Source organism: Orcinus orca, chromosome 7, assembly GCF_937001465.1.
Source record: "Orcinus orca chromosome 7, mOrcOrc1.1, whole genome shotgun sequence".
Lineage (NCBI taxonomy): Eukaryota > Metazoa > Chordata > Mammalia > Artiodactyla > Delphinidae > Orcinus > Orcinus orca.
This window is the reverse complement of record NC_064565.1, coordinates 99,565,473-99,853,830: the sequence shown is the minus strand read 5'-3', so window position 1 is coordinate 99,853,830 and position 288,358 is coordinate 99,565,473. Positions and strand designations below refer to the sequence as shown.

The window sequence follows — 288,358 nt, the reverse complement described above, 5'->3', positions numbered from 1 at the left end:
TCTGCATCTCTCACTAGACTCTAAGCTCCCGAGAGTACAGGGATCTCGTCTGAATCACTATAGTGTCCCTAGCACATTGAGTGCAGAGTCATCACTCCATAAAAATGTGTCAAAAGAATAAGGTCTCCCTGGGCCAGCTGTGGCCTCTTGTCACAAGTGAGATAAAAGCTCCTGAGTGGGTGACGGGGTGAGTCAAGTGGTACCCAGCCCATCTCCTCATTTGCCTGAGGCCAGCCTTGGCTAATTCATACACATTGCTTGAAAGGCTGTGTGGGATTCTTTATGGGGGTTTCCAAATGCTTAGCAACTTTCCATTTGTTAACAGCAAGCCAAGAAGCTAAAGGCCAGAGGGAATTACTAACCTGTATGTGAAGTCAAGACTTTCAGGGACATCCCCTTGTTTGGCCCAATCCAGAGTTTTTCCAAGCAGGGCACACCTAATCTGACACAGCAATAGAGAGGGAAAGAAAGGAGGGTAATTTATGTCATTTCCATCAGAAAATGTCAACACTGCACACAGAATGGTTAATCCAGAATGAAATAGCAAACATTTGCTCAAAATTGATTTAACGCTTTTCTCAAAGCACCTCAGACTGTTGCAAAACCTCTCTGGGCTATTAAAAAAAAAGAAAAGAAAGAAAGAAAAAACAAAACAAAAAACCCCAGCAGTTTGGAGTTGGGAACAAAGAGTCCCAGAATAGTTGTGTTTCCACACCACAGTCACAGCAAAACAACCCTTTTGAAAATGCTTTTTAATTAACAAGTCTATTTACTTGTCTCATTGGGTCCTTGCAACAAGGCAAGAGTTCCTTGCAGCGTTTGATACCAAGTCCAAATCCTCTGCCTGCTTTTGAGGTCATCCTTGATCTCAGTCTCTGACTCTACCCACTCTCTGTCTCACGTTCGCAGGGCCCTGCGTTATGCAGGCTCCACTCCTAGGATACATGTTCTAGGAACACCCATGCTCACGTGGTCTTCATGGCTTCTCACGGGCACTCTCTACTACAATGGATCTCACCTGGTCTTTTCTCTCTGGTTTCTCTTATAAAATTTGCCATTGGTGTTTTGCAGTTTTGCTGTGGTGTTTTTGTTTTTATAGAAATTTTATTTATTCATTCATTCATTTATTTATTTGGGGCTGCATTGGGTCTTCGTTGCTGTGCATGGGCTTTCTCTGTGGTGCTCGGGTTTCTCATTGTGGTGGCTTCTCTTGTTGCGGAGCACAGGCTCTAGGCACGTGGGCTTCAGTGGTTGTGGCACACGGGCTCAGTAGTTGTGGCTCGCGGGCTCTAGAGCTCAGGCTCAGCAGTTGTGGCGCATGGGCTTTGTTGCTCCGTGGCATGTGGGATCTTCCCGGACTAAGGATCTAACCCGTGTCCCCTGCATTGGCAGGCAGATTCTTAACCACTGCGCCACCAGGGAAGTCCCCAGAATATTTGGTTTTATTTCTCTACTTTGGGGTTTGGTGTGATTCCTGAATCTAAACATTCTTATCTTTCATCAATTTTCAGGCATCTTCCCTTCAAACATGGCCTCACCCCATTCTCTCAGTTTTCTGGAACTTACTTCTATTAGTTATATGGGAGACTTTCTCATTTTCTCCTCCATGTCGCCTGATATCTATTTCATAGTTTCCATCTCTGGGCTCCCTCTGGATAATTTCCTAGATTTACCTCCAAGTTCAATCCTTCTTTCTTCAGCTCTGTCTAATCTACTACTTAGTTTCTTCACTGAGTTTTAAATTTTAATGAGTATTTTTTTATATCAAAGTACTATTTGTTTTATTTTTTAAGTCTGCCTTATTTTGTTCACTTTCTAGATATGTATTATATTTTTGAAGGCTTACGTTATGCTATTAGTCATTTTAACAGGCCTAGTTTGTGGTCTCCTAGGATGGTTCTGTAATCTAAGGTTCTGGGAAGTCGAGTCCTGCTGTTTGTTGGATCTGTGCACTCCAGCTCATGGTTTTCCCTCGTGTGTTGTGTGATTTTGGATTGTGAGCTCATCTTCAGCAGGGCTTTAATCTGGAGAAACCAGTATCATCAAAGTGTTTGCTTGTAACAGAGTATCTTTGGCCCAGACCAAATTTTATGTCATTTCTTAGCCCAGGGGTTTCTAGGTTGTACAGGAACTATTTATTCAAACCCCAAACCCACTAAAGGCTCATGCCAGTGGTTTTGAATTCTTAAGGGAGACATTTTCTCCTCCTGACCTAGAGCTCAGTTCAATATAAACAGGCTTTCTTCCCATTTTTTTTAATGCTAGAGATTGACTATTTCTGGTCTACAATTGTTTAAAGGATGTTGTCCTTCCACGGTCTTGGCTTTATGTGGAAGTCTCAGTGCCAACACTCCACCTCCCAGAGGCTCAAGATCTTGTTTCTTGTCCCTGAACAGTATGAAAACCCAAACCTCTGTGTAAATAAAACCAGCTCTCACACCAGCACCACTCCTCCACCCCATGGTAACTGCAAAGGACAGCCCACGGGCTTACTTTTCTAACTTTCAGTTCCCTCTTGGTTTCTGGCTTCTGGAGGCTTTCTGTACACTCAGCCTTGTTCATAACAGGTAGTATTTCTTGTATGTAAGCACCACACACCATGCTAAGTGCTTACACATATTAGCTTATTTAACTCCAGTAATACCTCTTGAGGTAGGTACTGTTATTATCAGTCTCATTTTCGTATAAGAAAATCGAGGCACAGAGAAGCAGAGTAACTTGCCCAAGGTCTCATGGCTAGTAAGTGAAGAAGCTCAGATCGAAACTTAGGCAACATGGCTTCAGAGCCTGTGTCCTTCATCACTACTCTACCCTGCTTTCTTATTTAGGATATGTAGGTGTTTTTGTATTGGGAAACTATTTTGACTTCATATTGCATTTTCACACTGTTTTTCCCCAAACTAAGTGAAGAGTAACTGCGTGAATTGACGTGATTTCTGTCAAACAGACAGGCAGCCTGGCGATTTCTACCAGCTAGTCTCATAAAGTTGAAGCCTATATCTTGGGGGAGAAGCTAAAATCCAAGCTCTGTCATGGGTACTTCTGCTCACTCAAAGTAAGTGACTTGGATTTGGGGAAATTTTAGTCCATCAGCGTCGTCAGGGACTTTGGAGACAGGCTTTTCCAAGGCTTGAGCCATGGACCATCTGCATCAGAATAAATCCAAGGTACTTCTTAAAAATGCAGATTTTGAGGCCCTACCATAAACCTATTGAGTCAGAATTCCTAGGGTTGGGCCCAGGAATATGCCTTCTAAAAGTAATCTCTCCGGGCTTCCCTGGTGGCGCAGTGGTTGAGAGTCCGCCTGCCGATGCAGGGGACGCGGGTTCGTGCCCCGGTCTGGGAGGATCCCACATGCCGCAGAGCGGCTGGGCCCGTGAGCCATGGCCGCTGAGCCTGCGCGTCCGGAGCCTGTGCTCCGCAGCGGGAGAGGCCACAACGGTGAGAGGCCCGCGCACCGCAAAAAAAATAAATAAATACATAAAAATAAAAGCAATCTCTCCATCAGGTTCTCATTCGCTTTGGAGGCCGACCTGGGTCTACGTTCCTTCTCAAGACGTGACCATGACAGGCACATCAAAGCCCCTTTACCTTCCTTTTATGATCTGGGACCACACGTTTAGTGCACAGGTGAAAAAGCAAGCCCACAGAAGATGGCCCTCTGTTAGGCTCCATTGCACCTGGGTTCCTCCCGGCACTCCAAGCACCACCCGGCGGTATAATTAATTGTTGTGATGGCTGGTCTTTCTTCCCATATAATCTGTGCAAATAGAAAATATTCCTCAGTCAGCTTTATGTTCCCAGTGCAAACCATGGTACTGACATGTGGCCATCACTCAGTGTTTGTGGAACGGATGGGTAAGTTGATTTGAATTGCCAAAGAGCCACCTGTTAATCAATGATAACTTGACGGCTAGAGCCCAGGTGTTACTTTTCCCAGGAAGGCTTTAAATCTTCCAACCCTGTCATCCCAGCAGCAATTTCTCTCCCATTCTTTTAGAGGAAGATGGGATTTCCCTTTTTTTTTTGGCCAAAAGCCGGTGAGAGGTATGGGACAGCCACTCATTCCTTCTGCTGAATCTCACTGTGACACAAGGATTGCTGTCCAGGTGCCTCATTGGCAGGGGAGTGAGGGCAGACCTTTTAAAGGCTGTGATGTGGGAATCATTCAGAAGTGTTGTAGCCCAGGCAATAATGTAAAGGGCTCAGCAGCCTCCAGACAAAACCTTCATGCTTGCTGGTGCTGGAAGGCAGGGAAGCTGGGCTGAGGTGCTGGTAAGCTCCCACCATTTTCCTCCTCCAAACGTGACCCTTTGACTTGCAGGATTGCTCCCTTATGTCTGCAATTCTAGTGAAGGCTGGCAAGGAGGCCCTGTGTCAGGGGAACTAACGCTTTTCCCCGTCAACACTCCCAGCCCACTGATGTCTCTCTGAGGGACCTCAATCCACACACCTTTCCTTACACTAGGGTTTGCCCCAAAAACTCAGTCCTGAGTTTAGCCAGCGTGCTTAGGCTTGCTCTTCTGGGAAGAGGAGAAGGAGTCCGCTGAAGTCTCCCAGTTTGTTTTTGTGTGAAACGTTCTGTTCTAGCTCTTTCTATGTGCCAGGCACTGTCACTGTCTGGGTTCCTCTGACGTTACTGAGATAAACAGAACTTGGACCCCACCCTGACTGTTCAGATGGAAGACAGACATTCACACACACACTTAACACACCCTTTGCCAGCTCATCATTTTCAGGGGACATTTCAGGCCTCACCTTCTCCTGCCTGAACAACTTTCACCATTTGATGTCTCTCTGAGGGAGTCACATCCTGGGTGGTGCTGTTTTAGTGTTCACAGGGCCTACGTGACAAGAGGCACTGAAGCTCTGGAGGTGACCTGCATGCTTCAGGGCCACAGAATCCCAGGCCTCCCCACAGAGCATCCCTGCGCAGGAATCTAGAAACAGCAAGCACACTCCCAATTCCCTCGCAAGTCTCACTCCTGCTCTGTCTGTCTGCAGTCTCTTCACCTCCCTTCTGTCACCTCTGACTCACACTTGACTGTATGTCTCAGTTTTCACTAATCAGGAAGCCTCTTGCGATGCTGTTACTGGGCTGTTGGCAGGAATGGAGAATTCTCAGCGGTTATCAATTTCCCTCCCCCCATCCCCACAAAATCTCCAGGGGATTAAGGAGGGTGGTGGGTCCCAAAACACTGGGACACCAAACATCAAGGGGTCTCCCTAGCAGTTTCCTGTCCTCTGTCCACGGACGCTGTTTATTTGTCTGTTCAGATGTATTCATTTAAGACAAAAGGGAAGGTACTGGCTCAGGTGTGAGCTGAAAACTCCGGCATGGAGCTGAGGCATGATGTAGAGACATTAATTATTTCCCCAGGCCCCAATTTCTCTCTCCTCATCTCTCAGGTCTGCTAACTCTGGTTGGCTCCGTCTTAGACCTGTTCTCCCCTGGGCTGGCAAGGCGGCCAAGCCGTCCGAGAACCACACCCCCCTCACCTCTAGTCCAATTCCAATGGAAGTGCCCGGACTGGTTCTCACTGGCTCTAACTGGTCTGGATTTGGTCATATGACCACCCTGAACCTATTACCACTGTCAGGAAAATGCAGTTCACCCACTGGCCAGACCTGAGCTTCCTGTTACACCCTCTTGGGGGTGGAGTCAGCTCCACCAGGACCACACCGACTGGCATAGAAGTGGAAGTAGAGAAAATGAAGGCAAATGTTTGTTACGACTAATACTTTGAGCACCATAAACACTTCACATGCAGTTATGTTGCTTGGCACCTACCTCTAAGGTACCTATACTGAATGATGAGAAAACCCAAATTTTACCCCAAATGGTGGAGAAGGGGTGTGAACCCAGCTCTTCCTGGTTTCAGAGCCATTCTCATTCCATTTTGCCTATAAATCACTCCATCTTACAAACCACTCAAGCTTGAAAATCCTGTCTTCTGGCACCTCTCTTTCTCTCTTATCCCCCACATCCAAGTGTCATCAGATCCTGTTGTTTCTCCTTCCCCCTGCCCCCCTGCACATAGGCTCTACTCCATCTGTCTTGGCCCTGCCAGCCCGCTGCCCCTGCCCCAGGTGGCCTTCACCACCTCTCTCCGAATAAAGACAGTAGCTTCCTAAGGGATCCTGGAGTCCCTACCACAGGACCCCACAATGATGAGCTCAGACTGGACACAGTTCATAGACCTGCCTCATTTAGCCTGTTTTTTTTTCTGAACCAACATTTTTTAATTGGTGGAAGATTCCTCAAAGTTAATTATTATTTTCAGCGTCTCTTAAAAATTGGAAGATCTAGAAAGCTTTTAGGCAAGTTTTTAAAATTTCTCTGAGCTCAGTTTTCCCATCTAAAGTGGAGATAGTAATACCTACCTGATAGGGTTGCTGCGGTGCTCACGTGTGCACCCGTACAGAGAACGTAGGCTCATATGGGCTCCCGTGGCATTCCTAATTATGAAAATAATCGCCTGGATTCCTGTAGCAACTTTCTCTATACCCAAATGGCTCTCATCTGTGTGGTCTCCATGAGCCTTGCGACAGTCCTGTGAGAGGGTTAAGAGCAGCTCTGGACACCACTATGTGAAAAGAAAAAGTACGATACTGGGACACTATGACTTTTCTAACACCATGCCATCAGGTAGAACCAGGACTAACCATTTTGTCCAATCCATTATCCAGGAAAGTTTGCCAAATCATATTTTATAAACATTCTTACAATGTTTACAAGATGTAAACATCTTACAATGCCTACAGAAGAGGTTCAGATGAGACAGAAGCAAGACGAGCCGTTTGTTCTACCTGCGACTAGCCACCAAGGGGAAGTTACAAAATCTTCTCTGAGGCTGAAGGATTTAGGGGTACTAACCATGCAAATAGCGCTCCTGCTGGGAAAACAACGTGTCTACCAGCACACCATTAATCTAACCAAATGACGTAATCAGTTTTACCGTTAGAGTCATCAGGTATGATTATTGGTGAGAACAGCATTATAAAATACTTTGAAGCCATTAAAAAACAATGAGGCGGGCTTCCCTGGTGGCGCAGTGGTTGAGAGTCCGCCTGCCAATGCAGGGGACACGGGTTCGTGCCCCGGTCCGGGAAGGTCCCACATGCCGCAGAGCGGCTGGGCCCGTGAGCCATGGCCGCTGAGCCTGCGCATCCGGAGCCTGTGCTCTGCAACGGGAGAGGCCACAGCAGTGAGAGGCCCTCGTACCACACACACACAAAAAAAAAACATGAGGCAGATCTATCTCTATGTACTGAGATATGGTTTACTAAAAAAGTGCAGAGCAATTAAAAAAAGGGAAGATCTGTCAATATTAAACCTGCATCTCTCCATACTAATAATGCGTAAAGCTGCACGGCAGCTGCCTGCCTTAAAAAGGGCATCCACGCTTCTGTTTGCCCACCTCCTCTTACTGTTCTTTTTTTTTTTTTTTCTTATTTTTTTTAAGTAAAATTTAAATATTAGGAGAAGTACTATATCCACAGATTAATTTAAAGTCTGAAAGTACAAACAGGGATACAGTGAACCGTCTCCTTTCAACTCCTATCCCACAGCCAAATAGCTCCTCTCTTGTAGCCTTGCAGAGATGTTCTGTACATACACAACCAAATACACACACATATATGTATTCATACTCTTTTTCCCTTTTCTTTACAAAAATGATAACTCACTAAACTCTTTGTCCTTTACCTTGCATTTTCTCTTAACAGTGTCTCTTGGAGATTATTTTGTATCTGTACAAAAAAGAGCTTTCTCGTTGTTGCTTTTTTTGGTTGTAGTATTTGTTTGTTTGGTTTGGTTGGGGGGGATTGTTTGTTTTTGTTTTCGTTTTACTGCTGGATAGAATTCCATTCTATGGATGTACCATGGTGTATTTAACCAACACCCTACTGGTGGACTTTGGGGATAATTCTAATCATTTGCTATTATAAACATTTCTATAACAAATAATCATCTACAAATGGTACCTCACACGTTAATAAGAATAAATTCTAGAAGCAGAATTGCAGGGTCAAAGGGTAGATGCTAAAATGAAGCTTTTAATCACAAGGGACAAAACATGGTATCAGAAAGATTAAAGATGGTCTTGCTATACTTGCTACACTACACTGACTGACCCACTTGATATCTTGCATTATCTCTTCCACCATACAATAAGTTCAAGCAAGGCAAAAATCTGTCTGTCTTATTTATCATTGCATCTTAGAAAATAGTGTCAATAAATAGTCGCTAAAGGAAGGGAGCGAGGAAGGAAGAGTATATTTTATTTTTTTGGCTGCGCTGCATGGCATGTGGGATTTTAGTTCCCTGACCAGGGATCGAACCCATGCCCCCTGCATTGGAAGCAGAGAGTCTTAACCACTGGATGGCCAAGGAAGCCCAGAAGAGTTATTTTAAATAGAGGCTAGTCCTTGGGTACGGTGACCCCAGAGAGGTCCTGCTTACCCAAAGACCCTGATTTTTATGACCTAATGAAATAAGAAACCATCAGGCTCCCTAAAAAGTCTCCAAAGTACACCAGAGGGAAAAATAAGAGAAACTCAACACCAAGGTCAGGCCACAGGAGAGTGAACATATTTCCTTCTGAGACAAGGAGCTGTGTTAGATGCTGCTCTCCTAGTTGGCCCGAGTGAGAACAATATTGTGGATGCCAGACTCACTATTCCAGGAAGGGAAGAGCTGAGCTGGAGATAGAAAGATGGTCCATCAGGGGAAAAGATAATCAACCCTCTGGCCTCATTTTAGTTTTAACTAGATCCACATTTGCTCTCCAGTTTGACAGAATGATGTTGACAAATGCCTTTTGTTTTCATCCAGATACTCCCCAGATGGTTTCAGGAGTCCCTGAGCAGTATGTTTTGGCACAAATCTACCCATAGGATCTTCAAGAAAGCTCATCCCTAAGCAAATTCAATAAAACAAAATGAACAAGCTGCTAGCTAGAATTTTCTCCAAACCCAGTGTTAAGGCCTGATGCATTTTTCAAACATGGAAGCCACCAGTAGGCCCACAGTAAAACTTGTTGAATCTTATGAATGCGTGAAGGCAGAGCGTTGAAGGTGTCGCAAGATGACACTAAGGGTTTGAGAACTTCCTCCCTCCCAATCCAATAAAGCCAAGTTTGGGAGGAGGAAGGAGAATAAGAAGGAGTAGGGGGGAGAGCGGGCAGGAGAGACGTGGTCCTGACTGCAGAGATGGGGATGAGCCTGGGAGGGAAGCAGGAGGGCAGTGAGGCAGAAGTCTTCCACACTCTGGTTCAGAGAGAGAGAGAAAGAGAAAAAGGAAGGGCAAGGAAGGGAGGAGATGGGAGGAGAGGAGGGCAGAAGACAGAGGAGAAGAGAAGAGAAAGGGAGAGAGGAGAGGAGAGGAGATCTGGGGGCACATGAAGACCTGCTGGGCTCCCCAGGTACCATCTCCCCAAGCTGGGAAGAGCGAACACCTAAATACCCGCAAACCTCCTTCATGGAAAAGGCAGGTCTTCCTGGAGGAAGACCACAGAGTCCATGAGAGGCTGCCTCCTGGGAGGTTATGGAAACAGGGGCTGTGGGCAGGCCAACTGGAGAGGCGTTTCGGCGACGGTTTGCCCTGGTATGTGAAAAATTTTTCCTGCTTAGATAGTTGGCAAACATTTTAGAGGCAAAATGGAATTTATTAACAGAAAATATTTGTCAAGGATTATTCCTTCCCCCTCCCTCTGTTCTTTTCTTTCTTTCCTTTCTTTCTCTCTCTCTTTTCTTCCTCTTCTCAGGGTGGAGGACTTCATCAGCCAGATTCTTTCGTCTTCCTTTGTGGTTCGGATCTATAAGCCTGGCTTGAAGGAAGAGAGAGATGGCTTTAGGGGAAATGCTCACCCCCCACTCCCAATAGGATAGCTTCCTCCTCTACACACAGGTGTCAGCTTTCTGCCCGGAAGAGCTTGGACTGACATGGAATCGTCTTTCCAGAGGAATTCCTTCTGTTTCCCCCTGGCATGGGCTTGAAGCACCCCCAGAATTGGATCTGAATCTATAATTGCTATCAGTGCTGTGGCTTTTATCTTTTTGAACCTCCATTTCTTCAGGAGGAAAATGAGGGGAGAATAATACTTAGCTCTTGCCATTGTTGTGAAGAGGAAATGATAAAGTATATGTTAAGTGTCTGGTACAGGGTCTGGCCCAGAGTAAAAACCTCAGTGGATGGTAGCTCTGCTCCTTCTGATAAAGGACAGAGACCCTGGTGGCATCCTGCTCACAGGGTTAATCAATTTAGACCTAGAATATGGTGCTTTGGGTATCAGTTAATAAAGGAGAGGTGACACTCAGCCTTGATGAAACCTACACTTAACCAGAGGTAGCAAAAATGGACAATGTTTATTGAAAGTTTACTAAGAACCAAGTGTTCTAAAACTTTACAGTATTATTTAACCCACCCAAGTACCCTCCTATTTTCCCAAGGCTAATAGTATTAAAGTGGCTGAACCAGCATTGAACACAGACCATCTTCTTCCCCAAACTACTTTCTTAACCGTAATGGATGTTGCATCGAGGTAGCAATGAAAGGGAAACACGGAATCATATTTTTGTGGATTGAACAGGCTTGCAGATCAGCTTTTCCAGATCTGTTTTGAGGAGGAGGGAAATGAAGCCCAGAGACAGGAAATTCTCACTCAGGGCCATGTAGCTGGTGATGGTGGAGCCAGGAGCAGAAGCCCGGCTTCTGGAATTTCGGGTCAGTGTACTGCCACCTAGAAAGAGAGGACCAGCAGAATCTGCTGCAAGGGAGAGACTGCTGGCTAGCCACATTGCTCTTGAGAACTGCGGGTCTTGACTTAGATCCCCAAATGGGAATTTAATCTAAATTGAACCCACCCCAAACCACATGTTTTATCAAGCACCTTGACTGAGTGCTTGCTGTGAGGGGGCCACCCAGGCGGGCAGATACCATGGGGGAGACTGAGGCGGAGGACCCCTCATTTGTGGGACTGGGAACAGGCTCTGGTCCATGTTATGCTCATCTCTGATGAGCTGGAATGTGGCAGCTGCAGGGACATGACTCCAGAAACCGTTGTTAGGCTCTGGGTGGAGACGCAGAGGAAGAGGGACCTGTGGGGAACAGCGGTCAGGAAAGACCCATTCGCAATGACCCTAGGAAACGACAGGCAGGGCGTCATTGTTTCCCGTCTACGCAGAGCCCAGCCACACCTGTACACACGGGTACAGCCATACCAGTTCTTAAAATATTGAAAACATCCTGTACCACTTGGTAAACAGCCAGTACCCTGAGCCCCACTAGGGATTGGGCCACCCCATTCTCTCTCCTGGCCCCTTCATACCTCCCTCCAGTCCAGCAACTAAAGAGTTAACACTTGCCCGAGCAGAGGTCCTTGGAGCGCAGACTCCTGCCTTCGAGCTGGCTCTCTGTGAAGACTGGTCTAGGACTAAACTCATTCTCACTGTTTTTAAATAGTTTGAATGTCACCTCCAGATGAAACTACCCAAATGGAATGAGGCTCTAAACAGAGCCACATGGGGTCCATCTGGGATGGCTCCTCGGAGGACAAATCTTGCAAAGGAAATCTGAAGGGGTAAGAGATGCAATTTAGTGGCTGGGAGAGTGAGGGATTGGACAAAATCTCTGATTGAGGGGCACTCCTCCTGCGCATGCTGGGGCTTAAACACAGGGTTCAGGCGCCCTGCACATCCCTCTACCCTTAACCACCCTCTGGGCCCCTCCCCTGTGATGGACCCTGAGGGCGGGCCTAGCAGCCAGTGGCCGCATTATTAATACTCCTTGATCTGCCCGACTCCCGGTTGTTTCCCTGCCAGCTGCGCCCTCCCTCTCCTCTTTGCTCCTAGACAACATGTGCTGGAAGAATGCGGGTCAGAACAGCCACAGAGGGCTCCCAGCAACTCCTGAAATCCTCTGCCCGGCAGGGGCCTCCAGAGGTTATCTAGGCAGGGTCGAGGATAGAAGACTTTCACTGGGATGCAGATGCTTTTCAGGGAAAGAGGTTCGATAACTTCTGGGGGATGGTGTCCTATATCTTGTAACAGTTGGGAAAGGGCTCCTTAAGGCTTCATCTCAGTCCCCTCTATTCAAAGGGAGAAAGAGTGAATTGGAACAGGGAGGAAGGGAGAGGAGGGGAGGGCCAAAGCCCATCCCCTCCCCCTATCTTGCTATGGAAATGGAGAAACCAGATGGCAGCTCATTTCACTGGCTCTGGAGCTGGACAGCCCTGGGTTCACCTCCGGGCTCTCTCCTTACCAGCTGTCTGACTCCGACAGGTTATCTAACCTCCCAGGACCCAGTTTTCTCATCTATAAAATTGGAATAATAATAACTCAGGGTCCTTGTAAGGATGAAATGAGGCAATGGATGGAAAGCATCTACCCATGTGACTACTGTTAGTTCCCTTCTCTTCCTTCCTCATATTAAGTTGGGCAAGAAGACAAAAACTGTCTCCCTAGCCATTGAAATATTCATAAAATAAGCTTAGGAGTTCTTTCTGCCAGCTACATATTTTCTCGCATATCTTCACCTGGTCTTTTCTTTCCTCGGGTTCCCCATCCCTCCCTGGTCATCTCCTGGGAATAAAAGAGTAAGAGATGCCCAGACAGTCAGAAGATGGTTCCTGAAGCCAAGCAGAGATTTCAGAAGGGACAGTTTCTACCGTTTTGTACTGCATACCAGGAGCCTCTCCAATGTTCATAGTGTTTAACCTGGAACTTCACTTCCAGGAATCAAAGTGAAAACATTTGAAGATTTAAAGCTTCAAAGATTTATGTATAAGGGTATGAGATATGTGTGTGTATACATACACACACGTAAGTCTGACACATATATTTACTTGACGTTTAGGTTGTGATATACATATGATGTGATTGATATATATATATATATATATATATATATATAAACATAACCTAAATGTCAGGTAAATGCTAAACAAATTAAATAAGTAAATAAATAAAAAAATAAATAATTTTTTTTATGCTAGAACATTATCAAGCCATTAAAAATTAGGTTTGGTGCACCCCAATGTTTATAGCAGCATTATTTACAATTGTTAAGATATGGAAGCAACCTAAGTGTCCATCAACAGATGAATGGATAAAGAAGATGTGGCATGTGTATACACACACACACACACACACACACACACACACACACACACACACCCCAATGGAATACTACTCAGCCATAAAAAAGAATGAAATTTGCAACGACACAAATGGACTTGGAAGGTATTATGTTTAGTGAAGTAAGTCAGACAAAGAAAGACAAATACTGTCTGACATCATGTATATGTGGAATCTAAAAACCACAACAAACCAGTGCATATAACAGAAAAGAAGCAAACTGACGGATATAGAGAACAAACTAGCTGTTACCAGTGGGGAGAAGGAAGGAGGGAGGGACAAGACAGGGGTAGGGGACTGAGGTACAAGCTACTATGTATAAAATAAATAAGCTACAGAGATATATTGTACAGCACAGAGAACATAGCCAATATTTTATAGTAACTATAAATGGAGTACAAACTAAAAATTGTGAATCGCTATGTTGTACACCTGAAACATATGATATTGCAAATCAACTATACCTCAATTTTAAAAAAAGGAAAAGTACACTGGAGCAAAAACAAATAGGTTTGGGAAAATATTTAGTGAGAGAGAGAGACTCTTAAAATATAAAGCACAGTGAAAAGTCAAGACACATACTGTATTCATGGCACGATCTCAAATATTCAAGAGATGTTTGAGTGCAGACAAAAGGCTGCAAGGAAATTCACCAGAATATAAATTCTGGTCAACTCTGAGTATTGGAAGGAAAAGTGAGGTTTATTTCCTTCATTACAAAAGTAATCCATGTCACTGTAGAAAATTTGAAAAATGCAGAATGGGATAACCAGAAAAGGTTGATTTGAATTTTTAAGTATCTTTAAAAAGAATGGGTGGTTTCCAATGAACCCACCAAAAACAGCGGTCAAAATCATCAGCTCCTCTACTACCTGCTACCCACCTCCAGTGTTTGTAACACTATCCTCCATACACACCTACACACACGCACACACACATGCACCGACCCCTGCCTACACATATGCACACACATGCATGCACAGAACACACCTGAGATTCCCACCTAGGCATGTGGTCAAGTCCCTTGGGGTTGTTGCAGGAGCCCGAGGCTAAGGAGAAAGTGTCTGCTGGAAGGACGGAAGAGAAAAAATAAGAGGAAGTGGGCGTGGGGCTTGTGAGGGAGGAGTGAAATGAGAAGGGAGGGGGAGTGGACTTCTAGGAATAAAATTCCTGCAAATCACCATCTTCGTTCAGAAAGATGAGCTGAGTTTTTCCAGGGAAAGGAGAGTCCACAGGATGGTTGGGGTGGCAGTTGTTTTAAGAAAAATAGAAGCAACTGGTCCGGAAGGACTTGAGGGGCTTTTGCTCCCCAGCACCAGGGGCGCCAGTGTTCTGTTGTCCCTTAACAAACCACCCCCCACGACTTAGCGACTCTACGAGCAACAAGCATTTATCGTGCTCAGGTACCTGCAATTTGGGTGGGGCCGGATGGGAGCAGTTCACCTCTGCTCCACGTTCTGTCTGCTGGGCTGGCTGGACTGGGGGCTTCCAGGACGGCTCACTCACGGGGCTGGCACCTTGGCACTGGGTGTTCAGCCAGGGCCATGGGCCCGGAGCCTCGCTTCCTCCCCACGTGGGTCTCTCCTCCTCACAGGCCGCTTTGGCTCCCACTCGGCACAGTGGCTGGCTTCCAAGAGCGAGCATCCCAGGAGACAGGAAGTGGCAGCTGCCCGTTTCTGAAGACCTGGACCCAGACATGGGCACAGCGCCTCGTCTACTGTATTCTTTCGTCAAATGGTCACAAGGGCAGATTCAAGGGGAAGGGAGACAGATCCCGCCTCTCAAGAAGCGGAGGGTCAAAGGATTTGGGAACTGTGTTTTTAAATTTCTACAGAGGGCGACAGATAAGATCAGTTCTCAAGGGGTTCATCCAGACCAAGCTGTTTACAGCATCACGGCACTCACGAAGGGTGGATGGGATAAGAATCTGTGGGGTGAGCAACGTTGCATCATATCCATAAAGAAGCAGCCTGCTCTGGCCTGGGAAAGGAAAGTCCAGTTTTTCTTTGTGGTCTGCTTCCCAGCTCCCACAGCATGGACCTCTGCAGTCTCTGGTCCCCACCACTCCTCCACCCATCCCTAATGACTTTGAACAGCCTCAAGATGGTCCTCAGGGCTGTGACTCCTCAGAGCCAGCTCTAGAAGCCACAGAGTGGCAGGGACCACTCAGGTGTCCCTGACAGGAGAATCAGGCCACTTTCTCTCCATGGGAAGAAGGAGGGGACCTGGCAAGGGGGAGGAGGGAGCTAGTTGTGCTTCATCGAATCAGTGTGCGGCCCTGGGGAGCTGCTCTTGTCGTGGGACTTTAACTCCTGTAAGTCTCTGAGAAGGGACCTCACAGACAGAGTCCAGCCCTCATACTCAGACGACAGTGAGGCTTAGGACAGGGCAGGGGCTGCCTGGAAAAGCAGGACTAGAAGCCAGTTCTCCTGACCCCAAGCCCAGCGACCTCCTCACCAGCCCGTCTCTTAGGGCACATTCATTCCCTACTATGGAGTTTCTACTGTAAGCAAGGCACACACCCGCCAAGGAGCTCATTTTTGTTGAGAAGATGTTTCCAATCCAGCACCTCCACCCAGAAACCCCTAAGAGGGCATCTAAACATTTCCTCTAAAGAGGCCAGGAGCCGAGGAGAGATCTGCAAAGCCAAGGCAATCTGCTTTCCACTCCTGAGCTCACCACCACCACCCGACCCACCATGAGTGAGACTTCTCCAAAGTCACCAGTGCCGTCTTAATGGCGGGAACTGTGCTTTCTATGACATGACGTAGCCAAGGTTGATACGCCATAAAAACCATGCTTCTGGTGAATTAGACAAAAAGGATGATGCAGTTACAGCAGGCTCCTTATGCCCCCTCCGCATACACCACACACACACACACACACACACACACACACACACACACACACACACACACACACACACACCGCCCCCTAGGCCCCATGCCCAGGGTAAGAAGTGCAGCCCTGGTGGGGATTTTGTTAGCTCACTTGAGTATTGTGGCTGGCAAACTGGTGGCAAGACTGGCACTTGAGTCTGGGCGTCTGGGCACGAAAGCCAGGAGTGTTAGAATTCTCCTACAGTCATATAGCACACCCTACCAGGTCACTGCACATGGCTGTGCAAGTCGCAACCTGCCTCCGGACGCCCAGAGGAAGGGGCAAGTGAAGGCTTAAATTCTGCTGGGGACTGACTTGCCCAGACATGCCACAGGCAGCAGGGCCCCTGTGCCCCTCACCCTTCCCCAGGCAGAATCCACCCTCCCAATATTTTTGGTTGAATAAACCACTTAACAAATATTTATTGAATATCGATTGTGTGCTGGGAACTGTTACAGACACTGGGAATAAAATGAAAAAACCAGGCAAACAAGGTCCCTACTCCTGGGAAGCCGTCACCTCCGGGAAGAGACAGGAGAAAGTCAGGGCTTGTGAATGCTATCAGAACAGCAAAGTGCAGAGGCTGTGGCAGGCGCTGGGGGCGCTGCTGTAGACACCCTAGTCTGGGAAGATCCTGCAGAGCTGATGCTTGAGCCAGGACCTGAGTCAGGGAGCCACGAGGAGATAAGGGAGCAAGGAGACCACCCCCCACCCCCCCCACCCCCACCCCCCGAGCTGAGGCGGAGGCAGGCATCAACGCCCCGACGCGGGGGCTCTTGGTATTCGAGGCTGGAAGGAGGTGAGTGATGGGAAGAGAAGTAGAAAATGAACCTGCAGAAGTAACTAATGAGGGCTCCTGCTCTCTCTATGCTGGTGAAGAAGATGTAACCGGCGCTTGTTTAGGGCTGACTCTGTGTCAGGCACCAATCTCACTCAATTCTCAAAACCGCCCTAGGTGGGCACACTTAGAAACCCCTAAGAGGGCATCTAAACATTTCCTCTAACGAGGCCAGGAGCCGAGGAGAGATCTGCAAAGCCAAGGCAATCTGCTTCCCATTCCTGAGCTCACCACCACCACCCGACCCACCAAGAGTGAGACTTCTCCAAAGTCACCTGTGCCATCTTTCCTAAAGGTGGGAACTGCACTTTCTATGACATGATGTAGCCAAGGGTGATACACCATAACAACTCAGCCTAAATCCCCAGCCACCGGATCCTGTACTCACCCTGTCAGGACATGAGAAAGGATTTGGGGAACGTTGCCACTTAAGACAAAATTTGCTTTCCCTTCCAATTCTGAAGATTCAAGACGTATTTTCCATCCACTTAATAGAGAAAACCTTCTCAAAAGAGAAAAGCTTCCTTTCAGCCTTCCTCCATTCCTCTTTTTCTTCCTTTGTTTCCTTTTCCCTTTATATGTCTTCCTCATTTGTGCTCAAGTTCCCTCTCCCTCTCTCTCTCCCTCTCTCTCTTTATCTATCTCTCCTTTTTCTTCACAATCTAAAGCAATGGAATATTCTTCTTACGGGGTCATGGGGGAATTTCTGACATCTGGGAGCCTGGATGACGTATATGTATTTACACTATATATTGAGTTCTAGCTCAAGAATTTGCTGCTCCTTTGATTACAGTCTAAAAAGACGCAAGGTCAGGAATACCAGCCTTGAGAGACACACTTCCAGCTATCACAGCCTCCTCCCTGGTTGTTCAGTTCAGAAGCGACATCAGACATCCCTGGACGATTTCTTACCAGGCAAAAATTTTAGAAGAACCATGCTTCCGAAAAAATAATTAGGACATTTTAAAAAAGACATCAATCATAAAACTTGCTCCTAACTTCTTTGAACAAAAATTAGCATTGGAAGAGGTCAATCTGGGATTTCAATTTTCGAGGGGGGATTAAAAGAAACGCATATATGGGTTTAATGCTAACAGTGATTCTGAATGCACATCAGCTTCACGTGTCAACTTGTTTTTCTGATCCAATGCATTATGAGTGCCCTATGCCCCACCTGAGAATAGAGACATGGAGTCGTGAAAGATGCTTTGTTATCAGGCAACACTGGTTTCTAATCCTGACTCGGCCACTTACCAGCTGTGGATGTAAAAATACTTCTCTGAGCTTCAGTTTCCTCATCTATAAAACAAGAGACAAAAAGCATCCAACTCTTAGGGTTGAAAAGATTCAATGAGATGATGTCTGAAAGCCCTGGATAAATGTTAATTTGCCTCATTCCCACATCCTTGCCTTGGGTGCAGAGAGAGGTGATTCAAACAGGTATTGCACTCTTACCATCAAGAAGATTACAGCCTTGTTGAAAAGACAGTGCTTAGTAATATAACACAAACTGCCAAATTGGTGCGAAGTTGGAAAGAATTAACACACAAACAGTAAGGGCATGAAGGGGATGACCCGACTGGGAATGCTTCACAGAAGAAATGGGCCTTGAAGAATTGGTGGTTTGGAGCAGAACTGAAGCTGGCATTTCAGGCCCAGGTGTGGAGGGAAGAATCAAACTAACATGCTTGTGGGAGAGACAAGACGAGACTGACCAGAGAAGAGAAGCCATGGAAGGGAGCCACACAAAATGACTCATCAGGAGAAGGGCAAGGGCATGATGTGGAGACGCCGGGAAGCCAGGCAGAGGCAGGTGGGCATGACTTCATCGGAAATGGGGTTAATTGTAGGTTCTGATATCATGAGAGCAGAGTCTGATGGAAGGGAGAGCTGAGGGCCTCCTGTCTCCCCCGACAAGAGGCCTGCAGTAGGAGCCAGTAGGAGAATCACCCACACAAGGGGGAATGGCGAGGTTCACCATGGCATGGATGTTGGGGGTAAAGGGGAGGAGGAGATGACTCCTGCCATAAGTCAGGAAAGCAGGGGGAGTACACTGACAACACGGAGACTAAGAAGTTACGAAGGGGGTTGCCTGAAGGAGAAAGCCCCGTGGTTGATGTTGTTTATGTAGGAGCCCTCCAGGCGGATGTCTCCAGGGTCTGGTTCCGTTTCTACTGAATGCTACCCCTCCTCTCACTTTCTTCCAGCATCATGTTTTCTAAAACCTCAGCTGAATTCATCTCTAGGTCTGCCTGGAGGCAGGAAGTTATGCAAGCTGTCCAGAGGTAACCAGAGGTATGCTCAACACCTGCGTTGCCTAAGTCTTTGTTGGGTCCCTGATGCAGTCAGCTAGCGGGTCCCCCTGATGTTGTATTCAGACCCCCTCACCTTTTTTTTTTTTAATTTATTTATTTTTGTCTGCGTTGGGTTCTCGTTGCTGCGCACGGGCTTTCTCTAGTTGCGGCGAGCGGGGGCTACTCTTTGTTGTGGTGCGTGGGCTGCTCATTGCGTTGGCTTCTCTTGTTGCAGAGCACGGCCTCTAGGTGCATGGGCTTCAGTTGTTGTGGCACATGGGCTCAGCAGTTGTGGCTCGCAGGCTCAGCAGCTGTGGCGCAGGGGCTTAGTTGCTCCGCGGTGTGTGGGATCTTCCTGGACCAGGGCTCGAACCTGTGTCCCCTGCATTGGCAGGCGGATTCTTAACCACTGCGCCACCAGGGAGCCCTCCCTCACCTTTTTGCAGAAGAAAAAAAAGTTTCTGGAAAGGATGTGACTCCATATCAGGCAGAATCTCATGACTTAAGGGGAGTCGACGCCATAGAGAATCTCAGAATCCTGAGGTAGCCTGGAGATGTTCTTTAAGGGTTCTTGGTAATAGTCTTCTTCGATTATGTGCATTCCAACTACCTCCTCCTAGCTGGTAACGTGTCTTTTTCTCTTTCTGTAAGGTACCCTTTGATGAATGGTCACGGGTACCTCGCGTGGATCCTCCGGTCCGTGCATCCTGCCTCCAGGCAAGCCCACCCTTACCTGCTGCCGCAGTTCCCCATGGCTTCAGCTGGCAGGGCTGTGTGGGATTCTGGGCACCGGCAGAGCAAGCAGGCCCGGAGGCAGCCAGCATGAGGAATTGAGGAAGGGAGTTCCAGATGGAAGCAGCAGAGTGTGAAGATGCTTGACTGAAGGCCAGCCCCGGGGCGGGGGGAGAGGTGCGGGGGCTTGGAATGCCCTAAAAGGTTCCAGACCAGTGGAGAAAGGCTGCTAGGAAAGGCTGAGAGCATCGGCACGCGGACCCAAAGGAACGTCTGGTATTCAGTCCCTATGTTAATAAGATCTGGGGAATTACAGACTCCCCAGGATTGAAATCACCCTCACCCTGAAATTCTCATGCCCACCCTCAAGCCTCCTGCCAAGATGACCAAAGCGGTGTTTCCCAAAAAGAGGTGGAAATCTGCCACAACTCTTATGGGTCATTCCTTCAACTCCCCCGAATACTTCTATTGCCTTCTATGAAATGTCGAGAAGGATAGGAAATCCAACTTCAGATTTTTCTGGACAATTAGAAGGAAACAGGTAAAAGCAGAGGAAATGATTTACATCAATTACAACGAAATGAATAAACGTTAGAGAACAGAAAGAACTTCTCAGGAGTCTGAGAGGGTGTGAGGTACAGACCATAGTCTCAAAAGTGAGTTTCCGCATTCTTTTATGGAAGAGACAACCACACTGGGCCTCGGATCCCTCATCTATCAAATGGGGAGACCATTCCCTGCCTTGTCTTACTTGATACTGCAAAGAGTAAAGTCCACTTGAGATGCTATAGACCTTAACATCTTCAAAGGAAGTTTCTTATGACTTCTGCAAAGTAGAGGCTTATGAACCGTGAGGTTATCCAACCAAGGAGATGGGAAAATGAGGGCCCTTCTCCCCTAGATCATCTTCCAGAAGCACTAGATGGGTAAATGGGGCCAGAAGCATCTGTAACATGCTACCAGACTGTGCTTATCCTTTCAGTTGCCAGATGATAACCTATCCTGCTTTCAGATGATAACCTATTTTCTTCCCACCAAAGCAATCATGACTTGACCACTCCCGGGACTTGGTGATCCCGAGTACTCCAAGACCACTTCCCACCTGCCTCCATCAGAGCTCCCAAGTAGCAGGTGCAGACTCCTTCTGGAACCAGGGACCGGCCACATGCCCAAATGGAGGCAAAGAGGAAAGCCTGAAATACCGTCTCAACCTATGGCTTTCAACTGCAGCTGAGGGAACCCCAGAGTCCCGGTGAGGTGTTTCAGTAGGCCAGGACTAGTTTTGGGTCTCCCACCCCTAGCTCAATCACAGTAGCTCTGATGTTATTGGTCTTATATACTGGGGTTCCATATATGCTTTTGTTCACTAAAGGGGTTCTGTGACTCTAGAAGTGTTTATAAAACTTTGTCTGCACTAATATATTTTATAGGTAAAGAAACCAAAGCCTAGAGGTGTGAATTAATTGTACTCAAGACTTCTTTAGAATCAGATACCAAATCCAACAGAAGAATTTTATTGGGGAAAGTGTCTATGCTGCCGACCCCAAACTAAGGTAACATGCACATGAGTCCCATCTATCCTTATATTCTTGCTGTTTCTTCAGCTCTCCCCATTCCCTCAACTCCTAAGCACTTCTCGGACAGGTAGAGATGCTATTTAGGAAAATGTCCCCTATGTATCCTCCCTCTGGGGCACTGCAGACCTTCCCCTCAGCTCTGTTTTGTGCATCCTCCATCACTAACACTCCGTACTGTTGGTAGATTTAGGCTATGAACACCTTGAGGGCAGGGACCAGGTCTAATTCCACAAATCTGTATAGTCTCCACGTTAGGGACAGTGCCAGTAACTCAGGAGAAGCTCAATAGATGGTGGAAGGAAGGAAGGAAGGAAGGAAGGAAGGAAGGAAGGAGGGAAGGAACTTCTGCACAGACATAATCTCTTGGTTTCTCTTCCCTAAGCAAGCTAACCTCCTCCACAGTTTTGGTTTTTTTTTCTTCTGGGTTACAGAGGGCAAATGCTGTAAATTCTCTCTAAGGGAAAAGCTGGGCAGATGTACTTGGGAACATTTAAAAAACTAGGTTGGCATTGGAAAGGAAACAGCCAATATATTTAGCTACCCATGGCACGCCAAGGCCTTATTGAGACAGAAATAAGCACTGTAGGAGGAATCTCAATTAAATATTTTTCTAAGCAGTCAGTTCTGGGCTTTGCCTGAACATGGGTATAGAGCTGGGGCAAAGCATAGGACAGGAAACCCAGAGGACTCTGAGTGGGGCTTCTGAATCATCTTGGGGCTCAGCTGCTTGCAATGTCAAGCTAGTGACCCCAGGGATAGGGGCCTGTCCTACTTCCATGGTCCAAAGAGCGGGGTACCTTCCTTTTACGCACTTTCCAGAATCCCTGCAATGGAGGGACCCAGCATCTCCTCCACACCTATTCTTAAGTGGCACCATGTCTCTGAAATATTCTTCCTACAAGTGCTACCCAATTTTCCCAAAGCTCTTTCCATTCGTTAACACTCTCTAAGAGTCTTGCCTTATCGAGAAATAAGGTTCCTGGAATGACCTGACTGGAAGCAATGACAATTTGCGCATGGAACTCCACACACATCCTGCTTATCTTTGTTCAAATAGGCAGTACATCAATCCAGAGGCACAAGGATGACCGTCCCAGACTGACTGGGATGTGAGGATGGGCTCTCAGGCTAGGCAGGGTGAGGATGAAAGAGGGTACCTGGTGGTGGCATGGGCCATAGGCAATCCAGTACGGAAGCCAGATCTGTCTGCCAAAGTACACACATGTGAATAATAACAAGTATCTTTCCTTTTTCATATTTGGGATCATACTGTTTCGAAAACAGCTTTTTTCACTTAAAAACGTATCCTCAACATTTTCCCATGTCATTGAGTATTCTTCTACGACATGATTTTTAACATCTATATCACATGCTCTCATTTGGAAGTCAGACTTTATTTAGCCAACCTCCAGCTGTTAAGCATTTAGATCGTTTCCTGTTATTATAACGCTAAAATGAGCACCCCCAGGGCGCAGCCTTGTGTTCATTTCTAATCATTTCAAGAGGCAGAATGGCCTAGTGGTTAAGAAGGGCCTTGCAACTGTTCTCTCCGAATCTCGATCCCTCAGTCGTTGGACCTTGCTCAAATGTCAGGACCTCTCTGGCCTCATTTTCTTTATTTGTAAAACGAAAATTTACTCGTAAAAAGAATGAATAGTACTGACCTTATAAGATTGTCCTGAGGATTAAGTAAATTAATAAATGTAAAGTGCTTAAAAAAATGCTATCCTTAGCAAAGGGTACTCTGCTCAGTATTCTGAAATAACCTAAATGGGAAAAGAATTTGGAAAAGAATAGATACGCGTATTTGTATAGGTGAATCACTTTGCTGTACACCTGAAGCTAACACAACATTGTTAATCAACTCTACTCCAATATAAAATAAAAATTAAAAGAAAAAGAATGCTATCCTCGACGCTGTGTTGTTGGTTGAGAAAGTACTCAATAAACTTTAATTATTATCTCTTTTGGGTTATATTCTTTGACAAAGAATTTCTGCATCAGCAATTTTATAATTTTAGGGCCTTAAACCCCAATCCCCTGGTTCTCTCTCTTTTTTTCTGGGCTCTCCTCTTACACCTCTGGTCTTTCTTCCATGTCTTTTGTTACACCCCTGTCCCTGGGACCAGGTAATGCTGAACATTTCCTCAGGTCCAGACCTCAGCAGCATCCTCCCTTTCACCACATCCTTGTCTTGGAGGTGTCAGCCAGTCCACGCCCTCAGCTTTCTCATACCTGTAGGTCTCACTCATCACTAATGTCCCAATCCTATGCTTCTTGCCTGCTTTGGGGTAACCATGGGATCCAGTGCTGGCCCAAAAGTCATGGGGGCGTTTGCTGGGGATCTTCTGGAGACACTATCCTAACTCTTAAGAAGGAGACACAAGGTTTTCTGACCTTTTTTCCCCTGGACTATGCCATGTCTGAAGTCTGATGTCTAGGATGTGCAGCCTGAGGAGGGGAGGCCTCAGTGTTGGTTGAATGATGTCATCAAGGATCCAGACTCTCTTGTCTCTCTGCTCATCCTCTTCCACGTGCTGGTTTCTTCCAAGCAGCAAGTTGGCTGTAGCAGTCCCAGTCATCACGTTCCAGGCACAGCGACAACCAGAGGAACAGAGAGACTGCCCTTTCCCGTGGCCATTAGGAGTGCAAGAAGCTTTCCCAGAGGCTGCCCAGTAGCCCCCTGTTCCCGCCTCATTAGCTGGAATTGTGTCACACGGCCTTTCTTGAACCAACTAATGGCAAAGGAAATAAGGAGCCCAATCCGGGCAAGCCTAGACCTGAGAGAGAGGTCATCGTCCTGAGACAGCGATGGTGCTCCTGGCAGCATCTCTACTGTCTCCTCTGTCCACTGGAAGTGGTGTCAAGATGAAGGACTTCCATGTAAGGCTCAAGAGACCTGCGTTCGGGTCCTGGCAAAATGGGCAGCTAGCTGGGTGACTTAGAACAAGTCACTTAACTTCTCTGGGTCAGTGTGCTCATCGGTAAAGTAGGAAGAGTAACGCTGTCTTCCTGTTGTAAGAATCCAAGGAGAATACGTAAGACAGCACTTTGTGAGCTTCAAGTTGTTCTATAAATGTAAATAAAGTGTATGAATTTTAAGGGGCTGTCTTCCTTCTTTATGAATCTACTCTCTTAGGCAACAGAGCTCTACAGCCAGCAGCCAACTCAGGGAGTCAGGAATCTGTCTCCTTCCTCTTGGCCACTCGCTTGGGCTGCCTCACCTTGTGACCCACTGTTGTATCAGCAACCCCACCACGGGTCGTCTGTCCATCTCCACTCCCATAACCACAGGCCTTTTTTGGACTGGAGAGTCTTTTTTTTTTTTTGGCTGTGCCGCGCAGCATGCAGGATCTTAGCTCCCCGACCAGGGATTGAACACCGCCCCCTGAAGTGGAAGCACGGAGTCTTAACCACTGGACCACCAGGGAAGTCCCTGGACTGGAGAGTCTTTAGGGAAGAAAAATGTCCTGCTTACTTCAGATGCCCAGGTCTGTGTGCCTCAAATCTCACTGTCAGAGGGCTGGAATGTTGCATTTCCATCTAGAAGCTCTAGGCTGTCTTGCTTTTGAACCAGTATCCTGAGATCTGTAAAGGCCAGACAGGAAGGTTTTAGAAAGTAGCTGTTCAAAGCATAGGCTCCAGAATCAGGCGGTCTCTGAGTTAGAATATGGACCTCAATGCTCAGTAACCGGTTGATCTAAGCAAATCACTTAGCCTCTGAACTTCAGTTTCCCCATTTTTAAAATGAGGCTGTGAATGTCTGCTTCATAAGGCTGCTCTTAGATAAGATGAAACATGTAAACCGCTTAGCACTGGTTTGTACCTGGCATATAGCTAGAACTCAACAAGCAGCAGCTAGGCTTTCTAGTCTATTTATAACAACTGTTGGGGAAAACTCATTCTAGCTCCTGTCCAGCCCTTGAGGAGGTAGAAGCCTTGGAAAGCGGAGAAGGAGATGTAGGTTCCAGTCCTGGCGCTACCGCCATGAACTGTGTGGCCTTGGTCACCCCATTTCTCTCTCAGCTTCCGTTTCCTGATCCGCGAAGTGGTGGGAGCTACATGGAGCGACTCGCAGGCTCCTCCTTAGGCCAGATGCTCATGAGCTTATTTTTGTGGCTTCCATGTTCTTCCATGGCAAGACTTCCAGAGTCTCCTTCTGTCCATCTGATTTTCAGCATTGGCTCCCGGGACCGTCTGTGTCCCGGAATTTGGTCCAGGGTGCTCACCATTTTCGGGTGTAGACACTGCATCTCCAGATCGGTGTCGCTGCTGCCCTTTGGCTTCTATCTAGGGCTCCTCCTGGGTTTCCTGGAGGAGAAGCCATCCTCACCCGCTGCCCACCCCCCGCCCCAAGCTTCTGTGTCCTTTCACTTTCTTGACTCCTGCCAAAATTCCTGGCTCCCTAAGCCAGGTAAGAAAGCGGTTTAGTTCGACCCAACCTGGCAATTTCTCAGAACCTCCCCTGCCTCTGGCACATTCCTTGTGTTTGGGCAGAACCCAGAAAGCTAGAGAATTCTTCTCCCTCCTTAGCGTGGGTCCCCGTGTTGGCATGCCAACAGTCCCAAATATTTAAAGCAATCATGAAAATGAGCTCAGAGTCCCATGCCAGAGCCTTGAAAGGAATTAGGCTAAAAACAGGACAAAGGAAGAGGTGAGGCCAAACGGAAGACGCCATGAAAGGCACTGCCCAGCCTGCCCGGGGCCCAGCGCCCTACTCACTGGCTTCATTCATCTGCAGCCAGGCCCTGTACTGAGCACCAGCGATGCAAAGTTAAACGCATCAGCATCCCTACCCTCGAGGAGCAACAAGTTCAGCCAGGGAAGCTATACAAACAGACAATCAGCTACGGAGTGGTAAGTAGGGGCAAGAGATCACCAAAGGCACAATGGAGCCACCAAGGAAGGGGGCATCATCTCTGCCAGGGAGGTCAGCAAGGCATCTCCCAGAGCATTGGCCCAGGCCTGCCTTAGGACAGGCGTTCTCCAGGGGACAAGGCAGAAGATGTGCTTCCAGGCAGAGGGGAAACGGCAGATGCCAACGCGCTGGAGCCTGAGACAGGGTGGAGGAGAGGGAGAAAGGGCTCATGCATAACTGCTTTGTAAACTGTAAAAACGTCTCCACTGGGCATGTTTATGCACATGTAATGCACAGGACAGAGAACAAAATTAGCCTTACGATTTAATATTTTTTAAAATGTTGACAGGGATTGATATATATACACTAATATGTATAAAATGGGTAACTAATAAGAACCTGCTGTATAAAAAAGTAAATAAAATTAAATTAAAAATAAATAAATAAAATGTTGACAGAGATGTACACTTGGCTGCATGTAGACAGAAGGAAAGTCTTGAGCAGAAAGCCTTTATCAGAAGGGCCTTGGAGTGCAAGCCAAGCACTGTGCATGTGTAGGGAGAGTGGCAGGGCTGCGTGTCCACAGAGCAGCACCTTTCCTGTGATGAATCCAGGGAGACTGATCCCCTGCTGGAGGGGAGATGGGATTTCCCAGGTCACTTGTGTGATGGAAGAGAGTCAGCTTGGCAAACTGGGAGAGCTGGCAGGCCTCCAGGCCCCTGGCACTGTGCAGGGAAGGTGCCAAGGTCAAAAGCAGATGCCTGAGTGAGCTGTGATTAAGGGAGCTCCAGAGGAGATGGGAGAGGTGGGGCAGGCCCAGTGCCTCCCTCCTGCCAGACTGCTTCCAAGTCCTCACAGCAGGTGTGGGGAGTAGCTTTGATCTGAATCTTGGTGTGCTGGGCAGCCATGGGGAAGCCTCTTTTGGAAAGAAATGAGCAAAATGAAAATGACACAAGTGATATGATCGTCAGGTGCTGTAAAAAAGGACAGTTATGACCAAGACATCTGCTAATAACACTGGTGCTGTTAGCATCATCATCATCTTTATTTATTTAAATGGTTCTAACGGTTACTAAGCACCTACTATAATGCACGCTATGTTAAGCCTTATAGCCGTCTTCACAACAACTTCAAGAGATCAGTATCCTTACTAATCCCATTTTACAAAGGAGGACATATCTCCTCGGAAGCCTAAATGAAGGTCCAGGATGCCCTGAAACCGGGCAGCGTGCATTTAAAAAGTGTTAAGTGTTGGAGGTTGACTTGTGTCCTACCTCCCAAATTCATATGTTGAAGTCCTAACCCCTAGTACCTCAGAATGTGGCTATATTTGGAGATGCGGTCTTTAAAGAAGTAATTGAGTTAAAATGAGATCATTAAGGTGGGCCCTAATCCAATATGACTGGTGCCTGATAAGAAGAGGAGATTAGGCCACAGACAGGTACAAAGGGAAAACCATCTGAAGACACAGGGAGCAGATGGCCGTCTACAAGCCCAAGAGAAAGGCCTCAGAAAAAACCAAACCTGTCAACACTTCGTTCCTGGACTACCAGCCTCCAGAATTGTAAGATACTAAATTTCTGTTCTTTAAGCCACCCAGGCAGTCCAAGCAGACTAAAACAGGGAGCAGGGGCCCAGGAATACCTTAAAGGAATGAGGCAGATCAAGAATACAGGGAGCATGTGGTGCCCATGAAGGGGAACCGACCACCACAAGCCTTTGCCTTGCCCTTGGCTGTAGGGAACCTAAGGACATCTCAGCATCCTCAGCTGAGCGCTGAGGCTTTGCAGTTGTGCAGCAACAGTGCCACTGATGGGTGTCTTCCTTGACAAGATCAGGGCTTGAAATCAATGGGATGAAAACTGAAGTTTAAAGAGATTAAAACACTAGCTCTAAAACAAAGCAAAGACATCATAATCTTTCCTTTATATACCTTTATACACCAGACCTCCAGGAGAGGTGAGGTCAAGGGGGCTGAACAATATTTCTACTTGCTTGAGAAGCAAAACTGGTGCCACAGCGGAATTCACATTCTCACCTGAAACAGACCAGAGCCCAGAGGATGGACCCTCATGAGAAACACCACTAGGATTGGTCAGTAACTAGGTCAGCAGTCACTGTGTCTGGGTTCTTGAATTCTTCGAAGCAAATTAATCATTAAAAGGAAGAGACTTCCCTGGTGGCACAATGGTTGAGAGTCCGCCTGCCAATGCAGGGGACATGGGTTCGTGCCCCGGTCTGGGAAGATCCCACATGACGCGGAGCGGCTGGGCCCGTGAGCCATGGCGGCTGAGCCTGCGCGTCCGGAGCCTGTGCTCCGCAACGGAAGACGCCACAACCGTGAGAGGCCCGCGTACCGCAAAAAAAAAAAAAAGGAAGAGACGAAAATGTAGTGTTGAAGTTTGGTTAAACTAAATTTGGTCTAGTCAGAGTGGAGTGGGGAAGAGGGTTTCAGGAATTCAATCAGCCCCCGATGCAGCTGTTGTAGAGACCCAAATTGCCCTGGAATCTGCAGTCAATATGGAAATTACCAGAAGGAATGGGGGATCCAGGTTACAGGGTGGGGAAGATGGAGATGGAGGAGTCAGGGAGAGGCATCTGAAACTTTTAAGAAAGCTGGATTTCTAGGCTTCCCTGGTGGCGCAGTGGTTGAGAGTCCGCCTGCCAATGCAGGGGACACGGGTTCGTGCCCCAGTCCGGGAAGATCCCACATGCCACAGAGCGGCTGGGCCCATGAGCCATGGACGCTGAGCCTGCGCGTCCGGAGCCTGTGCTCCGTAACGGGAGAGGCCACAACAGTGAGAGGTCTGCGTACCGCAAAAAAGAAAAAGAAAAGAAAGCTGGATTTCTGTGTTGAGAATAGACTTTATTTATTTATTTATTTTTTGGCCAAGCCACGAGGCATGCAGTATCTTAGTTCCCCGACCAGGGATTAAACCCGTGCCCCCTGCAGTGGAAGCATGGAGTCCTAACCCCTGGACCGCCAGGGAAGTCCCGAGAGTAGACTTTAAAGTAGGTACAGGCTACTTGCACAAGGAGAAGGCTAGCCACAGAAACTAGGAGGAGGTACTTTGCAAACTGGGCTCTGAAGGAAGAAGGATCTGGAGCTTAAAGGACAGAGGAAGGTGCTTTTTCCCTTGAGAACGTGAGAGAGAAACTCAAGAAGGTTCAGCGGCAGGAAGTCCTCAATGAAGCGATTAAAACTGGAAGGGGAGCCTTGGGCAGCAGCTGGGAGGGGTGTGTGTGTCTCAGTTTGCCGACCAGGGATCAAACCCGAGCACCCTGCAGTGGAAGCATGGAGTCCTAACCACTGGACCGCCAGGGATTTCCCTGTGTCCTGGGACTTTAACGGGGAGGATCACTTGGTCAGACATCTTTGGTGAGAAGTGGCGCTAACTAACAGAGCCAGAGCTGACAGTAGTGGGGTGTGGAGTGAGACAGGAGAATTCAGCAGGCGCCTTCCTGGGCAAAGGGGGAGCGGGGATAAAGGGTCGTAAAAGAGGCCTGCTGGATTTTCAATCAGACCTGGAGTGTCAAGTTGCAGCTCAAGTGATATCCAAATGTCTCGTATTTCTATTTGATCATTTCCACACTTAACTTCCAGCAAGCAGAGCTCACCATCTGCACAATGTCAGGCCAAAGAAAGAAAACCCGAGAGGAAATTGCACTCCAGCGCAGCATAATCGGCCCGATACGCCTGGGATATTAGCTGAGACATGTGTGTCTTCACTTATCTAAGTATTAACATCTTGACTGCTTCAAAGCAGGACGTTTCCCATTTGGTCTGGCCGAGAGGCAGCTCCAAAATCAGCCGTGAAGTGGCAGCTTTCCGGTCGCGCTGAACTCCTCTCCCCGGCTCCTAAATCATATTTCTCCCCAGTCACTGCAGATGATTCTCATGTGTTGACAGGTTATACGTTTCAAGACAAGACACCAGCGGGAGTCCGGGGCTGAGCAAGAACCAAACAGTGCAGCAGGGAGGCAACGTGAGATGGATGCTAAGTGACAGGGGCAGGAGGGGACCTGCCCGCTCTTCCCAGCCGGCTCTCTTCTTGGCCCTGCTGACATGTCCTCTGCAGCCCATGGGCACAGTGGCCCATCTCAAACAAGTCATGTAAACTCGTCAAACCTCAGTTTCTTCCTACGAAAAGCAGGCTCAGCAATGCCTACCTTGTAGGGCAGTAGGAGAAGCTCCAAACACAGCACCTGGCACACAATATCCACAACATCAAGAAATGCTTCGCAAATAATACTAATAGTGAACGCTCGGGACTTCCCTGGCAGTCCAGTAGTTAGGGCTCCTCGCTTCCACGGCAGGGGGCGAGGGTTCGATCCCTGGTCGGGGAACTAAGATCCCGCAAGCCAAATGGCGCGGCCAAAATAAAAACTAACCGTGAATGCTTATATCATGCTTACTACATGCCAGGAATGGTCTTCATTTATATGTCTGATTTAATCCTCCACAACCCTGGAAGGCAAATTCCATTATTATCTCCACTTTACAGAGGAGAACGATAAGGCACAGAGGGGTTCTGTAACTTGTGCATGGTCACAGGGCTGGTAGATCTGGGGTTCAAAGTCAGGCAGTCTGGCTCCAGAGGCTAGGTGTGAATAGATAAACAAGTGAATTAACCAGCTGGTGTACTGGTGTACAGATGGACAAAGAACGTGGATCCCCAAGGACTTCAGGAAGCGGCAGGTTATCTAAGCAGCACATTGATGACTTGCAGTCTGGAAGGTCCCATCCCAGCCCCATGGCGCTTAGGAATGCCGGTTAATCATCTAATGTTGCTGTGTAGTGGTCTCACCGACTCCAAGCTAGAGGTGAAGGCTATCTCCCTTACTGAGGCAGGGATAGTACATGCTATAATCTGGAAAGTTAGAACTGGAAAGGACCCAGAGATCCTTTCCAGTTCTAATTGGACATTTGAGGGAACTCAAGAGACAGGAAGTGACGGGCCCAGGGTCACGCAGTACCTGCTGAGACAGGACCCGCATCCATGCCCAGTGCTGTTTTCACTACACCATATGGCCTCTTCTTCATGCCAGGAAAGTCCTATCTGACTACCTGGTCTTTTGTTGCAAAAACTCCTATACATCCTGGCTCCTCCCTCACCTCTTCAGAGCAGTCTCTCAGCATTATCTGAGATGCTGTGTTCCGGGCTTGAAGTCCTCAGAATGTCTGCCGAATGAAACATAACTCTCAAATTTTAGGTTGTGCGTTTTTTTTTCAGTCGACATGAGCGATCCCCCACTCTCCATTTCTACCCAGAACTTCTGAAGCTTATTTAGAATGGCAGTCAGCACAGGCTCTTTACAAAAGCTGTAACCCCTGCTTCTGGTTCCAATGAACTCATCCTGCTTGTGTCCAGTTCACTCCGACTGAATGCGTGCTCACTGAGCACCGATTTTGTGCGGGGCTCAGGGTGCAGCAGGAGTGGAAAGATGAGCTTGGCCCAGTTCCTGCCATTAAGATGGGTATCTCTTTAGGAGGGAGATAAGATGTAAACCCAAACAACCATAAATCAAAACAGCCTGTGGAATAAACCTTCCAGGGAGGCAATCCTCTTTCCCATTTACTGAGTGCCAGGACCTCTGCTACATGCTTTCTGTACATATGTTAATCTCATTTCTATAACCCCACAGGAGGGGATTACTTCCCCATTTGATAAATGGAAAATGGAGTCAGAGAGACTGTTAAGGTACTTGCCAAACGTCGCACCCTGATGAGCTGAGGATGGAGAATCACACCCAGGTCTGGCTGATGTGGGAGCGAGAACCTGACCCACTGCCCTCAAGTGGCTCAAGCCCAGAAAGTCCACTCTGGCTGTGCCAGTTGGGGAACAGCAAGTGGCCCATTTGGCCGAGGAGGGTGCATACCAGTGTCCGGTTCGCTCTGTGCGTCCGTGCAGCTTCCTGAGCCTTCAGGCAACAGGAGAGGCAAAGCCTGATGATGTCACCCGACTTACATAAATAGAAACTTCTTGCAACAAAAGAAGACCTTTCCACTGTGAAACAATCTGCCATGTATTCATGTGTTCAACTCTTCTTCAAAAAAGCTTGCTTTTTTTGTCTGTCATTGCTCTTCCGTCTTTCAGATAGGACTTTCCTGGCATGAAGAAGAGGCCATATGGTGTAGTGAAAACAGCACTGGGCATGGATGCGGGTCCTGTCTCAGCAGGTACTGCGTGACCCTGGGCCCGTCACTTCCTGTCTCTTGAGTTCCCTCAAATGTCCCATGAGAACGGGAAAGGATCTCTGGGTCCTTTCCAGTTCTAACTTTCCAGATTATAGCATGTACTATCCCTGCCTCAGTAAGGGAGATAGCCTTCACCTCTAGCTTGGAGTCGGTGAGGCCACTACACAGCAACATTAGATGATTAACCGGCATTCCTAAGCGCCATGGGGCTGGGATGGAACCTTCCAGACTGCAAGTCATCTCAATGCTTTCTGCTATGATGAGGAATCCATTTCTTTCGCTGAGACCCGCCCCCTGGAAGATGCAGCACCAAAATAAAACATAGGTATGGGGGCTTCCCTGGTGGCGCAGTGGTTGAGAGTCCGCCTGCCGATGCAGGGGACGCGGGTTCATGCCCCGGTATGGGAAGATCCCACATGCCGTGGAGCGGCTGGGCCCGTGAGCCATGGCCGCTGAGCCTGTGCGTCCGGAGCCTGTGCTCCGCAACGGGAGAGGCCACAACGTACCACAAAAAAAAAAAAAAAAGATCACTGTTAATCAAAGAAAACCAGACATCTCAAGTTAATGAATTTAGCGCTTTTCTATGTATGGGAAGATACAAAGTCTGGGCTCATTGAAATCACTCCTTTGATATGCACCTCAGGTATCTGGGGCCAGTATTCTGCACTCTCTCATCCTGAGTCTCCTCAGGGTGAACTGGCAGGGGAGGCTGCAGCATCCTCTTTCCCTCCTGAGGTCCCTCATGGCTCACCGTCAGGGCAGCTGTAATGTGGTGGTTTGATGGCTGCAACATCCTTTGTTTACCGATACGGCAGGCGATATTTTAGTTCACACTCACAACTCTCATGACTAGTTTTCTTATGAGTGATAAACACAATAATGGTAACCTCCACCTACAGAGGACTTCAAATAGTCCACATCAAGTTCTTCACGCCCTCTACCTCATGTCATGCTCACTGAGCTAGGCATCATTATCCCTATTTGAGGGAAAGGAAACTGAGGCTCCAAGAGACGACATCATCTGCCAAAGGTCCGATGGCAAGCGTACATCTGAGCCGGGGTTTGACCCCAAGACTGTCTGACTCCCAAGTCCATGGTCTAAGCTCAGGGGCTGAAAAAGCCCCTCCCACTGTCTGGCCCTGTGCCTGTTTCTACATGGCCATCGAGCAAAGAAGCGTTTTTACACTTTTAAATAGTTGGGGAAAAAATCAAAAGGAGACGTGTTTTTGACACATGAAAATTATATGATTCCAATTTCTGTGTCCACAAATAAAACTTTATTAGAACGCAGCTACATCATTTCATGTATGTACTGTCTGGCTGCTTTTGTGCTATAACGGCAGTGTTGGAGTATTTTCAGGCGAGACTATTTGTCCTTTAAAGGTTAACTATCTACTACCTGGCTCTTTACGGAAAGAGTTTGCTGAGCCCTGCTCAATGCCATGCTACCTCTCAAAGATAAACTTCCTGCAAAGAAAACATCCCTTCCCACAAAAGTACCGTTATAGAAAGGGCACCCGCTCCTGCAGCTATCAACACTGCAGCTATCAACATTGGTCCTAGATTCTGCCTTTCCCTATGCCAAGCCAGCTCTGGGTTCTCACAGCTATCACCAGCTCCCGGTGCAATTCGAAAGGCAGAGCTGGGAGCAGCGTCTGGACTCTGCCAGGCAGGGACAGGCCGGAGCAAGCCTGGAAGGAGTGGGAAAGGGATTCAGACACAGAAGTCAGCCCGACTTCTTTAATACCTTCGCCCCCTTGATTCGCGGTTTCCTGCCACATCTTGTTCAGCTGTGAACGTGCCCAGGCGCCAAGCAGCGACAGGCGGGCCAGAACCGATGAAAGCACAGGGGCCCCGTGCCTCACAACATTTCAGCTGGCTCCCACCCTGGAGGAGGATAGAGGCCCAGCTCGGAGGCGCCTCTCTGGGGAGCCTCAGCCTATTCCGTGAGATGAGAGCTTGGCCTGACTGCTCTATCCCCAACCTGGCCCACGCACCTGCGAAAGGCAGGCCTCTCCTTCGTGCTGCACGCCGCTCTGGGGGAGTCTGTAACACCCTCTGCCCTTCCGCTGCCCCCCTGGGGGGTCAGGTCCAAAGAGCAGATTTTGCTCTCTGGGGCACTCCTTCGTTCAATAGGACATTGAGCACCAGCTACGTCCACCTCTGTAGAGATACGAAGGGAGTAAACGCAACGGAGGAGATTTCTGTTTGCTTCAGGACACGGATGCACCAGATGGAGAAGCTACAGAACAATCCGGGCAAATTCAGATCCCTGTACCAATGCTGAGTGCCAGCTGTATATCTGGCACGCTCCGAGTGCTTTCACATCCATGCTTTCACTTAAGCCGCAAAACATTCCTGTGGCCCAGGCATCCTCACACCCATTTTACAGATAAGGAAAATGAGAATCTCAGAGTTTGCCTGATCAAATGGCTGTTAAGAGGTGAAGCTAGGCTTTCCATGCAGGTCTCACTGGTTCTAAAACATGTGCATCTTTGAAAAACGGGGCTACCTCCACGGCATGCAGCTGGGTGCCTGAGTGGGTGCAGCCTGGCGAAGGAAAAAAGTCTTTTTTTTTTCTTTTTGGTCACGTGGTTTGTGGGATCTTAGTTCCCTGACCAGGGATTGAACCCGGGCCTCCTGCAGTGAGAACACCGAGTCCTAACCACTGGACCACCAGGGAATTTTGAGAAAAAAAAAGTCTTAATTGAACCCTTATATAGCAGCTGAAAGAGCACTGGACCAGCAATCAAAAATTCTTCTAGACCCAGCTCTGCCTTTTAATGAGCGATATGCCCCTGGGTGAGATTTTTTTTTTTTTTCATCCTTGGGTCTCAGGGGATGAGTGAAACTACAGTGGAGAAGCTGGACCAAGTGATCTCAAAGCACTACCCACCTTCATTGCTTCTCTCTGTACCTGCTTCACAGGTGCTGCACTTTGGCACAGGATTCATCATTTAGCTCTGGCCGTCAATCACAAGGCTCAACCCTAGTGCCTGTATCAAAACCTTAAAAAGACAGAGAAGCCCTCATAAAACTCAGATAGTTGAGCTATATGGGCTCATTTGGCAATGAGAAGGGAGTGGAAACGGTGTGATGGGGACAGGGCAGGGGGCAGAATTGTAACCGTATGTCTTTTTCTATTGCCTTTGAATTTTCCCTCCCTCCCCCCAACCTTTTAACTTTTTTTTGTTTGTTTTTAATTTTTGGCTGTGTTGGGTCTTCGTTTCTGTGCGAGGGCTTTCTCTAGTTGCAGCGAGCGGGGGCCACTCTTCATCGCAGTGCGCGGGCCTCTCACTTGTCGCGGCCTCTCTTGTTGCGGAGCACAGGCTCCAGACGCGCAGGCTCAGTAGCGTGGCTCACGGGCCTAGTTGCTCCGCGGCATGTGGGATCTTCCCAGACCAGGGCTCGAACCCGTGTCCCCTGCATTGGCAGGCAGATTCTCAACCACTGCACCACCAGGGAAGCCCCCTTTAACTTTTTGAATCATGTAAAGGTGGTACTCATTCAAAAAATAAATTGAAAAATGAACAAAAGGAGTTGATTTACAGAAAATTATTAACTCAAATACTATCGAGGTGAAATGTGGATATGACAGCAGTCATGAAGGTCCTGTGCAAACGACTGGCACAGAGAAGCTCTGCCCCACTCTGTCAGCAGCCTGCCAATTGTGCCTTGGTCTGCTTCCTAGTAACTGACTGATTGATTATTGATCACCCTTTAAATCTTACGGGCTGAACATAAAGTGGTAAGAGAAGAAAAAACACAGCAAGACAATTCACAGATTTTTAGACGGAGAAGCAGCTGAGAGAGCTTCTAACTCAGCGCCCTCACCAAACAAAAACTGTTGGGGATGGAAGGCTCAAGGCTTGTCAGGGCTCGTTGGCAGGACTAAGACGTCCCTAAGCCCTGGGCCCTTGTTCTTCTGGAGGCTCTATCTCCCAGCAAGCATGTCTAAATGCACCTGCATTGAATAAATGTTGTTCGTATAATCTCTAAAGCATAATTCTAATTTTGCTTTTGAAGTGGTTTGACTCTTTTATTTTTTTTATTCTTTTTTAAAATTTTTATTATTTATTTTTGGCTGCATTGGGTCTTCGTTGCTGCACGCGGGCTTTCTCTAGTTGCAGCAAGCGGGGGCTACTCTTCGTTGCAGTGCGTGGGCTTCTCATTGCGGTGGCTTCTCTTGTTGCAGAGCACAGGCTCTAGGCGCACGGGCTTCAGTAGTTGTGGCACGCGGGCTCAGTAGCTGTGGCTCGTGGGCTTCATTGCTCCGCGGCATGTGGGATCTTCCAGGACCAGGGCTCGAAGCTGTGTCCCCCGCATGGGCAGGCGGATTCTTAACCACTGCGCCACCAGGGAAGCCATGGTTTGACTCTTAGTAATGTAAAATTTATGGTAGCTTATGATTCCTGAGTATTTGAATAATTGTGTTCCCTGTGATTCCGGCAAAAAACGAAAACCTCAATAAAAGTTGTTTTCCTAGGAACATTCTAAATCTAAATTTCATACTTAATGAAGGTGACATAAGGAGAAGTTTTAATTAAACGTATATTAACTTTGATCTTGCAATTTCCTTTGGTAACATCTTTGTTCATGACTTAAAAGTTTCCCAATGCCTGCAAAGCTCCTAAGTAACAGGCACTGTGAACTGGTGGCAGCAGAGGTAGGAACCCACTCCCACTACCTCCCAAACCACTGGTAGTACCCTCTGAGAACACCAGTCCTTCAAAGGGAGAACTCCCACCACCGGCACTGACAAACAGAGCCCGTCTCCTACCCACTCCCACCTACACGGATGCTGCTAATAGTGGAGGTGATGGGAGCCCAGGGGGTCTATCTCCCCGCCCCCATTCCTGAAATAACCTGCTGTGGAAGGGGCTGTCCCTCCGTCTTTCAGCACCTCCCTCCCATCAGCCCTTCTGGCAACTCCATAAATCATCAAGGCTCTGCACAAAATTCTCTTACAAGGTTTCCCAGAAAGAATCACTATTAAGTAAAAAAAAAAAAAGGGAAGGGTGGTGCTTCTTAGAGGTTGACCCAGGCATGAGGAGAAAGAAACCAAGAATGTAAGTTGGGGACTGCAAGCTGATGCCTACCAGGTTTTGTTTTCAATAACAGAGTTCTCAGGCTGCCTCTTTTTCATTTCCATTTGAAGTTGGGGGGGGTGGGGAAGGGGGAGAGCTTTGGAGTGGGGTTTGGTGCTGAGAATATACATACAAATGAAGACGAGTCAAGGCTGGAAGCATCCAGATGACCAGGATGAAAAGCTCCCTGGGCACAGAGTCACAACTTCTATTCTCTTTAGGGACCCAAGAGATGACTGCAGGGCAACACAAAGAGTCTGAATGTGTCTGTTTTTTTTGTTTGTTTGTTTTTGTTTTTGCGGTACGGTCCTCTCACTGTTGTGGCCTCTCCCGTTGCGAAGCACAGGCTCCGGACGCGTAGGCTCAGCGGCCATGGCTCACGGGCCCAGTCGCTCTGCGGCATGTGGGATCCTCCCGGACCGGGGCACGAACCCGTGTCCCCTGCATCGGCAGGCGGACTCTCAACCACTGCGCCACCAGGGAAGCCCTGAATCTGTCTGTTTTAACAGGATGTGGCAGCCCAGGGACTGCTATGTAACTGCCCCTACTCCTATACCTCAAAAAGCACACAGGAGACAGAGGCACCCAATTAGATATGCATTTATTGTCGTTGGTATGTACAAGTGTCAATGCATTATTCATCACCCGCATCTTTTATCCACTTAATTAAATCCTGTACTTGCTCAGTGCTTAGCCTGCGTCCCTCCAACACAGGCCCCGTGAGGTCCCAGAAAGCACTGGTCTTAGCTTAGTCCATGCAAATATAATAACATTAACAGCTAAAACTCATGGGCTTTTTTCTTGTGCCAGGTATTTTGCTAAGCACTCCATTCATATCTCATTTAAATCTCAGAGTACCACACTGAGATAGGGATCGTCATTATCTCTATTTTATAGGTGGGAAAACTGAAGTTTGGAGAAATTAAATATCTTCCAAGAGCCAATTAGCTAGGGTCAGAAAAACCCAGGTAGTCTGGCTCAAGCCACTCTTTGAACCAGTCCCCTTCACGGCCTTATTAACTGACTTCTGACTGTTATTTCAGGTTTGCTGGTGACCTGTGCTCATGCTCACTACAGGCTAAGATTAAAAACCCTCTACTGGGGCTTCCCTCGTGGCGCAGTGGTTGAGAGTCTGCCTGCCAATGCAGGAGACACGGGTTCGAGCCCTGGTCTGGGAAGATCCCACATGCCACGGAGCAACTAAGCCCGTGCGCCACGACTACTGAGCCTGTGCCCTAGAGCCTTCGAGCCAGCCACAGCTACTGAAGCCCACGCGCCTAGAGCCCGTGCTCCGCAACAACAGAAGCCACCGCGATGAGAACCCGCGCACAGCAACGAAGACCCAACGCAGCCATAAATAAATAAACAAATAAATAATAAAATTGTAAAGAAAACCTCTACTGGCCTTGGAGTGGTCACTCCTAAAGCACCTGTTCTCAGGGGCTCCATGTCTCCGCTCTAACTCCACCTCACTCCCCCACGGCACTCTCCCACCATGCAGCCGGCACTAGCTTAGCTTTGCACACCCTCTCTCCTTTGAGCCTCACAGCCCCCCTATGAGGTGGGCAGGGCAGGCCTTTTATCCCCACACAACACAGGGAACTGGGCATAACAGGGATGGAGAGACTTGTCAAAGGGCACTGCAAGCATTTGGTACCGTTGGAATTCTAGCCCAGTTTTCTAGAGCCAAAGCCACCTCCTATTGCTGGTACTACATCTCAAGGTCATGATGAAGGGAAGGAGACTCTCTAGGGTCCTTGGGTCTATGGCTTGTCCTCCTCTCACCGGAGGTCAGAAAATAGCTCTCTGGGATTCTCCAGAATGACTGACAACGGTGATTCCTTCCCAGTTAAGACTCTCCCCTTAATTATCTGTTCCTTCAGGTTATGCAGTTCCCCAAACTGGTCTTATGCTCAAAGCACAAATGTGCCCCAGGGGAGAGTAACACAGTAGCTTCCTAATTCTTTCATGTTGAGAGAGTTCACAATCCCTTTGCGACAGAAAGGAGCCCACCGAGCTAAAAGTGAGGCAAGGTGACGGGGAAAGGAGACAGCAGAAGGGAGGTGGGGCCCATAAGTCATAGAAAACTCCTTTAGAGTTTTGCCAAAGTTGGTCCAGCACACTGCAGACAGACTGCTGAGTTCAGGGACTGGGAGAAGGAGGCCTCTGTCTTCTCTTTGATCTTCTCTTCTGCTCTCTCTCCCTCACACTCATACTTGTTGATCTGGTGGTGTTAAAGCATGCCAGGATTCAAGAGGGGGTTCAGGTGATCGGGGTGGGGTTCATGGGGCTTTCTTGAAGGAAAGTCAGAGGCAGTCTGGTTGTTCATGAGGCAAACTATTCACCAGGGTCTTTAGAGTCAAAGGAATAATCCCAAAGACTAAATTCTCAAAGAAGTTCATCATTTTTCAGCACAGCTAACTTACCAGTTACCTTATGTGACCTTGGACAGATGGCCTATCCTCTCCAAACTCAGTTTCCTCAACTGCAAAATGAGGCTAGAAGAGACCTACCTCCTCAGGATTGGGTGAAGATCAAATGAGATAATCTAAGTTCTTTGTCAACTCTAAGCCAACAGAGAGATGTCATTATTCCTCATTCACTAATCACCTTTACCCCTAATTGGCTGTTGTACACAAAGTGAGTACCAGAATCTGCCATTAAATTGTTTTATTGGAAGAGATAAAAAGGCAACACAAACTGAAAAAAAGGTTAGCAGAAGAGAGCAGACAGTCCTGGACTGAAGTCAGCGGCAGCCTTGACGAGGAAATGCCAAGTTCTCTAACCTTTGCACCACACCTCCAAGGGCATTGGCCCCTGACTCACAGGTAACACAAATATTTTTTACTCCAATGTATTTCTTCGTTCAATACACTCATCCCGCTTTCCCTGGGTCCTCTCCACATTTATCAATATTATGACTGCCTTGTAAATAGTAACCTGAGTGTGATAAAAATATCACAGTCACTTATTTAAAATGCCAGCTTCTGGGTTCCATACCTAGAGACCCTGGGGTGAGCCTCACAATGGGTGACCCCAGACCCATTCTTTCAGACCCTCTGCATCGGTTTAGTTAAGTCCCAAAGGGCACAGACTGTGTCATTTAACTACCCAGAATATCGTCAGTGCCCAACACTCAGAAATGATGCTTGCTAATAAACAAGAAACACCAGGAAGTCTGAACACTTGCTTCTTAAAAGACGTAACACTTTGTCCCCAGTATCATTTCACAACTTCAACCAGTTGCATAATTCCCACCCCTCCTTAAGAATGAAATTCCAGCCACGTCAGTTTTCCTGTAGTGAACTTTTCTGACACCCCCAGGCTGGATTAAGTGGCCTTCCGTTGTGGTTCCACAGCTCCCAGACCAGACCGGCACTTACCTTATATTCTAGTTGTCAACTTAACTGTTAATCTTCCCCCCACTAGCAAAAAGTCTGCCCCCTTCCCTGAGGACAAGTGCTGTGTCCCCTTCTCTCTTGTGTTTCCACAATCTAGACTGGTGATCGGCACTAAATCAGCAGTCGTTAATGAAATGAACCACAAAGGGTATGGAATGGGATGGGACAGGTGATATAAACACTTTGGAATGGAAGAGGGATGAGAACCCTCTGTGATGTCCTAGTAGCTGTGCTTTGAACATCCTGGAGGAAGCCACAAGAGAAATGGAGGGGATGCCCCAGGCCACAGAGGAGGATGTGCCTCCCCTGGGTGCAGGGTCTGCTCCAGTTACTTTCCTCTCTAAAGTTGCTGCCTTGCTGTGTGAGAAATGTGCCACCAAAGCAGAAAGCCTGCCTGCTCTTGCCGGCAGACTTTTACATAGAGATGGAGATCACGTACTGGAGAAGTGGTAGGCAGGGCGGGGGCTTCCTCTGGGGGAGGCCAGGATGAGGAGGTGTGGCCTCATTGTGTGGCTCTGGACTCGGGTTTGCAGCCCCAGGTCACAGGGAATTTTGTTCATTTTATCCTACTAATCCTCACAACAGGCACACCTCAGCCCCCTAAGAAAGGAGCAAGGCATAAGAATTTTCCCTAGTGGAAGCCCAACTCCTTTCATAGAATGACATTGGAGGAACACACACAGATTTCCCATATCTTGAGCCCAGTGAGACCCTGCAAGGGACCTGCGTCCATCTCCCTTCTTCTGTTAGGCAGAAAGGCTGTTTTGAGAAGACACTTTCATTCTCTCTTGATGACCTGGCTCTAGAGATTGAAAAGAGCTCGAGTCCAACTGACGTGAAAAGAAACTGGTTCCTTCAGAAGAACAGAAATGCCAAACTAAGGGCCTCCAGAGTCTCTCAGCCAGAGGGCAGTAATGAAGCTCTCACACATCAATCTGTCCCCAGAACAATCCTGACCTCCTTCCAAGGCTCTTGCAGATTCAATCCTGGGGTCTTGTCATGGAAAGAGCCCAGAAGTAGACTCCTGGCTCTGTCATTATCTAGTTGTATGACTGGGCAAGCCACTTCACTTCTCTGGATCTGCACCTCCTTCTCTGTGAACGATGGATTTGGATGAGACAACCTCTAAGTATGCTCCCAGCAGTATGATTCCAGGATGCCATGGGGTCTGTGGTTCTGGGACCATATTGGCATAACTGTCTTGCCTGACCATTAGCAAGAATGGCATCATTGGTTTACCTCCTCCCATCCACTCCACCCTCCCTAAGTGTTACTGGAAGACTGGTGTCTCTTAACTTCTGTCCCTCTACCTACCTTCCAGCCACATCTAACTCTCCTCCTGTCCCCACTACCAGTGTGTACAACCTGTGGAGGGGAAGTACAGATGGATGCCGCCAAAGGTCATCAGCCACTTCGTTTTGACCCTCAGCAGCTCTGGCAAAGGACACGGCAGAATTGCTGTTGGGGTGTTTATGAGGATTTCACTCACCTGACTTCTCATCTTCCGTTAGCTGACTGAGTTCACAGAGATTTGGTTCCATTTTGGCATCCCTAAGAGGAGAGTTGAAGCATGAGAGGGACAAGATAGATTTTTTTTAGGGCCCTAAGCAATATGATGTGAGTAACCCCTCATGTTTTTCTACGAGAAAGAGTTCTACCAACGGCTGATGGTCAATGACATCAGCAAATCGACCCCCTGCTCAGGCTCCTCTGATCACAACTCCAGTGCCCCCCATTCAGATGCTCTTCACCATGCCTTCCTTTGGGCAACTAAATTCTTACTCCCTCCCCTGCAGGGGAGTGTCCTGCAGTACTCCCCCCTACCCCCAGCTGATCTGGGCCCTAATTCATTGGTGCTGACTCAAAGAAAAGCAGACCCCTCAGGCGGCCGGAGGGTGGACCTGGGCCAGAGCCTGCAGGAGTGGGCAGGAGGGCAAGCAGAGGCAGGAAACCCATCAATCAGCCTGTCACCAAGTCTTTGCCGATCCCCTCCCCCACTCCCTACCGGGACTTGGTCCCATGCCGAGCTGCACAGTGGGGTCCCAGAGGAGGAAGGGGAGAAGACAGGAGCCTTTATTTTGTAGCAGCTAAAGATGTAAAGATGGAGCTCATTCTTTTTGGGGGTCCATCCCCAAGTGTGCTAACCCACCGTCACTCACAGGAGGAAGGTCTGAGTACTGCCAGTAAAGGCTGCCACGGTGGAGTTTAGGGAAAGGGGCAGCCAGGGTAGAGTTTTGAATCAGTATTTGCAAAGTTTTAGACATAAGAGTGAGATAATGTCAGTTGTTTGTAAGAAAGAGAGGAGGCAAATGGAAATTATGAGCAGAGTTTAACGCCCTCAAATCGACACCCTTGGTGCTACCATTGCCACCGCCCCCCCCCCTTTTCTCTCCTACAGGCTTGCTGGGTATGGGGTAACTCCTTTGAGTTAAAGCACTGTGTTTTTAAAATGTCCCTGCTAAAATGAATCAACTATGCTACTCTGAGAATGCCTTTTTAACCCTGTTAGTACCCAGGATTGCATTTGCAGAGAGGGAATACAGGCCCATAAAAGATTCAGGGGCACAGAAAAGTGACTTTGGGATGAGGAGGACAGACTTTAGAACCGCAGAGCCCTAAGCAGTGAAGTCGTGACTCAATGACTTAACCTTGTGTAACTGAACTAGGGGCAGTGAGTCAACTCCTTTGAGGCTTAGTTTCCCCATCTAGTGAAGAGGAGTAAAGCAGAAACCTCCACGGGGCCTCGGTCGGAGAGGCACAATACTAGCGCTGCATAGGCACTCTGATACACAGGCACTGAGTAAAGACGAGAATGGGGAGAAATGAGCTCGTGGGCAGGGAGCGCCAGACAAAACGGCACTTTCTCGTCCTTCTGAGGCCAGGCTTGACGAGCAAAACGTATCCAGGGCTCCCTCTGCTGTCCATTCTTTACACCCATCTTCCTGTATCAGATACAAAGTGCCCAGGGTCCTGAGCCTGGGGCGCAGAATGGGCTCGTGCCCTAATTTAATCAGTGGAGTCCTGTTTGCACTTTGTTAACGTTATTTCTTGAAAAATTTCTTTCCTTTCCATTCTGCTGTTCCTTCCCTAATTTTATGCCTTTGTCTCATGCCTAGGTTGGCCCTCCCATCACCAATATCCTTCACAATGTATCACTCTTAAAAAACCTCAGTCTCTTTATCTGTAAAAAGAAAATGTTCTCTGAAGTTGAAGTCAATAAAATAACAGAGTTAAAGTTCGATAACGGAACTTCTAGGTTCAAAGTTCATCCTTTTTCCACATTATCACCTCTCTCCGAAGTGTGTGACCTTAGACATAACATTTAACTTCCCTAAGCTTTTTCCTCGTCTGTAAAATGGAGGAAACAATTGTATTCATCCCATGAGCCTGGTGTGAGGAGAAAGGGTGACAATGAAGGAGCAAAGGAGAATCAACAACAGAAAGAGCACAGTCAATACTTGCTATGGTCCTAAAGCACAGTGCGTTCAAGTAACTGGAGCAAGTTAGGTGCTTACAGTGGAAACAGAACATGAAAACAGATAAGACTGGAAAGGTAAACAGGAGTCAAGTCATGAAGAGCGTTGGAAAATATGGTCCCACAGTCAGCCAGTGCAGGCTGTCGTGAGGATTACATGAGTTTATACGGGTCAAGCCCTTAGAACAGTCAGGCTCCCCACAAGGCGCATGTGTTAGGTATTCCTGATAAAACCCTCCCGCTGCTAATCACGACTTAAAACGAAAGCAGGGAAATTTGTGAGCAGAACAGCCTTGAGTCGATGAGTTAAGGAACAGCTGCTTGAAGGAGAAAAGACTTAGAAAAAAGAACATCAGGAAAGAGAAGTGAAGACCCACATCAACCCTGTAATACTGGCCTTTGAATTTTAACAAATTACATCATTTCATGTGCATGTGTGCACACTCATGCACACACACACACACACACAGCTCCCTCTCAACAGAGAGAAGCCCCTCTCCTACTGGCTCCCTTTCAAGCTACACCTCCACTCAGCAACCTGTTGGCTCTGCCCAGTGGTAGCGCCATTAGGGCATCTCCCTGCGTCAGTGTAATCTTTTGACCTACTTCTGGGGGGCCATGCTCTCACTTAGGTTCACCCACTGGCTTGTGTCTTCATTGCTCTAGTTACTCAATTGGAAAGCCCAGTGTTTTGGACAGTGCATTTATTTAATACTTTCCTCCTGTACTGACCTTCTGAAAGGGAAAAAAAAAATTCTTGAAGACTCTGAAAATGTGCTTAGAGACCTGAACACCCTAAGTTTGACAAATGCTTGATAAATAAAATCTTATTCAATTAAATGCATTATCACTACAGAAGAGTTTTGTTTTTACAACTGGTAAAAAGAGTTTTTAGTATTATTAACAAAATGAAAATACTAAATTAAAATGTTCTCTTCAAACTAGCAAACCCTAGAAAATATACCCAAGTTCATCTTAAATATATATTAGTGGGTTGTTTGTCCCAAAAGACGTGTAATTATTCAATCCTTTGGTCTCTTTCTTTACTTAGTCTGCTTGGTCACATGATGACATTATGGAAATTTAAAAATAACTTAATACTTACTAAACTTTAATTTTACACAAGCGCTTAACCATTTTATATATGCCCTCAAGATGAATCTTCCAAACCTTACACTTCATTGCCAGGCTATGTTCCTTTCTTGTGGTTATATTGTATCACCCCCTAGCGTTATATATGATGCTTGCAGCCAATACATGATCTCGATGCTTGCAGCCAATACATGATCTCTGATTTACTGAAGGAATGAATAATATCTGTAGATAAGTACTTTCTTGATTTATAGATTAGGTTTCCAAAGAATATATGTAAATCCGTTGGGTTCCAAGGCCAAAGTGCACTATATAAATCTTCAAAAACATCTAGAGAACTAGTGACCATACCATGATACCTTACGAAAGTTGTTTTCCAAAGTCACTGCACAAAACATATATGCACAAAACATATAGTGAATATAGTGTTATAAAATCAACAATGATTATTCTGTTATCCCCTGCTGACATTTCTAGAGATACATCAATGTTTAATGTCAATCCAGGAAAATGCAGCAGCAGGCTTCAGTAATAGAGAACAAACCCATAGACAAAGAGATGGCTCTAGTTCCACTTAAAAGGTCAATTTCTGGGCTTCCCTGGTGGCGCAGTGGTTGAGAGTCCGCCTGCCAATGCAGGAGACACGGGTTTGTGCCTCGGTCCGGGAAGATCCCACATGCCGCGGAAAGACTAGGCCCGTGAGCCATGGCCGCTGAGCCTGCGTGTCCCGCAACGGGAGAGGCCCGCGTACCACAAAAAAAAAAGGTTAATTTCTTTTAATGATTAGCATCTATTACTATTACATCTTGAGCTGCTGAAATAGTTCTCGATATTTTTTAGTTTTTTTTGCTTCATAGAATTTAATTAACATGTTTTCTAGCTTATAATGACTCCAGCTTGCTGGGTCTTCTTGTTCATTGGCATTGACTTTGTAGAATTTATCAGTTCTCCTTATTTCCTCTAAATTCTTCTATTAATTCTTCAGTGTGCTCCTCAAGAACATCTTCAGAGTCATTCCCACCTATTTATCTAGTGTTTCCTATCTTCATCATGGCCCAGAAATGCTAAAAAATCATGCACACATTTTTTCTGTTTAACAATATAAATGTCCCTATTTGTTTCTAGCAATGCTTTTCTGCCTTGAAGTCCACTTTGTTAAATATTAATACTGCTTTTGTTTCATGGATTAGTGTTTTCAGGTTATATCCTTTTTTATCCCTTTACTTTAAACCTTTCTGTATCTTTATGTTTTTAGTGTGTCTGTATCTGATTCTTTAGGTTTTTCTTTAATCTTTATATTTTGTGTATGTAATCCAATTTGACGATCTTTATCTTTTAACTGAAGCCTTTAGTCTGTTTATATGTAACGTTATTACTGATACATACATACATACACATGTGTGTATTTATGTATATGCTTAAATCTACCATCTTACTACGTACTGTCCTACTAGTTCTTTTCCTATCCCTTCTGATTGTTTAATTCTATTTCCACTGTGTTAATTTGTTATACATTATTTTCTATTCTTTTAATGATTACCAGAGATTACAACATATACTTGATTTGTAGTTTGACCTCTTCCAGAACAATCCAAGAACCTTAGAACATTTTAGCACTATTTACCCTTTCTCAACCTATATGCTGTTGCTATAATACATTTTAGTATTACCCCCAAATTTATTATTGCTACTATTTATACAGTCTATATTCACTTGTACTTACCTATTTCTCCTTTTTTGTTGACTTTCATTACTTCCTGCATTTTCAAGTCTTAGATTAGTTACTTTCTGTCCAATAGGTGGACCTGCGATAATAAATTGTTTTGTTTGAAACTGTCTTTATTTCACCTTCATGTTTTAAGAATATGGTCACTGAGTATAGAATTTGAAGAGCTTTGAAGATATAAATCTATTGTCTTAGAGAGTCTATTGTTAAGAAGTTGACTGCCTTAGTGCTGCTTTTTTCTACTAGCTGCTTTCAAGATACTCCTTTTGTCTCTGGTATTCATAATACTATGATATTCTTAGGTGTGATTTTCTTTGTACTTATTTTGCCTAAGGCTTACAGGGAGATTCTTGAATATGTGGCTTGATATTTCTTTATTGATTTGGGAAAATTCTTACCCATTATCATCCCTCCTATTTCTCCTTCTGGAACTCATTACACACTTGTTATTAGAACTCTTCACTTTATTTCCTATGTTTCTTACACTTGTTCATACCTTTCCATTGTTTTTTGTGCTTCTGGATATTTTCTTCTGATTTCCCTTTCTAGCCACAGATTCTCTCTTAATCTGCATCTAATTTGCTGTTAAATTCATCCATGGAATTCTAATTTTAGCTACTAAATTTTTTACTACAATTGTTTTGTGTGTTTTTTGGTAATAAAATTCTTAGTCTTGTCTTTTATTACCTTGTTCATATTATGTAGTTATTTTAAAGTCAATGTCTGATATTATTTGGATACTCTCTGGATCTGTTTCCATTGTTTATTGTTTCTCTTGGTTTTTTTTTAAATTTTTTTTATTTTTTGCCGTACGTGGGCCTCTCACCGTTGTGGCCTCTCCCGTTGCAGAGCACAGGCTCCGGACGCGCAGGCTCAGCAGCCATGGCTCACGGGCCCAGCCGCTCCGCGGCATGTGGGATCTTCCCAGACCGGGGCACGAACCCGTGTCCCCTGCATCGGCAGGGAGACTCTCAAGCACTGCGCCACCAGGGAAGCCCCTCTCTTGGTTTTTAAAATCAAACTATCTTGTCTCCTTGTACACTTGGTTATTTTTACTTGGGTGCCAGATATCATATATTAAAAAGTATAGAGATAATTGAAGTTTAGAATACCTTTTCTTTTTCCAGAGAGTATTTACATTTGCTTCTTGTAGGCAGCTAGGGCACTAGGAATTCTAAATTAACTAAATCCAATCGTGGGTTAAGATGATTCAGAACTCATCTTCAGTCCCAGTGAGGACTTATTTCTTGCTCACTTCTACTCCCGGTGTGTAGCCTGCTGGAGGAGTTTTACTCCATACTGGGATCTCACCAAATCAAAGGAAGAGCTAATATCCAGGCAAGAACCTGGGCAACCTCAGGGAATCTTAGAGGCAAAAATTCATGATCTGTCTCTTAGGGTATTTCCATTAAAAGACTCAGTTCCAGCTAACCACCTCTCTCTGTGTGTGACTCTGCCCAATTTATAAATTCCCAAAAGAATAATTTGTTTGATCAATTATATCAGTTTGTATTATGTGACCAAGGGAAAGCATCCTGCTATTGGTAGCCCCACCATAACCAAATGGAATGAAAAAGGTAAGTTGCTCAAAGGAAGAGATTTGGGGAGACAAAAATGTCTTATTATGGAACATAAGAAAGAGTAAGGAATCAGAGACCACAAAAGATGGGGAACCAATTTGGAGGAGAATATGATTTCAGCTCTAGAAATGTCAAAACAGGTTTCTGTGAAACATCTGATTTGGTCAGGGTGCCAGCAGAAAACAGATGGGACACTAAAATGGGGTGACTGAGGAGAGCTGAATAAAGGGACTAAGGTCAACAATGGATGAAGCCTTCAAGGACTAGTAACAATGGGGAGTCATTACCACCCTAGGCCTTCAGGAATAAGGGGAGAGTGGTTACTAAATCTCAGAAAAAGCAGCTGTAAATACAGGAAAAGAGCCACCTGAGAGCTGAAGCCTTCAGTAGAAGGTCTACCTGAACCAACTCTGCCAAGGAGGAACAGAGGAAATAAACATCATGATTCTGCTTTCTTCTCATCTGCCAAGTCTTCTGCTGGTGTCTCCCATTCACTGAACCTAACCAGAAGCCAGAGAACAAGAAAACACATTGCTACAGCCCATACAAGGCAGAGAATCTCCTGGAGCAGAGCTGGGTGGTAAAGATGATGTATCTGGAGAGACTCCCTTTTCTGCGTGTTGCTTTAGTGGCATAAAGAACCCAAAATGATCAAAGAATTGCCTCAAGATTTCCATTTAAATAGAACCAAGATTGTGTTCCCTGGAAGAAGCATTTCTTCCTTAGGCACTGAGACCTCTAAACTCATCAGATTCAAGGTCACAAAGCAAGGGAAACAAAAAACGCCTTCAGTGGGTCAACTGGCATAATTCTCAGCGGTGTAAGTCCCACTTCGATCCCTTGATTTCTTGACCTGTGCATCCTATGGGGGAGAAAGCACCATATACTGTTAGGTTTAAGGCACATACTGTATCTCCTAAAACGGTACCTAACCTCACAGAAAGTTACCGCCCAGCTGATCCTATAACCGAGCCTTTGGCAAACCATTAAGTCTATCGAGCAAACTGTCTCTGGATAATGGGGCACATGGTAAAACAACAGATTTCCGTGAGTGTGAGCCAACTGCTGCAATTCCTTTACTTCCTTCACTGTCAGAGACTACATACATCACTGTACGGGATATCACAGTGATGAATTAGGCGTTCTGCAAGTCCATGAACATTGATGCTGGCAGACATGTTGTAGGCAAGAAAGACAAATCCACACCTGTAATACACAACTATCCCTAATTAGACAAACTGCTATCCTTTGCGTGATGGAAGGCATCTAACATAATCACTTGGCCAAGTGGCACCCCTAGGGAATGGTGTCACTTTGGCTCAGCACTGGCCTCTTGCAGTTCACCACTCAGCAGAGGCAACAGTGTCATCCTTGGTAAGGGGAGATCCACCTTTCTGAGCTCATACACAGGCTCAATCGCCACTATCATGATTGTTTTGTTCATGGGCCTACTGAGCAAGCACCGAGGTGGTGACGGGAAAACTGCTGACATCCACAGAATGGGTTATCTCATTTATCTGCTTAGTGAAAACAATACCCATAATGGATGCTTTCTTGTAGGCACTTACATGGGATACACATATCATCAATTCTGTACTCATTCTAAGAACTGTCTACAAATTTGTCCTTGCAACATTCCTGTCACCAATCTTTGATTCTTATTCTTTCCAACTCCAGCTGGTTAAGTCTAAGACTCTGGAGCAGGTTTAAGTCGTAGTCCAAGTCACTCTGCCACTCAGTCTCTACAATCTAGCAAAGGGAACATTCCACTTTAGAAGGCTGCTGTACACTTATAATTTTACAATTTATACAATTTATAATTTTATGGACCAGGTAACAGATGGGCAGTTTCACATGCACAGAAACTCTATGTTCTGTGTTCAGGCATTCTACCAGTAGCAAACAAGAGCTACTTTTCAAATGGATAAGAGATGTTAGAAGCCTCTAACTCCAAACCCATAGTGCATGTGACTCTTCTTTTAGAGCATGACAGAGCACCTCTACCACTAACACTTCCAATCTATTGGGATTTGCTAGGTCATAGATGAGATGGCAGTAACTTGGATTATGACTTGGACCTGTTCCAAAGTCCTTTCTCCAGTCGCCACTCAAAACTGATTGCCTTACAGGTTACTCAGTAAATGGGACAGAGAAGCACACCCAAATGTGATGTTTTGTCCCCCAAATCCAAACAGATCCAATAAATATCAAGCTCCCTTAAGTAGGGGTGGTCTAAAGTGAAGAAACTTGTCTGTCACTTTAGATAGGCAGGGTGACCTAAATCACTGTATGCATGTCGAAGGCATGTCAGGTTCACAATACTTCCTGATCTCACTTGGTCCAGTTATTTCATCAGTGTAATGGATCACTCTGATATTCTGTGAGACGTGATCAAGATCCATCAGAATTATGACAGAGAATATGTGAGTTGCTGGCCCTGAAGTAAAACAATGAAAGTATACTGCTGTCCCTGTAACCTGAAGGCAAACTAATTTTGATTACTTTGCATATAGGGATGAAGGGAAACATTTGTTAGGTTAATAGCATGCCAGGGCCAGAGGTGTTGCTTTCCTCCAATACAGAACTACATTTGGAATCACATTGAGATTGGTTATAACCAAGAGCATTGCTCGTGACAATTTCAGTTGTTCAGTCTTACCATTAATCTGATTCCCCAGGGATTCCTTTTGGTTTACTATCTTGGTATATGTTTTAGGTGCAGGGGGAGGGGAGGAGGCAGAGGAGTACAATTCTAGGTTTGTGCTTGACTTTTCCAAAACTAAGCCTTCCCTCCGTTGGCCAAGGGATGAATGAAAGTTAATTCACCAGCTACTAAGTATTATCTAGTCCCATTCTACATTCTGGGAGTGGGGTAAAAACCCCAGGATGGGAGGCAGCATTCCACACTACCCACTGATGACTCAATCCAAGACAGCATCTGACTTCCGTAAGCTCCTGTTCTGATCATAGTCAACGGCCTCAGGTTTCCATGCGGAAGAACTGAGGCACAATATACAGTGTATTCTTGTAGCCTAGTTGTAATGTTCTTCAGTGAGTTTCAACTTGCAAGGTGGTTTGAAGGACAAAATGCAATAAGTGTTACTTTTAAACTAGACGGTTTGTAAGTTTAGAATACAATTCCAGTAATAAGTTTTATGTTATGGATACTTGCCCTTCTAAAATTATAGCCAATCTGATTTCCTCTTGGAGATTTTTCTTGTCATGTGTAGTTTTGATGAGACGGTTGACTAAGGTGCCAAGGGACAGAAATGTAACCTCAACTAAGCCAATTGGACCCTCTCCTCAGGTTTTTGATTCCAGAATAATGCCCAAAAGAAATAAAGGGGGCTTCCCTGGTGGCGCAGTGGTTGAGAATCCGCCTGCCAATGCAGAGGACATGGGTTCGAGCCCTGGTCTGGGAAGATCCCACATGCCCCTGAGCAACAAAGCCCGTGCGCCACAACTACTGAGCCTGCGCTCTAGAGCCCGCGAGCCACAACCACTGAAGCCTGTGCGCCTAGAGCCCGTGCTCTGCAACAAGAAACCACCGCAATGAGAAGCCTGCGCACCGCAACAAAGAGTCGCCACCGCTCAATGCAACTAAAGAAAGCCAGCGCAACGAAGACCCAATGCAGCCATAAATAAATAAATGTATTAAAAAAAGAAATAAAGGGGACTGTCTCTCAGCTCCTCCATTGATAACTGTGAAGATGCCCTGGTTTCTTCATCTTACAAACCTAGTCTTTCTCTTCTAGCCTGTGAAGCACTCAATTATGCTCCAGTAAATATCTCTTCTGCTTTAGTTAGCTTGAGTCAGTCTCCTACATGCAACCAAAAAACTAACTGAAACAGGCAGGAATTGGGGCAGCGCTGTGATCTTGGCAGGAGTCCATGAACGTTTTCCAAAGCTTAGTGCTTTCCCTTAGTGTAACTGTGCCATTTGATTCAAATTCTCTAAAAAGAAATGATTGGAGGAATTCCCTGGCAGTCCAGTGGTTAGGACGCTTTGCTCTCACTGCCAAGTGCCCAGGTTCCATCCCTGGTTGGGGAGCTAAGATCCTGCATGCCACAAGGCACGGCCAAGAGATATATATATATATATATATGATTGGTTCCATTTACTCTACCATTTGTCCATCCCTTTTCAATAGTGCTTGGGGAGATTCTTTCATGATTCATGTGCAAAAAGCAGCCAAACCATAACTTCCTTTCTCCACAGCCTGGAGTAAGCTAAAGAAAGACTAATCTACAATTAGAATAAAAACCAGGTGAAACACCTGGAAAAGTTATTATTTCTTGATCCTTAGCAAAAATATCCTAGAATGTAACCCCTGACAGATCCACATGACAACTTCACAGATAAAACCACAAGCAGATGGGATGCAGCGGAGTAAAACCAACCTCCTCCTTACAAGGAACAGCACAAAAGCCCAAAGAATTTTAGCTGTAGAGTACTCCGGATTATGGGTATGTCACACTGTCTCTCTCTCTCTCTCTCTCTCTCACACACACACACACACACACACACACACACACACACACACACACACACACACACACACACACACACACACACACGGCATATTAGCTTCCTGTATCAAAAAATCTTGCTTTAGCTCTTCTTTTCCCTGGGATCAAAAATGTACTTTATAAAAGCTTCTCAGCCCAAACCTCACATCTCTTCTTCCTTCCCCAACATCGTAACTCATCCTCTTGTCACAGGCAGTTTCCCTCCTGATTCCACCTCTTTTCTACGGAAATAGAGCACCACTATCTCCAAACTTAGCACTCTTTCCCTCTCCAAGATCCAGTTAGTGAGTGTTCTAAAGCCAATTTTACCTAATTTGTTGTTTGAGGGGGAAACTAGTATATCCTTTCTACAAATGAGGAAATTGAAGAAACAGAGTAAACTTGTCCAAGGTCACTAGCTAGTAAGAAATTTAAACTCCTACTTCTGACTCTAGAATCCATGTTTTTAACCACTATTCTACATTTTCTTGTTCTTGTCCTTGTCCTAATTTTGTTCCCAAATTAAATTTTGGGAACATTTTGCAGATTTCAGGTAAAGAAAAATTAGCATTTTGATTGAAACTGCCTTATATAATTACTTTACACTTTTATCACATAAACCAGGAGTTTGTAAATGTTTAATGAGCCAAGCTGTTTCACCCCTGCTAGCAAACTTAAAAGAGTAGTGATCATATCTTGCCCTTATTTCAGGGAGTGGTCAATGCACACTGGTTTAATGTACGGTCTCCATCTTCAATTAACCCCGTTCTTCACTGGCTGAACCCACAAATACACCTGAAGTTCTTTGCTGTCAGCCATACCTCCCACACTCCTTGATACGCCTTCTCAAGGGTCCTGGCTTACAGAGCTGACGGTGGCATGGTATTAACTTGACCCCTGACTCATTTTGACTCACGTATCCCAAAACATATACTCAAAGTTTCCCTTCCCTGTTGTTGAATTCTGGCCCAAAGTGCTATCAACAAAAAATGGCTTTTGGTTTTCCAGAGGGAGACCGTTAACAGTGAAATTTTTAAAACTCTGTACAGATTGCTTGGCTCTGGTTCTACTCCCAAACTGATGTTATTTCCAATCTTAACTGAGTCCTCCCACAATTCCTTCTTAGCTCATTTTTGGTCCCAAAATTCAGTCTCTAGTCCTCGTCTCTCGCTAATAATCCTTTGAAACAAAGCTCAAGTATCCTCAGCCCTCACCTACACACCCAAAACAAAACTTGCAATTAGATGTGTTCCTGTTTGGGCTTTCTGGTGACCTGTATACACACAAATAGCATTGGGTTGGCCCAAAAAGTTCATTTGGGTTTTTCCATAACATCCTTAGGAAATATTTAGAATACAATGAGTTGGGCTGTAAGCTTAGAGTCTAGTGAGGAACACAGGCATTACTCTTTATACCCTGATGCAAAGTCAATTAAACAGCTTAGAAAAACAAAGGCTCAGAAAACCACTGTAAAACCAAGCCAAAGGGTGGGGAAGCAGATTACAAAGGGACACACTCTTGAGCCCAAAAAACAAGGCAGCCTAGTACAGTGAGAAAGCATGGATTAGGGGTCAGAAACCTAATTTCCAGCCCTACCCCTACCAGTTGCCTCCTGTAGTCTTGGAAACGTCACTATTTTTTTTCTTATGAATTTATTTATTTTTGGCTGTGTTGAGTCTTCGTGGCTGTGTGTGGGCTCTCTCTAGTTGCGACTAGCAGGGGCTACTCTTCATTGCGGTGCATGGGCTTGTCAATGCAGTGGCTTCTCTTGTTGCAGAGCATGGGCTCTAGGCACACGGTCTCAGTAGTTGTGGCTAGTGGGCTCTAGAGCGCAGGCTCAGTAGTTGTGGCACAGGGGCTTACTTGCTCCATGGCATGTAGGATCTTCCCGGACCAGGGCTCGAACCCATGTCCTCTGCATTGGCAGGCAGATTCTTAACCACTGTGCCACCAGGCAAGCCTGAAAAGTCACTGTTTTTTTAGCCACAAAAATATTTACTGGGCTTCCCTGGTGGCGCAGTGGTTTAGAGTCCACCTGCCGATGCAGGGGAAAACGGGTTCGTGCCCCAGTCCAGGAAGATCCCACATGCTGCGGAGCGGCTAGGCCCGTGAGCCATGGCCGCTGAGCCTGCGTGTCCGGAGCCTGTGCTCCGTAACGGGAGAGGCCACGACAGCGAGAGGCCCACGTACCAAGAGAAAAAAAAAAAAACTTACTATTTCAACAGCCTTCTAATTGGTCTCTATGCCCCCCACCCACTCCTCTTAAACGATCATAAAAAAAACAACTATGTCTAGGCGTATCAGCTCTGGAGCTAAGAATGCATGGGTTGAAATCCCAGCTTCATCATTTACAAGTTATATAACTTTGTCACATGTAAATGAGATTATCTACACTTCATTAAGTTGTTGTGGTATTAAATAATACTCTATGCTTAGAATACCCAGGCTCAACAAATGTTAAACGTCACCTTACCATTTTAAAATTCTAGTAATTCTCTACTGCCTACAGAATCACACCCAAATTCCCAAGCAAAGTAACACAAAAGCCTTCAAATAAGACTCCAAATTAGTAATCCCAGCTCCCATCACATACTCCATTCTACTACCAGGCATTACGCAGGAAACTAAGCAGAGAAGTTAAGGAACTTAACATACACCACACAACTACCTAGGCAGTTTGGCTGAGTTGGTGCTTCTTAACCGCAGCCACCTAATGCTTATTCAACTCCCTATGGGGATCCAAAATCCCATTCCTGCAGGCCTGTGTCAAACATTTCTACAAGGTCAGTGTGTGGTCAGACAAAACACCAAGTTAATAGGCAGTGTATGTCATCCTACCTTCAAAATATTAAAATCTATATATTAACTGTGATTTTAAAACAGTTTGCGTTTTTTGAACCAATGTATCTCAAAGAAATCTAACTGGCAAGAACAGACTTAGGCTCTATTTTTATGTCATGTACCATTTGACTATTGAAAAAAACTGGATTATGACAACCCATCTGAGCATGTTCTTCCAACAAAAATTGAAAGAATTTTAATATCCAAGTCCTTTTTTAGAAAGCAAGTTAATGCAATGCAAATAAGAACGTCTAACTAATAGAATTAACAAACCAAAGTAATTTTGTTACATAAATTAACCCATTTATTATAGGCTAGCAACGTATCAAATGGTGGCGCTTCTACTGGTCCTTCAATTCCTTCAGTCTTCTGATGGCAGACTTTACTGTGACGGCAGAAGTGGTGCTGGAAAGAAAAACAAATTTGGTTCCAAAACTAGTTAAACATGTAGAATGGCAAATGAGAAATGTGCCTCATTTTTACATTACAATCTTAATGATGATGATGGCATCTATTAACAGCCACGTCTTCAGAACCTGAAGAATTAGGCAATCTCATGCGTCTGATTTCTTTCTCAGACAGCAGAGCATGAAATTAACATGAAGGAATGACTACAAGAGGCTGACTAAACTCATTAAAAGAGAACGGACAGAATGTCCGAAGAAACTAATAAATTATAAGATGGTACGGTGAGATATCAAGAAAACAATGACTAAGGTAGTAAAGCAGACTACAGTATATTGTGGAAATAACAGAAGAATGTTTTGCCACAACACTCAGGAACTGCACCTGAAGAACATACACCCACCCCACCCCCACATGGCAGATGAATGCTAATTTAACCATCACGGCCAAGAGAGCAACCAACTCCCCACTTCCCCTTCCATCCTCACAGACACTCCCACAGGTGCTTTTATGTATATCCACATTATCATTTCAACATTTTCCAACGTTTTACATTGTTTCCATTTTAAATTTAACAAAAATCAACAACTTCAACTACACTAGCCAAGTCCCTTAACTATATGTAAGTGACTAGTGTATTGGACAGCACAAGTCCACACACTAGCTAGAGGAAAAACATGTCAACCTTCAGGGTCAGCAATGAATTCCAAGGTTAGCGGCCTTCAAGAGTGGCCTGAGTTTCCAGAAACGGATAAACTCAGGAGTCCACACAATCAATAACCAGCACAGAGGTTTATCACAGCAATAAATATCACCTGGCCCTTGTCAGTCACAAAGCTGAAAAAGTCCAACCAATACTGTTTAGAGTGGCAAAGGCGTGGCGGCCCAGATGGCCTCAATACACATACAGTAATAAGCTAACCGACCTTAGTTTTTATAAAAACAGCCTGCCACACAAGTGTTCAGCAGTCAGCCCAACTAACAGACCTGTTAAACAAACCAGCCCATCCAGCAACAAACCTGGAATTTCGACATGCTCCAAACACTTCCAAATACCATAAAGAAATGGACTCACTTGTAGGTCCACGCACCACCAGCTACCGTTTTCATGCAGGAACCACAGTGCCAAATGCCCACAGCTCGTCTCTTCATCTTGGTCTGTAAAAGACAATCAATGTTTCCTATGACCAAAAAAGAGCCTTTTATATAATAAACATCCAGGGGTCTAAATTACACTAGAAAACTAAAGCTGGTGTATTTTATGTGGCTATTCGTGTTTTTTCTACTTTCAAGTTCGCTGGTGCAAAATTTGCATTCACCATGGTGACACTGCCAGGGATGTGGAAGACCCTTCCCTCTCCCCAAAACAAGCATTGCCGTAACAGTACTTCTGCACACAATAAACAAATATTTAACAAAAATCTCTAGCAACATCAGTAGACAAAACACAGAGCGTGTCCCACAAAGCAGGTTTGGTTTCGGCTGGGGCTGCCAAATAATTTTTCCCCCTTTAGCTCCCAAATAGTTTTCTTTAAATGAAAAGCGTCTGACAAAACCTGAAATTATAAACAATACTCTTATCTCATAACGGGTCACCCATGGTATGTGCAACTCTAACCGCTCAACAACTTAGAACCAGCAAACCATTTATAAACTTCCTTCAAGAGAGGGCTCACTTCAGAAGGAAACCTTCCCTCCCTCTCCCCCACTGCCCCAGCGCCCATCTTACCTTGCCACAGAAGGAGCAAGTGTACTTGGCGTGCTGGCTGATTTCAATTTTCTTCACCATTTTCCTGAGGGAGGCACCATAACGGGTCCCGTATTTGCCCACGATTCCGACCTTCTTGGTGCGTTTCGCCTGTTAAGAATGAGATAAGAGAGAAACCAGCGATATTAGGACCAAGAAACGGAGACTTTGCCCCTCCACCAAGTCCCGGGGCCTCCATACGCCATTCTTCCACCCACCCAGCCCCCGCCTGTCACGTAGCTCCCCCCATTCCACCCTATCCCGGTAAAACCAGGACCGACGGTGGGCCCGGTGCTCCGAGGGCACCCGGTTAACCCGGCCGGACGCGCCAGCCCCCCGCCAAGCTCCCCCGCCCATCCGCTCCAGGCCGCGTCCGAAAGGAGCGGCGAGGGTACAGAGGCCGGGGACACGGCACAGAGCGGGCGAGCAAGAGAGGTAGGTTACGACGAAGAAACAAACAAAAAAAAGGATAGATGCAAGCGGATACACATCTAGGCCTCACCCGGGAGCAACACTCACCATGACGCAGCAACATAGGTCCAAGCCCAGAGAGGAAGTAGCCAACTGCGCAGGCGCGGTTTTAGGCGGTCAAGCGGAAGTGGAGGGCTGGGAGGCCCAGCTAGGAACTGAACTCTATGGTTCGGAGGTTTTTCTCATTCCGGGTGCCTCCCGGAGGGTGTGGCTGGATGCTTCTGAGACAGGTTTACTCTTTCACACGTTGTAGCAACAAACTGTGTAGCAGAAGCACTTTCCCACATCGACATTATCTGACACATATCTCACGAAATCCTGCAAAGCAGGTACGATTTCCGTCATTTTTATGGACAAGATTCAGAATTTAAGTGACTTGCTCACTGGCGCTTGGCTTAGATAAGGGCTTAGATCTTATGATTCCAAATCTCATTGCTTTCTACACTATGCCTTCTAAAAGCGGCAGGCCCTGTGCAGGGGTCCGGCACAGAGGTGACGAAAGACCAAGGCTCCACTCATAAGTTACAGTTCAGCCAGAGAAAGCCATATGACCACATTAACAAGTTATAAAACCGATCAGAGCTCTGAAGGAAGGAAGATGGTTCCACCGACTCCTAAAACGGAAGAGCCTTGGGTTCCCTGAGGAAAGTCAGATCCGAAGGCTGGGGAGGAGTGAACCATGTAAGTCTTTCAGCTTCTCCCTCCATCTCAGTTCTGATGGCCTACCTCCCGCTTCATTTCAGAATCCACTCCCACGGCCCCATCCTCAGCTGTCAGGTCCCTGCCTGAAACCTTAAGCCCCAGCATCTCACTCTTGAACCACATCTATTATCTCTCCTTCCAGCTCCTTCATAAGGGTCAGCAGAGAAGAACTACGTTTCTGGTTAAGGCCAGGAACTGAAGGATATGTTCAAATAAAGAGGCTGGGAACATGTAGAACACGCTCTTGAAAGTTTTGCTGCCTTTTCTCAGAAGAGAAAGCTCAGAGAATTTTGAAATTTTGAAATAAAAGTGTAAGGGAGGATCCATGATTTAGGAGCTAAGAAAGACCATGAGGGCCGAAAGGCATTGTGGGATTACTTGACCTTGTTTCCAGTCAGTATTCAGGTTAAAAACTGGCTTCACGGGCTTCCCTGGTGGTGCAGTGGTTAAGAGTCTGCCTGCCGATGCAGGGGACATGGGTTCATGCCCCGGTTCGGGAGGATCCCACATGCCGCGGAGCGTCTGGGCCCGTGAGCCGTGGCCGCTGGGCCTGCACGTCCGGAGCCTCTGCTCCGCAACGGGAGAGGCCACAACAGTGAGAGGCCCGCGTAACGCAAAAAAAAAAAAAAGGCTTCAGTTCACAAATGATTGTGCATGTGTTCATGGCTCATGGTATATTAAAATTCTACAAGCCACCTGGCTTCAGCAGACAATTAACCACCAATCCTCGCTATTGAATATGGGCAGGGAAATTAAAAACTGGTTCTCTAGTTTGTTCTCTTGGTTCCCACAAGGTATAAAAAACTTTCTGGTAGGAGGTTTTCGTTTTCTTATAACCCTTTTCTTTTCAGTCATACTGATTTATGCTATATTTCGTCTAGTACTCCATTGTTTTCCCTACTGTTGTAAACCTGTGACTAAGACTTTTTTGTCCAAGGAGACCTGGGACCAACAGGTCCGACCTTCCACTCTAATAATAGAGAAACATGTTAAACTTTAACCCTGAGATGAACAAAAATATACACCCAGAAAGAATGGCTTCTTGGTAGGGGTGACATCGCCTCCCCGTCTGGTCAACAGTTAAAGAAGCCCTCCCAAAGTTAACCTGGTTCCTTCCCTTTCTAGACTCTTTAAGGCTGTTGTTCTTCTCATTTGGCCCGTGTTTGTTTAAACTTTTGGTTAAGTTTGTGTCTTCTAGGCTCCAACAGTTTAAAGTAAGGCTCACTATGGCTCAAGGAATTCAACCCATTCCAGCAGAGAGTGGCCCAGGTGCCTACAGGTCCTTGGAACAGTCAGCGAGGGACTTCTACACCTCTAGGGTAGGCTACGGTCGGCGGCCCCCGTCCAGCAGGAAGAAGTTTCAGAAGAAGAGACCTTCGGCCCCTTCCCCCTTAAGAATAAGGGTGTAGGGGCTTCCCTGGTGGCACAGTGGTTGAGAGTCTGCCTGCCGACGCAGAGGACACGGGTTCGTGCCCCGGTCCGGGAAGATCCCACATGCGGTGGAGCGGCTGGGCCCGTGAGCCATGGCCGCTGAGCCTGCACGTCCGGAGCCTGTGCTCCTCAATGGGAGAGGCCACAACAGTGAGAGGCCCGCGTACCGCAAAAAAAAAAAGAATAGGGGTGTAGAATCTCTCCGGGGGAATGAGACAGGCTGCGGCCAGGGACCCTTTGCTGCCGCGCTTGCACCTGGACACACCTCTCCTCCAGCAACAAAATACAAAGAAACTGTATGGGACTAAAAATAACTGCGTGCATGACCAGGTGGGGCAAATTCTGGACAAAAGATACAAAAGACCAATAAAGCCCAACTGCCATTTCTGAAGAGCCAGGAGCAAAAACTGGGTGAAGGGAGCAAAGGCAGGGTACTGAGCATGCCCCCTGCACTCAACACCACCAGAGGGGTGGGCAAAACACCTAAGCCGCCCCTCCAGTCCGACCCCTGGACACACCCCCACCCTCCCCCCATATAAGGAACCTGCTCTCCCCACCCTCGCAGTTCCCGAGCAAGCAAGGAAACCTGTTGTCAGTTCTCACTCCTCCTTGCTGCAGCAGGGGCCACAGTAAAACCTTACCTGACAAAAAAAACCCACACACACACCTTGCAGACAGTTACATACTTCGAATTTCATATGGTTATGATCATTCAAGTATGATCGTATTGTATTCAAGTATGGTTACTTACTTGATCGTAAGTATTCAAGTATGGTTACTTCAAGATTTGAGTACAGGATGGGTAGAGTTGTTACCGACCAGGGTTCTTGGCCTCCTTCATCAATAGAAATTGATCAGAGGCCAGACAAGAAATTCAGGCAAGGCTTTATTGGGGCCCCTGCTGCAGCAGCGGGGATCGAGAAGAAACAACAGGTCCCCTTGCTTGCTTGCTCCCTGAGTGGGAGCCAGCTGGTTCCTCTTATGGGGTGCGGGTAGGGGTGTGTCCAGGGGCCGGGCGGAGGGGTGGCTTAGAAGGCATTGTGTGCAGGCGCATGTGCAGTACCCTGCTTTTGCTCCTGGCTCTTCAAAAGTAGCAGCTGGGTTTTTTTGGTCTCTTTGTATCTTTTGTGCAGAATTTGCCCCAGCTGCGCATGCACGCAGTTATTTTTAGTACCATATAGGTTCTTTGTATTTTGTTGTCCAGATGCAAGCACTGCAGCGAAGGGCCCCAGGTCCTAGCCTGTCTCACTGGGGCTCAAAGCAGCAGAAGTGATAACAATAATGCCAGCTGGCATGTTCTGGAAGGTACCATATGGTGGGCACTGTTCTGAGTATTTTACATGGATGTTCACATTTACTTTTCACTATGATCCTTTGAGATAGGAAGAATCATTATCTCCATCATTAGGATAAAGAGAGGAGGTCTTATTAGTTATGGTAAGGAACATAGGTCTGGTTTCAAAGCAGGGCTCTGCTATTTACCCCTTGTGAGACCTCTGATAAGTTATTTTACTTTTCTCTGTGTCGGTTTCCTCAACTGTAAAATCTGAATGATTATAATACCTACCTAATGATGTTGTAAAGAGCCAATGAGTTAAACACATGACAAGCGTTTGCCACAGTGCCTGGAACATAGTAAATACTATACAGTTGTAACTATTACTGTTATCATTTCAGATGGAGAGACTGCCACTCAGAGAAGTTAAGTACTTTGTCCAAGGGCACACAGCAGTGTGGTGGAACTAGAACTGACATCCACATCTATCTGACCCCAAAGTAAGTTCTGTTAATTGTTGGCTTATACCACTCCAAGTCATAATATTTAGTGCACTGAACTAAATCATAGCAGAAGATGTTCTTAACTTGAAATCGGGTCTCTGGCACTTGGTCTAGGGCAGGCTCTCTGACTACCTTGTGGTATGATTTTGGGTTAGCCACGGTCCCTGCATGGCCTGGAGAACCACCTCCTGCCTCCCAGCACTGACCATCTTTACAAGGAGGGGCTGGACAAGATGACCTCTAGGGTCCCATCCAGTTCTTGTGTTCTGTGATTCCAGGAAGAGTTTCCAGACGTTAAGTGCTGTTGGGGCAGAGGACTGACCGGGCAATTTGTGTTCTCACCATCCTGTAGACTTTTTGTGTGGAACAAAAGCAGTTCTCTCTTTACCCTCCCTGTTCTGTTATGCCAGCTCTGGCTATGTGATTCCAGAGAAAAAGCAAAAAGTCTACTTTTCTGTGGTTGTGGGTAGTGGGAATATTTAAATTGAGTTTTGTTTTTATACATTTCTGCATTTTCTAATTATCTTTTATAATGAGTATGTAGTTATAATTGGAAAAAAAATTTTTTAAGTCCATTAGCAATGAGTACACCTAGCTCTCATCATGGTTTCTAATATCATTCTGTTACACGATGAAAGAAACCAGGGCTCCTTGGAGAAATGACTGATTCTAGGACTGGGGCAGAACATGTACAAGATGAGCCTGGAGCATCTTGTAGTGCCAGAAAGTAAAGGAGTGCTCACAACACAAAAAGCAGAAAAACCCTGCTGTGACGGAGCTGCGTCAAAGAGCCATGGGAACCAACTGAAAGAACTCCCAATGGATAAGTCTGGAAATTTTTGAGCAAAAAATAAAGTTTTATTGATTTTTAACCCAAAGTAGAAAATAAATGTCCATGAGTTCATGCTGATATAAATAAATGGTTGAATAAATAAATGGGGGAGAATCTCTCTTGCAGAAGAATTCTAGATAATTTTTGTGGATTCTGTGCCCTCTAGGAAGGGGGATATAACTCCTCACTCCTTAAGTGTGGGCTGTGCAGAGTGACTTCTTCCAAAGAGCACAAAAAAGGGGGAAAAAAGAGTAACTTTAGAGTGGAGAAACCTGCCAAACAGGTCAAGGTCAATATCAAACAGTCGTAAATCATGGAGAGAGTGTGTCCCTCTGATAGATGTGGTGACAATGGCACTTTATTTCTGTGATCCTCCTCCCCCAAACCCATAACCCCAGTCTAGTCACGAAAAAAAATCAGACAAATTCCAATAGTGGGGTGTCCTACAGAATACTTGACCGGCACTCCCCCAAACTGTTAATAAAAAGCAAGAGAGTCTGAGAAACTGTCACAGCCAAGAGGAGCTTAAGGCGACATGATGACTAAATGTAAAAATGAGATCCTGGAACAGAAGAAGTTAGGTAAAAACTAAGGCGCTCTGAATAAACTATACATTTAAGTTAATAATAATGTATCAATATTGGTTCATTGATTATAAGGAATGTACCATACTAATGTAAGATGTTAATAACAGGGGGAACTGGGTGAGAAAGTATATGGGAACTGTCTGTACTATCTCTTCAATTTCTTTATAAATCTAAAACTTTTCTAAACATAAAGTCTATTTGAAAAACAACAAGCCAAGGTCACCACAAGTCAACTCCCTGAAGACAGGGCCTCAGTTGTCCACCTCTGCATCCCAGGACTGAGCACAGAGCCTGGCACATCAGTGGTAATGGATATGTATTGAGTGGGGAAGTGTTACTTTGGACGGTATAATGGCGATGATGGGTTTTAAGGGTTTTATTTATCTGGGCTTCTCTGCCTTACAAGGTCAATCCACTTATGTTAGAACTAAAGAAAGGCTTTAGAGATGACATAGCTCCAACTGGAAACTGAAGCCCAGCGAGGTCAAATGACTTGCCCAAGGTCATACAGCCAATAAATGACTTCCAGAGTAGTGCTCTTTCTACTATATCACAAGATTCAAGCTGTTTCCTCAGCTGCAAGATGAGTATACCATAACTTCTAAGGTTCTTGGGACGATTAAATAATTTCCGTGAGGTACCTGGTGGGCATTTCTAAATGACGGCTATTATTGTTGAGACGGTGATGATGATACATGATTTCAATGTCTCTTGATGCCTTTTCAATCCTATTTTCTGTTCTGCCACACTCAGGGAACTTCAGCATATCTGCTTTCTACTTCTTCTTAAAAATATGCGCATCTCTTGTCTCCTTTAATTTCTTTAGCTTGAGCGCAATGAGACTATTATAGTCATGGCTACTGCCACCGACTACATGGCTACTGCCGATGGAGTAGGGTGTACTCAGTGTCCCTCAGTTTCACCAGAGGCTCCACCCACACATTCTCTGTCCCTTTAGGGTGGAGGACGGCAAGGGGCCAAGGGAGCAAGTCTCCTCCAGAAGAGAAACACACTGCCTTTGGGGGACAATTTCTGGAAACCTTTCCACCCAAACTATGCCCTGTCTCCAGAAAACTAAATTAAAACGTATTAGTGCAAACAAACAGGACTGGTGAAGGAGTGTTGAGAAACAAGCGCTTGGAAGTTCCCTGGTGGTCCAGTGGTTGGGACTCGGCACTTTCACTGTGGTGGCGTGGGTTCAATCCCTAGTCAGGGAACTAAGATCCTGCAAGCCGTGTGGCTTAGCCAAAAAACAAAAAACAAAAACCCTAGCACTCTCATGGCCCTCCTGTTCCAGTCTGTGCCTCTAGGCCAGGCAGGAGTGGTGCTCACTTGTCCAGGGTGGGTGGGTAAGCACGGCCAGCCTCGCACTGGGGCAGCCCGAGCTGAGATGAGCTCTCCTGGGCTGGCTCTAGAGTCTAATTCAGACCATCTTTTAGCACATTTACCATCGCCTACCCCATCTCCTGTATAGCCTCCTATGTCTCTGGCCTTCAAAGGGACACAGAGAGCAAGAGAAGAGAGGATGCATGAGTAGAAATGCAGTAGAGTGCCTGAAAATGAGACACTCCATTATAAGAGGAAGTCATTGGGACTCCCCTGGTTGGTGCAGTGGTTAAGAATCCGCCTGCCAAGGCAGGGGACACAGGTTCGATTCCTGGTCTGGGAAGACTCCCACACGCCGTGGAGCAACTGAACCGTGGGCCACAACTACTGAGCCTGAGCTCAGTGAGCCACAACTACGGAAGTCTGCACGCCTAGAGCCCATGCTCCGCAACGAGAGAAGCCACGCACCACAACAAATGAAGAGTAGCCCCCGCTCGCCGAACTGGAGAAAGCCCGCGCGCAGCAACAAAGGCCCAAGGCAGCCAAAAATAAATAAATAAAAGAGGAAATTGTTCATGCTCAGAGCAGTTTTTTCAAAACTCAACACTTCACTTTAAATAGCAAGCTTGAGGATGTACAAGTAGCACTCTCACGAAATCAGCCCTAAGTGACTTCAGAGAACTGTGCGCGGAGTCTCCATTTGTCTTACCTGTGGGCTAATAAATCTCCACCCCCATTAGAGGATCATCAGGTGTAGAAGTTGTTAACTGTGATGTGTGCCCCTAAAAGTCCCAGTCAAAACCTCTGCTGAGGGCTTCTCTGGTGGCGCAGTGGTTGAGAGTCCGCCTGCCAATGCAGGGGACACGGGTTCGTGCCCCGGTCTGGGAGGATCCCACATGCTGCGTAGTGGCTGGGCCCGTGAGCCATGGCCGCTGAGCCTGCGCGTCCGGAGCCTGAGTCCGCAACGGGAGAGGCCACAAGAGTGAGAGGCCCGCGTACCGCAAAAACAAAACAAAACAAAAGCTCTGCTGAGTCACTCCTCCACAGGAGCCCTCAAAATTCACTTTTTGCCTTTAGAAAAATAAATAAGTTAAAAGTTGCCTCCAGAGAAGAGTTCTTGTAGCTGCTGCATTGACCAGCTCTCTTGGGGGCATATGGAACATTTTATTCTTGAAAGAAATCTGAGGTGCAAGCATCATGCTACACTCATCTCATGCTGGAGACAGAAAGGGCTTATCCCGGGGTCCCGGGGCCCATGTTGTTTCTTCACTTTGTGCCTGAAGAGCTCTTGCTCGCCCTTCTCTGATGGCCACAGACGAGAGCAAAGTCTGCATAGAACTGTCAAAGAGTACTGCAAGCCAGGCTCCCCTGGGAAGAGCTGACTCAGCAAGAGGAGGGAGAGGCTGCCAAGGCCAAGGCCTGGACACCGGGAGAGAATCAGCTGTCTGAACTGGATTCAGCGCATGGATTCCTTCCTTCCTCTCTTCTCTCTACAAATTTACTTTAAATTCATTCTAGTGGTTGGTTGTTGTTTTGAATGGACATTTCATAGAGAATTGACACAGGCAGTTAAATCCATCAGGGTGGGAGTTACTTGGCACCTCTTAAAAGGGATAAGGGAGAGCAATATGAAACAATGGCCAAATGTATTATGTAAAATGAGCCATTGTCAGTATGAAGCATTTGATACAATTTTTATAAAAGCAAATTCTCTGTGTATTTACACAGATTTGTATACAAAGGGAATAAGTTACCAATGGCTTCATCCCAAATTGTTTATATTAGTTGTTACCTCTAGGAAATAGGGCTAGGAGTAGGAGGGATGAGGATGTAGGACTTTCATTTTTTTATTTAGGCATTTCTAGATTAGTTCATTTTTCTATAAAATTTATAGTAGTGAATAGAGCAGTGGCTGAAGGGACAGGCTTTTCAGTAAATGGTGCTGAGATAACTGCATATTCATATGGAAAAATGTTAACCTTGACCTTATCTCACTCCATGTGCAAAAATAAACTCCAGTTGGATTGTACATCTAAACATTAAAAGCAAAACAATAAAGCTTCTAGAAGATGATATATTCATAACTTTGGTGTCATGGTTACACAGGTTTTTATTTTATAAATATTTTAAATAATATTTAATAATATTATAATTATTTTATAATATTTTGTTAAGCTGTAAATTTGTCTTTTGTATGTTCTGTTTCATCCCCCAAAAGAGGGGTTAAAAGGAAGAGGAAGAGTGCTTGGTACTCAATGTATCTGTTGAATGGGTTGGGGCGGGATGTGGGCAGAGGGTGTTACAAAATCAGATAACTGTTAGCTGTCATAATACCCCAAAGACCGTGACTCACAGGCTTCTCAATGCTTTCTGCTATGATGAGGAATCCATTTCTTTCGCTGAGACCCGCCCCCCCGGAAGACGCAGCACCAAAATAAAACATAGGTATGGCGGCTTCCCTGGTGGCGCAGTGGTTGAGAGTCCGCCTGCCGATGCAGGGGACGCGGGTTCGGGCCCCGGTCTGGGAAGATCCCACATGCCACGGAGCGGCTGGGCCCGTGAGCCATGGCCGCTGAGCCTGCGCGTCCCAAGCCTGTGCGCCGCAACGGGAGAGGCCACAACGGTGAGCGGCCCGCGTACAGCAAAAAACCAAACAAAAAACAGGTATGAGAGACTGAGCCAGTGAATCCTCTTTAAGCTTCTAAGCCTTTTTCTACATTGTAATCCTGAACTTGGTAAGAAGTCAGAGGATAGGGTAAAAAAATAAGGATAGACTTCTTTTCATTCCCTTTGCAGTTTAAATTTCACTAAAAAAGAGCTTCAGAAAACATTGTTTCCCATAGACAAGAATGCACAGATAAGGCAAAACCCAAGAGCCGGGAAGGAGGGGAAGGCACCTCCAGATCTGTTTCTCAGTTCTCCCTCTGACCTAGAAAAAGGCTCGTGGGAAGCCAAGACGGAAAAGACATGATTAATTCAAGCACAAGCGGATCAACGCTAACAGGCTGCCTTTTGGAGTCTTCCTGACGCCGGCCCTAGAGGCAGAAATTAACCAGGGTCATTCAGGGAGCAAGACTTCACTTGCTGACCTGGTGAGCAGAGGCAAAGCAGCTGCAGTGGGCCTTTAAGGGGAACATTGATGGCGGGGAGAGGAGTGGTATGAGATGGCCCCAGATTTTCTTCAATCCAGCTGACGTTTCCAGAAAACACGGGAGGCCACTCTGTGTGGCAGGCCCGGGGTGAATGCGGCAGGTTATCTGTTAATTTAACTTAGAAGTGATTCTTCTAAGTGGCACTGTATGTCTCAAAATCACCTACACATTCATTTTTCCTTTGAATTGTACCCCTTGTATCCTAGCCATATCCCTGGAGTAAGGAGGGACTATTAATAGAAGTAGGAAATGAGATCCTAAGCAATTAAAGAACTTGACCAAACGCCGCCAGTGGAGCCCATGGAGAAGCTGTACCCACACTCCCCAGAGGCTCTGATAAGGGTGGAGGGAGCAGCAGGCAGGAGGCAGCATCTCTGCAGATGTCTACAGACTCACAGGAGAAGGCTACTTTTTTTTTTTTTGCGGTACGCGGGCCTCTCACCGCTGTGGCCTCTCCCGTTGCGGAGCACAGGCTCCGGACGCGCAGGCTCAGCGGCCATGGCTCACGGGCCCAGCCGCTCCACGGCATGTGGGATCTTCCCGGACCGGGGCACGAACCCGCGTCCCCTTCATCGGCAGGCGGACTCTCAACCACTGCACCACCAGGGAAGCCCCAGAGCTCCCACTCTTGAAGGGACTTAATACAGCTTATCTGATGAAACAGCAGCCACTGCTCTATGTTAATCACTCTTAGGAAAACATTTAAGTTGCTATTTAGGGGAAAATTATAGTAAAATTTATTTACTTATTTATGAATTTTATTTTATTTTTTTATATACAGCAGGTTATTAGTTATCTATTTTATACGTATTAGTGTATACATGTCAATCCCAATCTCCCAATTCATCCCACCACTACCCCTCTGCTTTATCCCCTTGGTGTCCATACGTTTGTCCTCTACATCTGTGTCTCTATTTCTGCCCTGCAAACCTGTTCATCTGTATCATTTTTCTAGATTCCACATATATGCATTAATATATGATATTTGGTTTTCTCTTTCTGACTTACTTCACTCTGTGTGACATCTCTAGATTCATCCACGGCTCTACAAATGACCCAATTTCTTTCCTTTTTATGGCTGAGTAATATTCCATTGTATATATGTACCACATCTTCTTTATCCATTCGTCTGTCAATGGGCATTTAGGTTGCTTCCATGACCTGGCTATTGTAAATAGTGCTGCAGTGAACATTGGGGTGCATGTGTCTTTTTGAATTATGGTTTTCTCTGGGTATATGCCCAGTAGTGGGATTGCCAGGTCATATGATAGTTCTATTTTTAGTTTTTTAAGGAACCTCCATACTGTTCTCCATAGTGGCTGTATCAATTTACATTCCCACCAACAGTGCAAGATGGTTCCCCTTTCTCCACACCCTCTCCAGCATTTGTTGTTTGTAGATTTTCTGATGATGCCCATTCTAACTGGTGTGAGGTGATACCTCATTGTAGTTTTGAATTGCATTTCTCTAATAATTAGTGATGTTGAGCAGCTTTTCACGTGCTTCTTGGCTATCTGTATGTCTTCTTTGGAGAAATGTCTATTTAGGTCTTCTGCCCATTTTTGGATTGGGTTGTTTGTTTTTTTTAATATTGAGCTGCATGAGCTCTTTATATATTTTGGAGATTAGTCCTTTGTCTGTTGATTCATTTGCAAATATTTCCTCCCATTCTGAGGGTTGTTTTTTCATCTTGTTTGTAGTTTGCTTTGCAAAAGCTTCTAAATTTCATTAGGTCCCATTTGTTTATTTTTATTTCCATTACTCTAGAAGGTGGATCAAAAAAGATATTGCTGGGATTTATGTCAAAGAGTGTTCTTCCTATGTTTTCCTCTAAGAGTTTTATAGTGTCTGGTCTTACATTTAGGTGTCTAATCCATATTGAGTTTATTTTTGTGTATGGTGTTAGGTAGTGTTCTAATTTCATTCTTTTACATGTAGCTGTCCAGTTTTCCCAGCACCACTTACTGAAGAGACTGTCTTTTCTCCATTGTATATCCCTGCCTCCTTTGTCATAGATTAGTTGACCATATGTGTGTGGGTTTATCTCTGGCCTTTCTATCCTGTTCCATTGATCTATATTTCTGTTTTTGTGCCAGTACCATATTGTCTTGATTACTGTAACTTTGTAGTATAGTCTGAAGTCAGGGAGTCTGATTCCTCCAGCTCCGTTTTTTTCCCCTCAAGACTTCTTTGGCTATTCGGGGTCTTTTGTGTTTCCATACAAATTTTAAGCTTTTTTGTTCTAGTTCTGTAAAAAATGCCACTGGTGATTTGATAGTGATTGCACTGAATCTGTTGATTGCTTTGGGTAGTATAGTCATTTTCACAATGTTGATTCTTCCAATCCAAGAACATGTTATATCTCTCCATCTGTTTGTGTCATCTTTGATTTCTTTCATCGCTGTCTTATAGTTTTCTGAGTACAGGTCTTTGTCTCCTTAGGTAGGTTTATTCCTAGGTATTTTATTCCTTTTGTTGCAATGGTGAATGGGATTGTTTCCTTAATTTCTCTTTCTGATCTTTCGTTGTTAGTGTATAGGAATGCAAGAGATTTCTGTGCATTAAAAATTTTGTATCCTGCAACTTTACCAAATTCATTGATTAGCTCTAGTAGTTTTCTGGTGACATCTTTAGGATTCTCTATGTGTAGTATTATGTCATCTGCAGACAGTGACAGTTTTATTCCTTCTTTTCCAATTTGGATTCCTTTTATTTCTTTTTCTTATCTGATTGCCATGGCTAGGACTTCCAAAACTATGTTGAATAATAGTGGTGGCACAGTGGTTAAGAATCCACCTGCCAATGCAGGGACACGGGTTCAAGCCCTGGTCTGGGAACATCCCACATGCCATGGAGCAACTAAGCCCATGCGCCACAACTACTGAGCCTGCACTCTAGAGCCTGTGAGCCACAACTGCTGAGCCCATGTGCCACAGCTACTGAAGCCCGCGTGCCTAGAGCCCATGCTCCATAACAAGAGAAGCCACCACAATGAGAAGCCCGCGCACTGCAACGAAGACCCAACACAGCCAAAAAAAAAAAAAAAAAAAAAATAGTGGCAAGAGTGGACATCCTTATCTTGTTCCTCATCTTAGAGGAAATGCTTTCAGTTTTTTACCATTGAGAATGATGTTTGCTGTGGGTTTGTCATATATGGGCTTTATTATGTTGAGGTAGTTTCCCTCTATGCCCACTTTCTGGAGAGTTTTTATCATAAATGGGTGTTGAATTTTATCAAAAGCTTTTTCTGCATCTATTGAGATGATCATATGGTTTTTATTCTTCAATTTGTTAATATGGTATATCACATTGATTGATTTGTGTATATTGAAGAATCCTTGCATCCCTGAGATAAATCCCACTTGATCATGGTGTATGATTTTTTTAATGTTGTTGGATTCTGTTTGCTAGTATTTTGTTGAGGATTTTTTGCATCTATATTTATCAGTAATATTGGTCTGTAATTTTCTTTTTTTGTAGTATCTTTGTCTGGTTTTGCTATCAGGGTGATGGTGGCCTCATGGAATGAGTTTGGGAGTGTTCCTTCCTCTGCAATTTTTTGGAAGAGTTTGAGAAGGATGGGTGTTAGCCCTTCGCTAAATGTTTGATAGAATTCACCTGTGAAACCATCTGATCCTGGACTTTTGTTTGTTGGAAGATTTTTCATCACAGTTTCAATTTCATTACTTGCGACTGGTCTGATTATATTTTCTATTTCTTCTTGGTTCAGTCTTGGAAGATTATACCTTTCTAAGAATTTGTCCATTTCTTCCAGGTTGTCCCTTTTATTGGCATAGAGTTGCTTGTAGTAGACTCTTAGGATGCTTTGTATTTCTGTGGTGTCCTTTGCAACTTCTCCTTTTTCATTTCTAATTTTATTGATTTGAGTCCTCTCCTTTTTCTTGATGAGTCTGGCTAAAGGTTATCAATTTTGTTTATCTTCTCAAAGAACAAGCTTTTAGTTTTATTGATCTTTGCTATTGTTTTCTTTGTTTCTATTTCATTTATTTCTGCTCTGACCTTTATGATTTCTTTCCTTCTACTAACTTTGGGTTTTGTTTGTTCTTCTTTCTCTAGTTCCTTTAGGTGTAAGGTTAGATTGTTTATTTGAGATTTTTCTTGTTTCTTGAGGTAGGCGTGTATAGCTATAAACTTCCCTCATAGAACTGCCTTTGCTGCGTCCCATAGGTTTTGGATCAGTGTGTTTACATTGTAACTTGTCTCTAGGTATTTTTTGATTTCCTCTTTGATTTCTTCAGTGATGTCTTGGTTATTTAGTAATGTATTGTTTAGCCTCCATGTGTTTGTGTTTTTTACGTTTTTTTCCCTATAATTGATTGCTAATCTCATAGTGTTGCAGTTGGAAAAGATGCTTGAAATGATTTCAGTTTTCTTAAATTTACCGAGACTTGATTTGTGACCCACTATGTGATCTATCCTGGAGAATGTTCCATGTGCACTTGAGAAGAAAGTGTAATCTGCTGTTTTTGGATGGAATGTCCTACAAATATCAATTAAATCTGTCTGGTCTATTGTGTCATTTAACACTTGTGTTTTATTAATTTTCTGTCTGGATGATCTGTCCATTGGTGTACGTGAGGTGTTAAAAGTCCCCCACTATGATTGTGTTACTGTCGATTTCCTCTTTTATAGCTGTTAGCAGTTGCCTTATGTATTGAGGTGCTCCTATGTTGAGTGCATATATATTTATAATTGTTATATCTTCTTCTTGGATTGATCCCTTGATCATTATGTAGTGTCTTTCCTTGGCTCTTGTAACATTCTTTATTTTAAAGTCTATTTTATCTGATATGAGTGTTGCTACTCCAGCTTTCTTTTGATTTCCATTTGCATGGAATATCTTTTTCCATCCCCTCACTTTCAGTCTGTATGTGTCCCTAGTTCTGAAGTGGGTCTCCTGTAGACAGCGTATATATGGGTCTTGTTTTTGTATCCATTCAGTGAGCCTGTGTCTTTTGGTTGGAGCATTTAATCCATTCACATTTAAGGTAATTATCAATATGTATCTTCCTATTACCATTTATTAATTGTTATGGGTTTGGTTTTTTTTTGTTTTTTTGCAGTACGCGGGCCTCTCACTGTCGTGGCCTCTCCTGTTGTGGAGCACAGGCTCCGGACGCGCAGGCTCAGTGGCCATGGCTCACAGGCCTAGCCGCTCCGTGGCATGTGGGATCTTCCCGGACCGGGGCTCGAACCCGTGTCCCCTGCATCGGCAGGCGGACTCTCAACCACTGTGCCACCAGGGAAGCCCTGATCCTTCATTTTTAAAAATACTCTTTGGAAATAAAGAAGGATCAAATTAGTAATACTAATACAACACATATGTGCCCTGTGTTACATTTCTATTAGATGGTGCTGCTCTAATCCAGGGGTTAGCAAACTATGATCTGTGGGCCAAACCCTGCTCTCTGCCTGTTTTTGTATGGCCTGTGAGCCAAGTACAGTTTTTATGTTTTTAAATGGTTGAAAATAATAGTCATTTGCGACACATGAAAATTATGAGAAGCTCAAAATTGTGTCCGTAACAGAATTTTATTGGAAAAGAGCCACAGTCACTTGTTCCGGATTATCTAATGGTTGATTTTGCACCACAGAAGCAGAGCTGAGTAGTTCCAACACAGACATCCTGGCTCATAGAGCCCAAAGTAATTACTATCTGGCTATTTATAGAAAAAGCTTGTCAACCCCTGCTCTAAACCCTCAGCTTACTGTATTTTTTTCATAGAACATAGAACTATTGCCTCTCCTGTTACATGATAACTTTGGCAAAGGCGTGTACTTTCTTCTTTTCTTTGGTGATTTGCTGCCAGCACCTAGAAAACAGTGCCTGGCACACATGAGGTGCTCTATAAATATTTGTTGAATCAATACATTTTACAAATCTAGATTTCGGGTCCTGTGTAGGAAGCACCTCGTTAATTAAAGAACATGAATCACCACTACTACAGCCTACTGTCTGTTTCTCAGTAGGTTAAGCTACGGTTAATTAAGACCCAAGCAAACCCACACATAATGAAAGGAAATGCTGACACATGCCTGGTAACCCGCCGGGCTTGGAGACAGAGACCAACACTGTGGTAATGACCAGAGGAACATAGCCTTTCCAAAAAAGTGCCTCATTTTATTTTAATAAATTCCATGATTTTGAATGCATTTTTGGCCCCTCTTACAGAGGAGAGGTGAAGCTGTCCCAGTTATCAAAAAATTCAAATCTGCTCTTCTTCAGCGGACTGCCTGTCAATGTGCTCTCGTCCAGTGTGTCTCCCGTGTCCTGGGAACCACTTCCTGGGTCAAATGACTCCGCTGCCTCCAGGAGCTCCATATCGCTTCCGTCTTCCTCAAAGGACTTCTGGAAAAAGTCATAGATCTTCTGCTGCTTTGGGTCCTTCACCAGAGGAAGAAAAGACAAAGACATCAGCACCCAGGCACCAACACTGACATTCTCTCCACCACTGTGGGACCAGCTCAGTAAACTATCACTCAAGCAGCCTCACTGCCTTTGTGTCTGGCTTCTTAGCTTCTCTGCTGCTTGCTGGGTAAAGAAGGAAAAACAGAAAACGAACGGTTGTGAAAGCGACACAGGACCTGCTCTCACACTAATTTATGTTGGGAATGTTTTCTCCCTTCTAACTTTACAAATCAGTATTTCAATATTGAAACAGCTCCCAAGCCTTTCTCCACTAAGAGGTTAGTTAGCCTGTAATTCAACTCCCGAATTGGTGTGTTCAGCCATGGCTTATACCTAATTCTCTGAGTGGTTATAAAACACACACTTAACATATTGATAAGTAGATACAAGTACCTGATTCTGACTACCCTAAAGTTACAAATGATCAAAATGCCCTCCAACTGCATCTGTGCATTGACAACGATGGTGTAGTGCTAAAATCACACCCAGCTGTTATGACCACGGCAGATGACGGGCTTGCTCTCACCCCTTTGCTGATCTCTCCTCTGTCTAAATTCCTAACCCTGGCCATCATTCAACCCACAGGCACATATTCAGTATCTCCACTGACCTCCCACAGGTCCATAAAACTAAACCTGTCTAAAAACCACAACCATCTGTCATCTCACTCCTACATCCCCAAAGCAGGTCCTGTTCCCTAGTTTTGATGGTCTCGCACTGTTCTCATAGTACCCCTAGCTTGCAATCACCAGGGCATCCTGACTCCGGATCTCACCCATCAAACTGCATCAGGTTGGTTTCTCCGTCTGTTCCCTCCCAGATACTTCGCAGGCAGGCTCTTTACTTGGGCCACATTGCTTTGTACCTGCCTGAATCTGAAATGGCTTCACTGCACTTCCCACCTCAGGCCTCTTCCCACGTCAACTGCTCACCGGTCTTTTCCAGGCTAATTTTTCCCTACAGACTATCCTCTAACAAGATTTTCCTGTCACATCATTGGGCACCCCTGTGCCTACCTCATCGAGTCTAATGCTGCTTCCCTGGCTTTCCAGGCCCTTTGGAGTCAGGTCTCAACCTAACTGGCCACTATTTCTTTGCTTTCACAGAAGCCCTCCACACTAGCGAAGTTCTTGAAAACTGATCCTGCAAGGACTCTAGATTATTCAATAATCTGTACCCTACATTCTCTCGCCTTTCAGGATCCTAGCTATTCAGATGGGAAGTGACATTAAAGGTCATTAAGGTCAGCCCCACACCAGCCGCATGTCCTCCTCTGTGATATCAGCTTTTGTCTGAGCAACTGCAAGGTCGAGGAAATGCCGCCCACGAGGCAGCCTACTCCAGGTAGAAACAGCTGTCCATGTGCATTTGAGGACGTGATGGCAACGCTATGTGCTAACTTGGAGCACGCATAATTGAAGGGAAGCAAGTTCCAAGATCAGACAGTATTTCACTTCCCTTCCCAGCAGGCAGGCAGACATGACCTCTTCTGCTTTTGGCTCCTATACAGGAGGCAACACTTTCTTTTCCTAATAGTTGATACAGTTTTCAGCCCTATTTTAATTTTTTTTAAGTGATATAATTATTAATCAAAATAAATATTGATAAACTCCATTTGTACTTTAGGCAGAAATTCTGTTTTTTTTATTAATTTATTTTTGGCTGCATCGGGTCTTTGTTGCTGTGCGTGGGCTTTCTCTAGTCGTGGAGAGCGGGGGCTACTCTTTGTTGTGGTGCGCGGGCTTCTCGTTGTGGTGGCTTCCCTTGTGGTGGAGCACGGGCTCTAGGCGCACAGGCTTCAGGAGTTGCGGCTCGCGGGCTCTAGAGCACAGGCTCAGTTAGTTGTGGCTCGTGGGCTCCAGAGCACAGGCTCAGTTAGTTGTGGTGCACAGGCTCAGTAGTTGGGGCTCGCGGGCTGTAGAGCACAAGCTCAGCAGTTGTGGCGCATGGGCTTAGTTGCTCTGCGGCATGTGGGATCCTCCCGGACTAGGGCTTGAACCCGTGTCCCCTGCACTGGCAGGCGGATTCTGCGCCACCAGGGAAGTCCCTAGGCAGAAATTCCTAACTAATTCAAAGCAACTGAGGGTCAGGCCAGTATAAATAAATGAGTTATAAATAAACCTATTCTCATTAGTTGAGAAGCCTTTAAAAATAAGGCTCTTTCTTTTCAAAGGGCACATAACAACCAAGGCTCTGTCAAAACAGTCACCATTCAACTGAATTAGACAGTTCTTCAAAAAGTTTAAAAGGAAGGTTGTCTTAAAATTGGCTTATTAATTATAAGGATAGTTTATACCCTGTGTTTAAAAATATGATCTCCCCTGAGTCTTATTTATCCCAATAATTACACTACGAAGAAAGAATTTAGTTGCAAGCAAATGTAAATGAAAGATTATATCCTCAGACAAGTCTTAGCATCACCTACAAGATCGTGTGGACCTGACAGCTTCTGATGCTCGGCAATTCCACAGGAAGGAGGCGGCATGTCAGCTTCCTGAAGCGCAGGGCCGCCTTTCTACACGAGGCTCAGACCTCTGTCCATGCTCTCATTAGAAATAACCCCCCAGGGGTCCCCCTCCATCAGACAGGACCTCCCAAGTTCTCACGTTCCTTGTCAACCACCCGAGCAGGTGAAAGAAGACCAGCCTTTGGGAGTCTTTGCACCTCTGGCTCCTCTACCTTGCTTCACTGAAATGGAGGGGGAAGGGCTGTGGCAGCCATGGGGCTGGAGAGCTAGGCCAGGGCAGGCCTGCTGGGCCCTGGGCTGCCCTCTCCAGAGGCAAACAGGCCTCCTCTCAGCACCTCTGACAAGGCCCCACCTGGTCACGGAAGGATGCTCACAGGATCTTACTCTCCTTGACAGTAAGAGGGGCCGTCGCACAGGGAATGCTGGCTGAGTCTGGAAGCCTTCCGCCTGGGCTGGCTTCACGTGACCCATGACTGCGGGAGAGTCTTGCTGCTCCGCAAGTCTCTGCTCACCCCTTTATAAAATGGGGAGTCACTGAGGATAAGGTGCAGCAACAGAGGGGAAAATATGCTACACAGAAGCAACACCCTATGTGAAACACTCCCCATTCTGCGCTGGGGATGTGTTTGGGTGCTGTTGCTATGTACTTTTTGCAACAATTCAGCTGTTGCCATGGGGCGTTTTCTGTCCTTTTCTAATGGCCTGATGGAAGAGGCAGCATTTGGAGGCCGTGGTTTTTGAGGAGGGCATGTCAGAAGCAGCAGGAGTTAATGCCAGCACTTCTCCATAAACAGACGCACACACACAGATTGACCCGAGAACGAATGCAACCATCATTTTAGCTCCCCAGCTGGGGGAGGTCCCCAGGAGTGATTCACACCTTCCCGCTCAGGACCTCTGGACACCCCAGTGGCAGGGAGCCACATGCTGGTGTTACCTTGTAGAAATAATCTGCAGCTTCTGTCATTTCTGAAAAATTGGTCTCAGAAAGCCCGGCTTCACCCAGAACTTTAATCTTCTCTTGAATCAGGGGCCTGTTGGGGAGAAATGAGCTGCAGTGGAAACAACCTGCACAGAACCAGCAGACTGATTATAGCGAGACCAGCCCCTGTCCTTATGAGACACGCTCACTGTTTCACATCTCTCCATCTCTTCAGGCACAAACGCCCATCCTGAAATACTGACCTCCTCTCTATTGTAAACCAACCAACTCAGGGCTCACATCGTCAGGCTCAAAATTCTTTCTACTGGAAGATGTGTAGGAAATAAATGCTACTGCAACAAAAATTTGAACCTGGCACTGTTATGAGCTGCTCAGTTAACAAATCCATTAACAGAAAGGGAAGTAGGGGCAACCCACACGCAAAATAAAGGTAAGATGCCTTAGTCATAATGCTGGAAACAGAGATAGGTAGTGGAAACTAATAAGATAATCAAGAAACAATATGAGGAAGGAGGAAATGGAACTGGGGAGGGAGCATTTGGGGAGTTTTGGCCTAAGTGATGGACATGAAACCCCAGAGTTAAAAATCTGACCCCATCTCTGCTAAGGAAGCACTACACGGCCCAGCAGCAGCACTGTAAGACGTGGCCTTACGGAACCAGCACACCTCCCAAGGGGCCAGGGGGGCAGTCTCCCTGACTCAGCAAACACCTTCACGTCTGGGAACAGAGTGTATTACAAACAAAATTCCACCTACATTGCATCCCAATAAGTTCTCCTCCCTTGTCTCAGGTCAGTGGGAAGGAGCCACATCCCCTTATTCCTACAGGATTTCCTCATGCCTCCTGCAGCCACCAGTTAACACTATGCAGGAGGTCAAACAGGGTCATGAGGAAAGGGGGAGCGCACTACTAGCAGGTCTTCTGTGTGGATCCCTGGAAACCTGCCCCAAAGCAGAGGCTCTTAGGGAGCAAAGGAAATACGTCATCGGTGTCGACCCAACTGCCGGGCCAGCCAGGGGCCTCACCAAAGGTAGTCATCAGCCGTGCCTCTTGCCACCAGGTAGTGGATGCCCACAGAGCTCGACTGCCCGATGCGGTGCACCCGGTCCTCAGCCTGCATCAGCACCTGCGGGGCGGGGATCGGGACGCATGTCGGTCAAGGCTGGAAGCTGCTCAGCCCACCACAGCAGGTGGCCTCTTGCCCCGGAGCCTCACCACAACCCTTCCTCCTCACTGCGTGTCACGCGGCAGGGGGCCTGCAAGCCTCTGTCCACAAACGGTCTGTCATCTGACAAAAGGGAGAAGCAAGCACAATACTGGTCAGCAGGGGGGACCTCGATCTGCAGCTGGGTAGCTGTGGATGACCCTTCAGGGCCGGGCCAGCTGCTGGGCGCTGCAGAGGGAGAGCCAATTTCAGCTCTGCCACCAGCTGTGACGAAGGAGACCCGACACACTGCCACTCTTCCTCCATGGAATGAAAAGTTATCTTCTAAATAGATAGAGATACTGCGCCCAGGGAGAGGCCATATATGATCAGGGGGTAGGGTGGCTTTTTTATACGGTGGAAAAACCCTACAACGAATAATGAAAACCAAGAACATGGTTTCCATTATAAAATGCCTTCACGCTCTAAGCCCAGCCATCGTTACAGCCGTCGCCGACGTGTGGTTGATGAGAGCCACACTGGTCAGAACATCAGAAGGGAAAGAACTTCTTTCTGGAGTTGAGGAGAAAACTTTGAGTCCAAACAAATGTCTTCCATCTGCTGCCACAGCTGATCAGATAAGGCCAGTGGGCACCCTGGGCGTGTTCAGGGAATACCGACCGCAGTCGCCCTATTGTGGCCCCACAGGTAATGTGGCTCCCGGGGGTGGTTGATAAAAAGGGGCTGAGGCTGGGAAGCCAGAGGCCTGAGGCCAGGGCTGCCACGTGCTCCCCTTAAGTGACAGCTATGCTCTTGAGCTCTCTGTGCTCCAATTTCTTCATGGAGACACGGATCATGAGACTCCTAAAACTTCAATCTTCCCATTGGTAATAAGATGGTCGATAAGCCTACTACTTAGCAGGTTGTTGTGAAGACCTAATAGCTGGCCAATGGATGTGCAAAGTATAAGCGTGTTTATCAGGCCTAACAGAAACAGAGGGAAGATGACGCAGGCACCAGGGGCAGCGCACAGAAGCCCCACTCGCCATCCCCGCCCCCCCCCCCCCCGCCCCAATGGCTCTCTCTGCCAGCAGCCAGGAGTACGCCCCTCACCCCTGGGTTCCAAAACAGCTCCGCAAACACCACCAGGTCAGCCGAGGAGAAGGTGAGGCCCATGTTGGCGGCGGTGATGGACAGCACGGCCACGGCGGGCCCCTCCGACAGCTGGAACTGCTGGCACAGGTCCTCACGGTCGGCCGAGGAGGTGGAGCCATCGATGCGGATGTGCTTCACACGCTGCGGGAACAGGAGAGGGAAGCAAGGTGGGCGCAGGTGCGGGGCCTCGGCGGCACAGCTCCAGGGACACAGCCCCGCGCTGCTCTGGCCCCAAGCCGGGTGGAGCATCAAGCTCGCCACTCCGTACTGCTTTCCGAGCTTCTTTCCTGGTCTTTCCTTTCCTTTCATAATTGAAACTTGTGTTGAGATAACTGTAGGCTCGCATGTAGTTTAAGCAATAATACAGAGAAGGATTCCTCGTATGATTTGCCCAGTTTTCTCCACTGGGAATATTGGTAAAACTATAGCATAATATCACACCCAGGATACTGACTTTGATACAATCCACTGACCTTATCCAGATTTCCCCAGTTTTACTTAAACTCCTGGGCGTGTGTGTTCCATACAACTTTATCTCGAACGTGGGTTTTCACGTATCTGCCTTCACAGTCGAGACAGTGAACAGTTCTAACCGCACAGGGATGCTCTGTAGCCCATTTAGAGCCCTGCCCGCCTCCCTCCTGCTTCCCCCTCACCCACCCAGTCCCTACTAATCTGTCTTATAATTTTTTTTTTTTGCGGTACGCGGGCCTCTCACTGCTGTGGCCTCTCCCGTTGCGGAGCACAGGCTCCGGACGCGCAGGCTCAGCAGCCATGGCTCACGGGCCCAGCCGCTCCGCGGCATGTGGGATCTTCCCGGACCAGGGCACGAACCCGTGTCCCCTGCATCGGCAGGCAGACTCTAAACCACTGCGCCACCAGGGAAGCCCTGTCCTGCATTTCTAAAATGTTCCATTTAAGGAACATTTATAAATGGAGTCAAACACTGTGCAACCTTTGGGGCTGGGCTCTTTTCACTCAGCATCACTGCCCGGAGAGTCACCCCTGTCGTTGCATGTACAGTTGGTTCACACACACCTGTAGCTCATTCCTTCTCATTGCTGAGCAGTGTTCTGTGGCAGGGATGTACCATGGTTACCTATTCACCTTGGGCAGGACATGTGGGTTGGTCCAGCTTTGCACTACTACAAATAAAGCTGCCCTGAACATTGGTGTACAAGTGAATGTAACTTTTCACTCCTCTGGGACAACTGCCCTGAAATCAACTGCTGAGTTGTATCTGATAGTTGCATGCTTAGCTCAGCTTATTTTCTTTAAAAAAACAATTTTTTTATTTGCAATTAAAAATTTAATTTTAATATATATATATTAAATGCTTTATAACCTTATGTAGTTATGTCTTGTTATTCACAGTAGTTATGTTCTATATAGTCATTATTATAAAATCTGAATTAGCAAATCCTGGATAATTTCCCCTGGGGAAACACAGGATTAGGTTCCTGAGATCAGCTTATTTTAAGTGGTATTTATTGTTTTCTAATGATAAAGACAGACATTATGAGGAAAATAAATTACCGATCTATTTTTTCCCATCACTCTTTTCTCAATGTGTTTGCTACATCTTTTAAATAAAAAGTTCTATATCTTGCTTTTCTCTGACAAACATTATATTGTAAATAAACTAAATTATTAAAGTGTTTTCTAAAACATGATTTTTAATGGCTGTGTAATAGTTCATTATGCAACAATAGTATACTTTAACCATTTATCTATTTCCTCACATTTGGGTGGGTTTCCACTTGTCACTAAAAAAGGATGGGCTGTCTGCATGTCTCAACTAAGAAGTCCGCATGCTACAACTAAAAGATCCCACATGCCGCAACAAAGATCTCGCATGCTGCAACTAAGACCTAACGCAGCCAAAATAAATAAATTAAAAAAAAAAAAAAGGATGGGTTGGCAAATGTCCACCAACAGGTGAGTGGATAAAGTGTGGTACATGCATACAATGGAATATTACTCAGCAATAGAAAGGAATGAACTGTTGATACATGCAGTAACATGTATGAATCTCAAAATACGTTGAGTGAGAGAAATCAGATTAAAAAAAAAAAGGAGTACACACTGTATGATCCTGTATGATTCCACATTTATATAAGGCTCCAAAAATGCGAACTAATCTACAGTGACAGAGAGCAGATCAGTGGTGGCCTAGAGATGGGAGGATGGGGAGAAACGGGGATTACAAAGGACAGGAGGAAACTTCTGGGGCTGACGGATATATTCACTACTGTGTGGCTGTTAGCAAGACTGGCGCCATCTTGGGCCCGTGCAGTTCCTCCTGTCCTTCCAGTGGCCTTACCTAGGGCTGTCCTGTAGTGAACCTCTTCTTTGTCATCTAGGGCTTCGTAGTTAATAGATACTGTTTAATGACCTTTAGGTCCAGGTGGCCTGTATGCTCGGTTAGTCTCCAGTGATGACAACCTTCACTGACGCACTCCTGATGCTCAGGAGGCTAGTAACCCACCATAGATCTGGACTTAGGAATGCACTTCCTGTCTCCAAGCACACACCCCTATACTCTAGGTTAACTATAATTGTCCCAGTGGCTCCTCAGCTCTGCAGAGTGCAGCTGCAAATGCTCTGGATCACCATCTACCCAGGCCTACCCTCCATGTAAGTTACCCTTTACTAAATGGATCCACTGATGGTACGGAGCTGCCTGCCTTGTTTTTAGGTCTCAAGATACCTTCTCAGTTCAGTGGGCACTTTTTGTTCCTTCTGTGCAACAACTACCTCCACTCTTGCTCAACCGTATACTTCAAATATGTGCAGTTCATTGCAGGGTAATTATACCTCAATAAAGCTATTAAAATAAAACATTTTAAAAGAGGGGTTGGGGGGCTTCCCTGGTGGCGCAGTGGTTGAGAGTCCGCCTGCCGATGCAGGGTTCGTGCCCCGGTCCAGGAAGATCCCACATGCCGCGGAGCGGCTGGGCCCGTGAGCCATGGCCACTGAGCCTGCGCGTCTGGAGCCTGTGCTCCGCGACGGGAGAGGCCACAACAGAGAGAGGCCCACGTACCGCAAAATAAATAAATAAAAGATGGGTTAGAACAAACCTGTTCATGGTTCTACAAGCAAGAAACATTCGGAAAGTCGACAGAAATGTTTCCGGAAACCTTCACCTCATTTCTTTGCTCAGATCTGACCTTGGCCTGCTTAGCAGTCGACACACAAACAAGAAAAGCATCCTGTGCTGAATTTCAAAGGGAGCTTACCTTCCTCTCAAGCTCATTAGTAACTGCATCCAAAACCACCTTATGGTGTGCAAACACTAGAAACTTCTCTCTTCCACTTTCCAGTAGGTCCAGGATATATTCACTGTATTTGACAATGACAACACAATAAATTAAACACATATGCAATCCAGCTGAGATTAATTACTGAAAAGTGACTGCATCTGTAGCAGATACCTTCTGGGTACCTGCCTTCCCAGCTCATTCTCTCCCTCCTCTGAGGGCTGACCTCTCCCCTTGCCCTCAGCAACTGTGGGGAAGTCATCTTCCGCCATATGCAGAAAGAGTTCTTCCATACTTTTTAGTCATCTCCCAAACACAAATAAATCAAAGTACCCTTATGTTTTACATGTCTCTGATAGGTTACTGAAACATTCTTATTATTACCTGGGGTCATACAAGATAATTAACAGTTTGCACTTTGGCTGCTACTATCATTATAATGTGTTTGCAATAAAAATTGAAGTGTTGTTTACAGATCTGAAAATGCCTGTGCAGGGACTGAGGGATTCTTGACAGTAATAAATTTCTGGCAATGTAGTACTGAGACGTAAGTAACAATACTGAAGAGACGTCAGGGATCGCCCTCCAGCTCCCTTCCACATCAGACTGCAAACCACAGGGCCGGCAGTTAAGGCAGTGGTATACGTGAATTCTTTTTTCCAAGGCCAAGGAATACGGGTGAAAAGGCCTTGTTTACATGGTCTTCATTCTGCTTTTAATTTACTTCTCTCCTCCATCCACTGTGTTTTTTCTTGACTTTCTGCTCCTTATCTTTAGCTGTGGCCTTAAAGGAAGGCAGCGACCCCCAGGAGCTGTAGGGAGAAGAGTCACCCAGTTGGCAGATCCCAAGCTTGCCCTGGCACTCGCGCCCTGCAGAGGGTTCCCAGTCCCAGTACAGGTCACCGGTGGCTCCTGCACGGGTGGCGGGAAGGTCAGCTTCCTCAGACAGGACACAAGGAGCCCTCGCTGTGCCTGAGGCCATCCCCACACGTGGGTGTGTGTCTGGGCAAAGAACAGACATTGCTCTCCTTGGGGAAGGACAAATCTCCAAGGTTTCCTATTACAGTACAGGCAGGTGGGGAAAAGGTAAGCAGACTCTCTTCTAAATGTCTAAGAATTTTTTCAAACAACACTATGACCAACTACGGTATGGATTTGAGTTCAGTTCGTGAATTGTTGGTACTAATAGAATCTACTTTAATTAGTTTGAGAGACATAAAATTTGCCATGATATAAGCAAAAAAGTTAACTGCTACAGCATCAGAAAGTCACAAGGCCATGAAATCAACTTGGCCAGCCATAAACACCACGGCCCCCAGTTTTCCTGACGCCTCTCACCCTCTACATCTCAGACGTGGCATTGCTGCTCTGCCCTTCCTCACGTCCCTGAGCTACCGAGCGGGAAATATCTGCCGACCACAATAACCTTCGCTGTATATTGAAAGATGTCCATTAAAATGAAAACGAACAACAGCAAAAATGGGAAGAAAAGCAACTATCAGAGGAAACTGGGGTTTTAAGATTTATAATCTAATTTCCACTTACTAGCTGTATGATTCTGAAGTTTAGAGATTTACGTTAGATTTACTCAGTTTCTGCATTTTAACTTTATTCTACTGATCTCACGAGGAGTCTATAAATGTGACATGAGTTAACAGATGTCAAAACTGTTGGAAACTATAAATCACTATATAATTTATCATGGAATTTTGAAAAAGTATGTATAAGGTATGTTATGATTTGAATGTTTGTGTCCCTGCCCCCCAGTTCATATGCTGAAATCCGAACCCCCAATGTGGGGCCTACGGGAGGAGATGGAGTTAGTGTTCTTATAAAAGAGACCCCAGAAAGCACCCTTCCCCTTCCACTATGCAAGGACACAGCGAGAAGAGGGCTGTCTACGAGCCAGGAAAAGAACTGTCACCAGACTCTGAATCCGCCAGCGCCTTGAACTTGGACTTCCCAGCCTCTAGGACTGTGAGAAATACATGTTTGTTGTTTAAGGTGCACGGCCTACGATATTTTTGTCATAGCAGCATGAATGGAGTAAGACAAGGTATTACCGAAGTTTATTTATAAGGTGGAAAATGGTTAGATTTAAAATTCCTAAGGGAAATGGATGGCTCTGGGCCCAGCACTCAATGGACCCTGGATTTTGCAGGTCACAAGCTGAGACAGCGAGGGAAGGGGCTCACACCCATGCCATGTGTTATTCAGCAGCACATGAGAAATGTCAGCGGAGGCAATTCAGATTAGTGTCTGAGAGAGAAGTTTCCAGGCCATAAAAACCATATCTGGAGTTCACTGGTCTCTTAAACAGTATCATAAATGAAAAGGGCAGTGCCCAGAGGGTGAAGGAGAGCTGCCCGACATTCAGGAGTCTTTGCGGAGAGTCTGTGATTTGAACAACGCAGCGAACTCACTCTCCAACCACATTTAAGGGTGCAGAGGGAGAGGCCGGTGAGGCTGGGAGATGCAGAGGCTGAGTGAGAGGGCAGGGCAGGCTGTAGGTCTCCATCTATCCATGGATCTCGGTCCCCACAGCCAATCTGGGACCGCTCAACCCACGCTAAATTCATTCCATTGTAATTGAATCACTTGGACCATTACCCTGCCTGAGTCTCACACAAATGTTAAACAGTAAAAAATTAGGCAAGCTGCATGTCGTTAGACTTGCTTCAAGTTTCTATCTCAGTGATATGTGAAGAGCAGTGGGTTTTTCTTTCTTTAGCCAAGGCAGACAATTGAGATTTTTTTCTTTCAAGTCAGTGAATAATTTTAAGAACAGAAATTATTACACCAGCTTTAGTTGAGAAGACAGAAGGAGACCAAGTGTGACAACAGCCACTTGCCCGTATCTTTTGAACAAACGATGGTATTCACCTTCTTTCTTATTTAGGTAAATGACAGCTGAAACATGATGTCTTTGGAGATGACCAGAGAATCTCCGTAAGGCAGCTTCCTGGTCTTCTGTGAAACCCCTAATTTTTTTCCTACAGGCAAGTGACCACAGTTCTCTTAGCAAGAGGAAAACTTCCCTTCAGTGTTTGGGTCACCCAACCCTGCTCATAAGTGGCTCCAGCTCCAGCTCACTTGGGTTAAGACGGGATCTCGCAGGGACCCCAAGCACATCCTGGCAGGGCTCCAGCGACAAGCCTACTTATGCCTCCTGGGTGATGGTGCCCTAAACTTTATATTCAAGGCAACTACCATTCAAATCGCTAATCATTTCTTACAGAGCAATAGAACCATCCTGACGGACTAAGATAACAGGTATTTCTTTTCAAAAAAGAGAGAGAGAGAGAGAGAGAAGTCGACACTTGGTGTTCACTTACATGACAGATGGGATTTTAGCTTCAGCTGTTCTGTTGAAGAAGAGAATAAGGGCTTCTTTCTGCTGCTGTTTCTGTGGAAGGAGAAATCGAGGGTTTGAAGTCTCCTACTCTGAGAACTCCGTGACACGCTGACATAATCATCACCACCAAGAGCTTCACAAATCCCAACATCCATCGCCAGAGCTGAGAGGCCCTGACTTACCCACGCGCTTCAGCCACGCCACAGACACTGTCTGCACTCTGGTTTTGTACTGGGAGACAAAGTAGCATTACAGATGTTCTGTCACCCTTCGAGAACTGTTGTGAGAATCCCATGAGGCAAGGAACATGCAAGCTCTTTGGAAGGGCATTGCAGGTAGTGCTTCACCATCCATGCCAAGCTCATGTGCTCAGCGGGAAGGCAGCCCTGCTAAGCACACCTATTTACTATAGGTATTACAGCCTGGTGACAACTTACACATGACAGTGGCCCACGATGTTCCCCCACCCCTTTCCTTCTGCCAACTTGTGTCCATACCCAACTGACTAAGCTCACCTCTAAGACTTACTGAATCATTTCCAACTGACCCCAACTAGTCTATTCTAGTATCATCTCAAAATGTTATTCACATGTTTCTGGCCTGTGTGCACAGAAGGTAATTGACTTCCCTCAGGAGGAAACGGTATTTTCTTTATAGTTTGCATCTAAATAAATCCCAATAAAGAATGCTAACCCAGGAGGTGCTTAACCAGTTTCACAACAATATGAGATAACATTTACCATTACTCTTGGGTTCCCAGAGAGGACAGATACTCTTACCATCCTTGGTGGGGCAGCCATCCCCTTCCACTAGCCAGCATGGGTTTACAGATGCTCCTACATTTTGGGCCTGGGCCCTGTGAGGCCAGTGATTGACATGGCAGCTTCCTCATGGAACAAAGAAGTGACCCAACAGTAAAAACACCTATGGCCCGGAACTCATTAATAACTCAGGAAAGCAGCCACAGCTGGACTGTACCTTAAACTACACACACCACAGATGGTGAGAAAAGCTACCTGGTCAAAATCGTTTTTTGGCTTTAAATAGCACCTCTCCTCTAGGCCTTGACAAGAAAGAAGAAAGAGACCCAGGAACCACAGGAATCCGTAGGGGCAGTGACGGGGTAGTGGATCCATTTCATTTTCTACACGAGTCGTGGCAGTGGTGGGCACCGTCCCTCCTATTTTGTGGCAGCAGTTCAATTAAACAACTCTAACCTCCCGTGAACTCACACTGAAGATGTGATTCTGTGTGTGTGTCTTAACTTGTTTCTCAGCCCAGTCAGGATTCTGATGAGGCTCTGGACACACACACTTTTCGCGTGTGGCCCATGAACTCACATGGAGTCCGTTCGTGTCTCTCAAAGGGTCCCCTGCAGTAGGTTAGGCCCTCCAACCACCGAACGCGTCCCTAGTAGGATATGCTGAAGGGACAGTGTCAGGCTCCCATCTGACGACCTCACCCGCAGCGTGTACGCCTCAAGGAGACTGCACCCTACCCGTTCTCAGTCCGCAATTAAACTCCTGTTCCTTCAGAGACTCTTGTCAGGTCCTTCCCTCCCACCCACACTCAGGCCACACTTGCTCTTAGAAAGGGAGAGGGCAAAACAGATGGAGAGATGGTAGAAAGCACTTTCAGAAACCCCGCCCCAAGATTTAACAGGCAGAGCCAATGTGGGTGTGAGAAAACAAACATCATTACTACACACAGCTTGGGAGATGGTACCCTGGGCTAATAATTACCCTTTTGGGGCTGTTATCCATAGGTACCAAAAGTCTTCAAAATATGCCCATGCCCTGTGATGCAGCAACTCACTCCTACAATTTACCCTCAGGATAGAATTGGAGGTACACAAATTCAGATGTAAACTGCTTTTTCAGCGTAGTGTTACTTAGCATAGTGAACAATTGAACTAACTTCAATGTCCAACTACAAATGACTGGCAAAATTACAATATAGCCAGGTGAGAAAACATCATGCAGTCTTCAAATATTACGTTTTAGAAGAACAACAACAACATGGAGAAGGGTACAGATAGCTTTGTAACCTGCTTTCTTCCCCACTTGATGTATCTTTATAAGATCCCAATTCTGCTTTTAAAATATATGTTGCTTATTATGTACATAAGTTATAATATATATAGAGAGATAATATATATTTTAAAGCAAAAAACACATAAATTTTATAGAAAAAATACCAAAATGATATATGCCAAAATTATGTAATATAAATAGATGGGTTAATCTTTTTTTTTTTTTTTTTTTTGCGGTACACGGGCCTCTCACTGCTGTGGCATCTCCCGCTGCGGAGCACAGGCTCCAGACGCGCAGGCTCAGCGGCCATGGCTCACGCGCCCAGCCGCTCCGCGGCATGTGGGATCTTCCTGGACCAGAGCACGAACCCGTGTCCCCTGCATCGGCAGGTGGACTCTCAACCACTGCGCCACCAGGGAGGCCCTCTATTGTATTTTTAGTGTGGGAGAAATCAATAGTTTTATCTTAAAAAAAAATCTCCCCAAACTGATAGACATAATACTAGCCCATTAACTATCTTATTACTTCTTTTGTCAGCCATGGACTGGGAAATTTTAAATAACCTGCATTCTTTGTTCCTGCCTCTTAGATTTTTATTAAATTAGATCCACTGGGTTCTGAATTTATTTTTCTATGTTGGAATCTAAGTGGATTGTCAAACGGCAGAAAGGTGAGCTGATACTGTCACCAGGAAGTCTGCATGGACCAGTTCCATTTTTCTGTTCCTGGTCTTGCTGATCAAAAAAACGGCTTTAGACAAAAGATGATTAGAGTCAGCTTTTCTTAGCCTGTGAACAGCGATCTATTATTTTGGCTGAAAATGAGAAAAAGATTTCACTGTACATTATGTTTTATAAATTGGCCGCTTCACCTTGGCTTCTGTGATTTAAAGCTTTTTAAAAAATGTCTTCCTCCAGATGGGAAGGTGTGGGAACAAAGAAAGAAATCACTTTTTGACAGCCTAGCAGTGCTTTGCTGGAACCACCATAATGTGTAAAATTACAGGGAAACTTGGGGCTACAGAGTCACTCTAAAAATGGTGGTGGTGGGGTCCTTTCTGTAGATTCAGAGACTAAAACCACAAAACCATGATTCTCCATTTTAACACTTTCAGTTCAGGATTTCACAGCCAGTCAGGGCTTGGAAGGCGTGTTGATGGCCATCTGGCCCAAGCCCCGGCTGACACTGGCTCCCCTTCCTGGGTTAAGTTGGCAGGAGGGTGCTCCCAGTCAGATCCACGGTTTGTACATGCATCAAGTCTGGGGCTTTACAGTAAGAAAGGTTCTGATGTTCTACAGGGTCATGCTCATAAATTCATTTGCTACTTGGATTTTCCATTATAAAAATTAATTTACATTAAAGAACACAAAAGAAAACCAAATTTTCAAGAATTTGTCTTATTATCTGAAAGAATTTAGCATGTGGCTTGAGCATCACATGCTGAAGGCAACCTGTATCTATTCAATTTCTCTCTCTTAGGGACAAACCTAAATTTCCCAAGACACCAAGGAAGCACATAGCAATTCTCCAGCACTGGACTGGGAAGAACTCAAGGCCCCTTCTCCACTGGATTCTTGAAGAATTACACTGCAATTTAGGGTTTGTTTTCACAATCTGCAAAATAGTGTTAAGACTCTGGGCTGTAGAAGCAGAGACAACAATCACACACAACAGGCAGGACTCAGAGCAACTGTCCCAAGTCCTTCATACTTTTCCAGCACCAAGCCTATGAGGTAGGTCGTGGCTCCCCTTTTTAGGGAAGAAAGTATCTACAAATCCCAAAGAATTTAAGGGACTTGCATGGCTACGGGGAGTTATAAACACCCAATATTCCTGATTTCCATGGCTCAGCCCAGTCAATTTCACATCACTGTCGATAAACTCAGAAATCAAACTTGCAGGTTACATATGAAATCATCTTTGGAAAGAGCCACTCACCTAACTGTGTACATTGGCGGAAAGTTTAAAAAATGCTTTCAAACCTTGCTGCACTAAGTTCAAAATTCCCATACGTCTTTTTGGCCATACTGCCTCTTGACCACTTAACGTGACTTTCCTCCTCAATTCTAATGCCCACAGACCGTTTTGTCAGTTGTCTACACCGGCTGCTCTCCACCACCTGGTTCAGGAGATGGACTGGGTACAGGTGAGGGTGTCCTCTGGGGACTCCCACGAAATACTAATAGACTTTCTTCCATCACACACACAAGGAACTAAAACATAGCATTTTATAAACATTCAGACCTCTGCATCTAAAAAGATCACACATCTGAATTTTTCCCATTAATATTACATACACTATACATGTTCCTTGCTTTCCTTGTCTGGTGGAGTTCACTGGTGGGCAAAAGTTAGTAGACATTAAAGGTTTAAGAAAGTTCTAAGAAAAAACTAAAATTGAGAAAATATTTTTATTCACTGCCTTTTTTTCTCTAGAAATCAGAAAAAGACATCAATGCTGATTTTAGCAACAGAACACCCCGGTTCTGCTCATGGTTCCACTGAAATATAATTTGAGAACCACTGGTCTGTATGTCCACGTCAACGTTAAGGAACTTCACTTGAAAACTCCACGGCAAAGAGATTACGCTTGCTCACTTCCTCCAGGCCATCCCAATTATTATGTATAATACAGCATAAATTAAATACTGCTAGACAAGTTACCAGTGCATCCTCTACCCTACACTGCTTCTTAAAAATGACTAGCCAGTCTTGTTCATCACATGGTAAAATAACATTAAAAAAAAAAATCACACATGCTGTCTCCTGTCATCTTATTTATTTTGTACTCTCCCAGAAGGCTAGTATCTCATGTAGATCTAAGTTTCCGTATACAGGGTAATATCAAGCCCAGATAATGCTTTATGATAATGTCAGAAAATGTCAATGACTGTCATTTTCTTGGGAATGAAAATTGCAAGGTTTTTATCCCAAGAGGACAGAAACGGGTCTGGTATAGATTACTTTATAGCACTTAGCACAGTATGACACTAAAGACAGATATGAAACGAAAGTGTTTTGAAAAGACAAAGTCACCATAGTGGAAAGAGCCCTAATATATAGGGCTAACAGGCTTGGTTATAGCCTCAGCTCTGCCATGGAGTAGCCATAAGACCTTGGGCAAATCCCACTCTCTGTGAGCTTCAGTTTCCCCCTCTATAAAATGGGGGTGCCAACTTGTTGCCAACCATAAATGACCGTAATAAGGATTAAAAGTTAAGAGAGTTTGAAAACTCTTTGTTATATAAATGTCAATTTGTTTTTTTGACTAAAGCAAAAGACATGAGATGATTAGAGCGTTAACATATATAACAAATACACTTAGGACTAATTTCTAATGACCGTTACTAAAGGAAGTATTCTCAAAATACACTAAACATAAACTCCAACTTTCTTTGAGGGACTCAGAATACATATCACCATCCTGTGGTTGCCCTGGCGTTTATCTCTATGACTGTCCATCAACAGTGATCTACACAAGTAGAAAACTGCAAATTAATACGAGATTTTGGAAGTAGACTAGGTAGGCTGAGAAATGAAGCGGGCTCACCATCCTGCCCGGGGCGAGGGAGAGAGGTTACGGGAAGACAAGGTCGGGGGACTCTGGGTCAGCTCTGCAGTGCCCCTCCAGCGCAGGAACAGCTGTGCACAAGGGGACCTTCCCAATCCCCATCTCTAGCCCCGGACTCACAGTGCTCTCCTTGGTGGTCATCTCCTTGGCCGCGGCATCCAGGGCAGCTCTGGTCCTGGCGCTGATCCGGCCTGGGGCGACCACCACCATCTTGCGCTGTTTGGCTGGGAGCTGGCAGAGGACGTCGCCCTTGAGGCGTCGCAGCATGACCGTCTCCTCCAGCAGGAGCTTCAGCTCCCCCAGGTTGGAGGAGCCTGAATAATCCCATCCCCAGGGCAGCTGTGGAGGCAGAACCGAGACACAGCTCGTGAGAGTCCCCAGGGCCCAGGACTGGAGCTGTCACCTCCGGGAATGGCCTTCTCGCAACCCTCTCTTCCCTTGGCTTTGTTCAGAGAACTTCAAGTGGCTTTAAGGGATGAATAAAATCTCACAGAATACAAATGAGAAACAGGAAGGAAAAGGAAGAAAGAAAGTCAGGAATGAGAGAACCAAAAACTTGTATCATGGCGTCCCACAGTTTGGCGCTATCCTTTCTAGCAGCAAAGGCAAGATGTCAAGCGGTTTGGTGCCTGTTACATTGAAGAACAAACGAGACACTCAGCTTGTCAGACTCTTCCCATACACTAAATGCACAAAGTTTCCCTAGGGCTTACCCGACTGAGCCTGTTGCACAAGGTAACAGATGATGCTGTAACATCTTTATTTGATGGGGGTTACAGGGATTACGAAGCTGCTCTTCCCCAGCGTGGGCCTCACCATGCGTGACCTGGTGAATGCCATTGCGGTGGCCATGGTGGAGGCGGCTGAAGGGAAGAACCCAGAACACAGGTGCTGCAGTCTTGCTGAAACCAGAGGTGGGTTTTAGAGCGCCCAGGCAGTCCTTCATAAAAATGGTTCCTTCATTTAGCAGCTCAAGGAGGCAGTGAGCAAGAATGTCTACTTCCTACCACACAGGTAGACAAGATCCTACCGATTAAAATAAAAACCCTGCCCTTCACTAACAATCTTACTGGAAACAGGACTGACTTTTACGGTCCTGTAGAAAATCAGGGAGCCAGGGTATCTGCTGCCTTAGGGTTTCAGCTGCTCATTTGCCCTCATGCCTCACCCCACCCTGGACTGTGAACCACCGAGGGCAGGGGCTAGGCTTGATCATTTTCGAGGGCCAGTGGACCTAGTATAATGCTGGAGATGTGATAGGTGTCCTATAAACCTCTGCTAGATTGAGAGCAGGAAGAGACAGCCAAAGGTGGAGAAATAAAATGATCAAAAACTGCTTCTTCTTTTAAAAAAATACACCCTGAAATCAACTGGATGTTCTGAGCAAATGCCTTCACGGTATAGGGTCGAAAATGAGCTCGGCATGGGGCATTCTTTTCAGTGGCTTCTCTTAATGCAAGAATCTGGCCACAGTTAAAAGAAAAAAAAAAAGTAGAGACTTCCCTGGTGGCGCAGTGGTTGATAATCCGCCTGCCAATGCAGGGGACACAGGTTCGATCCCTGGTCCGGGAAGATCCCGCATGCCACGGAGCAGCTAAGCCCATGCACCACAACTACTGAGCCTGCACTCTAGAGCCCACGAGCCACAACTACTGAGCCCATGTGCCACAACTACTGAAGCCCATGCGCCTAGAGACTGTGCTCCTTAACAAGAGAAGGCACTGCAATAAGAAGCCTGCGCACCACGATGAAGAGTAGCCTCCACTCGCCACAACTGGAGGAAGCCTGTGCGCAGCAACGAAGACCCAACGCAGCCAAAAATAATAAATTAATTAATTAAAAAAAAAAAGTAGCCCTGGCCTACTGGCTGCATTATATAAAAATCATGCTAGGAACAAATGGATATCATAATTAATTTAGGTATAACGTTCCTACCTTCTAATATTATCAACTCTTAACCTTGCAGGTTAAAACCCAATAATACCAAAGGTTTTAAATGCGTAATACCGTAATTACAATCCAACAAGCTTTTATTGAAAACTTATCACGGAGCAGGCATTGGGCTAGGTGAAAGGAAGGATACAAAGATGGGGAAGGCAGCGTCTGACTATGTTTTCTTGGATGCTGGGGCAGTGGCAGCAGGAGGAGGACAAGGGCGAATCTGAGGATGGCCTGAATGACTGTGGAGACGGTGGCCAGAGCTTGGGAACCCAGGGAGGGACAGTGCAGCAGTAAAGGCAGGGAACGGCTCTGCCCTCAGCTCCCCCGGCCCCTGGCTAAACACAACACCATGCGCCCAGACGGTCGAGGAAGATAAGATCCTTTTCAGAAATCAAGTTGTCTTGAGGGATCGACACAACTGCGCACAACCTAACCTGGACTGATCCATGGGGAGACTTTGTTAAAGGCGTGTATGGCTTTAAATACATTTAATAACAGAAATCTCCTGCCTCAATAACCAGCTAAAAACGGTTTGCCATTAACTTTGCCAAGCACCACAAGTTGCATTATAAGTACTCTGAATGTAAGTGGATATTTTTAAAGTACTTGAAAAGCTGTTTTTTCTTTTCCAAAAGTATTTTAAAATAAGGCAGATGATCTTATTAACATCACTAACTTGCACGGCAAGGCTTTTCTCTCCCAGGTGGCATGGGTGATGAGTGAGGGGCAGCCGTTTCTCCAAGTGTCAGTGTCTTCGATGCAGACAGCAGCTCGGCGTATTTGTGACTTGATCAAAAGAAGGAATCCTTAAGGTCTGAAGTAATGAGCTTTAGAGTCCAGTTAGAGCCTCTGCACAGGGACACTGCCCGCAGGAGAGAAGCCAGGGTGAGCTGGAGTTGTGGCTTCAAGGTTACAGCAGAACAAGTGGGGAAAATGAGAAGTGATTTGCCCTTGAGAGAGGGGCCAGCGCCTGCCATTCTAATTCAGTGCTACTGGAACCTCACGGGAACAGGGTTTAGGCATCTGAGAAGTCTACCTTGCCGGACAAAAGACAACTGTTGAAGGATAAATCCATCACCCTGGCCACAGCTTTGAAAGTAGAGATTAGAAAGAGAAGTGAGTGACTCTCCCTTTCTGGTTTTCAGATCGTGGGTGTTCCGGAGCCTGGATCAGAGAGAGCTACTCGGGGCTCAGGAAGAAGGTTCGAACCAGCCCCATCACCTCCCACCTGTCAGCAATGACACCGACTGGGACTTCTGCTCCACCCATCACAGCACACCAAGGCCCCAGCACACCAGCGAACAGATGAGACTGTATCCCACTGGTGGGTCTGGAGAGAGTGAAGAGGGCACAGATGCCAAAAAGGAGAAGGCCACAGACTGTGTCTCTTCCTGAAAAGAGAACAGCCCAGTGCCTGAAGAAAACAGCTCAACTGATTAAGGAAAAACAACGAACTCCTAAGCAAACAAGGAGCTAATTCTGTGTGTCATCCTGTCTCGGGTTATTCTGGGGAAGAGCACTGGAAACGTGCACAGGCTTTGGCCAACCTGGCTATGGCTGCCTGACACGGAGAGACCCCCCAGCTCAGGCCAGGAAACATGCTGTGTCCACCAAGGACGCGCTGCTGAGCTACAAGGGAGACACGGCCGCAGACAAGGAGAGCGAGGAAATCCTGGAAGCTCTGGTCGTGCTCCGCCACACTCTGGGGGTGGCCTGGCTCCTGCCGAACCAAGACACAGAAGCCTGCTTCAACCTGAAGAGGCAGAGGGAACACGAAGGAGCGAAAGAACTACATGAGGGAGGCGTCTGGGGATTACCAGTCTCAGAGAAGGACCAAGTGTTGCTTGGGGCAGGGCCTCCTTGGCCATCTGCAGGTTGAACACAGCTCGGGCATACTTGGAACAGGCACTTGGCAACATTATTACTGCTGAGGGTGACAGGATGTCAGAAGTGATCGGTCTACAGAGGAACCACGCCCAGGCCCGCCAGCACTGGCAGCAGGCTCATTCGACCCGCGTTTCTTTGTTCACTGACTCAGCCCCCAAAGCGCAGAGGTGAGCATGTTACCGTGTCTGGAGGGACCCAGCACAGGGAATCTCAGCCAAGTTCAGCCGCCAAGTGTGGAGATGACACACGCTACACACGTGCCCTGTGGAGACCACACACGCTACACATGTGCCCTGTGGAGACGACACACGCTACACATGTGCCCTGTGGAGACGACACACGCCACACGTGTGCCCTGTGGAGACGACACACGCTACACGTGTGCCCTGTGGAGACGACACACGCTACACGTGTGCCCTGTGGAGACGACACACGCTCCACATGTGCCCTGTGGAGATCACACACGCTACCCATGTGCCCTGTGGAGATCACACACGCTACACACGTGCCCTGTGGAGACGACACACGCTACACACGTGCCCTGTGGAGACGACACACGCTACACACGTGCCCTGTGGAGACGACACACGCTACACACGTGCCCTGTGGAGACGACATACGCTACACATGTGCCCTGTGGAGACGACACACGCTACACATGTGCCCTGTGGAGACGACACACGCTACACATGTGCCCTGTGGAGATGACACACGCTACACACGTGCCCTGTGGAGATCACACACGCTACACATGTGCCCTGTGGAGATCACACACGCTACCCATGTGCCCTGTAAGGCACCAGCGGACAAGGAGACTGGTGAGAAAAGACAAAAACGCTGCCCTTTACCCTTCCTCTGCTCTCCACCTCCTGACTCTTTTCCTCTGGTTTGCAAGAGAGATGGTGGTGGCAGCTAGAATTTTCTTGATCTGTATTCAAAAGTGAGGTGCTGGGGCATCCAGAGGAAGCCCAGTGATGAATTCATCCTTCAGCAGTGGCCCTTTGTCTGGCAAGGTCATCCTCCTGAAAGCGGGGCTTTGGCAGAAAGGCACCGCTGAGGAAGATGGAGTCCCACGCCCAGCCAGGTGGCCAGACTGGTGACCGCTAATGGAGTCAACGGCCCGTCAGGAGGAATTCGCATTTGTGACTACTGTAATTTAAGTATTTTTTAAAATGCTGACTTTCTCATTTACGAAAGTAATCCATTTTGGCATACCTTATCTTCCAGTCATACATGAGAGAGACACAGAGGGGGGTGAAAGAGGCAGCGGGGGAAGAGAGGGACACAAAGAATGAATAATTAACTATAGGGGAAGTTTCGCATCCTACTTTTTTCCACTCTTTTATTTCCCCATGTCATTAAATAAACTTTTTTTCTTCAGCTAAAAAAAACTGAGGGGGCTTTCCTGGTGGCGCAGTGGTTAAGAATCCGCCTGCCAGTGCAGGGGACACAGGTTCGAGCCCTGGTCCGGGAAGATCTGACATGCTGTGGAGCAACTAAGCCCATGCGCCACAACTACTGAGCCTGTGTGCCACAACTACTGAAGCCCACATGCCTGGAGCCCGTGCTCTACAACAAGAGAAGCCACTGCAATGAGAAACCCTCAGCAACCAGAGAAAGCTCGCACAAAGCCATGGAAGACCCAACACAGCCAAAAAAAAAAATAAATAATTAATTAAATAAATTTATTAAAAAAAACAGGTTTTAGAAATCGTGATTTTTAAAATTTTTTTATTTTTTTGGCTGCGTTGGGTCTTGCTGCTGCACACAGGCTTTCTCTAGTTGCGGCGAGTGGGGGCTACTCTTCATTGTGGTGCACAGACTTCATATTGTGGTGGCTTCTCGTGTGGAGCAAGGGCCCTAGGCGTGTGGGCTTCAGTAGTTGTGGCTCGTGGGCTCTAAAGCGCAGGCTCAGTAGTTGTGGCTCACGGTCTTAGCTGCTCCGTGGCATGTGGGATCTTCCCGGGCTAAGGATTGAACCCGTGTCTCCTGCACTGGCAGGCAGATTCTTAACCACTGCGTCACCAGGGAAGTCCAGAAATCACGATTTTGATTGCAACGGCATTTGTTTACAAGGCTTCCTCTGCCATTTCTGGAGAACGGAAGCTGTGCAGACTGTATCTTCAGGGGCAGCTGCTCCATTGGCACCGTATTCATAGAGATAATTTGCAGGTCAGAGGCTTCTGGCCTGCTGACCGGGCACGATTCACTATAATGAGTCGACATTTAAAGCAAAGGCCCACTGATGAGAGCCCACCAGGGGAGCCTGAGATCATGCTTCCCACTCCACCTGTTCAAAGGCTTCCTCTGTCCTTTTTGCACAGAGTATGTAGGGCCTCGGCCTCACCTGGAGCTCACCTCAGTGCCCTTCTCTGAGGCAAGAGCTGTTGGCTTTCAGAGCTCCAGGCACCTATGCATCGGCCACTGGTCGCTCTACTAGAAAACACTAACGTGGAATCACCACAAGCATTAGAACTCGGAGGGGCTGCTCTTATCTTACCGTAGAGGACACTCCAAGGTCAGAGTTAGGGGCAAAGCAGAGCTAAAATCTGAATCCAGCTCTATGGCCAGTGATTTTCTGATCACACCACAGCCAAAAAGAAGGAATGGAAAGGGAGGTGTGAAAATCAGGGTGGGGTGGGCGGGGAAGAGGGGGAATAAAGAACACATACCCGCTTGGCACCACAGTAGCGAAGTCCAAAGGCATGGAACTGAGGGAAGAAGGTCGGCCTGACGGCGAGGATCTGCGTGTAGAGCTCTGCCGGCCGGGACATGGCTGGGGTGCCCGACAGTAAGATCACCCTCTTGGCAACCTAGAACACAAAAGCCCAAGATGCTGAGACGCACAGAGGACACGCAAGAGATGTCCCCAGCACCCCCAGGAGTTGGAGCCGAGGCCCCCGGAACAGTACACCCCGGAATCTTGCATGAACACCTTCACTTCCTCGCACTCTGACCGCAGGTACTTCTCAAGTTCATGCATCTTAGATCCAAGGTAGATCTAGATTCCAAAGACACTACGGCTGGCCTCACTCCAGAGCTCTGGGTGGCCACAACCTGGGAACTCTAAGCGAAGGTACCATGACCAGAGAAAAAGAGCATGTGTGCTCCGAGAACCTCACGGTGTGACCTGGGTAAGAGGCTGGGCGTCATCTCCTAAGCTGCCTTGGCCACACCCTCTGCCTGCATGTACATCAGTACTCAGTCCCTTACACTGAATTCTATCTTGTCTGTCTCCCTCACTAGACTGCAAGCTTCTTGAGATCAAGGACTGGGCTGTGTCCACCTCTGTTTCCGTAGAACAGTGGCTGGCACAAAGTAGGCAATCAATAAATATTCACTGTATGCCTAAAAATGTTCACAAGGAAGCTAACTGGTGTCCTACGGAACGTGGAGTAAACTCAAAGAATCCAGCATGGGTAGAGGAAGGGGAGGTAGGAGAGACAGCAGCAGGTCCGAACTTTTTCCAGGATGGATTTCTGACACCCAAGCTGAACCTATGATTAGATACTGACACCTAGGACCAGCCCTTTCTCAATCCCAGGAGAAAGCATCAGCAATGACCTGTGTATAAGCCTCTATTTGTTTTCTTTAGAGGAGGAAAAAAAAAAAAAGGCTGTCACTAGCTCAGCTGCACAATGCTTTGAGCCTAGAGATCCCTGATTCAAGCTCATCTGGTAGTTAATAAGGACTTTAAAAGGTGGGACCCGGATCCATCTACCCTACACTCAGCCCAGGCCTGCAGCAGCCTGCTCAGCTGAGGGCAGGATGGGCGTAAACAGTTGGTCAATTCCAGTGACAGACTTCGGGCTCCTCCTTAGCGTGACACCAACCTGACCCAAGAAGACCAGACCCCAAATCCTACCTCTTACTCAGATGAGAAAGAGGGTGAGATATAAAAGGAGACACTTCCCTACTGTACTAGAACACGGAGTGGCCACAGATCACTGGTGGTAAAATCCATTTCAGCTCTGGGAAGGGACCCTACTGGGGGGCTCAGTTGTCTAGAAACAGCTTGTTAACCACTGTAACCTCGAGTTAATGATGGCAGCATAAGGCAATCGCATGCAGTCAGTTACCTAGGGGAGGAAATCAGGTTTTCAGATAGATACACGGCCTCATAAAAGTAAATAAATACAGGTGCAGCAGAGGGAAGGAAAATGATTATAAATATACAACATATATACCGTTCTTGAGATGCACTTCTGCCCGCTCAGCAGCTGCTAAGACCTAATTCCATTAGGACAGGAGAGCCATGAACTTCTCCAGCTATAATTTTCCACAGTTCAACTACCTGGGCCTTCTAATTTCCTCCATGGTTTAATGCAGACTCATTAAAATAACAATGAGCTTCTGGAATGACGCCTGTTACACCACTTGCCTTGGCTCGAGACCATTTCAATGAAATGGGGAAAATGAGAAGTCTTATCGGTAAGAGAAAATCAGCTCACCATCCAAACCTATTCCCCACATCATCACTGCTGTAGCCTGGGGATGGAGCCTGGGCAGCAGCTCACAGATCAGGTGCTGGAAATGAACTCCAGGGTTCTCTGCCCGATATTTATAGGACGGAGTTAACATGGAGTCAGACCTCCCATATACTGTCCAGACTAGGGTGGTGATGGGACCGTTGAAAATGGATGCTTGTGGGTGTTAAAAAAGCAGAGGCAGCATTATGGAAAGAGAAAAGGCCAGCTTTGAAAAGAAACCAATACGGCGTCTCATCTATTATGGAATGACTTAGCCTGCTCAGCCCCGACACGTTTATTGTCATCACTGTCATCCGTAAGGCCTTCAATTGTGCCCGGTTTCACGTGGTTTATATGCCACCCTCTACCCTTGAGAACTTCCGGTTTAGGAAAATATAAATGCATAAAACTACATAAATCAACCCTAAATTGAACGCCTTACAGGTAACTCTTCTAGCACCCAAGAAACCCACAATGGAACAATGCAAAAAAACGATTTCTATTTAGCGTCACAGAGAAGTTAGTTGATTCACACGAGCAGGGGACTCTTCCTGCAGCCTGCCTGATCACACTGGGGGTGAGAGCAGACCCTCCTAGTGGACACCGCCCCCGCTGTGGCCTGAAGAGGCAAAGAGCCATCTCTCCAAACGCAGAGGGACTGGGTTTTCTGTTCTAGGTGCAGAGGAACTGGGTTTTCGACTCCTTGCTTGTATATCACAAGTACTGCCATTGTAGTACTGTACAAAACATCCAAAACCTGGTTACAAATCCAACAAAAGGGATCAGATGATACACATTCTGACAAATTTATACAATAGACTACTATTTGTAAGAATGAGGTCCAGTTATCGGGAATGAGGTGGCATGATTACCAAGATACGCCATTAAGGGAAAAAAGGAAGGTGCAAAACTGGTTGTAGAACACTCTAGGGAGGGAGAAAGGAAACACACGTTGAATGTACTGACATGGGCACAGACTAATTTTTACAACTAAACCCCAAAATCCAGTAACTGTGGCTGTCTTCGAGGAGAGAGATCAAGGGACTGGGGGATCCAGAGTGGGGAGAAAGAGTTATTTTTCACTGTACACCCTTCTGTACTCTTTGAATATATCACCTAGTTAAACTACTTCAATGAAAAAGGAAAAGAAAAAGCTCAGACACCTTAGACCACTATGCTCATCTGATCTAGCCAATCAACAGACATAAAAGGACTCTACTCCCACAAAAAGAGAAACAGCTATTTATCAGGGAAGGATGGTGGGATTCTGAGGGCCTTTCTTCTTCTAAAGAAATAATCTGGGTGAGCTGTGACAGGGCGAGAGAGAGTCATGGACATATACACACTAACAAACGTAGTAAGGTAGATAGCTAGTGGGAAGCAGCCGCATGGCACAGGGATATTGGCTCGGTGCTTTGTGACAGCCTGGAGGGATGGGATAGGGAGGGTGGGAGGGAGGGAGACGCAAGAGGGAAGACATATGGGAACATATGTTTATGTATGACTGATTCACTGTTATAAAGCAGAAACTAACACACCATTGTAAAGCAATTATACCCCAATAAAGATGTTAAAAAAAAAAAAGAAATAATCTAACTGGTTTAACAATAAAAAGCACTATAAAAAAAAAACACACACTAAAGGAAACTCAAACACACCTCACTGCTCACAATGGAAAAGTCAGATACCCTTCAGGCCTGGAGTCATGTGGAGAAAAAGACCATGTGATTTGGCCTGAGCAGGAGTGAAGGTGGTGATGCGTGGCCAGACTGGATTTCAGAGGCAACTATCAAAAGGTAAAACTACGACCCAGAAATTCTGAGTGGAAGAATTCGTCCTAAGAGGACAAAGTATACAAGCTATGAACATACGGATGATGTTCACTTGCAGAATTATTTATAATAGCTAAACAGTGTCCAACACTAAGGGTTAAATCATGGGATGCGTCCATACCACAGAACGCTCCCAAACCATTAAAAATGATCTTGGGGGCTTCCCTGGTGGCGAAGTGGTTGAGAGTCCGCCTGCCGATGCAGGGGACACGGGTTCGTGCCCCGGTCCGGGGGGATCCCACATGCCACAGAGCAGCTGGGCCCGTGAGCCATGGCCGCTGAGCCTGCATGTCCAGAGCCTGTGCTCCGCAGAGGGAGAGGTCACAACAGCGAGAGGCCCATGTACCGCCAAAAAAAAAAAAAAAAAAAAAAAATCTTGCCCTACAGCTGACATGTTAGAAAAATAACCAAACTGTTAACAGTGGTTTTCTATGTTGGAGGGATTAAAGGTGATTTCAGTTTTGTTCTTTATAGCTTTCTGTCTTGCCTACTTTCACACAGTTGAACCTTGAACAACACAGGTTTGAACTGTACAGGTCCACTTAGGCAGATGTTTTCAATAGTAAATACTACAGTCCTATACTGCCTGAGGTTGGATGCATCTCAGTATGTGGAGGAACCTCAGATATGGATGGCCAGCTAAATATAAGTTAAAGGCACGTTAAACCCCCGCTGCTCAAGGGTAAACTGCAGATGAAAACAGAACCACCTCGCTTCGCAGCCCAGGAAAACGGTGCTGTAGGGGAAGAAAGATGTCACATTTCCCATGGGACAACACCACTAGTTTCTTACAACCTAAGCAAAACGTCCTCTGCATGCAGCTGCTGTTTCCATTCAGGAAACCCACATGATGTGGCCTATCTCACAGAGAGTAGGATATAACCTAATCACCTCATCATGAACATCTGCTGAAAATATTTTGACATATTAATTATCAGAATATAGTTCTAAGAGATGCACAAGTTAGAGGAACAGTCAAGTAGTATTAAATTCGGCCCTTCTTTGGCTCTTCAAAGGCATTATTTTCCTTCTTCCCAACTCTCCTCTTATTCCCAAAATACCTAGATTCACTCATTTCCTTAGAGTATCTGATCAGTGGTTCTCAACAGAAATGGGGAGGGGTAATTCCCCCCTCCTCCCCAGGGACGCTTGGCAAGACCTGGTTGTCACAACTGAAGGAGCCAGTGGCATTCAGTGAGTAGAGGCCAAGGATGCAGCTAAATGTCCTACGATGCCCAGGACAGCCCTGTGGATAACAACGAATTATCCAGCCCCAAATGTCAACAGTGCCAAGGTTGAGGAACTCTGGTCTCGACGGAAATATAGCAGAGAGGTGGGAGGTTTGATGAACAGAATAACACAGGATGCCTCATCCTCCTCAACAGTCCAGCACACGTGAAGTCAATGTCATGGATGACAGTGGCTTCGAGACACCCATGAACAGGCTATATTCACGGGTCCTGTTTTGAAACATTAATTCATCCGAGTTCTACGGCCAATGCAGAGTACTACATACTAGTTAGCGGTTAAAATTTTGTTTTAAATGTGTCACTCTGAAATATACCCAAGATCTGAAAAACGTAGACACTGCTTTAAAAGGTCTGACTCAGAAGCACATATTTCAGAAACCAATATTTAAGTCCAGCTTGCCTGACCAGGCAATGAGTGCATTAACAAGACAGTTGCTAAGAAGCTTTCCTATTATATCTTTAATGATATCATCTATCTACTGTGCAGTTTCTTTTGTCTAAACAATCAGGGGTATACAGATTTAATTTCAGTTATGGCTGTAAAATTGGAACCACAGTACCAGGGTCTATTAACATTTTTCAAAAGAAAACATATAAAAATTCCCCAAAAGAAGGGTCACCACTTTGGGAAAATCATTTAAGTGTGTCCATAAATGGCTCTCAACCTATAAACATTTATAGGTAATTTGGGCAGAGAATCAAGGCTTTTAAGTAAAGGACCTTTAGGTTTGGAGGGAATGACATAATCCTGCTTTGGAAGATGTTATCATATTACCTGTTACTCCGAACACAAAACCAACTTGAAATGAGCACTCAACTGTGTTTTGTGGGGAGTTGGAAAAAATTAATTTTCAAATGCTATTAAGTTTCACCAACATTTAGCATATTTGTCTTCCCTAGCTTAGGTACAACTTAAAGCTTCTTTTAAGCAATAAAAGCTGCAGTTTTAAAATCAGGTGCAACCCAAGAGCCCAAGATGAACATAACATGCGCTTTCGTTGGCTCAGTTCATACAAACCAAAGGAGATTCCCCCAAAGTCACCTGTGAGATATTTCTACCTTGTTACGAGAGAAAAGACTACTTTTCTAATTGTACAACTTTTTTCCCTGAAGTAGGAGAAAGCTCACCCCAAACAGATGGAAGGAAAGTTGGGGGCCTTCCCTCTGTTGGGGATGGAGGGGCTGGGACACAAAATACAGACACTGCAGTGTGTACCACACCAAGCACGGAGCTTATACTGCAGGTCAGAATACAATGCCTTTGGATAAAGATTCAAAGCTGCGCTGGACACACACACACAGACACACACACCCCCACACCCCTTCTGCTCTGAACCTGGACTCAGGCAGCCAAAGGGTCAGCATATGTTAGACCACCCCAGAAAAGGGTGTGGACGGCTGACCTTCCTGCTAACACAACAGCCTTGGGGCAGCCCCAGAAAAGGCTATCATCTTATCTATAAAGCAGGCCTCCGCTTTGTGGCGCGTCTTGCTGATGCCCACGGCCTGGTTCTGAGTCTGCACCATGAGAGCTTTGCCCCGCAAGCCACGTGGAAGACAGGCAGCTCCTCCTGGGCTGTTTAGAGGACCCGCTGCTGGAGGCTGTCCCTCTGCCTTGTCCAGGAGGAGCCCGAGGACAGTCCAGAGTGAGTTCCCACCTGGCCTGTGTCCTTCAACAGGTCTTCATCTTTGAGAGACAGACGACTGCACTGACCACTAGTTCCTCAGCAGGATGTTAGGAAGAAAAACGAATCTGGTACCAAAGTCCTAAGTAGAGATGCCCTGAGTCAATGCTAAGTCACATCCACGGCCTGCAGCCCTGGACTTGCGGCCCCTGCTCCCCCTGGACACCAGTCCAGCCCGAGCAAAATACAGCAGATCTCAGTGCCGAGTGGGCTCAGGCACGGAGCCCGTCCTCAGCAGCTCTCACCTTGAGGAGGGGCACAGCTGCACGACAGCGGGCAGTCTTAATGTTTTTGAGGAAGTGAGATTCATCCTGAAAAGAAACAGTCACGTAAGTGAACAAGGCCAAATCCTGAGCAGACGGAGAGAGAGCCCACGTCAAGCTTGACCCTGGTACAGCGTCGCACTGAGGCTGCCTCTCTTAGTGCTTTCTCCTTCAAGCAGACAGCTGGGGGCCTGGGCAAGGACCAGGCTCTGGGGCATCTTCTCTATGACATTGTGAGCAAGTCGCTTCATCTCTCAGGGACAGTTTTCCACTTGCAAAGTGGGGCTGGCGACTCCCCTGCCCTGCCCACCTCGCACGCGGCACGGGACAAACTCCTGAAAGGTGCTCTGCTGGCTTGTAAGATTGAACCCCCCCCCACCCCTGCACGGCACTAACGCCGTGTGCTGAAGACCCGTGTGTGCCCCGAGCTGGCTCAAGGCTCTGCGGCCCAGCCCACACCTTCTCCCCCGCTTTCCCTGAGCTCCCACAGGCTCTGGCTCCCGCGTCTCCGAAGGCCCTGGAACGGACTGTAACGATCTGCGTGTGTGTCGGTCTGTCTTACTGGACTGCAGCTCCCCGGAGACCAGGGGCTGACCGCTCCCTCCACACCCGCAGCACACAGCCCTGGGCAGGGCACAGAGCTGCCTGCGACCTCTGGCTAGCTGAGCCAATGGACGAAGGCGCCTCCCTCGCAGTCAGCCCACTGCCGGGAAACCCGAGGCAGAGTCCCCACTGCAGTCTTGTTGACTTGAGTGACTCAGAGGTCCTCAAAGAGTTTTCTAAAAGCCCTTTCTTTAGCTCCTTCTAGATGAGATGTGCACTAAACAAGATGCGCAGCAAGATCTGGGAGGCCACTGTAGGTAGAGAATCCTATTTTTAGAGGAGGAAAACACCACTGGCTTTTTCAAGTCACGCGTTTGAATAAAAAACCTTTCGTGTTACCCGGAGGCACTGGGTTTCCCTGTTCTGCCAAGAGGAAAAGCGAGGATAAGCTTCCCCTGGAAACCATCCACCGCAGGCTTCGCCCCGGGACGTCTGTCACCTGGACTAGGGGTGGTAGCTGGCTGGACGGGAGTGGGGATGTAAGAGACTCACACGTTTTCAGGGCTGTATTTGTGAGCCATGTAGACACACTGGGTACTGACAGAGGAGGCCGGAAGCCAGCATCTCTAGACTTTCCTTCTGGAGTACGAAAGGAGTTAGAAGAAGGAAAGCGGCAGCTAAAAGATGTACCATCACATCTGGGAGCAGGACTCTAAACTCTAAAGCCTCCTTTAAAAAAAAAACAACTAGGGTAAAAAGTGCTTTTCTTTGGTAGGAAGGGAGCGTCCTTATATCATCTGGAAGAAAATCTATTAACTGTTTGAACTGCACGTCTGAGTCACGCCGACAGAGGGCACCAGATGGCGGCACAGGTCCATGCTGTCCAGGCTGTAGCTCCCGGAGCCCCGGGCTGTTGGGGGTTCACGTGCTCGCCTCCAACGTGACCCCCCGTGGGGAGAGGTGGGCTAGAAAGCCCCAGCACAGACCTAGTAAACCACAATTTTTCAAAAAGCGCCCGCCCCTGCCCCAGAAGATCCTAATATGTAGCCAGGGTCGAGAAGCGCTATTTGAGAGAAATGAACGATCACTTCCCTACAAAACAAAGCCAGTGATTTCTACTCTCCTAGACACCTAGTGGGGCTCCATGAGATTACAGATATGGATGCTCTTTCGAGCAGAAAGTTTCCCCAGAGATAAAGTACTTAAGCACTCTGCCAAGTCACTTACAATGATGACAACTCTAAAAGGGGGTTTTAGCTGCTTTTCTAACTTGCTCAGAAGATCGAAACTGACAATGTTGACCAAGCCAGCTGTCAGGCGGTCCTTCCCAGTCACCACGACGTTGATGTGGTCTGGGCTCAGAGACGGCAGCCACTGACGAAAGGCCTGGGGGTGACAGGAGAGGACAAAACCCAAGTGGTGATTCAGCCTGGCAGGTGCCAGCTGTGGCCCCGCTAACCCACCCACCGCCTCTCTCCACACGGACCAACGTTAACGCCCGCTGAAGACAAACTCGGTCTCTTCCCCTTCCCGCCCTCCTGCATTCAGCATAACCTTGTCCCCACGAACAACCGTCGCCTCCCTGTTCCTCCCACCCACCCACACCCCTTCACTTTCCACTAACGGGACACTTCTCTCCTCGGTAAGCAAGCCCTTGTGAGCAGTCGCTTTGGGGTGTCTGTGGATTCCACTTCTGTGACCTCTAGCAAGATGACAAGTTTCTGCGAGGAAAGAATGCAACTCTTTTAAAGAGGAATTTTATAAAGGAATTTTTAGCAGAGCCTGGTACACCACAGGCACTGATGATGATGAACATGTTCAGTGCTTTCTACAAAGCCACCTCCTTTCCCCAGAAATCTTGTCATCTCTAGCCAAAGCCAGTACCTGGAGCCAGTGGACGGCCACCAGGTGCCTCTGTCATTGGCCGGGGGTCTGGGTGCTCCCAGTGAGCCTGGGCTGACACCATTCTGATTCCGGGAGCGCGAGGCCAGGCTCTGTCCTGGTTATAAGCCGCTGACCATCTAATCTTCCCTAGAATTTCCGAGGGTGCTGTGGGAATCCGACGTGTGTTGAACTGTTAGTTCCTAGAGGCTCTGGCACAGTTCAGATCACGAGCACAAGAAGTGAGTGAGGTACTGTTTCGATATGCACTTTTTTTAAGTTTTGCTTTCTCCTGGGTTGGAAGGGCATGTCTGGGCATCAGGCCCCGTGGCTGCAGGCAGAGCTGCCTCTTCCCCAGGAGCAGCTCACGGGGGCTTAGTAACAGCCTTGGCATGAGGAAGCCGACAGCCACCTCGAGCAGCACGAAGCTGGGAAGAGCTACGGACGATGAACCACGTCTTCCATCCTCACCACGTTTGCTTACGTAGAGTTTCATTCATTTCATGGGACCACTCTGATCCCTGGATTTATGGGAGACAAAGCTCACAGCTGAGTGATAATACAATGGTCATGTCAGGTTTTTCTGCCATAAAGGTGCCCGGTAGACTGTGAACATCCTGCCCACACCACCCGCTACCGGTGTGGGCCCTGAGCCCAACGACAGGAGGCGCGACCTCAAGGCCCTGGAACCGTTCCTCGCTAGCAGCAAGCATGGTGCTTAACCTCTTGGAGAGGCAGTTTTCTCGTCTGTCAATGGGGTTAATATCTTGTGTCTGCTGAACACAGCTGTTTAAGGATTAAGGGAAATAAAGGAAGTAAAACTATTTTGAAACTTAAGTGGGGTAGAGGTGAAAGGTGTTCTTTGCAGGGGCACCGGAGGTGCTCAGGAAGCATCTACTGACAGACGGAAGCAAGTCTGAGCTTGGTAAGGCCTTGCCCTTCCTCCCTAAAGGCCTAGCCTGATTCTAACTCAGAAACCCAGGAGCCTGGCCTCAGCAGGCTCCCTTCCTCCTCCAGCTGAGACAGATCTTTCGAGCTCCCCAGGTCCTGTCCCCAAACTGTCATTTGATGACTCTGACACTGAGGAAAGGCTTCCTCGTTAAAATCACGGCACCAGGAGAGCTGACCTGCTCCCAGGTGAAGCGCACAGAGGACGGTACCACCACCAGGAGCGGCCACTCCTTCCGGTAATAGGCGGCTATGCAGATGGCTTGGATGGTCTTCCCCAGGCCCATGTCATCAGCAAGCAGCAGGCGGCCTCTTTTCGCTATGGCAAAACTGAAAGCAGACACGGTCAGGACAGAGCACGGCGCGCTTCCCAGGGCGTCGGTTAACCCGCCATCGAGCCGCTGCGTGAAGCCACACGGCTGCTCGATGTGGGCTACCAGCTCGCAAGAGACCTGCTCCGCCGAGAGGGAAGCCAGGGGCCAAACGCGGGGCAAAGTAATAATAATCAAGGAAAGACTACAAACAGGGACAACGTGAAATGTAGTCGAAGGGGAGGGAGAAGCTCTAGAAGACAATTAGGTCGTGGAAGCCGAGGGAGGGAGTTTCCAGTAAGAGGAGTCACCCTCTGCCCAGCGCAGGCGAGGCCCAGGGGATATTGAGGAAGAGCGTGGGAAACAGTCCCTAACGAGGGGCTGGGAGGGGCACGCTTATCACATGAGGGATCTGCCGGGAAGGGAAGAAGGAAGAGACGGTGGGGTGGAAAAATGGCTTTCTCAAGATCAGAGAGGACTCTGTACCCATAAAGCTGGCAAAGACAGAAAACGTTGGAGAAAAGGAGGATGGCCCGAGAGAATGATGGAGCAAGAGTGTTTGTCTAAGAGCAGCACCGACCTCAGCCACGTGTCTCATTACCTAGCAGCCTCCAGGGTCCCCAAGCCCTCCAGGGCAGCAGCCCTTGCTTACAGTTTGTGAATAAAGCATGGAATTATTATTCTACTCCTTCGGAGCCCGACTGGCCTGGGTTGGAATCCCAATTCCACCACCTGGGAGCCGTGTGCCTTTATGCAAGTTATCTGACCTCCTCGTGCCTCCGCTGTAACGTGGAATAACGACGAGGCCTACCCCAGAGAGTGTTACGGGGGCTCGTGATGTTTAAAGCACTTAAAACAGCGCTTGGTGCCGTCGTAAGTGCTGGGGAAGTGCTTCCCTTATAACAATTATTCCCCCAAAGGAGAAAAATAACCAAGACACAAACAGTGATGGTGACTTGCTCGACTGGCATATGAATCAGAGAAAAGCTAAAAGGGTCCCCAGTGCCAGATGCCTGGCCTGCTGCAAACGCCACTCCTCTTTCATCGGAATTCCCGAAGAACTGATCATTGGCTCAGGAACCTGAGGATAAGCCAGTCGACTAGCTCTTCTCCTTTCCTTCTCACCCAGAAAAGAGAGAGAACGGCCCCTCTTCTGACCAGCAGCTGCTATGGCCCACAAGAATTCCGGGCTGCACACGGCCTTTCTGAATTGCCTGGAAACAGCGTTTCCGCCCTTCAGAAGCCAGTGCCCAACGAAGGTGGGAAAGCGAGCAGCGGGTCTGCGGGGGGCGTGAGCCCAGGACACCCAGGCTCAGCAGACAACGAGCGTCCTGTCGTGGTCCTGGCACTTCTCTGTCCTCCGAGCTGCCACACGGCCCACCCGGTGAGAGGTGGTGCCCCCTCCCCTCCCCCTTGGCCGTGGCCACCAGACTCCTGCAATGGGGGCGGAGGGAGCCCACCCTCCCCTTGTCATGCCGACCTTGGTGAAATCTTCCAGACCATTTCCGGGATCATCTCAGACAGACGCATGCAGACAGACAAGTTGTAAAAGACTTATTTTTTTACATTACTTTCTGATTTACAAAACTGGTGGTCAGGATGGCCAGGGGCACCTATGCAACAAACCAGGGAGGGCCTTTTGTTTCAGCCTCCGAGGCGTCGCAACCATTTACAATGTCTGCACGGCTTCATCCACCTGGTCATTCCCAAAGCAGAACAGACCCTTGAATTTCATAGCCTTTCCTTTTACTCTGCCTCGAGGTAGTCCAACTAAGGAACAAAGTGATCACAACTGAGAACAAAGATGTCGCCTGGATAATAGAGAGACAATCGCACAGCTGAATGCCGTAGTTTGGTTTTACACAAAAAACGCTGCACTCATCATCAGAAGATAGGATTTCAGCCCCAATTCCACTTTTGGAAACTAAGCAGCTTTAGACAGAGGACTGTCCTCCTTGGTCTCAACTCACACCTCTATTAAAAGGAACCGTTTAGATATTAGAGCAGGCTGATATCTAAGAGATTTTGCTCCGTACATTTAAATGAGTTTCCAGTTGTAGTACTTACGTAAAAAACAAAACAAAAACATGGAATTGACAGCCCTTCCCTTAATACCAAACTCCTCCACTTCAGGGAATGAAAGTTAAAATCTGGAATTAATGCAAAGTTTTGAAGAAAGGCTGCAAGTACCATTAGCAGTTTCAGAGCCATAGAGAAAAAGATAGAAACAGCTGGCTGTGCTCTGGCTCTGATGTACATACCCTGGGGTGCCTCGCACCCACCGCCTCTCAGCGTGCACCGCATGTGCCCAGGGATCTCCAGGGGAGCCATGAAGAACCTGGATTCTGAAGATGGGGGCTGCCCAGGAGCTGGGGGTGGGCAACCTCTCTCAGCATTAATGAAGGAGACGGAGGAAGAAAGATGAAAGGGAAAGCCCACCTTGAGCCTGGGTAAAACAAGGCCCAAAGGACATCTCAACAGATGAAAGAAACGGCAAAGTGCGTTATCTAAGAGAGGTGGCAGCTGGAAGGCAAAGGAAGAAAAGGGTGTGGGCAGAGCTGGGACCGTGGGGATGCAGTGAGGTCCCACTGTGCCCAAACTGCACCCGGAGAACAAAATCCTACAGAGACAGCAGCCAAGCTTTAACCAAACCACCACAGGTGGGCTGCACGCGGGCAGGCTGCCTTTGTGGGCCATGTCCATTGACAATGTAGGTCCTTCCTTTGCATGGGGCTCTATCTCCAACCACACGACCTGACATCAGATCTAGCTCTTATTATTTCTACATGGAGCCTCTGCCCTCTCCTCCACCTCCCATCTTTCTACTTGGGGCAAACCTGTCATTTTGTTTCTCCTAAGAAACTGCAGAAAAAGGGACAGGTCAGGACACGGGCTTATCTTTTTTTCTTTCCGTCAATATAATAAGAGCACTTTCCTTTGGAAAACCACCACCTTACACTCTCAGTCCAAGTAATTGGGGTGAGGCAGCCCCTACCCTTTCGCTCCAGGGATGGGCCTGTCACCTGGTCTTACCAGTAAGACCTCCGAGCCCCCCAGAACACAGTGACTGACCAGTTCAAGCGTCAGCACCAAATTTCAGATATTTCGGTGTGGGACCCACTAGAAAAGAGTTGCTTCCGCTGGGCTGCAGAACCGATGGGTGCAAAACGGAAGCCCCTGGCTGCCCCCGCTGCCACACTTGAGGAGCACCTGGCTGAGAACAAAGCAAACTAAGAAGAAAGCAGAGCTGAGAGGGGTACAGAGTCCTGATGAGCTCTTTAGAGACCCTGGGCTTTCTATCACATGCAATGAGAAATCTCTTTTCTTACACTACTTTGAGTTGGGTTTCTGTACACTTGCAATACAGAGTCCTAATTAACTTATGGAATTTGAAATCAGTGGGTACAATCAGGCTTTGGTGACAGTGCACCTGGGCTGTTTAATGCTAATACCCAGATGCCTCTAGACGGCTGTGAAAGAGGAGCATCGTGCAAGAGGGAGCATCTGAAGCCAGTCCGTGGTGAGCGATATAAATCTGAGCAGGAGAGAGCAAGAGGAAGACAGATGAAGAACCTACTTGACTCCAGCTCTCTGAAAGGGCAGCAGGCTCGACACCAGCTTGGAATCCACTTTGGACAGGTCTGCCTCGGGGATGTCTGCCACGGGACACAGAGACGTCTTCTGGAGCTGAGCGGCGAAAGCCAGGGTGAGGGTCTTGGGCAGAGGATCCAGCTGAACTTGTGGAAGGCAGCGCACCCTTTCCACTAGAAAGGAGAACAGAGGTGTGTGAATTGGAGTGTTAATGTCCAAGATTTCTGGGGGAAAAACAAGGGGCTTTGAGATACAAAGTTCAATGGCTGGAATTCTGCTGCATGCCATCTTCTCCGGAAAGTAACTGGAGAGAAAACTGGGTGCAGACAGATGCATGGCAGAGAACCAGTTTTCCCTCTCTATTTCTAGTGTCTGCAAACAAGAGGGCACTCAGTAATGCAAAATTGATCTTCACTACACTACACAAACACCGGAAAGAACTAACGTGTTCTTGCGACCTATCTATTTTTAACCTCAAGTCATTTAAAAAATTATCTTAGTATTCCCATTCAATAAATAAGGACCCATATTCTTCAAAAATCAGCCCAGGAAAAGCAAGGCCTAAAATGAATAAATCTTGTCTTGTTTCCATTCTCCTTATGTTTTATTTTGGTTTCAATGTTTGAGAAGATGGAGAACTTTAAGCTATATGCTGTCACCAGGCAAGGAAGCACTGTGGTCTATGCAGAGAAGCTGTTAGGTTATTTCCAAGAAAGATCAGTAGGACAGTAGTGCTATTTACAAACAACAACAAAGGGCAGAGTCCAGGCAAAGGCCACCAACTGACAACAATGCACATGGCCCTGCACACTTTTGACCTTTTCCATAAGAGAATAAGCAGCTCCTCTTGAGAGAGGTGAGTTTTACAGGTATTGGCAAGCTAAGGTCTGTGGGAAAAACAGTCTATTACCTGTTCTGGTAAATAAAGTCTCACTGGAACACAGTGGTGCCTATTTGTTTATGGACTGTCGTTTACTGCTTTCATGCCGTAACGGTGGACCTGAGTCGCTGGGACAGAGACCGCATGGCCCACAAAGCCTAAAATGTTTACTATCTGGCCCTTTACAAAAAAAGTTTACCAACCCCCGCTAAGCGTAGAGTCTAAACTATTACTCAGGGTGACCATGACTCTCTTTCAATTAAAGCTTATATTTAGGGGTCTTTACTTTCCTTCCATGTGTGCTGGTTCCAGACCCCAATATAATGGATGGGGAAATCTCTTCTAGTCAGGTGGGAAAAATATATGACCTTGGATCTACATGGAAATAAAAGAAAATCAATTTCACTGATTTTTCTCTTTGAAGGAATTTAGCTTCACCTGATTTTAAAATTAAGAGGGAAAAAAAAAGCCCTTTATTCAATAGAGAAACAGAAAAAGAAAAAACCCAGAGATATAAATAAAACATAATTCTGGGGGGCGGGGGACGGCAGGAGAAGACAAGTTAAAAATTAAAAAGTTAGAGAAAAGAGGATAGACCTAGAAATCCCTGGTAGTAGAATTATCATTAAACTTCTAATCACAGCCTGCTGTCCCACAGTTGTAGCTTTCAAGATGTTCTTCCCTTTCAACATTTCCTTTGAAAAATCTCACGAGCAGAGTCAGGAGAGTGACCATTGTTTACAGATCCTTGACTGCTCTCTACCTTTTACCTTTTCGGGGCACCCTGAGATAGTCATAGTAACCCACCAAGGGGCTGAGTTCTCCAGGAATCCAGGAGAAGGAATCAAATAGAGAACTTGCGTCTATTTCACTTCTACCCGATATTACTTGAAATTCTAAGGTTGTCAGTTCTCTGCTCCATATGGTCACAAGGTATTCGAAAAGTCTTCTGCCACAGCCGTCAATTGGCAATCGCAAATACTGATGTGAATATGGAGGGCTGAGCCGTCTACCGCCACCTTAAATTGCCTTGCCTTTTCAGTATATTCAAATCCATCTCTCTCTTTCCCTAAATATAGGTATCAGTTATTTCTGGAAACAGTTTGCATGAATAGAATCACCATGATAAGAAATCAGGTAAGGTTGACGGCTTAATACAAAAGAGTGCCCATACTGATGCAGAAATACACTGCGTGCTTCCAAATTAAGTCTGAGCGTGCTGATTTCTGCACACTTCAAGAGACTAAGCACTCCACGTGCTTTCAAAACCCATTTTCATTTTAATTCTAGTGATCTTCAGCAATCAAATACCTGATGAAAGCTAAGAAAGGGCTAAGGATCCGGCTGCTGTGAAACAGTGCTTTGTAAGCATTATGTCCTTTCAGCCACTCAAGAGGAACAAAAACCACTTTCTACTCTGTTTCCTACCGACTACTATCTCCCCAAATCCTCTGCTGCTGGTTCAGTCAACTGAGTGTTTCTGAGACAGCCTCTATTCACTGTCAGTGACTCACTGCTATCCCTTCCCTGTGCTGGAAGACGACAGGAATGTGCAGTCTGGCTTCATGAGTCATAGAGAAGTGTTTCTGTAAAATAGCTCTCTGGCAGAACGCTACCGGGCCACACAACAGAGAGATGTTAAGTTTTCAAATAGCAGCTGACAAGATCATCGAGGGGACGAAGAACCCTTCTGGACTGTTGACAGGTGGGGGGAAAACAGAAGGCTTTATGCCAACTTCACTGTGGGCACGAGGAAGCAAGTCACTTAGAAAAGAGGGAAGAGGATCGCTCTGCGACTGGCCTGACCTGGAGACTGTAGTCACCACGTTAGCAGTGAGCACTCACACACTCAGTTCCCACCGTCATTTCTTAATTAGTTTCATACGCACATGGTCACTAGCTCAGGTCAATAATCTGATTTCACATACGAGACCTAGGGGTGAGGAGAGAGGTGCAAATTCCCCAGGTTTACAATCTGTTAACAGTGGAATTGGAACTAAACTGGGAACTGCAGTGTTCTGCAGCACCTCTTCACCTCGGCTTCTTAGTTCACAGACCTGGGCTTCTAAGTTTCCTGCTGGGTCACATCACAAACTCAAAATTGCAATTTTAGTCAGACTTCATTGTGACCCTAACAAGGCTCCCGACAAGGAAAACAACTGTTTTCCTTCTCTGGGTCCAAATTTTCCCCAATCTATGAAATGGGGAGAATCAGTCTTATATTCTATGAACGCTTGACTCTAGAATTCTTAACTCTACACCCATGGCATTATTAATATCAAAGGCAAAATCTTACGTGGGGCTGTTATGTGCATTTTTCTGGGTGAAGAATCCATTGTTTTCAGCAGAGGTTTCAAGGAATCTATGGCCCTCAAGACTTGGAACCATTATATAACGCTATGTAAGTTGCAAGTCATGGTTTTTCAACATTACATTCATCTGCTAGTGCTGTAAATATCCTGCTTTTTGTTGCTCCATAAAAGTCAAAGCCTTTATAGCTCACATATTTATATGTCTTTCTGTGGTTGAAAGACAAAGGGGTGAGAGGGACAAACTCACTCCTACCGTTCATCAAAAATTCAGCTTTGGCCAAATAATCTGCTCTAAGACACGAGTTCCAAATAGCAGACCCAAGGGGTCTCAGGTCAACGTCAGCCATCCCTCCTGCTCCAGCTAGTGGTTGCCGACACTAAATAACTCATCGTATTCAAACTTAACCTCAAGTTTGCAGCAAGTCTTTCCTCAAGGAATCAAAAGCTCCTCCCTTATATTTACTTTCTGTCAGTAGGCCAAATATGGATTAAACACCCCATTTTTTACTGAAGGGACACATGGACCCAGAATATTGAATTACCTACCTGACGCTGCATAGTAAGTCACATAAGGAGGAGACAGAGGGAAGAGACCCTCTTCCTTAAAGCTCTAGCCTGGTGGGCAAGACAGCCAATGATGTGGATCCCCACTCCCAGCCCCACTGAGCTGGAGCATGTCTCTCCTGGCCGAACCCTGGTACCAGAAAGTTCTCAGGGGGTCAGGCAGGAGGAACCTCCATTGTGCCGGCTGCACACCCACTGCAGAATATCGATGGTCTGGAAGATGGGTAACAGACTGGTATTCCAGGACAGGCTGAGCTATGACCACACCCCACCCCCTTTCTCTGGCATACTGGAATTCATTCACTGCCCCACCCAAGCAGAGCAGAGAAGAAAAATGATAAGCCCAAACTGGCTTCCCCTTCTTGTAGTTACATCTGTACACATGGCCCTTCCCTTGGTGAGACTCCAAAGTGCTTATTAAACGCTGATGCGCCCTGGCCTTGGCTTCTGCCTCTGGCAGAGCTCAGCCCATGATGAAGCCTGTAACCACTACGGCCCTCCAGCTTCCACAGACCATCTGGTTCTAGAAGTAAGCTGAGAGAGCCTGTTCTTAGAGGGAATCCAAAGTAGCTTCCATCTAAGCTCAGCGATCCTAGCTTGCCTCTGATTCCCCAAATCCACAAACCCTCACTTCTCATACTTCTGTGACGGGTGTGAGGTTTCACAGGCCTCAAGAATTTGACTAGTAGCGCCTCACCCTGATGGAAGATGAGACCCTGCATCTGCTTGGGCTGCTGTAAAGCCGCCGTCCCAGAGCACAGGGACATGGCTGCCCGAGACCAACTTCACCTTTACTAGTCCTGTACACAAGCATGCGAAGTTACCACGGTGGAGGGGAGGAAGGAGGTGATTCTTTCAAAATACATTAAATTTAAGGCACGTAATTAAGGCTTAACAACAGCAATGATATAAAGCAAGCAAGGTGGTCAGCTCACTTAGTTTACTGTACTCTTCCAGGAGAAAGTTCCACTTCCTGGTCTTGACATCTGCAATGACAAGAAACAAACAGGCAAACGTGACACCCTGCCCTCCTGCAATGTCACCACACCTACTCATTCATTCCCTGCTTTCACAAACCCCCAGGAACCTCGGGTGATGTGCTGATCCTGTGCTGGGCACTGAGGACACAGAGATCGAGAGCACCAGTAATCGAGACTTTCACAAAATTCGGGGAGGAAAGACAAGCAGACGTGAAGATAGCACTGGGCTGTAAGCGTGGTGATAAAGGGAGCTATGGGGACACAGGACTGGGGACGGCAGAAGCACTCTGAATCTCCAAGGTGGGGATAATATTGTAGCTTGCACTTATTCACTGCTTACCTTAAGCCAGGCACAGTGCCAAGAGACTCACATGCACCATCTCATCAGTTCCTCAATACGCTGTAAGCTGGGCACCATTATTAGCTCCATGTTGTACATGGAAAACAAGCTACATGTGGTCAGTGTGGTCAAACGGTCTATGTTCAAATCCCAGGTCTGCTGCTTCCTGGATGTGTGACTTTGGGCAAGTTATGCAACTTCCCTGTGCCTCAGTTCCACATGTGAAAAAGGAGCATCCTATAGCCGCTGCCTCACAGGGCTCTTGTGAGCTTTACATAAAATTTAAATGTAAAATGCTTATGAAAGAGTTTCTGGCAAACAACGCACTCAAAAAAAAGGTAAACAATGATAAATTATTATTATTCTTCCATCTCCTGTTAATACGGTGTAGCATAAACTACACATAATATTAACTAAGAAGGGTGAGCATCTGGGTACCCAACATTGACTAATTACTTAGGTTTTCCTACCAATCGACCTTCTGAGAAAATCAAGCAAGCTTCAACTCAGTAAGTGCTTTCTGGGCAGCAAAAATGAATTCTTCTCTGTCTGGTCATTGAAGAAGCAAAGGCAGTTAGGCAAAAGGCATCATGGATACTTTGAGTCCACTTCAGGAAAGAAGCAAGGTGGCCTGGGTGTAACCTGACAGAAAGACCAAAAGCACACCGACTACTCTTGATGTGGGAATAGGGCAGGAGACCCTTTCTGACAATAGCTTGATCCTGACAGTGGCAGGGCAGCAAATGGGAAAGTCTGTGAATAAGTGCTATGGAAAAAAAAAAAAAAAAGAAAAAAATCCAATGATGGTGTTTTTACGTCTAGGGGCCTGGGCAGGGTTGCGTGTGAATATTTTCCCTGTTCTCATTCCTCCCCAAACAGCAGAGCATGTCAGGAGTGTGATTTCAAAGGCCACAGGTCAGAAGACACAGGTCATCGGTACTTGCCTTTTGAGGGCCACCCCAGGCGGAAGCCGAAAACCTGAGGGGCCAGGGGAGGTAATGCTCTCTGGACTGAGGCTGGGCCCTGCACATTGTGCCTAAACCCTACTCACCAGCCTGCTCTCACCAGTCAAAACTCTCTCCATCTAAGGGATAAAAATGCAACCAACAGCCAGCATCACCCGCTCCTGAAGGAACCCCGACCTTGATGAAAGCTCACTGGGCAAGTCATTCCACAGAGGCTTCCTCCATATGCCGCCTGCACGTACTGTCTCAAAGGCAGGAGGTTTTAAAGGTCTGCTTCCTACTTGCCTAGGGAAAACTAAAACCATTTCAAGAATGGGAATACAAATCCATAAAAGCCACACTGTTTTGTAAAACAACACGGCCCAAGCTAAGAATGAAACCCAGGTGCTCAGAATTCTTCTGCTCTCTATGCTGATGCGGCAGCTTTTGAAGAACCTCACAAAAAATAAAGCAAAACTGCTCTGCTTTCGCTGGTGGTTTTCAATCCTGGCTGATGATCAGTCTCACCTGAAGATTTTTTAAATGCCAATGCCCAGGCCCCACCTCAAGCCGATTAAATCAGCAGCTCTGGGTGGGCACCAGGCACGGCTTTTATTCTGGGCGTGGGGGCCGGCAATCTGATTTACCCACCCCTCCAGGTGGCTCGGAGGCACGTTCAAGTTTGAAAACGCCTTAGTCTACCCAGAGGCATTTATTTTTATGGCAAACGCCTATTTTTCAAGCTCTACTAAGGACAAAAGAAAACTAAATGGGTTTAAGTGGCTGAAGCAGGAACTGATCTGCTTCTACCAAGAAGACACTGCCCAGGTGACTGGGGAAGGAGTCTTCTCTTTGCGAGGCCTTTAAAGACAGAGCAGGCCCCACTATGTGTTCAACAATCTGGAACAATTTAGGGAGCATCTTTCTACAGGAAGAGGAGAAGGTTACAAAGGCTCTACCAAGAAAGTTATCTCTGAACATTTAAAGAGAGGAAAACCGTCTAGTCTGAGGTCACAGGCCACTCTGCATCCTGGAAATCAGGCGGAGGCCAACTACTTGCCGTATTTTCTGGAATCCATCTGTTTAAACAGCGCAATCAGGTCTTCTGAATAGCTGATGTCTGCCTCAAAGCGGGCCCGGGAGATGAGTATGCACTGCCCTTTGACAAAGGCAAGGGAGGGAGCTACAGGAAGGCAGGTCTGGGCTGCGATTCTGCTGCTGCTGCTGATAGAGGGTGACTCCACGTGGCCCTCGGCCCCTTCCAAAGGCTGCAGGGTGACAGCCTGGAGGTGCTGGGCTGCTTTCACTGCCGAAGAAGAAAAGGACAGAGGTGACAACCCGAGCGACTTTTAGGTGGCCCTGGAATGCTACGGCAGGAACAGGAGGAGGGCAGGCGCAGGGTGAGGAGGAAGTTCGCTGGGCAGGCGGGAGAGAAAAAGCGCAGGCAGATGCGGAAGGTGTGCAGGTGTGCTTTAATTGGGGCTTCAGGTATTTCAGGATTTCCTGAATGTAACTCTTCTATTCCGTAGGTTTCCCAGTTTAAAAAAACTTAGAATTCAGAAATGAACGGGGGGGGGACAGGGATCTCACCAGGATGAGTAAACTTATCAGATAATTTCTGTGGCCATGTCAGAGAAGCCACCGAAGGAAGTCAACACACCAGAAATCACCCCCTTAACCCTGTTCCCAGGTCACTGTTCTGTCCACCGCTGGGAGGACAAGGAAGGAGACACAGGATCATCAGGCCACAGATGTACAGTGTTGACCCTTATCTTCTCTATTACTGAGGCATTTTATAGATTAATAGATTTGACGACATAGAACTAAACTGTCAAAAAACACAAACTGAAATGAAAGGCAAAACTAGTGAATAAAGATATTTGCAAGAAATATGAACAGAGCTCATACTTCAAAAAAAAATACTAAGACCATATAAGATAAGAAGTTAGGCAACCAATTCAAAAGGGGGAAAATGACTAATAGACATTTGGAGAAACGTGCAACTCCGCAAACAATCAGAGTAATAAAAAGCCATTTTTAACTTATCGAACTTGCAGGATTAGAAAAATAGATATCAGATAGGAATAAAACGTTTTGGAAAACAATTTGGCAATATACAGCAGGAGCCCTAAAAAGTGAGCATAATGATTCAACTTCTAGGAATCTATCTCAACTAACACAAGTTGAAAAAACACAAATTTATAGACCAAGGTGTTCCTTACAGCTTTGATACTGGGAAAACAAGGAGCAAATTCATATTAAACAAAAAGAAAATGATTTACCCAGTATATGACACATTCTTTTTTTTTTTTTTTTTCCCTTGGTTGTACCGTGCAGCATGTGGGATCTTAGTTCCCTGACCAGGGATCCAACCCGTGCCCCCTGCATTGCAAGGCGGAGTCTTAACCACTGGACCACCAGGGAAGTCCCTATCACACATTCTTAAAATGGAGAATGTTATATAGCCATTAGTTTGTTTGGTTTTTGGAAGAAATTTTGGAAAGGACAAAAGACGCTATTAAGTACGAAATCATTTTTTTGGAGGTCAAAGTGGTTCAATAATGGACACGCACATTTTCATCACCCAGAATTAACTGTTTAACATGCACCATTAAAATAAAAGTGCTTTATGCAGGAACATTAAGTGAAAAAGGCAAGATACAGATTACATTACATATAGAAAACACTGTGTATGTTAATGCATAGGAAAAAACGGCTGGAAGGAACAAAACTAAAATGCTGACAGCGGTTAAGTGAGTGGGGACAGACAGGGGTGGGGACAGACGGGGGTGGGGGAGGATGGCTGGTTTCTCTTCTTTGCACATTGACATACTTTCCACATGACCTCCAGTGAGTGTGTGGTACGGTTAAAAAGGCAAAATTCAGAGGTGGACCCAAACAAATAACAGAAAGACTGAAAGTCTTCATATGTTGCATTAATAAAAAGTAACATGTACTAAGATGACACAGCAATCATCAACTATCCGAAAATTAAGAAACAAGGGTTAAGGCACAAATCCACGGTTGTTGGGAGAGTGTTCCAGGTATATCTTGGTAGAGAGCAGACTGAGTACCCAAAACATTGAGAAGGATACATGGGAGCTCAACAATTCCTAATCAGCAAAATTCACCTGAAAGCTATAGACAGAATCTTGTGCCCAATGAACTGTTAAAAAAAATACGTGGAGCATTACCAAAAACAACCATACTGCACAGAAAACCTACATGAATGTGCAAAAGCATTAGTCATCTGAGTCACCATGCATTGTGGTCAGAGGACAGGAGTAAAAAGAGGACAAAACAAACAAAACAGAGACTTTTAAACAGTCTCTGTAGGTTACTTTTGTATACATATATAAAAGTATAAGAAAAGCAAAAAAATAAAATAAAATTGACATGACATGAAAAAAACTTCGTAACAGTGGAAATCACTGGTTTAACATGAGCAATAACATGACACCAGGTATCAAGACCTACAATGTTAACCCAGAGCACTGGCTCTCCTCCCCCCAACACCTAATAAATGGATTAAAATAATGGGAGAAGCGAGCTCCCCCAAACCTAGTGTCAAACATTTCAAAAGGTAGAGGACAAGGAGAGAAACAGGAAGTTCTGCAGGGAGCTGTCCCGTTACCCCCAGAAACTGTACTGGTGATGTCAGAGAATTCCACCTCGTGCCCCAAATCTGTGGAGGAGTAACCTCACCATGCATCCTCCGCTTTTCCCTTTTTGAACCGGGTGGGGACAGAGAGGGCATAGAAATGGCTGCTGGGAGGGAAGAGTAGAGCGGGAGATGGGGACACTCAGGGCTGACTCTAACAGAGGTGCAGGCTTCAGGCACTAGGACAAGGTGACAAAAACCTTGGTGTAGGACAGTCAACAAAATCTCAGAAGACAGAGTGGTGCACACCCAGGGGCCCTGACCACCACCAGACATGACACAGGCTGGAGCCAGCCTGGGCAACACCCGCTCTTTGCACTCTCGGGTTTGTGTTGTCTGCTGAACTGTTACCGTTCCTGGGAGCAGGGCCAGCACAGCTTCCTGGCATGGCTGGAGCCTGCAGTCCAGTGGGAATATATACTCTGAAGTCAGTGGCTTGGGTTTGAACCCCAGTTGTACAACCGATTGGCTGTGTGACCCTATGTTACTTACAGAGCCTCTCTGGACCCCAGTTTTCCCATCTGTAAAATGGGTGTTATAAGGAATGAAAGAATTAGCATAGATAAGGGGCTTAGAACAGCCTAGCATGTAGCAGGTTCTGTAAGTGCTAGCTTTTGTTAATATGACTGGTGCTCTCCTCCCAAGGACCTGCCTCATTAGGCTGGCCATGGGGAGAAGGAAGGAGAACACTGGGATGGCGTCCCCAAAGCCATCTGAACCACAAGCTAGACTGTATCTGCTACTCGAGGAGCTTTTCAATACCAGCGTCCCCCTGCATGAGGGGGTGACCACACGCCTACTTACTCAGGGCACCGTAGTCGGTCATGCTGAAGTTCCACGTCTTGGTGGCAGGATCTGAAATGAAACAGAAGTACCTGGTTTGCCCACAATAAGGTGGATGACTGCTGGTATGAGCTGTACTTGGACATTCAATAAGGGTTTGTTAAATGAATGAATGAATGCTAAGTTCAAAACAGTTGACTGAAAAGCCCCTACTGATGTACAAAATCCCCGTAGAGGACAAACAGCAAATATAAATGAGGATAATGCTTTGGCTCTGCCCTTCTGGGAGAACCAACCTGAGCGTGCCACGTCACCTGGCTGAGCCAGCTCCATCGCCTTTAAGATGCAAATAACACCTACTTCTCACAAAAAACTGTTTTAGACTCAAGTGCTACACTGCATACAAAGCACCTGGCAGGGGAACTATTCAGCCATTCTCCATGTGGCCATGTGGCAGCCCCCAAGCATGGCAGCTGCTTGAAGGAACGTCTATTATAAAAGGAAATGTGAGCTAAATAAAACAGAAAAGTTTTAACAACTGGATGGATATAATGTGCCAATGCACTCTCTTCATATTTATGAGAAACTGTTGATTTAAAGAGACTCTAGACGTAGGAAAAAACATCTGGAAGAACTAGATGGAAGACTCATTACCGTAACGTCTGCTGGGCAGACTCTTAAACACTGCAATGAGCTCTTCATTGTACCCAATCTTCACCTGGAAACGATCACCGATTTTTATGCATGTTCCCTGCTGGGAGCCTGCTGCTTTGTGGAGTGGGGTCCCTGATTTCTGTTGTAGTCTTTCTTCTGGCCTGGGCATCACACTCCCTGAAACGTTCTGCCCAGAGGTGGAGGGTCTTGCCATCCTGGCCTCTAATTCAGGATCCCTGGGAGGCTGTCCAGAGGAAGAAGCTGTCATCTCCTGGAAATTCTTTGCTCTGGCCAAAGGCTCATGAGTTGTGTTAACAAAGGGTGTCGATTTGGTCTTGCGTGAAGCCTGAATCTGACCTTGCTCTAACCCATAAACCCAGAGCTGCTCACTGGAGACCACTGGAGGACTGTTTGCCAAGGGAGGGGAGATCCCAGCGAGAGTCACTTGATTTGGTGGGCGGTGGCTCGGGCAGGCTGTGGGCATCTCTTCTTGCCTCTGCCATGTCCCCTTTGCCTGCTCTGAGGTGCTGAGTTGAAAACTGTGGGAATTTTGAGGTCTCTGATCACCATCAGATGAACTCCTGGGATTCTGTTGCTTGAAAACGACACCATGGCTCCCTGACTTAGAAGGATCCTGGTGGAGGTGTGTGGAAGGGCCCTGCTTGGACTGGGAAGGTTTGGCAGCAATGGAGGAGCCCGAGACTGTGTTCTGATGCTGTCCTGCTAATAATTTCTCAGCTCTACGGGCCAAAGCCTTTTGCCGATTCTCTTCAATTTTTTTCCTCTGCTCCTCTGTAAGAGGCAAGGACATTTTAACAGGGAAATGTTCATGCAGGAATGTCAATCTTTAATTGGAAACTTGGCAAAAGCTGAGAAGGGAAAAACAATATTAAAATAAACATTAAATGTATGTATTTGCGTACCTTGATTTTAACAAGCTTTTGTCCCAGGAAATGCACAAGGAGCCAAAGGATATATGAAAGTTTCTTTTATAATCAAACACATACCCACACAGATAGTAGGTAGCATATGCCCAAAACCATGACTCTGACAAAAAGTAAAAAGCAAGGTCGATCAAATCCAAAGCCAAAAAGGTATTTCAACTGCAATATTTTTCTCCCTCTCATCCACCAGCCAACATGAGTTATCAGATCCCAAAAAGTTATACAGTGCAACCTAAATCCATCGGATAATGAGAAGGGCGACATTTCAAACTAGAAAGGATAATGGACTAGATTGACATAGACCAAAACAAACACATACCATGGTGTGACACTTGCTAAAACAGCCTCTTTCCAACCTGGAAGAAGGAAAAAAGCATTAGCGTCACATACACTGCACACTAAATTCACCCCTCGAATACCATCGTTTTATCATTCCTGGCAAGTCAATCTGCAGGTGGTAAACCCACCACCATAGAGCAACGAGTGACTGACTCTTCTGGAAAAATAAGGAAAAAAAAAAGTAATACACTCATTGTACAAATTCAGATGCTACATAAAGATGTAAAGAAAAGAGTAAAATTAATGTGTAATCTCAGTATCCATCAATAACCACTGTTCATAGTTTAGAGTAGAGTGTAATTCTGATTTTTTTCTATCCATATCCATAGATACAGGTCATGTATAATATTTGGAAGACTGATGATTTATTACAAAATAGGATCATTATATATGTTCAGTTTTGTATCCCTATCCCGACTTATTTTTTCAAATTAATTTACTTAGGTCATTCTTCTATGAGCTGAGCCACTTTTACAATACTCTAGACCCAGGCGCTGGACACCAATTTCTCTGGCTTGATTCGAACTGAAGAGCCGCTACCCAATGTAACGACACGCAATGTTTATAATATGACAAGGTGGGGGGGGGGCTTCTGAGAAGCGCCCGAGGGTAAAAAGGTTTCCTTCCTGCTGGGACTCTCTTTGACCAAAACTCCAAACATCGATCCCTAGAGACCTTCCACTTCCTCCAACCACCAGCAGTTAAGAAGGGGTTAGGGAAAGGCATCGTTCCCGAGCTCGGCTGCAGTTCTCAGGCTCCCCGGGTAAAACACTCCTGCCTAACTTTCCAATCAGCGCTCCGCTGCGCCCCCAGACTCTCCAGGTCCAAGGCCAGGTGCGCTGCCTCCACTAGCCAGGGGAGACGACGCCATGGGATGAAGTCCCATTGATCAGCCCCAAACCATAAAGCCATCCCACTACATGGACGCCCCTCTTCATTGTGCTGAGACCTGTGTTCCACCCCATTTTGGGGGCGCGCCTCTCCCCGACCTGGCAGTATGGGAGCGCCACTCCCACCCCTATCATCTCCACTTGGATTCACCCTTTCCGTTGGCCCACTCCCTGCTCCAGTGTGGCATCTGGTCTCGTCCGCCACCGCCGCCTTCCTCCCAGTTTACCTTCTCACCCGGTGAGGCCTAGAACGTGAGCCACATTAGCGCCCGACCCCGAAGCCAGGCGCGTCTCCAGGGCCGCCCCGAGCCAGGTTACTCTTCCGGGTGGCCGGTTATTCGAGCGCTACCAGTTCAGTTCGCTCGCCTTATTTCAGCAGCTAGGCCTCAGAGGTAGTGCTGGTGGTGGTGGTCGCTCCCCGAGGAACTACACTTCCCAGAGGGCGCGTTGCCCCCGTTACGCTTTAAAAACTGAAAGACCTCAGACGGGAGACCCGAGCGGTGCTGCAGGGCCTTCTGGGATTTGTAGTTTGAACTCGGGGCCTGGCGAGAATTAGGAGACGCAACGTCGTGGGCGGGGCTGAAATGGTGCACCCTGGGAATTGTAGTCCTCGAGTCCCTTAAAGGTTTCAGCAAGCTCCGGACCGTGAAAGCCTGGGTTGTTGTTTCCAAAACTGGAGTCACGCTGTCAGGAGTTGTCGGAGGTTTTTGTTTTACTTGCTCTTCCTTATTTTTATTAGCACCCAGGAAGGAAGCAATATGAGCTGTGCAAAATGTACAACATCGTAGTAACACAGAGTTTGATTTGACAAGCCAAAGATAGTGCAGCTGTGGCTAATCTCATAGTAATACGGAGAGACGGGCAGAAGGATTTGGTAGCTCTTAACAAAAGTATCCCCAGGGGTATCCATTCCTGATTTGATAACCTTGCAATTTAAGCACCACCTGCTGTTCCAACCCCGACCTGACCTTTTTGGATCAAAAGAGAATTAGCATTGTCGTCACTGTCATTGTTGTCATCACCACTGTCTTCATCAGTCATTGTGTTGAGCATTTAATGTGAATTATCTCATTTAATCCTCACTACAACCTTAAGGAACACACAGTATTTGTATCCCCCTTTTACAGATAGGAAAACTGAGCAGCTATTGGATAACTTTTTCAAAGCCTTATTAGCCTATTTGTGATTCTGACTCTGGAACCCACACTTTTGAGAGAAAATTAGTAAGCTGACACTATCAGAGTCAGTTTACCCCATTTCTGAGCACCAACACCCTTTCCATTCCATAATCAACTCCACTATTAAATATTGGTGGTAAATATAATATTTCCCTGTCATCAGTATTCACATAAACGTTGCTATTCTATTTTCAAACATGGCTCATTTAAAAACAAAGAGGTAGATCTCTACTTAAGGATCTGGAAAAATGGCCAAGATGTATTATTAAGAAAAACAAAGCACATCAATGTGTATAGTTTGATGCATTAAAAATAAAAATCCTACCTATAAATGCATGTAAACTCATAGTTCAGGAACAGGGGAGGATGGGATACACTCCTTTCCTTTTTAATCTGTATTTTTCTGAATTATTTGAATTTTCTTATAATAATCATATAGAAGTTGTGTGACTTTTGAAAAAATAAATCGGGTTGGTTTGTTAAATGACAAAAACATTGGCCTGGCTACAGGCCTTGAGTGAATTTCAGCACTAGATAGTGTTCAAATCTCAGCTCCACCCCTTTTATTGGCCACATCAACACACGACCATGCCTCTAAGTTCTCATCTGTAAAGTTAGGACGAGAAAACAGTACTACCTTGCTAAATCTCCTTGTTGTGGTGAGGATCAAATTGAGAAAATACGGGAGAAGCACTTAGTGAACTGTGAAATCCCAGAACAGATGGGAGAGGGATGTTCCTATTATTTGAGGTCAATCTTCTCAGGTCCTTCATTTCTCTACACCCAGCAGCCATTTCTTACTATATAGTGTGAACAGAAATGAATGAACATCTTTCCCTGCCCTTTCTATTCCCCAGCAGACTCAGTTAATTTGCTAAGAAAGCTGGGTGCTGGGCACTTCACCCACGTCTGCTACCAATTCATACGACAGTCACTGCCCTTGGCTGTGCTCAGTTGGCTCACCTGTAGAATGACATATTGCCCTTTGATGTGTGCTAAGAAGGCATGTGGACCAGTGGAGCTTGGATTGTAGTATTCCTACGGATTCATGGGATCAAAATCCCAATTTGGGAAGTCTGGATTTGAGCTAAAAGTTGTACTTACCTTTCTGGCTCAAACATTCAAAAATTCTAAGAATGTGAAATTAGAATTATACTCCAATAAAGATGTTATATAAAAAAAGAATTCAGTGAAAAAAAACCTTGTCTTCAGAAAGTAAACTAATCAAATACCAGTCATTGTTCATACCTGCTTTGTCAACAGCACCGTTTATTGAGTACTGTTATATGCACGGCTTTTTAAATTTAAATTTCTATACTTCCAAAGTTCTTCAGGCAACTTATAGTAAAAATTCTTTCATTGAAAAGGTTTAAAGGCCTGGAAGAAAGCGTCTGGAGCCAAGGAATGCAGGGAGAGAACAGCCTAGTTATAGCAGCTGAGCTCCAAACTAACTCAGGGCTTCCTGGCAGCTAAAGCAAAAAAGTGAAAACATCGTGCAAGGCCTTCAAATAAACACCGCACAGCAGAAGCTCCTAAATGCGGGTCAGCTGGGCGGTGCCAACTGGTTTGAAGTGTCACCTGGTTGCCTTAGACACACACGAACAAAAGGACAATGTGATAGGCATCTTGTAAAGTTAATTTTTAAAAAGATTTATATAATTTTGTAAAATTACATAAAAATGGCTTGAGGGCTTCCCTGGTGGCACAGTGGTTGAGAGTCCGTCTGCCGATGCAGGGGACACGGGTTCGTGCCCCGGTCCGGGAAGATCCCACATGCCGCGGAGCGGCTGGGCCCGTGAGCCATGGCCACTGAGCCTGCGTGTCCGGAGACTGTGCTCTGCAACGGGAGAGGCCACAACAGTGAGAGGCCCGCGTACCGCAAAAAAAACAAAAAACAAAAAACGACTTTTCTTTAGTAAAGTGATGAATGTCATAAATGCCTTTATTTACCAAAATTAAAAGTAGTTTTTCTTTCAAAAATATCCAATTATATTTAGTCTGTGAAATCTGGCAGACACAATTGCAAGGGATTCCAAAGATGAATAAGATGTTCCTGTTCCTCCAAAAGATTACAGTATTTGGAGGATAGAAGACAAATAGCTAAAACTGTCAGATTTAGCAAATGTCCCAAATAATTGTCCCCAACATTGCATGCACGTACTTATATTTAAAAGGTATTACTTATCTGAAATTTAAATTTAACTGAGGGTCCTATATTTTATCTGACAACCATAAACCCAGTCCACTCCTACTGTATCAGTGGGCAGCGAACAAACATGCATTGATAGATAGATGATTCACAGATATATTGATACATTGAATTTTAAAGCTAGAACGGACTATGTGGTTTTATATGGGAGGAAACAGAGACCAGATCAGCTGCTAGTTCAGACAGCACCTTTGTGTGTTGTAAAACCACACGCAGAGGCATTAGCTGTGCCTGACCAGGCAGAGGCTGGGCTGGAACGGGGAACATCATTTCCACTGCAGGACTCTTTCTGACACTAATTAAACATACAGATAATTGTTGCATGCTTGCAGTTGCCTGACAGTATGTCTGAGTACCTGCTGCAGTCCTCTTCCTGGAGCTTACATGCTAGTGATGCAGGCCCTGGGCTTCCCTCTTCCCTCCGTTTCTGATCCCCTAGAGAGGGCTTGACGGCCCTTTGGGAAGGGAGTTTCTGACAGGCACCTCAAGGGCATGTCATCACTCAGGTTAATTACACCTAGAGCACTGTGATAAGATTCTGGAGCAGGTGCAAGACTTTGGGTGGATAAGGAGGCTGTTCCTTCCTGGGGTGCCGCCAGTTGGTAAAGACATTTGCATATCCAGAGCACAGAGGGGCCATGTGAAGGTTTATAAGCCAAGAAATTCACCTTCCTTAGCTGGTTGTTCCATTCTGATGGACTTAATTGCTTTGAGTCTGACAGTTCCGTTTTTCTCCCTTCTCTCATCTGCATCCCCATCGCTCCTCCCCCCAAAACCTCTAAATGTATTATAAAGACAGAAACTCAGTATTATTTCTACACCATGCATCCCACAGTTTGGTGTGAGGGTTCTCTAAGCATCTTAATTTCTCAAACTTTCTGGTCTTGGTGGCTGTGATTAATTCCCAAGCCTCTCCCTCAAACTGGCACCTTTTCTGCTGGGATGGCTTTGCCAAAAGCACCGCCCCTTGACACCCTGCTCCAGTTTTCTTAAACCTGTGAAGTTTCACTTTTCCTGTTTCTCCAAAATCACAAATTCCACTTTATTCACCATATGAATGGATATTCATATATTCGTTTAGCAACAATTCAAGGACCTGCTATGGGCCATACACTGGGCAAAGGCCCTGGGGTTGCAACAGTCAATAAAAACCCAAAGATGTCACCCTTTCTTCTTAAAGCTTACAGTCGGGTTGGGGAGGCACACACAGACACACACACATGGAAACAAACTAAATGATAAGTGCTTGAGGGACATGAGCAGAGGGCCCAAGGAGAGACTACAGAAGGAACTACTTCATGGCAGTTAGAAAAGGACTCTCTCTATTTTTTTTTTTTTTTTTTTTTGCGGAATGCGGGCCTCTCACTGTTGTGGCCTCTCCTGTTGCGGAGCACAGGCTCCGGATGCGCGGGCTCAGCGGCTATGGCTCACAGGGCCCAGCCGCTCCTCGGCATGTGGGATCCTCGCGGACCGGTGCATGAACCCACGTCCCCTGCATCCGCAAGCAGACTCTCAACCACTGCGCCACCACGGAAGCCCGGGAGAGAGTTCTCTGAGGGAAGGCCTTGAAGCTGAGACCAGAAGGAGGAGGGGAGGCAGCCATGTAAATGTCATAGGGAGGAGGGTCCTCAGCCAGAGGCTCCCAGGCAAGAAAGATCTGGGCATGTTAGGGGAGCTGAAAGAAGGCAAGTATGGCCACAGGACAGTGAGAGGGAAGGCGAGGGGCACACGGTGAGGCTGGAGAGGCGAGTAGGACAGATACTGTCAGGGTCCTGCAGGCCCCGGGAAGATGTTTGGATTTTGTTCTGGGCGCGGTGGGGAACTACCGCAAGGATTCACCCTGGAATAGTGCGATATGGTGCGTGTCTTAAGAAGATTGTTCTTGCCGCTGACTGGAGCTTTCCCTGGAGGAAGGCAAGAGTGCCAACAGGAAGGCCTTTTAGGAAGCCAAGCAGGAGTCCAGACCAGGAAGCCCGGTGGCCTGGTGAGATGGTCCCTTTGGAAAGCTCCTTGGAGGGAGACTCCGGCACCACGTCTCCTTCTCAGGGAGCCTGAATGTCTGAGTTCAGCAGACAGCACTCAAAGAGCGCCCCCTTGCTCACCTCCCACTGCGGCGGTGGATGTGAAGTTGCTTCGAAAGCTGGGGTAGTAGATGGAACTTTCTAAGGACTGCTGTATTTTTTCTGTATACTAGGCAGCTTCTTTACAGAGATATGAATTGGAAAAATTGCGTTCTTTCATGATTATTAAAGGAAAATGGAGGCAAAGAGGAGACAAGTAGCTTGTTCAATGATACAGATAACACTGGAACTCAAACTCTCAGACGTCCTACCTCCTACTCTTCATCCAGTACGCAGCTCCCTAGGTGCTACAACAAGGGAAGAGCCATCAGACTTTGCTTAATATTCTACTCTTGATATAGAATAGGTAATCCATCCCATGGGAAATTGCCCCCTTGGCAGCCCCCCATTTGTGCTCACAGATGCGAAAATTTAACATTCAATTAGAAGGCGCTGGCTTGGTGCAATACCCCTGAAGGCCACCAGGGGGCGAATAATAGTCCATGATCCTAGCCCGCGTTACTGCTTCCCATCACTCTGTCTGGGCTCCTCTTTACTCCTTGGTTCTCTATGTTTATCTCTTCTTCTTTCTTTCTTTTTCATCTTATATTACATTTATTACCTTTTTATTCTTCCCTTTCCCCCCTTCCGCTCCTCTTACGCCATAACCAGCCTGCCCACATCATGGAACTAAAACTTATTTTTAGTAGTTTGTTGCATGTGTTGAATTTCTCCTGGTTTTCAGTTCTCAAAGACTGTAAGGGTAACACTTTATATTACCCTCCCCTAGACATTCCCCACTCGCATTTGTTTGATTTTTACTTCTGTGGCCATCAATTGCCTTCCCCCCTTCAATAGAGAAAGAAAGGGGATCCACTCCTGACTCAAATAAAACATCACACAAACAAAAAAAGGTCATTCAATCGTCAAGGAATTTCAAAAGTAGAGGGAGGGCTTCCCTGGTGGTGCAGTGGTTGGGGGTCCGCCTGCCGATGCAGGGAACACGGGTTCATGACCCGGTCTGGGAAGATCCCACATGTTGCGGAGCGGCTGGGCCCGTGAGCCATGGCCGCTGAGCCTGCGCGTCTGGAGCCCGTGCTCTGCAACGGGAGAGGCCACAACAGTTGAGAGGCCCGTGTACCGCAAAAAAAAAAAAAAAAAAAGTAGAGGGAAATTTAAGTGGCCTTGAGGGCTGCATGCTGTCTCCACTGTAACTAAGACAGCATCTAAATAACCATGCAAAGTGTGGGGTTCCTCGGCATCTGAGAAACATGCTGCTCCTTCCTTCCCTTACTCCAGTATTTCATGTGTCTTAACTGTCAGAAGATTCTCCTTAGTGTCCACTCCAGATTCTCTGCATGTTCAAATTTGTTCTGTCTATGGGAGAGGGATATATGGAGGGAGCTGCTATCTATTTTATGTTCCCACTGACCTGGGGGCTTGCGATCAATCCCTTCTGCAGAGACACGCCGCAAGCTGCAGGTTGAGGCATTAGGGTGGTGAGGACACAGGTTGGCCGTCTGCTGAGAACAGAGCTATTTCCACCTGCATTAGAAGGAGGCCCGCTCAGACTAAATCACAGAGAAGGAACAGTCCCATTTATCACGAAGGTAAATTATCCTAATTGAGCGGTTAAGAGAATGCATGCTTTCTAGGTAGTTTACAGTAAAGGACCTCTTTCTCCTGGCTGCAATAATAGAAAACCACGGACCATCAGATCCATTTGGGAAAGCACATTAGCATCCAGTCCACTCACCTCCTTGGTCCTCCAGCCCTTGTTTCCAGGAAATCAACCTCCCTTTTAGCAATCAGTTCAATATTATTTGAGTTTTTATTTTCCTCTTGTAAGCTTCTGAAAGAGCAGGGACTCTCTCCTTAACCCTGCTTGTACAGCAAGTGATGTGTAGTCCTGTACGTATAACATACTCAAGCCTTTCAGAGTCCCAGCATGAGTCTGTACTTTGAAATGATGGAGGTAAATCCCCACCTTCCACTACCCCTCAGTTTCCAGTAAACAGACAACTCCAGAATTCCTTCTCAGCACCCTCTCTAGCTTGCTACACGCACCTCCTTCTCTGCTTGTAAACAAATGAAAATACTTTGTTACTTGCTTTTCTCACAATTTAAAATCCTGTGTCATGCTATCAGTTGAAGAGATAGCATTTAAAAATATTAATCAAAAAACCATATATTTTTTGAATAAGCAATACATTCACATGATTCAAACACTGTACACATGTAAAAGCACATACAAGTGAAATGTTTTCTTCCAGCTGGAAGCAGATTTAACATGAAGTTATGTAAGCTTTGACTTCAGGGACCCTCATTTGCAATAGGCCTCTTCTAAGGTCCTGTACCTAATTCTATATTCATTTTGTATTATTTTTTCTTTAAAAGCTGCCCTGTCCTGGGACTTACCTGGTGGTGCAGTGGTTAAGAATTGCTTGCCAATGCAGGGGACATGGGTTCAATCCCTGGTCCGGGAAGATCCCACATGCCACGGAGCAGCTAAGCCCATGCGCCACAACTACTGAGCCTGTGTGCTGCAACTACTGAAGCCCGTGCACTGCAACCACTGAAGCCGGTAGGACTAGAGCCTGTGCTATGCAAGAGAAGCCACCGCAATGAGAAGTCCGCGCACTGCATTGAAGAGTAGCCCCCACTCGTCGCAACAAGAAAAAGACCGCGCACAGCAACAAAGACCTAACGCAGCCAAAAATAAATAAAATAAAATAAAAAAAGCTGCCCCCTCCCAAATTGTATAAGCTTCAGTACCTCCAAGACTTGCATCTGCATCTGCCTGCATCCCTGTTTTTTAGCCACCCATCCCTTGCCCAACAGGCAACAAATGTCATCATTTTCTTGCATATTTTTCTGGATATATTTTATGTACATGTAAATAAAACCATATTTATCCCTCATTCCTTTTTCTATACAGGGTAACATGCTAGTCACATGGTTCTGCACTTTGATCTTTGCATTTGTACTGAAGTAAGTTAATTTCTTCCTATTTTGGCTTCCTCCATTATAAAATGCAAAAATTGGGCTTATCCCAGAGACTTCCTGTTAGGATTAAATGAGATCATGTAGAGTTCTTAGCCCATTGCCTGGAACATAGGAAGTGATCAACATATTAAGCTATTATTCTAGAGCTAAAATTTAAAACGTGCTACAAAGCTACGCTAATGCAAACAGTGGTGGGGCTGATAACATAACGACAGATGAAACAAAGTAAGAAGCCTCCGCAACTCTTTATTATTTGTCTGCAAGATGCCATTGTCCATGATTGGAATACAAACACCAAAAAGAAAATGTTTGTCTCTTATAGTCTAGGGGAAGAGAGGAGATGTATGTCAAAAATACATCCCACGTGCCGCAATGAAGATCCTGCGTGCTGCAGCTAAGACCCAACACAGCCAAAAATTAAACCAAAAAAAAAATATATATATATGTGTATATATATATATATATAAATTATTTTTAAAAATGTGATGGTGGGTACAGAGGGCCCACAGGACAAGGAAGGCAAAGTAGATGGAGTGGTACCTGAACTGGCCTGTGAAGGACAAGTAGGAATTTGACATCCAGAAATAACCAGGAAAAGTGGTAACTCCAAGGATGATCGGATCTGACAGAATCACAAATGCTGAGGAAAATTTGGTTAATTAAATGAAATAACTTTTAAGAGAGAGAGTTATAGATTGACAGGACGTTTTCCTGAAGGACGCAATCTTTGGGGTCCTTTTGGCAAGTCTGAAGGAGTAAGGGAGGGCCAGGAGTCCCTCGGTAGGGGGTGTCACGTGGGCTTTGATTGAATTTGGCATCTCAGTCTAACTCTCAACGGCAATTGAAGTGAGGGGGGCGGGGGGAGTCTAATGTTCACAAATCCATTCCCTCATGGACAGATTCAAAGCTTAAATCTTTAGCTAACGCTTTGTCAATAACATGTTCTAATTACATTTGAGGCTTTGAAAACATGGCTCTGTATGATAGTTGCTGTGAAGTGGATTTTAGTCACAGGGACTTATACATTGTACTTGTACAGAAGACGTAGAGAGCTTATGAAATCATGTCATTTGATTGCAACTGCAGATCCTGACAACGCTGGGAACAACGGGCGCCCCCAACCACACCCCCCTCCCCTGCTTCACCTCCTCCCCTGTGTATCTAGTGCAAAATGGCCCATAGGTCATCTAACCATTCCCCAAGGCCAGATGGGGCTTCGGGGAAACTGAGTGCCAAGCCACGTATTAGATAAAATGAATCTTACCTCTTGATCTCAGAAATTCAAGAGCCCTATGGCTGAGTCAGCTTCCGGATAAACACAGGACCCAGAGAAGAAACAGTTCCCTAAGGCTCTGTCATTGGACTGAACACGTTTCAGACCTAAAGAGAGAGCCCCTGAGACTGTCTCCCCACAGCATGTGTAGGGTGGGCTTCTTCTACCCATCTGGCACCTTTTTGCCAACTCCTCCACTCAATCTAGATTTCCCTTGGCCCTCCAGTCCTCACCCAAACAGTGTGATCAGCAAGTCATTCAGAGAAAAGCTTTTTAATTAAGAGGAGAGCAACAAATGATTAAATCAGAGTCATTTATTACCCTGCCATCTGGCCAGGACTCCTCCTGGCCCCCTTCTCCTCCTAGCCTGCGTAGACATAGAAAGGGACAAAGGGGATGGAACGTGGGAAGAACTGTCCAACCCTTCCTGGAAGCAGGGAGGGGGTTTCAGGAGGATTTCTTGGGATCGTTTCCATACTTTAGAAACTTAGCCTCAGTTTCCTTACCTGTAAAGTGGGGGCAATAACATCTACCTCAGTTGCTTGTGAGACACCTGGCACAATGGCTGGCGTAGTAGAGGTGCTCAGGAAATGTAAGTTGCATCTGAAGCCTGTAAATTACGAGCTTTGTTCTGAAGGCAGTATCAGCTGTGGCAGGAGTGAGGCAACGAAAGTCTTCCTCTGGTAAGCAAGCCCCAGCTGGTTCTCTTTCTGTTGTGACACACAATGGCATTCCCCAGTCCTCTCCCCCAAAAGTCAGGGAGCTCAGGAAATCCATGCCCTCCTCTCACTCCTACCCCCTCCAAACCTGGATGTCAGGCATTATCCTAAGGGAAATGCAGCAGGAGCCTTCCGTGTCTGGTTTGGGCATGATAAGAAGAGGGGCTGGGAAAGGCTTAGAGTTGAAAGGGGCTAGGAATGGAACTTAGGGGTGTATTTCAATAGGTGACAGCTCAGCGAGGACTCCACCAGATGATGTAGTGAAATAGACGCTAGTCCCTAAAATAAAATCACCACAAATGTGACAGCTATGAATGAAGACTAATACAGGGATATTGAAGCCTCAGTTACCACAAGCAGCATTGCTGTCAGTGATGTGACTTCCAAATTGGTGAACAACTCCTGGTAAAGCACTGAACAAAATATAAAGTATAATCTTCCTGCAGTTTACATAGTAGTTCTATTCTTAGGGTGTACTTAGTGTATATTAAAAGCCTTTTAAAAAGTCTTTCTGTTTACATATAAAATGAAGTTACATTCTAAAGCTCAGATGATTATAAATGAGTTTCCAGCTCTGTAAATATCTAGTGGGGGGCTTCCCTGGTGGCGCAGTGGTTGAGAATCCGCCTGCCGATGCAGGGGACACAGGTTCGAGTCCTGGCCCGGGAGGATCCCACATGCCGCAGAGCAACGAAGCCTGTGTGCCACAACTACTGAGCCTGTGGTCTAGAGCTTATGTGCCACAATTACTGAAGCCCACACGCCTGGAGCCCGTTCTCCACAACAAGAGAAGCCACCGCAGTGAGAAACCCGCACACCGCAACAAAGAGTGGCCCCCACTCACCTCAACCGGAGAAAAGCCCACGCACAGCAACGAGGACCCAATGCAGCCAAAAATTTAAAATAAAATAAAATAAGCTACCAATAAAAATAAAAAAAAAATCTAGTGGGACATTTGAAAGTTGTGTGGAACGTGGCGTGAGGTATGTGTAAAATTGTTGCACAAGTTGCAATAGATGAAGCTGCTGAGGTCCCAGGCTCTGCTTGCCAGGAGCGGGACCTCTGCCCATCTTTGGGGCAAACCAAATCACTCCACACTTTTCCAAAGTACCCCCTAGGGGGTGATCCTATGCTAGGCTAAAAATTAAAATGTGAATCAAATTAAATTAAATGTAAAAAAATTTAAAAGACAATCAAGACGTTTTAAATGTAAAAAAACACCTTGAGGGACTTTCCTAGTGGTCCAGTGGCTAACACTCCATACTCCCAATGCAGGGGGCCCAGGTTTGGATCCCTGGTCAGGGAACTGGGTCCCACATGCTGCAACTAATGATCCCGCATGCCTCAACAAAGATCCCACACGTGACAGTGAAGATCCCGTGTGCCACAACTAAGACCCTGCGCAGGCAAATAAACAAATATTAAAAAAAAAAAAAAAGGCACCTGAGACAACTGAGAAATTTTGAGCTGGATATTAAATGAGATGAAAGAATTTTTGTTCGTTTTGCTTGGTATGATAAAAAAATAATTTTATGTAAAACGACAGACGTGCATACAATAATGCAAAAATGGAAATTTCAGTGGTGACCACCTGAGTACAATATGTCTATGAGCTTTCTAGAAAATAGTTCCTGGAGCGGCTGCTCAACTCACAAAACTCATTCTTCTCTGGGAACGTCCTCCATACAGTGTTCAAGGTGAGCCCCCGTTTGTAACATAAACTGCTCCCACGCCACCCCCACCAACCCAGGTGACTGGTCTAGGTCGGGGTGGGGTACACCTGACCCAATCAGATGCTCCTTCACAGGAACCTGGCACCTTGACCTGGGAGCCTGGGGTGTGAGAGGTGTTCACATTAACAGTGCTCCCAGAGAAGACCCATAGATTTCAAGTACTCAGGTCTCCAGAACCACCTTGTTTCCTGCCCTTCTTTGGGTTTGGCAATTCAGTCCTCCCATGGTTTCTATGGGACACCATGGAATCCTTCCCCCAAATTCCATCTCTTTGTGCTCAAGCCAGCTAAAATCAATGCCTGCTATTTACCGCTAAAGAATCTTGGTAAGATTCTTTCATCCTGGAGACAAATTCCATATCAGGAGAGGATTTACAGATTAAAGATTGACTACCATATAAGACAGGAATAAAGACACAGACCTACTAGAGAATGGACTTGAGGATATGGGGAGGGGGAAGGGTAAGCTGTGACAAAGTGAGAGAGTGGCATGGACATATATACATTACCAAACGTAAAATAGATAGCTAGTGGGAAGCAGCCGCATAGCACAGGGAGATCAACTCGGTGCTTTGTGACCACCTAGAGGGGTGGGATAGGGAGGTTGGGAGGGAGGGAGACGCAAGAGGGAAGAGATATGGGAACATATGTATATGTATAACTGATTCACTTTGTTATAAAGCAGAAACTAACACACCATTGTAAAGCAATTATACTCCAATAAAGATGTTAAAAAAAAAAAGATTGACTACCATAGATTAGGTCCCTTGGAAGTCAGAACTGGAGAATTATTTGGTTCTTCAATGTGGTTATATTTAGACAAACCCTGCAAAGAAGGAATCAGTTGAAAGTGGCAAATCACTTGTCTTTCTCATGTGATAACATACTTTACCTTGCTTTTAATGGTTACATAGTATTACACTATGTGAATACATCATAATTTATTTAAGCAATCCTTTGTTGTTAGATTTGCTCCAATTTTTTGTTATTTTGTACAATACTGCAATGAATATCTTTGTCTCTAAATCTTTGTGCACGCTGATAATTATTTCTTTCCAATAATTCCTGGAAGCTGATTTCCAGGAGCTTTGTTGAGAGCGACTGTCTCCCAATATCTTTGCCAGCAGCCAAGAGAGTATTTTTGGTCAGCCAAAGTCAAAGAGATTACAAAATATCTTATAGTGGTTTTAATTTCTATGTGAGATTGAATTTTTTTTCTGCGTATTTATTAGTCATGTGCATTTCTTATTGGGAGGAATTGTCTTCATTTTCTTAATTTTCTATTGGGCTTTTTTTCTTATTGATTTGTATTAACTTTCTACCTTAGAGATATTAATCTATTACGTATTGTAGCTTTTTTTTGTGGCTTCAGTTTATTTTTATTTTGTGTACAATTCTTTTTTAAATAAATTTATTTATTTTTATTATTAATTTTGGCTGTGTTGGGTCTTCGTTGCGGTGCGCGGGCTTCTCATTGCGGTGGCTTCTCTTGCTGCGGAGCACGGGTTCTAGAGCATGCGGGCTTCAGTAGATGCGGTGCGTGGGCTCAGTAGCTGTGGCTCACAGGCTTAGCTGCTCCGCGGCACGTGGGATCTTCCCCAGACCAGGGCTTAAACCCGTGTCCCCTGCATTGGCAGGGAGATTCTTAACCACTGCACCACCAGGGAAACCCTACAATTCTTTTGAAATACAGAAGTTTGAACTCTAATTCTCCTTTCTGGTTTCTTTCAATTCTTTTATGCTTAGAGAGTTTCTCCATCCATAGAGGGGATAAACAATCATGTATATTCCTTTTTACTTTTTCCCCAGTGCTTTGTATTTTTACATAAAAATGTTGATATGTATGCTCTCATTACCTCTGGTAGATTAAATTTGATTGCAAACTCGTTGTTGCTCTTACTTTTGAGACGTGGAGTCTGATTCTCCAAGGTGGCTTTAGTGACCTGATTAACCAATAGAATGTGGTAGAACTAATATCCTGGGAATTCTGAAGCTAGGTTACACTCTTGTTGCACAGGCTAATGGAGTCGTGAGTCTCCATGTAACGAAGTCTGATTACCTTAAGCCACCATGCAGGAGAGGTTACATCCGAACACTTGACCATCCCAGCTGAGCCCAGAATTCCAGCCATTTGCACAAATGCAAAGCAGGTATCTCCAAGTAACCTCTGTCAACACTAAATGGAGCAGAAGAATCACCCAGCCAAGCCCTGCCCAAGTTCTTGATTTATAAATTCATGAGGTATGACATATACAGTTGTCCTTTTAAGGCACTAAATTGTAGGGTAGTTTGTCATGCAACAGTAGATAACTGGAACATTACCTCTTGCCTGGGGTATTATAACAGAAGCTGTGAGGTACAGAAAAAGTCCTGGAGTTGCAGGAAAATGGAAGAGGCAAGAGCTTCAACGAGAGTATTCTCATCAATGGGTAATGACTAATGATATTAATAGCAGCAAGGTTTACAGCTGACATGTACTTTGAACAGAAAAGAAAAAGGCAAATCAATCCCAACCCAAGCATATTTTGAGAAAAAAACCCTTTTTTTAAATAATTGAAAACCATGGAGCATTTTTAATGTACCATACGGAGCACTAAGCCCTTGCCACAGATTTTTCCTCATTTAATCCTCAACAGACTCCCTGTGAGTAGCTGTCATTATTGTCCCCACTTTACACATCAGGATATGGAGGCTTCGAGAGGGTCAGTAATATACCCGTGGTTACAGACCTAGAACTAGGATTTGAATACTTGTGTCTGAGCCTGCACACTTGGCCACAGGACTTACCTATTCTTCTCTGCCTTGGAGTGAGGGCAATGCTCTGATATCAAAGGGCCCCTTTGCCAATGGACAGGTCTGGATGCCTTCTCCCCCACCAGATCCTACCATTTAGATGTCTCTGCGTCTGTAAAATCAGAGGGCCGGGCCAGACACTCTTCGATCTCTCTTCCAGATCTTGTAAGGCTGTGGTTCTTAAAGTTGAACCATGGGCCTGGCAACATGGACAATACAAAGGTAACCAAGTGGTCTCCCTGAGCCGGGGATTCAGCATGACTTTTCCTACCCAGGGTCCTCTGGTTCCAGACACCTGGAGGGATGGAGTAAAGTCACTTAGGCAGCAGGTCCTAAGGGGAGGGATCTTGTCTAATTCATCCCTGTATCCCTGCAGCCCAACACAACGCCGGGCCCCTTGAGACATGTTTGTGCCTCAAATTACAGTGACCTCAGCTGAGACCCCAGCCTTCTGAGACTCTCAGACCACCTTGGAGTGCTTTCCAGGGTGTTGCTTTACTGACGTCCAGGAAAAAGACCATGAGGTTATTTCACTCTGCCTCATCCCCGAGACACTGCCTCAGCCACTGACCTCCATGACATTCCTACTGGGTACCACTGCCCTCCAACTACCACAGTTCTAGCTACTTCTCTGACCTCAGGAGAGGAGATGATGCTCACTGCTCTGCTGCTGGGTCCCAAGCAGGCAGCAGCCTCTTCCTTCAGCCACCATAGCATCACTGAGATCAGGCTGTAAACCTTAGGGAGACTTTTCCCTAAGTCTGGGATTAATGGAAGAAGTTAGGAAAACTGAGAATTATCAAAATCTCCTGCTCATCCTTCGGATCTATTTCCTTGCTTCGCTTCTGGCTTGGCTCCACTGACAAAGGGCAGCCCTCTTCCCCCTGCCCCCAAACACACCCACACCAGAAATATTCCGGGGCTGTTCTTGGGGTGCCAGCTGAGGAGATATTCTACTCAGGGGAGAACAGATACTTTTTTTTTTCTTTCTAATATAAGTCCCTCCTCCTTATATCCTTAGGGCGAGCATCCAGTTAAATTTGTGCCAGGATGAATGACAATGAGAGTATCCTTTTGCTTCAAGGACAAGCCCTCCTCTCTTGCCTCACAAGGGTGTGTCTGGCAATCACAGGAATGGTCACATTAGTCCATTCTTTCATTTGGCTTCTCCAGTCTTATCCATGGGCATCTTGTTACTGAATGAATGAACGACCTGACCCAAACCAAGGTACCCACCCCGATTCCAATCAATAAGCGCCTACACCAAACATCTTTTTAAGTATTCAGAGAGTTTCCCCTTCAAGGCAGAGGCTGTAAATTCTAAGCCCAACTCTCAATCCCGTGAACACCAGCCTCCTCTCCTTTGGCTGCTGTCCGTTTCCTAACCCCAAGATCATTAATCACTCTGCTGCCTGCCAGGCCCTTTCTGTCAGCAACTGTTCCCTCTGACCCTCCCTGTCAACCTCTCTCCCTGGCCCCAGCCCTGACAGAGCAGAGTAGAGGGTGGTTCACACCGGCAGCATGGGGTGGACAAAATCAACCAGGGGCGAGAATCTCTCCCACTGCCTTGCTTTGTCCCCCCGCCATTTCACCCATGTACTTCTCAAGAACATGCCAGGATTAAAGATCTTTTTTTCCTTGGGATTGGCCAAGGGAAAGTGGTGGCAAGAGGAAGTAGGAAGGAATTTAGGGGAAAACAACAACAGTCATTGGAGAGCCCTGCAGAGCTCTGGAGGCTCCCGAATTCTGGCTGCAGCAAGCACTTGAAAAAGTTCTCCAACTTGGACCCAGATCCCCACGGGGAGACAGCCCAAATGTGAGTGCCAAGGAGAGACAGAAAATGATGCTTTGCTTGGAGGCCTCATTGCCTTATTTTCTCTAAAGCCTGATAATTTCCTCAAGGCCCTGGTCAAAGGAGCATGAATGAATTGAGTGACTGCAGTCTCAGTTGGACGAAAACTGTTAAGTAGGCCACTCTTGTCTTCTCTGAGCTCCTGGCAGTATTAGCTCTTTGTGCTAAAAGGAGCAGACGCAAGGGCCCCCCTTCCACTGCCAGGAAGCCTGCTTTCATGGTGACCTGCTGGGAAACGTGCTCCATTCTTTGTCATCTAAAACCTTCGTGACTCTAATGGTAGGAATTGCAGGCCCGATAAGAAGGGAGGGTGTCCTAGGCTGGTGGGTAGAGGGGATATTTTTAGGCAGCCAGAGCCTCGGAGAACCCATCAAATCACAGAGGCCCGCCCACTCCACTTGTGTGTCGGCTTTAAATTTGGACTGAATTTTTGGTGGCACAAAAGATTCGGTGCCTCCTGCCATGGGGAGGGGCCCATTCTCCCACTCTGCTGTCTCTGGTTATTCCATCTTCCAGCATCCAGCTGGCTCCAACTCTGCCTGAAGAAGAACAGGCGGCCAGACCAGCCTTGCCAGACTGGCCATCTGTCCCAGCTGAGGGTGAGGGTCCCTCCCATCCCAGGGCTTCCCAGGGCTGCTGATGCAGCTGCCCTGGGAAGATTTTACAACCTATGTTCTTGTGGGTGCCACTAATTAGATATGGATCCTGGTAGAGTAACTTCTCCCACTGCAGGAAAGCCAGGCCAAGTCCCCAGTGTCTGCATGGACCATTTCAGAAAACAGAACCCAGGGGCTTCCCTGGTGGCGCAGTGGTTAAGAATCCGCCTGCCAATGCAGGGCACACGGGTCCAAGCCCCGGTCCGGGAAGATCTCACATGCCGCGGAGCAACGAAGTCCGTGCACCACAACTACTGAGCCTGCGCTCTAGAGCCCGTGCTCCGCAACAGGAGAAGCCACCGCAATGAGAAGCCCGCGCACCGCAACAAAGACTAGACCCCACTCGCCGCAACCAGAGGAAGCCCACGCGCAGCAACAAAGACCCAACGCAACCAAAACTAAATAATAAATAAATAAATTTATATATGAAAAAAGAAAACAGAACCCAGTATCAGGTAAGTGAGGTGAGGGAGAATGACGAAGAGTGGAATTGTCAAGAGGCGTGGCTTCCAGTCTTGGCTCTGCCACTTGGTAACCACGTGACCTTGGTAATCATTTCTGCTCTCTGGGCCTCAGTTTCCTCCTCTGAAAAATGGGAAAGTCAGATAGGATGTATCTAAGTTTCCTTTTTATGAATACAGTATCACCCCAGATGATCGAATATCTATACAGATCATCCAGGCAAAATCTATAGTGAGTCAGTGGAATTTGGAATTGTAACAAGTGTCCATATTCGAGGCTCATACTTTTCTTAATTTTATTAATATTTTAGGCATAGGTATTTTGTTGTATTTGGGAAAGTGGGCTGGGAGAGGTTGGGTAGTACCTCATTCTACTTTCTTTGCTGGTGTAGACACAGCTAAAGGGTTTGGATTAATTTGGGGGGACTGGCAACCGAAGTACTTAATCTCTCATCTGCTCTGAGGTGACTTTCTGATGCTGGAGGCTCTATTCTTATTCCATCTGTATCAGTTAGATCACTTTTTATTGCAAGGGACGGAAAACCCAACTTTTTTTTTTTTTTTTTGGCCGTGTCACAAGGGACCTTAGTTCCCTGACCAGGGATGGAACCTGTGCCCCCTGCCGTGGAAACGCTGAGTCTTAAGCACTGGATCGCCAGGGAAGTCCCCGGAAAACCCAACTCTAATGGACTAAAGCCAAGCAAGAAAATGTATTTTCTGATATGTCCAAACCATTGTCACTAAATTACATTTCTTTTCTCTCTTCTCAGTCCTGCATTCTCTGTATTTTCTCAAGTCTTAAGTAGGATCTCCCTCCGTGATCACAGGAGAACATCTAGAAGCTCCCAAGGTTGCGTACATCCATTCTGAAGTCTATGTCACTGAAGATAACTTGAGTTGCAAACAACAGAAAATCTGACTCAAGTTAGTGTGATCAATAAGAAAAGTTTTCACCTCATACAATAAGAAATCCAAAGATGTAGTGAGATCCAGATTGGTTAACTAATTGCTTCAACAATGTCATCAAGGAGCCAAGTTTTTTCTACTCCTTCATTTCTAGTATCAATTCTTTTTCTAGAAGAAGAGCCCTCATGGTCACATAATGGCTATTGAAATTTCAAGTGTCATAATTAGACATTGCAAGGTGCAGGAAAAGAAGGAAAACTACCTCTTCCTACAGCTCTTTCTTCAGAAAGAAGAAATGTCCCCTAGAATCTCCTAGAAGACTTCTTCTCATGTTTTATGGTGCAGAATTGCTTCACTTGCCCATTCCTCAACCAACCACTGACACATGGAATAAAATTACCATGTTAGCTTAGATCAGTGGTTTTCAACCTGGGAAGATGTATCACATTGGCCATTTGACAACATCCAAAGACATTTTTGGTTGTCATAAATAAAGTGAGGGGTGCTACTGGCATCTAGTGGGCGGAGGACAGGGATGCTGCTAATCATCTTTTTTCTTTTTTTTTTTTGCGGTACGCGGGCCTCTCACTGTTGTGGCCTCTCCCGTTGCAGAGCACAGGCTCCGGACGCACAGGCTCCGGACGCGCAGGCTCAGCGGCCATGGCTCACGGGCCCAGCCGCTCCACGGCATGCGGGATCCTCCCGGACCAGGGCACAAACCCGTGTCCCCTGCATCGGCAGGCGGACTCTCAACCACTGCACCACCAGGGAAGCCCTGCTAATCATCTTTGATGCACAGTGACAGCTCCCCACAACAAAGAACTCTCTGGTCCAAAACGTCAGTGGTGCTAAGGTTGAGAAACTCTTGCTTAGAAAATCATCTAGGGTGCAATGGCTACTGGAGAGTCAACCATAATATCTTCTACAATGTTCTATCTGGAATTCATCAACAGTCTTAGTTCCAGCATTTCTAACAAAATCTTACTATATCTTATTGTTCTGACTGCATTTCATGTCCAGCCCTGAGCCAGTTATTGTGTATGGGAGAATTAGATGCAGTGATTGGTTGAAGTCTAGGTCACATGTTCCACCTCTGAGCCAGGAAAAAGTCAGCTCTACCTGAAGACATGAGCTGAGAGTGGGGGAAGAACACCCCAGAGAGAACTGGGAATGGTAATCAAGATGAGATGAGTAGAAGCTAGGCAGCAAAAACAAAACAAACAAACAAAACCCCAGCTGCCCACTACACCATTCCTCTCACTGACAGACTAGAGAGGCAAGAATTGTGTTTGTACTTTGACTCAAAATAGCAGTAGCCACAGTAGGCTGCTATAATGGGACAGTCTAGGAACACTCTGGGCTGGCTCCTGTGAACTGCTTATTCCATGTTGTGGTTAGAAGTCCTGTGGCTTTAATGACCTCCATCCAAGCAGCACTTTTCACCTAAGGAAATGCTCAGTGAACCTGGCAAAGTGAAAGCAAGAGGAGCAGAGAAGGGGAAGGGAGAGGAGGAGGCCGCAGCTAAGATTGGTGCGGAGAGAGGGAGAGCTGGGGTACAGGAGTACTGTGCGTCCCCAGCCCTGGATGACTTCTCTGCCCTGGAGCTGAGCCCTGTGGACCACCAGGCACCCTTGGCCTCTGGCTTCCAATTGGCTTTGGTCAATGACTGGCGACTTCAGGAGATGAAAAGGAGGGAAGAGAGAGATTTGGATATTTATTCCTCCTTATTTCTCCCGGTTTTGTCATGGTCTGGGAGTGTCTATCTCCCACTAGCGCTTCTGTTGGGTGGTTCCCCTTCCACGGTGCACATTCATTTAGACTCCATAACACTATCCCCTCCCTGTGTCCTCAGGCCTAAAGGTGACTCAGCACTCCCCACTGGTTCCCTTAATCTCACCTACATATCTGTATATAGTATCTTCATTAGAAGGTCTCTGGGTGTGTTGTCCTGACCTCCCAAGGAACCTGTTACAACAGGCAGGTGGCAGGTGCAAGATCTACTCATGCCAGGTGGTCACACCAGGGTGTGCTGTGCCTGGATCACACCTGATATTCTGTGAGCCTAGAGAATAGCCACTCACACCTGTTCCTTAGGACCTAGCCTTATTGGGAAGCCTACTTGTTAAAATGATGGATTTAAGGGTTATTCTCCCTCTCTCCTCCCAATCTCTGCCAACCTCTTTACCCTCTTGACTAAGCATGTAGAAAATGTGCTAACCACGCAATATTTGTAATGGTGCCTACCATTTCTTGAACACTTATAATATGCCAGACACTGTGCCAAACACTTTATGTGCTTTATCTCCTTTATCTGCACAACAAAATTATGGGTTAGATACTATTTTTCCTGTTTTAAAAAAGAGGGAGCTGAGGCTCAGACAGTTAAGTAACTTGCCCAAGGTCAAACAGCTGGTATGTGGCTATGGTGGCTAATACCAGTGGTCACCAAGATTTCTGATTCTCTTCCCCTTCCTGGATATATGGAAAAATATATTCACCATCTCTCTTTGCAATTGGGCAGGGTCTCGTGGATAGGGTTGCCAATGGATTGTGACTTCAAGAGACAAGGTGCTCCTGCGCTGACACATTTTAGAGCTGGCATGCGGTGTTCAGTGCCCGATTCCTCTGCCGCTTCAGTCACAGGAGCACGTGTTGAGATGGGGGTGCCAGGAGACTAAAGCAGCCTAGACCGCTGAGCCCCTACATGAAGGCAGCTGCCCTGCAGAGTCACTAGGGCTGGTACTGACTTGGAGAAAAGGTCAAATAAACTTTCAGTGTGTTAAGAAACTGAAAAAGTGGTGCTGTTTGTTATTGCAGCATAACCTAATCATTCCAAAAATGGAAGCAGAGTCTTGGATTTTATAAACAGCTTGACCACTAATCAGCTAGATAACTTCAGAGACTGGTTACAATCTGGACCTCAGTTTCCCAGTCTGTAAAATGTTTGCTTGGGATCGGAAGAGCAACGTGGTTCATTCTGGTTTGCCATTCTATGAAATACTCTGTGGTAGCCTGAATTTGAGCCAGGTTTTTATGTGTGAGTGGAAAATAAGTCTCTGGTTTCCCTCTCACTGCATATGCCCTGGTCACTTGATGGTTTCCCTCTCACTGCACATGCCCCGGTCACTTGATACTAACTCAGCACTTCCTCCTCCTTTCCAAGGCTCCTGACTGGTGCCTGACACCACCCACGTGGTCTCTCCTCTCTGCCACATCCTCAATCCAGAGCCATCTGTCGGGGTGTTCAATTTGGGGATGCTCCTGGAGGGGAATGAATAGCCAGCCTGCTCCGTGTCAGCCACAGCCTTGCTGCCCACTGCTGGTACCCATGACTGCACAGGCTTCTCCGAGCTCTTTTTCTAGGAAGGCAAATGGTATTATTAAATATTCAAGAAGGCTGCAGTGAGGCAGTGGACATGATAGACGGAATCTTCTTCTCAGTTGTCCTGAGAGGGCAGTTGCCGGCTCAAAGGGAGAGGTGGTCTCGGCCGAAGATTCCCCAGGATCCTCTGGACCTGCCTCTGATGTGTCCACCCCACATCTGGCTCCAGAACATGAGGGCTTCTGTTCTTCATGCGGACAAAGTCCTCCACTGGCCAATCCTCTTGGTAACATATCATCTCGTTCGAGTGACATGTGATTATGCACGGAACTGTGGGCATCTGAGACGTACAGATACATACACAGTCCTAAATAGAAAAAGAATCTATATTTATACCACAAACTCTCCCAGTTTATAGTGTACAGTGATACCCACACCCTGTAACCTTTAGCCATGTACATACATGTAACCTATTTTAACAGAGAGCCCACTTAATGCAACGTGGCTTTCAAAAAGCCTGTTTTAAATGGCTACTCAATGTGTACACGTAGATCGATAGCTAAACAGATAGAAATATTGATTTTTAGATACATATGTAGCAATAATAAAACCTTGAATTTATATACCTTCTTTCCCCTGGGGAATTCACAGGACGCGTCAAGTCTCCCCTATGTGGATAGCACAAAAGTTTATCTGTAATATCGTGTGAAGTGGAATTAATATAATCACATAGAAAGCCCCCCATGGCGTCCTGGTTTATGTCACCTTGTACCTCATATACCTTGAACATCTGGATTCACATACCTTCCAAAATAAGGGAGACTTGAGTTCTATAAATCATAACAAGAAGATGTCATGTAAAACCATCCATGTGCATGCTACAATATTATGTTCTAAATAATGTCATCTGGAGTTAAAAAAAATTGTATCTGCACATCCTGCAATATTTATCATTGCTGCATTTTCAGATCAGATGTGTTTACTGACATAGAACGTTGTTACATGGGTATCTAACTGTGTCAAACTCCCTTAAGCTATCTGCGATATTGTGATTTATAGGAAAAATATGTTTGGTCATTCAGATGAGATATGAAATATGAGATATTTCTCACAGATATTTGGTCATCATCTACATTTCCTGGCTCACAGCTCCCCAGACCCTTGGAATTTCCTGAGTGATAAGAGCAACAGGATAGTATTTGGTCTCTTGTCCGCAGTTCCTGAAAACACTTCAGAAAACGTGACTTTTGGATCCCATCCAAGTGTGGGAGCTGGTTGCCTGGAGAGCAAACCAAGTGATTAGAGGGTTGGAACTTTTACTCCCACCCCCTGATTTCTGGGGAGGGGAGAGGACCTTGAGGTTGAATCGATTGCCATTGGCCAATGATTTAATCAATCATGATTTTGTTATGAAGCCTCCATTAAGACCCAAAAAAGGGTTTGGAGAGCTTCCAGGCTGGTGAACAGATGGAGATATTGGGGGAGTGGTGCTCTTGAAGAGGGCATGGGAGCCGCACGTCCCTTCCCACATACCTCACTCTGTGCATCTTGGGCCGTTGATTCATATCCTTTAATATCCTTTTACAATAAACTGGTAATCTAGTGAGTAAATGGGTTTTCCTGAGCTCTGTGAACAACACTGGCAAATTAATTGAACCTAAGGAGGGGATTGTGGGAACCTCTGATTTATTGCCAGTTGGTCAAAAGTACAGGTAACAACCTGGACTTGTGACTGGCGTCTGAAGGCTGTCTTGTGGGACTGAGCCCTTTACCTGCGACATCTGATGCCATCTTTGGGTAGATAATGTTAAAATTGAGTTGTATTCTCAGACACCCTATTAGTGTCAGAGAATCGCTTGTTGGTGTGGGGAAACCTACACACACACACACACACACACACACACACAAACTCACACACACACGTTGGAATTGGGTTCAGGAACCGTATTTACTATCCACTTAAGATTTGTGCACTTGAGTGTGTATAAGTAAATACCTCAGTATAAAAAAGTAAGAAAACACGAAGTTGCCTCTTGAAATCCAGCATGCATTCTCATAAACTGGGACCAGAGCGATGGAAGATATGTAGTGCATTGGCGTGTCTAAGAATTCTGTTGGTCCAGATAGCGGTGGGACACTGAGTCCTGATTCTGAAAGTCGTGTGATCATGGCCACTTAACCTCTCTGTGCCTGTTTCCTCATCTGCAAACAAAAATAGAACTAACCTTGAGAAGTGGTATAAAGGTTAAATGAGAAAATGAAGGTAAAGCACTTCACATGGTGTCTCCACAGAATCAACTCTCAGCAACAGTTGACTATTCCCATTATGATTGCAATGATCCCAACACCTTGTGCTGACACAGCCAGAGGCCACTCAGTGCAAAGCATCAACTCTGTCCCTCCCCAAGCATCTGCAAAAGTAAAAAGGATTAAATGTAATCAAAGACCTAATTAACGTCCTGGTTGTCCAACCCTCATCCACAACAGCCAGACAAATGAAGTTTGGTCTTCCAAATTCCCAGCTACTCATTGTGTTTTCTAACTTACTCAGCAAACAATACAACCTCTTCCCAACACCAGCTCCCCTGCCTTAACATGCTGTCATACCTCCCCTTTTCTAGTCTCAAGACTACCTGCTGGTCCTGGTCCTGTCATTCAGCAATTCCTTTTATATACACCCCTGCAGTTATGCACCCCAGAAAAACTCACCTAGTCCACATGAGTGGTATGTGTGTGTGGAGAATGAACAAAACATGGACTTTGTAGAAAGAAAGGCCTGGATACGGATCTTAGGCATGCCCCTCAGTGCAAGTTACCTGACCTCTCTGACTCTTAGTTTCCTTATCTAGAAAATGGGACGACTGATCCCTACATTAGAGGCTTGTGATAAGAATGGAGTAAGAACACACGTATCAAGTAAGTGCCTAACATTGTTGAAGAGATGAACGGATTAGTGCCAAGTAAGAAGGCGCTTGCTGCAACTTCCTTGCTTAGGGGAATGTTTGCAGTTCTGTTGGGCAAGATAACTCCTTATTAGCTGAAATAAAATTCTGTGCCTCCTTGAGAATTATCTTCTCTGAGCATTTTCATTGAGAGTGAGTCCTAGCTAGGGCTGGCGAGATTTGTGCAATTCACACATACTTGTGAAATTCAGGAACATTATCTCTTACTGACAGACTATAATGACTGCAATAAACAGGGAAGCCTCTGTTCTAATAAACAAGTAATTATAGTTGACCAAAAATGTGTAAACATGAGGCTAATTAGTAAATCCTCTCATAGCTGTTCCCAGTTTGTAGACATGTTTGGGAATGTGGCTAAGACCGGACACTCTGTGTTCTCATCCATAGGTATATGAATATGTGGGTAATAGCGGCCATTTTCTTGGTCAATCCTTCTTTCTTTTCCTTTTTTTTTCTGATAGAAAGTATTATATTTTTAAGTCAAGAAAATGGGGTCATTTTAGCATCTTGGTTACCAATGTAATCCCTTTAAACTCAGGTTTCCTAGTAACCGTGGGAGACTATAATTTATTACACAATCGCCTTTAGATATGGGGACACTGGCCTCATTACCTGGGTTCTTTCCAAACTTAGATACAGAGACTGTCAATCCTTGGGATTTGAGAATGATGGGTGATGGAAAGCTGAAAGGGAAGGTGGTTTAGATTAATAAACAGTCTCAAACTAACAAATGGTCTTTACTGAAGCAAGAAAGAGGCCACACAGGGGACAGTGGCCCAAATGGAGATTCTGTCCTGCTTGCAAGTAGAAGGGCCATAGCTTGGAGCCTTTATTCCAAAGTAGAGAGCATTTCCATTTATGCTTCCCTAGAGATGGGCTGCAAAATTATTTTCAATGAGGAGTAGCCACAATTAATTCCTTGGTCATGAGCGAAAAACCTGGATACCCTAACTATAAACATTTTTCTAAGAAATTCTCCTTTTTATTTTCTTTATTTTTTTAAATTGACATGGTAAGAAAAGGAAAGACAGGCATGATTTTCTACTAATCTTTCTTCTTTTATTCCTCTAGTAATTGTCCTCATAAGGATTACATTTTTTTCTTAGATCCTCTTTCTCTCATCTTTTCAAGGTCATAACTTTATCTAAGAGGTCTTCATGGATAATGAGGTAGGGAGAAGCAGTATTGCCCAGTAGTTAAGGATACTGACTTGTGGTTCAGAAAGACTTGGTTCTGATCCCTCAGTCAGGAGAATCAGAAATCTTGGTGACCACTGGTATTAGTCACCATAGCCACATACTAGCTGTTTGATCTTGGGCAAGTTACTTAACTGTCTGAGCCTCAGTTCCCTCTTCTATAAAATAAGAAAAGCAGTAGTATCTAACGCATAAGTTTGTTGTGCAGATCAAATGAGATAAAGTCTATAAAATTTTTGCCACAGTGTCTGGCATATTGTAAGTGTTCAAGAAATGGTAGACCTCCAATCCACTCCCTACTCAGCAACCAGAGTGACCTTTTAAAGAATAGAAATCCATTACTTAAAATCCTTCAGTGGTGTCCCAACTCACTTAGAATTAAATGCAGTCTCTTTCACCATTGTTACAGGACTCTACATGCTATGATTCTTGTCCTCCTCTCCGATTTCATTTTCCATCACCCCTCCCCGCATTCCCTAGTCTCCGGTCACACTGGCCTTCTCTCTGCTCCCCTAACACGCTACATCATTTCCACCTGAAGCTCTCTGCTTGCTGACTTCTCTGATTGGAATATTCTACCGCAGATCTTTACATCATTAGTTCCTTTTCACCTCTTTGGTCTAAATTCAGGAAGTCTTCCCTGCCCTCACCATCTATTTCCCTCCAGTCAATACACATGCTAGTGCATCATTCCCTGTCACATTAACCTGTTTAGTTTCGTTATAGCACTTATCACCACATGAAATTACCTGTTTTATTTATTTGCCTACTTATCTGTTTTCCACACTAGGATGTGGACATTGTGAGAGCAAAACCTTCATCTGTCTTGCTTCCTACTGAATTCCTGTCACCAGGAATGGTCCAGACTCCAGGAGTAAATGGGCAAATCTCTTCTCAGCACCTTTTCCATATCACTGTGTTGCCTCTTTCTGATATTGATTTGGAACTTGCTCTTTACTCACTCCTGTCTGGAGAAGAATATCAACTCAGAGCAGGGAAATGGCCAGCTCTGCTCCTGTGACGGCTGATGGTGGGAGGGTGAGGTCCTGGCTCTGAGCTTTGTCTTCTAAGCCGGTATTCTCCGCAATGGAGCTCAAGAGGAGCTAGACAAAAAGGCATATCCCAACTGCCATACTAGACATACTAAGTTAGAATCTCTGGAAATGAGCGTCTACCCAGGAAATCTGCACTTTAAACAACCACCCAAGCTGATCTTTAAGGCACACTAAAGCTTGAGAGGAACTCTCCTAGGTCTTAAGTTCAGCCCACAAATTAAGCACACCAAAGTACTTCTTTTGCCTGGTGATCTCTCACATGTACACTTGCATTGTCCTGTGAATGATCAAACTCTTCATCTGAGGTCAGAGTAGAGTGCCTCGGGGCACAGAAACACAGGCACAGTGACTGATGTTCTCAGTGCCCTATGTATGAGTTACCAATTGCTGTGTAACAAATTACTCCAAAACTTAATCTGTTTCTCACATTTGGGGACACTTTTCTGCTCACTAGAAACTCCTTGAGAGGAATAGGGTAAAGTGACATGAGTCGGGAGCAGAAATAGGAGAGGAAATTAAAATCCATTTCGAATTATTCCTTATTAGTGTCTCAGTGAAAGTTTGGATAAGGAGGCTGGGATATTGGTTAAGATGGGGCTGTAATATTGCTCTAGATTCTTACAGTCCACAACTGAAAGAGGTCTATAGCTTGCAGTAACAGTGACTATGTTGATGGTGGGGGTGGTCATAATTCATTTAGCAAATATGTATTGAGCACCTACTACGTGCCGTCACATGGGATCAAAATGGACCAAAACCAAAAAACCAAAACTAAACAAAGCAAAAAACCCCGGCCCCACGGAGCTTAAATTCTAGAAGAGGAAATGGAAGGACATGATGCTAGCATGTTACTCCCTGTTTGAAGCATTTCCTTCACCTGAGTTCTTAGTCATGAGAGATTTAGTCTCTGCCAAGTCCCCAGGTTCAATGAGAGATTCCCCAAATTTTATCGTTCCCAAGGCTTGAAGGTGACAATTGACTCAAAATGCTTACATGCAGAGAAATGGACTCTGGTTGAGGGGTAGATGTCTCTATATATGTGTTGGGAGTGAGGGTTGTGATAACATACGGAGGGCTTAAAACAACTACATTTATCTCACAGTTCCATAGGTCAGAAATCCAGGCACAGCTTAGCAGGGTCCTCTGGCTCAGGTTCTTTCATGAGGCTGCAAATAAGATGTCAGCCAAGCTCAAGGCTCAACTGGGGAAGGATTTGATTCCAAGCCCACTCATGTGATTGTTGGCAATCAGTTCCTCGTGGGCTGTTGGACTAAAGGCCTTGGTTCCTTGCTGGCCGTTGGCTGGAGGCCGTCTGTCCTCAGTTCCTTGCCACGTGGGCCTCTCCATAGTGCAGCTCACAACACAGCATCTGATTTCCATCAGAGTGAGCAGGTGAGAAGAGCCAGAGGGAGAATGAGAGCAAGATGGAAGTCACAGTCGTTTGTAACCTGATCTCTGCAGTGACATCCCATCACTTTGACTGTATTCTATTTATTAGAAACAAGTCACTAAGTCCAGCCCACACTCCAAAGGAGGCATTTATACAAGGGCATGAATACCAGAAGGTGGGGAGCATTAGAACCCCTTTTAGAAGCTGCCTACCACACCTTAGCCTGAGTTTTGAACTATTTTTGACATGGGACACAGTATGACAGACAGATAATAACTGTGTGGGAATTCTGTGTGGCACCCGGGAATTTAGTTTAAAAGGCAGAGTTCCAGCATAAGAAGAGCATACACTTTGGGTTGAGAGAGGCCTCTGTTAGAATCTCAGCTTTGGTGTTCACCAACTGTATTTAACTTTAGACTTAATTTCACTGAGCCTCGATTTTCTCGTCCAAAAAATGTGGAAAATACCTACCACTTAAGGAGTTTTGAGGATCAAAAAAATCACTCGGGCAAGATGCTTGTTAAAATGAAGATTCTTGGGTTGCTCCCTAAGAAATTCATATTCAGTAGACTTGGAGTGGCACATAAGAATTGTTATTTTTAATAAGTACGTATGCAAATGTGTGTGGCTCAGTATATGGTAGCTATTAGTAATCTGCATGACAACAGTAATTCTGCAAGTATTCTTGAGGAACTATATGCTTAAAGAGAGTCAACTGTGGGGCTTCCCTGGTGGCACAGTGGTTGAGAGTCCGCCTGCCGATGCAGGGGACACGGGTTCGTGCCCCGGTATCCGGTCTGGGAAGATCCCACATGCCGTGGAGCGGCTGGGCCCGTAAGCCATGGCTGCTGAGCCTGTGCGTCCAGAGCCTGTGCTCCGCAACGGGAGAGGCCACAACAGTGAGAGGCCCGCGTACCGCAAAAAAAAAAAAAAAAAAATAGAGTCAACTGTGAATTAGTGGAAAGCAAACTGTATTGAGGATTAGAAGATGTATAAGTTCTGTAGCCCTTGTCTGACGATTACTTTGCTATGGAATCTTAGGCACAGAGTCACCTAATCTTTCTGGACTTCTCTTTTCCCCCCAGCCTCTGTAAAATGCCTTCTACCCTGAGTACTCTCTGTCTAGGAAAAGGAACAATAACTACTAGATGGGATCCGTTTACGGCTCCCCTGGTTGGTGAAACAAGTGCAATGGCCTCCATGATAAGTCTTTTCTGAAACTCCGCGTCTCCTAGTATTTCTTCCTGAAGACGATTCGTTGGAGCCTCTGATTCTTCCACTCTTCTAATTCATATGACCCCAGCATCTCTATGTAATGAAATATATCTGAAAACAACCTCATTTAAAAGAATAAATCTGTTAAGGAGCTGAGAACTTTCTGGCGTGAAATGAAAAATATTGATTGCTTCTCACCTGTTAGCAGTGAAATCCCATCCAGTTAATTAACCTGCTCAGAGATAAAGTTTATTTCTGCCATTCACCTTCAGCTCCAAATCTTTAAAACCATTAAAACAAGTACCTGGGCAATGAATAAATCTTCTCCCAGAGTAGTTCAGCGCCTTCTGTAATCTGGTTTCAGCCTACCTTTCTGACCCTACTTCCAGCTACTTACCTTCAAGCACCTTCCACTCCAGACAAATGGAAGAACTAAAGTATTCAGCACTCCCATTGCCAGAAATATACTTCCCTCCTCTGAATGCTACATATTAACTCAGTTCAAATGTCACTTCTTCTTATTTTATTTTATTTATTTTATGTTTTGGCTGCGTTGGGTCTTTGCTGCTGCGCGCAGGCTTTCTCTAGTTGCGGTGAGCGGGGGCTACTCTTCGTTGCGGTGCACGGGCTTCTCATTGTGGTGGCTTCTCTTGTGGAGCACCGGCTCTAGGCGCGAGGGCTTCAGTAGTTGTGGCGCACAGGCTCAGTAGTTGTGGAGGACAGGCTTAGTTGCTCTGCGGCATGTGGGATCTTACCGGACCAGGGATCAAACCCGTGTCCCCTGCATTGGCAGGCAGGCAGACTCTTAACCACTGCACCACCGGGAAAGTCCCAAATGTCACTTCTTAGAAAAGGCTTTCCTGGAGCTCTGGCATCTCCACCTCCTCCCACATTTCCTAATTGCTGCCAAGGTGTAAGCATTAATTATCTCCTTATTCTAAACACTCCAAAACTTTTACTACCTTTGTAGCATTTATTATTTTATAACTTATATTATGATTGTGTACATATTTATAGTACTAGATCCTACAGGATGCAATTCCAACCAATTCGTTTTTGTGTTCCCCACATCTTCCAATACAACTCCTTGCCTATGATTGGGGTTTAGTAAATATTTTTTGAATGCTTAAATGGAGACCCATTGATCTCTGACTTTTATTCTTGGGGGCTCCCAACAACTGTTTGATCGTCAGGATAAGAGGAATCCAACTCAGTGAGGCGCTTTTCAAGATTTACATTATATTCAAAACAGAAATTTCAAGCTTTCCAGGTTTTCTGAAGACAGTCCTGTTGTTGCTTCCCATCCTTAGCAACTTTCTATTTCTAGAAATCTTTTTGCTCTCAGTGGAAGGGTTGGAAAAAAATAGTCTTCTTATGGATATCACCCCTTTCAGTGACTCTGAATACAAGCTTCATATGGCTTTTCTATCTCCTGCCCCAATTTTTTTGCATGACACACTTGGAACTAGTATTTTATTGGCATAAAACCCTGAAACTCAATTTTAGGTAAAGCAGATATTCAGTCATATATGAGAGCATTCACATGTGTGTGTCTAAGACGAAGAGGAGAAATACAGTAGCTTCACTGAAATAAAAAGGCCATTCATTCATTCAGTGTTCATTTCCTTGATCATCCACCAGACTTCAGGCGCTATATTATGTGCTGATGATTCAAATATAAATACTGATTCTTGCCTTCAAGGAGCTCTGAGTCATGTGAAGGGAGATGAATATATAATGAGATCATCATTATAGAGTGTAATTCACACAATTCCCTTGGCAAGCACAGGGTAATGTGGAGCACAGAGAATTTTCTTTGAGAGCAGATGGACTATTTTTAAGCAAAGAAAAAAGTTTGCAGCACAGTGGTCATACTCATATCAATAAAATACATATTATTTTGTAGTTATTAACAGCATCACCATCCTTTTCCAACCACTCACCTTGGGCCAGGTGTCAGCATCCATGGCGGGTGCTGAGGCATGATTCAAACAAGCAACCACCCTGGGTTAACCAAGACCCACACTTAAGTCCTTACTCCTTAGATCTTGTAGGAACGAATCATCGAAGGAGATGGCGGCAAAGGGGTAGTGACCTTATGATTCATAGGGCTGAACTTCATGCCAACGATATTCTGGAGCAGACATTTTTGCAGGCTACTCTGTCTATGGCTCCAACATTTTTAAAGGAGTGTAGATAACTCATTGGGATAGCTTATCCAAGTCTATGACCTTGGAGGTGTGTGTGTGTGTCGGGGGGTGTTGGGGGAGCAGTTATGAGGAAAGGCAAGAAAGAAATCCTAAGTTTTAAATGGCCAGTCTACAGCTGGTCTACAGCTGCAAATACTGAGTATTTTGTACAGACCACTTTAAATTTTCTTTTTCTTCACATTTAGGGACACTTTTCTGTTCACTAGCAACTCACTGAGAAGGATGGAGTAGGATGACATGAGTCAGAAGTAGAAATAAGAGAGGAAATTAACATCTATTTCAAATTACCTCTTATCAGTGGCTCAGTGAAAGTCTCAAAGAGAGGGGAGGTTGGAGATGTTGGTTAAGATGAGCCTGTAATATTGCTCTGGATTCTTATGACTACAATTGAAAGAGGTCTATGGCTTGGAGTAATGATGACTTTGATGATGGTGATCATAATCCATTCAAAAAATATGTATTAAGTACCTGCCACATGCTACCTCTGACCGAGGCACATAAGATTTAAATAGACAAAAAAAAAAAAAAAATCCCGTCCTTTGGAGCTTAAATTCTAGAAGAAACTGGCAAAAATGTGTTAGCATCCCTCTCCCTGTTAGAAATATTTTCTTCTCATGAGTTCCTAGTCATGAGGGACTTAGTCTTCATCAACTTCCAGCATCAGTGCAAGAGTCACAAAAATGTATCTCTTTCAAAGCTCGCAGACTGATATCTGCTTAAACTGTTTCTGTGAGCAGGGAAACAGGCTCTGGTTGAGACGTAGACGTCTCTGTGTATGTGCGTTGAGGGGGCCCGTGCAAGTGTACAGAGGGAAGAAATTCTACAGCGGTCCCGTCCACACGGAGACTCTCCAGCGGGGGGAAATGCACGAGTTCGTACACGAACGCTCCTCTCTACCCCGCTTGCCTTTCTCGCTCTTTCACCACTTTTGCTCCCTCCTCCCTTCCTTCCTAAATCCCTCCTTCTCCTTCCTTCCCTCTCGCTTGATCCCTCCCCATCTCCTTGCCTCGAACAGTTTTTCCCTCCTCCTCTATAGCCCTCTCCCTCTCGCCTCTTTCCCTCAATCCCTCCCCGGCGTCTGCGTCAGGCCCCCACTTGCGTGACGCTCAGGGTCTGGGTGGGAGCTGTCCACTCGCCCGGGGTGCTGAATGCGCGGCGGCGGCTGCGGCGGCGGAGGTAGCTGAGAGCCTTCTCTGCTCCAGGAACCCTGTTTCCAGACCTCGGACGGTCAGCCCACCGCCTGCCACCTCCCTTCCAGCACCACCCCTTTGGGAACTGAGCCGGGGTGTGTGTAGGGGGGCAGCAGTCGCGGCGGGCGGGTGCTGAGCAACGGCGGAAGACAACACCTGGCAGCAGCCTGGAATCTGATTTGCTTCCTCTCGCCTTTTATAAGAGATATATTTATATATGGTTTTGGGGGGTCGCGAGGACCAAGCCGGAGCCAAGTGCTGGCTGCCTCCCGCCTCGGCCACGCCGCTTCGGTTCCCCCTCCCCACCCTCAGCCGGCACCGCAAACAAGCCTCACCTCGCTGCTTCTAGGAAGAGAGGTAGCAACAGCGAGCCCAGCCAGCCAGAGGCGGCGGAGAGGAGGGCGGGGCGGGGGGGAGAGAGCCGACCGAGGCCGCCCTGGGTAGGGGCCGCGGAGGCAGAGCTGCCCTGAAGACCCGACAGCCGCCCTCCTCCGCCCCCGCCCACCCAGCAGCACTCTGCTCTGATTATTTGAGAAGCGAATTATGCTTATTCCACTAGTGTGATTTCGTCTTCTCTTTCCCCTACTGCTGACTCCTGAGCCGCCCCCGCCCCTACGCCTGCCTCGCCTCCGGCTGCATGGCAGCGCTGCCCGGGCGCGGGGGCGCAGGGCCGGCCCCCCGGGAAGGGGGAGGAGGGGGAGGAGGATCATGAGGCCGGGAGTCTTGGCCGCGTCGGACGGCGAGCGGCAGCCAGAGGACGAGCCCGAGCAGCCCCCGCCCCGGAGACACCCGCACGCAGACAAGCGGTCGCCGCCGCAGCAGCATCGGCGGCCTCGGGCGGACCCGGAGCCAGAGAAGCAGGGCGACAGCGGCCCCGAGGAGGCCCCCGAGGAGAAGGCGAGGCCACCCACCCGCCCGGACCTGCCCTTATCCCGGCCCTTGCCCCTCGCCCAGAGGGACATTTGCTGGCGCCACGGGAAGGGGGCCGAGGATTTACAGACTGCCGCAGGGGCGGGCGGGGGGCTGAGACCATGTAATTACTCCTTCCTCTAGTCCCCTCCCACAAGCCCCTATTCTCTACCCCGTATCTCTACTCCGCTCTCTGCCTCCCACCCCCCAAGCACACACCCTTCTTCTAGCCAGGATCTTAAAGCTCAGGAAGGAGGTAGCTCTGCAAGGGTTAAACGGTCTTTTCGGTTTTTCCCTTTCTTCCCCACCCCCCGCCCCCCGCCCTCCAGTCCCTGATTTTCCCACCTCTGTTCTCCTAATTGGCTTTCCCCTCTTCTGTGCAGCCCTTTGGCTGCAGAGGCAAAGCACAAGCCCCTTGCCCAGTTGCACCTGAATCCCTTCCCTACCCCCACCGCTGCTCTCTTAAAAGTAACTCTGGTGCTTCTGGGGGTTAATTGCCCCAGTTTTCTGCCCAGGAGAATTAAAAGTTCTCCCAACCTCCTCTCTTCCCCACCTTACCTCCCTCAGCCCCTCACCACCAACCTCCCGTTACACCTGAGGAAAACTACCTTTTCTCTCTAGCACATGCAGTCTTCAATTCTTCACTGAGCTAGCTTGCCCTAAGCCCAGCTTAGTCCACTCCAAATTTTATTGATAACCTTCCCCACCCTTTTATGTGAAAGAAAAGATTTCCCACTGCCTAGGCATTTGAGAAAAACCCAATAAGCCTCTCCTGGGGAACTTTCTAACAATTAGACCTTGATCTCAAGGCCCTGACAACCCACCCTCAACATTTTTTTTCCTACCCCCCCTGCCCCTACCAGTGCCACCAGGTCAAAAGCAAAAAGGAGACACTCTGAGCAAAGCTTAAGGTTGGGGTAGAGGTGGAGGGGCAAGAAAACTTTTGCTGTTGTTGGGCTTTCCAGGTAGAGTTCAGAGGCAGTGGCTTGCAGTCGTCAGTCCTGGGGGCAATTTATTTGCTACGTGGAAGGGAGGTAACAGGAGCCAGTGCGAACGAAGCCTCCCCCCATCACACAGACACACCGTGGACCCCCTCAAACGATCCCATCCTCTGCAAAGACTCCGCCTGCCCCTACCGGTCTCTCTGCTTCCACCGGGCACATGCTGATGCCCCAGAGCGGGCTGCCCTGGTGGTGGTGGTGGTACTGCTGTGCCTGGTACCGCTGTGGACTGTGCCTCCCAGCCCCCCAGATGCTGCGCCACCAGGGTCTCCTCAAGTGCCGCTGCCGCATGCTCTTCAATGACCTGAAGGTTCTCCTCCTGCGGCGCCCCCCTCCAGCGCCCCTGCCCATGCACGGCGAACCCCAGCCCCCCGGCGTGGCAGCCAACAACACCCTTCCGGCTCTGGGTGCCGGGGGGCGGGCAGGCTGGAGGGGGCCTCGAGAAGGCGTGGGCAGGGAGACCCCTCCCCTGCCACCTTCAGCGGAAGATGACTGGGGTGGCCCAGCCGCAGAGCCACCTGCCTTGCTGCTCAGCAGTGCCTCTTCAGATGACTTCTGTAAGGGGAAGGCTGAGGATCGCTACTCACTGGGCAGCAGCCTGGACAGTGGCATGAGAACCCCGCTCTGCCGCATCTGCTTCCAGGGGCCGGAACAGGTGAGACCCTTTTTCCCTTTCCCTGCTTCCTTCTGGGATCTCCAGGTCTGGCAGGTTGCTACTCGCCTACTTGCCCTGGGGAACCACTGTGCTGTTTCTAGTGTGAGGACTGTAAGTTTTAAGGGCTCCTCAATGATGTCTCATGTGGTTAAGTTTGCCCAAGAGGTGTCTGGTGCCTGGCGGAGCCTGTTTGGTGGCTCAGTTGTCCCCCATGTTTGCATTTTCCTTCCAGTGCTCAATTGGAATATGTTCAATTCCATCCAAAAATTCCATAAGCATCCTCAGAGTAGAAGATTCAGAAGTTGGAAGGGGTGAAGTGAAGAAACTTGGTGGTACATTCATGCTCGTTGCCGAGGTATCCTTGCATCTGATTTGTGGTTAGTGACATTTCCCCAGCCCATCTTCAGTTCCAGATTCAGACTTCTTCCCTCTCTGATGGTGTGTGGAGACCTTGTCCTCGGCAAGCCTATGCCTGTTCCTTCACTTTGATACTAACCCCTCCCATATTATACTGACATCCACAATCACTGAGGAGGAAATGGAGGGGATTGTAAGTTCATGAAGACTATACAGTTTGTTATAACACTTCTTGGCAGACTCAAGTTTTCCTAGGTTGAAAGCAGGTAGGTAAGTAGGGTGAGAGTGAGTGTAAGGAATATGGAGAAGGAAGTAGGGAGTCTTGTCATAACTATTTCCCTTCTCAGCCCTGAAGCACACAAACTTAGAAAGTCCCTTAAACTCTCCCCATCCAGGATAGGAGATGCTTAGCGCCTTATGGACCAGAGTCTTCCCAAGGCCGAGGGTTCTCCCTACCACATGCATTCAGATTTTCACAGACATACTCACCCCACCCCCTCTAGCTCCACTTTCAGTCTAGTTTCTGCAGTGCTGGAGAGTATGTGCACATTCTTCTAGAATCATGAATTGTGGCAACACTTTCCACAGAATCCCAGATCAGAAAGGTTCACCTGATCTAGTTAGTGATGCTGGTGAAAGAACATGCAGTCGCACCCCGGGCAGGGTTATGTGGTCACATCAGCCACTTCTTCACTAGTTTCCCGGAAGTGGGGTAAGACTGCTCGGTGCTCCTTGGACAAGTGATGGTGTAGCAGGATGCCATGCTGGTGCTCCTGAGTGGCTCTGGTTCTTGTTGAAGGCTTTCTCTGTGAGAGTCAGGCTTCACTGACATTTTCATTCATTTTATCTTTGCCCGGAATGGGCAGGGCACTTCAGGGACAGATGATGACTGGGGCCGTGGCCTGGGCATTATGAGAGGAGGTGATGTTGATCTCAGTGTGAGTAAATGTCTCTGAGAGGCTGAGGGCTGGGTTCCTCCTTCCTGTGACTAGGATTGCCTGAAGTCCCAATTGGACTGCAGCCCAGAGCCAAGGACTCTTGTTAGGCAAGAAGGCCCAGGGTGCCTGCCCTGTGCCCCTCTCCCAGTGCTGGCTATCCAGCACAGACACAAGGAGGAGTGGCGGGGCTGAGAACAAGAATTGTGCTTCACCTTAGGACGCTCCTGGTCAGCATCTGCCCCAATCAGAAGCCCCATCTTCTCAAAAAAAAAAAAAAAAAAAAAGGATTTGTTTAGCTTTCTAACTTCTTAAGCTATTTCTTTCTTCTTCCATGTGCCCTGGTTCAGGTCTGCATGTCACAGGGGCCACTGGGAGTGTGGCTTCTGGCAAGAACACCCTTGTCTCTAGAATACAGCAGGACTTGGAGCCTGTTCTGGATGATATTTACCTGTTGTGTGAACTTCTTCAGATTTCTTTATACCCTTGAGCCCCTTTTCCAACTTCTGTGATTTAGAGGAACTGTTTTCTGTTCCCCTCATTTGCTTATAAATGTGTTGAGAGGATCCGGAAGATAATGAGCCTGAAAATGACTTGAAAGTGATTAATATATAATGGCATGCATTTTGCTCATGGAAAAGCAGTATTTTGCTAAATAAAAAGGATTATTAGGAATATTGTGAAATACCCTCACGTGATACAGGGTCTGGTTGGAGGTTAGGAGCTTTCTTTTCTTGTTAGTTATTTTTACAATGTGTCATAAATAAAGCGTGGAATAAAGAAAAAAGCTAACACCAATAAAGGAATGGGCTCTGTTATTATGTGGGAGGGATAGGGGGCCACGTTGATACTCAGACTGGATCAAATCAAGCACTCCCCGCATATTATTATACTTTGGGGGTTTGCTTTATTTGGGCAGCAGCCAGGAGATTTTAATGGGATTGTGTTATTAGTAATAAGAGTAAAATGTGTTAGATGTGAACACATTTTCCCACTTTTTGCTTTTGTTTCTTCACAGGATTTCAGTGAGGAAGGGAGACAAAGAGGAGGAGGTGGGGAAAACTCTCTAGAGAAGGAAGAGAGGGAGAGAGACAGTCAGACACAGAAAGTGAAAAGCTGAGATTTCAGTATTTTGTTTTCTGTTCAAGGAGGGAGTGGCCAGCAATTGTCCACACGTGGCCCTGAATGGAGTGTAGACAGTCTGCAGTCTCAGTAGCTGAATGTCTTGGTCTTTTCTCTGCCCAGACAAAGGAATTGAACAGCTCCCCAGTCTTTTGCCACTGCTCCAGGGGCTAAAAGGCTGCCAAAGCCGAAAATTTGGTGTCTTCCTGCCAATGGCTTGAAATGTATGTGGTGAGGGGCAGGAAACTGAAGGATCCAGCTAGTTCCATATTTGTACATATCTATAAAGGACTTACTACTTATTCATTCACACATGCATTTATTTAGCAAATGTTTGCTGTGTACCTACAGCATGCCAGATGTTGTTTCAGACCCTGAGTATCCAGGAGTGAACAAAACAGATGAGGTCTCTGCTCTCCTGAACCTAAAGTTCTAGTGAAGATGCAGAAATAAACAAGTAAACTAGTAGACAAATAAAGTGATTTCAGATGGCGTTGAGTGCTGTGATGAAGACAAAAGGAGTTAGACAAGAATGAAAGGGAGGGCTTGGGAGCTACATTACACAGAGTGACCAGGAAGAGCCTCCCTAAGGATGTACCATCTGAGCTGATACCTAAGTGATGAGAATGACCCAACGATGCATACATAGGTCTAGAGGAAGAGTTTTCCAGGTGGAGGAGACCCAAGTGTGAACAAGCTTAGCATGTTTGAGAAATAGAAAAGATAGGAGGAGGGAGAGGGATGGGGTGTGAACAAATGCTTTGAGGGCCAACTTGGCTCCAGGCTGGACAGCTGACTGACACTCTCCTTCCCTCAGCCAGTCACTCAGGTGGGACAGGGGTCAGTCGATCAAGGATCTGCGAGAGTGTGGAACAAGAGCCTGGTCGGCAACACTTCACTCTCCATTTCTGCTTGAAGCTCCACTAGTTCACGTCAAGGGACCATGTGCCGTGGTGGGCAAGCTGAGGTCTCCGAAGCCAGATGGCCCCAGTCTGAGGCCTGAACAATTTACACAACTTCTCTGTGCCTCAGGTTTCTCATTTGAAAACTGGGATAATAATGATAGTCCCCAAATTCATAAGGTTATTCTGAGCATCAGATCAGTCCACACAATTAGAGCCGTGCTGTCACAGTGTTTGTTGTTGCTGTTATCTCAGAGGCAAGAGACAGTGCCCCTCCCACACACCTTGTTTAAAAGGAAAAAGTGTGCCCCAGCTCCCAGTCTGGCAGGAGGGCTGGTGTGACGTGGTCTGTCTGTGGTAGTAGATTGCTTCTTGCCCCCTCACAATGCTCTAGACAGAATGCTGTTCTTCTGTTTCCATCATCAAAAGTCTATATTAAGTGCCTACCTATGTGGGCTGCTCCGCTGAGCAGGGTCTGGAGACACAGGGCAGATGTGGCCCTGCCCCCTCAGGGAGTTTCACAATCTAACCCAGACATCACAGAGGCTTAGAGAGATCAAGGGCACACAGACAGTGAGTCGCAGGTGAATTACAGTAATATCGGGGACGAGAAAGAGATGCATGCTTAAAAGCGGCTAGTGTGTGGGGTGCCTATTCAGAGAGACAAGTGGATGAATTTGCTACCTTTTCCCCAATTAGTCAGAGAAGGTTTCTCTCCTGCTGCTGCAGACCAAGTGAGAAGAAATAGATTTAGGCTGAGTTTAGACAGCTGGAAGCGGAAGAGATGTGAGACACACGGATACCTTAACAAAGAGGTGAAACCACCTCCCAGGCTGGGTCAGCTGTGGAGCCCCTGGAGTGGGTACAGAGATGGAATCTACCATGGCAGTGTGGTGATGGGGCATCTGTTTTGGACCTAATGAAAAGGAGGAAATGAGTCTGTAAGAGATTAACAATCTTGGTCTGCCTCCCTTATTCTTCCTAGGGTTCATTTCCCTGAAGCTCTGAGTTCAGAAGGGGCAAGAGCATGTGGAATATTTTAGTCAGTGTTTTGGGATCTCAGAAAATAAGAGAAGGGCTTTGCAGGGCTGAAGGGAACCTGGAGACCCCAAGATGCAAGGAGAACCCTGGGAATGGAGATCAAGCAGAACATTTTAGGAGAGACCCAAATGGTATATTATTTTTCTTAGAAATATGGTTCAATTTTACATTTCTTTCTGTGATTAATTAACTAATATCTGTATCCACAAAGAATAGACCCATCCCTGACATTTATGGACCCCAGGGTAAGAGTATGGATGGAGGCCCACATATCATAGACCAAAATATTTAAAAGTAATAAATCCAGCTAACAAACTGTTAAACAACGTGCATTTTATCCTTCTATCCTGACAAATATACCTTCAAAACAACCTGGAAGACAGATTTGAATTTAAAACTCTTCGAGTCCTCTGAATTCTGTACTAGCCAAATGAGGATATCTGGCCCTTGGTCCACAGGCCACTCTGATCTGATTCTCTTTCCACTGCTGGCTCCATCCTGCACCATAATAAGCCTTGGACATACATGTGTGGGCACACCCACTGGCTTGTCCAGGCTCTATCTATACCGCCTCCAAAGAGCTTCCTCTTGCCCCTCTCCCTTTGATTCTGAAGAAAGAGAACCATGAAGGTTTGGGGAGCAGGCTCATGGCTGAATAGGCAGGCATTCCAGGGTTCCAGGTAACTGAAGCATGTTCTAGAAGGAGGATGTGGGTCCTTGACCCTGTAGGCGCCTCACCCTATGGGAAGCATGCAGCTGAAGAAGGGTCAGAGTGGAGCCTTCTATAGCAAGGGGCCCTCTTGCCTGGGTCTAAGGCAGGTACTGCGAAGGGACTGTAAGATCCCTGGAAGCAATGACTTGGTTGTGTTTGCTCATCAATCCAGTTCCTGGCACTTGCTTCACGTTCTATAATTATTTGTTGAATGAATGAGCCTTTAGAGTTCATCCAGTGGGCAGCCCCGCAGGTAGGGGAACTGGGGAGAAGAGACTGCAAGGGAGAAGCATATTCACTGGCATCAAATGCTGACCGTGTGTTGTGCGCAAGAAGGGGCAGACCTGTTCTGTGGAATCACAAAGGGCAGCGCCTTGGCCAGTGACGGAATCTCCAGGGAAGCCAACTTGGGTTTTGACATCAGAAAGAACATTCTATCAAAGCTGTCCCAAGATAGTATAGGCTGCCTTAGAAAGAGGGCTCAAGTGGGCAACTGGAACTAGTGACCCTCAAGATCCTTTTTGAGCTTGAGACTTGGGGTTCGTTATGAGATTTCTTGGGGTCCAGAGAGATTTTTAATCTAAGCACAAAGAGATGGGTCTGCATCCCTTCCAATTCAAGGGGTCATCTAGTCCCAGAATATCTATTTCCCGTGTATATAATATATGGCGTGTATTACACCATGGCATCTTCTGCAAAGATCACAAAGAATATTCTCTGTCCTGTGTTCATAGAAATCCTAAGTTGTTGGCAAGCATGTGATTGCTGCAATCCTGAATTTACACCATGCACATACAATAGGAGAGCAAGCATTTCATGAATGGCAGGGAACAGATACCATCATGGACCTAGAATGCAAAACCATCCCAGGAAAGGGGAAGCACACTTGCCACACCTTCCCCAAAGTCATGAGTGAGCTGTTTTCATTTTCCCATCTGAGATTTTTTTTCCCACTGTAGTTTTTCAGTTGCTACATCTGCCAGTCCTGGTCCTACTTAAACTGGAAGGTCCAAGGACCACTTCCTTAGGGTTCTCACCAGTGCTCTAATACTTATTGGGAGATGATGTAAGGATGTTCAAACCTCACCATTGGGTCCCTGGCTATTTTCCATATTTAGCTATCTATTCTTTACATGCACGTGCATACATGTGAGTAAAGTGTTGAGTGAAGCTGTCTGTCATTCACAGACAGAATTAGGGACTGGAGGAGGGGAGACACCTGGTGTCTTGACAGTGGTGGAGTGATTCTCACCTCAACTGTCTGTAGATCCTCTGCACGGTGTTCACTTTGGAGTAATCCTTCTTCACTTGCCAGACTGCATCTGTTTGTGGTGGTTGGCTAATTTATTGGGTGTGGCTTCTAGCTGAGGCCCCCATACAGAGAATTACTTAATAAAGCCAGTAGAGCAGGAGTGAAATAAGCATTTCAAAAGAGCCTGGAAGAAGAAAGGAGAGATACTGGGAATCAATCTCTCTCTCTCTCTCTCTCTGCTCTTTTTTCCAGCTGGTACGTTGGAGAAGCCCAGTTGTGGCTTGTGAGTTGGGAGAGGCGGGTAGGTTTGACGGGGAGGGGATACTCAAAGGCATGTGGGAATGAGCTAGCTGCTTCTTGTTTGATGAGAAGGAAGCCAAGTTGGAAGTGAGCCCGGATGTGAAGGAGCTGGCAAGTGAATACTGTGCGGGCTGAACTGTATACCATCCCCCTCTCAAGAAGTATCGTATGTAAGATAGAGTCACTTAGACTCTGTGAGTATTACATATAGTACACATTTGATACCTCCCTCTGTGTATGTTAAAAGCAAAAATGGGACGCACATGGGAATGACCGACGCATGACAAAATAGGTGAAATTGAATAAGTTATAATTTGAGTTCTAGGTAGATGCAAACTGTCCGCAAAGAAGGGGATCTGTGAATAGAAGCTCTGTCCAACTCTGTGATCCAAGCCCACAAAGGGGACACACAAGCCCCAGTCTGGCACCCAGGGCAATTCTCATTGCTCTGATGAGAATATCTCCAGGGCCTGTGCTCAGAGGTGTTACTCTGGATGTGGTTGAAGAGAATCAACATCAATTTCTCCAGAAGAAGCCTCTTGAAACCACCCCGGTGGCTAGCATAGGGCTCTGCATACAGTAGGAATTCAGTACTTGTTGATCCTTTCCCCTCCATCCTGGTACATGTTCATTCCAGACTGATAGAGTTATCTTTGGTTCCTAGTGTACACGTAGTAGAAGGCATATTTGCTTGTGTGTACATGGGCACATATGTGTATGTATGTGTCTATATAAATTAAAATGCCAAGCAAGGGGGATATGGACAATCCCTTGAGATACTTTTCACCCCATCCAACCTCCTTTTCTGATTCTATAACGACAAATAGCAACGATTCTTGTTCTAGTAATCACAGTGATCATCATCCTGGCTTGCGACCACTTGACCAGGAGCAGATCTTTTCTCGTACAATTTCAGAAGGATGGGAAGAACATGGGATTTCAAGTCAGAAAGACATGGATTTAAGTCACAATTTGGGCCCTTCCCAGCTGGGTGATCCTGTGTGACTTATTTAACCTCCCTGCTCCTAGATTTCATTGTTTATAAAACAGGAATAAAATACTGAGCTTGAACACTTGTCATAAGGAGTGGGCAGGATTAAAGTTCTAGGCACACAACAGCTGTTCATTAAATGGGAACAATATTTGTCCCATTCTGTTCGTGTAACTCAGAGACCTGGAGTGGGGCCCCCAGATTACACTGCTGCCTTTTCTACCACACTGTCTCACGACAACCTTAAAAAAATCAGATACTCTGATTAAGGCTGTGCTTTGACCACAGTAGACGCCAGCTGTTTTGTGCCTGACCCTCAGGGATGCACGTTTAGATCCAGTGTCTCTGTTTGGCTGACTTTCTGTCTTCCATTGCCTGACTCTGCTGGACCTCTGTCCTCTCCTGCCTGTGTCCCTCACTCCTAACATATTTGTCTTTACCATCTCCATCACCACCATGTCCCTGACAGATCTTTGTTAAGCAACACTGTCTGTTTGGCAGGAACTGTGCAGAAAGACACTTTTCTGGACTCTGAGTCCCTAGAGGCCAGGAGCAGACCATGCACACGGAGGAGTATGTTGAGGAAGTGGCAGCGGGAAAACCTGCTCAACATGTGACAGCGAGGTGTTTGCATTCAGGGTCATGCCTAGACTAGTGTTTCTGGAAGCTGGCATAGGATGGATACCCCAGACAGACACGACGTTAAATAACATAGATCCTCAAGTGAGAATGTTGTTCTCTTCTCATTTTGCTCTCATGCCTTATGATTATGTCCATGAGAAAATCTCATTGAAGAGATGATACGTCTTTAACACCCTTCTAACACTTGTCATTCTCCTCTGCAAGCAAAGAGAGAAGGCACCAGGCTCAGAGCCTTTGGACATACAGCAATATCTAGCTAGAATCTGTTAATCTTGTTTTGCTTGCATTTGTTTGTGTCTATTCTTTTTTATTAACAGACTTTATTTTTTAAAGCAATTTAATGTTCAAAGAAACACTGAGTGAGTTCCCATATACTCACCCTCACCCCTCCTCCCTACTTCCCCCACCATCAACATCCTGCATCAGAGTGGTGCTTTTTTTCCAATTGATGAACCAACGCTGACACATTGTTATTACCTAAAGTCCATAATTTGCACTGCAGTTCACTCATGGTGTTGTACATTCTAAGGACTTTGACAAAAGCATGACGACATGTATCTACCATTATAGTATCACACAGAATAGTTTCACTGCCTGAAAAATCCCCTGTGCTCCACCCATTCATCCCTCTGCCCCCACCCCTGAACGCCTGCAATATAGTCTGGCCTTTTCCAGAATGTCATGTCGTTGAAATCATGCAGTATGTAGCCTTTCTAGATTGGCTTCTTTCATTTATTGGTATGCATTTACGGTTACGTCTTTTCATGGCTTGATAGCACATTCCTTTTTAGTGCTGAATAATATTCTATTGTATTAGCACAACTTGTCTCTTCTTTTTATGGTTAATGATACCAGTTTTTCACTTATGGTAGTGGCAAAAAGTCTCCTTTAGAAATAAATTTACTGAAGTAAAAATATGAGACATTTACAGAAAAATGTTACGTACAAAGAAAACAATAGTATGAATATGTCGAACAGTGTAAGCGACTGAAGTTTGGATAACACTGACCTGGGCTGCACACATTACAATAGTTCTGAGACATCTGTGGGCACCAAGAAGTGCGTCAGGAAGGGGAAAATGCAGAGGTGGTGCCCTGGAATCTGCATTTCTAACCATTAGCTTTGACAATTCCGAAGTAGGTGACTACTTCACAGTAATATTGTTTATTAGGGAGCAGTTTGAGGAGGAAGCCAAATAGGAAGGAGAAATGCTTCCACCAGACCTGAGGTTCCCACACATATAAGAAACAGAGGTGTGGGCACTGGTAGAGGAGAGGGCGGTAGTTGGGTGGGCACAGGACCATGTGACTAAGAAGGAAGGGACATGTGTCACTCAGGGCAGAGGCAGGAAGGGATGCCTCTTGCATCCCCCTCCATTCCTGCCTCCGTGATCTGAGAGCTACAAGTTTCACATGGGGCAGCCACAAGATGGAAAAGTCTAACCACCGTGGGAGCGTGACATGACGGTGAGATGCAGACTTTGACTGTGTTAAGACATTGCCCAGCTAATGTTAATTTCCCTGATGAATACAACCATCAATTCCCTCTCCTGAATTATGTTCAGAGGGCGATCTTGAGCAAAGTCCAAGCAGGGGCCTCTCTGGGGAAGCCCCAGAGTCCCAGAGTAAGGCAACAGATGGTGCACAGCCCGCTTCCTCACAGCTCACTGAATACCAACAATGAAGTGCTTCAGCTCTGGAATGGCGCATCACACTCGCCTACAACTTGGCTGGATCTAGAAACATGGCTCTGCCTAACGGCAGCAGGGGTGGAGAGTGTCATCCTCCTAGGTACCTGGAAAGAGAGGAAATCCAGATGTGGGTGAGCTCTAGAAGTCTCCCCCTCCACAGTATTAGTACCTCCCTCTTAGGGTTGCTGTGGGATTTCAATGAGATGACACATGCCAAACATTTAGAACACTGCTGACCCACAGAAAGCATGCAATAAACAGTAGTAGTTATTGTTATTATATAAGGAAGAGGTTGTACTCAGGAATATCCAAGCCCCTTCTAATTCTGTTGTCCTTTTTTATGCCGTATCAGGTGGAGGTGCTGTACCTGGGGTTTGTATAAATCCAGTTTCTCTTTCCACCAGAAGAAATCTCCCTAGAAGAACGCCCTTAGCACTAGGCCTTAAAGACTGAACCAGGGAAAGAATTTGGAAAATAGGACATGAAGGCTTTTCCAGACATAGGAACAATGGAAGCAAAAAATCAGAGATGTTTTTGGAGAAAATTAGCACGGTGGATAAGAATATGGGGCTTTCAGAGCCAAGCAGAACTGTGTTCAAATCCCAGTGTTGCTGTGCAGTAGATGTGTGACCTTGGGCAAGTCACTTACAGACTCGAAATCTTAATTTCTTCCACTGTAGAATGGGAATGCTAATAATAGTACTTGTCTTAGAGGTACTATTGTGAGGCTCAAATGATATAATGCATGCAAAACTCTTGGCAAAGAATAGAGTACAAACACACAATAAATTCTCAAAGATGCAGTGAACATTAGCTCTTGATGTTATCTGATCTACCAACTCTCAATGGTCTTCTCCAAACTTTCTTTGAGAACCTCTGCCTTGATGTGTGTATGATTGTGGGCTGCTGACCTCAGGAGGAGCTTCCAAAATATCACAGGGGTAGATGAAACTAAATATACCTAAGCATTGCCAGTATAGTAAATAAAAATTATCTCACAGATACACATACAATTTTTCAGATGTATGTGGAAGGCATCGTGATGAGCAAAATCAAAAGCATCCTTCACTTTAGTGCAGCTTCTTGTCAATAAATATATTCTCAATGAGCAGATACTCAAAGTACAACTACAGTCATTTGAGAGTTTGTGAAACTCTTTTAGCATTAAAAGGGATCCAAATTAAGGGACATTCTACAAAACAACCAGCCAAAATGTCAAGGTCGTGAAAGATGAAGAATGAAGGGGGAACTTTCCTAGATTGGAGGCGTCCAAAGAGATATGATAACTAAATACAATGCGTGATTTGGATTGGCTTCTGGACCAGAGAAAGGGCATTAGTGAGACAGTTGGTGACGTTCGAATAAGGTGCATAGATTACTTAATAGTATTGTATCAATGCTAAGTTCCTGGTTTTGGTCATTGTATTGTGGTTCTATAAGATGTTAACCTTTGGAAAAGAAAGGTTTATAAGTTTTTTTAATGAATCTTAAATTATTTCAAAATGAAAAGTTAAAAACTAAAAATAATTTAAATGGGGGGTAGTTTCTCATACTTGGAAAAAAAAGAGTACAGAGAAAAGAAAAGAAGTATAGAAAAAAGAGCATGGGTTTGGTGGTTAGAAAAATTGGGTTAGAATCCAGGCTCTAGCACTTAGCAGCTAAAAGCAACTTTGGGCAAATCAATTCAATCCCCTGAGATTCAAGGTTTTCTTTCTGCAACATGGAGCCAATAAAAGAAATGCATCATAGAATTATTGTGAGAATCTGAGGAGACAACACCTGCCATAGTACATGAAGGGGACTCCAGAAAAACATTCATTCTCTTTCTGGTCTCTCTTTACCCCTCTGTCTGAAGAGGATGATAAATATTCCTCACACATTTCCCTGGGTATAAGTACTGTGTGCTAAGTGCTCTGAGATTGACAGGGTGACACCTGAGCAGTGAAAAGTATTGAGTGGGCAGGAATGTTTTCCCAGTACGGGATCTTAAGCATATAAACAGAGTTCATAATCATCAGCATAAATAGCATTGACCATTATGCAGAGTTCTTTAACACTGCTTAACCTGACATCCCGAAAGGAGCATTTTGGCATACTGAGTGAGTGTGGGCTGTATATTTGATTCCTCCTGTGGTGGTGCCTCAAGGAGCCACAGACTGAAGCCTCCGTGAAGCAGTGTGCTACGTTAGAAAGAAAGCTTTCTAGTGCTGAGGCTCTGAGTTCTCCAGTGTGTTCAGAAAGCAACTGCCCAAACCAGACAGCTGCAGGTGAACGAGGGCAGGCATGAGTGGGAGTGAAGAGATGTCCACTCCTGTTGTGTGTGTGTGTCTGCGGGTGAGAGCGAGCGAGTGGGTATGTGTCTGCACATGACTACAACTGTTTAACACAGAAGAAAAAGGTGCTTGAGGGGGTTGGTCCATTAAGCTGCTCCTGCCTTTCTGTCATCTTTGTTCCAGAGAGATCACACGGGGTCTGGTCCTTGCAAAGTCACTACTGACATTCTATACAATAATCGCTTGTTTCTTACTTCTGACATCCATTAAGTGTTTGTCTGCAAAAAAAAAATCAGTTTGAGGCTTTTGGAGATGTATGTGATATGATTTCAAAAGTTCTATGCCTCCTCCCTCCCAAAACACATAGAGAGAGGTTCCTCATGATTTAAATAAATTTTCATCATTTCTACGAATGCAATGCAAGTTTCAAAGAAGTGTTTATTTGACATGATGGCTGGAATTTGCTTCACAATAATCCAGTGACTAGAGGGGAAACAAGACTGGTCATGAGTTGATAGATGCTGAGGTTGGGTGATTGGGTACATGCTTTCTTCTACTATTCTCTCTATTTTTATGTCTGTTTGAAATTTTTTGTAATAGAAAGGTATGGCCTATTGTCTGGTTAATTAAATGTTATGAAAAGACAGTTATTAAACCGGTTTTACAAAAGGGGAGGTGGAGCTAGCTGAGGGCTGACAAAATAGCCTGGGGCACAGTGATGATGAGGGCCAGAGCCAAAGACAGGACCAGAGCGCATCCCAGGGGGCACTTCATCAGTCTTGCTCAATGAGGGGAATGAATTTGATGACCTCTTAAGGGATGTTCTGTCCCCAAAGGTCATGATTTAAGGATGAAATTGTCCTGTTGTCCATTTCGTTTCTGGTCCACCTGGTTTGGTGGCAGCAAAAGGATCAGTGTGACCATTCACTCAACAGACATTGAGTGAACGCACCCAGTGCTAGGCCCTGGGAATGTGGAGATAAGATGGGGAGCTCAGAGTCCAGTGCAAGAACCCAGTATGCTAAGAAGCAACCCTAAGATGACATTGTGATGAGTGCCTTAGACCAGGGTTGCATTCATTGTGCTGAAGGACCTCACAGAAGGGGTGACTAGTAATGTCTGGGAAAGCTAGAGAAGGATCGCCAGAGAAGCTAATCCTTGAGTGGCCACATAGGGATGAGTAGGGGGAATTCTCCAGGTGGAAGTGCGTGTAAGGTAAGGCTATCTGAGACCTACCCTCACTCTCCACGTCAGGAACATTTTCCACTCAGCCTAATCCTCTCTGCCTTTCACTGCTTTTCAAATCACCCTTCTCTGCTCTAAGACCCAGAATTGCTCTCCTCAGAGAGCTGGGTGGATTAAAGTGTGGGCTCCGTGCAGACGGGGGAGGGGTGCATTAGCTCCTCTCTAGAAGCTATTCCGCTCAATGCCAGCCTTTCTGGGTTTGGTCCTACTGGACTTTCTATAATTGCATCCCAGTGGTCTGACTGTTCTTGGGGGCCACCTACCTGGTAATAGTAACTCCACAAAAACTCTCTTGGCTGACTGAATTGAGTTTGTATCTGAAAGCTTCACTTGTGGGTCCAGAAGCTTCCTTACCGTCCAATGCGTGCAGAGGCACTGGATCATATTCCTGTGCTAGGGAGGAAAGAGCAAACTTTATTTTCCTAATTTTTAGAGGTAAGAAACCAGGTTCTACAGAAGTGAATGGAAGGCAAAATGCTAAGATGGGAAATACCAGGAGGAAGACATTTGCCCCTCACAGGAGGAAGACATTTCCTTCTCCACCCTTTTACCAGCTACAGAAGTATTCATTCATTCACTTCCTAACAGATGAACATATTGTAGTGAAGTGGTAATTTATCAGGATGTTTGGAGAATGAAAGAGATTAGGGAGGGAAAATGGGGAGGAATGGGACACATTTGTGGTTAATTTAATTTTCCAGTGAATTTGGGGATAACCCTATAATTTATATTTCAACTTTTATTGCTGACAATCTTTATAAAACATAAGTCCATTTTGCAGTATATTTGAACACCACCCCAAATTCCCTTTATGTTGAAGTGTTGTTGCTTAAAGTTAGGTTCTGTTACAGAAGGCAAAGGAGGGACTTCCCTGGTGGTCCAGTGATTAAGAATCCGCCTTGCAATGCAGGGAACGCCGGTTTGATCCCTGGTCAGGGAACTAAGATCCCACATACCGTGGGGCAACTGAGCCCACATGCCACAGCTAGAGAGAAACCCACGTGCCGCAGCTAGAGAGAAACCTGCACACTGCAACGAGGAGCCTGTGCACTGCAACAAAAGATCCCATGTGCCACAACGTAGCCAAAAACTAAATTAAAAAAAAAAAAGAAGGCAAAGGAATGTCTTTTTAGCTTCACAGACCACAGGATATCTTGTAAAAATCAGTAGGTGGATTTTATTGAAACTGTGATATCAACTTGTTTTATCTTTCTCCCGCAAGAGTGGTGTAAAATTTCCAGTTCATTCATCCAGCACATATTTATTGAGCAGCTGCTTTCTGCCAGAACTGTGCTGAGGATTCTGGCTATCCACAGGATCCTCAGCAGAGTCGAGCTAGACCACAGCTCCTGTCTCCGAGGAGCTTTGCTGTCTTGTAACTGCAGATGGGGCCATTATAATGCAGGATGCAAAGGACTAAGAATTGTGCAAAGTGCTCTGCGTGCACAGACTTGAGGATCAGGGAGGGCTTCTCACAAGAGGAGACAGCTACGGGAGCCCTGAAGTTGACCCAGATGAGAGAGTGGAAGGGCATTCCAGGCAGAAGGAGAAGCTTTTCCAAAAGCCCGGTTTGCTTCAATATACAAGCGTTCCCTCATCTTCCGTTCTCTGTACTCTGGTCCGTAGAGTCATGTCTGCCACCCTAGGGCATCAGCTACAGCAGCTGTGAGCCTCACTCAACTTGGGGCTTCCCCTGTGCAGGTCCCGGCCTAACCTAGTCCTGCTTCCGCCAAGAGGCTGCCCTGCTGAGCCCAGTTAAGGAGCGAGGACACAGGGGTCCGTCCGTCGTGGGTGATCACTTTGGTAACAACCACCTCAGGTTGCCGAGGGTAGGGGTGCAAGAGGTTGACAAAGGAGAGTGCAGAGGCACAGGAGCTCTAAACCCGGCAGGGTCCCTCCAACGTGCGTGGCAAACAACATCTCATTTAAGACCCAGGAACACTTTCATTTCAGGTCCCTCACCTGGAGATCACTGTCTGGCCAGAGCTGAAAGAAAATGTTATCAACATGGCACAGCTCCCATAATCTTCCCTGACCTTCAGCTTTCCCAGTTCTCCCAGTCCTCTGTGCTTGCTCATCCCTGTGGAGCTCTGGTAGACACAGCACCAACGTACTATGTTTGCCTTTTGATTCCTTTGGAAATGATCGTTCCAAAATCGCCATAAGCATTATTCCTACCTACCGTCGGGCTAGAAAATGTTAACAGCATAGAACAGTACATTGAGAAAGGGACCTTCCTTCTTCTACGAGATAAAGAAATCGAAGCCCAAAGAGAGTAAGTGATGCGTCAGTGTTACTGTCAGATGCACAGACACCGGGCAAAGTGTAGGTAACAGAGCCACGAACAAAACAGACAAGGCCTCAACCCTCATGGAGCTCACAGTCTAGAGGGGAAATCTAGCCGGATCATGGCCCACAAGTCATGATGGTGGTCCTGTTGCTCCTTGGCCACCTGGGCAGCTGCTCTGACCTCCTGGCACAATCCTGTTTGTAGCTCTTGCCTCCCCTCCACTGACAAGCCTCCACCCCCTCCTGGATAATGTTAACAATTTCTTGATCAGCTTTCTAGTCCCTTCTCCACTGCATTTCTGCTTCATACATGCACAGGACATCCTTTCCCTTGCAGTTGGTGATGTCGGGCAGGCAGCGGGACCCCCAGCAGCAGTAGCAACATCCGATCTTTTCATATTGCCCCTCTATGATCTCACCAGACTCTGAACAAGTAGCTATGGGTGAGGTAAGAGTGATGGCCAGAAGTACAGCTATCACGCTCCAGGAATATAATAGAGTCTTTCAGGATAAAATTACGAAATAGAAAGTATCATTCCTTATGGTTGAGGAGACAGACTCAGAAAAGGCAGGTACCTTTGTTGGTTTGCAGGGCTGGGTTTGGACTCTGGGCTCCTGACTCCAGGTCCAGGGCTCTTTCTACTCTTTAATTAAACATAATTCAATTCAGCAGCTATTTTTCAAGCACCTATGATGTGCCAAGCATGGTGCCAGCCCTACGAATACAGATAAATAAATGTGGTTCCTTCTCTCAGTGGTCTTTCAGTCAAACAGGGGAGAAGTAAGTATGCGAGCAAATTGTTGCGAAAATCACAATGGAGAGATGGTCTAGTTACAACATGTGCAGAAAAGAGGGAAGGGCCAGCTCTGAGGGAGTCAGAGGTGGGCAGCTTCATAGACAAGAACCTCCAGCTGCTGCTAAGAGGACCGGCAGGAGTTCACCAGAGACCTGTGGCAAAGGGGCACCAGGCACTTGCCAAGGTGAGGGGGTGTGGCATAGCGTGGTGGTCTGACATGTGAAAGGAGGACTTGCGAGGAGCGTCAGGAGACGGGAGGCTGAGGACCAGAGGCCCCTGAGCATGTCCAGCTTGCTGCCTCCCTACATCTACTCCTATCACTAAGGAAGCTGGGGAAACATCCAGGCTACCCCCTGACTCTACATAATAAGGAGTTCTGAGCAGTTCACTCTCCTGCTTCTTATTGTCATGAGAAAAAAAAAAAAGGTTAAATGCCCTCCGTACAGTAACAGTCAAGGACTCCTCAGATTTGGACTTGACTTTCCATCCAGCCTCCAGCCTCATGGCCTCTACTTCCCATCAGATGCTCCAGCCAATCCCCACTGCCTGCCATTCCCCAAATACATCCCATGGCTCTCTGACTTTTGATTTCCATTCAAAGGCTTTCTTTCGCCTGGGACATCCTTTTCCCTCTTCCTTTATCAGCCCAAACCCTAACCTCCTCCAAGCCCTACCTCATACGTCACCTCCTCCATCCTATACCTCATCTCTTTCCGGCTGTGCCACGATAGCATTTACTCACCACGGACTGCCTGCCCTCCCCTCCCGCCATTTCCTTCTCTCCGGGCAAAGGCAAGCTCAAAGGAGCTTGTCCCATGGGTCCCGTTCACCTTTGTATCACCCACCACGCCTGGCAGTTGTAGGGGCTCAAAAGGGTAATGTAATTAATGCAACCCAGGCCAATTAGGTATTTGAATACTTTCACGGATTCACTCAAGAAAAGAATTTCTTTTTTTTCTGACCAACATTTCCCCCTTTCTGCTAAAGTGGGTGATATGCACTGAATGGTTTTCCTCCAAATTCTTATGTTGAAGCCCTATCCCCCAACATGGTGGTATTTGGGGATGGGGCTTTTGTGAAGTAATCAGATTTAGCTGAGGTCAAGAGTTGGGGGTTGGCTCACGGTGGGATTAGTGTCCTTGTAGGAAGAGATATCAGAGAACTTACTGGCTCTCTCTCTGCCATGTAACAATACAATGAGAAAGTGGCATCTGCAAGCTAGGAAGTGAGCTCTGATCAAAACTCAACCACTGGGCTTCCCTGGGGGTGCAGTGGTTGACGGCCCGCCTGCCAATGCAGGGGACGCGGGTTCGTGCCCCGGTCCGGGAGGATCCCACATGCCGCGGAGCGGCTGGGCCCGTGAGCCATGGCCACTGAGCCTGAGCGTCCGGAGCCTGTGCTCCGCAACGGGAGAGGCCACAACAGTGAGAGGCCCGCGTACCGCAAAAAAAACCAAAACCTAACCATCCTGATCTTGGACTTCTAGCTCTCAGAGCTGTGAGCAGTAAATGTCTGCTGTTTAAGACACCCAGCCTATGATATTTTGTTATAGCAGCCTGAGCAGACTAATACAGTGGGCGAGGGGAGACTTATGAAACGTATCATTTTTAACCATCTCAGTAGCTGACATGTCACCCTCCCAGTCACTCCTTCAAAACATCAAGCACCTACAGTGAGTCCATCCTTTTCCCAGCCCTGGGAATTTGTCAGTGAGAGTCAGACAATGTCCCTGCCCTCTAGGACTTACCTTCTCGATACCAGAGGCAGAAACCTGTAGACATCAGACAGGCCAGAATTGAGGGGCAGCCAGCAAACAATTAGGCAATAGTTTTCAGGGGTTCTAAATGTTACTCAATGTTACTTAACATAGGGTGGGCATCATTCCAGTTTCCCTGGGGATTGATAAGTTTCCCAAGATGTGGAGCTTACAGTGCTAAAACTTGGACAGTCCCAGACCCACCTGGACAGTCGATCACCCTATAAGAATGTTCCAGCTAACTACACTGTAGACTAATACACCCCAGGACAATAACTCTGGTGCTCAGTGCCTACCTGCCGTAAGTTGGGTAGCACTTGTTGATTGATTGGCTGATGGGTGACTGTTTTCACACTCTAGGAGAAAGCAGCCATTAGCTGCTTGCCGGGCTGCTTAGAGTCAAGGAGGCGTGATCTCTGAGACCCTCCTTTTTGATCTCATACAGGGCAGGAGGGAGGGCTTAAGAAGTTAGAACTCCAGTACAAAGCTTCTCAGATTTTAATGTGCGTATGAATCACCCGGAGCCCTTGTTGAACTGCAGCATCTGATTCCATGCATCTGGAATAGAGCCTGAGGATCTGCATCCCGACAGGTACCCAGATCAATGCAGATACTTTTTGTCCACAGACCACAATTTGAGTATCAACCGGCTCAGTAGTTCTCATCCTTAGAATTATCTGGGGGAGCTGGGGGCGGATTCTACAGATCTGCAGCCACAAACCCAGACCAATTAAGTCAGTCACTAGGGGCGAGACCAGACGTCAGAATTTTTAACTCTCCCCAGGTGATTCCAATGTGCACACAGGGCTGCAAATCCCAGGGAGGGGAAGGAGAGAAAAGTTCTGCCTGATGATAAGGGCTGATTGATTGGCCCAGGTGGGCTAGGCTGTGATGTCAAGAGATTTATTGGAAGTGGAATCAGAAATCTAAAAGAAGGAGATTATTTTGGAGAGTCTAGAGGCAAAATTGTTTTTAAAAAGTGGGGGCATAATGGTTTGTGTTCTTTGGCCTTTTAGCAGGGCATCAACAATGTTTCCCTTGCCCTCAGGGTGATGGAGCCCAGTGTGCGACCTTGGGGAGAAGCAGGGGGTCCCGCTCTGAAAGTATCTGATAGGAGAGAACAGAGGTCGTGAAATCAGCAAATCACAGGTTTCACAGACTGAGTCATCTAAAGGGTCCTCCAACTATTCAGAATTTCTTTCATTTCCTTGCTTGTGGATGCCTTCTAGCATCTGTTTCCAACATTTCCCATTCTCATCAAGCTGCCAACCTCCTTCCAGCAGATGACCTTGCCTCCTACTTTACCGAGAAAATAGGGGTCAGCCATTCACATGCCATCATCTCTCCCCTCCCGCCGGCCATCGCTCCCTCTTCACTTCTGCAAATGTCTGTCTTTACCTAGGCTCTCCCCTTCCCTCCTAGCTGCCTCCTTCCCAAAGTGGCCACACCAGTGCCCTTTGCCCCTGCATCCTCCATCTCCGCTGGGACTTCACTTCATCCATTGCCACCGCCAGACTCTTTCCATCACGTGCTCTCCGCTGGCTCCCTCTCCTCTGGATACAGGGTGTTCAGGTCTTTAATATCCCTTAAAGGGGCAGCACTTCCGCTTTCATCTCCTCATGCCCACTCCAGTTATGCATTCCGGTTTCCACCTCCACCACCTACTGAAAATGTTCCTTGGAAGGTCCTTGGTGATCTAATTCGAAAAACATGTGGCCTTTCAGAAAGCTCTCCTCCCTAGATTCCTCTGCACATTAGGCACTCTGGAGTTCCCACTCCTCGCCTCTATGTTTCCGCGTTCGTTTTTGCTAACATCGTGTGCAGTGAAAATGAGGACTTGCGGCTCAGCGCCCATCCCCTTGCTGCTTGTGAAGTCCTGTCCAGATTTCAGGCCGCTCATTTGTGGGTCCTCAAGTCAGTTGCATGATTGAGTTGCAACCAGCATTCCCTTTCTCCACCCACTGTCCTACCGTGAAATAGACAAGAATAGGATAGGAAAACATTTGCATGCATTACATGTGGGAAGGCGAGTATTGTTGAGAAGCTCCTATTCTAGTTTGTCTTTCTGTACTGCCAAGCTGGGAAGTAAAAACAACATTTCCCACACCTCTGCAACATTTCTAAAATCACAGTAAGACTGTCTTCTGAAAACTGAGCCCTTCTCCCAAACTCCCTCTTCTGCTGATGGTTTCTCCAGGGTAATATCCTCCCATCTGTGACTTTTCCCTCTCGTTCCGTCCACACCGACTGTCACTAGGTCCTGCTCCGAGGAGTTGAGCATTCATCCTCCCCCACACATCTCTCCTGGCTTCAGCGGCAGTTACAGATATCGCTATTCATACCCCAACTATGACAATAGCCTTCAAACTACTCTCCCAACCTCCAGTCTCACAAAGCACCCCAGTCCGTTACAATCCTGAACTGTCGTTTACAAGCTAACCTCACCTGCAAAGTGGAAATATTTAATACTTTTCTCTTAGGGCTGTTCTTAGGATTAGTTGAAACATACATAAGGAATATGTATAAACCTGGATAAAGGATATGTCAAGAGGCTGGCACACGTTAGGAACTCAGATATTACTCTCCAGCCTCCTAATTCATCAGACATTCTGCTGCTGAACCTTCTATGGCTCCCTATTGCCTACTGAAAAAAAAAATCTCAATATCCTGGTCTTAGTCTCCTAAGGGTCCTTCAGTTTAGCCACAGCCTTCCGTCTAAGCCTTCTCCTTCTGCTGGTTCCTGTGCTTCTGGACAGTGGGACGACTCACCATTCCTCCCACAGACATGCACATTCTCGTCTCCGTCCTCTTTTCCTGGGCAGTGCCTTATGCCTAACTGGTCCTTGCCCTCAATGCCATGCCACCTCTCTCCGACCTCGTTATCACAGTACAGTCTTGCAGAAGGGGACACAGGAGCCCCTCACACACACACACACCAGCTGGCGACTCCACTGGAGACCTGTGGAAGCAGACTGGGTTCCAGCCCAGGCACTGCAGGCATCTTCAAGGGCAGGGTGTACTGCTGCACATGGTAATCAGTTCCCTGGGACCCCGTGCAAAGAAGAAGGTGGCATGTGGACCTTTCTGCAGGCTTGTGGAAAATAAAACCTCACCCCTGACTCTCTTTGCAGGGTCCCTACCTCTCCCAGCATGACCCAGATTTGCTCATTCCTCTGGCTGGAATAAAGTCCAGAATCTTTCTAACATACCTACTCCATTCCCACTTCTACATATAGATTGTACCCACGCACCCCTATGTCCCGACCTCTCCCATAGCCATCCTGCCACTCACAGCCACCCCAGCTCCCTTGCTGGGCCCTCTGCAGGTCTGCCCCCAGCACCAGCCCATCCATCAAAAGGACAGGTGCCTACTGGAGCACCAGAACATTTTTGCACCCAAAGGCGTCCTTTCTTCTTTTGGAGACAGGAAATCCTGGATTCAAATAGCCGCCCTCTCTTGTACCAGTGACCTTGTGGACTCCTGCCGCCCCATAGAAAACACCTTCGGTTCTTCTTATCTGTCAACTGGAGGGAACAGTATGAACGTGATAGGTGGTTGTGAGAATTAACTTCAGTTTAACCTGTAAAGTGCAGCACAGTTCCTGGTATCCTAAGGCCACAGGGTTCAAAGTGGGTGCTCTTGGGGGTGTGTGTGGGCAAAGATGCATTTTCTTTGATCTGGGCTGGGCATATAGTTATTTTTAATCAAAAGAGTCCACACATATATGTGTTAGCATACGGTATTTGTTTTTCTCTTTCTGACTTACTTCACTCTGTATGACAGACTCTAGGTCCATCCACCTCACTGCAAATACCGTATGCTAACACATATATATGGAATCTAAAAAAAAAAAAAGGTTATGAAGAACCTGTGGCAGGATGAGAATAAAGACGTAGACCTACTAGAGAGGACATGGGAGGGGGAAGGGTAAGCTGGGACGAAGTGAGAGAGTGGCATGGACATATAGACACTACCAAATGTAAAATAGATAGCTAGTGGGAAGCAGCCGCATAGCACAGGGAGATCAGCTCGGTGCTTTGTGACCACCTAGAGGGGTGGGATAGGGAAGGTGGGAGGGAGACGCAAGAGGGAGGAGATATGGGGATATATGTATACATATAGCTGATTCACTTTGTTATACAGCAGAAACTAACACAACATTGTAAAGCAATTATACTCCAATAAAGATGTTAAAAAATATATAGAGTCCCCCCCCCCGCCGCCCACACACACACTCCAGAACTGACTCTTGAAAAACTGGAAGATCCAGAATCATTGGGCCCTTCCTTCCCTTGAGACGCTGTGGGCTGTTGCTAAGTAGTGGTTGTCCCTAACTGTAGGCTGTTTGCTACAATCCCTCCTCAACCCCCTGATCTGATGCTCCGTGTACATGGCTAAAATTCAGTATTGCTGTAATATCCCAAAACTTCCATGCCGGTTGGTGAGCAGCTGCTGTCTGGGGCTCTACCATCCTGGCTCTCCCAGTTCCTCCCTTGGGACTCTGCTTCCCTGGTCTCATCAAGATCCAGCAATTAAAGGGTTAATGCCAAGTACAGCAGGGGGTCTTTGGGACCCTTGGGCTACCCGGCAGATGAGTGGTTGATGTCTGTGCAGGTCCTGTTGCCAAATATTTTGAACAACATCACAGCCCAGACATATGGGAGCTTGCCCCGCTGTGTTCACCTCCGAGTCCCCAGCCTTGAGAACAGGCCCTGGCACACAGTAGGTGTTGTTTGTTGACTGACTAACTGACTCTGCCTTATACTTTCAAAAATGTTAGCTTCCTCTCCTTTGCCTCATCCTCCCCTTCCTTTGATGCTAAGAGGAAGGAAACCAGTCCACCCTGGATCCTGTCTGTTCACTCAGCCCTCCCTCAATCCCCCTCAATCCACACTGGCTGCTGTGGGTGGGGTTGGGTTGGGTCTGGTGGTGACCCTGGCGGAAGCCCTGCAGCAGCAAGCAGGCCTTCTCCAGAAGCCAGAGGCAGAGGAATACAGACAGTGCCTTCTGCCTTGTGGGCAGCCAAAGGTAGTCATGCATGGGAGACCGTGAGTGTAATCGAAACCATTTTATTTCTCAGACAATAGAAAGAAACAGAACAGCGATCTCAGGACAGAGAAGGAGCTGCAAAATGGTATAAATTAATGAAAATGATTCCGCTGGTGCTTCTCACTGCTTGCCTGCCTCCTTGCAACGGTTCTAGCAGCTGCTGCCCTTGGGCGCCCGGCACTCGGGGGTCTGGCACTCGGGGAGGGCAAAAACTTGTGAATCTGAAAGCGGAAGGGAGTGTCACTAGTTCTGCAAGAAGCTGAATAACTCAGAGGAGAATGAGGGGGAGGGAGAGGGAGTTGATGCGCAACTGTGGCGCTGTCCACAGCCTGGACAGGAACGTGTGGACATCCAGTTTGAGAAGCCAGGAAGCTTCGATGGGAGTCCTGCGCTGCTCCTGGCTGGGTAACTTTGGGCAAGCTGCCTCACCTCTCTGGGCCCCAGTGTTCGCATCACTGAGTAGACTGGGCTAGTGGAGCTTCCAAGACCCTACAAGCCCTGATACTCAAATACTCGTCATGAATGCCCCCAACTCCATTTCCTCTGTTGCAATTATTTGGCTTGTCTCTCTCTCTCTCTTTCAGCCTGGAGCTCCTCCTCAATGCCAGGAATTATTTCCTTTCTGTTTTTGGTCATGAGGTCCTAGGGGCCTGGGAGGTTCTGTGTCTGTGCTGGAATGACAGACCGATGGACAGTGGGATGGCCAAGCCCATTGCAGGCAGCAGCCAGGCGGGCTACTTACAGTGGAAGACGTGGTGGAGGATTAGTTCAAATCACTGGCTTTGACCGGATTCGCGTGGGCTTCATTAGTTCACACTGAGACTCGGGCCTGGAAGCCCCCCCCCCCGTTTCCCCTCTCCCTCCCCCTCCCCCAAGGATACCGTCAGGGGGAAGGCTGTGGAGGACAATGTGTGTCAGTTCCTGGCTTGAAAATGACGGCCAGCCCAGCAAAATCCTGGGGGTTTATATTCATGTGTCACCCTAGATTTAAAAAAACTGCAACAACGCAGATGGGAAAGTTTCCCCCCAGCCCACCCAGAGGTCCCTCATTTTGGCCATTAACACTAAGCATGGCTCCCAGAGCCCAGGCTGCAACACCAAGCAGGCAGCAGGCTTTGCGGAGATGCTCCAGGGAGCGGTGATAGGTGTGAAGAGCCGGGCCCACCCCCTCGACTTCCTGTTTCCTTTGTCTGGGGCGAGGGCTGCTGGCGAGGTGTGGGAAGGAGGCTTCTGCGTCCAGGCGGGCTCCGAGGCAAAGGGGGCCGGGCTGGGGGCGGAGCCCAGCGGGGGAGAGCCGGCGGCTGCTTGATGTAAGGAGTTGGTTTCGAGTCACGCCAGCAGGAGGCCTAGAGAGATGGTGGAAATTAAGTGCACGACTCCCCGAGGCTCCCTCGTCCCCTATCACCCGGGCAGAGTCCCAGGTGATAATGGGGTCTCCTGGAGGGTCTCCGTGGGATCCCTCATGATGCCTGTTTTATATTCGAGGGACCCCAGTAAAACCCAGAGCCCCAAGTCGGTGCCTGCCCCACGGTGGGCAAATGAATGACCAGGAGGGCAGGGGAGGGTTTGCAAAGGACTGTACAACTGCCAGGCTCCTTGAGTTAATGCCGCTTTAGCTCTTGCTGAAGAAAAACACTTCTCAGTCTCTCTTAGTTGACCAGCTAAGAGAGAAAAGTGTGTCTCAAGGAAGGAGGGGGGATGAAGGAATGAATGGATTTTGTGTTTTGACATATTTACTAAGAAACGTGGAAACTGCTTAGCACCTACTAATTTGAGTCAGAGCAACCTGAATTCCCTGCGATGTGCAAATGCCAAGGGAGCCGGAGCTGGAAGGAGGGGGTGGATTTTCCAAAGGGAATCATGGCCTTTTATCAATTGAGGATGGAGGAACTGAGGGAGGTGCTGAGGAAGGCGGGGTCATTAACTGCACCTAGGATTTCTTGGCATCTTCTGTCAGAGGCCAAGCACTTTCTTCTCTCATGATGTGGCTGCCGCTGGGGGGGGGATCTGGGGATGGGATCTTGGTGACCAAGGTCTATCCTCTCAAACTATAGCTCAGGAATTATAATACTGAAGGTCAAAGACTGGTCCAAGGTCACCCTCTCTTTTAATTGGAGATGATAATAGCACCCACTTCAGAGGGTTGTTGTGAGGATTAAAGGTCTTGCCACGTAGTAGGCGCTCAATGGACGTGGATGATCAGTTTAACTCTAGAGTCTCGGAGCCATGAGTGTCCTGGCTCAGCCAGTGCGTAGCTGTGCGACGAGATGGATCAGGGGCTGTTCAGGAAAACAGAGCCCCCGCTAGGTACTTCAAGGAGGGAACTAATTACGGAGGTGTTGGTGGAGCTGTAAGTCCAGGTAGATGTTGAGGCAAGTCAGAGAAGCCATGGAGTAAGGTGGTACCATCCCTAAGGTGGAGGGACAGAGGGAGGAGCCTGCAAGGTTACCGGAGCCTGGGAATCCAGGCTTCCTGGTGGGATCTGGGAACACTGAGGAAGGGTTATCGGGGATGGGGTGGGGGTTAGAACTGAGGAGGCTACATAGCTACTGCTGAAGTTGTTACCTGAAGCTGGGAGGAAATGAGCTTCTCCCCAACTCCCACCTTCCAACCTCCCACTTGGCTGGACCAGTTGGCAAGGAAGCCTAAGAAGTGTAGTCTCCAGGGGTCTATGCCCTCCAACATAGAGCAGAACAGGGCAAAGCAAGGAGGGAGCTGCACAGGGACCTGGGGCACACTACCTACCCTCTGAAGCTTTAATATTCTAAACTGCTCAAGAAAAAGTGGGGAAAGGGAGAGAATGATGACTGACCTGGTGTGACTGTCATGAGGCTTACACGAGATAAGGTGAACAAAGCCCACAGCACAGTGCCTGGTTGTAGTAAGTATTCAATAACTGTGGTTCATGCCAGCCCTCCTTTCAGGGTCCAATTCGTATGTCACCTCTTCTGGAAGTCACTGCTGACCTCTGTGATCTGACACCACCTTGCTCATATCTTCAGTAGAGTGTTGATCACACTGCAGTGCTGTTTGGGATCAAATGTCTGTCTCTTCCACCGGAGGATGAGCTCCTGGGGGTGGCTTCCTCCTTTGGCATTCCTTGCTCTCGGAGCGCCTGACACTCAATAGTTATTGGACGAAAGCCCAGTAGGCCAACGTACAACATGTAACTCTTGAAAACCGTCTCCAGGGTTCATGGGCTATGGAGTTCCAGAAGTTTAGTGAAGGGAAAGGACAACCAAGGCGAGAAACATAAAGTTCAAGGAAGATGAGAAGTATGAAGGTTTGGAGAAAGATGTAGGGGCTTGTTCACAGACACACACATAGGGAGGATTGTCAGATCTCCTGGCTTCTAAGCTAGTGGGTGATTAGAATTTTTTTTTCTCTTTATTAAAAAAACAGATATTCATTGGGGTTGACATATATACACTAACATGTATAAAATAGATAACTAATGAAAACCTGCTGTATAGCACAGGGAACTCTACTTTGCTGTACAGTAGAAACTAACACAGCATTGTAAAATAACTATACCCACCCCCCCCAAAAATAAACACATATTCAGTGTGGAAAATTTAGAAAATTCATGTAAACAAAAGAAGAAAATAAAAGTTATCCATAATGCCAATCACCCAAAATAACCACAGTAAATATTTTGGAGTTTATCCACTCAGTCATACACATATGGCATTTTTTTCCTTGCTAGAATAGTTTCAGTCTGTTCTGCAACCTATTTTTTTTAAACTTAACAATAATGCTTAAGCAACTTTCCAAGACATTAAATACTCTCTTATGGCACAAATTACAAAGCTTTACACTAGTTCACTGTACACATTCAGTTTTATTTAACCAACCCCCACTTACTGAAATTTTTAGCTTGTCTGTAATATTTAACTGTACTAGAAAATTCTACAATGAAATCTGTGTAGCTTAATCTATTTGCACATTGTCATTATTTCCTTAGGATAATTTCCTAGAAGTAGAATTACTGATCAAAGAACATGCTCATTTTTATAGCTTTTAACAAGGATTGCCAAATTGCTTTCAAGAAAGAGTTTTTTTAAAAAAAATATTTGCATTCCCCATTTGCTATAGAGGAAATGGTTCTGGGTAAACTTACCAACACTGAATTGATCTAATACTGTTTTGCCAAAAATCAATTCATCAATTTGCAAAATGGCCAGTTGGGAAAAAGGGGATAGATAGATAGATAGATAGATAGATAGATAGATAGATAGAGCAAGGCAAAGCCAATTCATTAAATGACCAATTAACAGAACAAATAATTTGACACATGTACTGATTAACAGTGTTGTAAAGCAATTTCTATTGCATGGGAAAATTTTCCTGTGGCTTTGGAGATCACCATTTAGAGTGAGTGGACTAGATTTCCTTTTGTCTGTATAGTAGCAGTTTAAGGATTGCTCCCTTTGTTGAAACTATTGGGTTTTGTGTGTGAGAGTATCTTTAATAATCAAAAAATTATATTTCCTCATTAGAAGCCAGAATGTTGGCATTTTAAATGAGAATCTTTCCATTTTTACTGATTTCTTTTGAATTCTTTTTTTTTTTTTTTTGGTGCAGGGTCTGCATTGGGTCTTTGTTGCTGCGCGTGGGCTTTCTCTAGTTGCGGCAAACGGGCTACTCTTGGTTGTGGTGCGCGGGCTTCTTATTGCGTTGGCTTCTCTTGTTGCGGAGTACGGACTCTAGGCACGCGGGCTCAGTAGTTGCGGCACGTGGGCTCTAGAACACAGGCTCCGTAGTTTTGGTGCGCAGGCTTAGTTGCTCCGCCACATGTGGGATCTTCCCGGACTAGGGATCGAACCCGTGTGCCCTGCATTGGCAGGCAGATTCTTAACCACTTCGCCACCAGGGAAGTCCCTGAATTCTTTTTAACATCATTTTCTGTTGCCACACTTTTAAAATTTTTATGAGACTTCCACTCATTTCTCAATAGTCCCTTGATTTATTTCTAGCAATTAGTAAATAAAATGTGATATGGGATATGCATACTACTGTTACTTCTTAGTTCCCCTCTTAGCTGAAAATTCTCTAGCATTTTTAGGATTAGTAAACAGTTTGCTTTTTATCCTTCCTCAATGATTTAATATTGATGGTTAGTGTCTGTCATATTTGAGACACTCATCATACTGTTCATTATAGTAATCTCTCCTGGATTCTTGTGCTCTTTTTTCTGCTGCTTATTACTCTCTCATGTCAAGTCTTCTGCAAACTTCTGACAAGTCATCATATTCCAATTACTCCCTGTTAGAAACCAAAATGCCAAGATTTCATATCCGATGGAACTGTTTCCTCTGATTTCTTTAGTGTGCTAGTGAATTTCTTTAATTTTTTTTCAATTATATGTATTTTTAGCATTAATTTGCCAATTCCCCAAATTGCATATCATGTACTTCTAGCAGTTAAATTTCAGCATTTCTTCTGTGTGATAGGATTGTTTGGGGCATTTTTGCATGTCATTTTCTGTTTATCCAATCTTTAGTCATTGGGAGCATTCTTTTATCAGTTCCTCAAATGGCATATCAGCTTTAATTTAGAATTTCTGGAATGAATTGATGTGATAGTTTCTGCCTTTTTCTTGCTTAGCTCGTCTTTTGGTATTTATAAGATTAGGGGCCAATTAATGTTTGGCTCCTTTGTAGGTTTATGGTTATGGTGAATGTATAACAAATTTTGTGATTCTGTTTTGCATTGATATCTTCACTTTGACCAGTTTTGTCCTGAATTGTAAACTATATAAAGTTTCTACAGATTCCTACCAAATTGATCTTACTGTTTATTTTTTTCTGACTTACCAATCATACATCATCACTAGCCATTTGAACAGTGGGAATAGTCCTGAAGGTTCCATCCCCACACCAATCCTCACGGTACTCCAGATTCCATGGGTTATTTTCAGGGTGAATTTGGTCAATTTGCCCACTTATTGGACTAACCGGCTATTTGGGAAAATCCGTGTTTTATCAAATTCTTTTCTTAAGGCAGTCTGCTTCCTTGTGGAGGTGCTATCTCCTTGCATCCTTGCCACTATATTAGTTTTTTATTGTTGCTGGAATTGCTACAATCTTAGTAGCTCTAAGTAGCACAGATTAATTTTCTTACAGTTCTGTAGGTGTGGAGCCCAATATGGGTCTCACTGGGCTAAAGTCAAGATGTTAGCACACCATATGCTCCTTTCTGGAGGCCTTAAGGGAGATCTCGTTTAATCTCATTCAGACGGTTGGCAGTAGTCAATTCCTTGTGCTTATAAGGACCGATGTCCCTGTTTTGTTGCTGGTTGTAAACTGAGGGACTTCTCAACTTCCAGAGGCTCATGGGCCTCTTTTGCCATCTTCAAAGCCAGCAACAGCTGCCAGTCCTTTTGCAACTGACAGAGCACCATTTATGAGAAGTCTAGCCTTTCCCCCACTGCCTTGTGATTTCACATTTGTCATGAATCAAGTAACCGTGGATATATATATGTGGGCCTGTTTCTGGACATTCTGCTCTGTTCCACTAGTATTTTAAATTAGTTCAATACCACACTGAACTAACTTCTGTGGTTCTATTATTAGTCTTGCTATCTGATAGTGCAAACAGCTTTGTTCTTCGAGATTGTGTTGGTTCTTCTTGGCCCTTTGCATTTCCACATAAATTTTAGAATTAATGTATCAATTTCCATAGAAAGATGGGATTTTGATTGGTATTGTATTGAATCCATAGATGTACTTAGGGAGAGGAGCATCCCCTTTATTTAATTTATTAAATAAATTTAATAAATCTACTTAATAATATTTGTTAAAGAAATTTGTTAAATTTCTCTCCGCAAAGTTTCGTAGTTTTTGATATTAAGTTCTTGCACATCCTTCATAAGATTTATTTCTCAGTATTTGAAATTCTTGGTGCTATTGTAAATGATATTATTAAAATTTTTTTTTTTTTTTTTTTTTTTTTTTTTGCGGTACGCGGGCCTCTCACTGTTGTGGCCTCTCCCGTTGCGGAGCACAGGCTCTGGACGCGCAGGTCAGCGGCCATGGCTCACGGGCCCAGCCGCTCCACGGCATGTGGGATCTTCCCGGACCAGGGCACGAACCCGTGTCCCCTGCATCGGCAGGCGGACTCTCAACCACTGCGCCACCAGGGAAGCCCTAAAATATTTTTAACTTTCTGTTTGTCACTAATATATATATGGATGTTTTATAAGCCCTAAAATCAAGAAATTTTGCTGAACTTATTTTAATTATAATAATTTGTAGATTAATTTTTCCAAGGTACCTAATAATATTGACTACAAGCAACGTAATTTTATTTCTTTATTTCTAATTCTTATAAAGAGCTGTACTTTTTTCTTGATAGATGAAGAGACTAAGACTTCCAGGATAGTTTGAATACAAATGGTGATAGTGAGTTTCTTTGTCTCATTTTTTATTTCAGGGGGAAATCTTTCAGTATTTCTCCATTAAGTATTATTTTTGCTTTAGAAGTTTGGTAGGTGTTTTATAAAAGATTTAGAAATTCTCCTCCAGTCCTAGTTCACTAAGAACTTTTATCATGAATGGGTGTTAAGTTTTAGTAAATCTTTTTTTCTTTATCTAGTGATATGGTCATATGATTTTTCTCCCTTGTAAATAAATAAATAAACATATTTATTATGTTTCTAAGGTGAACTACATTGATTGGTTTTCATTTGTTAAGCAATCCTTGCATTTCTGTATAAACCCACTGGATCCTGGTGTGCCGTCTCTTTGTGTATCACTGGATTTAAGTTGCTAATGTCGTTTAGGATTTTTGTGTCGTGTTCATGGAAGAGATTGGCCAGTAATTTTCTTTCTTTTAATGACAGATTTTAGTATCAAAGTTATACTGGCTTCATAGAATGTAATTTCTCTTTTTTTTTTTTTAGTTTATATCACGCTGATATTATTTATTTTTGAAATATTTGGAATAATTCATCAGTGAAGACATTTGGGCCTAGAACATTCTTTGTGTGAAGACTTTTAGTTACAAATTTAATTTATTTAGGAGATATAGTGTTGTTAGATTTTCTATTTCTTTTATGTTGGTTCATATGTTGTACTTTTCTAGAAAGTGTCCATTTCACCTACATTTTCCAAAACTTTTGGCACAGGGAGTTATAATATTCTGTTATTAGCTTTTTACTGTCTTAAAGGTCTGTGACGAAGTTAATTCCTGATATAGGTAATTTGTGCTTTTCCTCTTTCTGTCTTATGAGTCTTATTAGAGATCTATCCGTTTTATTATTCTTTTCAAAGACTCAGTTTTTGGCTTTGCTGGGTTTCTCTGTTGTGAATTGTTTTCTACTTCATTAATTTCTGATCTTATTTTTATTTTTTATTTTTTTTGTGGTACGCGGGCCTCTCACTGTTGTGGCCTCTCCTGTTGCGGAGCACAGGCTCCGGACGCGCAGGCTCAGCGGCCATGGCTCACGGGCCCAGCCGCTCCGCGGCATGTGAGATCCTCCCGGACCGGGGCACGAACCCGTGTCCCCTGCATGGGCAGGCGGACTCTCAACCACTGCGCCACCAGGGAAGCCCTCTGATCTTATTTTTATGATTCCCTTCCTTCTACTTACTTTGGGTTTAATTTGCTGTTCTGTTTCCAAATTATTCAGATGAATGCCTAAATTACTGATTTTTTAGCCTTTCTCTTTTCTAATACAAATGTATAAGGCTCTCAGTAACTCTTTAGTTGCATCACCCATTTTGATATATCATATTTTTATTACTAAGAATGGAAATTTCCATTGTGATTTCTTCTTTGACCCGTGGATTATTTAGAAGCTTATTACTTAACCTCCAAACATTTGGTGATATTCTAGTCATTTTTTGTTATTGATTCCTAGTTTAATTTGACACAGAGAATATTCTGAGTGATTTCAGTTCTTGAATTTTCTTAGAACTTGCATAATATATATTCAAATTTAGGAAATGTTTCATGTGCACTTAGAAAGAATGTACATTTTGTCATCAGTATTAGCAGTGTTTTGCCTATATCTGTAGGTCAACTCGGTCATTCAATTTTGTTTTTCAGACCTTCCGTATCCTTACTTTTTTCTTTTCCTTGTCTGCTTATTCTATCGGTTATTAAGGGAGATGTGTTAAGTTTTCCTCTGTGATGGCAGCTTTGTTTGCTTCTCCTTTTAGTTTCGTCCATTTTTGCTCTCTATATTTTGATTTTTATGTAAGTTATACATAAATTAAGAATTGTTATAAATTCCTGGTAGATCGACCATATTATCATGCCTTGCTACATTTTCCATAAACAGATGACAAACTGTGGGAGACAGCCTCATCCGCTGAGATGCTAACAACAGCTCTAACAGCCCCTGGAGGGCAAAACTGGGATTTAACAGGAGACACAGTGAAGCAGAACCATAAGTCCTGGGATCTGCCAGCTGGGAAGCTTGAACAACTCATTTAATACTTGTGAGCCTCAGTTTCTTCGGCTCTAAACAGCTGGGTTGTATACCTGCTTGCCTTACCTGTTGTACAGGTATAGTCAAGGTTAAATGAGATAGCAAGTGTGAAAACACTGCATAAATTCTAGAGCAGAGATTGTGAACTAATACATGGGCTGCACTCAGGCAGCAGGCTTTTTTTTTTTTTTTTTAACCAAGACAACATTAAAAAGTCATATTTCACATAAAGATACAGATTTCTGCCTTTCCCTCTGGGAAGAAAAATCTGACAGCTGTAGGCCTGGCGTCAGACACATGGCCAGTGGGCTGCGCTGAGCACGCTCACTCTCAGCTCACTCTCACAACACAGTCTCAGTTGTGTCACACCCTCCCCTGCTTAACACGTGCACACATGCACTTACACTGCCAGGCTTACACATCTCTACCCGCCTCTTCCTTTTTTTTTTTTTTTTTGCGGTACGCGGGCCTCTCACTGTTGTGGCCTCTCCCGTTGCTGAGCACAGCCTCCGGACGCGCAGGCTCAGCGGCCATGGCTCACCAGCGTAGCCGCTCCGCGGCATGTGGGATCTTTCTGGACCGGAGCACGAACCCGTGTCCCCTGCATCGGCAGGCGGACTCTCAACCACTGGGCCACCAGGGAAGCCCTACCCGCCTCTTCTTGATCTGTGGCTCTTGCTAAAGCATTATGTCATTATTAATTGTTTTTACTCATTTAGAAGTCAGACACACACAGGGACAGAGAATTTTAGTGTTTAGGGTTGCTAAGTGCTGAAACAGGTAGCTGAGGGAGGTTGTAGAAACACTTTCCCTGGAGACCTAAAAATAAAACTGGTGCGCAGCCTCTCCTGGATGCAAGGGAAAAGCAGAATGACTGTACCAAGTTCCTCCTAGGTTTTAAATTGGGCTGGGTGTGGGCAGGAGCTAGTTCAGACTCTGTATGTTGGAGGAGGTGAAGGTGGAGATTTTTCATAGATAAATTATATATTGTAGTATAACTCAACATTTGGGAAACAAAAAGTTTTTACAATATAGACAACAGAAAGAGCATGAGGTTTTTGTTTATCAAAAAGATTCATGGCATTTTCAAAACTTATTGAACTGACCACTTAAAACCTGTAAATTTCACTGTATGTAAATTATATCTCAATTTTCTTCTTTTTTTTTTAGATGTTGGGTGCAGGAGTTTATTAATTAATTAATTTATTTTTGCTGTGTTGGGTCTTCATTTCTGTGCGAGGGCTTTCTCTAGTTGTGGCAAGTGGGAGCCACTCTTCATCGCGGTGCGCGGGGCCTCTCACTATTGCGGCCTTTCTTGTTGCGGAGCACAGGCTCCAGACGCGCAGACTCAGTAGTTGTGGCTCACGGGCCTAGTTGCTCCGGGGCATGTGAGATCCTCCCAGACCAGGGCTCAAACCCGTGTCCCCTGCATTAGCAGGCAGATTCTCAACCACTGCGCCACCAGGGAAGCCCATATCTCAATTTTTAAAAGCACAAAGTGAAAACAAATATTTTTGTTTGGGAGGCATGGGGTAAATTATAATTCTAACCTGTATCAGACACTTACACTATACTAAGTACTTTACATGGATTAATTTAATTATTTTATTCTCACAATACCTTCTAAGGTGGGTACAATTATTATCCCCATTTTGCCAGATGTTGCAACTGAAGTTCAGGGTGATGAAATAACCTACCGATTTCTCCAGATGTTAAGTGGAAGAGCCAAGTCTTAAACTCCAGGTTGAAGAACTCCAGTGCCCAGATTCTCATCCATTCTATTCCATGTTCTAATCATTTGAATGATTGCAAAGAAGAAGAAAATTAATGATGGTAATCTGGAGGAGTGCCAACTTAAACACCTGATGATAAACACACTTTGCTTATTCAGTTTTAGGTCCACTGATTCAGAAAAGCCAAGCCTCCCAAAGAGGTATCATTGGGCTCTTATGGGCAGGGTAGTCCAATTCCATACAAGAAAGCAAGGATACTTGGAAGCATTGGTAGCTCCTCCTCAAGGAAAATTATGACCTCTTTGGCCTTAATAGTAACTGGCTTTGTTTTCTTCAGGACATCTCATGACAAGATGTTTCTGTCTGTACAGAATACACACTGACCCAGGCAGAGAGGTCATCTGAATAACCTGAAACCAGTGGTTCTTAATTTGAGCATTTGATTCTCAAATCTAAATGCTAAGAACCCTGCCCACAAAAATAGTGTTCATGGTTCAGAGATCCCCTGAAGCTCATTCGTGGACCCCGAGTTAAACACCTTTGCTCCAAACCAGGATGGGGCCATGTTCCAGGGACCTCAGCCTTCAACTTCTCTGATGATTCCAGGCATCTCGTCACCAGTTGCCAATCATGTGGTTTTAGTTTTCTTCTCTCCTAGCGGCTTGGTGTCCATCTCTTGCTTTCTCCTTGTCTCCTGGAAAGTTGGTCCGGTAACACATTGCAGGAGAAGCTGGCTTTGCTGATTCTCGTTCCTGTTACTCCTCTTGGCCACCTCTAGTCATCTTCGGTAACTTACATTCATTCACCAGTACACACACACACCTAATTATGCATCATTGTGCACAACAGGTTTTTGTTTGTTTGTTTGTTTGTTTGTTTTGCGGTACGCGGGCCTCTCACTGCTGTGGCCTCTCCTGCTGCGGAGCACAGGCCCCGGACACGCAGGCTCAGCGGCCATGGCTCACGGACCCAGCCGCTCCGCGGCATGTGGGATCTTCCCGGACCGGGGCACGAACCCGTGTCCCCTGCATCGGCAGGCAGACTCTCAACCGCTGCGCCACCAGAGAAGCCCCTGCACAACAGTTTTGATCAGTCTAGTCCTCGTTTCACAGCTATCTCAGTTACAGAGACTTGTACAACAGAGGTTTGTCCACAGGTTCACCACGTATGGATGTGATGATTTTTCACTGGAAAGAGTATCTGTTTGGGTTGGAGGGGGGTGCTGGTCAGTAGGGGTAGAAATCTAGCCCATTCTTTACTCTTCAAGCCAGGTGCCCTGGCCCAAGGTTGGGTTTTTCTAGAGGAACAGGCATCTGTTTCTAGATCAAACAAAAGCAGGGTATGGGACAGTTGCAGTCCTGTCTCTGATTAGCAGTGTCACCAGGGAGTCCAGAAGACTGATATATCAGAGGATAAAATAACAATGTCTCTATTCTGGTTTTGTATCACCAGTTACCTTGTCTCTTCTTTCTCCTCAGTGAATACAACATTCAGTGTTCCCAGGGCTACATTGGCTTGGAGGAATGAGACCTGAAGGATCCATTTCCTGTACTGCCCCATCTCCATTTCACAGGATTCAGGTTTCTGCTATGGCAAGATGAGAGGGAAAGAGGGCAGGAATGGCTGGATAATTTTATTAGCATTTTCCCTCCTCTCTCTGCCTACTTAATTCCTAGCCATCATTCATATCTTGGCTCAAACATTGCTTCTTCAAGGACAGACCAATCCCCTTTTACATGTCTCTTATAGCACCACACAGCTCTCTTGCCTTGGACTTACCAGCATTGCAATTTAATATTTATTTTGGATAATGCTACAGATATGAAAATAGATAGATAGATAGATAGGTTTCAAGTATAAATACAAATGGGGAACACTGTATTTATCATTTTATCCAGGTTGTCTGGCACATGGAAGGTGTTCAATTATATATTTGCTTGAATGAATGAGTGAATGAATGAATGGATGAGTGGGAAGTAGTTAGTACAGATTGTGGGAAGCCTCAGAGTTTTGACTGAGGAGGTAAGACCCTCCTACAAAAGATAGGAAGCCTATTTCCTAGGCTAAATGAACCCTCTTGTCTCTCCCCTACCTTCTAGTTTTGAACTGTGTATTACAGCTCTGGCTTTCCAATGTAGCCATTCCTCTCTACTCTTACCTAACTTCAGAGAAATGTTTCAAAATCTTACTTAAAGGAAAAGAGGCTACACTATACATCCTTATCTGTGGTGATAAAAATCATGGGCTTTGGACTTAGGTAGACCTAGATTTTAAACCTGGGTTGCCCACTTGCTGGCTGTGTAGTTCTGAGCAAATGGTTTAATGTCTCCTCACCTCAGTTACTTCAATCTCTGAAATGGGTGTGATAATATCTTCCTCATAGGATTAAATGAGTTATGCTATGTGCAATGTTAACCAGAGAACCTGACCCATAGTTGGTGCTCCATCAGTAGATGCTTTTATTATTAACTAAACTGAATGCTCATAAAAGAGGTGGAGAATTAAGAACCCATAAGAGTTGGGCCAAAAAGAGCTACTATGTGACGTCTGCCTTTCTTGTTTATTTCCCAGAAAATATGGAAAGAGGAAAACCTTAACAGCTTGTATAATTTACAGATTTGTTTACGTTCAGTTCTGAATCTACCTTTGTGTCATATAATGGTCCTAAATTCTAAGCAGATTTTTCAACATTCCACTGACACCACCCAGCACACTGGAGAGATGAAGAAGAAATCAACCAAGGCATTGATTGGTGATACAGCTGATACACTCATATGAGATTCCAGATTGGATGAGCATGTCAGGGGGCAGCCATGCAGCAAGCTTGTTGTGTTTCCCGAAAGGCCAGTAGAAGGTCTGTAATCTCTTTGCTCAAAATTATTGTACTTCTCTAGACATTAAACTCCCCACAGGCATGGCTAATTTGAAAATAGCAAAACTCTGGATGAAGTGCAGAAGCCAGGATTACATTGACCTGATTCAGATAGGGCCTGGAGAGTTTCTTATTCTCCTGCTCCAAACAGAATGTGTAACTCATCTCCAGAGGTTCAGTTCATTGAGTCCACGAGCATTTATGAGTGTCTGACATGCACTGGGTGCAACTCCGAGTACTGGGGATACAGAAGCACCACCTGCCCTTGAGGTAGTAGATTTGTTTCTAGGGAAACATATTTTATACTCTGGAAGCATTACAGCAATCACAAATTTAGTTTTTGGGGAAAAAAAAAAAGGAGAAGAAATTCCATCATCCCATCTCCCTAACATGATTACTTTTATTTTTGCGTGTTCTTTTGTTATGTCTTTGTTTTGAACAATCTCTAAAGAAGTAGTTTTGATGATTCTTCTTAGTCACATCATTAAAGTTTGGGGAGGAAATTTCTTAAGTTGTAAGTGCTTCCCGTTAACTAATTCAAAATCCGGTCCTGAGTAATGGAGCCCCTGGCTGCCTCTCTGATTTCATTTCCTGTCATTCTCCTCATTCATGGCAGCTTTCATGTAGTTCTTTGCTCAACCATTCTGCTTCTACCTCAGGATCTGTGAATTTGCACTCTTCTGTCTGGAACAGTGCCCCTTCTGGTCGTCACCCGGCTCATTCCTTCACTTCCTTCCTGTCACTAGAGAGGCCTCCCTGGACCTCCTCTAGTAGATGCTATCACTCTGTATCCCCTTATCCAGATTTAACCATCTTCACAGCACCTATGACCCTCTGACATATGGTTGTGTTTTTTTTCACATCTTTATTGGAGTATACGACCCAGCAATCCCACTACTGGGCGTATACCCTGAGAAAACCATAATTCAAAAAGAGTCATGTACCGAAATGTTCATGACATATGTATTTTAAATTACTTGGGTGTGGTCTATCTCCTCCCATTGGACGGAATCACCTGAGAGCAAGGGTACTGTCTGCTTTTTTCACTCCTGTATCCCCAGCGCCTAGAGCAGTGGCTGGCCTGAGAGAGACACACATCTGACCCTTGAAAGAAGCTTCTGCTTTGGCTCCCTTCCCCTTACATTTTGCTCCGTGGAGGTCGTGAGGAACTGCCCGCCTTCCTTGGTATAACATTCTTCTAGGGACGAGCTGCTCGACGGTACGCACTAACTTGCAGAGCCTGGAGACTAAAACCACGGAGACTCCTCTGCTTTCTGTGGGTGACTCGTGAGCTTCCTGATGCAAGAAGGGGAGATGCTCCAATGAGTAGCCTCCTGTCGTTTCCACAGCTCGCAACTAAAGTCAGCTGGGAAGGGCTAGTGGCATTTGCTTGCCAAAAAACCCTTCGTTTTCCTGGTAATCTTTTTTAAAAATTGTAGTAAGAACACTTATCATGAGACTTATTCTCTTAAGTGCACAATACAGCATTGTTAGCTATAGACACTATGTTGTACAGTAGATCACTATGTGTTAGTCTTGAAGAACTGAAACTTTATACCCATTGAACAGCAGCTACCTGTTCCCTCTTCCCTCTAACCCCTAGCAACCAACATTCTACTCTCTGCTTCTCTGGGTTGGACTATTTTGGGTATCTCATGTAAGTGGAATCATGCAATATTTGTCTTGTGACGGACTTATTTCACTTAGCATAATGTTCTCCAAGTTCATCCATGTTGTCACATATGGCAGGATTTACTTCTTTCTAAAGGCTGAATAATATTCCATTTTATGTATATACCACATCTTCTTTATCCATTTATCCATCATTGGACATTTAAATGGCTTCCATTTCTTGGCTATTGTGAATAATGCTGCAATGAATATGTGAGTGCAGATATCACTTTAAGAGCCGGATTTCAATTCTTTTGGGTATATATCAGAAGTGGGATTCCTGGATCTTATAGTAGTTCTACTTTTAATTTTTTGAGGAACTTCCATACTGTTTTCTATAGGGGTTGCACCGTTTTACATTCCCACCAACAGTGCACAAAGATTTCAAATTTTCCACATCCTCAATAACACTAGTTATCTTTTGTTTTTATAATAGCCACCCTAACAGGTGTAGGTGATATCTCATTGTGGTTTTTATTTGCATTTTCCTGATGATTAATGATAATGAGCATCTTTTTATATACCTGTCAGCCATTTGTATGTCCTCTTTGGAAAAATGTCTGTCCAAGTCCTTTGCCCATTTTTAAAATTAAGGGTGTTTTTGCTACTGAGTTGTAGGAGTTCCTTATATATTTTGGGTATTAACCTCTTCTCCAGCACTTTGGTTTGCAAATATTTTTTCCCATTTTGTAGGTTGCATTTTCACTCTGTTGATTATTTCCTTTGCTGTGCAGAAGCTTTTTAGTTTGACGTAGACCCATTTGCCTAATTTTTCTTTTGTTGACTGTGCTTTTGGTTTCATATCCAAGAAATCATTGCTATGCCCAATGTCGTAAAGCTTTTCCCTTATGTTTTCTTCTAGAAGTTTTATAGTTTCAAGCCTGATGTTTAAATCTTTAATCCATTTTGAGTTGATTTGTGTGTATAATGTAAGATGAGTCCAATTTCAATTTTTTTTTTTTTTGCATGTAGATATCCAGTTTTTACAACACTCTTTGTTGTAGAGGCTATCTTTTCCCCATGTGTATTCTTGGCACCCTTGTCAACCATCAGTTGGCCATATATGTATGAGTTTATTTCTGGGCTCTCTGATCAGTTCCATCAGTCTATATTTCTGTTTTTATGCCAGTACCACACTGTTTAACTTTAGCTCTTCAATATACTTTGAAATTGTGATGTGATGCCTCTAGCTTTGTTCTTCTTTCTCAAGATTGGTTAAATATTTAGGGTCTTTTGTGGTTCCATACGAATTATAAGATCATCTCTCCTATTTCTGCAAAAAAGATGCCATTGGTGTTTTGATAGATTGCATCGAACCTGTAGATTTCTTTGGATGGTATGGACATTTTAACAATATTAAGCATTCCAATCTATGAACATAGAATGTTTTTTCATTTATTTGTGCCTTCTTTAATTTCTCTCATTAATGATTTATAGTTTTATTTCTGGTAATTTTTTTTTTTTTTTTTTTTTTGCGGTACGCGGGCCTCTCACTGCTGTGGCCTCTGCCGTTGCGGAGCACAGGCTCCGGACGCGCAGGCTCGGCGGCCATGGCTCACGGGCCCAGCCGCTCCGCGGCACGTGGAATCTTCCCGGACCGGGGCATGAACCCGTATCCCCTGCATCGGCAGGCGGACTCTCAACCACTGCGCCACCAGGGAAGCCCCTATTTCTGGTAATTTTAACTTGTGCTTTCTTTACGTACTCAGTGTCAGACAGCTGGAGCAATGGTTGATAGGTTTCCCTTGTCTTCCAGCACCACAAACTACCGTGGAATTGCAACATTCCCTGGAAAGAAAACGTGTCCGTTGTTCACTCTTCCATTCATATCCTTCACACCATCCCCACACGACTTGGTCATATTCTTTCTTTCCTTACCTGCCCATGGAGAAGTGTAAAAAGAAAAGAGTTTGCTTTAAAAGAAACAGGAAGCTGATGTACATCAGAGCCCCAACAGTTCCTCATGGGAGGAGAAGGGGTTTAGTGAACACAGGAATTGGATTTCATGCTTTAGAGCCCAACCTCCCTGCTGCACTTCCTTGACAAGACCTGATGAAAGCTAAATGCACACATAATATTCCCATTACCTTAGAAACGCCTACAAAGATGAGAAAATAACACTGCCAACCAAGGGGGCAAAAATAGAGATACTAAAACCCACAGACAATCCCTAAAACCTCATTTTAGCTGGTGGTGTCACATTTTCCACTTGCCCAAACCCCCATATATTTCACAAAAGCCTTTGAAAAAGTGCAGCATGGTCCCCTCTGCCCTGCCCACACTCCGGCGGCAATTAAGGAAAAACGTCCTCCATAAATCAAGGCATCATATTAACATGGATAATTTAGATCTAATCAAGCAGAAATAAAAATGTTGTCTACTCCCTAAAATAACAATTTAATATTGATGTTACTTCTTCCCCACAGATATAAGGTAATGGTTCTCAGCTTAAATGTAAGAACCACACGGGGAGCCAGATGCAGATTCCTGATTCAGGAGGTTTGAAGTGGGGCCCAGGAACCTGCCTGTCTCATAAGCACAGCCAGTGATTTTCATAGCAGTGGTTTTCTTTTTTCTTTTTTTTTTTGGACTGTAAAAATCTTCCAAAGGCTACAAAGAATCTGGAAAAATACAGAATATATTTCTTTCTTTTTTTGTTTTTAATTAAGATTTGTGTATTGTGTAGTTTTAAAAAATTTATTTATTTACTTATTTTTATTTTTGGATGCATTGTGTCTTCGCTGCGCACGGGCTCTCTCTAGTCGCGGTGCATGGGCTTCTCATTGTGGTGGCTTCTCTTGTTGCAGAGCACAGGCTGTAGATGCGGGCTTCAGTAGTTGTGGCTCGCGGGCTCTAGAGTGCAGGCTCAGTAGTTGTGGTGCACAGGCTTAGCTGCTCCACGGCATGTGGAATCTTCCCAGACCAGGGCACGAACCCGCTTCCCCTGCACTGGCAGGCGGATTCTAACCACTGTGCCACCAGGGAAGTCCCTGGAAGTGGTTTTCCACATCCGCATTTTGCCAAAGACTGAACTAAATGCTCTCAAACATATTTTTTAGTTCAGACCTCATCCCAAGACTCTCTAATAATAATTAGATAGTATTCACAAGAGCTAAGACTGCATTTTTTTAAAAGACCCTCAGGTGACCCAAGAACCTTTGCTTTAATCCTCCAGGTGTCAGCTGGGGATTGGAGGCAGGTGGTGTGCAGTGTTACTCAGACATTACTGTGCACATGAATCGTCTGAAGATCCTGTTAAAATGCAGATTCTGACTCAGGCAGGTGTGAGGTGGAGCTTGATGCCCAACTCTCAGTATTAAAGCTAATCCTCAGTTTTCCCTTCTTTAAAAACGTGTGTTATATCTGTCTCACCTCACAGAGATGTAATGAAGATCAAGTGTTATAATGTATGGGAGAGAACTTTGTAAACTTTAAAAAGCTATTTACAACATTATTATAATAATTATAATTATTATTCTCAAGTGTAAAATATAGTTGAAGCCACATTTAAGCCCATGGGTCTGAGTCTATGTCTGAACTTTCTAATGTACATCCCGAGTTTCCATATTTATCTGTCTATTAGCGATTACTGAAGAAGAGGGAATACTACCTGGCTGCCCCCTCCAGACCCCTGCCTGGCTCCACAACCCTCCTTGGATGCCCTCCCTGAGTAGTGGATGTCAGCCTCGGTGGGAAGCTTTAAACGTCCAGGTGCCTCACACCAATTCCATCCTAACTCTGGAGGTGGGGCTTGGACACAGCTGTTTCCCAAAACTCTTCAGGTGATTACACTGGGCAGCCCGGATTGTGAGCCACTGCCTTGGAGGGACTTGCTACCCAGGGTGGACCAGAAGTGACCTGGTAGCTTACTGGAAGTCAGAGTCTCAGGTCCCACCCCAGAACTACAGAATCAGAACCTGCATTTGAACAGGATCCTGCATCGAGTAGTGTGCACATGTAAGCGCTGCTCTAGGGCAATTGTCCAGCCAGCGTCTCACTGGCATGCAGGTCCTCTATAAAGACACCGACTAGAGCTTATAGCTTTGGGGGGCACTCACATCAGCCATGTACCTGATGGGGTCAGAAGCCACTTCTGGCCAAGCTCAGGCTCAAGAAACCAGAGGGTTATATAACTACATCCCTTGCCTTTCCTTGCAGACAATTCTTCCTCTCTCCACCCCATCACATCCTTCACTTTCTACCCCTTGGATTCCTCTGATGTGTCCAGCTACGAGTCCCTCAAACGTGTTCACCCTTATCCTTTAGACAGGGATTATCAAAGCAGGGGGCACAGACAGCCTGCTCCAAATGCCCTGGGTGCTTTTATAATGCAGATTCCTGGGCAGCACCCCTGACTGGCAGAATCAGCATTTCTGGGGTTGGGGCCGGGAGCACAGAGCTCTTTGAGAGCTTCTTTCTCAGTCTTCAGAGTTTGTACTTTGTCGTATCGTGCACTGTTCTAGTTCTACTAATAAGACTTTGGTGGGTGTTCTTTTCTCCTCTGTTCCTCTGACCCTTCTCCTCCCTGGCTTCCACACACTCCCCAAGGCTGCATATTTCTTTTCTCCAAAAATGCAGCTTCCTTCTTCCACCATGCGACCCTTTTCCTATAAATTCACTTTTCTCTCTCTTCTTGAATTGGAGCGCTGCTCTGTTTTTGCAAGGTTTTGCCATCACTGGCATTTTTTTTCACGTTCAAGGACCGTGGAGGGAGGCTAGGGTCTGCTTTACTGTAAGGGAGGGAGTGAGTGAGCAGGCAGGGACCCGCAACAGGAAGCACAATTAAGAACGTTCCCAGCAGGAAGGCTGCTCTCCGGGAAGCACAGAGAGCTGTCAGGACAAGTGACCTTTCTAATCACGCCTGACAGTTCACAGCCTCGAAGGTGGAAGGGCTGCCCTTATCCTGGAGGTGTTGTGTCGTGCTGTGTCACCCCAGACACCTGCGTCTGAGGCTCCGGTGACTTGGCTTCTAACTGGAGGATGAATCAGAGCACGCGAAGGGCTTTGTTTCCCAGGAAAAAAGAAAACATTGAGCAGGGGGCTTATGTGGATGGGGTGACTGTGTCAAAACCAAGGATAGAAAGGGATTGGAGGTGGATATTGCCTCCCCAGGGATTAGCCCTCTTCCTGAGGGCTCAGGTGATGCTGATCAAACAGGCCTGCTTGAGGACGCGAAACAGACAGGCTCATCTTCCAGTCCCTTCTGGCCCAGGGGGACCATAATGACTCCCCTTTTACCCACCCCAATAGGAAAACAGCTTTAATGTTTTCTTATTGTAAAAAGTAATGCATGTTCATTCTAAAAAGGTCATACAACATATAAAGGTATAAAGAAGAAAGTAAAACTTACATGTCCCATCATTCAGAGATAACCATTATTAACATTTTAAGGACATTTCTATGCATAGATACGATATTTTGAAACAAAATGCAATCCTATCATAGGTACTGTTTTGAAGCTGCATTTTTCACTTAACATCTTGAACATATTTCCATGTCAATAAATATACATTTAATAGACTCATTCTTAATGACTTCACTGTATTCCATTGTATGAACGACCCTCTTGAGGTTGCCTCTGATTTTTAATCATGATAGAATATATTATAATGAACAGTCTCATAGTTTAACCTTTCTGCAGAACTGAGTGTTTCCTAGTGATAAATTCCTAGAAGTGGAATTGCTGAGTGTGAAGAGTAGTCATTTTATTTTAACATCTTTATTGGAGTATGATTGCTTTACAATGTTGTGTTAGTTTCTGCTGTATAACAAAGTGGACCAGCTATACATATACATATATCCCCATATCCCCTCCCTCTTGCGTCTCCCTCCCACCCTCCCTATCCCATCCCTCTAGGTGGACACAAAGCACCGAGCTGATCTCCCTGTGAGATGCAGCTGCTTCCCACTAGCTATCTATTTTATGTTTGGTAGTGTACATATGTCAATGCTACTCTCTGATTTCGTCCCAGCTTACCCTTCCCCCTCCCCGTGTCCTCAAGTCCATTCTCTACGTCTGCATCTTTATTCCTGTCCTGCCCCTAGATTTGTCAGGACCATTTTTTTTTTTTAGATTCCATATATATGTGTTAGCATGGCATATTTTTAAGACTTGTTCTCTGTCCTCTAGGAAAGTTCTACCAATGTACACTCCCACCAGCAGGAAATAGAGTACCTGTTTCTCTTTACCTTCCTCAGTTCTGGGGATTAAAGTCTTTTCAATCTTTGCCAATTTCATGAGTGAAAAATGGTACCTTACAATCATTTTTATGTGCATTTCTCTATTTATGAGGAGTTTAACATTTCTTCCTATGTTTATTGGCCAATTGTGTTTCTTGTTTTTGAATATTCTTGACCTTCTCCCTCCCCTTTGGGGGGTTAACCTTTCTTATATTTGTTTTACGTACTTTCTATACAGTAAAGATAATAACTTATTGTTGTACAAGTTATAACTATTTTGCCTTGTTTACTACGTGTCTTTATGAGGTTTCTGCCATGAAGTGGTTAAAAATTTTGATGTTATCTAACTTCTGTGGTCCCAGCATTTTTGGAACCACATTTAGAAAGGCCTTCTCTATCCCATGGTTATAAAATTATGGATTTGTATTTTCTTCTTGTGTATTCTAGTTCCCGTGGTCTTTTGACTGCTGTCCCCTCAGCCTGGAAGAAATGATCTCTCTCTGCACTGCCGCTGGGTGGTGTCTTCTCACTCCTCAAGTCTCAGATTAAATATTATCTCAGGGAGCCTCTCCTGGTTATATAACCCAAAGCCCAGTTCTTCTTTCTTTTAGCACCCTATGGTTTTCCTTCATGAGTTTTATCCAGAATTTCAGTTACATATTTTCTCTACTTATGCAATATTTGCAACTAGACCATAAACTCTATGAAGGATGGAAATCATAGATCTGTTTTGTTTTCCCAGCACCTCTCCTAGGGTCTGGCACATAGTGGATATACAAAAGATATTTGTGAAAACTCATGAAATGTTAAATTCATCTAGAATTTATTTTGGTATAAGGTGTGAACTAGAGATCTAATTTAAGTGTTTCCAAATAGTATCTTGTGATTACAACACACAACTATAATATAGACTAGTTCTCTTTTTTAAATTTATTTTTTATTGAAGTAAAGTTGAATTACAATGTTGTGTTAATTACTGCTGTACAGCAAAGTGACTCAGTTATATACATATATATATATACATTCTTTTTCATATTCTTTTCCGTTATGGTTTATCACAGGATGTTGGATATAGCTCCCTATGCAGACTAGTTCTCTTTTAATCCCTGTTTCACTTGCAACTGATAAATGAAGCCTGGGATATGGGAGGGGGTAGCATCAGTGACTCTCCTAATTGTGGTTTTCCAGCCCCACTGTCTCCTCTCTCTACGATAACTTCCCTTTCTCCATTATTGCCTTAGCCTTAAGTGCTTACCATAATGCTATTTCAAGGCTCAGCCTAGAGAGGATTCTTAATTAATGGTATTTACTGGCTGATTCAAATCATTTAAATGGCAGGGGAATCAGATATCTTTGATGTGTTTCATACAGTATTCACATCAGCCTTCGGAAGCCCTGAAAAGTCCATGCTCCCTCCACGGCTCTGAAAAACTGTATTTCTCTACATCCTTTCCGTATCTAGGGATCACGTGTAACAGTTGTGAATGAAGATGAGAGAAATGGAGAGTTAGAGACAGAAAGAGGAAGATGGCAACACCCACTTACATGTGCTCTTAAAGTCTTCAAGTGCCACCTCGTGTCCCCTGCCATTGCTCCTTCGCAACTACCTGTGGAGTAGCTGCGGCAGCTTAAAATCAGGCCTGTGGAGGCTGTAACTTCTAGTGTTTAAAATTGGATACCAGTAAATTTTTTCCAATTTATAAAAGTAATACACTAGGCATAAAATAATGGAAGAAGTCACAAAGGAATTGATTTGACTCCATTTAAAAACCATTTTGATGCATCTAAAAATGTTCAACTTTATTAATAATCAAGGGAATGCAACTTTAAAAAGCAATTAGATACCATTTACCTCTAAAAACTATGGAAAAGCCACAAAAGAGGAACCAATTTTACTCCATTTAAAAATTATTTTATTAAACCTAAAAAAGTCAACTATATGAATAATCAAAGGATGCAACTTAAAACCACAGTTAGATACTATTTACTCCTAATAAATTCATTGCAATATGAGAAATTACAATAAGTAATGCTGAGCAGAATGTGGTAAGGCAAGTGCTTCATACACTATGGATGGAAAAATAAATGGAGAGGATATATCTGGAATGGAATTTCCCAGGAAGAAGCAAGAATCCTACAAATGTCCATACTCTACTGTCCCCTAATCTTACTTCTAGGAAACTCTACTGAAAACGCTCATCATGGGCTTCCCTAGTGACCCAGTGGTTAAGAATCTGCCTACCAATGCAGGGGACATGGGTTTGAGCCCTGGTCGGGGAAGATCCCACATGCTGCAGAGCAACTAAGCCTGTGCACCACAACTACTGAGCCCACGTGCCACAACTACTGAAGCCCGTGAGGCTAGGGCCCGTGCTCTGCAACAAGAGAGGCCACCATAATGAAAAGCACGCTCACCGCAACGAAGAGCAGCCCCCGCTCGCCGCAACTAGAGAAAACCCGTGTGCAGCAACAAAGATGCAACGCAGCCAAAAATAAATAAATAAAATAAATAAATTTATTTTAAAATTAATTAAGTAAAATGTTCATCATGTAGTTGTTTATTAAAATAAAAATGTGAGAAAAATCATGTTTGACAATAAGGACATGAAAAACTTGGAAGCTCAGTCACAGTATGGATTATTATGAAATCATTACCAATAATATTTCTGTGGATAAATTAATGACATGGGATATATTCCTGAATCTAATAAGTATCCAGGGTTTGATTTCAAATTTTATTTTTAAAGTATATTTATATTTTTATAGGAAAAGGATTAGAAGAGAGATAATAAAGTGTTAGCAGTGTTTATCTCCAGGTGATAGGGTTAAAGGAAATATTCTGTTTCCTTCTTAATATTTTCCAAATTCCTCATAATCGACTATATTATTTTTTTATTTTATTTTATTTTTTTGCGGTACATGGGCCTCTCACTGTTGCGGCCTCTCCCGTTGTGGAGCACAGGCTTCGGACGCGCAGGCTCAGCGTCCATGGCTCACTGGCCCAGCCGCTCCGTGGCATGTGGGATCTTCTTGGACCGGGGCACGAACCCCTGTGCCCTGCATTGGCAGGCGGACTCTCAACCACTGCGCCACCAGGGAAACCCTTATTTTTTTATTTTTAAAAAGACTTCCTGGGGCTTCCCTGGTGGCGCAGTGGTTGAGAATCTGCCTGCCAATGCAGGGCACACGGGTTCGAGCCCTGGTCTGGGAAGATCCCACATGCTCCGGAGCAACTGGCCCCGTGAGCCACAATTACTGAGCCTGCGCGTTTGGAGTCTGTGCTCCGCAACAAGAGAGGCCGCGATAGTGAGAGGCCCGCGCACCGTGATGAGGGGTGGCCCCCACTTGCTGCAACTATAGAAAGCCCTCGCACAGAAATGAAGAGCCAACACAGCCATAAATAAATAAATTTTTTTTAAAAAAGTATACAATAGAAAAGGAAAGCAAGATTAATTAAAAAAAAAAAACCAAAAGCCTTCCCCACTCTTCTCCCTTCCTATTCCTTGGTGATGCTAACTTGATCTTGGGCTACATTCACTGAAGTGTGAAATCCAGAAAGGGGAAGTAAGAGCCCTCCTATATACCTCTCTTGTCAGCTTAATACCTGTTAGGTGCAAGATGAAGCTTTTAAGAGCATATACTTCCAGATGGGGGTTAATAAAGGGTGACATGAAGAAGGCACTTAAAATCATGGGACATGAAAAATGTCTAGGATACATAGGCGGTGTTAGGAAGCTAGATTGCCTGCCCATAAGTACCTGAAAGTTGTCATGAAGCAAAGGGAGAAAATTACTCTGTGTCACCCCAGAAAGCAAGATCAATGGCTGGAAATAACAGACAAATAGATTTGGGTTCACCATAAGAGAGAACTGTCTAATGATTGGAACTGCCCCAAAGTGAAAAGGGCAGTCTCAGCGAGGAGGGATATTCACTGCTGGGCTCATGGCTAAGTGACCACCTGGTGGCAAAGTTGAGAGGGGTCTGGCATTACTTGAGTGGTCATGCTGGTTAAATGCTTTCTATGGTCTCATCTAGGCCAATGATGCTATGCTTTTCCCATCATAAAATGGGAAGGAGAGTCCTGGAGATATCACTTAGTAGTTCTCCCCTCTCTCTGCTATTTCCTCAATTCCAAGCAGAAAGTCACCAAAGCCTTTTGAGACAAGTGGTTTGTGTCTGTGGATGGGATGGAATGGGATGGGGCTTGGAAATGAGGGAAATGGAGCTATATAGCACTCTTGGTTGTAAGTGACAAAAAGCCAACTAAAACTGTATCAAGCAAAATAAGAGGTATATTAGCCCCCAAAACAGGGAAACCAAAGTGAATGGAACTGGGTGCAGTGTGGTTGGAACCAAGGATACTTAACTATAGCAATTTCAATTTCAATGAATCTTTAAAATGAAAGACCAGTAAAAATTTTCCAATTTCCATGGTATTCATGGGCTGATTCAAATCATTTAAATGGCAGGTATAATCCAATTTCAAATTCCATCCTTGATCCATGTAGCAGAGTCTGGCAATATCATAACAAAGGCCTCTTCATGTGGAAGCAAGATGGTGTCCAACAGCTTTGAGTTTATGTTGTACTTACAGTTCATGAATTCAGACTGAGACCGTGTCTTCCTCCAAAACTTAAGTAAAATCCTTAAGAAGACCATCTTAGATGATTTGGGTCGTGTGACCTATTCCTAAACAAATCACTGTGTCCAAGGTAGTCCACTGATTCGTTAGGCTGGGTTACATGTACACACCTGAATTTAGGTGTGGTGGAGGCAAGTAAGCCTTACATGGACCTTCTGGGTTGAGCAGGATATGTAAAGTGTCCTATGTCCAGTATAAGGAGCTCTCTCCTATTTTAAAAATACTTTGGAAAAAGAGATGTATCAGCTGCCATCGAAATCTATTTTATGTCCATACCATCTGGTAATTCTACCTCTCTTCTAGCATGAATTCCTTCCGCTATAATTTCCACCCTTCTTGTTCTGTGCCATCTTCAGGGTAGATTTAGATCAAAACCTCTTCTTTCACAGACACGCTGTGAGGATTAATTAGGTTTTCCAGAAACCATCTGTAAAGTGCCATGGGATCTTCAAAACCAGATGCTTTGTAAAGATATGTTGCCATTAGAATCAACCCTTCTTTTTTTTTTAATGTTTTATTTATTTTATTTTATTTATTTATTTTTGGCTGCGTTGGGTCTTTGTTGCTGCGCGCGCTTTCTTCTAGTGGCAGCGAGCGGGGGCTACTCTTCGTTGCGGTGCGCGGGCTTCTCATTGCGGTGGCTTCTCTTGTTGCGGAGCATGGGCTCTAGGCACGCGGGCTTCAGTAGTTGTGGCACGCGGGCTCAGTAGTTGTGGCTCGCAGCTCTAGAGCACAGGCTCAGTAGTTGTGGCGCACGGGCTTAGTTGCTCCACGGCATGAGGGATCTTCCCAGACCAGAGCTCAGACCCGTGTCCCCTGCATTGGCAGGCGGATTCTTAACCACTGCACCACCAGGGAAGCCCAACCTTTCATTTCTTATGCTTATGGAGATGGGAGGAGGATGGATCAAAAGACAGGAAATGGAAGTCTGCAAATAATCTTGAGACTTTTATTTTGACCATGATTATTGTTCTCTTCCCTCTCCAAATACTTTTGCCTCTGCCATTCACAAGGAGCAAGCATGAAGAACAACCATGATAGGTTTGCGTGTCCACACCCTTCTCTAAGAAGGGAGTAGGAGAAGTTGGGAACAGGAGACTGGGAGTGGCAAAGCAGGTTGTATAACCTGAACCAAGTCAGAACCAGTGCCCTGAGGATTAGGAGCTGACAATGCTGAGTGCTTTCTTTTTTTAGCTCGGGTTAATGAACTATGAATGAACTATGAATGATGTATAACTGTCTGGGCAGTATGCAAACGTCATAGTCTGGGCTCCTCTGTCAACCTGCAAGATCCCTTTCTGCGGACTGTCAGGGACAAACGCTGAGAAGCACAGTGCTTAGTGGGAAGGTGGAATGCAAGTTCAGCATAGGCCTGGCTCATAAGCCACACCTTAGGCAGGACCGGGTACACTGGAGAGCTCTCCTGTCCAGTCTGCTTACCTAGCTTACGTGGACCCATCATCAGCCTTCAGGAAACCAGTTTCCGTGGCTGTTCCAGGGAGCAAGACCTAGAGTCCAGGACAGCAGCTCCATGGGCCTGACTTTTTTTCCTTTAAAATTTTTTTCCCAACTTTATGTTTAAAAACATTCAAACATATACAAAAGTTGAAAGAATAGTACAATGAACACCCATATACTCTTCACCCAGATTCACCGTTTTGTCACATTGTGTATTCTCTCTCTCTCTCTTTAGGTAGAGAGATAGGTGGATAGATAGATAAATAGCTAGCTAGCTAGCTAGCTAGATGGATGAATAGATAGATGTAGATATGGCAGAAAGGTAGATAGACACACATCTATATATACACACAATATATCTCTCTAGATATATCTACCTCTACATCTATCTATCTACCTATCTAGCTAGCTATTGACAGCAAGCTAGCTATCAAAAAATTTTCTCTAAACCATTTGAGAGTGGGACTTCCCTGGTGGTCTGGTGGGTAAGATTCTGTGCTCCCAGTGCAGGGGTCCCGGGTTCGATCCTTGGTCGGGGAACTAGATCCTGCATTCATACCACAACTAAGAGTTCGCACACTACAACTAAGAAGTCCACATGCCGTAACTAAAGATCCCTCATGCCGCAACTAAAACCCAGCTCAGCCAAAATAAAGAAATAAATAATAAATATTTTAGAAACCAAAACAAAAAATAAACCATTTGAGAGTAAGTTGCAGACTTCATGATACTTTATCCCTAAATATTTCTTTATGAACCTCCTAAGTACAAGCATATTCTCCTATGTAAGCACAACACAATTACCACACCCAAGAAATTATAATTGATAACAGTGTTAAAAGCTAATACCTCGACTGTCCCCATAATGTTCTTTAAGCTGATCTTTTTCTATCCAGCTCCCCAACCTTTGTCTATCATTTAGGATATTGACATTTTTGAAGAGTGAAGAGTCCAGGCCAGTTGTTTACTTGTAGACTTAATTTTTTTACTTGTATCCCTTAATTTGGATAGGTTTAATCACTTTTTCATGATCAGATTCAAGTTCAATGCATAAACTCTTAGCAGCATCACCTTTAGCAAGTTACTCAGTGACGCAGAACCTTAACTTACTGATAATATTACATGCCTCATATGGTCATTGTGAGAACCAAGAGAGAGAATATCTAAAGTTCTTAGCACAGTAACTGACAAAAGTCAGCACCTAAAAATTGCTTGCTCTCTGATTAGCACCATCACTGACATCACCAGCCTGAGTCTGATAGACCCTGTTCCCAAACAGGATTTCATTTCCCTGAGAAAATTCCAGAGCCCCTAACTCCAATCTCTTCACCTGCAAATGAGAAATAAGTCTTTCTCTGAATAGCTTGTTGATCTATTGTGAGACTCAAATAAGAAACATGATCAATGGCACAGAGCAAACTGGTACGTGATATGAAAATACAAGGAAGCATCATTACTGTTTTTTGTGTTTGTGTACTTTTTGTTTTTGCGGTACGCGGGGCTCTCACTGTTGTGGCCTCTCCCGTTGCAGAGCACAGGCTCACAGACGCGCAGGCTCAGCGGCCATGGGTCACGGGCCCAGCCGCTCTGCGGCATGTGGGATCTTCCCAGACCGGGGCTCGAACCGTGTCCCCTGCATCGGCAGGCGGACTTCCAACCACGGCGCCACCAGGGAAGCCCTGTTTGTGTACTTTTAAATTACTCTCTTATGTAATAGAAAAACCCAAAGTGGGAGATAAAACGAAATTAACATCTAACAAAAACCTAATTCCTGTATTTAACTTTTTATTTTTTATCAGCAGAACTTAATTTTCAAATGAAATTTGCGGAACCTAATATATAAAGCAGATTAAAGTAGAGCCACTCTGAATGAAGTTTGGGTGGAGATGGAGTACCCAGGGGCCTTGGGTCACACCTGCAGAGACCCCAGGCTCTGAGGAGCCAGGCTGGGACACTGCAGAGAAGGCCCAGATGCTGTGATGGTTATAGACTTCTCAGGGTTGTCTCAATTTCCCCAGTGGTATCTTCTCACAGAGATATGCCATCATTCAACTTCTCCCTCTTATTCCTGACCCATTTCCACTGAAGAGTTGTAGTATCTACAGACCCCAATGATGATTTACTCAGTTCATTATTAATCGTTACTAATTGCTTATAAACATCCTTCCCTGGAAAGAGCACTAAATCCCTTGTACTCAGAGACAGACACTGACAGATCATATAATGAGGCACCCGTGATGTCTCTGACAGAGCACCTACTGCCAGGAGCCTCCCAGCCTAAGTGTCACCTGCACCTGAGTGCTTCACACCCTGGGCTGGAGGCTAAGTATTCCTGTAGCCCCACCTTGTCTGCAAACCAACAAACTCATGCTAAAGAACTCTGACAGCGGGCTCAGGCATTGCTTACACCAGAGCAGGGCCACGTGGTAGGACAGAAAACTGACACGAGCCCCATTCCTATTTTGTGCCAGCCAGGTCACCTACTCCCCTTTAAACTTCACCTTGAATCCTACTAGGCAGACGACAAAACCCTCACTGAGGTAACTTGTTCAAGGTCACCCAGCCGTGGAAGTGTGGGATTCAAATCAAGACCCTTTAGACTTCAAAGACTGTGCACTCCTTTCCTAAGGGTTATAGACCAACCTATTTTCTTAGGACTTCTAGGAACACTGTGTTAGTATCTATGGCTCACTGCCACCATCATCTCCTTTCATCCTTCCAACATCGTGTGAACCAAAGTATTAATAATATTAGCTAATGCTTATTTGTGACCTGCTATGTGCCAAGTGCTTTCCGTATATTAACTCATGTAATCCTCACCATGACCCAATGAGGCACATACTATTCACTATGCAGCTACAAACACTGAGGAACTGAAAGGCTCAGTCGCTTGTACAAAATAATCTCATTACAGCTGGTGCTATAGTCTGAATGTTTGTGTTCCCCCAAAGTTCATATTGAAATCCTAACCCCAATGTGCTGGTAATAGGAGGTGGGGCCGTTGGGAAGTGATTAGGTCGTTAGGGTGGAGGCTTCATGAATGGGATTAGTGCCCTTATAAAAGAGACCCCAGAGAGCTCCTTTGTCCTTTCTACCATGGGAGGACATAGGGAGAAGATGGCCATCTATGAACCAGGGAGCGGGCTCTCATCAGATACCTAATCTGCTGGTACCTCAGTCTTGGACTTGTCAGCTTCCTATAACGGTGAGAAATAAGTGTTGTTTATGAGCCACCCAGTCTCTGATATTCTGTTATAGCAGCCCAAACAAGTTAAGACAGCTAGTAGTTGCCAGAGCTGGGATTTGAACCCAGGGAGTCTAGCTCTAGAAGCTAGGCTCTCAGCAACTGCTAAAATTGGACCAGGGGATTACTAGCTCCAATTTACAGACAAGGAAACAGAGGTTCAGAGGGCTTGGTGACCTGCCCAAGATCCCATGGCATTCATTATAGGACAATATGCTGGGGTTTCAGGATAGTGTAGACAAGAGGCCAGAACTTGGTCTGTGAAATAAAAGTGTAATTCTCTTCCACTGGTCAGGTTCAGGGCTAGACTAGCACAACAGGGGCTGCCAAAATAGAGCAAGTATGCCCAAGGCTTAAAGTCACAAGAAGTCAAGACTAGGAATAGTTGACAAGAAGACAAAGCATGGTAACCAGGGCCATGGTAACCAGATTCCAGGAAAATTCCTGGGGTGGGAAGAGGGTGAAATCCTAGTGGGGTCTCTTTCGAGCACCTGTGGTCCCATCTTGGTCAGTCTAAACTCAAGACTTGCAAGGTCCGGAACTGCAGTTAAGCATTAAGTGTTGGAGCCGTATTTGGAAAGCCATCTTCTGACTCTGATCAAGCCTGAAGCTACGTGAGAAGGGCTACATGTGGGACACCGGAGGGACTTCTGGAGAAGGAAGTTCAGATGGGCTGAGAGGACGGCTGCTGGGGGTCTGGAACTTCCATCAGGCCAGTGGGGAGACCCTGTGGCCTTTGACCCCTCTTCCTCAAGAGGCCATCCTTCTTATGGAGATGCGTATGCAAATGTTCATAGTAACCCCAAACTAGAAACAATCCAAATCTTCCGCAGCAGTAGAGTGGAGAATACGTTATGACATATTCATACAGCATAGCATTCTACAGCAATGAAAATGTTCAGATCTGTATGGAACAGTCCGAACCCACCGGTAACTGTGCTCTGCCACGTCTCCATCAAGGGGACTTGCCATGCGCTCTCCTGCCACAGGACCCAGATTGGCTGTCCCCTCCCCATCTAGTTAGTGCCTGTCTTCCAGCCCTCAGGCCACATGTAGCACCCTCAGGGCAGCCCCCTGTTGGGTCACTGAGTTCTCTTCAAAGCAGCAGTTTTACATTTGTTTGTGTGATTATTTCATAAATGTTTGTCTCCCCTGATAGACCAGAAACAGGAACCAGTGTCTGTTTTATTTGCCACGATGTCTCCTAGCATCTTGTACAGCACTTGGCACATAATACGCATCAATAAGTATCTGAATGAATGAATGAATGAATGAATACATGGAAATGGGGTCTTTTTCCTACATGCTGCTCGACAAATGGCTTAAACCTGTTTTCAATAGCGCTATCACAGGGGTCGCTGTGCACTGTGGGGCTCTGGAAACTCCCACTCTCATGTCAATGAACACAGCTCCCCTGTTATTTGTTTCAAATATTGGAATTCCTCACAGGATACATTTGAAGAAAAGTTTCCAGGTACTTAAAAAAAAAGTATATTTAAAAACCACTCTTCTAGACCTTGCCCTTCCTGTCAGCTATCCCCTGCTCCCTCCCCTCTTCTCTTCCCTTCTTCCTTCCTCACAGAAACTTCCACAGAACTAATGCCTGGCAAAGGTTTAAAAATAGAAGCCCCTCTCCCTCCCCCTTTTCCTCCATTTCCTTTCCTTCCCATCCCCCTGATAATTTGTTGTAAAAAAGGAAACCGTCTGGATGTGCCCCACTGAAAAGACACGCTCTTCCTGACTAAATGAAACAACACACTGATGTATCCCTCCAGCCTGGTGGCCAAGCCCCCGTGAGTCACTATGCAGCAGCCTGCTCCTCTGCCCTGGGGGGGCACGCACCCCCCCCCCACTCCACGTGGCCACCTCATTCAGGTTTCCAGGTGGAACTCACGGGCACACATTGAAGTGAACCTCTGAGGATACTTTAAGGTGCTACCAATAGGAGCTCCTCCCAAGGGGTCCCCTGGGACGGCTGTGGGACTCACCTACTCAAGAGGGGGGAGAAAGAGAGTCACACTGCCTGGGAGGGGCCGTGAGGCCCGAAGTCAGATGGCAGGCTGATGTGCTTTGTAAGCAGGGTGGGTGTGTGTGAGAGAGAGAGAGACAGAGACAGAGACAGAAATAAGCAAGAGCCCAGAAGGCGTCATGGGGTGTGTGTGCAGCCAGTGGACACTGCAATTATGAATGAAGAGTGAGACACTGTGGCACAGAAGAAGAAAATAAATAAGAGCTTTTAACATTCAAAAGCTTAGTGTTCAATTCTCAGGTACATCACATAGCCTCTGCATGACCAATGACCTCATGACTCCTAGCCTCTGTTCACTCATCTGGAAAGGGGTAATACTACTCACCTCTCAGCACTGTTGTAGGCTTAAAGGAGATCGTGTTTATTTGATGCCCACGTGCACTAGGCAGTTAATCAAGTACCCTTGCTCTTACGTGGCAGGACATCTTCACTCTGACGATATTTAGAAACAGTCAATATAAGAAAAACGAGAGTGGCTAAAAAAACTGCCTTCAGTAAAATTTATAATTTATTACAAACTGGCAGAACACTCACAGCTTCTTAACAAAATTCAGATCTGCAAACTTTGATCCAGAAAAAACAGTAAATTTGGAAGGATTGTAAAGGCCACAGAATAAAATTTTCAACAACAGAAGCTATAATTAGCTAATTTTAATATGGACCCAAACCAGATCAACGAATCAATGAGTTAACACATATTTTACTTATAAAATGATTTATCCCAGTGAAAAGTTTCAATAACATTAAATGAGAAATAGAAAAAAGTGGAAACAGTTTAACTGCTCTATTTTTAAAAAGATTGATCAAAAATTAAATTGACTTAACGGAGTTCTCTTTGGAAAATACATTTTCAAAGAGGTTATAATGCATACATATCTCCCATTAAAACTTTGCATTTATAAATACAGAATCAGAGTGTCCTTGGGCTGCAAATGGTGAAATGAAAACAATCTTTACCATGGTCATAAGGATGATGATTTTGACTATCATGAAAAATATTTAGGTGAAAGAAGAGTGGGATTCGGTTGGGTAGATGTGCTGGGATGTCCTGATAAGAAAGGAGTGTTTAGCTACAGGGGATGCCAGCATAAGAGGTATGTGGTCCCTCTGCCTCTTTACTCCTTAGGGTTTATACTGTGTCATTCCTCTGAGGGACTTAGACAAAAGGAAAAGGGAAGAGAGTAGGGAGATGGTTGGCGATGGCAAGCCCTTGATTCCTTCCACATGACTGGACCACCTATGACAGCCCCCAGAACAAGTTGCTCAATTTCCATATGGGTCTATGATAACTCTGGGTTGAGAGGTAATAGGCCAAAGATTCATGGGATGGAGCCCTTTCCCACAGAGTTTGAGTCTGTATGTGGATATTTGCTGTCTTGGCTGGAGCCAAACGAGCCTACCCATCCATTCCTCAGTGAGCCATTTATTTTATTTTACTTTTTTAAATTTTTGTCTGTGTTGGGTCTTCGTTGCTGCGTGCAGGTTTCCTTTAGTTGCGGCCAGCGGGGGCTACTCTTCGTTGCGGTGCGAGGGCTTCTCATTGCGGTGGCTTCTCTTATTGTGGAGCACGGGCTCTAAGCACGTGGACTTCAGTAGTTGTGGCGCACAGGCTTTGTGCTCCATGGCATGTGGGATCTTCCAGGACCGGGGTGGAACCCGTGTCCCCTGCATTGGCAGGTGGATTCTTTTTTTTTTTATTTTTATTATTTTTATTTTTGGCTGTGTTGGGTCTTCGTTTCTGTGCAGGGGCTTTCTCCAGTTGCGGTGAGCGGGGGCCACTCTTCATCACAGTGTACGGGCCTCTCACTATCGCGGCCTCTCTTGTTGTGGAGCACAGTCTCCAGACGCACAGGCTCAGTAGCTGTGGCTCACGGGCCCAGTTGCTCTGCGGCATGTGGGATCTTCCCAGACCAGGGCTCAAACCCGTGTCCCCTGCATTGGCAGGCAGATTCTCAACCACTGCGCCACCAGGGAAGTCCCCCTTGATGAGCCTTTTAGGAGCTCCTAAGCTCCCCAGTTTGGTTGTTTCAATCTATTACCCCCTCTTTTTCTCTGCCTCTCCTCCATTTCTCTTGCCTCTGGTATTTTTGTCTGAGAGTTAGAGTCAGGGCAAGAAAGGTGATGCTCATGGTGAATAGGGATAGGGTTTTACTCCAGGAGAGGGAGGTGGGACAGGTCATGGGGGAAATTGTTGCAGAGGTGATGGAAAAGGCACCATGACCACATGAACATTCAGACAAACCCATAGTGTACAACCTTGAACTTATATCTGCCTACCCCTTCCCCGGCTCCACACACCTACCACTCTTACCAGCACAGATGTACATTGCCATATATCCTGATCATCCTCCGATCTTTTGTAATGCCTCTTCACCATGGCTTGCACACAGCCCTGCCCTCCTGCAGCTTGCAACTTAATATTTATCATTCCTCCAACAAGCATTCACTGATTGGAGCTATTAAAAATGCAATGGGTAGGGGCTTCCCTGGTGGCGCAGTGGTTGAGAGTCGGCCTGCCGATGCAGGGGACACGGGTTCGTGCCCCGGTCCGGGAAGATCCCACATGCCGCGGAGCGGCTGGGCCCGTGAGCCATGGCCGCTGACCTGCGCGTCCGGAGCCTGTGCTCCGCAACGGGAGAGGCTACAACAGTGAGAGGCCCGCGTACCGCAAAAAAAAAAAAAAAAAAAAAAAAAAAAAGCAATGGGTAGACATTATGGATGTGATAGTAAGCTCCTTGTAACTGAGAGGCTGGTGAACGATTAGAAGTGGCACATGTAGCATTCCTACTTGCTGAGTTGGATGGTTTCCATGGAGTCTGTGAATGTTTTCCACACTATCCTACAGTCTAAGACAGACTTAGCTGATGAGGATTTAAAAAGCAAAGACAAAAACAACAGAATAAAAACAAAAATAAATGATATTCACCTTACACAATATACATATCAGGAGTAATTCATCCCTTTTGTCAGATGAGGGTTCAGGAAGAAAGAGGAAGGACAGGGCAACCAACCATAAGAATAATTTTGCTCTCCCCGCTCCCCTCCCGCAAGGTTGGGCTGAGGGAAGTCTTGAGCCTTGATTTAATGACCTTTTGCTCTGGGTGATCATGTTCTGAAAAGACATAATTCAGGCCAAGAAAACTTGTAAAAACTCAAGATAGAGATCAGAAAGTTGATTTATAATTACAGTGTAAGACACTCCTTTTCAATACCTAGAGTGCTTATGTCCCCACGTCAAGGGGAGCTTGTTGTAGGATCTTATGTAGCTGAGAAGCTAAACAAAAGATAAGGAGCTTGCTTAGTGACATGGGGGCATGAAGAAGTGAATCAGATACTCTTTAAAAATAATTTGGGTCAAGCAATAGAAATCTACCGTTCTCCACTCTGAGGAGCAAATCTTTCCAGTGCCCTGAGGATTCCCATGGCTACATGGCTCTCCCTCTGCTGCATTCCAGATGCACAACCATAAATTGCTCTCTCTGGATCCTCTGCTTCAGAGCTCTGAGATGGGCATGGAGTTTCCAGTGGTTATTGTGCCACTTCCAGTAGCTCTCTTCATCTGTCCATGGAGTGTGCTCACTCCAGTTACAAAGAGCTCCTGTCCCTATGCCTTTGGCCTAGTTCACTTTCAAGCAATTCCTAGACCCGCGTTGAGTTGCTTTGCATATACAGAGCCTTTATAGAATCTTAAAAAGTCAGACACTGTCAGAGACTGGTAGAGATTATTTAATCCTATGTCCTCCATTTAAACAATGAGAAAACAGAGACCCAGAAAGAGAAAGAGACTTGCCCAGTGGCAAGTAGAGGAGCCAGGACTCAAAGCCAGGCTTTCATCCCAGTGCTTCTTATTCACCTCTTACACCATTAGGGATGCACCCACTCTGGGCACTGGCACTCTCTGGGGCACTAGCGTTGCCTGCCGTCTGTAAACTTACCCCCAGCCAAGTGGCCCCGCCATGCTTTTCAGTACCTGGGACAGCGGAGAAAAAACAGGCTCTCTCTACAGGGACCCTGCCAATCTATTGCAGACTCAAGAAAAGTGAGAAAAATCATCCCTTGAAGGGGTGAGCTGATTTGTGCAACCAATTACTTCTTTAAATGGCTGTCCTGCTAATTTCCCAAATATAAATGGTCCAAGTTGGGAGAGATTAGGCACAGGAGACTGGACACTCAGTTGTGATCTGGGGACCAGGTTTGGTGGCAGAAAGGGCTGTTTCCAATAGGCTGTTCTGTCTTCTAAAATCATGCAAACATTCCATCTTCTTCTGGCTCTTTTTCCCAAAGGTCAAGGATTTTCATCTGCTTTTTTTTAATATATATATATAAATTTACTTATTTATTTTAATTTATTTTTGGCTGCGTTGGGTCTTCGTTGCTGCACGCGTGCTTTCTCTGTTTGCAGCAAGCGGGGCCTACTCCTCGTTGCAGTGTGCGGGCTTCTCATTGCGGTGGCTTCTCTTGTTGCAGAGCACAGGCTCTAGGCGTGCAGGCTCAGTAGTTGTGGCACGCAGGCTCAGTAGTTGTGGCACACGGGCTTAGTTGCTCCGCGGCATGTGGGATCTTCCCAGACCAGGGCTTGAACCCTTGTTCCCTGCATCGGCAGGCGGATTCCTAACCACTGCGCCACCAGGGAAGTCCCTCATCTGCTTTTTAAGGAGATGAAGTTCTCACCATTTCAGAGAGGATGCTGTGTATTTGTCACTTCCTTTATTCCATTTTCATTCCTATGTCCTGAGCTTAAACCAGAAAGATGTTTTATTTCCCAATGAAGAGATAGGAGGTATGAATAGGGGGAGAGGGCAGTGAGAGTAGAAACTGAGGGGTGTGTGTGTGTGTGTGTGTGTGTGTGTGTGCGCGTGTTGGTTAAAAATTAGAGGCTTGTCCTCGTATCTTTATAAATTATAAAATTCCATTTTCAACAGTCTCCTTCAATGCATCCCTCCTCCCATAACTGAAATTGTGATAAACTTTCAATAAAATTTGATAATAAAAACCAAATATACAATAAAACTTTTTAGTAGCTATAAATGATTTTTTTCTTGCTTTACATTTTAAGGTATTAATGTAGCACAGTTTCCTTGAAAATTCTGAATATGTAACAAGCTTTTATCTCACAAAATAGTTTTCTGAAAGCATTGATTTTGCTTGTGTATTTTTTGTTTTTCTGCTTTGCTTTTCACCAACAAGTTCATTATACCACTAGGTCGACAGAGCACGGGTGGGTCAATGACCAGCTCCACACCCCCTTCACTAAAAGTAATCATGAAAACACATTTATTGAGTCTCTACATTATTCTAAGCTTTTAAATCTGATTATTCTTTCCAACAGTCCTATTAGGTAAGTACTACTATTGCCCTCATTTTAGTGATGAAGAAAGTAAGGTACAGAGAGGTTAAATAACTTGCCCAGTAGTCCCCCAAAACCACACCATGCATCTTTGTGTATTTACACTAACAAACTCACACTGTTTTGTTTTTCATAGTCAGGTCCACTGACCTACACACGTCACCCCATATGTGTGTTCTAGGAATTACCATGGCAGAAAGAGCACACGCATTGCCACCAGAACATGTCTTCCCCCACATTATCACATTAATTTATTTAAGTAAAAAAATATTAACATTGCTCTGAAACTACAGTACAGGAATGTTGTGCCATTGCTTCAGACCACACGAATGGACAAATGGACACACGCACACACTCATAGTGGGGGGATAAGCTTATATATGGAGGGCTCTCTGAGGTGGGTGATAGTGGTTTCTTGGTTATACAAGTGACAGTAACTATGTAGTGCTTCTCTCATGAAAGTCAGGGGAAGCACAGAGGTGAGGTTTGTGGGCTTGGTGCTGGTGTGCTGACCACCCCCAGTGCACTGTGTGAGAGAGTCCTTGACCCTGGCTGGAGTGCAGCCCTGGAACTGGAACAGTGGTGCTGCAGCCAGGATGACCCCTGAATGTGGTGGGTCTTTACCGCCATGCACCTCCTCAGGGCCTTTCCCTTGAAGCTTCTCTCACCTGTTTTGGGGGAGAGGACCTACTCTTTTGCGCACCTCCTGCCACGATGCTTTCACAGCCAATTAAAATTCTATTCCATTCCCAGCGAGGGAGCTGGCAGCTTTGGGTCTCCCCAGCAGGATGGACTGGCTGCAATTAATGTCTCTTCTGGAGCCTGATTAGCTAAGGGGAGGCCAGGATACTTATCCTACCCGCAAGGCCACCTTTAAATTAGGAAATGGAGATTCCCCATCTTGTTGCCTCTACTCAGAGTCATCGGTTAATGCAAACGTGCTAACCCTTTCTATTTCACTCTTGGGAGTGGAGTTGGATCAGACAGCCAGAGATCATCTCTCAACGGCACAGTCCCAGGAATAAAGGGAAGGGGAGACTCCTTGATTCCTTTATACAAATTCCAAATCATTGGAATGAATTGAAAGCCTGCTCGCTTAGGCACAGGCTAGGAGTTGGGGATTCAACAGAAGCCACAGGTATGACATTTAGTGTTTCTATGTTGAAGCTTTGAACGTGGATGGTAATGACTAGGAATAATGCATTTAAGAAAAAAGAGAAAGTCAAAATGGTGGAAAAGGAGAAGGAAATTAATACATATGGGAAGTTTGCTATGTGCCAGATATTTTACATTTATTACAGCACGGATCTTACAAAAACTGCATTTTTACAGATGACGGAACTAAGGCTCAGAGAGGTTAAGAAAGTTATCCAAGGTCACAGAGCTAACGTGATAAGTTGATTGTACAAATAGCCCTAGATCTTTACGCTTCCCTGTAGACATTTCCTTTTGTAATGCCTACTCACTCTGACTCTGAAATAGACAGATGACTTGCTTTGGCCAATGGAACATTAGTAAATTTGATGTAAGCAGAGGCTTTAAAAGTTCTCGTGCATCAGGGCTTGCCCTCTCTTGTTGGTGGGAACTCTTCCCCCATCATGTGAACAAGACTGAGCAATCCTACTGGATGCTAAGAAACATACAAGCAGAGGAGGACCAGCCCTCCTAGATCAGCCAGACGCTAGCCAACTCCAAGATGCATGGGCGAGCCCAGCCAAGGCTCAGCAAACCAGACCAGCAGGGCCCCTCAGCCAACTTACAGCCTTGTGAAAAACAATACATGGTGATATTTTAAGCCATTAATTTTGGGGTACATATGCAAGAGCAGCTTGAACTAACTGATACGCTAATAAATGGCAGAGTCAGAAGTTGTTTGATCTTAAAGCGTGTACATCATCCTTGTCGTGAAACTTGTCATGAAAAAATAGAAAAAGGCTGAAAAATAGGAAAAGGCTGAAATCGTAGCAGAGAAAATACAGGTTCGATTATGATACGTTTTTAACAACCAAGTTGCCCAGTCATACAAGGGTGTGGCATTCTCATATGTAGGAATCTCAAAGAGAAGGGGTGGGCAATTATCCGGGTGCAGGGTCTTAAGAGCGGGGCCCTTCAGACCCAAGTGCCTTAGCCTCGTAGTTGGCCATCTCAGAGACTGGGCCACGCTGAAACTCTTGACAAGAATACTCTGAGTCATCCCTATCATCTACCAGCTCCTTGGAGAAGGAATACCCCACAGCACCCAGGCTAAGATTCTGCAGCCTCCAGCTGGCTAGGTGCCCCCTGGTTCTCTTTCATGGCTGAGACTCTCCCCCAAGATTGCCTCGGTTGCAATGCTGCAAATTCCTGACTCAGCCCCAGTCCTGAAGCCACCTCCTGTGCTTTCCCTACGGTGGAAAGAAAGGTAGAGAGGAAGAGACTGCCTGCATTTCTGTGCCTTCCTTCTCAGGGTCATAGTCATGGCACTACTGACAGTTGTTCATGAGAATGTGGAAAAAGGACAAGACCTTAAATAGGGGCCAATAGCAACAGGTACAGACACATTGGAAGAATATGGATGGAAACTGGCTTGTCTTTCTGAAGACCAGTTTGGACTTCAGAATGTATTAAGAGCCTTAACCATGTCCATGCACTTTGAATTAGCAATTCCATTCATTCCTGTCTTCTAAGGAAATAATCATGGATATGCTGCACAAAATCATAGATCACCATGAGAAATTTTTCATGACATAGTGTGAAAGAAAAAATACAAGTTAGGGACTTCCCTAGTGGTCCAGTGGTTAAGACTCTGCACTCCCAATGCAGGGGGCCTGGGTCTGATCACTGGTCAGGGAACTAGATCCCGCATGCCGCAACTAAAGATCCCCCATGCTGCAACTAAAGATCCCACATGCTGCGGCGAGGATCCTGCATGTGGCGACAAGGACCCTGCGTGCCGCAGCTAAGACCCAGTGCAGCCAAATAAATGAACGAATAAATATTTTTTTAAAAAGTATTAAAAAAAAGAAAGAAAAAATACAAGTTAAATACTAGCTGTAAATTATGATCCTGATTTGGGGGAAATTATGTGTGCATGGGGGGGCTATAGTTATGAGGAAAATTTTGATTTATTATAAATCTCTATATATTTTTAAGATATAGCCTTTTCTGTCTCAGCCTCCAGACATGTGGATCCTTGGCTGTCTTGGACGTAGCAGGGAAACTTACCTTAAAAACCTACGAGGGGGTGGGCTTCCCTGGTGGCGCAGTGGTTGAGAGTCCGCCTGCCGATGCAGGGGACGCAGGTTCGTGCCGCGGTCCAAGAAGATCCCACATGCCGCGGAGCGGCTGGGCCCGTGAGCCATGGCCGCTGAGCCTGCGCGTCCGAAGCCTGTGATCCGCAACGGGAGAGACCGCAACAGTGAGAGGCCCGTGTACCTCAGGAAAAAAAAAAAACCTACGAGACTAGTTAAGGTCTAGAAAAAAAGTGGCTGAAATGATGCATGACATGAGAATAGGATTTAAAACTAGAATTTTTCAGTTGAAGGAACCACTGCTGAGGGGAAGATGAATAAAGTTTTAAACAATCATGAAGTATAAGGAGAGAGAGAACATGGACTGGGTTGCCAAATCCCAGAAAAAAAATTGTTTTGAAACAAGTCTTGATTTCTTGCTTAACCACCTTGTCACCTGACAGAGGTTAAAGGCAAATAAAAGGAAGTAATGTTTTACATACCGCCACTAATTAAATGAAATCAGGCCTAAACACCATGGTGAAGGCTGAGAATCTGGGTAGGTTTGAGGAAGTGTTTCCTAGCGTGTGTGTCTCCTGGGCAGGTGCCGGAGAGCCAGAGCTCGACCAAGGACGCTGAACAGCTCCTAAAGGGAGACGGTGGGCTACAGTCAGCATCCTTTGGAGGGAAGCACTGCTGGTCCATAAATATCCCCCCAGTCTTTAAGTGTAGAGGCTTAGGCTGTTCTGTAAGCTTTGGCCTTGTCCTGCATTGGTTTTCATAATATGGATCTGAAAGGGCAGACTGGAAGCACTGGTAAGCACGGGAGACTCTGGGGTCCCCCTCCCCAGCGTTATCTCAAACTGGAGCACCCCATCTGTCAAGGATGGTCCTTGACAGGCAGTCTGACCAGAGGCTGGAGGACGGAGAGAAAGGTCTTTGAAGACCACGCCCCTTCCCAGCTCCAGAAGTAAGAGATACAGAATTCTTTCAAAGAAAAAGTAAAATTGCCAAGATGACAGAAGCTACAACCACTTGGAGCAGCTTAGCAGAAGCTTGGAGTCAACAGACTGGCATCTATTCACACGCCGCCGTAGTAATTCCAATTCTCCTTAGCAGGCTTATTCCTGACGGGGAACTGGGGCCAAGGCTTCAGGAATAGTACACTTCCTTGAGAGGTGTGAAAAGAACTGGGCTGAACTTTCAGCAGACTCTGGAATGGGTATCGCCTGGGGAGAGGCATCAATATCGAGGGATGTGGGACCAACTCTTTGAAGCTCTGAACCCAGAGAGGGAGATGTCTGTCCTTTTTTCCTGTTTCAGTGTTGCCCCACTGCACCACCCTAGAAAAGGCCACTGCCCTCTCTGGGCTGCAGGGTTTTCAGTCTAAATGGAATATAATCTGAACAAAGTTCGTCATGAAGTAGAAATACAAGTCTTATACAGAGAAAGAATTGAAAAGCATTTCAATGTTTACTGCAGCCTCTTTAAAAAACAGGCAGAGGAAATTATAGGGCAAATATCTCCTTTCCCCCCTCATACTTCCCTTTCCTTGCTAAGCTGTCTATTACACAGATCATATTAGCCACTCTGCCCTCCTTCCCTGCAGTACCAAGGGCACCGCGAAGCTCTCAGTTGGGCTATGAACACACAAATTCACAGCCTTACCTGAAAGAGGAGTGGTAGTTGTAAACGCTCACAGCTTAAGACCTTTTCTTCACCCCGTATCAGGGGGTAGAAACACATGCGCGTGAGGGAGGAAGATTTGGGGAGGGAGGGGTCTTACGAAACACTGAGACACCTGGGTGGATGGAGAGCTGCGGTAGCTGTTTTATCCTTCGCTCCCCCTGTAATAAGGAGGCAGTTAGCAGGAGGTGATTGAGTAATTGCCCTCACCTTGCCATTGACTTGTACCCTTGGCTTGGCCTGACTTGTGGGAAAGAAAGAGAACACGGTGACCTGGAATCTCTGAAATTTCAGCCTGGTGGCCTGAAAGCTTGGAAACAGGCCCAGCCCACTGCTGTACGCAAATAGTCCAATTCTGGCCAGCAAGGTTTATCAAAGTTATGTTTTCCTATTAAGTCAGGCAAAGGACTGAGGGCAAATCAGCCTTTAATTTTAGCTCTTTGGTAACAATGGCGATGGTCATGGTAAGTTGTACAGAAAGATGCATGGACAGTATATGGTACATTTAGGTCATTAGAAATACGGATATGATTACGAATAGCCACAGAACATATGACCTTCTTTCCTTCTGCCAGCCCTTGGGGCACTTGGTTCGTTTATTATGCTGATCATGCTTGACTTTACGGAACTGGATGTTATTTAAATTCAATTATTGTAAGGTTAAGTCCTCCTTCCTAGTACCAGTTGAGTAAATTTAGAGGCAGTTAGAGGGAATAGGTACATTTGTCTTATACCAGACATAAGGGAGAAAAGCACTGCAGGAATAAAATAATTATCATGAAAATAGAAAAACGTGGTTCGGAGGGTTTGGTTTGGGTTTGTGTGTTTGTTTTCCATGTCTCTTTTTGTATCCCTTTTTTTGAACTGATGAACAGGAAAGCTGGAAAATTTTCTATGAAGAGGGCGGCAGATAATGTGTGTGTGTGTGTGTGTGTGTGTGTGTGTGTGTGTGTGTTTGTGAAAGTAAGCTGCTGGTATGAGAGAACTAGAAATAATTATGCAGTTAATTGAATTCAGTGTAGATAACTAGAGCTCATTAAGGCCTTAAATCTTTTTTTTTTTTCTACTTAGTAATAGAGTCTTTCCTTTTTTAAATCGAATTATCTTGCAACGATTCTCTATTTACTCTACCAGTATTGACACACTGTGGGTCTTCTAAAGCCAGGGTGTGGCCTTGGTGCCATTGAGAGGGGGAGTGAGACGCTTGGGCCTGGCCTGGCTGGAAACGGAGCGTGTAAAGGGCTATGGATGAGTGGCCAGAAATGGCTCCGTCCAGAAAACAACTTGCTGCCTGTACACGGCCTGACACAACACGCAAAGAATTCAGAACGGCTTGTCTGTATGTAATAGTGGATTCTAGGGCCATGGGGATCTTTGAAGGTCATCATGTCAATCAACCTGCCTCCCAGAGAGAAGGGGGAAACTGGCTTTATCACCCTCCTGGACAGCAGGAGCCACACCCCCTCCTGTTTATCTACCAAAACCTTTGCTGGTAAGAACGTCCTCATGTCCTCATGATAGGTCATCTTTCTTTTTTATTTTCTTTATTTTTTTTGGCGGGGGGGGTTCGCGGACTTCTCACTGTTGTGGCCTCTCCCGTTGCGGAGCACAGGCTCCGGACACGCAGGCTCAGCGGCCATGGGTCACAGGCCCGGCCGCTCCGCGGCACGTGGGATCTTCCCGGACCAGGGCACGAACCCGTGTCCCCTGCATCGGCAGGCAGACTCTCAACCGCTGCGCCACCAGGGAAGCCCGATAGGTCACCTTTCTTGATCCCGATTCCAGGGTACATTGACCTCTGTCCCGTCTGTGGAATCAAGAAATCACTGCCTGGTGTCCTGCAGGAAGAAGACACTGAAAGCTTCTAGGTTTTCCTTCTGTTCACTGACCCCATCTGTGTTCCCCGTTTGTCTCCTCCCTCCCAGCTTTGTTCCCCCAACCCAGATCACAGCTACACAAATAGTTGGTCGATATCATGGACCAGTTTGGTGGTGCCCATAAAGTTGGGAGGATGTGTTATTGAGAAGCCTTCCTGTTAGCTGGTCCCCCAGAATATGTGGAGTCCCGGGAGTGGTACCAGACAGTTCTCTGCTTTCCCTGTCAACTATCTTTCCTCATAGAGACTACCTAGGATGGGCACTGAGGAGTCTCGACTCTCCTTGGCGTTCCTCCTAACGCTCCTCCACAATCTCAGTGAACTTTCCTATTCCTGTGCCCATTCCTCCCACTCCAATATGCACAGGTTCCACTCCACTCAAGAGGGGAAATTCTAGGGGCTTCCCTGGTGGCGCAGTGGTTGAGAGTCCACCTGCCGATGTAGGGGACACGGGTTCGTGCCCTGGTCTGGGAAGATCCCACATGCCGCAGAGCGGCTGGGCCCGTGAGCCATGGCCGCTGAGCCTGCGCGTCCGGAGCCTGTGCTCTGCAACGGGAGAGGCCACGGCAGTGAGAGGTCCGCATACTGCAAAAAAAAAAAAAAAAAAAAAAGAGGGGAAATTCTGATTTTAAGGCGTTAGGTCCTCTGAGTCTTCACAGTGGAACATCTACAAGGCAAGTGAAACTTTCCTTATTAATACAGACCACATCTCAGAGAAAACTTCAATGCATTCCTATGCTGATAAAAATCTGTCTTTTTTTTTTTTTTTTAATTTGGCTACGCCACGCTGCTGGCGGGATCTTAGTTCCCTAACCAGGGATTGAACCTGAGCCCTTGGCAGTGAAAGCACCGAGTCCTAACCACTGGACCGCCAGGGAACTCCCCCAAATCACTGACTCTTAATTTTGACTTAACAAGTGTCTCCCCCCGGCCAAGGGTGGGAGTGAGAGGGGGAGTTAGAACCACTCTGTCCCCGCTCTAACCACCACATCAGTTAATACCCGGTGAACGCTGCCTGGAATTGGGTTCGGAGGAGAGGGGCAAAGGGGAAAAGCGTTTCTGCCGTTGCGTTCATACATGAGCAGGGATTCAGCAAGGCCATCTCTCTTTGTCAGGGCTGGAAAGGTAAGGATCTGATGAACAAGGCTGCTGGGGGTGGGAGAAGGGATGGGAGGCAGGGGTCACGGGAGTGGGCAGAGATGCTGTGGGTGTGGGCAGCCCGATGGACAGAATTGGTTTCAGAGCCTCACCCTGCCTTTCTCTTGAGCAGGTAACAACCTCTCTGAGTGGGTGCGCTCATAGAGTAAAGCAGAAGTAATTATTAGCTTCATTCATTTATTGAGGTAGTAGATGATATAATGTCTATAAAAGCACTTTGTTAGAACCGTGAGATGTTTATAACATTAGGATTATTAATAAGAAGGGAATCTTATTCAAAGGAGGGAGAAAGGAAGGAAAGAAATTGATCAGTGTTTGACGTAGGTGAGAAGGTAGGTAAGCTTTCATATTATAGAATTTCTTACAGACTAGCTTATGTAACAGTTACTTTGCTTATCTGTCCTAACCTGTGTTGTACCAACGCCTTTCTATGATGTACTTAAACAGGTGAATTCTCCTTACACAAGGGTAAGAAACCTGAAGTTCCAACCCAGAAATATAAAATTCTTTTGTTTCAGCAGACTTAATACCAGAAATAGTATTTCTGGTATTTTAAAACTCTCCCAGATGACTGTTTTATGCCAGTTCTCAGATCTCCAACACCCACTTCATCACCTTCACTCTCAGTCCATGGCTTTGCTTAATCTAGAAAATGGAAGAAATAGAAAGAAAACTTGCCAAATCCACGGTTAATTCTCAGTTCTTATCCAACTGGACCCAACAGCAGCTTCTGACAGGGCTCCCTGTTTCCTGAAAGGCTTTGTCTTCTTCTTCGGCTTTTGGAACATCACATTCTCTTCTCAGCCCACTGACCTTCCCTCTCAGGTTCTTCTGGTTCTTTCCCATCTCCTAAGCTCCGACATCTTGGCATCCTCCAGGAAACATCCCTCGTATCCCTCCCTTTTCCCACCTGCACTCACTCCTGGGCTCATGGCTTGAAACACCATTTGTATGCCAGTGACTCTCAAGTGTATATCTTGAGCCTGGAACCCTCCCCTAAAGCTCAGACAAATATATATTTCCATCCCAATTTCATGTCTTCACTTGGATATTTAACAGGCATCTAAAATTTACACATCTCCAAATGAGCTCCCAATCTACCCTCCAAAACCTGCCCCCCACCTCAGTCTTTCCCATCTCAACTGAAGGCAACACTCCAGGCTTCTCACTGCTCAGACCTTCATCATCCTTGACTTTTCTCCTCTCATCCACCACAGCCAATCCATCAGCAAATCTTAATATCTGTATCTTCAAAAATATACCCAGAAACTTCCTCAGAACTTCCATTGCTATCTTCAAAAATATATCCAGAAGTTTCTCAGAACTTCCATTGCTACCCTACTGGTCCAAAACACCATCACCGCTCACCTGGATTACAGCCTCCTGGCTCCCTACTTGGACCGTACTTCCTCCTGGTCTATTTTCAGTACAGTAGCCAGAAGCATCCTGTCACACGTGGTCAGATCATGTCACTCTCCTCTGCTCAAAACAAGCTCATGATTTCCCATTTCCTTCACAAAAAATGCCAAGTCATTAAAATGGCCCACAAGCCTTGTCTGACTTGTCCCCCATTCTTGATCCCCATTATATCTCTGACCTCATGTCCTAATCGCTGTCCTTCCATTCACTCTAGCCCAGACACACCAGCCTCTTTGGTGCTAGGTATGCTTCTGCCTCAGGACATTTGCACTTGATGTTCTCTCTGCCCAGAGCCCCAGAGACCTGCATGGCTTGCTCCTTATCATCCTCTGGTCTTCACTCAAATGTCCCCATTTTTAGAATTTCAACTTGTCCCTTCCCTGGTATTCCATTTTCCTTTTCCCTGCTTCTTTTTTTTTTTTTTTTTTTGGCTGTGTTGGGCCTTTGTTTCTGTGCGAGGGCTTTCTCTAGTTGTGGCAAGCAGGGGCCACTCTTCGTTGCGGTGTGCGGGCCTCTCACTATCGCGGCCTTTCTTGTTGCGGAGCACAGGCTCCAAATGCGCAGGTTCAGTAGTTGTGGCTCACGGGCCTAGTTGCTCCGCGGCATGTGGGATCTTCCCAGACCAGGGCTTGAACCCGTGTCCCCTGCATTGGCAGGCAGATTCTCAACCACTGCGCCACCAGGGAAGCCCTTCCCTGCTTATTTTTCTCCATAGCACATAACAACATCTCAGGTACTTATAGTTTACTTGTTTATCGTCTTAAAACGTCTGTCCCTCTTGACTAGAGAATTTTGATTAGTAGCATTCACTGCTGTATCCCTGTCACCTAGAAAAGAACTTGGAACATACTAGATGTATATTTGATGAATAAACGAATGATTGAATGAGGCCCAGAGAGGTTAAGCAACTTGCCCAGGATCACACAGATTATAAGAGCCTGGGTATACCCGAATCTGTGTGGGATTAGGGTCCAAGCTCTTAACCACCATGTTAGTCTCAATAAAGGAAAATGTCCCTAAACTGCACCCCAAGGCTATTGTTTCCTTTGTTCTGAACTCCCAGAGCTGCAAACTACAGCAGGACTGGGGCTGTCTTTTCTTCACTAGACTATTTCTTTTTCTGCTCAGTGGCAAGGATGCCTGGTGCCCATGTGGGTGGAAGGCGAAGTCTTTGGCTTACCTGACACTGCCATGGCAACTAGGTAACCTAAGGACTCCACAAGCAAGTCCTTTCAGACCGAGGGGAGAAAAATTGAAGAAAGGCAGAAATAAGCAGAAAGAAATCTGTGAATGGAGACATGACTGGAGTCTTGCGCCTGCAGCTTGCTGTGTTATTTGGCAGCAAGGAAAATCCATCCTGTTCTCTTCCCCACACACCAGCTCAGCCACAGCCACGGGCTATGGCTAACCTCGTCCTGCCTCTAGCATGACCCCACTTAACCCATCCAAGCGGCCTCCTGTTCAGCCTCCCCAGGGAAAGAGGGCCCCCAAACACTCTCAGTGATCCCTGGTAACACAGAGGACAGTCCTGGGCCAGAAGGGAGACCTGTGTTCCGACCCCTTACCCACCTCACCAGGGTGGACTCTCTTAGGCATTTCTTTTATCTCAACCTCCCTCTAGGCTTAGTTGACCCTTTACTTAAGGCATGGCTCCCGTCTTACCTATTTGATCATCAGAGCATAGGTTAGAGTTGTAGTAGAAAAAACTATGAAACTAAAGTCCTTATGGAAAGGCGAGTTAGAATTGGAATACTTTCACAAGAGGACTTACTTGGGCCAGGCTCTGTGTCCAGCACTTTGCATGCATGATCTCACTCCATTCTTACAGACAGGCTTTGAGGAGGTAAGAGTTGCCTGCAACGGAAAGATGAAGAAACAGAGCCTCACAGAGGTTAAGAGACTTGCCCAAGTTTGCACAGCCAGTAAGAGCTGAAGAGGCATTTAAACCTAAGGACTTGGTCTCCCCAAACCATGCTCTTCACCCGTCCCTTACACTGTGTCCCATGGGGGCCCGGTGATTAGAGAAGGTCCTTCTTTCTTGCCTTAGTCATTCCCAGGGTCGTCTCTGGGCCCCAAAGCTCCAAGCTGTTCATTGAGGAAGTGTCTGGTGCCCTTGGCATTTAATGAGCTGTTCTGTGCTGTGGAGTTTACTGAACACTGCAGACAAGTCCATAATAATCCTCCAGCGCAAAGGCTGGACCCTCAGGAGCTGGGCCAGAGGGCCTGTCCTCTGCCTTACCCTGGTGCCTGTCCAGCCAGTAAGTGCACCTTTATTGTGCAGCTATGACGTGCCCAGTCCTGTGGGTTATGCAGGAGCACCCCAAATCCCAGAGGAAACCACTGAAGACTGATTAAGGGTCAAACTGTGGGTGATGACGCAGGGAGAGAAGATGGGTCTGTAGCTGGCAGTCATGGGAGACTTGGCGGAAGGGCTGGAGCTGGACCACAGAAGAGACCCATGGGCACAGGTGTGGGTTCAGAGTCTGACGTCAGAAAGACCCGGCTTTACATTCGGGCCATGCCACTGGTTGGCTGAGTGACCACTTTTTTTAAAAAATAGATTTATTTTATTTACTTATTTTTGGCTGTGTTGGCTCTTTTCTGCTGTGTGCAGGCTTTCTCTAGTTGCAGCGGGCGGGGGCTACTCTTCTTTGCAGTGTGCAGGCTTCTCATTGCAGTTGGCTTCTCTTATTGCGGAGCACGGGCTCTAGGCGCGCGGGATTCAGTAGTTGTGGCGCATGGGTTTAGTTGCTCCGCGACATGTGGCATCTTCCCGGACCAGGACTCCAACCCATGTCCCCTGCATCGGCAGGCAGATTCTTAACCACTGTGCCACCAGGGAAGTCCCTGGCTGAGTAACCTTGAGTTGGTCATTTAACCTTTTCAGTAGGCGTCTCTGTTATACTGAGAGATGTTTATCACCTCAATTTCCACGTTCCACCATTTTAACTTTTAATAGAGTTTACTGCAAAGAACACCTTCCTTCAGTCTAACCTGAACCCGTCTGGCTATTGGCTCATTTCCATTTTTCCTTTCTTGAAGAAGCACAGGTTGACCAGTCAAAGGTGGTACAGTGTCCAGGTTCAGACCTCTTAGAAGTCCTAAACACAAAAAAGATTATGGCCCTCCACCCCAATCTACATAAAAATATGCTAAATCATAAGGTAAAAAGCTTACGTGAATGCCAAGGTTAAAACAGCTTCTCTGCAGGTTCTTCTTTCTAACATCCTGGATTGCTTCCTTCATCGAAGTTAAACTTTTCTAACAGCTTTGGTGTCCTTGCTTTCTAATATTTGTGGTGCCAAGAAAGCAAGTCCCTATCCTGCCTTTGGGGTTGACTGGTGCCAAGGGAAAGCGTGGGGGACCGGGAGCTCCAGGGGAAACTGCATACCTTTGGCCTCTCGGCCTGTGGCCAGGCACTGGGACCAGGCCAGGTCATGCTGCCTCCTTCTCTAGGTAACTCGGGGGCTCCAGTGATGGTCCCACATCCAGAGCCACGATGGAGAGCCCAGGTCTTGTCATCGGTTATGCCTGGCCAGCGGCTCTTCCTCCCTTGTCTCGTGGCTGCCGTTTGGAAAGCAAGGAGAACGGCCTTTGCTGTTGTCTGGCACTGTTGCCAGGGACCGGAAGTAATGTCTCTTACTTGATTGGCAACTTGACGTGGCTGCTTAACAACCCGATTAATCAAACCCAGCTCATCCTTTAGAATGAACGAGCCTAAGAGATACTTCCATGAGTAATGAGGGCTTTTGCCTCTCCCTCAGCACCTCTCCCCAACCTCCCCCTCCTATTTTTTTCTCAGAACCACACAGCAGCTTCTCAATACCAAGGGCCTCAATGGCTGTGGTGAGTGCCCAGCAATGTGGGCATCTCCTGCCTGTTCTACTTCTCTCCCTGGAGCCACCGCTGCCCACCTGGAGCCAGAGGCTGGCCATGTCCTAGAGGAGCAAAACCTCTTATTCATCAAACAGCTGTGTGTGCACTGCACTGTTAAAGTTGGATGGAGTGTGGGATTTCCCTGGCGGTCCAGTGGTTAAGACTATGTGCTTCCACTGCAGGGGGCGCAGGTTCGATCTCTGGTTGGGGAATTCGGACCCCACATGCCATGGGGCATGGCCACAAAAAAAAAAAGTGGGATGGATTGTCTAATTGTTTCAGGCACTGTACTAGGTGCTAAGGGTGCAAAGATGGATATAAGATACATATTGCTTCTGTGAAGGGTCACACTGTAGTGACCCAGAGACACATGGGGGAAGTGCTCTCACAGTGGGTATAGGAAGGCTCCAGGCTTTCAGCCACAGTGAGGGGGCCTGTCAACACTGGAGGATCAGAGTGGGGAACCAGGGAGGACTTTATGGGGATGAGGCACCCTGAGCATATCTGCCATCATGTTCCTTCATTGTACATATATACAGGGAGTGCTGGGCACTGAGTGAGGTGCTGGGGTCCCAAGGTCAACAAGATGGACATGGTTCCCATTCTTATGGAGTGGGCAGTCTCATCCCCGCTCCTCAGGGCCAGGCAGGAAACCTGAGCAGACACCTGACTTATGTTTTCACTCACTCAAACACAAAGGTTGTTGAGGACCTGCTGAGAGTAAGCTAGGCGCTGGGGGAATGGGGTGTAAAGATGAATGACCCCCCCCATACCTGCCTTCCAGGGCTCCTCTGGGAGGTAGACAGGCATATGCAGAGAGCCTCATAAGGTTGTGCTGATAAGGCCCTCAGCGATCAAGGCATTGCACTCAACCTAGAGAAATCAGGGATGACTCCCTGTAGGAGGTGGCTTTGGAACCATCATGAAGACAGAGAAGCAGTTTGACAGGTATACCAGGTGCCAAAGGACACTCTAGAACACATCCAGGCCAAGGGGCAGTCTTTGAATGATAGAAATTGAAGTGAAAGATGATTCCAAGCATCTTGGGAGGAAATGGCTGGTTCTACAGTTTACAGCCAAGAGCATGATTAAATATACAAATAAAGCTCTGTAACCTATAGGTCAGGAGCTCCTGTGCCTGTTTATTCAAAGTTGGGAACAAGATGTGGTTTCCTGAATAGTGAAATCCCCAAACTAACAGAGACATGGCTTAAGTGGCCGTATCTCAAATACATCAGCGTGGGGAGTAGGGAACAGGGCTGTGCATGGCAGCTCCTGGGTCCTTTGATAGGAGTGAGGCAGAAGACATTTTCCCAAAATAGATGAGTTGGGGGAGGGAGGGCATAGGAAGTAAGGAAGGGGGAGGCCATGGGATAGGTCAGAAGGGAGCACAGGTTGGGGAGTTGGGTGGGCCCCACTTCTGAAGTCCCTGAGAAGGTATATGAAGGCATTGGGTGGACAGGAGTCAGCAAGAAGAAACGATAGACCCTGAGTGAGGAGGGAGAAAAAGAACACACGGGGAGAGAGGGGAAAGGGAGGAGAGAGGAGAGAAGAGGAGTCAGCGAGGTTGGCTCAAGGAGGTCCTCTGGGGCTGCAGCATCAGGCCCAGCAGGAAGCAGACGCAGGCTTCAGTCATGGTCATGTGACGTATGGTCGCGGGGTGCTCTGGGGACTGAACCCAGCTCTGCGGTCCACTCACAAGGGGCTTCAAATCCAGCCACCGCCTTTGCCTCCCTGCTTCGAGGCCTGCGCCAGGCTGGGCTTCCCAGTCACTCCCAACCAGGCCCGAGGGACGTGCCCGGAGGGCCCCAGGCCTTCCGAGAGGGCACCTGCCCAGCCTCCTAGGTCCCCAGGATTCAGGCCTGCCTGCTATGTTTTTGTCACTCTGGGACCAGGGGCAAGAGGCTTCACAGAGCGGACCTGGGTTTCTAGGGGCCGTCCTTCAGAAGAGTGCGAAAGCTCAGGACCGGAGCTCCGGACTCAGGCAAAATGATCCTCACGACACACCGTATTCAAAACGCGGATTCGCTGTTGACATTTGACTATGGGGATGTTTCACGTTGAAAAGTGCCACCTAGATTCCCACATGTACAGCCGGTAATGGCTGTCCCTGCAACTGGGGTCTGGGCCCTCCGATCCGTCCTAACCTCCACCAGCTGGCTTCTGTCACTTGTGTCGCCTGTCTGGCCCTGAGAGCATTTGAGTTTGAGACCCCTGGCTGAGCCTTTAAAGAGAAGCCTGTCTAGGCTGACACCCCCTTTGGATGGCAGAGGGCTTCCACAGAAAGCCCCCGACTCATTTCCGCAGAAATCCTGGGACTTGGGCAGTACCGAGTAGGAGCCGGGGGCTCAGAATCGTTAGCTAACTTCACGGAAGCTGGGGATCTGGAGGCCAGGCCTCCGCGCTAGTGTCTGGGGCCTCCCAACTAAGCCTGTGGTCTGGCCTGCCCCGAGACGGGGAGGGCTGGGGGGCAAACCAGCACTCAGGGGGCCAGACCCCCAACGCCACCCCCAGACGGCGGGGCTCGGGCCTCACCACCCTCCGCCTCTCTCCCTGCAGGGGGAGCTGCTGAGCCCGTGCCGCTGCGACGGCTCGGTCAAGTGCACGCACCAGCCTTGCCTCATCAAGTGGATCAGCGAGCGGGGCTGCTGGAGCTGCGAGCTGTGCTACTACAAGTACCACGTCATCGCCATCAGCACAAAGAACCCTCTGCAGGTACAACCGGGGGCTGCCCGCTGGGACGCTGGGGCTCCGGCCCGGGGTTTCCCACACCCCCTGCTTTTCGGCGGGAGGACGACTTCACCTTAGAGTCTGGGCGGTTTGGAGAAAAAGAACAAGATGGGCCAGGTGGGCGAGACGGCAGATGGCAACCGGGCAGGAGGGGGTGAAAGAATTTTTGTGTTTTCTCTTAAGGCTCAGCCAGAAGAGGAGAAAGGGATTGGGGCCGAGAGAGAAATAGATATAGAGGTAAAGAAATGTGGAGAATCAGATGGGAGAGAGAGAATAAGTGAGCTAATGGATGACTGAATGAATGGATGAAAACAGAAAGATAAGGAAAAGGAATAGGAAGAAAAGAGGGGAGGAAGGGAAGGAGGGAGGAAAAAACAAGGAAGAGCAGAGGACAGACGAGTGCAGGAGGGGAAAAGGTAGCGTGGGCGGGTGAGAAGAAAGACAGTGGTAAAGCTACGGGCAGAAAAGAAGAAACAGAGAGAGAGGAGACTCAGTGGTACTTCCCAAACTTGAATGTGTCCTTCACCTGGAATCTGGTCAAAACACAGACTGTGATTCAGGCACGTGGGGTGGGGCCTGAGATCCCGTGTTTCTAACAAGCTATCGAATGATGCGGATGTGGCTGGCCCACAGACCGTCCTTCCTGTGATAAGGGACTAGAGAAAAATGGAGACGAGACAGGAGAGGGAAGCAGAGGAAAAGAGAAGAGGGGGCAAGGAAGAAAGAAATGGGAGAGACTCTGAAGAGTTGTCTGTGAAGGGCCAGGGCAGGGAGGGCAGGGCTCGGGTGAGCTCTGCGAAACAGATTCACACAGGGCTGGACCCGTCAGAACTAAGGGCTCCCCCACTGTCCTCCCCGAACCCTCCCGCCCTGCCCGGATACATCCATCACCCCCAAGCAGCTGGCAGGCCCTGCACCATGTCGTAAATCCTCCAAATCACACAGCTCCCCCCGCGAGGCACAGAGAGAGAGAGAGAGAGCGCTTTGCTTCTGAAAATACCTCCACAAACGCACGGTCAGCCAGTTAAGCTGCCACATAATCAATGAACCAGCGCGCTAGTGAGGGCGGGAACTCAGCAGCTTGGCACCCGTTCGTTGTCTCTCTCCTCCTCTCCGAGGGGGTGGGAGGGAGTCAATCCTGCAGCCCCAGGAGGGCGAGTGCTCTGGGGGTGATGGTGGCATGGGATCTTTGCATGAAGGGCAGCTGGAAACACCTGGAGTTGCAGTGTCCGCACGTGCGGGCCAGCGGGGAGGCTTATTTCCGGAAGGAGGCATTAGAGCCCCCAGGCACCTCGGCCATCCTGACAGTGTACCAAGGGGTCAGAATAAGAAGTGCTTCTCCCTGCGCTGGTTCCATCTTTAGCCATTCATTCCAAAATCTTGAAGTGTCTTAAAATAGCAGTGCCGTGAGGCAGCTGACTCCACGCCCTGGAGTGCGTTAACTCTTCCCTTCCTTCTCAGCTGATTCAAACCTTGGAAAAGGGTCAGAGTCCAAACCCACAAGCTCACCCCCAAGTGCCCCCTTGGCCCCGCCCTTGGCTCATAAACAGGAATCAGCCCTCGACACAAAAAATGAAGAACCATTTAGGGATAACTTTTTCCTGGGGGTAAAGAAAAGGTAAGAAAAGGTCATTCTAATCTCATAAGTGCGGTAAGCAGACGGCAGTATTGACAAATTTGATCTATGGCTTTATTCTTAAGTTACTACCGTGTCTTTAACTGTGAGTTTTTAGTCGCTGGAGACTCTCTGATTCTGTTACTTCTGGATTGGGAGCGGACCATTGCATTCAATGGTGTGTGCTCAGTAAATGCCATTTCACTTTTCCAGATAGTACCGGAAGAAGGATGTAGTCCGGACTGGCAGCAGTGTTGTGTGATCGTGGCCCAGACTGTCCCAATTGCATGTCCTGGGCTCGGGCTCAGCCAGGTGTGAGACGGCTGCTTGCTCAGCCATGGCGGGGCAACTTCTGCTCTCCCAGGCGAGCCCGACCATCTGTGGTACAGGATGGAGCAGGCAGGCCCTACCACGAGCGAGCAGAGCAGTGGATGGGGTGCCGGAGCGACCTCTGCCGTCAGAGTAGGAACGTTTCTTGCAGGTCTTAGCTCTCTCACCTCTTGGTTCACGCCCCATATGATGCTGTGAGAAACAGTGGACAAGACAGCACGTTATCTCAGTGACCCTCCGCAAGCTCTGTTTCTAGAAAGAGCCCCTTGAGAAAGGAGGCATTTCAGGGTAGCCTTGTGGCCTCAAGGCTCTGTGGCTGCTTCGCATCCTCTTTGCTACGCCTGAACTGCCATCATATAAATGAACATTTAGTTAGTGCTAACTGGGGACCAGTCAATGTCCTAGGTATTCCCATACATTATCACATTTAATACTGAAAACAACCCAATGCACTATTATTATTCCCAGTTTACAGATGAGACAGTAGAGGCACAGAGGGGTCAGCAGTTTGTCCAAGGTCACCCTGGTGGAGCAGGGTTACATCCAAGGGGTCTGACTTCTGAGTCTGGCCCTTAACCTCTACCCTGCAGTGCCCAGCACAGAGTTTGCTAAGTACAGTTATAAGTAGGCCCACCTTGACATGCATAGCTGTACTTTTGCTGAAACATAATGAAGAACAGAAATGATGGCAGTGTGTACCCTTCAGAGCACTGATTAATTTCACTTAACCATCACAATACTCTAGGAAGCAGGAGGGACCAACTATCTCCACTTTTTGGAAGTCTTGATGATTTTTTTTTAAATATTTTTTTTTTGTAAATGTATGTATTTATTTATTTACTTTTGGCTGCGTTGGGTCTTCATTGCCGCGCGGGCTTTCTCTAGTTGTGGTGAGCCGGGGCCCCTCCTCATTGTGGTACGTGGGCTTCTCATTGTGGTGGCTTCTCTTGGTGCAGAGCACAGGGCCTAGGTGCACGGGCTTCAGCCGTTGCAGCACACGGGCTCAGCAGTTGTGGCTTGCGGGCTCCAGAGCACAGGCTCAGTAGTTGTGGTGCATGGGCTTAGTTGCTCCGTGGCATGTAGGATCTTCCTGGACCAGGGCTCGAACCCGTGTCCCCTGCATTGGCAGGCGGATTCCCAACCACTGCACCACCAGGGAAGTCCCTTGATGATTTATTGACTTCTCCTAGGTCACAGTCCACAAGCTGGAGAAGAGCTGGGTTAGGATTGGGTTGCCTGGCCCTTGCTCACTTCCCCTTCCTGTTATAAGGAAGGAATCATCCCGTCTTCATGCACTTTCCTCTTTGTCTCTCCATTTGCTGCACAGCAGGGCACGGAGAAATCTCAGGACACTGCAATCAGGATCTCGCTGGGGACGAAGCTCTGGGGGTCTGGCGGTGGCACAGCCTGGTGCCTCTGGGGCCCTTCTCCCCTTCCCAGCCTCCCTGGGAGATTGCAGAGCTCTCCTGTCCTCTGCTTTCTCCTTGCAGCTCTGTGGAGCCTCCCATCGGACAGACAGGAGGAGAGCCTTGTGCATATCACCCCGTCCTGTTCTTTCTTCTTCCTGCTTCAAATTGTAGTCGGGAGCGCTGTTTAGTTTCCTCAGGTGGCTTAGGGGCTGGTAGGAAGGGGCTTTAGGGATTAAGGGGAGCTTCCTGTGCCTCTCCATTTGGGGTTTGTGAAATCTGGAGCAGAAAGGGAGGGTATTGATGTCACAGTGGTGGAAACAAAAAGCTCAGTCAGGAGGCAGGCTCTGGAAGAAGCATTTGTTGTCTAAGAGAGGAGCCTGTCGGATCAGGCCATCTTCTGGAAAATGCCTTTGTTATGTGTAACCCTAGGCTGGAGAGTGGAAAATGTAAAGGCCCAATTACCTGTGATGGGATGCGATCTGTATAATTAAGTGCAAAGGCTAATGTCCTACATCTAGACTAGCAAGCAAAATGTTTTCCAGTAGTTACAGTTCCTTAGGGGCCTCTGGTCAGTCCTGGCTGGAGCCAGAATCAGTGCTTCCATCCAGGCCATTTAATGTGCAGGGAGGGCTCACTGTTGGCAGAAGGAAGGTTGTCCGCCTTTCCTTGAGAGTTCTGAAATGCCTCCTGAAATGTCTCCTGAAATGCCTTCTGGGGATGCTCTCTGCAGGGCATTATGCAAACTGCTACAGTCAGGAGATAGTCCTTCCCTCCACCTTCCCAAACCAGATCCTGTCACTTCCCTTCTTAAAACTGTTCAAGAGGGCTTCCTTGGTGGCGCAGTGGTTAAGAGTCCATCTGCAAATGCAAGGGACATGGGTCCGTGCCCCGGTCTGGGAAGATCCCACATGCCGCGGAGCGGCTGGGCCTGTGAGCCATGGCCGCTGAGCCTGCGCATCTGGAGCCTGTGCTCCGCAACGGGAGAGGCCACAACAGTGAGAGGCCCACTTTCCGGGAAGATCCCACATGCCATGGAGCGGCTAGGCCCGTGAGCCATGGCCGCTGAGCCTGCGCATCTGGAGCCTGTGCTCCACAATGGGAGAGGCCACAACAGTGAGAGGCCCACTTACCGCAAAAAAAACCAACAACAAACTGTTCAAGAGCATCATGTTTACTCTTATGATAAAGTCAAAAATCTGTGCATGTTCTTCAAGCTTCCACGTGGTCTTCCCTTCTTACTTTTCCAGTCGTCTCACCCCATACTCCCTGCTCTCTGCTCCCCCCACTCTGGTCTTCTTCCAGGTTTTCATGTTCACCATGCTTTCTGCTGTCACAGGGCCTTTGCACATGCTCTTCCCTCTGCGGAGCACGCCTCCCTCCTCGCTTTGCCCAGTAAATTCCCAGTCAACTCATTGCTTCCTCTGGGAAGTGAAACCCCCTATCGTAGGCTCTCACATGCCATATACCTCCCTTTCTTACTCCAGATGGATTGCTGTAGTAAATAATTCTTTGGTTGTCTGTGTTCCCTAGATGAAAAGCCCTGTGAAGGCAGAAGTCTTGTATGTTTTTGCTTACTGCCTTGTCTTCAGCACCTAGCAGGATGCCTGGCACACAGAGAATACCCAGTACATATTTGCTGAGCAACAGTATGAATAAATTCCAAACTAAAATTCAACTCACGGCTCATCTAGGCCTATGCTACCTGGACCAGCCATAGACTCATAGAATTTTGGAGTAGAAACCCACCCACACCCTAGCCTTCAACCCATCCATCAATACTGCTATTAGCATAGTGCTTTTTTCTGTTTAAAAAAACCCCTGAAATCTCAGTGTTCATATACGGTCAGTAAATTATACTGTTTTTCTTACCTCTCCCCCACATCCTGGGTCCTGTCTTTGTCTGTTGAATTGGTAATCTCTAGCATGTATATTAAATGACATGCCAAGTGGTGTTGTAGAAAACAAGTGAAAAAAATAATAACAATAAAAAAGGCCTGTACCCTCTCAGCACCTGTTAGTGAGAAAATAATGTGTTGCTCAGAAAAGAATATCCTGGGGACCCGGAACACCACCTACACTCTGCATTTCCACTTTTTCTTCCCATTTTTCTGTCTGTATCCTCATCAACCACAAAGGCCTTCCTTCCCAGCCATGCCCGCCCAGAACCCCCTCCCTGTAAAGGCTTCCGATCATCTAGTGTGATACAGGTTTCCTCCACGTCAAAAGCACAGTGTCAGCCTCAGGAACTTGCAAATATAGCCATCGCATTACAAGTTGGAAAGCCCAGGTTTAAATCCAGAGGCGAGAGGTTGGGGCAGCAGAAGGAGGACGGATGGGAATGGGATGGACGTGGGGCGAGGGCATCCAAGCAACTGCTAACCCGCCGTTCTCTTCTCTGCAGTGGCAGGCCATCTCTCTGACAGTCATTGAGAAGGTTCAGATCGCAGCTGCCATCCTGGGTTCCCTCTTCCTCATCGCCAGTATCTCTTGGCTCATCTGGTCGACCTTCAGCCCCTCAGCAAAATGGCAGCGCCAAGACCTCCTCTTCCAGATCTGCTACGGGATGTATGGATTCATGGATGTGGTGTGCATAGGTGGGTCTGGGGCTCGTCTCTACCGGAAATGGGGAGCTGCATACTGATGAGTTAGACATATCCCTCAGGGTCCCTCCGCCTTGAAGGTCAAAGCAGAGAGGGCACCAGGCTTGAGATCTGTGAGCTCGGGAGGGGCCAGAGGCTTAGATTTGAGGGGTGAGAAGAGAGTAGGAGGAAGCAGAGCAAAGGAGGAAGATCTAAGTGTTTCCCAAGCAAATCTGCCCTTCCCAGTTGAAGATAAGAATAAGGAAACTTGTCCTAAAAATATCTGAGAAAGGTAGGTTGGTCAGTCTACCTGCCTCAAGCGAGTTGTGGAAGGCCTCTTATCTGTTGTGTGCACCACCGTTGCCAAGTCATGACAAAGGATGCCTGTACATTTAATTCCGTTCTCTTCACAGCAAAACGCCCAGAAACAGCCATGACGATACCTGCTCCCTTCATTTCCCAGCTTTCTTTAAGCCTATTAATGCCCAAGCTTTCTCTAGCCTAGTGGTTTGCAAAGTGTATATAGTCCTGGGGTTCCACACACAACTTCAGGAGCCACTGTTAGGACTGGAGAATGGAATGCTATACAGACAGGCTCTGAAACTTCACCCCTGCCTCACCCTGAGCTTCTGCACTTTCTTCTGTTTATATATGTGTCTGTTCCAGGTAAGGTTTTGTTTAAAAACCTTCAGTGTTTTAGCAAAAGGTCGGAAACCCACCACTGCCGTTCCTGCTTGTTTCCTTACGCCTTTCCCAAATGTACGTTCCCTCCTCTTCCATTATGTTAGGTTGGTTGGTGGAGGGCTCTCTGTTTTTCCCAACAGATGACTGTGGCTGTCAACTCTGAAGTCTTCATCCAAGTGACTGAGGAGGTGGGGAATGACCCCGGTTTTCTCTGAGTGAATGAAGCATGCTCAAGCCCTGGTCATACACCCCAACCTGGACCTCTCAGGTTAGCCCCCAGGCTGCAGCGCTGAGAGTACCAGAGCTCCACAGTTGTCCTCGCCGCACATCAGTCTGTGTATGATGTCAAATATGCTACACTACTCTGTTTGGCAAGAAAACATCTATTAGCTAGAATTGGGCTGAGAGGGTGTTCATTTTCTTTGGGGTCCTTTAATACTGGGAATCAGAGAGGCCTGGAGAATTGCATACCGATTACAGCAGCCAGAGACCAGTGATGCTGGAACTTGTAAACTTGTCTAAGCGTCTTGCTGCCTCTCCCTGCTGGCTAAACTCCACCCTAAGTACCTCCCCCCTAAGTTCAAGAGCCTTTTAAACACGGCCCGTAGGCAGTGAAAGCAACAGACCGCCCAGGCTTGGAGGCCTGTGCAAGAGAGAGGACTGTGGAGGGGGAGGAATTTGACTTTGAGGCGTTCTAATTCAGTTCCCTCTCCTACCAGACTCCTTTCCTACTCCTGCTGGGGAACAGGCTGTAGATGCCAAAAACCAGGTGCGTCTCCATATGGAGGTGTGTGGCTCCGGCGTGGAGGTGGAAGCAGTGGAAGCCTTCCTGTAGGGGCCCTCCCAGCTGCCCTTCGTTCTCCTTCAGGCAGGCTTTTGATCAGTCCCTGGTGTGCGCATCTGTGAGACATGCTTTCCTGTCACGTGGTGTATGGATAAGCTTTGGCTGCAGTAACAAACAGCTCCAAAATCGCACTGCCTCCCAACAAGCGTTTATGTCCCATTCATGGGTCTGCAAGATGGTTTGGTTCTGCTGGGCTTGGCTGGACTTAGCTTCTGACTGTGTATTGGGTTCAGGCCTTCTCCTCATGTTGGGGCCCAGGCTAAAGGAGCAGGGACTACTGGGGTGTGTTCTTCTAGCCAAGCACAGGAGCACAGGAGTATGGGTGGAAACTTGCAGCGCTTCTCAAATCTTCTGCTCAGTACTGGCACCCTGTCCCTTCTGCCCACAGCCCATGGGCCAATGAAGTCACCAGTAAGCTCCTCCCCTGGAGGGAGCGTGGGTGAGAGAGAGAAACGTAAATACCATCTCCCAGTCAGGGCTCCATAGATTTGAAAACGGAGAGAACGGGACATAGAAAAGGATTGGTCATGTGATCGACCAGTGCAACTCCCTTGTTTTGAAGTTGAGAGAACAGGGGCCCAGGGAAGGGAAGTAATCTTCTCAAGATTGCTCAGCTGGGATTAGCAGCAAGGTCTCCCAGCTGGCGGTCTAATGCTCTTTCCATTATCCTTGCATCAGATACCAGGAATCCTGCAGAGTCACTTACGGAGTACCTACAGATGCCACCTATGACTTTGAAGGCACCTGGGCCCACTTACAGGAGGGGCCTTCACCGCAGGCCTGCTCCCTGGGGCTCTGAGCCACCCAGCACCCCTACTCGGACCTGCCTAGTGCTCATGGGGTCTCCCCTTAGGAGGGGTCCTCAGCTCCATCTCCTCTGTCTCTTCCTGGCCCCGCTATCTACCTGCCTGCCCCCGGCCCACTTTTCTCTCTCTTCTTGTATACACGTGGCACTCAGTCACTCCGTTTATGGGAGACGCAGAGGGAGCCATGTACTGAGAGTGTTCACATTGTTGTCCTTCCTTCCAAGCTCTCAGGAGAGCATCCTTTCCCAGGTGTACAGCCACACCGTGAACTATCCACTCTGCTCAGGCAGCCAGCGACTGCTTGGAGACAGCCAGCGGATAGGAGGGGAATGCATAGGGACCCTAATCGCTTTCGGTGCCGTCCAAAAGTGGTCAGATATATTTAGATTTAGACTATCTCACCTTTAAAAAGTTCAGACTGCTCTATTATTTTATTGATTCTAACTGGAGCTAATTCTGTTTCAGAAGCGTGTCCCCAGGGGCAATGATTATTCCCCCCATTTTTCGGATGGTGAAACTCTGAGACTGAAGAATTTGTCTTAGGTTAATTCAGGCAGCACGGTAGGGCTCTCAGTTCAGGGTTCAGGGTTTTTTTGTTTGTTCGTTTTTTGCAGTACACGGGCCTCTCACTGTTGTGGCCTCTCCTGTTGCGGAGCACAGGCTCCAGACGCGCAGGCCCAGCAGCCATGGCTCACGGGCCCAGCCGCTCCGCGGCATGTGGGATCTTCCCGGACCGGGGCACGAACCCATGTCCCCTGCATCGGCAGGCGGACTCTCAACCACTGAGCCACCAGGGAAGCCCTGTTTGTTTGTTTTTTTTAAGAGATGCTGTCCATAGGAGAAAATGCTGGGAGACAAAGTTAAAAAGGAAGTAATATGTGATCTTGTTAAGAGAGTGGGAGCTGATGGGCCGGAGCTGGAAGGCACACATTCTTGTGGTGGTTGCGATGATGATGATTTTGATGATGATGATGATGATCAAGAGTAATGATGGTGGTTGTAAGGGTGAAGTTCAAGCACGAGACACTTCTCCTCTACCATGTTCTGGTCAGTTGCAGTGGAGGCGGGGGGAACACACAGCACTGCAAAAGTGGGTGTAAGTCCCACGTACCGCAAAAAAAAAAAAAAAGTGGGTGTAAAAATGTCAGCTTTTAAGGGCTCTCTGGAAGGGAAAGTCAGGTGGAGCCTCTTTATTTTTAGGCTTAACTAGACATTCAGACTTACGGAGCTACAGGAGAGCATGAGATTCACCTAGAGGAATGCAGGACAGGACCCACAGCCTCCATAAGGCAGGTCCAGCTTACCTCTGCAGGCGAGTCCTCGCCACACTCCCGATCCTAGTCTAGGGCTAGTCTCTCAGCCCCCAAATGATAGTTCAGAAACGAGGAGATGAGATCCACAACAGTGGGTCCATCTTAGCCTAGTTTCCAGGGTCCCCGCAAAAGTCACACTTATTCACCAGAGTCGCTGGACTCAGAAAGCCCAATGCTACAGCCTCCCAGCAGTCTTCACGGTAAAGCGCCCACCCGTCAGGGGTCACCTCCAACTTAGGCAATGCTATAACCCAGCTGACGCTCCACCTTCATCAGATCTTCAGGGGCGACAAACCAGAATGCCAACCCAGGGTCCAGTCTGTTCCTCTAGAAGGAGAGTGTGCCGTAACTTCTCTCCTACACCTCCTGCCTCCATTCACGAATCTGCACTTCTGGCCTGATTCACTGAACCAATGGGAGGCAGAGAAGCTAGAACAGGGACAGAGACCAGGCTGGGCCAGCCAGGAGGAGGCACGATGTGGTCCTTTTACTGCACAAAGATGGAAACCACAGAGAGCCACAGGGGGGGCACCTACAGGCTTCTGAGGCAGTCACCAGCTTTAAAACTCAATCATTGAGCTCACTTCCATTGGAAAAGAAGAAACTTTCCTTCCAGAAGTCCTGGGAGAGTGGAAGAAGATGATATGAAAAGGTGGGCGGAGGAAGGGCGGGATCCTCACCAGAGAGTGGGTGGAAGTGGAAATGAGGGAGGTGGGTGTTTTCAAGAGATGTTGGGCAAATAAAAATGTTGACGGAATGAATCCATGTCCATAGACCCAAGCTGCCTGGATAGATGGAGCAATTCAGTACCTGGATAGAAATTTTATCCTCGGGAGAAAGGAAAATGAGTCTAGCCCCGTGCTAACTCAAGAGGTGGAGTAAGAAAGGAATAAGACCGTTTGTTAAAATAATTCTTTGAACTTTCTCTACGCTTCAGACACCTTGGTCTATCCCCTAGACTGTTAAATGGCCTCAGATAGTATAAATCTGAGTTAACATAATATAGAGGTTTAATTAATCCTTAAAAATGTATTTCGCTTTTCTATCAGAGTGGTGTGCTAAGGGAAAGTTGGTGAGAGTGGGAGAGGCACATGAGGAGAAACTCCACTGAGCACCAACACCAGCTCAGCAGATATTCTCTGCCATGAAGCTAAGAGGACGCAGAGTCTGGGACATGGTCAGCTTGCTGTTTGTGAAGCTACGTCAGCCCCATCCATGGCTGTGTCCACCTGGCTGGCCTCCAGGTCAATCAGTGAAGGCAATGACTATCAGACAATGGCCTTTGGTTCTCACCAAAGGATTTTGCCTGAAATGGTTTCCAGGAAGGCCCGGATTCTCTGTTTGATGCAGCATGGGTCCAGGGTTGTGGACAATGTCTCTGGACTTGGTCATATCAGAGGGTTGTATATTCTGGGATATGGGCTGCCTCTACAGTTGGCTTACAGTCCTAACTCCCTAGACCAATCTGTGCCACTGTGAAAGCCAGATGTAAGTTGCTGTAGACAGAGCAAACCACCAAACCCCTGCAACAGAGAGGAACTGAGAAAGGGGCCAACAACTCTAAAAGATAAGCAAGGTAAGTATTATCCATATTTAACAGGTGAGAATAGGTTTAAAGCAGTTGGGCTCCAGGTAACATAACTAAGAGATGGCAGAGCTGAGGACCGGACCACAAACTTCTGGCTCCAATTCCTGGGCACTTTTTACCGCCTATTTCATCTCTGATTGTGCTGTGAAATTGCAGATGCAGGGATTGGATGAGGAGGCAGGTTGATGGGAAATTGGTCCAGTAATACCTTGACCCATAGAGTAATGGCTGGTAACAATAAGAAATTCAGTGAGCCCCAGCTGCTCCTGTCCCGTACTCGGGGTTTTGGAGGTTAGCCGTTGTTGTACCTCCCTTTTAATCAGTGCTGTTCTGACACCAGCTGAGAGGGAGACTTGAGAAGTTGAGATGAAATTTGGGTAGTTTGTCTCCCCATGACATTCTGGTGAAAGGTACTTGGGATGTGGATGGCTAAATTTACTGGTTAGCATGGAATTAGGGAATCCACTCCTTCACTCAGAAATATTTATTGAAAGGGCACCTGCTCTCAAGGATCTTACACTTCACTGGGGATGCAGACAAGGTGATTACTGATGGCAATAATAAGAGCTGGGACACAGAGACGAGTGAGCACAGGAAATGACTGAATCAGAGTGGGCTTGGGATGGCCAGATCCATTCATTCAGTATCATTTGTTGGATGTCTTGTTTTGTTCCTGAAACTAGGGAATATTAACACAGAGATGAATGAGACACAGTCCCTGCCCTCAAGGAGCTCACAGTCTATAAATAAATCACAACACAGCAGGAGTTTTACAAGATATAGAGGAAGGTAGAACCGAGCAGAGAGCGATTAACTCTCTCTTAGAGGTGTCCAAGAAGGGTTTCTAAAGGAAGGAACCCTATCCTTGAGCTAATTTTAAAAGATATGTCAAAATTTATCCAGGGGCTTCCCTGGTGGCGCAGTGGTTGAGAGTCCGCCTGCCGATGCAGGGGACACAGGTTCGTGCCCCGGTCTGGGAGGATCCCACATGCTGCCGAGCAGCTGGGCCCGTGAGCCATGGCTGCTGAGACTGCGTGTCCGGAGCCTGTGCTCTGCAACGGGAGAGGCCACAACAGTGAGAGGCCCGTGTACAGCAAAAAAAAAAAAAAAAAAAATTATCCAGAAAAGTGGAGAACTTTCCAGGCAGAACTGTGTAGAGACACAGAAACATGCGAGAACAAGGTGTGCTTAGGAAACTTTGGGCAGATTTATATGGCTTGGTGCAAAGAGCCAGGGTGGAGAGGTGGGTCATGGGGATGGGGAGGTTGGCAAGAACCAGATCTCACAGATCACGAATCACGTGCTAAGCAGCTCAGACTACCCTGTTGGTGATGGGGAGGGATTGATAAGATTTTATACGGAGAAGAATTATGACCAGATGTGTGTTTTAAAGAGACAGCTCTGGTAGCTGTGGCGAGGATGGATCAGAGCTGGACAGACTAGACATTGGGAGAGGCCAGCTGCAAACATGATTGTAATAGTCTGAGCAAGAAGGAAAGAGATGCAAAACAGTGGCAATGGGGAAGAAGTGTATGGGATGACCTTGAGCAGCACATAGGATGTGGACTTGATAGGACTGTCTGAACTCCTTCAGGCAAGTGGGAGCCCCGGGGCTCTGGCTCGAGTGGGGACTAGGCGCCATTGCTGAGCATGAGAATGGGGTGGGCAATGGATGAAACAAATGGGAACCAAAGTAAATGTCTTCAGCAAAGGCAACAACAAAAAAAGGACCATCCTAAACCTAAAATCTAGGCAGAGAGGCAAGAGGCAGTTGCTAAGTCAAGAGTTTGCAGTAGAAGAGATGCAAGACACGTGGAGGACATTATCTGCAAAGAGGAGAATGCAAGGCCAGGAAGGTGTCCTTTGCTGGGGTAGAAAGAGGGAAAGGCTTTCTTTTAGTGCACAGGTGGTCCCCTCCTGTGACATAGAGGAAGATGTAGAGGGCATTGAACCATTTCTGACTAGGGCTGGTAACTGATGGGAAGGGGGACAGGTAAGGAAAGTAGGCAGTTGAAGACAGATTTGGAAGGCAACAATTAGAGGTGTTTGAAGCTGTGGATTTTGAATAGATAACTTAGGAGGAACGTTCAGAGAGTAGACTAAGGACAGAGACCTGGGCAACATTAAACACTTACGGGATGGAAGGAGACAGAAGATGAGAAAACAGCAGGAGAGACTGAGCCACAAAACCCAGAGAGCTGGGTCTCCGAAGTGGCAGGCGTGGTGCTACATAATGGTCTGGGACTGCATATTGCTCAGTTTCTTACTAACCTTTTGACCTTAAGTGATTTGCATAACCTCTCTCTGCTTTTGTCTTCCCATCTGTGAAATGGGCTGATAACACTGTCTTCAGAGGTTTGTTGAGAGGATTGAATAAGATGGCACGTGTAAAGGAGCAGGCACTTATACGTATCAGTGACCAGGGTAGGAGGTACTTGGTCAGGGTAGATTTCCCTCGAGGTAGACACTCAATAAAGGTATGCCAAAACAGTTAAAACCTGAATCCAGCCACAGCCTGGAGAGGCTGACCCGGAGTCCTCCCATAATTGAGAACCAGCTGTTATTTGGAGCAGTGCCTCTTCTGGAAGGTTTAGGCTCCCTCACCCGTGTCCCCTCAATGAGAAGATCTGATTACATCGAGCGTCCTCGTTCCACCTGCCTACTCTTCCGTCATCTCTAATGACGCTGTCTTCCCCGGCAGAGAAGTTGACAGAGCCACCCAGGAAACAAATGGGACGTTCTCTGCTCCAGTGGGTCAAGTTATTAGGATTTAACAAGAGCAAACTAATTAAGGTCTCTGGCACCAAAAACATTTTTTTTCACTCCACAGACCCAAGAGATTGGCCACCAAGAAGTCAACTCTGCAGAAATGAGGACCTCATCCTCATCATGTTTGTTTTTCGCTTGTGAGCGAAATAGGGTCAGGGTGAGGAAAGCGAGCAAGATTCCGAAGCTGTGGCTTAGGGTAATTGATGAAGTTATAGAAAGGTTTTGTTAAAACTTCCTCTGTGTGCAGTATACTCAGTAACTTCCCTATGATTTAGAGGTACCTGATACCTGCCCTCTGAGATAAAGGGATTCAAATCCCAGTTTACAGCAAGTGGGCAGGGGGTCGGGGCAGCCGGGCTGTGAAAACACTGCTTTTCAAACTTAATTTTAATTCACATTAACAAAAAACACATATATGCCGCAAGGATTCCTTCCCTCCCTCCCTCCCTCCTTCTGGGTAGAAATGACCTCACCTGTCAAATCTCTTAATTCCCTGATTAGGAAACTGAAAATATGGAGGAGGCAGCCTGGTGCAGCAGAAGAGACTAGGCAGCAGAAGACCTAGATCTGATGAGCAGATAAGCTACCAGCTACCTCTGTGACCTGGGGCAAGTTACTGCCTCTCTCTACAACTCAGCTGACTTACCTATAAACCAAGAGGGTTGAACCTGATAACCTACAAGGTCCTTTCAGGTCTGACATCCCAGGATTTTTGAGTTACTTCCATCGTGAGAGGTCATGACTGTCAGAGGTTGACAATCGTGACTGCGGGGATGGCCAATACTGCTGGGCCAGGCCGAACAGCCCACAAGCGTCCGCCACAGAAATGGGCCAGACAATGCTCAGTCCATGTTCCGTTACCTGCGTGCGGCTTATCCAACTTCCTGGATTAACTGTTAACACATATCACCCCACCCCCTTCCTTAAGCACCTCCCCTCCATCCCCCGACCCCCGCTTCCTGCGCGCGGTCACCCTTCTCCACACCTGAGCTGCTGGATGCTCGGAGGATGAAGGTGACGGATTTAGAAGTAGACATGCCAAGCACTCACTGTCCCCCTCCAAGGAGACCCCTTGGGAGGCAGTTCAGTTATTCCAGTTATGCTGACAAGGCTCGAATATTTCAGGAACAGCTCTTAGGAACTGCCTTTAGTGCCTGCAGCGCATTTTGGGATAGATTCAGAAGTGGCAAGTCTGTCCGTTGATGGTGGGTTTGTGGCTAGAAATAGCGGCAATCTGGTAAATAAAGTGGACACTCCAGCCAGCTAATATATTTTGGGGACCACGTGAAATGGGCCACTGAGCCACAGCTGCTTTTCTCTGTGGCCCCTGATCTAGCACTGAAGGTATTTCAGTTAGGGTAACTCCAGTAGATAGAAAAAAATGAAACCCCCAAATTCAGTGTTTTAACCCAGCAGAAGTTCCCGTCAGTGGGGGGGTTCTCCTCCACACAGTGATTCAGGGACCGAGGACCCTAGCATCTTGTGGCTTCACAGTTCCTTAGGCTTTTGAATCTTTTATCTCCATCTAATAGAAAATACAAGAGGGCATGGATGAGGTGCATGCGCGCGCACGAGCACACACCACACACACGCACACATACGCTTTTCCCCTCGGTACCCATTTCTTAAATCTTGGCTTCACTCATGCCTACATTCAGTGCCAGTCACCTAGCTCCACCTGAGTGCAGAGGGCTCTCTGAGCTCGGTTTCCTGTTCTGTAAGGTGGCGATAATATCACCTCCTTTATTGGGTTTGCGAGACAAGTTGACCATATTTGCAAAGCCCTTTTAATGATAGGACACGGTAAACATTCAGTAAATATTGACTCTCATCACCAACACCGTCATCACCATCACCGTCACCATCACCATGACCTTCACCATCACCAGCGTGGCTGAGAAATGCAGTTCTGTTAGTATCTGTTAGTATCTAAGCCTCATAAAAAAACCCACAGGAAAAAAAATCTCCAGTATCTTAGGGCAGAGCTTCAGAAACACACTTCCAGGAACGGACCTCTCAATTACACCAATGCAAGGATATTTGGGACATGTGTAGAATCAGCTGGTTTCCAGAGCTCCTTTCAGGTCTAGCATGTTATTCATCTATAAACAATGAGTGAGGATTGGGAAGGACACTTAGGAGACAGAAGAACAGGTGCTTGTCGCTGGGAATGGGGTTGGCAATAAAGGAGGAGGAGATATGAGTGGACTTTTTCTGTCCTGTAATTTCCCTCAAACAATCAATATCGTGTGGCATTGAGTGTAACTGTGTGCCCAGCACAGTGCAAGCGTCAGCATGAAGGATTCACTACCTCATTTAATCTCATAACTACCCTATAAGCAAGGGGATAGCAGCCCCCACTTTCTGATGAGGAAACTGAGGCTCAGAAAGAGGAATTCACTTACCTCAAGCCACAAGGCTAGTAAGTGGCAGGTACTCTGCATGTTCAATACGTGTTCATCAGTGAGTTGACCCTCAATGGTGGGACCCAAAAGTCTTTGGGTCTAGGAGAGGAAGTATCCATTTCTTCAGCTGCCTGAGCTTTTCTTGTCTGTCACATCTGGAAATAGAGTATTTTTTTAAATTACCTATAGCTCTTTGATCAAAATTCGGAGCCTTCCGTGAGGCAGTAGGTCCGGATAAGGACCATGTTCTCAGCAGTGCTGCTCAAGTGTGGTCCATACATCAGCATCACCTGAGAGCTTCTTAGAAATGCAAATTCTTAGTCCTCATCCCAGACCTACTGAGTCAGATTGTCTGGGGGTGGCGCCCAGGAATCTGTGTTTTCATAAACTCTCCGGTTTGAGAAGCGCTGTTGTAGAGTTAGTTGTCTGCAACCTTTATGCCACTTAAACTAGGATACTAGTAGGAGAAGAGGTGAGGGTGGGAAGCAGGATTTGGTGTCACTGAGGGGACCAGAGCTCTTCTCTGCATACTTCTCAGTCAGCCTTGGCCTATTAACTCCATACATTATGGGAATCTGTTTTTGTTCCATCACATGTGCTCATAGAAACACACAGTAGGTTCAGGAAATGCTAACTAAACAGAATTAAATTGTATCTCACTGCTATGCACACAGCAAGAACCAAAGGCCAAAATTCAGCAGCGGAGGATTGGGATACCACGTCAGGGAGAACTCCCTGACAGCACTGTGGTGAGTTAGGGGCAGGGGGGCTGTGCAGGCAGGACAACCTGCTCACAATGGCCACCTTCCCTCCCATCCTCATGGGCCGAGCAAAGGGCCATTTCAGCTGGAGGCTCGGGGAGAGAGACGATGACAAATGAAGGCTTCCAACATCCTATGGAGCCTACAGGAAGAGGGCCCCTGAAAGATGGAGACGTGAGAAAGAGGAATATTTGGGACATGTGTAGAATCAGCTGGTTTCCAGAGACAAAAATGTTCTTCTAGAACTGTATCAGTGAATACAGCCCAGGGTTGGGCACCTTGTTAGGTGGGTACTAGATAAATTAAATAGAAAACCCCAGAAAGGGACTCAATCAAAATGTGTTGAATTTCTGATATTGCCATGCATTCTAATTTTCTATTTTGTTTTTCTACTACTTCCCTGCCTCCATTCACCAATAGCCTTCTTTCCTCCTCTTCTAACTTTAGTCTCTCTTTCTCTCTATCCATTTTCCCATTCATCTTCTTTCTCTCCCATCTCTTCAACTTTGCCCACTTGACCTGTCCCTATCAAATGAGTGCCACCCATCTTCCCTCATTAAAAAAGATTCTGCGGCTCAAGGAATGGATAAGTAATCTGTAGAGCAGGAAGCAGAGAGAGGGCTAGGGAGTGGATGCGAATGAGGTAGTTTGTGCTTTTCCAACTTTTGCCAAACAAGCATTATCTACAAAAACAGGTGCACCTTCCTTCCCTTCAGCCATCTATCCATTAAAATGGTCTAATTATTTCCTGAACACTAGACAGATAATTAGGAGGTAGCATTCAGACCAGAAATTTAAGCCACGCTCTTCAATCAGGGTAAAATTATCTGATTAAGAAGCTAATTAAGAACCAAGTGTAGTGACTCTTATTGGAAACAGTGAGTTTGGGGCTTCAAAAAATCCTGATTCCCCCCAACCCCCGCAAAGGCCCCTATGTCCTCCATCACCACCAAGGCTTCATTAAACTCCCAATACTGTATTAGCTGCCCAAGCCTCAACCATATCTGATCCCTGTCCTTGACGGGCTTACAATCTAGGGGAAAGGGCATAACAGTGTTCAAACAAGGCTTGTGAAATAAATGAACAAGTGAGCACTGCAGTGCCAAGGGTGCATAGGCATGTATTCAAAAGGTTGAAGGAAGCGATGAGAGTTGGCACATTGGGAGAGGGTGAGAAAGTGGGCAGAGAGGAAGTCTCCTTGTCCAGAGCCAGGCAGGAGATCAAGGGTCCACAGGTGGTCCAAAGGAGATTTATGAACCCACTAAAATCATAACGACAGTTCACGTGTCTGGGTTTTTTCCCAGGAATGTGGTCCTTAGCTTTCATCAGATCCTCAAAGGGGCACATGATCCAAAAGATTAGGAACAACTGGGCTACAGGGAGGCTGTCTCTCCTTCAGTGAACCCTCGAAGACCTGTTGTACAAAGTACAATTTTAGGAGCTGTCGGAGTCCCGGAGGAAAGAGTAGCAGTGGGTGGCTGTCTTGTCTCCTAGAATCATGGCGTGTTGGAGGTTGCAGAGGCTTTGAGATGTTCCCATCCAGTCTCTTTGCTTGACGTGGAGTTGGCTGGAGTGACTCATTGCTGTTTGCTCCTATGAATCAGCTCTTCCTCGCAGGGGACAGACAAGCCGCCCCTGGATTTACAGTGATGCAAGAGAATCCCACTGTACCTCATCCCCAGTCATCTCCCTCACCGTGAGTCCAGCCTCCCAAACCATCTTCACCATACGGACAATCACCCCTTTCCTATGTTTCTCATCCTTTTACTGGCCCTTTCTTCCCAGCCCTTCCACATGCCCTCTGGACCTCATCGTCCACCACTGGCAACCTCTCCTCCGAGCGTTCCTTTCCTCATCCTTTAATTGAAATAAAGCTGTCTCCTGAGGACATTGTTTCTTGCATGGCTGTCTTAGGTGGTGGCTGCCCTGTCTCCAGGACACTGTATCCTGGGGGCCTGGAGGTGGGCTGAGTCCTCCTTGCTCCCCATTACCATCTGCAAACTGCCTCTCTTCCTTTATCTTTCAGAAGCCCCAGCTCCTTTGAAGTGAATGTCATCATACTTCACCAGCCCTTTGACCTTGATGCTGCTGGCTACTGACTGCCTACTCACTCCTCACATCCCCTGTGCACCTGGCTCACACACTCCCTCCCACCATACCTGTCTCAGCATCTCTGTAGATCAGTGGTCCTTGGAAGGGGTGTTCCCATCCCCTAGGGGGCATTTTGCAAATGTATGAGGTTTTTTATTTCTTTTCTAAAGTGGCTGTGCCCCAGCATTATATTGAAATTTATATTATCGTGTTATAAAGTGACTTCCCCTTTGTTCTTCTTTACATAATCTGTTAGGGCATTATATTAATTAAAAAAAGAAACCATAGTAGCTTGGATTATTTTGTAAGTTTCATTTCAGAACAGAAAAGGGGATATTAAAATATATTTGTTATAATTTGTTATAAAAAGGGGGCATTTGGTCTGATAGAACTGAGGATGTTCTATCAGAGGATGAGGACGGCTGATGCAGATAATGTAGCCCACTCCCTGCCTTCCTCATTATTCCAGAACTTTCCCTCCAGCCCACCTCAGCCCCGTTCAAGTGGTCACTCCCTAGTGCTCATCATCACCAAGAACCCCATCCCTTCAAAATCTGGATTTAAACACCCCACTCTCTGATCATCACCCCCTATCCTTGTAGTTCACTGACTCTAGCAATTCTCCAAATCCATAGAAACCTCTTGGCATTGACCCTATCACTTTCCACTTCTCCATTTTCATTATTCCTTATCCCTTTGTGTTCTTACTTCCCTCCTTCCCGGTCTAGACTCCATGGGCCAACGTGATAACAGCTCCCTTTGCAAACATCCATAATTCTCATGTCCCACTCTCTCTCCTGCCATACTTACCTGGAAAGACAGTCTATGCTAATTAAAACCACCCAACCAATGACTAGACCCACTTTAAATTGTGGCCACAAATCTCAAATAGGTGCTCAACACTGTCAGATAATTCTACCTCCTCTCCCTTGTAAATTCATTCTCTCACTCTGCAAGATAATTATTTTCCACCTTCTCTTCTCCCCACAAATCTTCAACACTTTCCTGCCTTATCCCTTCCCACCTTAGCTGATGACTTCATGGAAGAAAAAGGTGCACTTGGATGAGAACTACCTGATTTTCCCACTATTGCATCTTTCCTCCTACCTCCTCTGTGCCCACCAAGCTAATTTCATCCTCATCCTCATTGCACTTGAGCTGACCTCTCAACAGCATTTCAAGGAGTTATCACACTCTCTTTCATGAAACATGCCCTTCTCTAGACTTCTGGGTCTCCACACTTGCTGGTCTTGCTTCGACACTATATATTGCTCCTTCAGAAACTCCCTTCCCGGCTCTGCCTCCACCAAACCTCCATATTACCAGAAGCTTCAGGCAAGACCTCTCCCTAAGCTTCAGACTCATACGTCCAACTGCCTGCCTAGCCCTTCTATTGAGATTCCTATCAGGTGTCTTAAATTTACCATAACCAAAATATAACTATTAATGAACGTAGTAGGCTGAATAATGGTCCCCCAAGACACCCAGGTCCTAGTTCCTGTTAATGTTACCTTATATGGCAAAGGGGACTTTGCAGATGTGACTAATCTAAGAATCTTGTAACAGGTAGAGTTTCATGGATTATTCAGGTGGACCCAATGTAATCAAAGTGTTCTCATAAGAGAAAGGCAGAGGGAGACTCAATGACAGGAGAGGAGTAGGAGATGTGACATCAGAAGAAAAGGGCGGTGATGCCAGGAAGTGGCAAGGAACACAGGCAACTTCTAAAAGCTGAAAAAAGGCAAGGAAATAGATTCTCCCCTCAAAGCCACCAGAGAAAACACAGCCCTGCTGACACTTTCACTTGAGCCCAGTGACACTGATTTTCAGACTTCTGATCTTCAGAACTGCAGGAGAACACATCTGTGTGGTTTCAAGCCACTGAATATGTGGTGATCTGTTACAGCAACAATTGGAAACTAATACAGTGGCTGCCACCACCACACAGATCCACACCCCTGACCCTCATGCCTACCATACCTCAGTCAATGACACCAATACTCATCTAGCTGCTGAGGCCAGAAGCTTCAGAGTTTTCTCTTGACTCACCTCACCTGCCAGCAAGTCTGTCAGCTCTGCCCCCAACATACATCCTGACTCCAGTGGCCTCTCACTTCCTCTGCCGCTACACCTTAGCCTAAGCGCCCGTCATTGCCGAGTCGCATCACTGCATCACTTCCTCGGTCTTCGGCATCTGCTCTTGGTCCCTCTTCAGTCTATTGTTTCACAGGAACCAGGATGGCCTTTCTGAAGGGTATATCAGACCACATCGTCCTCCTATTACAGCCCTTCAGTGGCTTCCCCTTATACTCAAGATAGAATATAAATCCCTTGCCATGGCCTATAAGGCCTTACCATAGACTGGCCTCTGGCCCCCATCTCCCTGCACTGCCCACTCATTCACTCATTCCCCGCGCCCTGGCCACACTGACCTCCTTTCTGAGCCGGGTGCCTTCCATTCCCACTTCCTGGCCTTTGTGCCTACAGCTCTTACCACTAACGTGCTCTCTCTCCAGACTTTGCATGGATCCCTCCTTCTCATCATTTAAGTCTCAACTCAAGGGAATTCCCTGGTGGTCCGGTGGTTAGGACTCAGCACTTTCATGGCTGTGGCCCAGGTTCAATCCCTGGTCGGGGAACTAAGATCCCACAAGCTGCGTGGCCCGGCCGGAAAAAAAAAGAAAAAAAGAAAAAGAAAAAAAAAAGAAATTAAGTCTCAACTCAGATATCACCTCCCTCACAAGCCCTTACTACCGTCTCCATCGAACAGGACTCTCAGTGTCTGCAGGCAGTGGCTACTTCCCCCTGTTTTATCTTCCACATAGCGTGTGTCCGTGCCTGAAATAGTCTTATTGGTTTGTTTCCATGTCTGTCGTGTGTCTCTCCACTAGAATGCCAGCTCTCTGAGGGCAGGCCTCTGCCTGTCCTGTTCACTGCGCTATCCCTAGTGCTTAGCACAGAGTAGGCACACAATATTTCGTTTCCTGGTTGTCTGACACAGCTCGTTTCTGACTCTACACTGCCCCTGGCCAACAGAACCATGCCAGAGTTCTCTCTGCCAGCAATGTGTGTATATTAGTAGCACTGGGCTTTCTGTTGAATAGCCAAGAGGTAATCAGTGGAATTTCGGACATTCAGCAGGTATGGAATGACCATAGGGTTTCTTTTATGGTAAAGGCACAGGATTCAGTCAACATCTGCTAAGTGCCAGGTGCCACAGACACAGGGCAGAGGGAGAAAAAGTTATTTCTATTACGCCTTAATGGACAATGAATTTGGATTTTGTCAGGCCAAGGAGAAGGAGGGATAGAGCAGAGGCAGAGGAAAAAGCACTGCATGTAGGTGCCCGACTATTTCACGCCCTCGGTGTGGCGGCCTACCACATACTTCCAAAGACTTGCTGAGCCTAGAAATGTAAGGATGTTGCCATGTGGCCCAGAGCTGAAAGGTAGGTTTGAAAAGAACAAATCAAACCAATATAAATCTGGCTTACCCAACACCTATACTCACTTACAAACAGAGGGAGACGCGTTTCTCCCGGCGGTGAGCTGCTGTCTCTTACTCGCCTTTGTTTTTCTCTTCTCCCTGCTGCCCAGGCCTCATCATCCACGAGGGGCCCTCCGTGTACCGCATCTTTAAACGGTGGCAGGCTGTCAACCAGCAATGGAAAGTGCTGAACTATGACAAGACGAAAGACCTGGAGGATCAAAAGGCAGGAGGCAGGACCAACGCCCGGATGTCCTCGTCCACCCAGGCCAACGCGCCCCCCTCCGGAGAGGAGGCTGCAGGCACCCCTGCCCCTGAGGAAGGCCCCGCCCGGGCGGCCGGCCACCCCTCAGGCCCTCTGTCCGATCACCACTGTGCTTACACCATCCTGCACATCTTGAGTCACTTAAGACCTCATGAACAGCGGACCCCACAGGGCGGCAGCCGAGAGCTGGTCATGAGGGTCACGACGGTGTGAGAGGAGAGACCTGGGAGGGAGCTGTGACCACACACACACGCACAAGAGCGAGGAGAGCAGGGGCCGCGGAGGGCCGCCCCTGACAGGACGCCATCTGGGGAGCAGGTGTGGGGAGGCATGGAGGCACCCCAGGGGCCAGAGGGCAGGTGGTGGTGGGGGTGCCTTGAGGGGCCTGGGGGCAGGACTGGAGCTGGAGGGAGGCTGGCGCTGTGAGCGGTTTCCTGATTTCCAACCGGTCAATACCATTCTCCAACAAGCACGAGGAAAACCAATACAAACTCAGCAACGAAGTGCAATACATACTGGGCCTAACAAAACACAACAACAGAGGCACCCAGATGTGCCCCCCTGCGCAAAGCACCTGGGAGAAGCGGCGGCTGGGGAGGGCGAAGCTGCGTGTCTGGTGGCGGTGGTGCCCACGTGTGCACGTGTGGGAAGGAGAAGCACTTGTAGCCGGCCTTGTTTTACCTTTCAGTTTGCTTTGGTTTCTCCCTGGGCTGTGTTCCAGGGACAGTTGGGGGGAGGGAGAGGGATGGGTGGGAGCTGGCAGAATGAGATTCCTAGCATTTGTGGCCCCTGGGCTCACCTGGGTGGGCAGGATTCCTGACTCAGGCCTGGGGGCAGTGCTGCAGGGAGGGAGATGCTGACCTGAGCGGCCAGAGGGAGGGGGGTTCCTTCCCCTTCCAAACTGGGAACTCCCAATTTCAGATGGGCTCAAAGAGGGCGTAGGTTTGGAGTAGGGTGTCTTTCTGTGCCCTTGTTACTTTATTTTATGGTGATTTGGCTCAAAGATGTTTACAGGAAACACACACACACACACACACACACACACAACAATAGTACAGATTTCCCATGGGTTTCTTGAGCACAGTCCTGCTGCCATGGCTTCAGCCTTCAAAGCTGTCAATCCAGGAGTGATTTTCCCAACCACCCAATACCACCCATGGCCACGACATGCTCAGTGCCACGGCCCCTCCTGGTTTGGCACCTGCTGAGACCCAGGGCCCCCCATGGCAGGGCATCTCCTGCCCAGGGTCTCCCAGGAGAGCTACTACAGCAAATGGGAGGAAGTTGGCCGGATGTGCCCCAAGGAGTGGAGTGGAGACCAATCTAAGTATTCCTTACTGCTCGGGACCCTCCCCCGAGGGCAGTTTGGCTAATCCCTCAGTGCTACCTGCTCCCTGGTCCCTCCCATACAGCAAGGCGGGCCCAGGGACCCTGGCAGGGAGTGCTGTCCCTTGAGCCCACCTGCTGGTTCTGGGACCCTGCCAGGGAAGGCCACGGGGGTGGTCACCTGCAGAGTTTCTTTTTGTCATTGCACAATGGCCGCGTCATCCGTGGGTATGAAAGGGACACTGTCAAGTACTTTTTTAAACTAGTTTTTAGGGTTTTTTAAAACTCTCTGTTGTTTATATTATTCTCTTAAAAGCTTGAAAATAAAATTTCTTTCCCTACCACTAGTGTCCTTTCCCATATGTGAGTTTTTCCTGTCTCTGTCCTGTTTTCCCTCTATGGTATAATTTGCTTTCCCTCTCCTGTGTCTGCTCCACCCCTAGAGTCTTCTCCCTCACAAGAAACGGTTTCTCCTTTGAGGGTACAGATGGGGCAGGGCCTGTGTGTGTGTGTGTGTGTGAACCTACAGTGAAGCCCTGGGACTCCTGGCCTCTTCTGGTCTTCCTAGCAGGTGAATTCCTTCAAGTCGAAAAGAGGACCAGCTCCCCAACTTTTCCCAGGTTTCGGCCAGAACTCCTGGAAGCGGAGGCCACTAGTGCTGGGAGGAAATTTGGAGAGTTTTCTCCCCATCTGGTCATTTCAGAGAAGCTAAGAGAACCACAGGTGAGGGGCACGTTAGGACCTCATTCCCCTGACAGTTTTCCTTTGAACATCAGAAAACAGCCCCCAGAGCAGGGCCCCGAGAGGGGGCTCAGACATATCACTAGGCAGCAGGCAAGGCTTTCCCTCCCTCCAACCTGACCTGGCCCTCCTTCCTGGGGCCGGCAGTTGGTCAAGCAACGTCATCAGTGGGATGTGCACAGGCTTAGGAAGGTTCCTCCCCTGATGAAGCTCATATACAAGTGAAAACCAACAAAACCATACAAGTAATTCATGTAGAGTGAAGGTATCTCTTTTTTCTTATAGTCTAAGAATGGGCCATTCAGTTTAATTAAATATTTACGTGGGAATTCCCTGGCGGTCCAGTGGTTAGGAGTCGGCATTTTCACTGCCGAGGACCCAGCTTCAACCCATGGTCGGGGAACAAAGATCCCACAAGCCACATGGCATGGCCAAAATATATACATATATTTATGAAAAATATAGATGTGTCCAGACATGCATTATCTATTTTCAAAAAAGTATCAGAATGCAACAAAATACGCACGTCATCAAAACTATAGTGGCCACTATGTCATCTTTCTTTGGTGATTCTCAGGGAGCTTCAGAACATTGTGGTCATGCAGGGTCATCATTCAGAATATACTGTATTGAAGAAGAGGTGGTTAATGAAAAGTTCTAATAGGATTCTGGAGTTTGTTGGATCTTCATGATGTAAGCACCAAGAGATCAAGGACCATCTGTCTTGTTTACCACTATATATCCAGGACCTACAGGCCTACAGTAGTGCCTGGCATACAGTAGGTGCTCAATAAATATTTTTGAGTGAATAAGACACTCCTGGAAGAGAACGGAAGGACCTTCCAGCATGCAGGAGACATGCCTCCACTTCTGTCAACTTACACTCCAGTTCTCAAGGTCAATCATAGAATAGAAAAGGTCAACCTTTGACCTCTCTACCCAACAGGATGGTAAATTCCCTGTGCCTTGGAGAATGGTGCTTTGGGGTACAAAAATGAGCGAGCTGGGTTTTTATATTTTATATGCATCTCTGGGGTTCGAGGTAGAAGTGCACCCTGACAACCTGAGACCACTGTCCTTTTCCAAATGTGCAAATCATCCTTCATACCGCAAGAAAAGGCCTAGATTTCATGTGGATTTATCCAATGCAGAGCGGTGAGAAGTAGTCCAGAGAATTCACCTGCACATCATTCCCAAGTATTGCCCCATGCATGGGACAAGATACCAGCTAACACCTAAAGCTCTTGCTATGTGTCAGGCACCCAATTAAATATTTATATGCATCGACATACTTAGTATTCCAACAACTGATGACGTAGAGACCATTATTATCTTCATTTTACAGGTGTGGGCAACGAGGCAAAGAGGTTAAGTCACTAGCTCATAATCGCCAGCCAGGATTCCAGCCCAGGCAACCTGGCAGGACATGTGTCCACTCCTGCAGGACAACTGGCACCAAATAAAGGGAAATCTGGGACAGGACGATGCAGGGGGCTCATTATGGTAGAGATCTGTTGAAACTTTTGGAGGTTGGAGAAATTGGGACTTAATAATTATAAACTATTTCTGTCCCCTACCAAAAATATTGAGGGTACCTAACAATTTTTGATATTGTTCAGTTAATACACTGGTTGAATGGAAGACGCTATAGTAGAAAGTTGGCTTTATCTGGACAGTGGGGAATTCTCAAAGGACAAAAGACACAATTCAACCATATATATATATTTTTTTAATAGTTTTTAAAAACTATTTTTTTTTTAAAAAATTATTTATTTATTTATTTTATTTTGGGCTGTGTTGGGTCTTCATAGCTGAACGTGGGCTTTCTCTAGTTGCAGCGAAGGGGAGCTACTCTTCGTTGCAGTGCGCGGGCATCTGGTTGTGGTGGCTTCTCTTTGTTGTGGAGCACGGGCTCTAGGCGTGCGGGCTTCAGTAGTTGTGGCATGCGGGCTCAGTAGTTGTGGCTCTCAGGCTCTAGAGCACAGGCTCAGTAGTTGTGGCGCACGGGCTTAGTTGCTCCATGGCATGTGGGATCTTTCTGGACCAGGGCTTGAACCTGTGTCCCTTGCAATGGCAGGAGGATTCTTAACCACTGCACCACCAGGGAAATTCTCAACCGTATTTTATGGGCAAAAGGTCAGTTTCCATAAGGAATCACAGAAGGCTTTTCTAGAAAAAAAGAAAGTAAAAATTATCCTATTTGGGGACTAGAATTTTGCCCCTGGTTCCAAGTGAGTGGTGTAGAATAGTGGGGTGCTGGCAGAGGTCTAAAAATAGCCCATAAAATTTAGGAGGACTCCACAATTATTACCCCACAAGAGGCCTTGTCCCTGTATACCAGGAGAATCAAATCTGTAACCATCTTAGAGCACAGAACCACGGAGATCATAGAATTTTTAAGTACCTATGAGATAATATACTGCTGTTCTTTGTTTGTTTTGCCCCGTGAGATTCAAAGATAACAGAGAGTAGAGGCATGGTTTGGATACAACAACAACCAATTTCTAAGAGAAATGATGTGCTTTGTAAGAAGAATGCATTATACTGTGGAGGTGAGAGAGCTGAGGGCAAGATGAGAAACACACTTTGCATTATCCCTTATCACCTTTTCTCAAATTATCCTGTTAAGTAACAAGCAAACAAGGACGATTTTCACCTGTAAGGGTCTGAGTTTATAGCAGTGATGCAGTGATCCTAAAACCTCCCCCGAGCCCTACGTCTCCACCCACCCTTGTTGGCAGAAGGGCATGTGGGCACTGAGAAGTGCCCGGGGTGCCACAGATGATTAAGTAACACTCCAAGATGACTCTAAGTGGGGAGGATCTGGGACTGGCTTCACCCCAGATCTGAGTCCAGGGTCTGGGCCTAAGCACCCTTGTCCCACCATAGGGTCCTTCTTCTTGCTGCCTCTCCCCCTCCAGCATCCTATCTCCCCCTCACCCAGCCTCTCATGGAAGTAAGAATCCACTGGGCGAAGGCTTTCTTCCTGCCCAAGCCCCAGTCTGATGAGAACTACAGCCCTCATGCCCTCCTGATCCCCGACAACTGGCCACTGAGGCGAGTCTCTCACCTTTAAATGAGTGACCCGTAACCGTGTACCAAACACCTCCCCAGCACACTCAGTTTTGACCCAAGGGCTCAGTAGATGTTTAGGGAAGAGAAGAAGTTGTGGTTGAGGAGGGTTTAGGGAAGAAAAGAAAAGCAGGCTCACCCCGTGCCCGTGCCTTCTTAATTTTTGAGAGAGAAAAGTCCTGAAAACAGAGCATCCTCAGTGCCCGTGGTGCTGGTTGAAGTCTGGTGCTTTGCTGTCCACCTAAGGCCCTGCCAGCAAGGAAAGGCGCGGTACCTGGGCCAGGTGGCAGCAGGGCACGGAGCACCTCCAGGGTATCCACGACCCTGAGGGGCCCTCTCACATGGGGAGGGGACAATCTGCTTCTGCATCTGTTACATAAGAACGTGGATGCTCGAGCTCTCCATCTGGTAATACTGCCCTTTTCCCCAGTCACATTGGGGACATAATAAAAATAGCCAAACATATAGTACTCTCTATATGCCAAGACTCATCTCAAGCTTTTTATGTATATTAACTCGTTTAATGCCCCCAAACAACCCCACAAAGTTGGGAACTACTATTATTTTCATTTTTCTAGTGAGGACACTGAGGCACGGAGAGGTTAAACACGCCGCCCAAGGTCACGGAGCCGCACAAGGCAACATGAGAATTTATATCTCCGCAGTCTGGTGTCGTATGTTGCGCTGTTAACCACTACATTATACTGCCTCTCAGAAAAGTGAAAGTGCATTTAAAAGGTTTATCCTGATTCAAGAGATGTCGGAGAGGGCTTCCCTGGTGGCGCAGTGGTTAAGAGTCCGCCTGCCGATGCAGGGGACACGGGTTCGTGCCCCGGTCTGGGAAGATCCCACATGCCGTGGAGCGGCTGGGCCCGTGAGCCATGGCCGCTGAGCCTGTGCGTCCGGAGCCTGTGTTCTGCAACGGGAGAGGCCACAACGGTGAGAAGCCCGCGTACTGCAAAAAAAAAAAAAAAAAGAGATGTTGGAGAGAAGTGAATGGGCCCTACACCAGTTGAATGTAACCCAGACACCATCTGTGTCACCTGCCCCTCAAAGTTAGCTGAAGTCTGCTGAAACCTCTCCATCCCTTATGCTATGGGAAGGTTGATGCCCTCATCAGGGTTTTTAATAATTCGGACACTAAAATTCTTTTCATTCACTTCCTACTTGAATTTCCAGAATCTCCTGAACACAGGGTTTCCATTCTCTATCTTACCGTCATCTCTTTATTTTGACTATAGGTTAAGCCCAGATGTTGGACGAAATTCCTCCACCTACGTCTCCCTCTAACCCAAAGTATTACCACTTACAGTTGTGTATAATATAATTCTACCAGAAATTTTGAAGTAATTTGAAGATTATTCATATAAAAACCTGCAATGAGAAACTGCTACATGAAAGGTTCTCGCCAGGTAAGTGTCTCAAATATAAACCAGATATAACCATCTTCAAGGATCTCACTCTCTGGTTACTAGACTCTAGTAAGCGGCTCAGCATTTCTTACCAAAAGCTGTTCTCATGAAAGAGCCTGACAAGATTCCTCTTACTAACTGTAAATAAGTAAGTTAACACTATTCCCTCTCCTGTGGAATTTGCATTTTTAAGAGGAGACCATTCCTAAGCAAGAGGAGTAACCCTGTAAGGGGTGGAATTTTAATCATCATCAAACAGGTACAGGGTTGTCTTGAGTTCTTTTAGCCAAAAAGATCACAACTGTGTATGTGCATTTGACACACAGACACATACACAGAAATAGAGTGAATGACAAATGCATTCCCTAAAAAGTGACACTGAGTCCAGGCCTCTTGACTGAGCAGCTCTTTGGATTTCCTCAGGAGAACGAAGACACCCAGGTAACAGGTGGTAAGAGACAGGAAAATGTTCATCAACCTCAGGCCCCCTGGGCTCTCTCACGTCACTTGGTTTGAGCAGCCTCTTTGTCTAGAGGTTGGATACGGGATATCACCTTTTCTGCCCCAGCCAGTGGCCATTCCAAGGGGTGCTTTGTTGAGAAGGGGACCCTCCACACCCTCCAACACAGGCCACTGTGTCTCTTCAAAGAAGGGATGTAGAAATTCTGGAGTTTCCACCACCCTGAGCATGCTAAGCCCGCACCTGCCTAGTGAATCATGGTGACACGATTGTAAGCCCTGGTCCCTCTCGCAAAAGCCTCAGGGCTGAAGCATTATCTCATGCCATCCACAACTCCTCAAATCATTTTGGTGCACACTTGTTGCTTTTGTCTATCTAGTACACAGAGACACTCTTTCCCATGGGGAACGCATACCATGTGGTTTTGGTAGGGTTGAATCCCTAAAACCACTCCAGCTAGGGGTGGTACTGTGACCCAGGCCTGGATGGCCAAAGTATCTTATGTCTCTGTCCACAGGGATTGGTTCAGAAATGGACATGTGACCAAAACCCATCCAAGTCCTCCGTGGGATTTTCCTATCAGAGCTAGTGGGAAACGCTGTTTCCTTCCACCATGGTTCCTAGCTGGGAGTCAGCGAAAATGAAAGACCTCACTTTCTGCCATGTAGAAAGCATCTATCTATCAGAATAAGGTAAAGTAGAGACATGCAAAGAAAAAAGCAGGAGAGAGATGGTGCTGATTCTCTCCCAGATCCATGACTGAGCCAGTTTCTCGGCTAGATATCCCAGGACATCTGCCAATGAATTCTATTTTTGCCTGCTTTAGTCTAAGCTGGGTATATGTTTCTTGCAACCAAAAGTATCCATCATGAATACAAAGATTTCCATACACCCCGTGACAGAACTTTGGGTGAAATCCATGGTGCATTGGTTAGGGGCCAAAAGCACTGGGATGGGTTGCCCCCCTTTCCTGTTGGTTTGGGGCCCAAGTTGGCACAGTGGAAGCATCTGCACCTATTATTCTCCCCTAACTATTTTCATGAATCTGTTCAAGGTTATCAATGATTAAACAGGAAGGTAATATGCACAGCCTACATGAGAAGAGTGTTCTTTTAAACTATATCTTTTCAATTCTTTTCTCTCCTTTTTTGCGGTACACGGGCCTCTCACTGCTGTGGCCTCTCCCATTGCGGAGCACAGGCTCCGGACGCGCAGGCTCAGCGGCCGTGGCTCACGGGCCCAGCCACTCCGCGGCATGTGGGATCTTCCCGGACCGGGGCACGAACCCGTGTCTCTTGCATCGGCAGGCAAACTCTCAACCACTGTGCCACCAGGGAAGCCCCTCAATTTTTTTCTTAAGATTGCATCAGGGGTGACAGTGACAGGACCTAAAATGACAAGTAGACAGACCTTAATCAGAACTCTGATTTAAAGTTATAGGAATGAGCAGGATCCAGTTATGAGGTCCCAGGACAGAAGCCAGGATACCAAGGTTCAGAGCAGAAGGTAAGAGGCAAAGCTGAGAACAAGACCTTGACCCACCAGCCACAGCCAAAGAGTTTCCCGTTCTCCCTAGCACTGACCGTGTAAATGGCATGGCCCCATACACGTGGGCCACCTTACTGCTACTGCTATTATTCTTATTGGATTAAGTAAACCACCCTGGGTTCCTGACATTATGTATGGGGACCTATGGAAGGAGCCACAAGTCCTCTGGGGGCAAGTCACTTGCTTTTCTGGTCTCTGGATAATCAGTTTTCCTCTCAGGATCTTTGTAATATCAGAAGTAATGCATATAAAGTAGGCAGTGAATAAATTACTTCTGTTATCATTTTATTGGTCAACAGAGTAATAAGAAAGTTATACCATTACCATAGCATATAAAAAGCAAGGTTAAGTGAAAGCAAAACTGGGTACCTGGCACCAATACTCTGTCTTGTCTGGTTTTCATTCAGCTGCAAGTAACAGATACCCACCCAGGAGAAGCTAAAACAATTGAGGCTTTATTTTTCTTCTGCAATGAAACGTCCAGAATAAGTGGCTGTTGGCATCAATCCAGCTGCTCAATAATGCCACCAGTGACCCAGGCTCTGTCTTTCTGCTCAGGCATCCTTAGTCTGTTGACTTGTCACCTGTGGCTATGACCTCAGAGTCTCAAGTGGACTCTGATAGCTCAAAGCAGGAAAGAAAGAAGGGGTGACCCTGTCACATCCTTCCTTTATATCGGGAAAAACAAAAGCTTTCCCAGAACAACATTTCTTTTTTTGCTGTACGCGGGCCTCTCACTGTTGTGGCCTCTCCCTTTGCTGAGCACAGGCTCTGGACGCGCAGGCTCAGCGGCCATGGCTCACGGGCCCAGCCGCTCCGCGGCATGTGGGATCTTCCCGGACCGGGGCACGAACACGTGTCCCCTGAATTGGCAGGCGGAATCCCAACCACTGCGCCACCAGGGAAGCCCCTGAACAACATTTCTATTCCTAGATGCTTCCACGTGTATTTTTTTTTTTTTGCCAGAAATGTGTCACAGAGCCACCCTTAGCTGCTGGAGGGGCTGGGAAAGTGATTACTTATCTTCTCAGTGCCTCCTGTGGAATGCACCAAGGGAAAAGGAGATGAGAAGGGATGCCGGTGAGGCCAGCGAGGGGCCCCTGCCCCACCCTGTGTGTGGGCAGATAAATTACTGTGCTATTTTGGAGGGCCATCTTGTGGTATTCTATTAAGTGTAAAGTGCACATATCTTTCAACCCAGGAGTTCTATTTCTTTGGAACTCTCCTAGAGCGACAGTGACAGATGTTGCCTTCTTAAAGAGCTTGGGAAATGAGGATCAGAGTGGTATCACTGTATTAAAGAAGCAAATTGGAAAAAAAAAACCCTAAATGTCTGTCAACATGGGAGTGATGACACGTGAGATACAGAAACCATGGAATACCACTGGCATCAGAGAGAATGTCATGGACCTGGAAGGACCGACAGGGACGGATCTCAAAGTCATGTTGTTAACTAAAACACATCATCTGTAGAGCAATATACACAATGATCGTAGATGTGTAGAAGAACCAAAAAAGAACCCCACCCACATTTCAATTTTAAAACACATACTCCAAAAGAATATGGAGGAATATCACCAAACTAATCAGAGCTCTTTCTCTCTGGGAGAGGATGAAGTTGGGGAATGTGAAGAGGAAATTTCTCTCTGTTTATGTTGTTTGCATTTTAATAAGAAGAATAAACTGATGTTATATTTGTGTAGTTTAAAAAATATGGTACATATATAGAGTGGAACATTTAAGTGACTATTGAAAACAATGATTAAAATCTTTTTAGAGGGCTTCCCTGGTGGCGCAGTGGTTGAGAGTCCGCCTGCCGATGCAGGGGACATGGGTTTGTGCCCCGGTCTGGGAAGATCCCACATGCCGCAGAGCGGCTGCGCCCGTGAGCCATGGCCACTGAGCCTGCGTGTTCGGAGCCTGTGCTCCGCAACGGGAGAGGAAAAAAAAAAAAAATCTTTTTAGAAAATAGGTACCTTGTAGTTGGAGGAAGCCCTACCTCATCTTTCCTGAGAACTTTGCTTTGAAAGAGGAGCTGCCCCGCAGGGGTGTGGAGTAGAGGATTCCTGGGGCTTCCAAGGTTCTGTGTTTCTATGATAACGACAGTTTGAGAGCCAAGAAATTTGCGATTGAGAGTTTACTTGCTGTTCCAGGGAGGGCAATGGCATGGAGGAGGATCTCAAGTTGGATTCTAGGAGTGGCCTCCCCCAAGTTCACTTTGGCCATGGGCCTTCAGACCAGAGGTTTTCTAGGGAAAACTCATGATCTCCCAGAGATCACGAGCTTTTGCTGCCAGCACACACTCGAGAGAAGCCTGGCTGAGAGGCACCGAGGGCCTCCTGCTGGTCCAGCTCTGCATGCACCGGAAGGGGCTGCAGGCGAAGCTGGCCAGCACAGAGCCAGCGTCATCCAGGTTGCAGGCAGCTGGTTCTTTCCCCTTCTCCCTCCTACTCCTCTTTTCCCACCTTCCAAGTCCTCCCTAGGAGAGGGTTTTCAAGCAGCAGCCAGATGATGCCTTCCAACAGCAGACGATGGTGGACGGGATGTGCGATGCCAGCGCGCCCCTCCCCATGCCCACTCGGGCTCCAGCCATCAGGAGCCGCTGAGCTCTGATAATAGGAGCCAGTCAGTCCTGTGCCCAGGGATGCGTCAGCTGGGCTAGTCACTGCAGGTTCCTGTTTGTCCAGCCAAATGCCTGAAGCCTCCCGAGCGCCAGTCCTGGCCTTGGAGCCTGCCAGATGTGACTGGGGAAAGTCAGTCAAGGAGATTGACAACGTGGAGAATCTGAAAACAAACAAGGTGAGGGCTGCTTTCTGGGCTGTGAGGCAGATGGAGACCCTGGGGAATCAGGCAGAGTAAACAAACAAACATCAAATAAACAAAGCTTTCTTCAGTGGCAATGACACCAACAAAAGAGAAAGTAAAACGAGCGAGCTACGTTCTTTTTGGTGTGTATTTGAATATTTTCATAATAAAATTAACAAAATAGCCCTCATCACATCACCCTTCTGTGCCCTTGTTTATGCAGTCTCTCTGGCCTGGAAGTTTCCTCCTGTCACGCTCCAGGCATAAATCTTACAGATCCTACAGGGCCCGGTCCAGATCCTACAGGGCCCAGTCCAAATGCTACTTTCTCTCAGAAGCCTTTTCCCTGACGCCCCCTCCTCCACCACTAGTGGGAAGCAATCGTGCCTTCTTCTGGGTTCTTATGTCCTTTTCTTGCACCATGTTGACGGCAGCTATTCCATCCTCACCTCTAAAATAGTTATACGCATGCTAATTCCACCAACCAGCCTGAGAGTGCTTTAAAGGCGGGGATTCTGATTTGTTAACCTTTCTATCCTCAGTACCTAACGCGTGATCTAGGATGATGGGAACTAATAAATGAATAACTAGATCAATCATTCATTCATTTCATAAACATTATGGTGCATCTGAATATAACAGGCACTGTACTAGGCAGTGATGTTAACAAAACAAATAAGACAGTGAACCCATTGTCTTCATGGAGTTTACAGTCTGGGAGGCACAGGTAGCTGTACAGACAGAAAATTACAGTGAGGAGTCATTGGTGTCATCATGAAAAGTACATCCAAGGCAGAGGGAAGGATACGAAGGAGAGAGTGTTCAATTCTACCTGAGGGAAGTTAGGAAAGTCTTCACGAAAGAGGTGATGCTAACTTGGTACATTAGTTCAGGTCCATGCAAAGGGAAGACTAGACATGCAGGAGATCTGTTGGTGGAGGGAGCAGAGGAAGAGCCCTCAGACCACAGTGTGGCCTGACACCTGTGGGAAAGGAGGGAAGGGTAGTAAGAGGCTCAGACTTCAGGGCAGTTACAAGAAGTATTTTGCCAGACCAATGGGGAGTCCTTGAGCCAAAGCTGCCATTGCAGGAATCTCAGATCTTGTTGGATGGGGCTGCCTTAGTGACCCACTGTGCCCAGTTGCTGGCTGGGAGCAGCCCGCAAGAATCATGGCCTCAGCAGGAACGTGGTGACGCATCCAACAGGACAGCAGCTGGGGGCATCATCAATTATGCTCCCTGCAGCAGGAGATAGGAGGGCACATTTTCTTGGTCTTTATGCTTAAGTAAGTATCAGCAGGCATGTAGGTGAGGGGATGTGGGAGAAGACAAAGGGGAAGATGTTCCAGGATGAGGAACGTGCATAAGCAAAGACACCAAAGCATGAAACAACGGGGCTCATTGGTGGCCTGTAATGGTTGGGCATGAATGGAGTGTAGGCTGGTGTGTGGGGAGGCATGATGCAGCAGGAGATGAGGGGCACTGGTTGCAGTGGCCCCATCCTGGGGGGTATTACATGCGAGCAGTGGGGAGCTGTGGAAGATTGGAGGCGTATTAGAGCAGATTTGGCCTTGGAAAGAGGCTCTGGTGGAGGGCTCAGAGGGAGGCGGGCCAGACAGGAGGCCCTAGCAAGCACTGGGGAGCAACACACTGAGGATGGACGAAAGCAGCAGAGGTAGAAAAGGAGAGGAAGAGGGAGATGAATGAATGGAAGGATGGATGAACGCAGGAACGAGCGAGTGAATGCAGGTGGTCAGACGCAACCCAGCTGTGCCCCCTCAAGGACAGCTCGTACCCAAAGCCCCGGATGTTGCTCTGTGTGCAGACAGAAATAAAGCCGCTACTGTAACTCTTTCCTGCTGAAGAATTTCCATTAGGTGGAAATATGCCCTGATTCATTATCAAGGGACAAGTCTCTCTCCAGGGTCCTGCTCTGCAGAAACACACTATCGCTTGCCCCCCAGCCCAGGCTCGTCTCAGGCAGGCATGCAGGCGACTCTGTGCCCAGTTGGCGCCCGGATCCCTGGGAGGCCAGGCTGTCCTTTTTCACTCCATTCATCTTCAGGGCCAGATGGTGTTTGCCTCATTGACTTTCACTGCTGATGGCATCTTGTTTGCTGGGTTTTCACAGGTTGCTTCCTTTCCTTTACTTCAATTCATTCTCCCACTTGCCCCACTTTTGCGTCCTGTGTCATGTTCATCACGATGGCAGGGAGACACCTGGAGTTCTCAGCAGGTGGACGTTTTCAGGGAGCCAGCCAAACCCAGTTCCTACGGGCCAGCGCCTACCCCCACCCGACTCCGGCTCTGCGAAAACATCGCGGTGGGAGCCCTGAGAACAGTAAACTCAGTTTTATTGAAAAACACATCTTGTTAAGCAAGAAGCCAAGGCCATCAACGACAGCCATGACCCAAAGGATGATTTCTGGTCCAATCTACTTCCCTCTTCCCAAGCTCTCTGTTACCATCTTGCATAAGCACTAAGCCTAAAAAGCAACTTCACGATGGTCCCCATTCAGGTGCTCTGCAGGGAAACCAGCAAGGACAGTCAGCTCGTCCACCTGCTCACGCCACGCCTCCTGGCCTCAGGGTCTACGCCCAAATCAAAAGGCTCCATCCTTCCTTTCCAGTCAGACAACACCCTCTTTCACCTTTAAAATTCAGACTTACTTTCTGCTAGAAGCAATGTTTCCAGCAATCTCTGTTCCTTACGTCTGCAGCCTTGTCCAGTTGTGGCTACTTGTTGACTTGCTTCGGTCTGAGTCCCCTTGAACATTAGGTGTTTCTGTTCTATCTTCTTCACCTTCTCTGGTCCTCAAGAGTGAGAAGAAGCCTTGTTCCTTCTTTGGGGCCTCCAAGCATCTGGGCAATGGCTTGCTGTCAGCGTGCAGTTGAGCGATGTCAGTGTACGTGACTTGCAAGGCCCGGCTTCCAGGTCTGCTCTAGCTGTGTGGTGAGTCCTCAGGCCAGCACCTCCACTCAGTGGAAGGACCGGCTTCTGCTCACCTGTAAGCCTTATCAGGGCCTGGGGACAGTGAGTGTAACCTGTAAAGTACTCTGAGGTCCTAGGAAGAAACAGGACAGAGAGACTCACAGCCATTATCAGCAAGTGATCAACACTGGAAAAAACATCCAGTTTTACGTTTGTCTTATGTTTTCATCACTCTCGTATACCCTGGTCCTTCTTTTTTTTTTTTTTGGTACGCGGGCCTCTCACCGTTGCGGTCTCTCCCGCTGCGGAGCACAGGCTCCGGACGCGCAGGCTCCGGACGCGCAGGCTCAGCGGCCATGGCTCACGGGCCCAGCCGCTCTGCGGCATGTGGGATCTTCCCGGACCGGGGCACGAACCCGCGTCCCCTGCATCGGCAGGCGGACTCTCAACCACTGCGCCACCAGGGAAGCCCCCCCCCGCCCGGTCCTTCTTGTTTGGCTCCGCCACTTGCCTTCGGCCCTCCTCCCCGCAAGTATTGATGACATTATGTAACTACCTCATGTTTGGATTTAACTGACTCTAAGTGTATTGTCCACAATCTTTTACTGATGAACACATGGTTCCCTGGGCCCCGACTGCACTTTGGTGGTGGTGGGAGTGGTGTGTGTGTGTGTGTGTGTGTGTGTGTGTGTGTGTGTAACTGAGAAACAACTCAGCAAGTGCCAACTGGCAGCCTCTCTGGATCAATAATATCAACGATTTCAGAGACTTCCAGAGGTATTGCCAACTCATTTGGCTTTTTTCAATACTATTATCACTATTACAAGGACACCCCAAGGCCCTTTTACTTAAAGACACGGCGCAATGCCCCATATGAGAGTAATGTTGAGTGCTGTCTTCAAGGGCTGCAACCTCAACGTTAACTAGAGGGGTGGGTGCTTGGAGCTAAGCTTGACCTTAATTTTGCGGTTAAGGTTTCAGTGGGAGGGATGGCAGGGTCTCCTGAGAGCTCATTTTTCGCTAGTTAGCCACGTGACCACTTACTCTGCGTTACCCTGAGAATTTCCACCTGCCTGAACATGTCTTAAAAGAAGATATGTTTATAAAAATCTAGGGTTTCACCGGCAAAACAAGGTAGTGTTTAAGCACCTATGCCCAGGCACAGACATTTCGGTTCCACTCTTTGCTCTGTCATTTACTGGGTGTTTGTCCTTCACAAGGCCCTCCTCTCCTGGGGTCTTCATCCCCTGTTACGTGGGGTGCAGGGGCTGGAGGGTTGTCTAATGATGATTGTTAGCTGAGAGTCTGTGGTGGGCATTCAGTGTAGGGAGAGGGGATCCAGAGAGAGGGTATATGGCTCAGGCGAGAAGACAAAGGTCTGAGAAATCTATGGAAATCATTCATTCATTGTTACATCCATTCACATTCATTCATTCAACATACATTTCTTTTTATTTTTTTAACATCTTTATTGGAGTATAATTGCTTTACAATGGTGTGTTAGTTTCTGCTTTATAACAAAGTGAATCAGTTACACATATACATATGTTCCCATATCTCTTCCCTCTTGGGTCTCCCTCCCTCCCACCCTCCCTATCCCACCCCTCTAGGTGGTCACAAAGTACCGAGCTGATCTCCCTGTGCTATGCAGCTGCTTCCCACTAGCTATCTATTTTACGTTTGGTAGTGTATATATGTCCATGCCACTCTCTCACTTTGTCACCAACATACATTTCTTGAGGGCCTGCTCTGGGTCAGGCATTATTCTAGGTTCCAACGCGGTCCAACAGAAATCTAACGTAAGCCATACATGGGATTTTAAACTTTCTAGTAGCCACATTAAAATGAGAAAATAAGTGAAATTAATTTTTCTGACATGTTTTAGTTAGCCCAACATATCCAAGGTATTACCATTACAACATGAGACCAATATATAAAGCACTAATGAATATTGTATGTTCTTGTTTTTATCCTGAGACTTTGAAGCCCTGTGTGTGTTACTCGTCTGGTACGTCTCAAGTACTGGCTACGGAGGCTGCGACATCTGGAGACTTGGGAACAGCAGTGACAGCTAACGTTTACTGGGTTCTCATTAGGAGAGAGGCATCGTGCTAAGCATTTCCATACATTAAATAAGTCCGTCCCGTGGCACAACTGATAGGTACTGCTTTACACTTACTTCACAGAGATGAGGAAATGGAGGCCCAGAAACTATTAGTTGAACCAAACCATATGGCTGCTGAGTGGTGAGCCAAGCAACACGGTCTGTCCGACTCCGCGTACTTAGGCGCCTATGTACGATCCCATTTACTGTGTCCCTTTGGGGCGGTTGGCCCGTGTGAATCTGTTAACACCATGTGGTTACTTCTTCGTTCTCAGGGCTGTGGTGAGGGATGCAATGAAGCTGTTGTGACCTGTATGAAATGCTTGCTGTGCCCCACCCAGGACACCGAGAAAGTTCACATCCTTTAGATTCCTCCAGTTTATTTTTATTTATTTATATTTTTCTATTATTATTTTATTATTATTTTTTGCGGTACGCGGGCCTCTCACTGCTGTGGCCTCTCCCGTTGTGGAGCACAGGCTCTGGACGCGCAGGCTCAGCGGCCATGGCTCACGGGCCCAGCCGCTCCGCGGCATGTGGGATCTTCCCGGACCGAGGCACGAACACATGTCGCCTGCATCGGCAGGCAGACTCTCAACCACTGCGCCGCCAGGGAAGCCCAGATTCCTCCAGTTTAGATAAAAGCCACCCATTAAGCTAATCAGTAGGAATTCAGTGTCACCCTTTTGGGATCCTCCCTGTTCCTGGGACTTACAGAGTCCTCAAAGGGGCTCCGCAGCCACCTGCCGCTGTCCCATGCGCCACGCAGGGCCATGTAGAGTGCTGGGCCTCTCCCAACTGGAGCTGTTGGTTCGCGATGAAGTTGACCTGAGGTAACGCCACAGGACTCCGCCCTCCACAGTGCATTCCTCAAGCCACAACCCAGGGGCAGCAAGTGAACCTAAAATCTCAGACTTTGGAGCCCACATTAAAAAATCAGGATATTTCACAGAAAAATATAGAGCTTCTCTCAAAACCCCCCACAAAACCCAAGTATGATGACCCTCAGTCCATATACCCACATGGCTACTTCAGGGTGGGTTCCTTTAGGGGAGGCATTTGCTACCGTTGCCAACGGTCCTCACCATTCCCTACTGTCCCTGGCACAAAAGAAGATTAAAATTTTCATTTATCATCACACGTTTCCATTGTTTTCAACTGTGGAGACAATGATCTCTCTGTGCTCATGTCTCTACAAGACAGACCACACACAGACAGGCTGTGTGTTGTCTAAGGGCAGCAGCTTAACTCTTCCTTACCTGGCACTTTGCAGCACCTGCCCAGCTCCCAGGGTCCCTCCTTCAGTCCTACACACAGCCGTTCTCTTCTCTGGAAGCACTGCACTGGGGCAGAGTCAGGCATCCGGCCCTGTAGAACCTGCAAGCTCTAAGCTTCTTTCCAGTTCTGAAAAGCCTTTGAAACACTAAGCATTCATTTTGTTTTCCCAACAATAGGGTTTGAGCATGGGAACATGCTTCTGAGCAGGCTGAATTTAAAACCTCAGCTGTCCATCTCTCTTTTGCTAGGAGCTGGGGAAACATCAACCATGGCTCACTGGGCTGTCTTTCTCAGGAGAGCATGTAGTAAAGTGACTAACGGCCCAGATTTGGGAGCCAGACTACCTAAATCTAAATCTGGCTTTCACCACTCACTACTTATGTGAACTTGGAAATGTTACTTGGTCTCCCTAGGCCTCACCTTCCCAGATGGGAATATGTACTGAAGCATGTAGGGTGCTTGTCTCAGCACTTGGCACAGCTAGTGCCATGGAAGTGATTGCTGTCATTCTGACAAAACACAAACCAAGTAAGTTCTCGGCAGGTCACCGTTAAATCTGACTGGCGCATAGTAGGCAGAGGAAAACTGTTACTGTTTCCTCTCTTAGTACCATGGCCACAGAGTGCCAACTCTGGGAGAGACTTAACTTCTTTCAGAGTTTCTGATTTCACAGCAGGGACTAAGTGCACTTCATCTTTGTTCTGCACCAGGAAATAATCATGATGATATGCCCCAAGGAAACAGGCCCAATAGAACAGCCCTGTTTACTCTGTTCACCGCTCAACAAAGAGGGGGATGTGTACCACGGGGCACAGCAGACACCCCGACCCTTTTCACAGGTGGGGAGGCCCAGGCCTGTTCCCAAGTGTGGACACACATGGAGATGGGCGGCCTGGCTCCAGCCTAATCAGTCCCTCTGAGTTCAGGCTACAGCAGAAGGTGTGGGTACTGGGCAAAGTGTTGTCCCCCCGCCCCATACAAACTACAGAGAGAGAAGGGAGGGATTCTGCAGAAGAAAACAAAAATGCCTACACAAAGGGCAGGATAAGCACAGCAGGGGGCCAGGGTCAGCTGGACACAGGGCAGGCCGCTGTGAGTGACCCAGGCGAGCAGGTTGTAGAAGAATTTCAGGTGGCCTGGAGGCACTGAGAGAAGAGGGGTAGGACTCAGGAGACTTGGGTTCCAGGCCCCGCTATGCCGCCAACTAGGCGAGTGACCTTCGAGTCCCCTCTGCTGGTCCTCGGCCAAGGAGGGGACGGACCAGGTATTCTTACTGTCCCTTCTGGCTGTGACACTGTCTGACCACTTTCTGGCCACCCTTGTTATGTGTTCTGTCTGTCCCAGTCCTGCCGGCAGTATACTGTGACCCCCCAAAGCAAGAACCATGTCTATGATAAGATCCAGGCTCCTATGTCAGGTGCTGCCTAGAACCTCAGACCTCACTGGGCTCAAGAAACCTTTTTTTACAAAATAGCGGTAGCTTCCATGCTGGGCACCCCACATTTATGTATTCATTTATCCATTTTCCATTAATTCAACAGCATTTATTAGACACTGGTCATGGTGTGGGTACTGGGGAGAATGAACGAGACAGCCCAGGACGTAAAATCCAGCAACTCGCCCGTAGGGCATGAGCCTGGACCTCTGAGCACTGCTGTGTCAAAGCATCCTGATGTGCCCCTGCTTAAGGATACCTGCCATGGTGTCACCCTCACTTCACGAGTCAGGTGCAGGGGGTACCAGAGGGCCAGGCCAGCCTCCGGCATCATCTGAAGTACCATGCTATCAAGGTCCCCTCCATGTTACACCTTCCCCGTCTTGTTAAGGGCCAGTGAATGGTCTGAAACCAAAGCATTTCCAGAGACTTTCCCCAAACTGAATGTATCCTGGGCTTTGGTGTCAGGAGCGTCTATTCTTTTCCCAGAAGCCTGGACGGCCTCCCACTGATGGAGCCCGATAATAAATGAGTTCATTACCCTGGCTGCTGGGGCCCATGACAGCCCATCTGCCGGCATGTGATTAATTAAAACTTTGACTGGCAATGGAGGTGCCATCTCGGGGCCGGAAGGCAGTTAATTGGAGCATCTTCCAGCCCATCATTTCTGATGGATCCTACAGAGACCGACGCCAGAGACAGAGAGCAGGGTCTTCGTGGGCTGGTCCCTTTGCCTTTCTCTCCTCTGTGTTCCCTGCAGAGTCTCCTTCCCTGTGAAGCCCAGTCTAATTAAGCAGAGGAAGCATGATGAACCAGATCCTCAAATACCCCAAGTAGGGTTATCCCCTAAGTCAGATTTCCTTCCAGAAGGGTTTTTCTACTCCTCCCAGGAGCAGGGAGTGTTGGGGTTTGAGTTTCCCCCTCTCTTTTCTTGATCCCTGTGCTCAGGCACAGTGAACTCCTCCCACTTCCGTCTCCACGTGGAGATGGTTTCATCACTCCCTCCCTCTCTTTGTCCTGCCAGCTGTGTATGAAGCCAGGCTGCTAGGAAAGGCCTCAGGCCCAAGCAGAGCTCTTCCTCCTCTGGACAGCTTGTCACGTGAGACTCGCATACTATCAGGAAAGAAGAATGAAGAATGAAGACCCAGATGTCCTGGGATCAGGTATGACCTTGAATTAACCCATGTGTATACTTGGTTGCTTCTAGCAGGTGTTTGTGATTCTGGTACTGATGTCGAGATGGCTGGGAGACGAGTTGGGGGTGGGTGTCAGGCTGAGTACCTAACAAGTATGGCTAAGAGAGAGGACGGGCAGGAAATTGGGGTCACCTGGTGGGACGCTGACTCAGTTGGCTTAAGAGTTCAATTTCTGCTTTCCCCACACATTCACCGTGGGACTGTAGGGAAAAGTCCCCACCTCTCCGCGTCTGTTTCTTTTACAGGCCCATTTGGAGATTCTTACTTGACTTATCGTATGGAAATGTGACAACAATCAGGAAAATTTCCTGTGATAAAAGGTTTGAACTTCAACAGGGGAGCTTCTGTTACCTTGTCTCAAAGCCCCAGTGCCTGCTCCCTGAGCATGTGGACAGGCCGTCTTGGATGTCTGTTTATTGACGTGTCTAGAACAGTGCCTGGCACACGGTAAGTACTCCATAAATGCTCGTGGAAAATATGAGTGAAAATAGACTAAGAAGTGTCCTTCAAGCCTTCACGTGGTCCAGTGTTTTTGAACTTTTTAAAGTCATGGAACCCTCTGATGAAACAGTATCTTACAGAGACTCCCAATAAGGAACACAGAGAAGGAGCCGCTCTGGTTCAAGTGTGTATGAACAGAGCCAGGAAGCCCTCACCTGCCCACACTCCGAATTTACAAATAAGGAAACTGCAGACGTGTGGAGCCAGCCCCAGCCCAGGGCCACCCTCCCAGCCCAGTGCTCTCCCCGCCGCTACCCCGCCAGGCCACCGCCCAAGTCTTCTCCACCAGACCAGCCCTACCTTTGTCTGTCATACACGTTAAGCTTCTGTACAGGCTTTCATCTGAGGAAAGGGTTCTAATGTTTAAAAAACAAATAAGCAAATAAAAACCATTGTTGGGGGAACGGAAGACGGGAGTATTAACTGAGGCAGAGGCTGGTGCTGGCGGAGATTCAGCTTCCTTTTATTGGATGACCCTAAAGAAGTCAGAATAGAAGAGGCAGGGATGAGACATGAACATTCTTCCCTGTGCTTCTTCGGGGGATTATTGTTTCGTTCTGTGCAGTAGGGAGGATACTCTTGCTTACTGACTAGGATTTGATTTGGGAGGAGAAAAGGCAGAAAAGGGAAAGGGGAGAGGTGAGGAGGGAAAGAGACAAAGAAGAATCCCTACTTTGTCCCTGGTAGACCTGAGATGCATGGAGACCAAATGCCTCCAAGCCAAACGGGAAGGAGTGACCAGACAGCCTTTCTGCCAGTGTCCCTAGCCCATGTCTAGAGCGAAATACTGCCAAGAGGAAGAGGGAGACACCAGGAGATGGTGCCCAAACTTGGCCACATGTGGAATCAGTGAGGGATCTTTAAACACTAGCGATGCCTGGTGCCTGCATTGTGATTCAATCGGCAGGGCCTGGGGCCCCGGTGGCAGGAGTTTTTAAAGCTCCTCTGGTGATTCTAAGGTAGAGCAAAGTTCGGAAGCACTGCACCAGCAGCAGGGGTGGGTAGCCCTGCCTGAAACCTCCCAATGAGCAGCGTCTGTGATGCTTACCTCACTTCTCCCAAAGTGTGGGTCCCGGGGGACAGGAGCCTGGAGCCAGACAGGACAGAGGTGCAGGGGCATACCTGCTGGCATACCTGCATACCTGCTGGCATACCTACAGCCTATAGTTATTCTGTTCCACAGGGTTTCCTGCTCCATGGGGCACAGGCAAAGTGACACAGACAAGAGCTTTGCCAGAGGCTGCAGAAAACAGGAGGTGCCAGGTTGGAAGCACTTTTCTGAAAAGGGAGAAAAGGTCAGAGAGGGACAAGGCTGAGGCAGGAGGGAGAACGACAGGTGTGTCAAGGTGGGGCAGTGAGCAGCTGGTGGCTTGCTCTGAGAGGAGGAGAGGGAAGAGGCTGGGGGATGAGCTAACTCAGCCTGACAAGTGGGCCGAAATGGGCAGACAGACACATGCCCTTGACAGTGGGCTCCGATTTTCCAGGAATCTCAGGACCCCAGCGGGAGGGGAGACAGATTCCCACCACTAAATGGCTGTCAGTGGGGTCAGGCTCTGGGCCATCCCTCCTCTCCACTCCCTCGGGGAATGCCCTGGTTTCAATCCTCATTCTCTTTCAGACGCTATTCCACCAGCCTCCCAATGGCTGTCCCTGCATCCTCTCCGTCCTCTCTGCCAGAACAACCTTGAAGTGCCCATCTGATTGTATTTTTCCTTTGAAAAATGCGGTTCTTCTCACAATAACTTCCCTGACCTATCTTTGCAGTCTGACTGCTCGCCATTTTCCATAATACGCCTCACCCTCCAGCCAAGCCAAACTCCTTACACTTTTCGGGGCCTGGTCTGAACTCTTGCTGTGTCCTCTATTTCAGCATCCTGCCCCTCTCCCATTAGATTCCTGTTCCATTCATGGTCCGTCTTAAATGCCACCAAGAAAGTGTCCCCAGTTACCAAGACTGAAATCAATCTCTCCTTCAGTGTCTGAAGCCCTTTTTTGGTCCCTTTTATAGCCTTTCTCACCTTGTGGATTCTGGCTATCTGTGAACTTCTGAAGGACCAGCAATGTGTTCTCCCATTCTAATCTTCTGGAGTGCCCAGCAGTGTTTTGGGTACAGCTGGCACTCAATGTATGCTTATTAAATTGAATTTTGTAAACAGGGAACCCAGGGCACATGTCAGGGAATGGGCGGGCAGTGGGACCTGCATGTGGGGTAGCTGGAAAGAGGCACCCCTTCCCACCAGCCTTGGAGTTGGATAAGAGCCCCGTGTCCCACATACGCCCATAAGGGCAAGCGTGTGGTAGGGTCACATGCCTGGGCCAAATAAGACACTGACCACGTGGTCTCTGTCCTCATAACAAAGAAGAATTCATGAATAAAAGGTTACAAAGACACATACTTATCAATAACAACAGCTAACACCCAGGGAACACTTTGCGGTTTGTTTCACATTTATATTATCAATAAATACAGACACACATACTCTCTCTTCACTGTTCACTCTGGCCCTTTACACTCACACAAGATGGACAAATGTTCATCACCTCTTCATCGCACGAAGACACCACACACACACACACACACACACAGACACACACAGACACACACTCTTTTTTACATTTATAGAAAGAAGGGGACTAAAATTATTGCATCCCTTCTATATTTCTGGTGCTGATCTAGGTACCTGAAGATATAAAAACACACTCCCCAGAGGCCTGCTCACGTGTGTGTGTGTGTGTGTGTGTGTGTGTGTGTGTGTGTCCAACTCAACCCACCTCCTCTCTGTACCACACCCCTCCTCTTCTAACTCTACACGTTTACTCTCTGAAGACATAATAATCTCAGTGGCCGCTGTTGGTTGAATTGTGTCCCCATGAAAGCTATGTTGAAGTCCTTACCCCCAGAATGTGACCTCCTTTGGAAATAGGGTTGTTGCTGATGTAATTACTTCAGATGAGGTCCTACTGGGTAAGGTGGGCTCCTAACCCATTACGACTGGTTCCTTATGAGACGTTGCCCTCGGAAGTGAATGTGGTGGCCCAGCAAGGGAACGTGTGCATGTCTGGGTGAACTCTGGGTAAAGGATTATGCCCTGCGTGTGTAACATGTGAGTATACGTGTGTAGGTACGTGCTAGAGGGTTTGAATCTGTGTGCACACATAAATTATGCATGTAAAGTCAAGGGATGATTTTTGCCCCTCTACCATCACACACACACACACGCACACACACACACACTATAGCCTTCAGCCCTGAACCCTCCTGAGTCCTCTCGGCTATCGTGCACTCCCCTGCATCCTTTTGCCGGTGGGTGCACGGCAGTTTATGAGTGGTGATTAAACCTCTCATCTCTACTGATCATCGTAGCCCATAAAAGGCATCTAACTCTGGTGCTGTTGGAGGATCAGGGCTCAGGGAGTTGGAAAAAGGGGAGGGAAAGCTTTTTTTTTTTTTTCTTTAACATCTTTATTGGAGTATAATTGCTTTACAATGTTGTGTTAGTTTCTGCTGTATAATAAAGTGAGTCAGCTATGCGTATACACATATCCCCATACCCCTCCCTCTTGCGTCTCCCTCCCAGGCTCCCTATCCCACCCCTCTAGGTGGTCACAAAGCACCGAGCTGATCTCCCTGTGCTATGAGGCTGCTTCCCACTAGCTATTTTACATTTGGTAGTGTATATATGTCCATGCCACTCTCTCACTTCGTCCCAGCTTACCCTTCCCCCTCCCCGTGTCCTCAAGTCCATTCTCTACGTCTGTGTCTTTATTCCTGTCCTGCCCCTAGGTTCATCAGAACCACTTTTTTTAGATTCCATATATATAT

The 288,358-nt window shown here is 46.5% G+C and overlaps 3 protein-coding genes, 1 long non-coding RNA gene and 1 pseudogene across 10 annotated transcripts; 3 read left to right on the top strand and 2 right to left on the bottom strand.

Moving 5' to 3' along the window:
* Positions 1-56,507: 56,507 nt before the first annotated feature.
* On the bottom strand, positions 56,508-59,035 carry RPL37A (ribosomal protein L37a). The gene is made up of 4 exons (XM_004262740.3): positions 58,898-59,035; positions 58,361-58,489; positions 57,707-57,789; positions 56,508-56,631 (listed from the first exon to the last, which is right to left on the bottom strand). Exons 1-4 carry the CDS (start codon positions 58,898-58,900, stop codon positions 56,568-56,570), a joined length of 279 nt encoding a protein of 92 aa, XP_004262788.1. The 5' UTR covers positions 58,901-59,035; the 3' UTR covers positions 56,508-56,567.
* An 80-nt stretch (positions 59,036-59,115) lies between these two features.
* On the top strand, positions 59,116-63,826 carry LOC125964993 (uncharacterized). Its single transcript, XR_007478395.1, has 3 exons — positions 59,116-59,530; positions 60,736-61,132; positions 62,660-63,826. It is a non-coding gene; the product is annotated as an uncharacterized LOC125964993 (long non-coding RNA).
* A 10,950-nt stretch (positions 63,827-74,776) lies between these two features.
* Positions 74,777-127,397, bottom strand: SMARCAL1 (SWI/SNF related, matrix associated, actin dependent regulator of chromatin, subfamily a like 1). Of its 7 annotated transcripts, none has more exons than XM_033427977.2 (18): positions 127,062-127,394; positions 126,001-126,037; positions 124,738-125,606; positions 124,105-124,155; positions 120,700-120,945; positions 118,311-118,361; positions 113,606-113,792; positions 109,897-110,047; positions 108,116-108,274; positions 106,328-106,393; positions 99,519-99,659; positions 93,139-93,357; positions 87,395-87,465; positions 84,039-84,141; positions 80,758-80,940; positions 79,526-79,626; positions 78,493-78,589; positions 74,777-75,064 (listed from the first exon to the last, which is right to left on the bottom strand). In XM_033427977.2, the coding sequence occupies exons 3-18, from the start codon at positions 125,546-125,548 to the stop codon at positions 74,846-74,848; spliced, it is 2,856 nt and encodes a 951-aa protein (XP_033283868.1). In that variant the 5' UTR covers positions 125,549-125,606; positions 126,001-126,037; positions 127,062-127,394; the 3' UTR covers positions 74,777-74,845. The 7 variants fall into 7 exon arrangements, 6 of the variants coding, with proteins under 6 accessions (XP_033283868.1, XP_033283872.1, XP_004262789.1 ...); XM_033427981.2 differs by having other exon boundaries at positions 127,138-127,394; XM_004262741.4 differs by having other exon boundaries at positions 127,146-127,394.
* LOC105747828 (tetratricopeptide repeat protein 23-like) lies at positions 93,836-97,017 on the top strand (annotated as a pseudogene).
* Positions 127,398-160,988: 33,591 nt separating the features above from the next.
* Positions 160,989-264,074, top strand: MARCHF4 (membrane associated ring-CH-type finger 4). Its single transcript, XM_049711897.1, has 4 exons — positions 160,989-162,861; positions 240,611-240,766; positions 246,537-246,729; positions 263,572-264,074. Exons 1-4 carry the CDS (start codon positions 162,367-162,369, stop codon positions 263,937-263,939), a joined length of 1,212 nt encoding a protein of 403 aa, XP_049567854.1. The 5' UTR covers positions 160,989-162,366; the 3' UTR covers positions 263,940-264,074.
* The last annotated feature ends 24,284 nt before the right edge of the window (positions 264,075-288,358 follow it).

What these genes read in the sequence shown, in the direction of transcription:
- SMARCAL1 (XM_033427977.2), bottom strand. Translation starts at nt 125,548, where the DNA reads ATGTCCTTGCCTCTTACAGAGGAGCAGAGGAAAAAAATTGAAGAGAAT. An exon ending in CAGCTGTGCCCCTCCTCAAG is followed by an intron (nt 99,660 to 106,327) that starts GTGAGAGCTGCT and finishes TTTGTGTTCTAG; the next exon opens with GTTGCCAAGAGGGTGATCTT. An exon ending in CTGCAGATTATTTCTACAAG is followed by an intron (nt 75,065 to 78,492) that starts GTAACACCAGCA and finishes CCTCTGGTGAAG; the next exon opens with GACCCAAAGCAGCAGAAGAT.
- RPL37A (XM_004262740.3), bottom strand. An exon ending in CTTGCTCCTTCTGTGGCAAG is followed by an intron (nt 57,790 to 58,360) that starts GTAAGATGGGCG and finishes TGTCTTTTACAG; the next exon opens with ACCAAGATGAAGAGACGAGC. An exon ending in GGTGGTGCGTGGACCTACAA is followed by an intron (nt 56,632 to 57,706) that starts GTGAGTCCATTT and finishes TTTTCTTTCCAG; the next exon opens with CACCACTTCTGCCGTCACAG.
- MARCHF4 (XM_049711897.1), top strand. Translation starts at nt 162,367, where the DNA reads ATGCTGATGCCCCAGAGCGGGCTGCCCTGGTGGTGGTGGTGGTACTGC. An exon ending in GCACAAAGAACCCTCTGCAG is followed by an intron (nt 240,767 to 246,536) that starts GTACAACCGGGG and finishes TCTTCTCTGCAG; the next exon opens with TGGCAGGCCATCTCTCTGAC. An exon ending in CATGGATGTGGTGTGCATAG is followed by an intron (nt 246,730 to 263,571) that starts GTGGGTCTGGGG and finishes CCTGCTGCCCAG; the next exon opens with GCCTCATCATCCACGAGGGG.